At 36.7% G+C, this 241,701-nt stretch overlaps 9 protein-coding genes and 2 long non-coding RNA genes across 12 annotated transcripts; 4 read left to right on the top strand and 7 right to left on the bottom strand.

Moving 5' to 3' along the window:
- Window positions 1-12,803: 12,803 nt before the first annotated feature.
- Window positions 12,804-18,501, bottom strand: LOC139114144 (uncharacterized). Its single transcript, XM_070675694.1, has 4 exons — window positions 18,426-18,501; window positions 17,969-18,052; window positions 16,834-17,047; window positions 12,804-16,538 (listed from the first exon to the last, which is right to left on the bottom strand). Exons 3-4 carry the CDS (start codon window positions 17,037-17,039, stop codon window positions 15,290-15,292), a joined length of 1,455 nt encoding a protein of 484 aa, XP_070531795.1. The 5' UTR covers window positions 17,040-17,047; window positions 17,969-18,052; window positions 18,426-18,501; the 3' UTR covers window positions 12,804-15,289.
- A 73,410-nt stretch (window positions 18,502-91,911) lies between these two features.
- LOC139114121 (uncharacterized) lies at window positions 91,912-93,670 on the bottom strand. Its single transcript, XM_070675653.1, has 2 exons — window positions 93,591-93,670; window positions 91,912-93,302 (listed from the first exon to the last, which is right to left on the bottom strand). Exon 2 carries the CDS (start codon window positions 93,080-93,082, stop codon window positions 92,054-92,056), a length of 1,029 nt encoding a protein of 342 aa, XP_070531754.1. The 5' UTR covers window positions 93,083-93,302; window positions 93,591-93,670; the 3' UTR covers window positions 91,912-92,053.
- Window positions 93,671-94,254: 584 nt separating this feature from the next.
- Window positions 94,255-98,028, bottom strand: LOC139147151 (uncharacterized). The gene is made up of 3 exons (XR_011555659.1): window positions 97,974-98,028; window positions 95,078-95,433; window positions 94,255-94,329 (listed from the first exon to the last, which is right to left on the bottom strand). It is a non-coding gene; the product is annotated as an uncharacterized lncRNA (long non-coding RNA).
- Window positions 98,029-108,210: 10,182 nt separating this feature from the next.
- Window positions 108,211-142,070, top strand: LOC139114114 (F-box and WD repeat domain-containing 11-A-like). Its single transcript, XM_070675645.1, has 15 exons — window positions 108,211-108,665; window positions 113,762-113,970; window positions 116,943-117,041; window positions 130,948-131,088; window positions 131,986-132,130; window positions 132,656-132,746; window positions 133,185-133,267; window positions 134,479-134,650; window positions 135,532-135,649; window positions 136,060-136,174; window positions 136,795-136,980; window positions 137,174-137,296; window positions 138,375-138,559; window positions 139,194-139,295; window positions 139,773-142,070. The coding sequence occupies exons 1-15, from the start codon at window positions 108,489-108,491 to the stop codon at window positions 139,894-139,896; spliced, it is 2,070 nt and encodes a 689-aa protein (XP_070531746.1). The 5' UTR covers window positions 108,211-108,488; the 3' UTR covers window positions 139,897-142,070.
- On the top strand, window positions 121,476-124,619 carry LOC139114108 (uncharacterized). The gene is made up of 2 exons (XR_011547793.1): window positions 121,476-121,910; window positions 124,455-124,619. It is a non-coding gene; the product is annotated as an uncharacterized lncRNA (long non-coding RNA).
- Window positions 142,071-148,756: 6,686 nt separating the features above from the next.
- On the bottom strand, window positions 148,757-149,857 carry LOC139124339 (carbohydrate sulfotransferase 4-like). Its single transcript, XM_070690481.1, has one exon. The coding sequence runs from the start codon at window positions 149,855-149,857 to the stop codon at window positions 148,757-148,759; it is 1,101 nt and encodes a 366-aa protein (XP_070546582.1).
- A 9,527-nt stretch (window positions 149,858-159,384) lies between these two features.
- LOC139124331 (uncharacterized) lies at window positions 159,385-165,807 on the bottom strand. The gene is made up of 7 exons (XM_070690473.1): window positions 165,760-165,807; window positions 165,280-165,375; window positions 163,446-163,634; window positions 162,736-162,945; window positions 161,232-161,344; window positions 160,570-160,672; window positions 159,385-159,660 (listed from the first exon to the last, which is right to left on the bottom strand). The coding sequence occupies exons 1-7, from the start codon at window positions 165,805-165,807 to the stop codon at window positions 159,385-159,387; spliced, it is 1,035 nt and encodes a 344-aa protein (XP_070546574.1).
- LOC139114095 (microtubule-associated protein futsch-like) lies at window positions 165,764-195,209 on the bottom strand. 2 transcript variants are annotated; one of them, XM_070675618.1, is made up of 12 exons: window positions 194,807-195,209; window positions 191,544-192,053; window positions 177,039-177,193; window positions 176,236-176,463; window positions 175,475-175,791; window positions 174,292-174,639; window positions 172,105-172,590; window positions 170,542-170,751; window positions 169,890-170,380; window positions 167,160-167,297; window positions 166,577-166,740; window positions 165,764-165,934 (listed from the first exon to the last, which is right to left on the bottom strand). In XM_070675618.1, the coding sequence occupies exons 1-11, from the start codon at window positions 194,885-194,887 to the stop codon at window positions 166,666-166,668; spliced, it is 3,039 nt and encodes a 1,012-aa protein (XP_070531719.1). In that variant the 5' UTR covers window positions 194,888-195,209; the 3' UTR covers window positions 165,764-165,934; window positions 166,577-166,665. The 2 variants fall into 2 exon arrangements, with proteins under 2 accessions (XP_070531719.1, XP_070531727.1); XM_070675626.1 differs by lacking the exon at window positions 174,292-174,639 and having other exon boundaries at window positions 194,807-195,202.
- Window positions 195,210-201,875: 6,666 nt separating this feature from the next.
- LOC139114080 (tripartite motif-containing protein 3-like) lies at window positions 201,876-204,367 on the top strand. Its single transcript, XM_070675593.1, has one exon. It carries the CDS (start codon window positions 202,004-202,006, stop codon window positions 204,230-204,232), a length of 2,229 nt encoding a protein of 742 aa, XP_070531694.1. The 5' UTR covers window positions 201,876-202,003; the 3' UTR covers window positions 204,233-204,367.
- Window positions 204,368-209,072: 4,705 nt separating this feature from the next.
- Window positions 209,073-222,987, bottom strand: LOC139114086 (T-complex protein 1 subunit beta-like). The gene is made up of 13 exons (XM_070675606.1): window positions 222,835-222,987; window positions 221,061-221,189; window positions 220,476-220,664; window positions 219,288-219,400; window positions 218,266-218,392; window positions 217,575-217,751; window positions 216,606-216,733; window positions 215,340-215,524; window positions 212,635-212,802; window positions 211,776-211,879; window positions 211,356-211,455; window positions 210,703-210,844; window positions 209,073-210,078 (listed from the first exon to the last, which is right to left on the bottom strand). The coding sequence occupies exons 1-13, from the start codon at window positions 222,835-222,837 to the stop codon at window positions 210,051-210,053; spliced, it is 1,593 nt and encodes a 530-aa protein (XP_070531707.1). The 5' UTR covers window positions 222,838-222,987; the 3' UTR covers window positions 209,073-210,050.
- Window positions 222,988-230,744: 7,757 nt separating this feature from the next.
- LOC139124321 (sortilin-related receptor-like) lies at window positions 230,745-236,009 on the top strand. Its single transcript, XM_070690462.1, has 6 exons — window positions 230,745-230,842; window positions 231,528-231,767; window positions 232,860-232,997; window positions 233,744-233,854; window positions 235,158-235,265; window positions 235,870-236,009. The coding sequence occupies exons 1-6, from the start codon at window positions 230,776-230,778 to the stop codon at window positions 236,007-236,009; spliced, it is 804 nt and encodes a 267-aa protein (XP_070546563.1). The 5' UTR covers window positions 230,745-230,775.
- Window positions 236,010-241,701: the final 5,692 nt, after the last annotated feature.

The raw sequence follows: 241,701 nt of genomic DNA, 5'->3' as shown, positions 1-241,701 counted from the left end.
AAAAGAAAGCTACACAAATCATAGATACGTACTCAATAAACTATGCATCAGTTTTCCTTACGGTTTGTTTTATTAAATCTTACACAAAGACACTTGGACTGATGGACAAAAAACAAACTTCAACGAATTGTGGAGATAGGTAATAACACATATCAAAACTCATATTACTTCCGATTCTTTCAACATCTTCTTGTAAGACATAACGCATGAGTAAGTAGGCATTTGAACTTAAAATAATATGACAAAATTGTAGAAAGGAATTGTTAATGAATGTATTTCGAACTGAATTATTTGTCCTATAAAGACCAGAAGCTAGACGTTTTCCTAATGTCGTATAACGATTTGTTCATTGAAAATCGTCCAAGTCTGCAGATATCAGGTCAGTGTCAGCTTATAAACCCTAGCTAATGTATTAAAAGCCATTTACGTTTTATGCAAACTGTGAAACCCAAGGCCAGTAGCTGTAACTGTTGGTGATTTTTCACTGTTTGTTTGTTTGTTTGTTTGTTTGTTTCTCTGTATGTAGATTTCACGTTCTTGTTCTACTCCTAAAGGCATGAACTGTCAACGATTTAGATTGTCAAACAGATTCTAAAGATGTAACTCTGTTCTTGTTTATATTTGAACTCTAGTCCGGATCAAATTTCATTTAGCGGTAATAAGATGCAGGTAACACATGTACAGAGTTACTGCGATGACATGCTAAACACTCTGTATCTCATGCTTTGGGAAGCAGACCGAACAAGAAACTGCTATTGAAATTCAAACAAACGTAGTGAGAAAATATAGAAGGTTACAATATTGATAATTAAAAAAACGGATTGATGAGACATTGCTTCCAAGATGTCGATATAAACTGAAGGAATTTAGAAATCTCACGTATTGAAATAGACATGTCTGAGGCCCCATACAGGTAAAACACATCCCTTGATTCAGGCCTAACTATTCTCCCGTCTTAAATAAAAACACAAAAGCTATATTATGAAACCATGTAAAGTGACTTTGCTCTCTGAAACACTTTCTTAGCAATAACAAAGAAAAGTAATCAAGTACTAAACATTTGTACCGAAGTATTAAAGATCACAGATGAATCACTTGATTTGAAAAACTAGACAACAACGTAACATAAGGAAACACTCAATTGGAATAATATGTTCATAAAAAACTAGCAAGCTGATGATCTATCATAGTTCTCCGAAATGTCAATTGTTTGCTAGGATTCCTACGAAAATCAACGTTAAGACACCCTGGTCTATACATGTGTTTTTGCCTTTCCCACACACAAAAAGATAACGATTCAACATTTTGTTGATATGATTCAGGTGTTTTTTGAATCCAATAGTTATGCCATTAGCATTGTCGATAGACTTACATCTTGCACTTTAAAGGTTTGTCATCACCGTAAATGCGTAATTCTGAAGAATGAATAAATAAAACGCATCGCACTTTGCATTGATCTCGTGGAACACGATTGGAACTAATTTGGGATAATTGGATTTTCATATTTTTCAAATTTCTCAAAAGCGTTAGGTGCCAGATAGCTGAATGTTGCAATAATACAAACCACTCATAAAAACAAGTGTGTAATGTAAAAAGAAAAGCAGATGAGATTACATTTGTAGATTAAATCGGCATTACTTCACCATCCAATTATCCCTATAATTAGTTCCAATCGTGTTTTATGTGAAATTGCCTCTCTGAAATACAATCTTAACCACTGTTAAATATTATACTGTCGAGCAGGGATAAAATGTGAACGCAAAAAATTGCATTATCAGAAAAGACCATGAATAATCATTTCTTCAAGGTGACAAAATGTTATGGTTGTGTGGTTGACAGATTCAAAAATAGTATGTGATTGTACACGAACTTACGACTATCAGAGACCGCATAAACACCGACTTTCAAAGGTTTCTAATTGACAGATTCAAAACCAGCTTATCTGTTTTTGCATAGTAATCAGTGTGTTTTGAAATAAATTGTAGTCAATAAGTTTTGCTGTATCTTGAACAAGCATTTCTGGGACAGAGCGATTGCGGGCATTATTTCAGTTTCTTTAACTCGTCTTTAAGGTAGCTTTCCACATTTACAGGGGTAATTTATGCCGAAAACACGGAAATTTGTTTTTTTCCTTAAAAGTATTTCTGTAATATTGATCTTCATGTGCGAAGAATATCTTGGTCTGAAAGTTTCTGTTTCTGGCTGAAATTTTGCGATAAAAATTTACAAGAGTAACAGATGCACGTTTTTGCGTTTTGAGACTACCGCTAAGTCTTGATTGGCAAGGGATTAAGCTATGTGGCAGCGCCACTGTATTGTCTATTGCACTTGGCCAACATCCGCTGTGAAAATCCCATTGACACCTACCGTAACTGCGTGTGTCAAGAGCATCGTGTGTATGCGTAGCGATCAGGCGCAGAACGGTGGATCGTACGTTTTTCTCATAGGGGTGGCCGCTCCCAAAAGATGGCAACTTCTGAGTATTAGCGACAGAACGAGGCCAGACATGACATTTTTGACGATTTAATTTCACGTTAGTATGGATCACAAATAGCAGCATATATCTAGTGTTACAATCTTCAGCATGAGTAATGGTAGGACCTGTAGTCATTATCAATTAAAAGTAATAAAAAGTCACGGTCAAGTTTGCTTGTCAGAGATCGCCCGCCCATTGGCGTTTTGTGACGTGGAGGGACCGTGTTACAATGATCATCGGGACATACAGAAGTTTTGATCAGGATCCTACATTTGGCAGAGTAATCCGAGTCAGACAAGTCGTGTCGGCAAGCCGTGTATTTGTAGTTGCTTTGCCACATACCAAATGTTTTATTTGAGCACCGTTTGAGACACTTTTGCGCGTTTGAAAAAGCACCCGGAGCAGTGGTTGGAGAAGCTCCGGGCGTCCCGTATACCTTAATGGTACGTTCCACTAGAGGCCACATAACATGGCGACGGCGAATGCACGAATGCCGCGACGTACCCGTACGTACATGTTCATCATCTAAGGCAGAGACAGAAAACAGCATATCGTGAAAGGAAGAAAAAAGAAAAAGGGTCATCGAAAGTCCAAAACAACCACACCGTGTAAAAGATAGCCTGAGAATGTCAGACAAAGGATCATACTACAGCCAAAGTTTAACGCCGATGGCCGATTATTTGTCGTCCGTTGAGAGCATTTGTAACGATACCGATGACACAGTTTGGGACAGCCCTCGACGAGAACAGCGGCTCAGATAATATGACGTTCTTGTCTTAAAGTTCAAGTTTTCTCAAATTCTCTCCCTTGACTTTATTGCCGCTGACTGGCATTTGGCTATGTCAGCCAAAATGACTCCAGAAACGGTCTTCACCTCAGAAATGTCGTAAAGAGCGAAGGCAAACTATTGTCTGAGAAACGCTCGGAGTTGAGCAGTGAGAGTTAATCTGTTTTTTAAGGCGCGTGAAGTTCGAAAAAAATAGCAGCTGACTGAATCACAGCATGGAGGTCTTTTTTACCCTCATGATCACAAACACTGCCAATCTATATCTACATATAAATGCAGGTTCTTTTAGTTGTGGTGTCAACCGATATTCAATTCGCTATGTCACTCATTAATCGGGATCGCTCAATCAGAACCTTCCGCGGCTATGAACCCTTTCCGAGATCGAATGCTGACACAAAATTACATTATATTTACGCTTTTGTAGAGGGCATCGAGATGCCGTAGCAGTCCCGACAGTTAGGTCGAACCATGGAGGTAGTAGAGAAGGAGTCACAACTAGGCGGAGATCAAAGGGACCATGTGTTTTGCCGCTGTTTGCCTTACAAACTACTCCATTAGCACTCTCTACTACCTCCATGGTCGAACAGTTAATACTATGTCTACATCTTACAGCTAATCCGTCATAATTATGCATAATCCTTTCCTGGGCACTCCTCAAGTTTATTTAGTCATCGGTCACTGTGTACATTGTGCTCTGAGAGGCGACATCGCTCCCTAAAATCGTTCTTTTTAGCCTTATTTTAACCCCTGACACTAATTTCAGTGAGTTAAAATACTGTTTGGGTTAAAACATTGATAGCACTATCTTGGTTTGGTGTTTTATCTGTCAAGTAAATTGTTTATGGCCAGTCGTAAAGGAAAACCCAACCAAATTTTACTAAATCGCCCTTTTCTCAGTTCGGCATTTTGTCACTATGCAGCACACTCAAAGAGTTTAACTCGTGAACGCATGAACTGAAGTCCACCAGATTTTCACAGATGTTTGTCATGTCTCTAAAACCGTGCCTCAGTTTTTTAATGTAGGTCTTTAGAGTCGAGTTATCGCTGCTTAATTAGACGGCATTGTGAGAATAATCGGTTGATAAACTTTGATTCAGCACTTTCAAAAATCTGAGACACGGTTTTGTAGCCAGCATTCTGAAGTGCAATTACTCGTTGACACCTAGACAATAGCCCCCTTCCATTCTGACTTTTTTACGTCAGTTTACCCAATTTCTTTACACTTTCACTAAAATCTTCATGAAAATTCATCGCCCATTAATTTTCTTGATCAAACAAAAAAATTCATAGAAATAGCTTTCAGGTGATATATAATACTTGGGTAGAAATACACAACTTGATGGCAAACTTCACGTTTGAAAAGATGTCGACACAAAGGTGGAAAGCTACCTTAAAAATTTGACTATTGGGGTGAGATTTCAGTTGCGTCAGTTTATCTTTGACCTGCGTAGCTAGATCAAATGTGTCATCATATTTATTAAGTAATTCAACAGTGATTCGATTGACCCAAATATCGATGTCAGCATCAGTGTCGGTGTCGGTTTTCCCTAACTTTGAAACTATCATGGGATCATGCATGTGTTTTGGGAAATGTTCTTTGAGAAAGTCGGCAAGACCTGAATTAGCGGTGACTAGAACGGGAATACCTGCTGCCATGGCTTCTAAACCGACCATTCCGAATGGTTCAGTCCGGGAGGGCATTAGGAACAGACGACTTTTCTGAATATCTTGTGCGACCAGTTTTTGAGTACCGTATTGCAAAGGATATATATCTAACAAATTGCCATTTACAGATTCAAGTGTTTTTTAATAAACGTTAAGCTCTCATCTTGTATTCCACAGATTCTCCAAAGCAATCCATCCATTATAAAGCTGCTTTTTGTCGCCACCTTGCCTAGTGCAGCTGCGACAATATCGTATCCCTTAAGATTCTCAACATTTGAAACTCGACCTACCGTCAAAATTTCATAAGCATCGTGTTTTTTAAAGGGTTTTAAGTCCAAATCAAAGAAACTGCTATCTTGAATCGGAATGAATTCTTTATGTTTGTCGTCAATTACTTTTGATCCTCTAAATTCATTCCTAAATGTTTTATAAACCTTAGGACCAATGGAAAATATAAGATCAGCTTGTTCAGCCTGTCGTATTATAGTATCTACCTTTGTTTCGCTATCACCCAATTTGTATGAGCGTCCCATATGAAAGTCTGTGTCCTGTGGAATGATGTGAGTAAACAGATATACCTTAGCCTTTGGAAATCGCTCTTGCTTGATATTAAGTGCCCCCTCAGATGTAATAGGTACGTCTCCTATAATAACATCTAAATTTGCCATATTTTTTCTAGCGAGGGAAAGTACCTCTGGTGCGCATTATTTAACATATTCAAGTTTATGTTTTGATCTACATCGGGTATCGGGTCTGCTGTTATCATGTTAATTCCATTATCCTCTGCGTCTTTTTTGTCTTAATCACTCGGAGGGCCCAAGACTGTGACGTAAACAGCATACCCAGCATGCCTTGCTTGTAAAGCTAGTTGTCGATTCACAGACGATATGCCACCTTTTGATGTCCCCCATTCGTCGTTTAGGAACAACACACTCCTAAAACAAACGTGATGCTCTTAGTCATAATCAATTTTTATTAAAGCGATTGTGAAATAACAATAATTAGCAGCAGTTGATAGAAATTGATCCAACACTTTAAAACTGGTGGTGCTCTATTGGTTATTCATACACAATTGATATTCAGAAAATGTAATATTTTGCAAAGGGGAAGTATGACCGAGTCTATTTAACACGTTGACATTCAATATCCTGGTAGGCCGTGGGCTAGAGGGGTCTACGTGCACCCCCCCCCCCCAGGATAACAAACCTGTATTTTCAGAAGCCTTGGGATCCCTAGAATACGTAATGGAATTTTAACAGAAAAAATATAGGGATGCAATAGCTGTTATGGTCATGTTTTAAAGGGTACCGCAAAATCACGATTTTGCAACCCAATAGCATTTTCGTCAAAACTGTCTTCTTGTAAGTCATCTGCTGAGCCTATTTTTTAACATAACCTCACTTGTTTGGTATCATTAGAAAGCCAATTCGTTTCTCTTTAAGATGGCATATTGTACTATGCAATATCTTCTAAGGTTTTTGCGAAACATGACCAAAACTTAACCTATAACCCAAAGTTTAACATTGCAAATTACAGTAAATCGCAAATTCTGCCAATTTTTTAGCTAGGCTTAATAAAAATGCAATGCTTTGTATGAAATCTGGTTTATTTGGTACAGGGATATGTCAGGAATATGAAATAGACTTTTAACAGAAAAAATATTGGGACTGTACAGCTGTAACAGTCATATTATGAAGGGTTACGCAATATCATAATGTTGCAGATTTGCATGCATTTTTGTTAAACATGTCTTCCTATAAGGCATCTGCTGAGCATGTTTTTGAATATAATCTGACTTGTTAGGGATCATTAGAAAGGTAATGTATTAGTCTTTAAGACGACATATTGTAACATGCACTATCTTGTATAGTTTTCATGAAATATGACCAAAACTTACCCCATATCCCAAAGTTTACATTGAAAATTGCAGTTATAGCTAAAATCAAATTCAAATGTTGAATCTCTCTTCTTATAAGTCATCTGCCGGCTTTTTATTGAATATAATGTAACTTGCTAGGTACCTTTAGAAAGATAATTTACTAGTCTTTAAAATGACATATTGTAACATGCAATATATTGTATAGTTTTTATGAAATATGACCAAAAGTTACCCCATACCCCAAAGTTTACATCTAAAATTGCAGTCATAGCTGAAATCAAATTCTACCAATTTTGTACGTAGACTTAAAAAAAGGCAATGTTTTGTATTAAATCTGTTTTATTTGGTACGGGGACATGTTAAAAATATGAAGCTGACTTTTAACAGAAAAAATATTAGGATTCTATAGCTGTAACAGTTGTATTTTTAAGGGTACAGCAAAATCTCAGTATTACTGACTCGCATACGTTTTTGTTAAATCTGTCTTCCTATAAGTCGTCTGCTGAGCTTGTTATTATATATAACCTGGATTGATTGGTATCATTAGTAAGGTAATTAAGTAGGTTTTTAAATGACATATTGTAATATGCAATATCTTGTATAATTTTCATGAAATATGACGTAAACTTTCCCCATACCCAAAAGTGTATATCCAAAGATACTGTCAAAGCTAACGTCAAATTATACTGAGGTTTTACCTACACACAATAAAAACAGCAATGTTTTGTATTAAATCTGTTTTACTTAGTACTGAAACATGTTAGAAATATAAAATAATCTTTGAACAGAAAAATATTGGGATGTTATAGCTGTAACAGTCATTTTTTGAAGTATACTACAAAATCACAATAGGTAGGCCTGAAAGCATCCATGTATGTATGTATGTATGTATGTATGTATGTATGTATGTATGTATGTATGTATGTATGTATGTATGTATGTATGTATGTATGTGTGACGTAGTGTCATGTGATTATTATTCATGAGTTTCCATTACTATTTATGAGGGCATGTATATCTCTCTTGGCCCTCGTGTACTCAAGCCAGTTTCCAGCTTAGCATCACTCTATGTACGTAGCTTAGAGCTTAGTGTAATAAAGTAGCATCTTAGATTATATAGTACTCGCTGTTTCCAGCCGTCTTTACATCCATTCATCATGCCGGCCCCGACACGTTACCACATAACCGACAATACCAACGTAACCTCGGTTATATTACAGTATGTATGTATGTATGTATGTATGCGATGATGGATAAATTGATGGATCGATGGATTGATGGATTAATAAATGAATGATTGAATGAATGAGTGGATGGATGTAGGGACTGATCTAGCAATGGATCAATCTATCCAGTATTCTATCAGTACATCATGAATGCACCACTGTATATGTCTGTCTGTCTGTCTGTCTGTCTGTCTGTCTGTCTGTCTATCTATCTATCTATCTATCTATCTATCTATCTATCTATCTATCTATCTATCTATCTATCTATCTATCTATCTATCTATCTATCTATCTATCTATCTATCTATCTATCTATCTATCTATCTATCTATCTATCTATCTATCTATCTATCTATCTATCAATATCTATCTATCTATCTATCTATCTATCTATCTATCTATCTATCTATCTATCTATCTATCTATCTTTATATCTATCTATCTATCCAGCCAGCCAGCTAGCTAGCTTGCTAGATAGCTACCTAGCTAGCTAGCAACCTGGTACCTGGCTATCCATCTATGTGATACATACATACATACATACATACATACATACATACATACATACATACATACATACATACATACATACATACATACATACATCTTACATACTTACATACATACATACATACATACATACATACATACATACATACATACATACATACATACATACATACATGGATGGATGCTTTCAGGCCTACCTACCTACCTACCTACATAACTACCCTCCTACCTACCAACTACTTACCTACCCACCTTTTTACATGAATATTTATTGGTGAACTTATTTAAGGCGAATGCAATCATATGTAGATATATACACTCCAGTCCAGTCTACATTTTACAATTTACATTTTGAATAAAAACAGAATTAATGAAGGACGTCTTTAAGATGTATTTTAATTTTTTACCTCCCCATTTCGTTTTCTTTTGTCCTTGTTCCTTTTGCAGAGGCATTGCGTCAGGCTAATAGCAGCTGGCTTTGTCTCTGTGGAATATAACTTACAATTAATGACAAATTCTCCAGTGATAAAATTCGGAACAATGAAACGCCAATTTCATGACACTGCCGCTAAAAGTTATATTCAGGTTTGATTTTCTCTCACATCTCATGACTAAGAATATCGCAATTCATAATTTAATGCCAACAAATTCCCTTCATGTTTATTTTTGTATGTTTCAGTCCTAAGACCGGATCATCGATACAGCGCATTGTTTACGGCGTGAGCTGTTTTTGTGAAGAATACTGATTTGAGATCCTAGTCATCCCAGTCTATATTCAGATTACGATTGCAGTAAAGGCTGAGTTAATTAAAGGGTATATGGAGAATGTATTCTAATTTTTACCTCTCCATTCTGTTCTCTTTTGTCCTTGTTGCCGTTGCGGAGTTGTTCCATCAGGCTCATCGCCGCTGGTTTTGTCTGTACGTCCTACAATATAATGAAAAATTAATTAAACTTTCACTAGTGATATCATTTGGAATCATCGAAACGCCAGTTCATGACACTATCGTTAAAATTTAGATTTAGGTGGCACTCTCTACCAACTTAAGTCTAAGCCATCAGAACGACCATGTTCAAATCTAGTGGGTACAAAATTCCTTCACATTTATATTTGTTTTATTGAGTATCTTCAGGCATGCTCTGGGATACAGCACATTGCTTACAGTGTGTTTTAGGTTTCAATGAACTGTTTTTATAAAGAATACTGATTTGGGACCCCAGTCATTCAAGTCTACGTTCAGATTACGTTTGTAATAAAGGCTCAATTAATTGAAGGGTATATTGACAATGTATTTTTGATTTTACCTCTCGCTTTCGTTATCTTTTGTCCCTGTTCCCTTGCAGAGGCCTTCCATCTGCTGGTGGTTTCGCCTGATCTTATGGTGCTGGTTTCGCCTGATGTTATGGAATGTAGTGATTACATTTGGAATGGTAAAACGCCAGTTAAGCATACTGCCGCTAGAATTTAGATTCAGGTCTGATTTTCTCTAAACCTAAAACATCTTAACTGTCAGAAGAAGGCAATTCAAAATTTAATGATACAAATTTCCTTCACTATTATATTTGTATGATCGAGCCTTTCAGACCAGGTCGCGGATTAAGCGCGTTTGTAATGACGTCTTGTGTTTGGGTTTGTGATCAGCCGTTTTCGTTAGCAATACTCACTTGGGAATACGAGTGTGATAATGATTAACATGACTAACCTCGAAGCCAAACAACACATAACCAACACTACAATGCCTTCTTATGAAGGCATTGACAAGAAACTCTTTAGCTACAAAGGCGTACTTTGTCTGTATGCCTTGTTATGACTGACTGACTGATGATGGACGCAAAACCCATTGTATTAACTTCTAGTCATAGTCATAGTAGTCAATAGTAGATATCAGTATAAGAATAGATAGAGCTGAATTTTAATTGGGCTATACAGCCATTCAACAATATATTTCGTGTCGTCATTTTAGGAGAGTAATGCAATATGAGACTATCGAATTTTAGACACAACTGGGGCTATTTCTTCTTTTTGTGAAGGCTTAGTGCTCAGGGAAGTCTGAAAATGGATCATCGAATTCTCAAGCCCTACCTTTGTGCTCTTCGTAAATGCAATAGTGAATGCTTAAAATTAGACAAAGCGTATTTTCATTTTATTTTATTTTTATTTGTTTTACTTTTTTTATTGTTTAATTAATATTACTCATTCAACATGCGAACCCAATTACAGGAGGAGGTACACATAACCCACTACCCAATGAAGCAATGAGGTGTAAAGTGCCTTGCTCAGGGGCACAACACAGTACTGGAGTCTCGAACCCATCATTCTTTGACAGTGAGTTCGTTACTTTGGACCTACCGGGTCTCGAACTCACCATCGTCTTATAGTGAGTCTGGTACCCTAACCACTGCCACACGGTGCTTCATGACACAAAACGGATGTCATTTGCCGATATTGTTGTTTCTCGGTAAATGTCTTACTTGTCCTTGCCTTGTCCTTGTACTATATCGCTAGTTCCTTTTCGCACTTTACAACATCTTCGACCAGACTGGGAGTCTCGCTATCTGTTAATATCGTTTTTATGAAACTGAGATCCGTTTGTGAAATAATTCCTTTGCCCTCCACGCACAAGAAAATTGCTGTCACGTAGGTAGTTTCCGACTTCTCTAGGGTAAAGCTGCCTATCTATAAGTATATTCTTTTATTTCTTCTCCTTGTCTGTGCCTAATTTTCTATTTAACGTGTTGTACAACGTTGTAAAGGGATGTATCTTTTTATGCCATCTTCAGCTCAGCTTCAGAAATCAATATTTGGTGAAACCACTGTCAGAATTTAATTTTTTGTACAAAAGCGCCATTTCACAAATTAAAAGACACATGAGAGTTTGCCAGAAATGTCAGTCACGCCATTGCTATGTCACGTGATTATGACTGAGTGAGCTAAGACGTGGCAGGTTGACTATCAGAGTACTAGTTTGTCGGGGTTTTTTCGACAGAGGTTACAGGTGCCCTCATCGTAAACACGTCTTGTGACCCATTTTAAATACAACCTCTATTTACTCCGATACAAGGTCTACAACAACCGGAATTAAACGCCTTCAATTATTCCGGGTCTCAAAGGGAAGAGAACTTACATTAAGATATCCGAACATCACGAATTAACGTTTAAATTAGAAAATATGAATGATTTCCATAAGTTGTGAGTGAGTCTTACTCTCAAATTGCAAGACTTGATGTAGAACATGTAAGCAAACCATCAACAGCCAGCCACCATATTTGATCCACATAGGGTCAAGCTGCAGTACCAACAACTGACCTCAGAAATTCCCAGAACTGTAAATTATGTTGTCCACTTATGCATGACAGCCTTCAAAACAGGAGTATCGTGACCTCAGTGAAATCGATGCTGTGTACAACCCTCGCTGTTCATTACTTACAAAGTGCACCGAATTGCGGAGATTTCCACAATTGTTCCCAAACAGTATTAGTATATTTGCCACAAGACCTGAAAAGGTATGTCATGCATTTGAGAAAGGCCAGAAAAACCGAATAACGAGGCTTCTCAATTGTTTGACACGACCCATGCTACGTACTACCTGTGATTTCGGGGTTAGCGCTGAGTGTTCCTCAAAAGTGTTTGCAACATCAGTATTATCTTATTTAGAAAAAGTAGAAATTTCCAGCTTTTCGTCAGCATTGAACATGGAATCTACAGTAGATTATTTTGTTGAAACTTGTCATAGCATGCTTTCCAGCCCTTCTTTTGTTGCACGCTTGCTATGCTAATCCATAGGCACGGCGTAGCCTGCATTAAAATAAGGGCAGTGGACCTAGCTAATTGCTGTCCATAGTTTATATTTTGGATCTTCATCGGGGAGCTGGTGTATGGTTTGCAAAACCAAACGCACCGTTCCTTATTTATTCCTTTGTAAGGGGAAGACGGGCCACAGAAGCCGATTGGCGAAAATATAACGCTCATCTAAGACGATGACACTTTTTCTCAACTACAGCTTTGTTCCATTCATTGTCATTTTACGTGTTTATTTTTAACATTTGTCGAAAAGCGTGAGAGCATGACTATATACGTCAAGTGACCCGCAAACCTTATCTCAGAAGGCTTGCTGCATGCCCAGTTATTTTCCGTGTGTGTAAACAGCTTACCAGCAAATGTAAAGTAGCAAAATAAATTTTGGAAAGAAATTCAAATTTCCCATGAAAGGCCGAAAAGAAAGCTACAAAATCATAGATATGTCCTCAATAAACTATAACTCGGTTTTCCTTACGGTTTGTTTTATTAAATCTTATAAAGAGACATTTGGACTGATGAAAAACAAACTTAAACGAGTTGAGGAGACACGTAATAACACACATCAAAACTCATAACTACTTCCCCTTATTTCACCATTCCCTTCTAGATAGATAGATAGATAGATAGATAGATAGACATAACGCATGAGTAAGTAGGCATTTGAACTTAATATAATATGACAAAACAGTAGAAAGGAATTATTAATGACTGTATTTCAAATATTTGTCCTGTGATCACCAGAAGCTATACGTTTTCCTAATGTCGTGTCATGATTTGTTCGTTGAAAATCGTCCAAATCTGCAGGTATCAGGTCACTGTCAACTTAAGCGATATTATTAACCTTATCTAATGTATTAAAAAGTCTTTTACGTATTATGTAAACTGTGAAACCCAAGGCCAGTAGCTGTAACTGTTGGTGATTTTTTACTATGTTTACAAATTTCACGTTCCTGTTATACTCCTAAAAACATGAACTATCAGCGACTGAGCTTGTCAAACAGAGTCTAAAGACTTAACTATGTTCTTGTTTACATTTGAACTCTAGTCCAGACCAAAATTCATTTAGCGGTAATAAAAATGCATATGACACATGTATATACTGCGATGACAGGCGAAACACTCTGTATCTCATGGTTTTAGGTGCAGATGAACAAGAAATTGCTGTTGACATCAAAACAAACGTAGTGAAAAACATCGAAGGTTACAATCTGGTAATTAAAAAACGGAATGATGAAAAAATTGCTTTCAAAATTTCAATATAAACTGAAGAAATGAGAAATCTCACTTAGTGCAATAAAAATGCAAGAGACCACATTTACGTAAAATACACTGCTTGATTCAGGCCTAAAAATTCTCCCCCCTTACATAAGAACACAAAAAATGTATTATAAAACCTTGTAAAGTGGCTTTGCTATCTGAAACGTTTACTTAGCAATAACAAATAAAAGTAATCAAGTACTGAACATTTGTACTGAAGTATTAAAGATCAGAGGATGAATCACTTGATTCGAAAATACAATAGTACTGTTTCATGGGCAGACTTGTTAGATATTTATTTACACTTTTATAGAGTGGTTGAGTAACTTTGTATTCGTAACTTTCATCAAGGCACAGGTATTCAGGTCGACTCTGTGAAATAACAAACTTAGAAAAATCTTATACTCTAATAAAAAACTTGAAGTTGGTCAAAAATGAGTATGCATATACTAACAAATTCTGTCAAAATAAACCCCGACTTACGAATATTCAACACTGTAAAGTTTTAAATGTTCCTTGGGAGTGAATTCCACACCTTTTGTGATACTGAACAACATACTGACTTTTTTTTTCATGTTGACTCACAAATGTAACTATGTTGTGACGACTGAGAGTGCTTAATTCATATAAATGAACTCTTCTCAGATATGAAATCTTACAAAGATCATGCGCAATACTGTCAGCAATACCTAATTATACTAAAATTCCCGTAGGATAAACTGTCAAATTATAAAACGTTTGATGAAGAAAACAACTAAGGAGAGTTAATTCATAATATCAACTCATAAATCGCATACAAATGTTCTTGAGCAAAATGGACATTTTTTAAAATCCCTATTTGTTTCTTTGCTGTCCCCATTAACATGACAGTAATGTTATGTACATTAATCTAAAATAAGTCAACAATGTAACATAATGTGATACTCAATTGGAATAATATGTCCACAAAAACTGACAAGCTGATGATCTATCATAGTTCTTCGAAATTTCCATTGCTTAGTAGGATTCCGAAGAAAATCAATGTCAAGATTTTCCGTTATATACATTTAGTTCTAGCCTTTCCCACACATAAGCAGATAACAAGTTACCATTTTCTTTAAATGTTTCAGAAGTTGTTTTTTTCTAAATTGTTGACATTTTATTTCAATAATTATGCCATGAATATTGTTGATAGATGTACCTCTTGCAATTTAAAGGTTTGTCATCATCGTACATTGGAAATTGGGAATAATCTCATAAATAAAACACCTCGTTTACAAATAAAAGAGTCGAATGCTTACTCTACATCGATCTTGTGTAACACCTGATGTAACGTTGTTTCTCTGAAATACAATCTCAACAACTGTTAAATATCATTCTGTCGACTCGGGGTAAAATATGAACACAAAAATAAAAATACATTGTCGGAAAAGACCATGAATAATAATTTCTTCAAGATGACAAAATGTTATCATGGTTGTTTGGTTGATAGATTCAAAAGAGAATGTGATTGTACAGGAGTATATGATTGTACTGGAGCTTGGAAATGTCAGAGACCGCATAAACACCGACTTTCAAAGGTTTCTAATTGACATTTCAAAACCAGCTTATCTGTTTTTGGATAGTAATCAGTGTGTTTTAGAAATAAATTGTGGTCTATACTTTTGCAGTATCTTCAACAAGCATGTTTGGGACAGAGTGATTGTGCGTATTATTTCAGTTTCTTTAACTCATCTTCAAAAATTTGACTATTTGGGTGAGATTTCATTTCTGTCAGTTTATCTTTGACCTGCCTGGCAAGATCAAATGTGTCACTGTATTTGTTAAGTAAAACATCAGTGATTCGATTGACCCAAATGTCGATATCAGCGTCAGTGTCGATGTCAGTTTTCCCTAACTTTGAAACAATCATGGAATCATGCATGTGTTTTGGGAAATGTTCTTTGAGAAAGTCGGCAAGACCTGAATTAGCGGTGACTAGAACGGGAATACCTGCTGCCATGGCTTCTAAACCGACCATTCCGAATGGTTCAGTCCGGGAGGGCATTAGGAACAGACGACTTTTCTGAATATCTTGTGTGACCAGTTTTTGAGTACCGTATTGCAAAGGATATATATCTAACAAATTGCCATTTACAGATTTCAAGTGTTTTTTAATAAACGCTAAGCTCTCATCCTTGTTCTCTTCAGATATTCCACGGATTCTCCACAGCAATCCATCCATTACAGAGCTGCTTATTGTCGCTACCTTGCCCAGTGCAGCTGCGACAATATCGTATCCCTTAAGATTCTCAACATTTGACACGCGACCTACCGTCAAAATTTCATAAGCGTCATCTTTTGCAAACGGTTGTAAGTTCAAATCAAAGAAACTGCTATCCGGAATCGGAATGAATTCTTTATGTTTGTTATCGTTTACTTCTGATCCACGAAACTCATTCTTAAACTTTTTGTATACCTTCGGACCAACGGAAAATATAAGATCAGCTTGTTCAGCCTGTTGTATTATGGTATCTACCTTTGTTTCGATATCGCCCAATTTGTACGAGCGTCCCCTATGAAAGTCGGTGTCCTGTGGAATGACATGAGTAAACAGATATACCTTAGCCTTTGGAAATCGCTTTTGCTTTATATTAAGTGCCCCCTCTGATGTAATAGGTACGTGTCCTACAATAACATCTAAATTTGTCATATTTTTTTCGAGCGAGGGAAAGTACCTCTGGTGCGCATTATTTAACATATTCAAGTTTATGTTTTGATCTATATCGGGTATCGTTTCTGCTCTTATCAACTTAATCCCGTTATCCTCTGCGTCTTTTTTGTCTTCATCACTCGGCGGGCCCAAAACTGTGACGTAAACAGCATACCCAGCATCCCTTGCTTGTAAAGCTAGTTGTCGATTCACAGACGATATGCCACCTTTTGATGTCCCCCATTCGTCGTTCAGGAACAACACACTCCTAAAACTAACATGATGCTTTTAGTAATAATCAATTTTAGATAAAATGATTGTGAAATAACAATAATCAGCAGCAGTCGATAGAGGTTGATCCAAAAAACCTTACAACTGGTGGTGCTCTATTGGTTAATTCATACACAATTGATATTCCAACAAATGATGTAATTATTTTATAAAGGGGAAGTGTGACTGAGTCTAATTAACACGTCATTAAATATTAAATATCATGATAGGATTTGCAAAGCGACCAAATTGTGACAACAAGTGTTGCGTTATCAACTTATATAATTCCTTACCTCCTATTTCGTTCATTACCGTCTTGTACCTTAGGTAGCTTATTGTTTCCTGACGGTAGCTGGTCATCTCCTGAAAGTTGTAACCGTTTTTCACCAGAAGCCACTTGATTGGAAGGGATTTTGTCCTCTGAGGCTCTTGAATGTCCTTCTTTGATGTATATGCCAATTGCAATAGAAAGTATCCCTACAACTACAGCAAGGCACATACAAACTCCTGAAAATAAAACCGTTTAAATACAGTCACGATAGTTTTACTGATCGTGTCAAAAGCGTATATTTAACTGGAGATAGATTTATATAGACATATATGAACACAAATATACATTTTTTGACATATGCATGTCCGATGGACCGACCGGCCGACCGACCTACCTACCTTCCTTCCTTGCCTACGTGTGATATATGCATATGCTTATACCTATGCCTGATATGTGTATGTGTTAACGTTCTGAAGGCGAATGCAATGATATGTAAATGTGTACCCCAGTCATTCAAGTCTACATTTAGATTACGATTGCAGTAAAAGCTCAATCAATTGAAGGGCATATTCAGAATCGATTTTTAATATTTACCTATCTCTTTCATTCTCATCTGTCCTTGTACCCTTTGCGGACGCGTTTCATCATTGCTGGTTCCGTTTTAGACTGAAAGATTCAGTCGCGTGCGGGCGTTCCGGTGCAATGCGACCTACGACCCTTTACTAAAGCATGTAAAGGGTCGTAGGACGCAGTGCGCCGGAGCGCCCGCACACGACTGAATCTTTCAGTCTAGTCTGTATTTTCGAAAATTGATTACATTTGGACATTGAAATGCCAGTTCATGACACTGCCGCTAAAATTTAGATTCAGGTCTGATTTTCTGCCAACTTAAAGAAGTCACAACCGTCAGAACAAGGCTATTCAAAATAAATTGCGTACAAATTTTCTTCACCTTTCTATTTGTATGGTTGAGTCTTTTCAGACCGGGTCTGGGATAGAGCCCAATGTTTATGGTGTGTTTTAAGTTGGTAATGAGCTGTTTTTGTGAAGTACACTCATTTGGGACCCTGGTCATTCCAGTCTACATTCATATTACGATTGTGATAAAGGCTCACTTAGGTTGAAGGGTATATTAAGAGTGCACTTTTAATTTTTACCTCTCCATTTCGTTCTCTTTCGCCCTTGTTCCCGTTGCCGAGGCGTTGCATCAATTTCATCACCGCCGGTTCCGTCTTTATTTTCTGGAATGTAACATAAAATGTGTTAGGCATGCACAAGTGATAATATTTGGAACATTGAAACGCCGGTTCTTGACACTGTTAGATTCCGGTCTGATTTTCTGCCAACTTAAAGAACTCTTAACCGTAAGAACAGCGCTATTCAAAATTTAATGCGCACAAATTTCATTCACTTTTATATTTGTACGGTTGAGTCTTTTCAGACAAGGTCTGGGATAAAGCCCAATGTTTATGGTATGTTTTAGATTGGCAACAAGCTGTTTTATGGAGAATAGTCATTTAGCACCGCAGTCATTCCAGTCTACGTCCAGATTACGATTGTAATAAAGACTCAGTCAGTTGAAAGATATGTTGTGAATGTATTTTTAATTTTCACCTCTCTCTTTCGTTCTCTGATGTCCCTGTGCCCTTACTGTAGGCGTTCCATCAGGTTCATCACCACTGTTTTCGTCTGTATTTTCCGAATGTAATATAAAATGTATTAGGTATGCACCAGTGATAATATGTAGAACATAGAAACGCCAGTTCATGACACTGCCACCAAACTTAGATTCAGGTCTGATTTTCTGCCAACTTAAAGAAGTCACAACCATCAGAACAGCGCTATTCAAAATTAATTGGGTACAAATTTTCTTCACCTTTATATTTGTATGATTGAGTGTTTTCAGACCCGGTTGTGGATTTAGCCCATTGTTTACGGTGTGTGTTAAGTTGGTAGTCTGCCGTTCTTGGTAAGAATTCTCCTTAGGGAATACGAGGTCGATAATGTTTAACATAACTAACTTCGAAACCGAACGATACATAACCCATACTGTGAGGTCCTCTAAACCCGAAGGTATTGACAAGAAATAACTCGAAGATTTAATCCTCATCACACTTCAGCTACAAAGGCGTACATTTCTGTATGCCATGTTATGACTTAGTGCATCTTTACTTTTGCGAGCGCTGTCCTGGTCTAGGCTTTAAAAACCTAACTAAATTGATTGATTGAAAAATTAAAATTACTACTGACTTGAATTGGCTCAGCAAAAACAAACCTGCAAAACCCCCAAAAACAATGTGAATCCGTTGTGACACAGGATGCAATACACCCAATATACTGTCAAGGTTTAGTATTCGTATATCTGCATCCTACATGAAATTACTCTTTCTAAATTGCTGTTTTTCGACATACCTTTTTTACTTTTCCGACTTTGAACAATTTAGGTTTTTTCGCACTCGTTGACCTTTTGAATGAGAGGTCGCCTGTTGATCTGCTTCAGAAGTTCTTTGATGAGATTTGAATCAGATTTGAAATGTCCTTTTTTCTCTGAGGATATAAATATATCAGTAACATCACGTAGTCCATCGAGTTCTCTCTTTTAATTTTGTCACCGATGAGATTACGTAAGTCATATTCCTCAGATGTGCTTAGGTCGCTGTTTAAATCCTTGTAGAGTTCTAATCGTGGATCGATCCGACAGTCAACCATTCTGGCTACTGTTTAGTCATTTGGATATTAAACAACCATATACCTGGAGAGATAACCAAACAATATAAGTCACAAAACTGTAATACGTTTGTTTGAATCAGTGGGCACTGGTTAGAGTCTGAGTTTATACTGGTATTGTGATATGTGATCATAATGATTTCGTTACGTATGTGTTCTGAAGGTCGTTGGTAGGATACACTTGACGGTTAAGCTAGACAGTCTGAGTAAAAAAAACAACAATAAAATTTGAAATAAATGGCTATCATCATACTGATCATATAAATTTTGTATCACACTGAACAAGGAAAAGTATAAAAAAATGGAAATGAATGAAATTGGAATAATTTTAGCCGGCCTTTCATGGTGGTAAAACATTTACCAACAAGGCCAATACCCCGTCAGTCGAAGAAATCTAAACGCTGATCTGATGTAGAACATGAGATGACAAATCCATACACTCTTTAAGGGGAAAATATATCTCGTCTACCAGCTGTTATTTGTCTAATGAGAAGGTGTCTGTTTTTGAGACTTCCTTTGGTTTTCTGTTCTCTTGTCATATTGCATGAAGAGTGGCGTTAATTCATGAAATAAATTAACGATGTTCAAACATGAAATAAAATCAATCGTGCGAAATCAGATTGTCGTGTATGACATTAAATATGCATATGTGACATTCATTTTCATAAACTTTGAGTACTTCGAACGTATTATCAGTATAAATGAATGAATCAGTTTGTGTACGATACAAAACACAAAGTGTCACTACATGCAAATGTTTAGCCTACAACAGGGACTAGCTGGACACGACGATTGATAGCGACTATGATTTAAAAGTTTTCACAAGTTTTTCATTTTTAATGTATAATTATACAAATATGGGCAATGGCGTCATATAATGATGTCAGTATCCATATCATCAGTGTTACATAGTACACAACTCTCAGTTCACAAATGCCGGTGGTATTCCATAAGGTTAATTGAAAAGTTTCAGACCTCTTCACTTCGCGCATTTTCACAAATATTACACTATGCTACGATTTCATTGTATATGGTATGTTAAGTGCCAATCTATCAATCTTGTTTATGCTCTCAAATACTTCTGTAGAGCTCAAGTTGATTACTCAAAATGACTCGTCCGTTACTCTTTGATCGCTAAGCAATGTACAGATGCTGCTTCTATACAAGATCAAGTTAGGCAAAGTTTAAGCAGAGTCTTGTCCTGGACGATACTAGCGCCATGTTTGCATAAACTCTGTACAGAAATAGTTATAGCAGGAGGGACCATGATGTATAGCGCCCTCTATTTAGAAGGCATGAATGGTCAATTTATGTTGTTGATTCATTTAATCATCGGAATTCTACAAACACCAACGTGCCGGCACGGGCTTGCTGGCACATTTTTCAGCGCGTTTACGCTGAATCTTTGAGATTAGTTGTGGCCTCTCCATATCTAATGCGCTCGTTTACATCACCGATATTTTGCATGATAAGAAAGTTGTGGAAAAATACCTCCATATTTTAAATTTCAAGAACCACCTACATTTTCCTACTCATACACAAAAACCATTGGTAGGAAACATTTAACAATAAACACGATTGGAACTAATTTGGGAAAATCGGATGGTGAATTAATGTCGATTTAGTCTGCAAATGTAAGCTCATTTGCTTTTATTTTTAAGTTACACTCTTGTTTTTATGAGTATTTTGTATTATTGTAACATTCAGCTATAGGGCACCTAAAACTTTTGAGAAATTTGAAAAATATAAAAATCCAATTATCCCAAATTAGTTCCAGTCGTGTTATATATGAATGTCACGAAAAAATTCAAATTTCCCATAAACAACAGCAGAAATTGCAATTGTTTGTCATCCCCCTTTTGCTATAAACCACTTGGTCACATAATAACTGGTGACCTGTCAATCATTACCAACATCAAACTCCAGCAACTCTTTCGGGGGCCACAAAATATTAATTGGAAATTTAATTTCAAAATTATTATGGATGCCGCCGAAAAAATATGCAAGACAGTGGGCTGCAGTTTAGGAGGTTGATGTGGAATGCCTCTCTGACTGGCTGAGCAAAGTCAGAGATAAATTAAATCACATATTTCATATTTCCGTTCTTACAGTAAAGGTGTAAATACTTCCTCGGTATTAGATGACCCGTCTGTCAAAGCATGCCTCAATGCTTTGCACAACGAATTTGTTATAGTTCCTGCAGACAAAGCTTCACACAACATTATCTTTGTCTGTAGGAATTATTATATCTAGTGTATAATAGATAATTAAATCTTCATTCAGATAAGAGTAATACAACATATACTCTTTCCTCCCTTTCTGATGAAGACATTGTTTTCAAAACATTCATCTGTGCTCAATGAATTTGGCATTCCTTTAAAAGAGAAGGACAAAACACTGCCTATGTTGTATTGGATACCTAAACTGCACAATAACCCTTACAAACAATGCTTTTTGCAGGACCAATCAAATGCACTTCTAAACATCTGTCACAATTATTGACTATAATTTTCACAACAATCAAAAATGTTTTTTTCCGATCTTGTGAAAAAGTGTATGAAACAAGTGGGTAGAATTAAATGTGGATATTAAAAAATTCAAAGGAATTGTTGCTTGATAAAGAGTAAAAAAACAAGTACAGGTCAATCCGAATATTTGACTTTTCCACACTATACACCACAATTGCCAACGATAAAACCTAAAACAAGGTTGTCATCTCTTGTTAAACAAGCTTTCCTGCATAAAATTGCCAGTAGAAGGTACGAATATATTACCATCAAACATAGGCCAGGTTTATTTAGTAACAACATGAATGCCCAGCACAAATACACAGAATGAATAAATTATTAACATGCTTAATTTCTTAATCGACAACATATTTGTTAAGTTTGGTGGTATGACATTTCAACAATCTATCGGCATTCAAATGGGAACAAATTGTGCACCACTTCTTGCTGACTTATTTCTGTATTCATATGAAGCAGAGTTCCTACAATCTCTCTACAAGGCAGGGTCTAAAAAACTTGTCAGGCGTTTTAACAACATGCTCAGATATACTGATGATCTTATTAGTTACGACAATCCAGACATATCAAATTACTTATATCATAGTCATCCTTGTGGGAGTTATAAATCAAAAACAAACTGAGGGTAAAAACTCAGCTTCATATCTTGATCTGTTCCTCCAAGTAGGTACTAATGGGCTACACTCTTAGCTGTATGACAAACACGTATACGTATATATGTTGGGTTTTAATTGTTGGGTTTGCAATATAGTTATAGACTGTCAGCTCCAGCATGTGAGAAACCCTTCTAATTTTACACACAATTTACTTTTGCATGGTATATTATGGAACACAACATGTATTGATGAAGAAGGTGGATATCTTTGATAGCTCATTCAGGATGGTCTGACCAAAAATGGCAAAATTAGCTGCAAAAATACAAAATTGATGATTTCATCATAATTTCAATGTATTACATTAAGAGAAAGCCTAGGAACCTGTATACCAAATATCAAAGCTATCAGATGAGTAACTTTTGAGAAACATATTTTGACCAAAAATGGCAAAAATTGACCCAAAAATACAAAAATTGAAGATTTCAATATATCACACTAAGACAACTCCTAGGCACCTGTATACCAACTATCAAAGGCATCAGACAAGTAGTTTTAAGAAACACATTTTTGACCAAAAATGGTAAAAATTGCACCAAAAATACAAAATTGCAGATTTCGTCATATATTCAATATACATGTATCATATTTAGTTCATCTGTAGGAACCTGTATATCAAATATCAAGCTGTCAGACGAGCGCATTTGATGAAATAAAGTTTTGACCAAAAATGACAAAAAAATTCCTTAAAGATACAGATTTGTATATTTCATCACAATTCAAACAAATCTAAGTTGGGTTATCCCTAGGGACCTGTATACCAAATAACAAAGCTGTCTGACCAGTGGTTATGCAGAAGATTTTTTACCAAAAATGCTTTTTTGGTGCTAATTTGCATATTTTCAACAATATCAAAAAAAAAGTTTCTCAAAATCATATTTTTAATCTACACAACAAATATCAAATCAGTAATTACTGCAGTTCTCAAGATATTTGAGTGGACGGACGCCTCACAAATGGACATACATACATACATACATACATACTGGTACATACATACATATATACATACAGACTGACGCCGGACGGAAACCCATCCCAATAGCTTCTATAGACTATAGTCTATATAGTAGCTAAAAAATGGTTCATTTTTGTCAATTCAAGCTAAACTCATTGGACTATGATATTTTTATATCAAATAGGAGTTTGTACAAAAGCCAACCAGGGAAGATCTAGAGACTTTGACTTTTGAGCTACTTCTGCGTCAGCCAGGGGCTTGGTGTGACGTTCACCAACAACTACATCCAGCTCCAAACCCATATCCACAACCTGGACCTGGTAGTGTACTAATGGGGGCACTGCCATAAAAATGCCAACTCAGCAGGAAAATAAATGTTGTGCCACGCGTCGAAACCAAAAGTGCATCACCGATAACTGGCTCTTCAATCATCTTGTCCTGGATGCAAATGTTCTTGAGATAGCTATGCGGTGTATAGCTGATACATATGCTGAAGAACAGTTGAGAGACAATGCATGTTTTAGACATTATGCAGACCGGCAATACATTTTTGGCAACATGGGAAACTTGGAGCTGGCAACCGCCGTGTTGTCCCCTCTTGTTGTGTCTGGGCTATCAGGGGCAGATTTCCAAGCCCAAACAATATATATGTCGGCTATAAAGATGGTGCAATACAGGATTAGGGCGACATTTTTTATTTTTGTGTTTCTAATCTCCCGACCGCCGTAAATTTCATCTCTGACATGAAAATAAAAAAAAAAGTTTTTATTTGCGCCGCCTGAGGCAATCACCCTGGCAACAGCACCACCTTCATCAAATTGTGAGATTGCAGCGACTCAGACTGAAAGGACAGAGAGTACAGAACACTGAACTGAGAGACAAGCAATTGCAGTGACAGTGAATGGACAGAACATTAAACTGAAACAAATACATGTTTTTTTTGTACTTAAAATTGTAGAGACTGAATGGACATAATATTGAACTGAAACAAAGTTTTTTCTTTGGTACTTTGGTACGACCGCCTGCCCTGCCCGAGTATTCCTCTGGAGATGAGAAACAAAAAAATACAAGTCATTGACAATGACATAGTCCCCACTTGTAATAGGAGTATTAGTCTTGATCGGGCAGGGAAATGTGGTCATTAAGAAGTATCACTGGAGTGTATATGTTGAGATCTATGGGCACATAGGTCTATGTCGTTGTTCCCAATTTGAAACACATGAGGCATGTCTAAGTTATGGTTCTAAATCGGGAAAAAAGATCAGACCTCCAGCTGTATTGGCCAGCCAAGAAATACATATGCGCATAATAAATGAGGTACAAGATGTGACATCTTAAGGTCTAATATCCTATCAAAATTGGAGGGTATAGAACTTGCGGTTACTGAGTTATGCATATATATGTATAATCAAGGTCAAAGGTCATCGAGGTCATCAATCAGACCTCTAGCTCTATTCGCTTGCCCAGAATTAGATATGTGCATAATTAATGAGGTAAAGCGTGTGTTGTCATAAGGTCTCCCATCCTACTAAATATAACGGACATAGCATTATCCCTATATACCAAAAATACCGTCAAGGACACTATGTGCTCACATTCGGTTTGAATTGGTCCATTCAAGAAATAAACCAGGAAAAACAAGAATGACAAAAGCAAATAAGGTCTGCAACCTAGGTACTGGAGGTCATCTTTAGGAACATGCATATCAACTTCCATAGCAATGGGACAAGTAGATCCTAAATACATAAGCAAATGTCAACAACAAAAAATAGACAGAGAAGGTTTGATAACAAGAAAAGGTGGGAGTGGGCAAAAACATGTACAAGGGATCTGGTAAAAAGTAATGCTACCTCATCAATCTTCTAGACCCTACCCCCTCCTGAATATCAAATGTTCCACCACTTGGTATTACATAAGGCCATCTGCACAAGATGACAGGAAATATATTTAGAACCTTGGGGATTTTTATTAATGCATTCTAATGTAAACAGCACTTAAGTTAGTCACAGATAGTGGAATGCCTTCCACTGTGGGTGGTGATTACAACATCTGGAATTATCCTGGATCCAAATTTCTCATCAGTTCTTGTGTGTCTTACATAGAAAAGTTGAAAAAATTGGTCTGCAATGAAAAATTCACCTCAGCTTTGTTTTCTGGATCAAATTTTCCTACAAATTGATACCAAATATGATAAAATCATGTTCACAGCCTTTGAAACTGTCTCACAACATATCTTGGGTTGGCGTAGGTCATTTAAGGTCACAAACTGAGAAAATAACCTAAATATACAAATTTGGGGGTTTCCCAACACTTTGAGCAGAAATTTTATCCACTAACATCCCTCAGGACTTTATACCAAATTATAAAGCTATCAAACAAGTAATTTTGAGAACAAGTTTTCTTGACCAAAAATGACAATATTGTCTTGAAAATACAAATTTGTATATTTCAGGACAGTTTCCACATATCTAACTCTTGTCATCTCTCTATGTCTGTGTACCAAATATAAAAGCTGTCTGTCCAGGGCTTTAAAAAGAAAATACTGTTTAAGATTTTTTGACCAAAAAATGACAAAATTGCTCCAAAATAGTAATTTTCCCAATTTTGTCATAATTTCAACAAATTAGAAGAGTAACACCCTTGCAAACATCCAACCCAAATTTGAGAGCGATTGGGCTGGCGGTTTCAGAGAAGAATAATTTTTTACTGAAAATGAGAAAAATCACCAAAAAATTCAGCAAAAATACAAAATTACCGATATCTTCACAATATTCGTAAAACTGTATAAGGTTCACCTAAGGTACTTGTACACAAATTTTCAAAGCAATCAAAACAGCGGTTCTTGAGTTATTGATTCTTGACCATTTCCCATTATGTAAGCTCATTGCATAATTTTGGCAACGCATACTTCATTTGAACAAATCCCATCTATAGCCCAGCATGCATCCACACACCAAATACCAAGCTGAAACGTGCAGCGGTTTACGTGTTTTTGATGTTGACGGACATACTGTACGTACATACATACATACATACACACATACATACAGACACCACCGACTTCAGCTTATACGATAACCTCACATTGGTAAAACCAAATGTGAGCTAAAAATCAGACATCCAGCTCTATTGGCTTGCTCAGAATTAGATATGCGCATAATTAATGAGGTACAGTATGTGGTGTCATAAGGTCTCCTATCATACCATATATGAAGGGTGTACCACTTGTGGTTACTGAGTTATGGACAAATATGTATATTTCAGGTCAAAGGTCATTGAGGTCACGTGACATTTTGTCAAAAAAATTGTATTGCTAAGTTATCCCTATATACCAAAAATCAGACCTCTAGCTCTATTGGCTCGCTCAAAATTAGATATGTGCATAATTAATGAGGTGCAATATGTGGCGTCATAAGGTGTCCCATCATACCATATATGAAGGGTGTAGCACTTGTGGTTACTGAGTTATGGACAAATATATATATTTGAGGTCAAAGGTCACCGAGGTCACGTGACATTTTGTCAAAATATCTGAGATATCTGGTGAACTGATGGACGAACGGATGGACGAACGGATGGACTAACGGACGGACGGACATGACGCAATCTATAAGCCCCTGGACTTCATCCGTGGGGACTAAAAACTGTGTCACTGCATCCTTTTCGCAATATGAGAAACTAAATTTTTATTTTTCTTGGCCTTATACATGGGAGTCTATGGAGAACTGACTTATACATGGGAGTCTATGTAGAACTGCCTTATACATGGGAGTCTATGGAGAACTGCCTTATACATGGGAGTCTATGGAGATGTAAACTAAAAAGTCCTCTAACACGGCCAAATTTGATCGCATTGTGAAACAAATCGACGTGCATCTGTATGAGGTAAGGTACTATTCTTGTGCAAAGTTTGAAAGAAATTGACCCTGGCATGTCTGAGATATCTGCGTGAAGGGACGGACGGACGGACGAACGGACGGACATGACCCAATCTATAAGTCCCACCGGACTTCGTCCGTGGGGACTAAAAAGGGTCACCCTCAACATAACACACATATTTGGTGATTATAACATTTTATTATTTAAAGGACGCACATGTTACTACAGTCATTTATGTGTTTGACACTTCAGTATCACTTCAAATGTTCTTTTGCAGACATAAATAAAGTAAATCTTAAGTTTTTACAGCTGAACTTGTACTCTGTTTATAAGCATCACATTTGAACATTTTCCTTGCCCAGAAATATTGTGGAATGACTGTATGTTGTGTGAAATAAAGCTCTGACAAAGTAGTATGCAGTTACCAGAGTAAGGTACATGAATTCAAAAAGACAAATTTAATGACACAGCCGCAGTCATTGAAATAAGACTTTACTTGACCCATGTTGCATCAATTTACACACCATGAAAAATGGAGAAGTTCTGACATTTTAGGAGAAGTTGACCACTATGCACGCATTAATTGAGTCGGACAGCAATTTAAAGTCCTATTACATGTAACTTTGCCCCCACTTATTTTTTTCAGTGTTTGTTACATTGCAGCATCACAAATGCAGGGAAATTGCCTGAGGTACAGATACTGGGACTTTAAAAGAACAAGTCGCTCACTTTTGACATTATTCTAGTCATTTTATTTTCTTTTGATACATTTTTCATGATGTTCTGCTCATTAAATATGTTCAACTGCCAGTTATGATTAAAGGCACCCATGTAAATGGCCATAAAATATGGCTATTAATTTTTTGATATATACCAATACATGAGTAATGGAAATAATCATTGATAATGGCCATGTATAGAGTTAGTTTATCTGTGACAACAAGGGATTTTGCCTATTTCAGTGTGCAGAACAAGTAGAACAACATAAATTATCTTCATGGGGGATTGGCCAGCACAAACCATATAAGTAGACTAATCCCCTGAGAGCGGAAAAATTCCGCATTACCGAATTAACGGCTTATGACTCCCCAGAGAGTAAATAAACTAGCGATCAAGTAGAACAAAAGATCACAATGTTTATGAATATGACATCACCCGTGATATTTGTAGAGCAATCACCGATTGACAGTCAGTTCACACCTTAAGTAAGGTATCTTTTCATATGGAGATGATTTTGAACCTACAGCGTTGTGCCGGGGAATCTTGGCATGTTAAAAATAAATTAAAATAACCAAAACAATGTCAAAATGCATGACTTTGTCCCTTTTGAATCAAATGCTCGACAGACTACACGGGCCATTACATTATGGCCTACAAAGTTTTAAAATATGGATTCGCACAGTAATATTCAGTCACAATGGGGTAAAAAATGGCCAACTACATGTATGTGGAGCTGTGTCCACTTTCATGGAAACTTTTAGACTGTTCGAACCTACTCAAGTCTGCTTTCACTAATTTAGCTATATCTGGAGAGGGACACATGTTGATTCTCTTGAAGTTCCGGCCAGGATGATCTTCTGCCATTGATACATGTTGTGACACATGACCTTCAACATCCAATCACATTTGAAAGACACTCTTCTGCAAATCTGTGATGTACGTGTACTCCTTTGGCTTCAAAACAGCAGCTGGATAATACTGTTGGCTCAGTTTTGAATATCTGGCAATGAACCTGATAAAGAAGAAATCTATACTGTCTCAGATTGTTCCATCAGTTTCAAAAGTGAAATTTGTTCATTTAGGGAGAGGGGCTGACCTCAATTCAATTTGAGTACATCATTTTAGCACTTTTGTTTTGTGATCACAAGTTCTCTAGTAGCAATGGCAAAATGCTACATTGTACTCTAAGGTAGACATCAACATTTTGCACTTTTGAACTTTCGTGAAGGGTGAGGGGGAGGGGGGTTTGATCTAAAGGAGGGAATTTCATTTCTTGAAGTTATGAGACAATCTTAGACAGTTCCTAACTACAGTTGAAGATTTTTGCAGCTAAAAAAGATATTATCAAATAGAAAAAAATCAGAATAAACAAACACAAAGTATATGGTGTAATAGTAATATTTGCTGGTTTGAGAGGCAACTAATACAATGACTAGATTGTTCATTCAAATATTTTCAGAAACAGCTAAACTTTATAAACACATCTATGTGAAATGGATACCAACTATGTTGGAGCATAAAAATAACACTTGCCCAACTATTACAGTGAATGTTAATTGAGATGCACAACATTAGTTGAGGTGTTCATTAGAAAATTGTCACAAGATGTTTGTGAGAATTGTGGCTATGTATGCAGTATACATGTACCTTGGTTTTCCATCATCCCCAGTGACTTGTTCTCTGCTTGCATGTTGATTAAAGTCAATAGCTGCTAGGAGTATTCTAGCTTTGTAGCCAACATATCTATAGAGGAAATATAACCAAAAAATCAGTTGTACTTGCAATATACCAGGGTATAGAAATGCTGTCACTTTCTATTATATAAACCAGAATGACTGTAATATGTTTAAAGGCGGAGCCTCCCTTTTAAAGGATGCAAAACTATGATGGCGTTCATTGTGTAAGTGGACACAGAACAGGCAATACACAGGCACACTCTCCAGAAAATGCCACTTTTTGGTTTTCCCTGGCCACAAAAACACAAACAGACTGCCAAGTGGTCAGCGCGAAGTTGCTGCTGATCGAACTCTGTGGTTATATTCAAAGTCTAACGCCACTGGAAGACAATTTTTTAGGAAATTCAAGCGTTGGTGGTGGGGAATCAATGACTGTTGGTGATTTGAACCGATCGTCAATCAAACGCTTGGATAAACTCTGTTTGCAGGATTAGCAAAAGGTGACAAGGGGTTAAGATCAGTTTGTGTAATTAATGTTATAGAAATCAACATCGTACTGGCCATGTGTTTAACTAGGAGGAGAACTCTGCTAATGTGAGAACCTGGGATTGAAAAGTGTGGCTTTAAAGGGACAAAGTTTTGACTTTCTTCATAGGTCACCTTTGTTCCATGTCAGGAAAGGTGCTATTTGAAACATGCTATATGGTGAGTTACTGGCGAGTTTTCAGGAATAACATACACAGTAAAACAAGTGACCTAACGGCCGATATAGCTCCGCTGTGTTTATGTAGAGAATAACTATTTTTGACACATGTTGATGAAGAAGGTAGAAATCTTTGATAGCTTATTTCAGTGGCCAGCAAAAGGTAGTGGCTAAAATAGCTGCAAAAATACATGATTAAAGATTTGAATATGAACATTGGATCATCCCTAAGAACATGTCAACCAAAGCTATCTGACGAGAAGTTTTTTGAAAATGAAATTTCCGACCGAAAATGGCAAAAAATGCCCGAAGAAATAAAATTGAAGATTTCACCATAATTTCAATAAATCATATATTAAAATAATCCCTTGGAACCTTTATAACAATTATCAAAGTTATCAGACTCACAGTTTTTGAGAAACAAATTTTTGACCAAAAATGGCAAAAAATTGCCCAAAAAATACAAATTTGCATATTTCTGCAAAATTTGAACAAATCTGAAGTAGATCATTCCTGGGGACCTACCGGGTATGTACCAAATATCAAAGCTATCTGACCGGTAATTTTGAAGAAAAAGATTTTTAAAGATTTTTTGACCAAAAATGACAAAAATTGCCTTAAAAAAACAAATATGCAAATTTCACCACAATTTGAACAAATCTAACTGAAGTCACCCTAAGTAAACTGCATATCAAATTTCAAAGCAATCGAACAAGTGGTTTCAGAGAAGATTTTTTTACCAAAAACAGCAAAAAATGCCCCAAAAATACAAATATGCAAATTTCACCACAATTTGAACAAACTTAAGTTAGGTTATCCCAAGTGAACTGCATATGAAATTTCAAAGCAATCGGACTTACGGTTTCAGAGGAGAAGACAACTGTTGACGGACAACGGAATGACAACAGACGCCAACGGAAAATCAACCTATTTGATAAGCTCCGTGTCGCTGACAGCGGAGCTAAAAGACCTGTCTAAACCCAACACTAAAGGGACTGAGAAAACTGTTTGGTTTTCAGAGGTTTCTGGTTTACAGAGGTTTGTTAATGTGACATTCTGTCTGGGACTGGAGATGTTCAGTATAGACAGGTTCCCAGATTAGATTGGGTTCAGTTTAGACAGGTTTTACCCTACTTCAATGATAGTTACAACATTGTCTTTCGAAACACAGTTGTGCTGGAGTGTGCAACGTAAAATGTATTTATGCTTTTTACAAAAAATACTTACAGATAAGAATGCCTCTTTGGTGCATACCGGTACATGACTATGAAATGACTCCAAGAAGCCTGTATGCCTAAAGAGAAAGAAGTCGAATGGTCATTAAAAACAAAAATCAATCACCAGGATATCTACCGGTAAATGCTCTAATTATTCTGTTACTTGTTTCTTGCAATTGGTAACTTTTTGTCTCTATTTCTGTTGCAGCACATTGTTGCATACTGAAACAATTACCAATCTATGTACATTGTTGTCGACCCAAAATTATTGCACAGAAACAACTGTGTACCTGAAGTTGATGAAGTAAGTAATATTTCTCATCAGACGCTTAAATTATCTCCAACGATCTTTTTCAGAGCCAAGTGTGATGATGAACCTTTCTGAAGCCATGCCGTTCCTTCATGGTCTGGTAATGGGCCATGTCCACATTTACCAATGCTTCCATCCACATTTAACACCCACTCATGTTCATTCATGACATGATGTAATATTTGAAACCAGACTGCCTTTAATTAACATGGAGGAAAAATTATAGTTAGAAATAACACATATGTTCAGTAATGCTGAACTTTTTGTAGCTGATGACATGTCTGGGTTCACCACCTACACATCCTTCCATCCATCCATCCATCCATCTATACTACTACATACATGCATGCATGCCTGCATACATTCATACTTACATATATACACACATACATACTCACATACATACATACACATATATACACACATACACATATGCATAATTACATACATACATACACACATACATACACACATACCGTTACAAACATACATACATAGACACATACATACATACATACATACATACATACACACACACATACATACATGTACACACACACATACAAATATACACACATACATACACACACACATACATACATACATATATACACATACATGCATACATACATAAACACACACACACACATACACACATACATACGGTACACACACACACACACACACATACATACATACATACATACATACACACACACATACATACATACATACACACATACATACATACATACATACATACATACATACACACACATACATATATACACACATACATACACACATACATACACACATACAACATACATACACACACACATACATACATACATACACACACACACACATACATACATACATACATACATACATACACACATACATACATACATACACAAATACAACATACATACATACATACATACATACATACATACATACACACATACAACATACATACATACACACATACATACATACATACATACATACATACAACATACATACATACACACATACAACATACATACACACACATACATACATACATACATACATACATACATACACACATACATACATACATACACACATACCGTACATACATACATACACACATACAACATACATACACACACACGCATACAACATACATACATACACACATACATACATACATACACACATACATACATACATACATACATACATACATACATACAACATACATACATACAACATACATACATACATACACACATACATACATACATACACACATACATACATACATACACACATACATACCGGTACATACATACATACATACATACATACATACACACATACAACATACATACATACATACACACATACAACATGCATACATACATATTCAGCAACTAATTGATTTGCAAAAATTACATGTACCAGTACATGTTCATCATTTCTTTTATTTGCAAAGCATTTTCAGATAATAGAATCACACTGTCACACTGATACATCAAACAAATATTTTTACCTTCATCTTTATTTCACTTCATTAGATTCTCTTGCAGCATACCACAAGTGGTTTCTTACTGCAGCAGCCCAGGGCAAAAGATCCTTGTAGTTTTTAGCCTTTGATGCCTGTATAAATAAATGTGCAGTGACATAGTGAATGGCCAATAGTAACACTGATAATTTGTCATCCTTTTAGTACTTTGTTCACTATTTTGGATGAAATGCAGATGGTATGATATGAAATATCATCTGTGTGCTGAAACACACCAAATATCATCTATACAATGACTGTGTCTAATCATGAATTCATTTAAAGGAAACACACAAGCATGTGCACAATCTTACGTGTATTAAAATATTCCCTGATATCATTGATTGTTTTTTCCACAGAGACAACCATAGAATAACAACAATATAGATTTTATTTCAGTGAATATTATCTTTCAGATATGTATGTATGCATCTAGCAAAAAAGGTACATAAAATATCATGATTTAAAATTTCCCTTCATACCTTTTCTTTCTGAAATCCCTACAAAGGTAAACTCTGTTTGTAAAGGGAGACATGAGGATGGTGTTGAACAGTTCTTGTTTGAAATAACAGCCTATGACTTGTCGGTGAATGTTTTTACCTCCGTGCAAAAGGTCCCATGAATGTTTGATGTCCTTGTATTTGTCACATTTGCCTGCAGATTATAACAGAAAACAGCATTGTATTAAAAAATGTTGGATACTTTTTAAAAGTTTAGCCAGCACATAAACATGCATGAATTGAAAAACAGTCAAAATTAATAAGTTGAAGAAAAAAATTCCTTTTGAAAGTTTTCCACATATGTAATACAACAGTCTACAAATTTAACATTTACAGTTCTAGCACTGGTATTTGGAACACTAAAGTTGGTGAAATTGTAGTTCCATGCCAATGCCGCTAGGGATATAGCAATATGCTACAGCAACTTCACAAGCCAAACTTTTTTTTTATTTTGAGTGGCAAGGTGAGATCACAGAAAACACAACAGGCATGTCTATCTTACCCTATAACCATGTACATGGATGTATGGCCTGCTGTGTTATCTTAAATCTCACCTTGCAACTCAAACAAGAGAACAGTTTTGCTTGTAAAGTCGCTGTGGCATATTGCTATATCTCTATTTCACTACTGACGTTGATAGAAACTTTTTATTTTGGTGTTCCTAATACAAGTGCTGCTGCAACTATAACTTACGCAACGCTGCAGCAATCTGTACGTGTATTTGCCAATATCTATAGTCCTTTTAAGCTTGTCCATGGATCTTTCAAACTCCAACCGTTCCATGTTCGGACTTTTTGCATTACTTCACGAACGTCCACTACAGTATGAACAATGCAGTTCTTGTTTGCATCAGCTAGGCTGTATGACAAATAATGAGCAGAATGTCCCGGAGAATCATTGAGGCCATCACCACACAATATATCCTTCTGTCCCTGGTATGAGTCAAAATGTCCCTCTCCATGTTGTCCCAGTAGTAGTAGTTCTGGATAGCAGGAACAGCATACAGTCGCTGGATTTGCTGGAAAGAAGTCACTGATATGCAAGCCAGATTCAAAAACTTGCACAGGAGTTCAAACTTCTTATGAATGTTACCATGCAGACAGCAAGATACAGACAGCTAGTTTAAAGTTTCCAGCAAACATTCCAGGAAACCTTGTTTGGGACTGCCATCTCCCTCCACACGATGACCAGAATAGCATGTCCAATCAACAGTCAGTGCAGTTCCAACTAAAGATGACCTGTATATTAGTTTACGATGGCACCCTTCCCATTTACATGAATCTCCATGCAATTGTTTTAAAAGATCCAAAATTGCAGGTACAAAGGCAATGCATTTTTTTCTGTAATAACATTCATGTTTGGAATGTGTGACACATCATCAGAACTTGTATTTGGGACGCCATCTGTATCATAAGCATCTGTATGAAATACTTCATCTTCCATTGATATGTTGGGGAGATTTCTAAATGAAAAATAAAAAAAGCAAGATAAGGCTGAGGCTGTCAATGTATTCCATTATTTTCCCACACTACCAGGACTACTGTTTAAAATCTAATCCCAAATCAATAGTTATACTTACCAGGAGTTCTGTGATTTATTCCAATGTCTTCGTCTTCATCCTCACTAGCACCCAAAGTCTCATCATCTTCACTGGCACTCAAAGTTTCATCTGTCATTTTGCTATAAAAATAGTATACCCAATACTTGGTTAGTTACAATCATCAAAAAACCGTCAAGGACAGTGTGCTCACATTCGGTTTGATTTGGTTAAAGGTATACAGTCACCTGTAATCTAAATATGTCCATATATGGTCAAAGGGGCGTTCGTTGGTATTCAAAATGCCCATGTGAGGGCGCTGTTTTTAAAAAGCGGCCACCCGCTTAAAATCTGTGATTGAGTAGGTTTTCTCTTTCCATGGTAACTGTGGCAAAATGGAACCGGTGACAGTATACCTTTAATTCAAGAAATATTTAAACCAGAAAAACAAGAATGACAAAAGCAAATAGGGTCTGCAACTTAGGTACTGGAGGTCATCTTTAGGAACATGCATATCAACTTCTATAGAAATGGGACAAGCAGATACTACATACATAAGCAAATGTCAACAATAAATTAGCCAGAGAAGGCTTGGCTCCAAAAGAAGAGGTGGGAGAGTGGGGAAAAAATAAAGAGTGGGAAAAAATACACAAGGGATCTGGTAAAAAGTAATTAATGCTACCTCATCAGTCTCCTAGACCCCACCCCTTCCTGAATATCAAATGTTCCACCCCTTGGTTGACCATGTTTACATAACACCAGCTGGCAGGAATATATTTACAACCTTGGGGATGTTTTAATTAATGCTATGAGAGCTCTCATTCCAATGTAAACAGCACTTAAATTAGTTACAGATAGTGAAATGCCTTCCACTCTGGGGGGTGATTACGACATCTAGAATTATCCTGGATCCAAATTTCTCATCAGTTCTTGTGTGTCTTACATGCAAATATTGCAAAATTGGTTCGCAATTTAAAAAATAGCGTCAATGACACTGTAGCTCCCATCCTGGACTATTTAGTGTTTGTTCTCTGGTCAGATATTTGAACATGTGTGAAAGGGATAAAGTGCATGAAGTGAAAATACTTAAATGAAATGTACTGGAGACAGTGAAATATGTTTAATGTAATTATTCAGAATATAAAATGGAAAAAATACAGAATTAGATATATCGAATACTGTGATACAACCATTAACTCAACAAGTCATTTACAATGACACAGTCCCCACTTGTAATAGGAGTATTAGTCTTGATGGGGCAGGAAAATGTGGTCACTAAGAAGTATCACTGGAGTGTATATGTTGAGGGCACATAGGTCTATGTCGTTGTTCCCAATTTGAAACACATGAGGCATGTCTAAGTTATGGTTCTAAATCGGGAAAAAAGATCAGACCTCTAGCAGTATTGGCCAGCCAAGAAATACATATGCGCATTATAAATGAGGTACAAGATGTGACATCTTAAGGTCTAATATCCTATCAAAATTGGAGGGTATAGAACTTGTGGTTACTGAAATATGCATATATATGTATAATCAAGGTCAAAGGTCATCGAGGTCACATGACATTTTGAAAAAAAAATTATATTGCTAATTAATCCCTATATGCCAAAAAATCAGATCTCTAGCTCTATTCGCTTGCCCAGAATTAGATGTGTACATAATTAATGACGTAAAGCGTGTGTTGTCATAAGGTCTCCCATCCTACTAAATACAAGGACATAGCACTTGTGGTTACTTATTTATTGACATAAACATATATTTTAGGTAAAAGGTCATCGAGGTCACATGACATTTGGTCAAAAAATTTCTCTCCTATAGTTATCCCTATATACCAAAAATCAGACATCCAGCTCTATTGGCTCGCTCAGAATGAGATATGCGCATAATTATTGAGGTACAGTATGTGGCGTCATAAGGTGTCCAATCATACCAAACATGAAGGTGTAGCACTTGTGGTTACCGAGTTATGGAAAATATGTATATTGTAGGTCAAAGGTCACTGAGGTCACGTGACATTTTGCAAAAAAATTGTATTGCTAAGTTATCCCTATATACCAAAAATCAGACCTCTAGCTCTATTGGCTCGCTCAAAATTAGATATGCGCATAATTAATGAGGTACAATATGTGGCGTCATAAGGTGTCCCATCATACCATACATGAAGGGTGTAGCACTTGTGGTTACTGAGTTATGGACAAATATGTATATTTGAGGTCAAAGGTCACTGAGGTCACGTGACATTTTGTCAAAAAATTGTATTGCTAAGTTATCCCTATATACCAAAAATCAGACCTCTAGCTCTATTGGCTCACTCAAAATTAGATATGTGCATAATTAATGAGGTACAATATGTCGCGTCATAAGGTGTCCCATCATACCATACATGAAGGCTGTAGCACTTGTGGTTACTGAGTTATGGACAAATATGTATATTTGAGGTCAAAGGTCACCGAGGTCACGTGACATTTTGTCAAAAAAATTGTATTGCTAAGTTATCCCTATATACCAAAAATCAGACATCTAGCTGTATTGGCTTGCTCAAAATTAGATATGCGCATAATTAATGAGGTACAATATGTCGCGTCATAAGGTGTCCCATCATACCATACATGAAGGCTATAGCACTTGTGGTTACTAGTTATGGACAAATATGTATATTTGAGGTCAAAGGTCACCGAGGTCACGTGACATTTTGTCAAAAAATTGTATTGCTAAGTTATCCCTATATACCAAAAATCAGACCTCTAGCTCCATTGGCTCACTCAAAATTAGATATGTGCATAATTAATGAGGTAAAATATGTGGTGTCATAAGGTGTCCCATCATACCATACATGAAGGCTGTAGCACTTGTGGTTACTGAGTTATGGACAAATATGTATATTTGAGGTCAAAGGTCACCGAGGTTACGTGACATTTTGTCAAAAAAATTGTTTTGCTAAGTTATCCCTATATACCAAAAATCAGACCTCTAGCTCTATTGGCTCGCTCAAAATTAGATATGCACATAATTAATGAGGTACAATATGTGGCGTCATAAGGTGTCCCATCATACCATACATGAAGGCTGTAGCACTTGTGGTTACTGAGTTATGGACAAATATGTATATTTGAGGTCAAAGGTCACCGAGGTCACGTGACATTTTGTCAAAAAAATTGTTTTGCTAAGTTATCCCTATATACCAAAAATCAGACCTCTAGCTCTATTGGCTCGCTCAAAATTAGATATGTGCATAATTAATGAGGTACAATATGTGGCGTCATAAGCTGTCCCATCATACCATATATGAAGGGTGGTAGCACTTGTGGTTACTGAGTTATGGACAAATATGTATATTTGAGATCAAAGGTCATCAAGGTCACATGACATTTTGTCAAAATATCCGAGATATATGCGTGAACGGATGGACTCACGGATGGACGAACAGACGGACATGACCCAATCTATAAGCTCACTGGACTTCATCCGTGGGGACTAAAAATTGTGTCACTGCATCCTTTTTGCAATATGAATACGATGAGAAACTAAATTTTTATTTTTCGTGGCCTTATACATGGGAGTCTATGGAGATCTGCCTTATACATGGGAGTCTATGGACGTGTAAACTAAAAATATGCAAATTTCACCACGATTTGCCCAAATTTGGGAAAGGTCACTCCTATGCACTTCCATACCAAGTTTCAAATCAATCGGACTTGTGGTTTCAGAGCAGGAGATTTTTTGACCAAAATGGAGAAAATTACAAAAAATTCATGAAAAATAGCAAGTCCAAGATACTGACCCAAGATGTGCACAATCATTTTATGTCAGCCCAAAGTACTTACATGCTAATTTTTCATGTAATCTGCTCAGTGGTTCTTGAGTTTTTTCAATTTTGACTGTTTTTACATTTTTTCACTTAATTTGCATATTTTTGGCAATGACAACTTCATTTGAACAAAATCTCATCTACAGCCCATCATCCATGTACACACCAAATATCAAGATGAAATGTACAGCGGTTTTGGAGTTTTTGATGTTGACGGACAGACATACAGACATACAGACATACAGACACACAGACATACAGACATACATACATACAGACATTTCCCTAGCCTATAAGAATAGCTTCCATTGCCATATATACATATGGCTATGGGAGCTAAAAATTTACCTCAACTATTTCTGGATCAAATTTTACTACAAATTGATACCAAATATGACAAAATTATATTCACAGCCTTTGAAACTGTCTCACACACATATCCTGGGTTGGTGTAGGTCATTTTAGGTCACAAACTGAGAAAATTACCTAAAATATAAATATTTGGGGGTTTCCCAACACTTTGAACAGAAATTTATCTAATAACATCCCTCAGGACTTTAGTACTAAATTACAAAGCTATCAGACAAGTAATTTTGAGAACAAGTTTTCTTGACCAAAAATGACAAAATTGTCTCAAATACAATTTGTATATTTCACGACAACTTCCACTATCTAACTATCATCCCTGGACATCTGTACACAAAATATAAAAGCTGTCTGTCCAGGGGCCTTAAAAAGAAAATATTTTTTAAGATTATTTTTTTGACCAAAAATGACAAAACTTGCCTCAAAACAGTAATAATTCCAATTTTGTCGTAATTTCAACAATTAGAAGGGTAACACCCTTGCAAACATCCAATCCAAATTTGAGAGCAATGCGGCTGGGAATTTCAGAGAGGAAGAAATTTTACTTAAAATGAGAAAAAAAAAAAATTCAGTAAAAATACAAAATTCAAGACATCTCCACGATATTTGTAAAACTGATTTTGATCAACCTTAGGAATCTGTCAAAGCTATCAGATTAGTAGTTTTGAATAAAAAAAATTTTGACCAAAAATTCGGAAAATTGCCCCAAAATTACAAATATGAAAATTTCAATTCAATTTGTATACCCCGGTAGACTTGACTGAGGTCATCCTGAAGAACATGTATATTTACTTTCAAAGCAATTAGATGAGTGGTTTCAGACAAAAAGATTTTTAGACTAAAAACTGAAAAAATTACCCCAAAAATAGAAACATGCAAATTTCATCCAAAATTTTAAACATCTAATTTAGAATACCTAAAGGAACCTGCATACAAAGTTTCAACCCTTTCTGACCAAAGGTTACAGAGTTTTAGAAATTTGCAGGGTTTTTCCTTTTTTCTCCTCATTTCCATATTTTTGACACTGACAAGCTCATTTGAACAAATTCACATCTCCACCCTTAGGTGCACCGGCACACCAAATACTAAGACAGTAGGTGCTGCAGGATAGGTGTTTTTGATGTGGACGGACATACATACATACATACGGTATGTGATGTGTCTGTGTGTGTAGTGTGTGTGTGGACACAGGGACAGACACTGTTGTAGGCTTGATGTCTAAACTAGAACTGATTACTTTATTGTCTAATAGTAAAGACTGTAACATATCACGTCATGGATGCTTAATCTCTGGAATGTGATTGTCAAGTCGGTATATTGACTCAAGGATGTTTACTTGATGGAAGTGAGCAGATGTGAGATAGTGTTGAAACACTACACGGTACATACATACCGGTACATACCGGTACATATGTACATACATACATACATACAGACATGCAAATCGGATGCAAATGAACTGATTCAGCTTATACGATACCTCACATAGGTACATGTATACCGAATGTGAGCTAAAAAGGTGTTGAAGCATGTGTATGTAATACAGTAGACAGTTCACAAGCAAAAATTGCATCAATAGATCTCTTACATGCCCTGGTGTCATGGCTGTAGCTAGCATTGGAGTGCATGTTTGTAGACGAAGAATTTTCTACGAACTATTTCAAGTGAGGGCAAATTTCTTACCTTAATGTTACTGACCCTTTATACAGCTCTGGAAATTGAAGGCACTGTTTGGCTTGCAGAGGTGCTGATGTTGCTTCATTTTCATCTTCAGCTGCAGGTGCATTTTCATCTTGGTCTTGCTAGAAAGATAATCTGTCTGAGTACTGTGAATTGCTTTGGAGCATTGGCATTAGACGAACTAGACACATAGTCTAAATCGAGGTGTTGCCAACACTGTCAGGTGTAATTATCAGCTGAGCAGTAATTCCAGTCGACCACAGAGAAATCAACTCTGCCAAAGTTGAAACATTGTCTCGCAGCAGGTCAGATGTAGTCAAAACAACTACACCTGAAAGCAAGTGATAAGACTTGGACAGTGCTTAGACATATGTGGTGGTTTTGTTTAGACTACGTCTGACCTCCTGCTAAACAATGTTTCAACTTTTGCAGAATTGATTTTTTATGATCGACTCATGTTACCGCTTAGCTGTTAATTGCACCTGACAGTGTTGGCAACACCTCGATTTAGACAATATGTCTAGTTCGTCTAATGCCAATGCTTCAAAGCAATTCACAGTAAGCTACAACAATGGCACCATGGTGATGCATTTGGTGAATAAACACTAACTTATAAAACAAGTGTTTCAAGGAACTACATTGCAGCCATGAAGTATTACATTTGAAAATCATATGAATGAAAGCGAATCTTATGTCAGAAATTTCTATCATAACCCACCTGACTGTCCCTTCATAGCACTTTTGTACAGATTGTTTGGTCTGCATGGGTGTTGATGTTGCAACAGGAACATAGCATACATCTGTAATTGACAAAATGTCTGAATTAATATCCACTTATATGGGTAATCATCATGCTTGTTATCCTGTGGATTATTTTACTTTCAATATAAACACATAAAAAACATATTGAAAGCTATATTTGTATTATATAATATTGTAAAAAACTGAATATAAATATTTTAAACAATTACAAATATAAAAACAATACATGTATTATAGAATAACACAATACTGCTGAAATCACTGATGTGTTCAAAACGTCAAAACAAAGGCCCAGCCGCCAGCGCGTCTTACCGCAAGATATTCCCAGCTGTCACTCAACTTGTCAAGTGAAAACATCGACCCGCCAAACTCAAAGATCGTGGCGCGAAATAGAAAAGTTCTACCCGCCAGAGCAAATCTGTTAAACCACGCCTCCAATTTTGACCTCAAATTTCACGATCAACAACTTTCTCAGACGTTGTTCAGACATCGTGGTCCTGTCGACTGGCGCGGCCGGCGGACATTCTGTCGTTCATCATTGGAAAATTGAAAAAATTGTGAGATGATGAACAGGATTTACCCGAACAGAACATCGACACGCCGCGGGAGAAACAACTAGAAGCATGGCTCGTAATCATGGACTATAGGACTTTGTGAAATATGCAAGGACTGGAAATCAAAGAACTGGATTTTGTTTGAGTGTTGTTCAGAAAAAAATTCACATATTCATCACAGTTAGCAATATTCTCATCGGTGAATTTCTCATAGGCTACTGGCGTCAGTTTTTTAAAAGTCCATTCCCAAACTGACCATCGGCTTCTCACACATCGTGCGACGGCACTGGTTGAGACATCTTCTGCACTATTGCCATATTCGTCATTTTCTTTTGCTTTGTTTTTCTTTGAGAGATATCTAACACTTGACACGATACAAAGCGTTGCCATTAATTTCGTACGATCGCTGAAACGGAACTTTTCGCCACCTCTCTGCATGACGAGAAAATCGCCAGTAACTTTATCCCCACCACGCAGTAAGATTTCCATTACAATCCTGCAACTTGGGCAAGATTGCCTTTCCACTCCTATATCTCCGTTTGAGCCATTAGGGTATCATAGGACGAAGGTAAATTAACCAGCAGAGATTTGGTTCAAGTCGGTGAATTTTCGAAAATAAAATGATCTGTAAAAGTTCATCGTGTAAAATTTGGCAGCCCAGGTCAGGTTTACGTAGCGATCAAACGCGTTTTTATTTAGTATGTGCAGCTACAGTGAGTGCCGGGTGAAACTTCCCTGTATCGCGTTCACCCCACTCAATGCGTTCATACATGTAATCATATCCTACTCACACGTTTCACTTGAAAACAGAACACAAATCATTGCATTCCAAGCGATCACCCAACTCACACGATCACAAATCATGAACTTGAACCAAGTCTAGTAAACCAGTAAGCAAATCAAGAGAAAAGCTGTGCACAAACACGCTTCAAACACAGCGTAAGTGTGCGGTGGTCGGCGTTTGGAAGGTGGGCGTGGTTTTATGTTTTTGGTCTGGGCAGTCAAACTTTTCTGTTTCGCGCGTCGATGTTTTGAATGTGGCGGGTTCATGTTTTCGGTTGACATGTCTTTCTGACAGCCGGAAAAGTTGCGGTCAGACGTGCTGGCGGCAGTGTCTTTGTTTTTACGTTTTGAACACATTAGTGATTTCAGCAGTACATGCAACTGGAAATCTTAAATGCAAAAAATGGGTGGAGGATTAACTCTTTAAAGAGCTATAAAATTAAATTTTCATCTCATTGATTCTCCTTGTAGCAAAGCAAACTGTTCGAAAAGACAGTTTCACTTGGTTCTAAAGAAAAAATATCATTTAAGGCTAATATTTATTGTCCAATTTGCAATAAAATCATACAAACATGTATGTTTCATAGGCATGCATTCATGCAAATGTCTCTAATTCAATGTTACACAATTTTTTTGTTAAATTGACCCTATTCCTTTGTTTATATTATAGCAGACCAAATTACCTGTTTCTTGCCATTTAATTGGAGAATTAAAGCTAAAATAATGGAAGCATGTGACATGTTAGTGTATTTCAGTTGTTTACACAGGGTACATATAAATCATCAGTGAAGATGGTGACATACAGTTGTATTTGTCAAAGAATCGTGCAGTCAGAATAAGCTTTACAACATATAACTCTTGTGTTGTAATATTGAGGTATTACAAAGAGTTACATTGACGGTTCTTTCACAGATAGTTTATGCCAAAGTCATAGACTGAGCTGTGTTCCTGACAATTGGCAAGCATGCACTAACATGCACTATTAAAGCATGCACTAACAACACACAGTTGTGTGGGGCGAACTGGTTTTGGTGTAAAGTGTCTGGACCCCACACAGTGAGTGTTCCGTGTTTATTAACACAAACATACAGCCCGCGTCAATGATCATTCCAAATAAGTTGAAGAAATCCCGAAACTACCTCTTGCTAGCGGTTACACTACTTTAGAAACAAAGATGTTTGACGATGATTCAGTTGGATGATTAAATGCTGTCGTGTCAGTCACAATCAGGGTGCACTAGAGTGTGTCACTTAGGTCAAAATTTCAAGTTCGTGATAACTGTCCAGTTAAATAATATGTTGAAAGGTTATGGTATGGGGCATATCTTCCTAAAATTTGGTGAAGCAAACGTCATTAGTATTACCACAGTACACATTGTTTTATATGGTCAACGCAGTGTCACAGACGCTACAGAAATGTTGTACATGAAACACAAATGTCATAATAAAATTTTAAACAATGATTTGTTAATGCTTTCTTATGTTATTACAATATAAAAGATGCATATTGGCATTAAAATAAGCTATACTTGGTATGATTTACTTAATTTTTCCATGAATAAACACAACCTTAAGTTTAGTGAGAAATACAACAATATTGATCATATTTTTTAATAAGACTTTCAACTTCTCTCTGTCCTTCCGCTGGTATGCTGTCCTTAAAAGTTTTATTGTCATGAATGAACCATGCTATAGCAACAATATTAATACCATTCAGAGTAATCAAAATGAACTTCTTTCTAAAATATTTTCTGTTTAGTATGACATGTAATTTTGTCACGGACGCTACCAAAATCAAACTTGAAAGTTAGGTCAATTTGAAATATAAAAAGCAATTAACAATCTGGTTTTTTCTTTCTCTTTTCTCCAAAACCTTTCTCTATCAAACATTTAAATTGTGAAAATTGTGTCAAAACATTGACAATTTCTTTAAATTGAACAAGAAAGCTATAGCAACTACTGCAAAAATCAGTTGGAGTAAAAAATCACTGCAGCTGAGCTTACTTCTGGGATCAACCCTCGAGTCGTTTTCTAACGACACTCCTCATGGTCTATAAAATAAAACAAGCATCTAAAACAAATCCTTCTTACAAAATCATAGTTCGTTATGTAACTTTGACTAACATGTGAAGGAGTAAGCAGTCCGTCGATATCTGGAACGACAACCGAAAAGTCTGGTGAGTTAATTCAAACACACTTTGCCCATATCACTCAAACAGTTAAAAGGTTTCACGATAGCTGTTTTAACAACAGGGGAATTGAATTTTTTTTTTAATTTGTCTCCATTTTATGCCACATCTTATCGTATAAAACCAAGATGCAATCTGTCATCCAATTGGTACTACAATCAACCAAACTGAAAAGATTGCTGAGCAATAAAGAAAACATCATCTGGCAAAGAAAATCAAAAACTGAGAGAGCTGCCATATAAGTAATCAAAGTTGGCGGCATGAATTAAATAAACCAATACTCTCCTCAGACCAAACCGATTTCAAAGGCCGTTTACAGCAAATATTGTTAACGAAACCATGAAACCTGGGAATGGCTAAACACAAAGAAATAAGATTTATTTCTCGAAACAGCCTTTCACAACATGCTTTTCAAACACCGGAAAGCAGGCACCAATATCGACCCGAAATCTATTACAAAGTCCATGAAAAATTGACACAAAACCAAAAGTTCGGTTAATCAATTTCAATGCCTAAAACAATTAGTACAACATTTACTGTTAACATAGTGAGCACTAGCAATGCTCAAAATATGCCCTAAAACAAAAATCCTTATAAGCGTCCAGAAACTCCGGCCGATGCAGGGTCATGTTAATTACGGTATAATATGATACCACACACCAGATTGCTCACTATAGTCAGTCAATAGTGGCTAACTCTCTCAATAACGAATCTGGCTTCTCCTCCTCGAGGACGAAAATGACTTCATCACACAACCAAGTGGAGGGGATAAAAAACAAGAGAGCGACTGATGAAGGAACCCCATTTTGGTTCCGAAACACCGTTGAGATGAATCACTCAATCAACAACCGGTTTACTGGGGACCCAGATCACATGACTACCTAGGGTCAAAGCACCATCGATTCACCGGTGTCTCGCCATGTATTCCACACAAATAAATGCAATGATCCTTGTATTCACCATATCGTAATACTAAACAATCTTGGCAGAGCCAACGTGTGGAGTTGCCCTCACTTTCCTTTATATAAATGTGGTGGTTATTTCACATTTAGATTGGCTTATAATCTGAAAAACAATGTTTGCATTTTATTGTAGCATCCGTGACATAATGGATTGAAATAGAATACGCAATAATAAATGCATATAACGGGTACAGCACAGAGTTCATTGTTCTTTTCCCTAGAATTCTAATAACATATTCAATATAATTACTGCATTCTTAAAAAACACCAATCTAAGTGTTACAGTTGAGGCTGAACATAACTTTTTGAGTGTTTTATTACTTTTTAAAAAATCAATTTTGTGCAAATTTACAATTTTATGCCTTGAAGACATTTTGTTACCCAACTCTATGTATGTACACACAATACACACTAGTATTTATATGTTGCAGTGGATTTACTGCTTTAAAATGTTTTAAATAGTTATTAATTATGACTATGTAGTAAACACCGTCACGGACGCTACACCGTCACGGATGCTACATTTCCATATTTTAGGAATATTAATAGTGAACACAAGGGACAGTAATAATATAGTTTGTTTATTTAAGGTAGACACCTATTGACACTTAGGCCTGTGACATCAGATCTTTTATAACTCCTGTTGTCCTTAAGATATGAGTGTGTCACGGACGCTACAAGAAATTCCGACCACAACGATCTCCATTTTCATTTATTCACAAAACAATACAATATGCAATTTTATGTAAATTTTGGTGTATAAAATGCTTGCCATGGATGTTGAGGTTGGAATTAAATTCAATATTACAATATTTTATCCATTTTTCTACATATAAACTAAAGGTATATGTACTTATGGTCATAAACAACAAAAAACATAACGATGTTACAGTTTTTGGTAAAAGTACCACAGTTTCTGTTGGATGCACATAATCACATAAATAACTTGTGAAAGAACGGTTAGGTATTCTACAATAACATATGTAAGCTAAAATTCCACAATTTTAACACTCTGTTCCAAAAAACATTTTGAAATTAAGTACATTTTGAAGTGAAACAGCATAACGCTACTTTTTACAGTTTTTTAAGGCATTTTTGTGGATGTACAACCAAACCTGCACAATATATGCAATATTTCTTTATGTGACCAAGTTAGTTACAACTATTACTATTTATTAGAAACAAAATAAGCAATATAATATCAGTCTGAATAGCAGATATATGTCCATAACAAATGAAAATCATCTAGCGCACCCTGATTGTGACTGACCCGTGTGGAAGGGATGAGATTTACATAATTTGTACGGCACCTGGTGTCGTACGGAATCTGGGCAGCTGTGACCATGTGATATTGACTGTAACGTGTTCCATGTGTACAGAGAGTGTGACCCGGCCACATGAATTCAATGATTCGATAACCATTTTGGTGGCAGCAACATTCACTCTACATACAAACAGTAATGCCATGCTAAGAAGTTTACGGACTCACCTTGAAAGTGTGATAGGAGACGATGGCATAACAGAATTTGCAGCAGCAATATTAGCCACCGCGAGCCTATGTTCATCAGGAACAGGATGGTGTTTGCTGCAATTTGGATGATGGGTCTGCAGTAAATGAGCTGCAAAATCTGTATGCGAAGATTTGGCATAATGGCACAGCTTTTCAGTTTGCCAATCATTGTGAGCGGCACGCAAATATATTTTTGTTGCGTCTCACTTTTTCAAAGCCCCCCGCTTTCGCAAAGTCTCATACTCCATAGCCGCAATTATTTTGCAGAGATTAGTGAGGCATTCTGGGATATGTTTACAACAAGGGGGGACCCCCTCACGACCAAGCGCGGCACGATGACCACTGCGATTAACCTCGCCGACACGAGGTCTACCGCAACCGGAAACTGCCTTCCATTTGTAATCCGGTTCTCAAACGAAGGAGTACTACTTAGATATCCTAACATCACCGATAATCGTTTAAATTCAAAAAGGAGACTGATATATATAAGGTGTGAGCGAGTCTTACTCACCAAATGCAAGACTTGGTGTCAACCTGAACGTGCACGCAGATCTTCAACCACAAGCTCTTGACTCAGTCACAGTCCCTCTATCCACTCAATGCAGGCGAACCGCTAGCCGTCACTGATACAATAAAAATCAAATGGCTGTCCTTACATTCAAAGTCAGATAAGAAGTGAAAAAATTAATGAGGAAAACTGTAAATCTTACTTATCAGTATGAAAATATGCTACTGGAATATGCCATACAAGCGTGGTCACCATGGCTACAGAAAGACATAAACATGATTGAAAAAGTGCAGAGAAGAGCCACACGACTAATACCAGATTTACGTCACTTACCATATGAAGAGAGACTGAAAAAACTACACCTGTCATCTTTAAGTTTAAGAAGACGACGTGGATATATGATCCAGATGTATAAAATAATGTCAAACATTGATCACTGCAATCTGAAGTTCCCCAAACTACACAGTAGGTCAACGAGAGGTCATACTCACAAAATACAGAAAACTCACGCAAAACTGGATGTCAGGAAGTACTACTTCTCATGCAGGATTGTAAATGAATGGAACAGTCTGCCAGATGAAGTTGTTACAGCGCCAACAGTAAATGCTTTCAAAAACGTCATTGACTTGTACTATGCAACCAGAGAAGTTTAGAGGGTTGACCAGAATCCTGAAAGGATTTCTAATCCCATTAACCGAACTGAACTGAACTGAACTGAACTGAATACGCTGCTGTAGCAGGTGAAACAAGTGAAAGTTAACCGATAGTTTGAATTTACGTTGGTAAAGCCGTCGTCCAATCACAAGCTTCCCCTTGTGGGTCATGACCATTGACCCCAGTCAATGTGGGTCACCCTAGCTGGTACTGCTCCGAAAACACTGTCTTTTCATGGACTTAACAGAGAGATTTTGGATATTGGTGTGAGTATTCATGATGAAGTTTATGAACTGGAAGCATCGATCGACTCCAATAATATGCAAGTTGTGTTTGAGATAAAAGAGGGCGAAACCGTATGGCTTCCGCTGTCGCTCACCTTTTGATTTTTATTCTATCAGTGACGGCTGGCGGTTCGCCTGCTTTGAGTCAAGAGCCTGTACTTCAACAGTTAGTCGCCGCCGCCATTTTGATCCATATAGGCCTAGAGGGTCATCATGGAGCGGTACGAATTCACACTTTCAAGCAGCGGACATATTTACATTGCATTATGGGAAATATTACAGAGGTTATGGGGTCATTCGTGCCGAAACAATCTCCACAGCTGCAGACAGAACGATGCTGAAGTTGAACTCAGTTTCGGATTCGGTTTCGGATTCGATAAACTGAGAACAGTTTTATATTTCCAGATACAATGAAATGCATTCAGTGCAATCTTTACTATACAACATATTAACTGATAGTTTAGTCCGGGAGTTTAGTATGGTACATTTAAAATGAAATCTATGTAGAACAGCATCAACCAAAATATCAAAGTATTACAGCACATTAGCATTATACCATGTCGCACAGATTGTGACATATAAACAAATTAAAGTATGAATGTTTTGTAAATGTCGTTTTCCTTGCTCGACACTTCCTTTCAATTTCGAATTAGGGTGCTTTGAAGTTTTCTGTAATTTCTATTTATTAACTATTTTAATTATGAACATACACACTCAATTTATGCTTTAAAATAAACACAATATATTCCGGCAGGTAAGCCAGTAAAAACTTGCTCGTGATGACAAGTATTTATCTTTGCATACAAAAGTACTGCGGACTATTTTATTTTCACTGGAATTTATTTTAGCTGAAAACAGATTGCTTGTGTCTTATTTTCACTTCGTCTAATCTGATTGGATTTTATTATAGCTGAAAAAGGTCCAGCGAAAATAACGAAAATAAATTCAAAGTGAAAATGAAGTATTCCACAGTATAACCAAATCGGCTGAAAATATAAAATTTATTTCAGTCACTCGAATCCGAAACCGAATCCGAAACCGAGTTTAACTTCAGCATCGTCAGACAGAGAGGATAGAGGCAGTTCCCGAGACGAGGAGACAGGCCGTTTTTATTGCTCGCAAAGATCAGCAGAGTTCTTATCGGCGCGTCTTTCTCCAGACAATATTCCTGCGCAATCACCACGTAAACAAGACACGGCAGAGTCATTATGCAGATTACAGCATAGATTTTGTTGTCATTTTTGGTCTTTTAGCTAGAGTTGTGTGTACAGGGATTCAATCGTAAGTACAATAATAGTTGTTTAATGGGAATTATGATCTTTCGAATTGAATTTGTGTACATTTGTGCGCGTGCAAAGTTTTGTGTCGGTTGGTAGCAAAATCCAGATACCTCGGACTCTGTGCTGAGTGGTTGCTTTAACCATAGCTGCAAAATTGTAGCGCTACGGTGAGGCGGTCGGTGATTTTTGGTTTTTGCGACCTCGCTCACCAGTAGCGCTACAAGGCCGATGGCCCTGGGGAGTATCATATAAGCGCGTCGTACTCGACCAGGCGTTTTGATGTGGAATGTAGCCCTGCGTACAGGTCTGTGTGTTCCCGGCGTTATACGGCCTGTGGTGGAGGCCGTATAACGCCGGGAACACACAGACCTGTACGCAGGGCTAATGTGGAATGCAACATATTTACTGCATTTGGTCGTACCGATTTATCACTACTGAAGACTAAACAGTATACTGCACTAACTTTGTCATTTATGGGGTTTGGAATTTGTTCAAACACGACGCGTACGATCGCGTTCCGAAACATTTCTGGGAGCCGTCATTACGAATTTCCGGTAATGGCGGCTCCCACAAACACCGCGACGCCCCACGCTCAATGTTTTCAGAACGCGATCGTCGTGTTTGAACAAATTCCAAACCCCATAAATGACAAAGTTAGTGCAGTATACTGTTTAGGTAGGTAGGTAGGTTGGTTTATTCTGTATTCCAAGGCCTTTGGCCCATAATACAACAATACAAAATAAAGGAATGTACATTTCAGAAATATGTTATCTGTGTCATAAAGTCTAATAAATTAAAGAACTATTCAAATCATTTAACTCGTTACGTAATTTCATAGCATGAAATATAAAAGCAGCTAAACTTTGTAATATTTGATCATTTTGTTGGGAAAGTAATTCAATGAACTTTTCTGATGATGGCGATTCAAAATAATACATTTGTAAATACTTTCTCCGCAAATTCTGGAAAAGAGAGCAAACTAACAGGAAATGATATTCGTCCTCTACTTCGTTTGAATCACAGACAGTGCACAATCGTTGATCTCTTTCAATCCCATGTTGTCTATCACTTTCAATACGTAAGTTATGTGAAGAGCAGCGAAACCGTGCAAGCATTTGCATATGGATGGGAATTTTAACAGCAAAAATATATTTCTCAGGCTCTAAAGAAAGCTTAAAAGTACGATATGATATTAACTTATCCAAAGTACAGATTTCACTATACCAACTTGCAAACAAAACTTTTTTAAAATTTTTAACAAATGTTTCAGTAAAACTCTTAATATTGTTCACACTTTGATTTTCCCATACATTTTGAAGGTTACATACCACCAGAAGTTCCTTCACCTCATGCACCCATGTTCGTTTTTTCCTTGTTCCAGACATTTCAATATTGTACAACATGTCATAGCATTTCCTTGGATACCTGTGCTTTGGCATATTTACAAGTTTTGCCCAGTATTTTACACAACGTTTAGCAGTATATAAATGTATAGAATATCTCCCACATTCTCCCAACACAGTGACATTTGGAGCTTTGCTAGAGACTCCCAAAAATACACGACAAGCAAACTGCTGTACTCTTTCTAAACAGTCATATTTCTTATAACCCCAAATCTCAGACGCGTAGTTAATATAGGTAGGATCATAGTATCAAACACTTTAAAATAAACATCATAAGGGAACATACCAATCTTTTTTGTTGTTTTGACAATATTTAAAAATGATTTTTTTGCCTGTTGAGCAATAGTTTTAGTTGCCATGGACCATTGCAATCGACATGAAAGTAGAATACCAAGATATTTGTAATAAGAAACTACTTCAACAGGCTTTCCGTTAAAATACCACTTTTCTGATTTGGACAGATGACCCCCAGATTTGAAAACAATAATTTTTGTTTTATCTAAATTTACATTTAACTTCCACGAATCACAATAAGAGCTTAAATTATTCAGAAGGCGTTGTAATCCAATAATCGTGTCAGAAAAAAGTGTGACATCATCTGCAAATAAAAGGCAAAAGATTTCTACTAAATCTGGAGTAAGTTGTACACCACGTAACTCATTTCTGTGGAGCTCATTTGGTAACTCATTTATAAAAAAAGAAAACAAAAAGGGGCTTAACATGCACCCTTGACGAACTCCTATTGGACAGTCAAAAATATCAGTGAGTCCACCCTGGGATCTCACGCATGCTTTTACATTTTTATACATAGCATGAATCATATTAAACATTTTACCACCTATTCCCCCTTTTAGCAAAACATACCATAATCTCTGTCTTTCTACTGTGTCGAACGCCTTGGAGAAATCGACGAAAACACAATAAAATTTGCCGCGTTTAAGTGTCAGATATTTTTGTACAATACTTTGGAGAATAAAATATTATCAACGGTAGAATAACCACGCCTAAAGCCAGCTTGTGTTTCATCAACTTTACCAAGAGTTTCGGCCCAAAAGGTCAAACGATTGTTGAGAACAGAGGTAAAAATTTTACTGAATACACTTAACAATGAAATGCCTCTATAATTTCCTGCAACATTTATTTGACCTTTTTTATGTAGAGGACAATTATTGCTTTGGTCCAATCGTCTGGAACAGTCCAGAATCAAACAGTTTGTTAAAGAGAACTATTAAACATGGCAACAAGTAAGTTTCAGAAACTTTGAAAAATTCTCCTAATAGTTCATCAAATCCAGAGGACTTGCCATTTTTAAGATGACGAATTGCTTTTAAGATCTCATGACCTGAAATCGGTCCATTTAATATGTCATAATCCACCTCTGTCATAAATGGAATATCATCCGTATTTTCTAAAAGATCCTTCAACTCATCAGATAAAGAAAAATCATAATTAGCCCCAGGTTTAAGAGATAACAAATTACTAAAATAGTCAAACCACTCATCTAGACCAATGGTGTTTGTTAGTGGTCGTTTAATAGTCAATTTTCTTATGGCCGACCAAAACAATTTCGAGTTGGACGCGCAGTTTGAGGCTAATTTAGATTTTTCTTCCTCAAAATAAATTCTTTTTTTGGAACGACATTTTTCCTTAAAAGTACGTTTTACATCTTTATACTCCTGTAACAAAGCAAAATCATTTACTCTACGAAAACGTTTCAATAAAGCATACTTTTTTGTTTTCAATTTCGAACATTCAGTATCATACCAATGAGGTTGCTTCAGTTGATTTTTGAATTTGGTGTAAGACGTTTTGCCATACCACATGCTGTCGCAGCTGCTTTGAATAAATTCCCAACGGTCGCAATACAGTCACTAACATCAGCATTTGCATCAGCAACAATATCATCTAATTTGTTCACATTGTTATCCGACTGCAAGTGGTTTAAGAATACATTTTCTTTCTCTGAATCCCAAACATACTTTAATATAGATTCCCCATTTGATACATTTATTGTACTTCTGCATGTTATATCAAGACTAAACACATTGGGAAATGATCAGATTCTGTTCGTAATTCAATCGAAAAAGACGTCACTTTTGAAAAGAGATCAGAGGAAACTAACGTATAATCTACAACACTTGTGCCAGCATTGGCAATACAGGTAAATTCCCCACAGTTTCTGTCAACACCTGTTCTACCATTTAAAATATGTAAATTGAAACAACAGCAAAATGAAAGCAGTGAGCGACCGTAGCTATTTACTTCTTTGTCTTTAGATACACGTGGTTCGTTAAAATAATCTTTGTTATACAAAACAGTGTCATCTATAACATAAGTCGTGTCATCGTCAACAATGTAGTCAAATTGCTCACCAGTGCGAGCATTCATGTCCCCTGCAATAATTACATAAACCTCTGGTAATTTGGATAGTATATCAATAAATTCAGATTCTAACAACTCAATACCATTTCCAGACGAAAGATCTTCATATACATTTGAATAGATAGGTGATATGTATACGCTCCAAAATAGTACATCTTTATCTAAACCAAAAACAGTCCCATCAAAAAGAAGAAGAATACTGTCATGTAATTTACACTTTATACGTTTCACTTTGTCAGCAAACCTTTTGTGAACAATTGTACAAATTCCACCCGGATATCTACCTCGACAGGCTCTCCTCTGTCGCACAGAATTAAACACTTTATGATTAGGAAAACTTTTATCAAATTCACAGATATCACTACCCCAGGTTTCAACAAAAGAAACAACATCAAGATCAGAAATGAAATTAACAAAATCGAAAGAATATAGTTTGCTTTTAAGACCTTGTATATTCCATACCAAAAACGATACAGAGTCTGGGCCATGGCCGAATTCCTACGTAGGAGGATTTGGTTCTGGTGCCCTGTTGGATGCAGCTCGCCTCTGGTTCCGCGTAAAAGGCCGTGCAATTGTATCTGTTTGTTGCTGTCGTTCTTTAGGTCTAGGTTCTCCGACACTTTTGTTGGACTGACGCTCAGCCGTATTACCCTCTAGAACTACTAATTTACCATTTTTATAATATGCCGTCTTTCCTTGTTTTTTGAGTTCAGATAGAGTTTTACGTTGGCGTTTCGTTATGTCATTACCTATGCCGATGTCTGCTTTTCTAAGATCAGCTCGTGCCGCCAGCGCCGTCATTTTATCGTCCCAGTGGTGAAATTTTACAATAACTGGTCGCGGGGAGCCTGACCAATTTATCACACGGTGTGCTCGGACTATATCACGTCTATTCCAGTGTTTTTGCGTTACATTTTTGTTCAAGATATCAAGCACCGTTTCTTTACATTTATCGAAAGACTCACCAGGTTGCTCTTTGATCCGTAGAATACAACATTTTCTCTTCTATTGCTCGCCTCATTTTTATCTACGTCTTCTTCTATACGATCCAATCTCTCAATAACTTGGTCAAGTTTTTCCGCAATGGCACTGAAATCCAGCTCGGTAACGTTTTGGTTTTCCTTTACTTCATTTAAATCACATTTAATTTCAGTCACGGTATTTCTCAGCGTTGAAACTTCTTCTCCCAATCTCGAGCACGTGTCCGTTATCGTTTCTTGGGTTGCTTTCAACTCATGTAAATCTTCTCTAATTTGTTCACGAATTGTGCGTTTAATTTCAACGATGAGTTCAGATTTTAGTGAATCCATAGCTTCCATAATATCTTTCTTTGGTGGTCCTGGATTCAATTCAATATCGCCAGATAAGTAGAGCAAGCGTGGAACTAATGGCTGCATGCAAACGCTAACGGAATATGCACAGCTGTTTGTAGAGCCGTTGCCCCAATAAACACAATTCATGCTGCAACCTCGTAGATTTTCACTTACGATAGATATATCTTGAAAACAATCTACTTCAGTTCTCATGCAGAGCCTTCCCGAGTCTTCTAGCCAAGCAAAACCGTGTTGCACAATGCAAAGCACCAGATTTGTCACACTCAATACTGTTTAGTCTTCAGTAGTGATAAATCGGTACGACCAAATGCAGTAAATATGTTGCATTCCACATCAAAACGCCTGGTCGAGTACGACGCGCTTATATGATACTCCCCAGGGCCATCGGCCTTGTAGCGCTACTGTGAGCGAGGTCGCAAAAACCAAAAATCACCGACCGCCTCACCGTAGCGCTACAATTTTGCAGCTACTTTAATCATAGACCCTCGAGAAAAACTGTTATCAAGATCGCAGTTTTGAGTCCCTGAAAGACATGAATGTAAGTAAGACCGCCATGGATAAAAGTAGTGTTGTCTGTTTGGTATGCTGAGTTGAATCGAAACCTCGGAGGTTTTACGGGACTTAGAGTAGAAAATGGAGCTCTCTTGACCTTGACAAGAAAAAGTTTGATTTAACTGGATACAGGGACCTTGAAAAACTTCGGCATCGAGGTATCGGATCGTGTGACAGCTGTGCTGTTAGATATGCAGCTTTGGAAGGGGTCCAGACACTTCGCACCAAAACCACTTCGCCCCACACAACTTCGTCCCAAAACCATTCGCACCAAAACCACCTCGTCCCAAGTACTACCTCGTCCAACGCCACTTCGCCCAAAGTACCACCTCGTACTAAAACCACTTCACTAAAGTATAGTTCCGTCAACTCGTCGCTAAAACATCGATGCCACGATGTATCATAACGTTGTTTTTACCTGCAACTTCGCTACCACGAACCATTTATTCTTCCATGAAACCATACGGTAGAAACACGCAAACTACTAAATGGTACATTTTAGGTGCCGTGCGCGTTATTGTACGATGCGATGTCATTTTCTCGAAATGTGTACAATTTCAAGATTTCAGTCCTGGGGATGATAGAAAAGTGATTAAAACTTCACAGGCAGTGGTTGGTTATTTTCAGCTTTTAACGGTTAGCGATAAATTGAGGAGTGAAGTGGCATTGTTTTAGGGGCGCAATGGTTTTGGGCATCGTGATTTTTGGGGCGAAGAGGTTTTGGTACAAGGTTGTTTTGGTGCGAAGTGGTTTTGGTGCGAAATGGTATGGGAGGAGATGGTATGGTGCGAAGTGGTTTTGGTGCGAAGTGTCTGGGAACCCTTTGGAAACGCAGCTATCTGTTGGCACGAGCGTAAAGTTGGCGTCATCCTCATCCTCATCCTCATCCTCAGGTGACCTTTCTAGCTGACGCTGAAAATGACGCTGCTCAGCGTCAGCTTCAGCGTCGTATCCGAAGATTGCCGAAGTTACGCTACCCGATGACGGATAAATGATAAAATTCGCCCATAACTTACGAAAATAACAACTCCATTCTTTCTCAACTTTGTTTTGAATCGTAAAACTGTTTCGCAGGTAATTTTTAATCGTTAGAATATCTCATACAGACTAGATTTTTGGAAATGTTCGTAATTTTCAGTCCAAGGATCCATGGATGTGTTGTTGGTACCTCTCAACTCTTGCGTTAAGATTTTCCAAAATTGGTGCAAAAAGGTATACATGGTCCGAAATTTGTAAAAATCGCCACTATGAGAGGCGATATGAAAGCCCTAATTATTCAGAGGATATATAAAACAATTAACTTGTAGAACTATGACTTGAGGCCTGAAAAGTCAACGCCACCTTTGAACTTTAAATTGAAATTAAGGGCTAAGAATGTACCAGCGTAAAGTTGGCGTCATCCTCATCCTCATCCTCAGCCTCAGGTGACCTTTCTAGCTGACGCTGAAAACGACGCTGCTCAGCGTCAGCTTCAGCGTCGTATCCGAAGATTGCCGAAGTGACGCTACCCGATGACGGATAAATGATAAAATTCGCCCATAACTTAAGAAAATAACAACTCCTTTCTTTCTCAACTTTCTTTCGAATAGTAAAACTGGTTCGCAGGTAATTTTTAATCGTTAAAATATCTCATACAGGCTAGTTTTTTGGAAATGTACGTAATTTTCAGTCCATGGCTCCGTGGATGTGTTTGTTGGTATCCTCTCAACTCTTGCGTTAAGATTTTCCAAAAATTGGTGCAAAAAGGTACACATGGTCCGAAATTTGTAAAAATCGCCACTATGAGAGGCGATATGAAAGCCCTTATTATTCAGAGGATATATAAAATCATTAACTTGCAGAACTATGACTTGAGGCCTGAAAAGTCAACGCCACCTTTGAACTTTAAATTGAAATTAAGGGCTAAGAATGTTGCATTGTAACTACATCGTGAGAAGCAGAGAGTTTACTAAATATTATGAAATACAAACCCAACTGTGTTCTGATTAACATTTACAGTGATATGAAACTTGGAGCACATTTTTAAAGTCGTTTTTACACTTACTATTCCATCAGACGCATTCGGGAATAATCGGATCTGACGCCGGTGAAGCTGACGCTGTAGCGTCATCCTCATCCTCATTTTCGCGTGACCCCTGAGGCTGAGGATGAGGATGAGTATGACGCCAACTTTACGCTCGTTAAGAATGTTGCGTTGTAGCTACATCGTGAGAAGCAGAGAGTTTACTAAATATTATGAAATACAAACCCAACTGTGTTTTGATTAACATTTACAGTGATATGAAACTTGGAGCACATTTTTAAAGTCGTTTTTACACTTACTATTCCATCAGACGCATTCGGGAATAATCGGATCTGACGCCGGTGAAGCTGACGCTGTAGCGTCATCCTCATCCTCATTTTCGCGTGACCCCTGAGGCTGAGGATGAGTATGAGTATGACGCCAACTTTACGCAGGTTCTGTTGGCGGGGTAGCGGGGATCGCTATACGGGTCAAAGGTCACGGGGTTGACCTTTGACTCGCATAGCGATCCCCGCTACCCCGCCAACAGATAGCTGCGTTTCCACAGCGAGAATACCGGTATATGCTTCTTGGGAATTCGTTAGGACACTGAAAACTAATGTAAGGACAGCCATTTTGTCCAAGCGTGTTTCTAACACTCCAGTTAATAATAAAGATGATCATGAAAATGCTAAGGCCGCGTTCAAAAAAAGATGGTGAGGGGGAGGGGCTGGAGGAATTCAGGGGGCATTCGAAAAATTTTGGGGTAGTCGAGGGGAACTTGAAAGTTTTGCTCTGCCTATGGGGGACCTGAAAATATTTTGACTCCCAACATTTTGATGTCGTCAAATGGTTCTAAATGTTAGTAATAAACAAAATCTAGAACCGTTTTGTCACATTTTATGTCTTTAATCTCGAAAAAGTCTAAAAATATGAATGCCATTAAATTTTCGTAAAACAAGTTGGCCTTGTGATGGGGCAGGAGCTGCAACTGTTGATAATTTTTCAATATTTCTATGCAATATATCAAACATAGTTTCTTGGTGTCTCTCTACAGCATGCTGAAAAACACAATATTCAGTTTGTCAACAAAGCCCGTTTGTCTAAATATTGGTGATAATTGAATGATGCAAATGCACGGTACACGTAGGCTGTGTTGGCAAGCTGAATACTGGATAGCTCAACATTCTATAGGGAATAGAACAAGAACACAATTGTATAAACTGAACAAAAATATTGTCAAAATAAAAAGTTAATACAACTACTGCCCTGCTACTACATACTGGCAGTGACAGTGATACATGTATAGCTCTGACTCTGATGTAGTTTAAGAAGAGTTTCGGTCATAGGACACTCAATTGACAGTGAAACATACATCTACCGGTACTTGTACACAAGATCCAGCCAGAGAGCAACACATAGAAGACTAGGCAACTAACAGTTACCATGGATTTTTGAATTCTGGCATATGAGAACAATCAATATTAGAGAAAAAAGAAGGGGTCACCATAATTGATCTTATACAAATGTACGATGAAAAGTCAGTTTTTCTAAATCACTTAAAATCAATATATAAAAAATTTAAATGGAAAAATGTGTAACTAAATGGAATCTTTTATTTTTTATCAAATTTGCCATTATTACACCCAAAATTTCTGAGATTAAAACATTAATTTCATGGAATATTTTAACCTTCCAGTTTTGTCAATTTTGTAAAACATTTTATAAGTGGCATCTAAGTTGTATATGTCTTGTACTTTTGAAAACAAAATTTTTGTAGGTCACTGTGCTCATTTTTTCACAATTTGGTTAAACGTAGCTAGGAATACACAATTTTCATACTCTCTCATGATTGTCATTTTGTGTGCTTTTCAGCTGGTGCCATTGAACTGACCAGAGTTGGATAAACTCAAGTCGGCTTAGACTGAGAAATCCAAAAAGTTCACTGATGCATTTAAAATGAATCAATTTAAGAACTTGCCCTAGGTATATGGCTCTACAACCTGCTGATAAGAGATAGTGTTGAACATTTGCGTGCAGAACGACACATTACATGTTTTTTTACTCTGCGTGCATTCCTTATAAATATGCGACTATAATGGTAATTTGGGGGGGGACTTGAAATTTTTGAGGGTATTGAGGGGGGATCTGAAAAAAATAAGATTTCAATCACGATTCCTCCAGCCCCCCCCCCCCCCACCATTTTTTTTGAACGTGGCCTAAGCGGTGTAGAACAGGCTTGGGTGTCGCGAGAAACTTATTTGATTTACCACTACCAGTCAGCCCTTTCACCACCACAAAACCCAGGCGCATGGAATGTTGCGTATTATAAACTTGGGTCAATCAGTTGCAGTGAAGTAAATCTAGTTAAAATGGCTGCTGACACTGGTGACATGGAGAAAATCATCAACATGTGCATGCTCGTACCTAAAGTACTGACTGGTCTGAAACGCAAAATTTTTGAAGAAATTCAGTGTGCCTGCACTGATCTTGCCTCATTGAGGAGGCCATCAGTGTTGCGCAGTATGCACCCAGTTCATGCCCTAAAAGAAGGTAATTTTCCGTATGAGTGTATAGAAGAAATGGATAAGAGGTATGTTCATATTAGATCTCTTGTTTCAAACTTTAACCCTTTTTCTGCCAAGTTCATATTTCACCGTCCCATCAGGTCAAGATTGTTAAAATTAATGAAACACAACATATTCCATATGGTGTATTTTTAACATAATACTGTACATTTGAAGGCTGTTGAAAACATAAATAATGTAAACTTGATTTTTTGGGACAAAAGATGCTATATAACCATAGACCCTCAAGAAAAACATTTTTCTCGAGGGTCTATGCTATAACAGACCAAGCCAAGTGGGTGAAAATACATGATGTTTTGGCTCAATACCGCTTTTTACTGACTTGGCTGCTGGGGAAGTCATACTGTCTGGCAGTAAACAGGTTATAGACATACTACCCTTGGTTGCTGATTGAAGATATAACCATAGACCCTCGAGAAGTTTTTCTCGAGGTTCTATGATATAACTTATATTAAACATTCTTCTACCGATCATTATGTATATCTGTAATATGTCTATATGCTGTTTTGCTTTTATGTTCCTACTATGATGTTTACCAGTACCATACCAGCTGTAGCAGCCCTTTGATCTGGTATATTGTAAGTCTGTGCATGTATTCTGCTTATACCGGTATGAATATGACCAAATGAGCTGAAGTATGACTAGAAAATTATATTCCAACCTTGCGTTGTGAATATTTTTATAGTTGTCCCAATATATATGTACTAAAAATATATATACAAAATCTGTCTCTGTCTCTGTCTCTCTCTCTCTCTCTCAGATGTCAATTCCTTCTAGATTTGCAGTAGCTACACCTCAGTTTGAGAGGACTACAGAGTGTCATATTGGTCCTATTTCATTGGTGTATGCCATCTTGATGCATTTGCGGAACCAGCAGCTTTCAGCCTACCAACATACTCTCACTCTTGTAATGACAAAAGGATCTATCAATGAGCATGTAAGTGATTTTGACACAATGGAATTGTCAAATTTCTCTTTTAAATTGTATTTTTATGTAGTTTGGCTGTGTTTTAATGCATCTAAATACATGTATGTCTTAATTGAAGTTTTGTCACAAGCTGTGTTGGTGAAAACATGATAAACAGGGCTCAAGTATTGAATGACACATACCAGGCAAATTTATATTTTTAAGTGTCATTTAAGTGCCATTTAAGTGCCATTTGTACAGCACTCACGTATGAGCCACATGTCCAAACAAGTAACCACAAGGTGCAAGATTGTCATTATTTTGCCATTGTCATGGTGTTTGCCCGTATGTCAACTCAAATCCAACAGATGAGTGCTATCCCTCCTTTGTTAGTGTCTCAGGACATTGACATTAGTCACTTCACTCTCAGTGCCACTGAAAGGGTGAAGTTATTGGAGTCTTACAAGGTATGAACATTTTCATGTTTTATATCTATCTATCTATCTAACTATCTCTATATATCTATATCTATCTGTCTATATAATATATATATATATATATATATATATATATATATATATATATATATATATATATATATATATTATACATATTATTCATATGATTGATCATCATTACCAAAAACCGATTCCTAAGTTGGTGACTTGTGTGCGAGGCCTTAGGTGATGAGTTACTCACCTTCCATGCACAACAGAATAAAAAACCCGAACTAAGAGACAGGACCGCCCACATTGTGCTGACTAATCCATTAGCTCAGTTGGTAGAGTATCCGTAATGTATAGAGGGGTGGTTATGGGTTCGAGTCGAGTCCCGCAGAAAAAAATTGAAAAACTGCATAACAGTAGTTTAAATATATTATTGCGCCATTCAATGATCAAAATTGTTCAATCGTTAACAGAATTTTGTCTATGATTTAAAGATCCATTAGCTGGCCATTTTTTTTGTTTGTTTGTTTGTTCTGTGTATCATTCTGGTTTGAATCCCTGAACCAAGGAGAAATTCCTAATATTTAGCTCAAAAATATACCCTTCATGAGTGTAATCTGCATTGTTATTGTTTAAATTTTGTATTCAGGTCCAGACTAGAATACATTTATCAACAATAACAATGGTTGTTCCTCATACACACACTGTATTGGCAAGCAGGACACTGGGCATTGATCATGATGATCGGATTATAGTAAAATTCTGTACTTGATACATTGAAACAGAGTAGTGAAAAATTGCTCAAAAGTTACAGCTAATGTCCCTTTAAATGAAGCATTTGATTATCATTTTCTAAAGAACCGTAATTTTTACATGAAAACTCTGTAAGAGAGGCAGGTAATAAAAACATAGCCCAAACAAGGGACTATATACTCTCTGTGCCCAAGTTCAGAGGTTGCCATAAGGCATTATGGTGATAACCGGGAGAGCACATTGTATACATTTTGTGTATATATTTATGTATGTATGTATTTATATACATATATATAACACACAAACTCAGTACAGTACGGTAGTATGCCGCTCTACTATTTGGTCAATCTGATTAAAATCAGATGTAGAGTACGGCGACGTCTTCTTATGCGTACACGGTATTCTCTCGCTGTCGCCTCTCACTAGAATACCGCGTACGCATAAGAAGACGTCGCCGTACTCTACATCTGATTTTAATCAGATTGATGGTTTGGTATGCGCATGTTTGTGGATTACATAAACTAGTATATCTAACAGTCATGCTTGTCTACATGGGAAAGAGTGAGAGAGCTCAGTACAAAATCGTAGTGCTCTGATATTTAGGATAGTTTCAAATAGAAACAAAGATTGCTGCTGTAAATCCAGTGATTATCAATATACATGATATATGCATCTTCTTAGATGACTTTGATTCAATTGTAACGGAGTCCATTTCTGATAATGACCAAAGGATAAAACTGAGCCTTATACCATATTGTGACAAAACTGTTATTTGATTTTCTTGTCAATTTTCTTTGCTTTTAGGAAATAGTATGTTTTTTCTGTTATTCACTGTTATGCAGGGTAATAAATGGCATATGTCCAGGCAGTACATATACAATGATACGTAACAAATACAACTAATTAAACATTGGGTCTGACTTGACAAAATATTTATTATATCTGTTTCATGTTTTTATGTTAAGGTCATGTTAGGGCGAATGATGATGCAGAATTTCAAAGCGTTTAAATGGTTGGAAACCATTTTGCCAATTTTAAGGCATACCAGGTATACCCCATCCATACTCAGATACTGTGCAGAAGAAATCGACCATCATACCACTTCAAATCATACTGAAAAATGAGGCTAAATACGAAGACTGTGTGACAATACTTGATGAGTCTATTGACATGATTCAAGCTCTTTATCATGGTGCAGGTTAGTAAATAGTGTAGGATTGGCTTATTTAAATGATCACTGTGTGCACCCTTGTAATTTTTGGTAAAAATTGAAGTTGTTCAAAATTTTGCCCTAATATTGTTTAGTGGTCTATGGCTACACACAGAGTTTGGTTGAAAGGCTCAAATTCATAATGACAATAACATTGGATGACTAATAATCAGTACTATACAAGTACCTAGTAGTGTTAACAGTTTGAAGCAAGATTGTTCAAATGCCTGAGGTAATTTTGCCTTTGTGTCTGATTGCTAAATATTACACTCAAGCAAACAAATTGTTATCTATACATGAAACAACTCATCATCAAACGCCAGTGCATTTTAGGAATCTCTCAGGAACAAATGGAGTTCATGATTCATGGATGAATTCTTTGATAAAACCTCATGTTATGGACTTTCATACCCACAGGTATTAGTAAAGATAAAGGGCTCAGTGCCCTATTATGGAGACCAGCTTACACGTGTGAGACTCCAGGGTGCTAAAATGTTACGTGGTTTGTCTCTGACACGACGTAGCCGATTTGAAGGTCTTGGCCCATTCCTGTGTAAGCTGTGGCACATGAAGCAAGACTTTGTGCATATGAGTATATTCATGTCTATGAGGTTATTACCAAAGTATGGCAAAGTATGCATGAACACATCAGCACATCATATTTTTTCGTGCAATATGATGTGCTTAAGTCTGAATGCATGCTTCGCTGTATTTTTGTAGTAACCTTATTATAACAGCTGACACTTTGTCACAAATTTGCATGTAGTTTTACAGAGATTTTCTGTTGATTTTAGGACCGGCACTTTCTCTCAGGCTTCAAGCTGAATTTGTTTAGGGACTGATCATTTCTTCAAATCAAAATCCTGATCCTTTTCTGTTTTCTCTATGAGAGTTTAGTATAAGAAAGCAACATGCATTAAAATTTCACAATACTTTGATACTGTGAGATATTGTAGAATGAGAAAAATGACAAATTGTTTTTATTCTCATTGATGTAAATATTTCCTTCCTATCACAAGTTTTCAAATAAGAGGTGTTTTGGTACATATTTCTTATTCATATTCCTCAAATTTTAGAAAACCTACAAGCAGTTATGGAAGGGAGGCACTACACGAGACCAAGGAACGTTGAATTATTTCAAGACAATCCTCAGACTATCAGATGTCAATGGTAATGTAAAGTCCAATTATGAGGCCCATGCGCAACTACTACTACTTGTTGGAGAGTATTTTATGATGGAGCAAGCCATGAGTTACCTTGATATGGATGGCTATGTTTCATAGGGTCAACGTCTCCCTCAAATTATCAACCATTTGAACAAGTCAAATAAAATGTCATATGCAAATAACATCTTACATGGTATACTGAAGCATTATAATTATGCAAAGCTTCCCTTTGATGCCACTGTTTCTATCAATGATCAGCAAGATGTTCAAGTAGATGAGGTGATGAATCATGCTTCCAATTTGTGTGCCTGGGCCATGCATTTGTGGCACATGAGTGACATGGCTATAGAGGGCGACATTGACCGAGCTGTTCTTTCCTGTAAATATAATGTACCATACTTCTATGCACATTCAAAGTTAAGAAAATACTTGTAGAGTGAATCGACTTTCTTTTAAAAACAGATATGAACTGAAAATGCTCACGTGTTTCATTATATATTGCAGTTATGTGTAAATTTGAACCTTTGCCACATGTTTGCAACTTCATTGAAAGTATTATGATCAACATAATGAACAATATTCACCACCGATTAATTCTAAAAGGTCATGAAGTATACAAATATGTAATTAGCTGAAATGAAAATATTAAAGTTCTTTGACTGCTGTCATTGTATCACCACTTAATATAGAAAGTGTAATTACCTTTGGCCAAGTACTTCAAGCCATATATGCCGAACTGTGAAAGCTCATCAGATATCAAATTATAAATAAGTTGACATGAAAATGTGAAATGAATTTCGATATTGTTTTAACCTGGTATAATCATCAATGTACATAGCCTGTTTTGCCAACTTTGATCAAGTGAATCTCAGAGGAAAGATCATCAAAAATGCAATTAGGAATTGGCTGAAGAAAAATTGCTTAATGACTTTCAATAATGTTGTATCATAGTATCTTTAATGTATATAGCAAGTTTCATCAACTTTGGTCAAGTCAATTCAGATATATATCCCTAATTAGCAAAGTTCATTAAATATGCAAATTAGGAATCGACAGAAGTAAAAATACTTAACGATTTTTAATATTGTTGTATCATAGTGTCTTCAATGTACATAGCAAGGTTTGTCAACTTTGGTCAAGTCAATTCAGATATATATCCCTAATTAGGAAAGTTCATTAAATATGCAAATTAGGAATTGGCTGAAGAGAAAATGCTTAATGACTTTCAATAATATTGTATTATAGTGTCTTTAATGTACATAGCAAGTTTCATCAATTTTGATTTAGTCAATTCAGATATATATCCCTAATTATGAAAATTCCTTTAATATGCAAATTAGGAATTGGCTGAAGTAAAAATGTCTTTTGACTTTCAATAATGTTATATCACAGTATCTTTGATGTATATAGCAAGTTTCGACAACTACAATCAAGTTAATTCAGATATATATCCCTAATTAGGAAAATTTATTAAATATGCAAATCGGAATTGGGTGATGTAAAAATGCTTAATGACTTTCAAGAATGTTGTATCATAGCAGCTTCAATACATGTAGCAAGTTTCATCAACAATGGTCCAGTCAATTCAAATATATATCCCTAATTAGCAAAGTTCATTAAATATGTAGAATGGGAAATGGGTGAAGTTAAAATGCTTAACGACTTTCAATAATGTTAAATCATAGTATCTTCAATATAGTATCCAGTCAAATCAGATATATATCCTTGATTAGGAAAGTTCATTAAATATGCAAATTAGCAACTATCTTTCATGTCACCCTTTAATGCTTCCCACTGCTGATATATCTTGGTGTGATCAACATTTGTAGCAAATCTCATCAAATTGTGTGCAGTCGTTTTTAATGTATATCCTTTTTTTCTAACATCATGAATTATGCAAATGAGCAAAAAGTATGCAACCAAAAATTAATCAGTTCTTGCCATTTGCAAACTCAATCTATGTACCAGATTTGATTCTGATCTGATCAGCCGTTTTTGAGATATCGGACCAACAGACAGACAGACAGACAGACAGACAGCGCTGCGACATATGCTCACGTGTGTGAACACGAGAGCAAAAAACACAGCATATTTGTTCCACGCAAACACGCCTCCATCTACTTGACACATGCTTCATTAACAGTCATGGTGGCCCTGGAAAAAATATTGAAATTGATCTGGCGATAGAGCACTCAATCAGAAACAAGAAAGACTTAATAAAGGAAGCTTGGGCGAATAAAACAGAGAGCGCTATAAAATGGGTCACTCTTGCTGCAGATACTGTAGCAACAGCAACACATAAATTTGATAACACAGTTGGGGTGGCACTAAGATCTGGAAGGCACTCAAAACTTATTCAAGAAGATGACAGGAACAAAATCAAGACCACACTATGGCAACTGAAACCATTTGAATTCTGTCCTGGTAGAAAATATAGATCTATGCCCAATGTTCCATCATCACCAATTTCACAACTTAAAGGTATACTGTCACCTGTTCCAATTTTGCCACAGTTACCATGGAAAGAGAAAATCTAACCAATCACAGATTTTAAGCGGGTGGCCGCTTTTTAAAAACAGCGCCCTCACATGGGCAATTAAATACCAAGAACGCCCTTTGACTACATATGGGCATATTTAGATTACAGGTGATTGTATACCTTTAATGAGGAGGAGTTTAATATGTCACTTAAGCGTGTCATTAACAGGCTTTGTAGAGGACAGATTGTTCATGTTGATGATGCAGATAACCTGAGTGTTGAGCAGGGAGGCCTACGAAATTTGACATAATAGATTTGCTTCTGTGTCCAATAAAAATATTCATTCGCCATATTTTTACACTGCAAAGTTGTGATAGTAGCAAAGCAGGTTGGACAGGAAACTGTGACATATACCTTTAAAGATGATGTAAAACTGATAAAGTTGGAAGTAGTGTCATTTCTTTTAGCTGTGGATTTTTGGATTATCCTTTGTAACTGTAACCAAAATCTGATTTAAATATAGGTTATTTTAGTAGTATAGCTTTTGAATTATAGGCCAAGAGTGGAAAAGCTGCTAAGTAAGCATTTTTTGTTTTTTTAAGGCGATAACAAAGGATTTTAAGCGTGCGTTGGTTGCTATCGCTGTCAACGTTCCAAATGCGCACTTTTGCAAACTCTTACCGTTCCGTTGTTTTCTATGAATTTCGACTCCTTGTATTTTGAAAATGCTCAAAAGCTTTCAACTCTCTCAATTGTAAGCTAATTTGGCTGATTTTTGGTAGGATTATTGAAGTAAAAGTTGAGAATACAGATAAGCATACATTTCTAAAAATTCCGGACCGTTTATGCGATGTCGCCGTTAAACCCTTCAAAATGTCACAAAATAACTCAGTAGATATTTCCCTGTTCAAAAATCGTTTGTACTCAAACAGATAACCTAATCCATGCTAGAGGCTCTAAACAGGTATCCCATGTGTTACATTCTGAAATTTTGGAAAATTCGGTGAAAATTTGTAGGAGCTGAAACGTTTTAAAATAGAGCTGTGAAAATTTGTATATGTGTGACATCACTGACCAATCGCCTGACAAACCTGCGTCTTTTGAATTGTATGGTTCTATAAATCTTTATTATGCAAAGAAAACCATGAAAACTGCATTTGATTGATTTTGGAAACTGCCCTTAGCAATCATTGCTTAGCAATTTGAATCCTTCGGTATCACCTTAAATGATCAAAGTCATTGAAAGAAATTTATCCAAAAATGTAGCACAGTGACCAAACTTTTATGTGATCATTGAATTTACTTTTTTGCTCACGTGTTCACACACGTGGGCATATGTCGCAGCGATGTCTGTCTGTCTGTGTGTCTGTGTGTCTGTCTGTCTGTCTGTCTGTCTGTTGGTCCGATATCTCAAAAACGGCCGATCAGATCAGAATCAAATCTGGTACATAGATTCAGTTTGCAAATGGCAAGAACTGATTAGTTTTTGGTGGGTCTGGCTTGCATACTTTTTGCTCATTTGCATAATAATGATTTTAGAAAAAACGGATATACATTAACCAGATATGAACTGAAAATGCCCACGTGTTTCATTATATATTGCAGTTATATGCAAACTGAACCCTTGCCACATTCTGCAACTTCATTGAAAGTGTTATGATCAACATAACGAATAATATTCACCACAGATAATTCTAAATCCAAATATATATCCCCAATCAGGAAAGTTCATTAAAATATGCAAAAAAAGGAATTGATTGAAATGTTCTCATTAAATATGCAAATTAGGAATAGGCTGAAGTAAAAATGTTAAATGACTTTTAATAATCTCGTATCATAGTATCTTTAATGTACAAAACAATTTGTCAGCTTTGGTCTGGTCAAGACAGGTAAATATCCTTAATTAGGAAAGTTCATTAAATTTGCAAATAAGGTATTGGCTAAAGTAAACCAGATATGAACTGAAAATGCTCACGTGTTTCATTATATATTGCATTTATGTGCAAGTTTGAACCTTGCTACATGCTTTGCTACATTTAAAGAGTTATGATCAACACAATGAATTTCACCACAGATCAAATCTAAAGGTCATTAAGTATTCAAATATGTAATTAGCTGAAATAAAAATAATTAATTTCTTTGAGTACTGTCATTGTATCACAATATAGCATGTGTAATTACCTTTGGTCAAGTCCTTCAAGCTCTATATGCCAAACCGTGAAAGCTTGTTAGCTATTTATGCAAATTATGAATTAGCTGACATGAAAATGCAAAATGACTTTCAATACTGTTATAACCTGGTATAATGATCAATGTACACAGCATGTTTCGCCAAATTTTATCAAGTAAATGCCAGTATATATCCCTAATTTGGAAGGTTCATTAAATATGCATATTGGGAATTGGCTGAAAAAAATGTCAAATGACTTTCAATAATCTTGTATCATAGTATCTTTAATGTACATAGCAAGTTTTGCCAACTTTGGTCAAGTCAAAACAGATAAATATCGCTAATAAATGCGGGATATCGGACCGCAGGCGGGCGAAGATTGCATTATAGCGCGCCAACCCAAACTCACTGCATGGACATCACATTTACGAAATCGAAGTCCAAAGTCAACTACGTCATTGTTAGAATAAGAGAGGTTTTCCATCACACTGGAGCATACCACAACAAATTTTGCACAGATGGCGTTGCACTGGCATTGAAAAAGGGTGCATGGGAGCATGGGAACGCGGGCAGTTTCCCTCGCTATGGGTAGGAAATGCATTGAGCAAGACACACTTCCGGGTTCGCAAAAAAACGAGGATCCCATTACGGGGCGCTCAAATATAACTATTTGCTGTGATACATAGCAGAGGCGTATATGTTTGTGATGCTGAGAATAACATCAGTAAATAAATGACGGGTTTTAAAAGTTGACGTTTTTTGCGATGAAACAGACTTCTGAAGGTAGCTCGCTTGGGGAACACGTCATCCCGGCCGCTGTCCGCTTTGACCCCAGTAATTCACACTGGTTTTGGTCGCCCCAGGTACCCAAGTCACTTCGACCCCGTCACACTTTTGCCTACATGTCCACGGAGACGATTCAACATATTCCACAACAAAGCCAAGACAAAATTGAAAATATCAATAAAATGGCTTCACAAAGGCTGAAATACACGATACTCGATGAAGTATGAAGTTTATGAAATGAAATCAAAATTGACAATACAAGTGTTTGTCTCGGGTAATACCACTTGAGGTTGAACTATTCTACAGACTGTTTTTTCCATACAGTGCAGTATTTGTCAGTGACAAATTAATCTTTGCAATACATTTTTTTGCGATGAGCTGGAAATTTGATTAATATCGAGTTAATGTACATAAATATTCCGTTATTTACTGGGACACGTTTATTTTCTCGATCCGCTATCTGCGGACTACGTGCTGAAGTACATTGACTGTTCATGTCAACGATCGTTTCTCCCTCTGCAGAGTTTCTGTATCCCGTTCAACAATGCTGTACCTCGATCACACGATAGTGACGCTATGTAGCTGTGCAGTATTGAATCATAAAATGGCCACCTCGTCTAACAGTAACACGTATTGTCGGGATTATCGTACGGAAAAAAGACTGCAAAAGTAAGACTTATGAATCTTCATCAGAATTGAACACATCATGATTGTACACGAGTATCAATCGTGAATGCACGTTGAGCTCGGCAGTTACACAAGCATGGTACGCTACATGCGTAGCCCTACGAGTATGGCGACAGTGTCCGGCTTTGGCTACGCCGGAGGCTACGCCGCCTGCCGGAGGTGGGAGGCGGCGTAGCCAAAGCCGGACACTCTCGCCATACTCGTAGGGCTAGCTACATGCACTGCCGCGATGCCGATCGTATGCATTCCAAGGCCTATCCCGGAATTTGTTTCACAAACAACCTCAAAGGAGAGCAAACATACTTCTATGGACAATGACGAATACGTTTCTTGGCGAAGCAAAATCAAAACAGTGCAGAAGTACATGAAGTAGGTCATGGCCTTGGACTCTGTGCACGAACCTGATTGGACACTTCAATACCTTTGACCCAAAGTAATATTATTCATCAGCACTTCCATGCCATGAGGCTAGGTAGAGAACGTATTAGCCCTGCGTACGATGCTGTGTGTTCCGCTACAGCTAATAATAGCCCCGCTCACCACAGCCCTGCAAAGACCCGTACGTAGAGTTGGTGACTTCAAATCCATTTTTGGACTTGACGTAAAAAGCCAAATTACTGCCGAAATTCAGCGTTCTTGGGCCCAAGTCGTATCCCTGCCTACCTCAGCTACTCGATCGCTTCCAAAAATGCCAGTCTTTTATTCTTTTTTCGTAAATAACCGTCGATGTCGGCAACTCTCTCGCTAGCCCTGCGTACGTACGCAGTGTACGCTGTGTGTTAGGAACGCACACAGGGAATGCACAGCGTACACTGCGTACGTACGCAGGGCTAGCGAGAGAGTTGCCGACATCGACGGTTATTTACGAAAAAAGAATAAAAGACTGGCATTTTGGAAGCGATCGAGTAGCTGAGGTAGGCAGGGATATGACTTGGCCCAAGAACGCTGAATTTCGGCAGTAATTTGGCTTTTTACGTCAAGTCCAAAAATGGATTTGAAGTCACCAACTCTACGTACGGGCCTTTGCAGGGCTGTGGTGAGCGGGGCTATTAGCTGTAGCGGAACACACAGCATCGTACGCAGGGCTAAGAACGTATGTACTCATTTCTGGCGATCGAGCAGCGAGGGAAACAATCAATTACCAAGGATAAAGCTAATTTGCTAAACGATATTTTATCTTGAATAGTGAGTTGAATGAGTAATAAAATATCATATTTTTAATGTTCAATACGAGGTTGAAACACGGAGGGACCGTGGTTGAAACCAGAGCTATCCAGCTGCAGCTGTAGCCAACCTGGACAAGCACATTTCACAGCGCCCTCAAACAGTCGATTGTTTTCACTTGTCATACGCGGCGTAACAGAAAAATTAAAACTTTCATAACTTCATTAATATCCAAGCCACGCCCACCAAAACCTTTTCAGTTCTAGCCATTTGAATTCTGAAGATGTCTACCAAATTTGACTGAAATACGTTCAGCCGTTTTTGAGAAAATGGACCAACAGACAGACAGACAGACAGACATCGCTGCGACATATGCTCAAGTGTGTGAACACGTGGGCAAAAAACGACTGCACATGATTTGATGAGGTTTGCTACAAATGTTGATCACACCAAAATATATCAGTAGTGGGAACCATTAAGGGTGACATGAAAGATAATTGCTAGTTTGCATATTTAATGAACTTTCCTAATCAGGGATATATATCTTATTAGACTGGATCAAAATTGACCAAACTTGGTATGTATATTGAAGATACCATGATTTAACATTATTGAAAGTCGTTAAGCATTTTAACTTCACCCAATTCCCAATTTACATATTTAATGAACTTTGCCAATTAGGGCATATATTTGAATTGACTGAACCATTGTTGATGAAACTTGCTACATGTATTGAAGCTACTATGATACAACATTCTTGAAAGTCATTAAGCATTTTTACTTCAGCCAATTCTGAATTTGCATATTTAATGAACTTTCCTAATTAGGGATATATATCTGAATTAACTTGATTTTAGTTATTGAAACTTGCTATATACATCAAAGATACTGTGATATAACATTATTGAAAGCCAAAAGACATTTTTACTTCAGCCAATTCCTAATTTGCATATTAAAGGAATTTTCATAATTAGGGATATTTATCTGAATTCACTAGATCAAAATTGATGAAACTTGCTATGTACATTAAAGACACAATAATACTATATTATTGAAAGTCATTAAGCATTTTCTCTTCAGCTAATTCCTAATTTGCATATTTAATGAACTTTCCTAATTAGGGATATATATCTGAATTGACCTAACAGAAGTTGACAAAACTTGCTACATATATTGAAGACCCTATGATACAACAATAATAACCAGATATGAACTGAAAATGCTCACGTGTTTCATTATATATTGCAGTTATGTGTAAATTTTAACCTTTGCCACATGTTTGCAACTTCATTGAAAATATTATGATCAACGTAATGAACAATAATCACCGCCAATTAGGTCATGAAGTATACAAATATGTAATTAGCTGAAATAAAAATATCAAAGTTCTTTTACTGCAGTCATTGTATCACCACTTCATATAGCAAGTGTAATTACTGTTGGCCAAGTACTTCAAGCCATATATGCCAAGCTGTGAACGCTCATTAGACATGCAAATTATACATTAGCTGACATGAAAATGTGAAATGACTTTTGATATTGTTTTAACCAGGTATAATCATCAATGTACATAGCATGTTTTGCCAACAATGATCAAGTAAATCCAGTATATATCCCTAATAAGCAAAGGTCATTAAATATGTAAATTAGGAATTGGCTTAAGTAAAAATGCTTAATGATTTTCAACAATGTTGTATCATGGTATCTGTAATATATGTAGCAAGTTTTGTCAACTTTGGTCAAGTTGATTCAGATATATATCTCTAATTAGGAAAGTTCATTTAATATGCAAATTAGGAATTGGCTGAAGAGAAAATGCTTAATGACTTTCAATAATATTGTATTATAGTGTCTTTAATGTACATAGCAAGTTTCATCAATTTTGATCGAGTCAATTCAGATAAATATCCCTAATTATGAAAATTCATTTAATATGCAAATTAGGAATTGGCTGAAGTAAAAATGTTCTTTGATTTTCAATAATATTATATCACAGTATCTTTGATGTATATAGCAAGTTTCAACAACTACAATCAAGTTAATTCAGATATATATCCCTAATTTGGAAAGTTTATTAAATATGCAAATTCGGAATTGGCTGAAGTAAAATGTTTAATGACTTTCAAAAATGTTGTATCATAGTAGCTTCAATACATGTAGCAAGTTTCATCAACTTTGGTCCAGTCAATTTAAATATATATCTCTAATTAGCAAAGTTCATTAAATATGTAAATTAGGAATTGGCTGTAGTTAAAACGCTTAATGACTTTCAATAATGTTAGATCATAGTATCTTTAATATACATACCAAGTTTGGTCGATTTTGATCGAGTCAAATCAGACATATATCGCTAATTAGGAAAGTTCATTAAATATGCAAATTGGCAACTCCCTTTCATGTCACCCCTTAATGGTTCCCACTGCTGATATATCTTGGTGTGATCAACATTTGTAGCAAATCTCATCAAATTGTGTGTAGTCGTTTTTAATGAATATCCATTTTTTCTAAAATCATTAATTATGCAAATAAGCAAAAAGTATGCAAGCCACACCCACCAAAAACTAATCAGTTCTTGCCATTTGCTAACTGAATCTATGTACCAGATTTGATTCTGATCTGATAAGCCGTTTTTGAGATATCAGACCAACAGACAGACAGACAGACAGACAGACAGACAGACACACGGACACACAGACAGACAGACATCGCTGCGACATATGCTCACGTGTGTAAACACGTGAGCAAAAAATAGTTAAGCATTTTTACTTCAGCCAATTCCTAATTTACATATTTAATGAACTTTGCTAATTAGGGATATATATCTGAATTGACTAGACCAAAGTTGATGAAACTTTCTATACACATTAAAGATACTATGATACAGCAGTATTGAAAGTCATTAAGCAATTTTTCTTCAGCCAATTCCTAATTTGCATTTTCGATGATCTTTCCTCTGAGATTCACTTGATCAAAGTTGGCAAAACATGCTATGTACATTGATGATTATACCAGGTGAAAACAATTAAGTCATTTCACATTTTCATGTCAGCTAATTTATAATTTGCATATCTAATGAGCTTTCACAGTTCGGCATATATGGCTTGAAGGACTTGGCCAAAGGTAATTACACTTGCTATATAGAGTGGTGATGCAATGACAGCAGTCAAAGAACTTTAATATTTTCATCTCAGCTAATTACATATTTGTATACCTCATGACCTTTTAGAATTAATCGGTGGTTAATATTGTTCATTATGTTGATCATGATACTTTCAATGAAGTTGCAAACATGTGGCAAAGGTTCAAATTTACACATAACTGCAACATATAATGAAACACGTGAGCATTTACAGTTCATATCTGGTAAAGTTCATTTGGTTTAGCTATATATGTAAAATTTCATGAAAATGACAATAATACAGCTTAGTTTTCTTGCAATTCTTTTTGCAATCTTATGGAAAAGACAAATTTTACCTGATCATACTCCTGCCGTAATCCCTTTATAGTCATTTATTAGTCTTCTTTGACTTCAAAGTATTGACAAGGTAAAAAATTGAATTGCTAAAAATATTTAGGCAACCAGATTTGTCACGCATTTTTCATGGCAAAGTCTTTGTTACAAGGAAAATGATGAGTTTGTCTTAATGCCTGCGACTAAATTGACAGAAATATATTTGGTACATATGATAATATTTTGTAGAATCCAAAGATTTTTAATGACACTGTATAGAAAGTAGTGTTATGTGTGAAAATGAAGGGATTAGTTCGCCAAAGTTCCAGTAAAGGTTGTAAATAGGGAGCTGTTTTATTCCTTGTGAATTAGCTACAGTTCTCACTCACTATCACTCAAGGGTCTATATTCTCATCGCAGTCACTGACATAAAAAACTGAAAAAATTGTGTACATTACTACCCTCTATTGCTTCTACAGCATCAGACAGTACAATTCTGGATTCAACTGCCACATCTGAAAATTAACATGTGTATATATGTACACCCCAAACACAGACTGCAATGTCATTGCAGTTTAAAGTAGATAACACCATAGGATGTAAAGAATAAATTTTTACCTTTGATTGCTTTAAAGCACATTATACACATGAAGGTGATTATCATTGACACTTTTGACTCATCATTGTTTTAAACAAGGTGTATTTCAGTCAGTGTCAATTTCTGATGTATAAACTGTATATTGGTTTATTAGCTCTCATTTGGTATACCAAAGAGAGCTTATCGTATGAGAAGAATCATTTCATTTGCATCTCATTTACATGTCTGTATGTATGTACGTATTTATGTATGTACGTCCGTTAAGATCAAAATCTCCTAAACCGCAGCAGCTACCATCGTAATATTTGGAGTACAGGTGTACCCAGGGGTGGAGATGTGAATTTGTTCAAATGAACATGTCAGTGTCAAAAACATGCAAATGAGGTAAAAAAAGGAAAAAATCCTGCAAATTTCCAAATCTCAGTAACCGTTGGTCAGATTTGCTTGAAACTTGTAATGTAGGTTCCTTTCGGTATTCTAATTAGGTGTAATTAACTTTGGATGAAATTTGCATGTTTGTATTTTTGGGGATATATTGTCTCAGTTTTTAGTTTAAAAAATCTTTTCTGAAAGGAGGGGGTAGAATCTAGAAGATTGATGAGGTAGCGTTACTTTTTACCAGAGCCTTTGTACATTTTCCCCACTCTCCCACCTTTTCTTTTTGTCAAGCCTTCTCTGGCAATTTTCTGTTGTTGACATTTGGTTATGTATTTAGGATCTGCTTGTCCCATTACTATAGAAGTTGATATGTATGTTCTTAAAGATGACCTCCAGTACCTAAGTTGCAGACCTTATTTGCTTTTGTCATTCTTGTATATTTCTTGAATGGAACAATTAAAACCGAATGTGAGCACATAGTGTTCTAGATGGTATTTCTGGCATTTGTAGAAAAAATTGTTTCACAAAATCTACTTTTTTAATAGCTTAAGCCTTTGATATTAAGAAGAAAAATTTATATGCATCAATTTAATCTTTGAATTATATCTTCTTCAATTATGTATTTTTGCACCTATTTTCGCCTGAAGTTGGCTATCTCAAAGATTTCCTTCTTCATCAACATGTGTCACAAAAAGTTATTCTCTACATAATACAAAGGAGCTGTATCAGCTGCTAGGTTGCTTGTTTTAAATTTTCAGAAAATATCTTCAATTTTGTATTTTTGTGAAGGTTTTCCTAATTTTTGACGGGAAAAAACTTACAGAAATAGTCCACTGCATTGATTCCATAACTTTTTCACGTTGTGTTGATTTTAACCAAATTAATATTATTTTGTGAAATGATCTTCTGATTTTTGGCTATTTTATACCTACAGGAGCTAAGAAAACATAATGTGGTGATTTTAGTGAGCATTTCATATGGTAAACTGTATTTGGTGTTGAAATGCAGTAAAGTATTGACATACTCACGATTGGCAGATTAGACATGCAAGCAGTGCAAGAATAATACAGGGACTGAGAAGGGTGCCTTTATCATATTCTATACATGGGCCGGCGATCAGCATTGATATATTGTATTTTTGGGAGTTGCCATTATAATACATATGGGTTCTGTTAACAAGCTATGGCAATTCATTCTACTACATAAAGTTGAACAAGAATCTGCAAAACAAAAGTGTTGAAAATATAACCAAAAGTCATAGATATATTGTATCAATAAGATATATATATGTTCTATCAAAGCTACTTCACTCAGTCCCATGCAATTAAACCTTCCCATGCAGTTAAAAGTCCAAAATGAATGTAGTCAACAAAGCTGAAATATACAGCACTTCTCACAAGTATCAGCAGTGGACCAACTGACCCCCATACATACAAAACACAGAGACAGGCAGGTAATTTGACTGAACCAGTCAGTGATGGTAAAATATATATTTTTTTAAACACAGTAAACAAGTGCATCTGATTTGACAGTTGCAGCAACACTGACAAGGGTAAGCTCCATTACAGGATTCTCAAAACCAAACATCTTCAACAAGGTTCTTCGTAGACAGTTATCAGTTGTACAATATATGACAATATCCCTAAATATGCCTTCAATATTTTTTAAAATATCACAGTTGCTGAAATAAAGTATCATTTTTGATTTTGTCCACTTCGCCCCGCCCTTCCAATTTGTTGCACATAATCAACAAGATTGCGAGGTGGCTTTGCATGTATAATTTGTGTTATTGATGGAGAATCTAAACCCACACCAACACAAGATGTACATAATATCAGTCTTATTTGGGGATCTCTCTTTTTCAGCTCCTTTGTAATATAATCAATGACAAACTCATCTTTATTTGAAAAAATACAACAAAACAAACTGTCTTTCAAAGTAGGGTTGCCAAAAAGATCCATGGCATACATCTGGGCCTCTGCCATCCATGCAATAAGCATGTACATAAGAGTTACTGGGTAACTTTCCCTAACTTGATGCAATTTATTACATTCTGGATCATAAATTGAACTGGCACACACATGAATATCAATATTCGGTGGTTTTCTCTGTCTGTCAAGAAAATGTTTGGTTTATCAGGATTCTCTCTCTCTGATGAAATGAGGATTGATCATGCCGAGGTGTTGTGGTAACGTAGCTAATGTGGAAGCTGTTATCGTAGCACTCAACCCAATGACTGGACAGCAGAAGAAAGTTGGCAAGGCATGGAGCTCCGAAAATGCCTTTCGAAATTCTTTCTCCTGGAAACATAAATTGAATATAAACATACAATTATCATAAACTTACTACCTGTATTTATAAAAATGGTAACAATTTTCTGATTACCGGGCTATAAGGTAATCACTCAGTATTGTCCATAAAGTTTTATGTTTTTTTCAGTTGTTTTGCACGAGCAATACTGTGAAATCCATGGTCATTCAATCTTTCTTTTAATAAACTTTTTACCGCATTTATTTCACCCACATTGTATCTCAATTAAATTCAATTTTCACTCTAATAAAACAAAGTCATACGAGGCAAAGACTTTGCGTTTGAAATCATTAACTATTAAACAATAAAATCCCGACGCAAAAAAAAAAACCAAAAAAAGTTGTCTGTTTCAAAGGTTGAAAACTCTGCCATTTCAAATGATTCTGGTAGTTCCCTCTTGAACAGCCACATACCCCTCTCCCCTCCATCTGAAATGGTCAGTTGTTTCAGCCAGGGAGACAGGCATTATGGAATTGGGAACCCTTGAAGTTCAATATCAATACATTGGGCATATCTGTGAAAACTGTCTGATTTACATAACAACTCTGTTGACATTTATCTTGGGGATTCTATTTGTTTTTCCAAGTACAGGTGTCAGCAATAGTTTGGTACAAAATCAAATTGACCATGTAACTCCTCAGTCTGAAGAAACTCTGATAATTCACGACTTTTCATTTTCATCAATATCTTTCTTTGACAAGTTAGGTCATACAGTACGCATGTACAGTACTGGGGATTAGTTGTTGAAATTGTAATGACCCACTGTCCAGTGGGACACGGTTGGAGACAAACAATGTGTAACCAAATACGGCTGCGTACAACATTTGTTCAGATTTAATAGTTGTAGACAAGCTTCCTGAGCACATCTAACATCAATTAACCCACTGAAACACATAGCAGTGTAAGTTCTTTATGAAAGTTTTGAAAGAAGTTGCAAAAAAGTGAATTTCTTATCTCTAAACTTTTGTGATGCAGATGAATTGTTTTCTCTGTTCCCCTGGAAAGTGGAAGAAAGCTTGGAACTAATTTGGGATAATTGGATGGTGAAGTAAGGTCGATTTAATCTACAAATGTTATCTCATCTTTTTTCTTTTTATATTAAACACTTGTTTTTATGAGTAATTTGCGATATTGCAACTTCGGCTGTATGGCAAGTTATTCTTTTGAGAAATTTGCAAAATATGAAATCCAATTATCCCAAATTAGTTCCAATCGTGTCCCCGTGGTTCTTGTAATTTTGGACAAGCTCTAGCAAACATTCTGCCGTTTGCACGGCACCTTCTACCTCCGAACAGGTAGTGAAATATTTCCATTTTGATGCGCAGGGAGGGACTCTCACAATTTAGGGGTGTTTCCCATTATCTGTAAATTTTCGGCATTGGTATATGACTATAGATTATCACCAAATATCGTGTCTCTTGTGCTGCATCAGACACTCGATTTCGTCTTGTGTCGGTACTTTTATAAAAAAATAGGATGACAAAAGGATTTCCATAGGACCTATAGGAATCCATTTTGTATCCTATAGGACCTTAAGGATTCCTTTTTTGCTCACGTGTTGACGCACGTGAGCATATGTCGCAGCCGATGTCTGTGTGTCTATGTGTCTGTCTGTCTGTGTGTCTGTCTGTCTGTCTGTCTGTCTGTCTGTCTGTGTGCTCAATATCTCAAAAACGGCTCATCAAATCAGAATCAAATCTGGTACATAGATTCAGTGTGCAAATGGCAAGAACTGATCATTTTTGGTGGGTGTGGCTTGCTTACTTTTTGCTCATTTGCATAATTAATGATTTTAGGAAAAAAACTGATATATATTGACAACGACTGCACACAATTTGATGAGATTTGCTACAAATGTTGATCACACCAAGATATATCAGCTTTGAAAGATATTAAGGGTTGACGTGAAAGATAATTACTAATTTGCATGTTTAATGAAATTACCTAATTAGGAGATATCTGAATTTACTCAATCAAAATTGACGAAACTTGGTATGCATATTGAAGATACTATGATTTAACATTATTGAAAGTCATTAAGCATTTTTACTTCATCCAAATCCTAATTTGCATATTTAATGACCTTTTGAAATTAAGGATATATATTTGAAGTAACATGACCAAAATTGATGAAACTTGCTATGTACATTAAAGATACTATGATAGAACATTATTAAATGTCATTAAGCATTTTTACATCAGCCAATTCCTAATTTGCATATTTTATGAACTTTCCTAATTAGGGGTATTTATCTGAATTGACGTGACCAAAGTTGATGAAACTGGCTATGCACATTAAAGATACTATGATAGAACATTATTGTAAGTCATTAGGCATTTGAACTTTAGCCAATTCCTTATTTGCATATTTAATGAACTTTCCTAATTAGGGGTATTTCTCTATATTGACCAGACCAAAGTTGACGAAACTTGCTATGTACATTAAAGATACTATGATACGATATTATTGAAAGTCATTAAGCATTTTTACTTCATCCAGCTCCTAATTTGCATATTTAATGAATTTTTGAAATTAGGGATATATATTTGAATTTGCATGACCAAAATTGATGAAACTTGCTATGTACATTAAAGATACTATTATGTAGGCTAACATTATTGAAAGGCATTGTATTTTGCTTCAGCCAATTCCTAATTTGTGTTTTTAATAAACTTTCCTAATTAGGGATATATACTTGGACTCATTTGATCAAAGATGGCTATGTACATTGATGATTATACCAAGTTATATCAATATTGGAAGTCATTTCGCACTTAAGTTTTCATGTCAGCTAATTTATAATTTGCATATCTAATGAGCTTTCAAGTTTGGAATTTATAGTTTGAAGGACTTGACCAAAGGCAATTACACTTGCTATAAAGTGGTGATACAATGACAGCATGCAGTCAAAGAAATTAATTATTTTTATTTCAGCAAATTACATATTTGAATACTTAATGACCTATCAAGTTAATCTGTGGTGAATATTGTTCATTATGTTGATCATAACACTCTCAATGAAGTTGCAAACATGTGGCAAAGGTTCAAATTTACACATAACTGCAATATATAATGAAACACGTGAGCATTTACAGTTCATATCTGGTTAGGCCCACGAGAATCCTTTTAGGAACCCTATTGGAACTCCAAGTTCTTTGGCAATATTCAACAGGAATCGTAAGGGACGTCGACTAAGCTTCATAGTTTGATTTGACAATCCCATGGAATCTTATAACTACCTTGTGTTCTTATTAGACTTCCCCATAAAACTACAAATTAAAAAGTTTATAAAATAATTATTTCAATAGACCATAATTGTCAGAATTAAGTCAACGTGTTACTTTTTATATTGTCTGTCTGTTTCCCTGTTTGTTAGTGCTGGGTATGCATATAATGCTTATGTGTAAATGTTTTGTTGAAACCTTAAAAAGGGATAAAGTACCTGGGTTGAACATTGTTTTTCGGCTATTTTTATCTTCTGCTCAATTCACACCGGACAATAAATGAAGACGTACCGGAAGCGATAACGTAAAATGGTTTGATTTTATGTTTTTACATACAGCAGTTATATATCATCCATGCAGTCTACGGTGTGATGCATACTCTACTCATGTTCAACTGAGTTAGCTAGTGGTACAGTAAATACATTTCCACCTGTATTCACATAAAAGCATTTCTTCATAATAAATGATGATTGGCACGCATGAGACATCCTGTGTTTTGAAATGAAATAGGACGAAATGCTCAAAGTATGAACAGAAAAACAAACTATTTCTTATCCTTTGAAGTGGCCGTATAAGAAGAGTTGGCATCTCTAAACAATCACATGAAGCTGCGCACATACACTGGCTTTTGATCACAGCTGCAGCTCTAGTAGTATACATTTTGCCATCCACATGTTGAATACAATTATTGATTCTTCTAAGCTTAAGGTAGAACGCACCTCGGGGACAGACATTCGGACTCTAAAACTTTTACAATTCTCTTCTGATATACCACATGTGGGGGTTCATTTTAAAGCTCTCGGTGAAAAAAAACTTTTCACCTGCTTACTTTTTCGAAATTCGAAATTTTTTATTTTTGTCCATAGAGTTAACACAGGGATAGCGGCCATTTTGAATTTCTAATATTTGATAAATATTGGGTAATTTGTTTCTCTTGTACCAAATTTTGCACGGTGACCCCCTATTTTTTATTCTTGATTTTGAAAGAGAATGATTGAAAGATTCCCTGAGGAAAGTTAGAGCAAAAGTTTAAGTCTTTCACTTTCGAGGTGCAATGCAGTGATATTTACCTTCGTTTTGGGCTTCAGATTGGCTCTGTGATGACCTTGGTTGGCTCTTTGATGATATCACTTGAGAGTCGCTTTGTGGATTGTCGTTTTCGCCTATCAGAAATGAAAACTTGTTTTTACTCTTTACTCAGTAAGTTCACAGGGAGTTCAGCTCATCATAACCCTCTTTTTTGTTAAATTGAGTCCCTTAGACCCTTGATTATGTTCACAAAAGTTGACCTACTGAAAGTATCCACCGATGTTATTGTACCGAAAGTGATGACTTAGTAACCAACACTTGTTTATAGCAGAAATTCTGGAGGGGGTTACTTTTCAGTACGCCCTCGACGAAGCCACGTCTTGCTAAAAGGACTGTTCAGTGTAATGTGATCCCCTTCACCGATTTGTTTCTGGTCAAGATATTTGCCAAATGCGATGCGGCACCTTCAGAGCAATAATTTCCGCTCCGCTGACCTACGCAAAAATCAATCCTCTTAACGGGTAGCGCTAAGCTGTTGCCGTAAAGAGACGCGTGATTTACGACGATGAGATTACTTCATGTTCGAGGAACATCGGTGTAATATTTGACGAAACCATATATTTCAACAACATATCGGTTCCATCTGCAGTGCTATTCACTTCCTCCTCCGCAAAATTGGTCGTATCAGAAAGTACTTGTCCAGAGATTCCTGTGCCACCCTCGTCCACGCAGTTATATCTTCAAAGCTTGACTACTGTAATGCTCTACTGTATGGCTTGCCTGATACACAGTTACAGCGGTTACAACGTGCTCCAAACACAGCAGCTAACAAAGACCAAGAAATCAAACCACATTACCCCCATACTTATGCAGCTTCACTGGCTTCCAGTACATCATTGCATTGTTTACAAACTTCAACTGATTACCTACAAAGCCCTGAATGGACAAGCTCCACAATATCTCAGGAATTTGATGGCACCTTTTGCCTCATCATGTGTTCTTCGTTCATCTGATAAATGTCTTCTGCACACACCTATATGGAATATTACTACCAACGGTCGCCGCTCCTTCTCTGCAGCAGCTCCTGTCCTTTGGAACTCTTTACCCCTGAACATAAAAACCTCTCCTAATGTCAACATTTTCAAAAGACGCTTAAAAACTTACATATTCCAGAGAGCATTTTCATTGTAACGCTAAGCGCCACTGAGCATTGTTTATCTTTGGAAATTTGGCGCTGTACAAATTTGCTGGATCCAACATTTTCAAAAGACGCTTAAAAACTTACATCTTCCAGAGAGCATTTTATTGTATCGCTAAGCGCCATTGAGCATTGTCTATCTTTGGAAATTTGGCGCTATACAAATTTACTAGATAGAATAAAATAGAATAGAATAGAATAGAATAAATAGAATAGAATAGAACATTACGTAGTTCACCGAGTTCTCTTTTGGAATTTTGTCACTGATGAGATTACGTATCGACTTTTCCTCAGAAACATTTAGTTCGCTCTTTAAATCCTCGTAGAGTTTAAGCCGTGGATTGATCCTGCAGTCAACCATTCTAACTCTTGTCCAGTCATTTGGAGATAAACAACCATACACCTAGAGAGAAAACCAAACAATATAAGTCACAACACTGTAATAAGTTTGTTTGAATCATTGGGCACTGGATAGTGAGTTTATACTGAGATCGTGATATGTTATCATAGTGAATTCGTTATATAAACGTCTTTGACACTTGACATTATAAACAAACAAAAACAACAGAACAATCTTGAACCACTAGTTCAGTGGTGGTACCAGGTGTTCGAAATGGGTAAGCGTACCCTGCTAGCATGCTACACCCGTCAAAATTGAAAGTGACAAGGTAGTTGTACGATAATTCATCTAGTAGCAAAATACTTTAAGAGTTGTGAGTCATAGCCAGGAATGCTTTCTCTCATCAGCTGATCAATAACAGATTTGTCATATTTTGATGTTAGGTCTCTCCAAAAAACTTCTTAAATGATCTATCCAACCTACTTTGTGAAAATCACTGTCTCACTAGCCAGAAGACCAGAAAGCTCCGTCTTCATCTGAATCACAAGCTCTACAGTATCGAAGGAGTTGTGAAATGTACACACTTAAGCTGGACTCGATAGAACATAACTGGTAAGTAGGGAAAGTTAAAATTTAAAATTAAAATCGTCTTTTTTGTCATACAGCTTAATGTGCAATTTCGTTTTGTCTAATTTCAAAAACAGATCAAGGTATGAGTTCACACTTTCTGTTGTTTCTTTTATTCGTAATTCATCTTGATAGATTAGACGGATGTATTAGAAATGCCAGGATTGCTCAAACTAATCCGATCATCGATATAGCTATGAGTGTTATTAAAATGCTTTGCAAATCTTTTAGACCTAGAAGTATAAAGGGACTGCATGAACTCAGCTTCATATGAATACAAAACTAAGTCTGCAAGAAGTGGTGCACAGTTTGTCCAAAGAGGGATGCATCTAGTTTGCCTTAATGTCATTCCAGCAAATGTGATAATTATGTCGTCAATTAGGAAGTGTAGCATCTTAGTTACTTCCGTATGTGTATTTGCATTTGGCATTACTGTTGTTACTCAAATAGCCTGAGTTGTGATTGGTAACAACGTATTCATACCTGCGACTGCCTTTCTTGCGAAAGAAGTCTCGTTTAACCAATGATGACAACTTAGTTTCTACCTTGTTATGTTTAATTGAAGTATAATCAGTCAGTATACATGATTTAAGCAGTTTGTGTATGGCACTAAATAAAACTGTCAACTACATCCAATGTTTAGGGTACAACAAGGACTGGCATTTTGAAATGCCCAATAGGCGGGTCAGTGTGTTTTTGAATTTCGGCACAGGCTCATGTTTGCCTAAACTGCATCATTCCAGCCCAGAGTTTCATCATTCAGTTGTGTTTTACGGGGTTATGCATCTTCATCTGCATCATTGCAGCTTTACATCACAAAATTTAAATGCCTAACAAGAGTCTTAAATTTAATTGATGAGTACGGGAAGTTTTCTGGACTGAGATTGAATCGAAATAAAACAGAAGGTCTTAAATTAGGAAAGTGGAAAAACAAAATGAATTTAGAATATATTTCATGGCCAGACAAACCTATCAAAGCACTGGGAATATACTTTGGTCACTGTAAAAGTGAAACCGTCAAGCTGAACTGGAATATTAAAACGAGATCTGAACTGAATACGCTCAAGTGTTTTACAACAGGTTCATTAATAGTCAGTAAAGAGAGTAGAAAATTTAGCTTTTACTCAACAGAACAAATGTGACCCCTGAATGGAAGGAATGACTTTGAGTTTGACAAAATTACAACTTAGTTATCAAGCATTGAAATTGACTGCTGATGATTCGACATGTATTGACATTTATCAGACACTACAAGACGGATGAAATAATATAGTATGACATGAATTACTTCATACTTTTTGACTGATATGAAGTTGTGTAAAACAATTCTACCCTTGACCTGTCTTATATCAAGGTGATAAATCAACGGGCAAGGATATGTTACGCAACATTTGAAGACCTCAGGATAATTACTAACCAAAACACATTAACAAAGACAAACATTGTATATTCTGACAGCAGTTCAATTGAGCACACGACGCGGAGTGGAAGACAGATTTCTGATACGACACTTGGAATTTCACTGACTTGGGTGCCGTAATTTTAGAATTATGTACCTAATTACAAAGCTCATTAAATATGCAAATGAGCCCTTAATTAACTTCACACTACTAAATGCTTTACACCACAGTTAGATATCAGTCGGATCAGTATCTGCAGCAGATTTTATCACATGTGGTACAGTTATATCGGAGTTATATGACTAATTACAAAACTTCATAAAATATGCAAATGAGTTATTTGTTAACTTGACACTGTCAAACGCTTGTCAGTACAATAAGATATTTATCAGATCAATATCTGTACCCGATTTCACTCAATCGGGTGCCGTAATTTCAGAGTTATATACCTAATTACAAAGTTCCTTAAATATGCAAATAAACCCTTAATTAACTCACACTACTAAATGCTTTGCACCTCAGTTAGATATCAGTCGGATCAGTATCTGCAGTAGATTCATCACATTTTGTTCAGCTATATCGGAGTTTTATGACTAATTACAAAACTTCATAAAATATGCAAAAGAACTTCATTGACTTGACACTGCCCAATGCTTCTAAGTATAATTAGATATATATCAGATCAATATTTGTAGCAAGTATCATCAAGTTTGGTGCAGAAATTTCAGAGTTGTGTCACTCATAACAAAAATTCATTAAATATGCAAATGACAAGAAACTCATAGTATCATGATAATGTCTGAGATTGTCATCTGTGAAAAGTTTCATGAAATTTCGTGCAGCATTTCTTGAGATATGTCGACACTGTCATTACCGTCTCCATAGGGAAACCGTTGTACGGAAAAAAAAGATATTGAATAACTTCATTGATATGCAAGCCACACTATCCAAAATCTAATTAGTTCTTGCAAGTACCTATAGCATATGGTACCTGTCTACCAAATCTGATATGAATCAGTTCACGCATTTTTGAGTTACCGTGTAAGCAAACAGACAGACAGACACACACACACACACACACTCACACACAAACACACGCGGACGGACAGACAGACATCGCTATGATATTAGCCCGCGTGTTCACACGCGTGACCTAATAGACAAAGTGGAAACATGTTATGTGCGTGGAAAGAAAATACTTATCCCTCTTTGGTAAAATCACCGTTTTAAAAAGTTTAGTGTCGTCAAAAATTCCTTATGTTGCCTCAATTATTGAAATTCCAAACGATAGAATTGCAAACACAAACAAAATCTTTTATGAATTCTTATTGGCTGGTAAAAATTGGAAAAGTACAATGGGCAATAATAATCAATAAATTAGATCAAGGTGGACTACAAATGATTGACAATGAATCTCATTTGAAAGCTCTAAAATGTTGTTGAGTACACATGTTAGGCAACAACACAAACGATACCTGGCAAATACTACCATATTATGGGTTTAGTAATATTGCAAATATACCAACATCAGTTATACGTAACGTTGACAGATACATGTTACGCGAAATGACAAAAATGTTACCAGCATATTATAGAAAAGTGATTTCATCTTGGTACAAGATTAACCAAAGTCAAACATAGCTTCATAATCCAAGTTGTATCGCTAATTACAGACAAATATAGAAACAGACTAGCAACGCAGCATGCCTTTTGTTCCATGGTCGTCTCGGTAGACTATTGCCTTTTAATATTAAAATAAATTCAAATTTCCCATGAAAGGCCAAAAAGAAAGCTACAAAATCAGAGATATGTACTCAATAAACTATAAATCGGGTTTCCTTACGCTTTGTTTTATTAAATCTCATAAAGAGACACTTGGACTGATGAAAAAACTTCAACGAATTGAGGAGACACGTAATAACACATATGACAACTCATAAGGCTTAACTACTTTCGATTCTTTCAACAGCTACTTCTAAAACATAACGCATGATTAAGTAGACATTTGAACTTAATATAACATGACAAAACAGTAGAAAGGAATTATTATGTGTCTTTCGAATCGAATTATTTGTCCTGTAATCACCAGAAACTATAATTTTCCTAATTTCGTATCACGACTTGTTAAATAAAAATCGTCTAAGTCTGCGGGTATCAGGTCAGTGTCAGCTTAAACGATATTATTAAGCTAGTGTCCAAGTACGTATTATGTAAACTATGGAACCAAAGTTCATAAGGCCTGTAGCTGTAACTGTTGGTGATTTTTCACTGTTTGTTTGTTTGTTTGTTTGTTTGTTTGTTTGTTTGTTTGTTTGTTTGTTTGTTTGTTTGTTTGTTTGTTTGTTTGTTTGTTTTGTATCTACATTTCACGTTCTTGTTCTACTTTTAAAAGCATAAACGATTAAACGATAAACGACGATTAAGCTCGTCAAACAGATTCTATGGATGAACTCTAGTCCTGACCAAAACTCATTTAGCAGTAATAACAATAATTCTGTTTTCATTTGTACAGACTGAGATGACATGCTAAACATTCTGTATCTCATCCTTTTGGGAGCAGACTGAACAAGAAACTGCTATTGACATTGAAACAAACGTAGTGAGAAAACATCGAAGGTTACAATATTGATAATTAAAAAACCATGGTTGATTAGACATTGCTTCCAAGATGTCGATATAAACTTAAGGAATTTAGAAATCTAACGTATTGAAATAGACATGTCTGAGGCCCGATATAGGACGGGTAAAACACATTCCTTGATTCAGGCCTAAACACTCTCCCGTCTTAAATAAAAACACAAAAGAATGAAACCATTTAAAGTGGCTTGGCTCTCTGAAACGTTTGCTTAGCAATAACAAAGAAAAGTAATCAAGTACTAAACATTTGTACCGAAGTATTAAAGATCACATAATGAATCACTTGATTTGAAAAACTAGAGAACAATGTAACATAAAGCAATACTCAATTGGAATAACATGTTCCTAAAAAACTAGCAAGCTGATGATCTATCACAGTCCTCCGAAATGTCAATTGTTTGGTAGGATTCCTAAGAAAATCAACGTTAAGACATCCTGGTCTATACATGTGGTTTTTGCCTTTCCCACACACAAAAAGATAACGATTCACCATTTTGTTGAAATGATGAAATGATTCAGGTCATTTTTGGAAATTGCTGACATTTCGCACCAATAGTTTGGCCATTATTTTTGTTGATAGACTTACATCTTGCAATTTAAAGGTTTGTCATTATCGTAAATGCGTAATTCTGAGGAATGAATAAATGAAACGCATCGCACCTTGCATTCATCTCGTGGAACACGATTGGAACTAATTTGGGATAATTGGATTTTCATATTTTTCAAATTTCTCAAAAGGGTTAGGTGCCATATAGCTGAATGTTGCAATAATGTAGCGCGCCTCTCCCTGTAGAGATTTTATCTTGAAGCGTCCCTCACGTGGCCAAGGCGTGTGAAGGTCATTGACTCAGATCGTACGAGAAGCAGATAAGAGATAGTGTGATAATTTAATTAATTATTGGTTAAGATTTCAATGAGAACAATCGAGAACGGGATATTCCATGGTGTGATCTTATTTAATCTTAAGAAACAATCAAAGACTGGCGGGAAAATTACCATGTGATAACTTTTGTAATTATGTAAGTTTGGAGATGTATTTAACTTTGTAGAGAGCTTAGACTAGATACACTTGAGATCAGACCTTTGACGGTGAACGACACGGTCGCCATCTTGCAATAAAGTACAAGGTTGCGTTACAATCTACATCTTGGTGTGTCAGCTTCAGTTACTGAAAGCATTACGATCCAGACTGGTACCTCAACTCGTAATTCCCCTAACTACGAGCGCGACAATAATACTAACTACTCATAAAAACAAGTGTGTAATGTAAAAAGAAAAGCAGATGAGATTACTTTTGTAGATTAAATCGGCATTACTTCACCATCCAATTATCCCAAATTAGTTCCAATCGTGTTTTATGTGAAATTGCCTCTCTGAAATACAATCTTAATCACTGTTAAATATTATACTGTCGACCAGGGATAAAATGTGAACGCAAAATATTGCATTATCAGAAAAGACCATGAATAATCATTTCTTCAAGGTGACAAAATGTTATGGTTGTGTGGTTGACAGATTCAAAAATAGTATGTGATTGTACACGAACTTACGACTATCAGAGACCGCATAAACACCGACTTTCAAAGGTTTCTAATTGACAGATTCAAAACCAGCTTATCTGTTTTTGCATAGTAATCAGTGTGTTTTGGAAATAAATTGTAGTCAATAAGTTTTGCTGTATCTTGAACAAGCATTTCTGGGACAGAGCGATTGCGGGCATTATTTCAGTTTCTTTAACTCGTCTTTAAAAATTTGACTATTGGGGTGAGATTTCAGTTGCGTCAGTTTATCTTTGACCTGCGTAGCTAGATCAAATGTGTCATCATATTTATTAAGTAAAACATCAGTGATTCGATTGACCCAAATGTCGATGTCAGCATCAGTGTCGATGTCAGTTTTCCCCAACTTTGAAACAATCATGGGATCATGCATGTGTTTTGGGAAATGTTCTTTGAGAAAGTCGGCAAGACCTGAATTAGCGGTGACTAGAACGGGAATACCTGCTGCTATTGCTTCTAAACCGACCATTCCGAATGGTTCAGTGCGGGAGGGCATTAGGAACAGACGACTTTTCTGAATATCTTGTGCGACCAGTTTTTGAGTACCGTATTGCAAAGGATATATATCTAACAAATTGCCGTTTACAGATTTCAAGTGTTTTTTAATATACTCTAAGCTCTTTTCCTTGTCCTCTTCAGATATTCCACGGATTCTCCACAGCAATCCATCCATTACAAAGCTGCTTTTTGTCGCCACCTTGCCTAGTGCAGCTGCGACAATATCGTATCCCTTAAGATTCTCAACATTTGACACTCGACCTATCGTCAAAATTTCATAAGCGTCATCTTTTGCAAACGGTTGTAAGTTCAAATCAAAGAAACTGCTATCCGGAATCGGAATGAATTCTTTATGTTTGTTATCGTTTACTTTTGATCCACGAAACTCATTCTTAAACTTTCTGTAAACCTTCGGACCAACGGAAAATATAGCATCAGCTTGTTCAGCCTGTTGTATTATTGTATCTACCTTTGTTTCGATATCACCCAATTTGTACGAGCGTCCCCTATGAAAGTCGGTGTCCTGTGGAATGATGTGAGTAAACAGATATACCTTAGCCTTCGGAAATCGGTTTTGCTTTATATTTAATGCTCCCCCTGATGTAATAGGCACATGTCCTACAATAACATCTAAATTTGTCATATTTTTTTCTAGTGAGGGAAAGTACCTCTGGTGCGCATTATTTAGCATATTCAAGTTTACGTTTTGATCTATATCGGGTATCGTTTCTGCTCTTATCAAGTTAATCCCGTTATCCTCTGCGTCTTTTTTGTCTTCATCACTCGGCGGGCCCAAAACTGTGACGTAAACAGCATACCCAGCATCCCTTGCTTGTAAAGCTAGTTGTCGATTCACAGACGATATGCCACCTTTTGATGTCCCCCATTCGTCGTTCAGGAACAACACACTCCTAAAACTAACATGATGCTTTTAGTAATAATCAATTTTAGATAAAATGATTGTGAAATAACAATAATCAGCAGCAGTCGATAGAGGTTGATCCAAAAAACCTTACAACGGGTGATGCTCTATTGGTTAATTTATAAGCTTTCACATTTGATATTCCAACAATGTAATATTTTGTAAAGGGTAAGTATGACCGAGTCTAATTAACACGTTGACATTAAATATCATGGGAGGATTTGCAAAGAGGACAAATTGCGACAAGTGTTGCACTATCAACTAAATAATTACTTACCTCTTATTTCTTTCATTACCGTCTTGTACCGTAGTTAGCTTATTGTGTCCTGGCGGTAGCTTGTCATCTCCTGACGGTTGTAGCCGTTTTTCACCAGAAGCCGCTTGATGGGAAGGGATTTTATCCTGTGATGTTTTTGAATGTCCTTCTTTGATGTGTATGCCGATTGCAATAGAAAGTATCCCTAAAACTACAGCAAGGCAAATACAATCTTTAGCCGTCCAAACTCCTGAAAATAAAACCGTGCAAATACAGTCACTATGGTTTTATTGATCGTGACAAAAACGTATATATAACTTTTTATATCAACATTCTTTAGGGAGAAGAACAATGAATTATGGTTCACATTCAAAATAAAAATGATGAAACTATTATCAAAAGTTAGCATTACTGGACCTTAAAGAAGTCTTATCCGTCAGAACAGCACTACTCAAAATTTAGTGCGTACAAATTTCCTTTACTTTTATAGTTGTATGGTTGAGTCTTTTCAGACCGGGTCTGGGATACAGCCCATTGTTTACGGTGTCTTTTAGATCGGAAATAAGCTGTTTTGTGGAGAATAGTCATTTGACGCCGTAGCCATTCCAGTCTACACGCAGATTACGATTGTAACAAAGCCTCGGTCAGTTGAAAGATATATTGAGAATGTATTTTTAATTTTCACCTCTCTCTTTCGTTCTCTGATGTCCCTGTGCCCTTACTGTAGGCGTTCCATCAGGTTCATCACCACTGTTTTCGTCTGTATTTTCCGAATGTAACATAAAATGGATTAGGTATGCACCAGTGATAATATGTGGAACATTGAAACGCCAGTTCATGACAGAGCCGCCAAAATTTGGATTCAGGTCTGATTTTCTCACAATTTAAAGAAGTCACAACCGTCAGAACAACGCTATTCAAAATTAATTGCGTGCAAATCTTCTTCAACTTTACATTTGTATGATAATATTTTCAGACCCGGTCGTGGATTTAGCCCATTATTGTTTACGGTGTGTGTTATGTTGGTAATCTGCCGTTCTTTGTAAGAATACTCCTTAGGAAATACGAGGTCGATAATGTTTAACATAACTAACTTGGAAACCGAACGATATATAACCCATACTGTGAGGTCCTCTAAACCTGAATATATTGACAAGAAACAACTTGAAGATTTAATCCTCATCACACTTCAGCTACAAAGGCCTACATTTCTGTATGCGTTGTTAAAGAGCACCTTTACTTTTGCGAGCGCTGCCCTGGTCTATATAGGCTTTAAAACCTAACTAAAAGGAAAGGTAATATACGAAAGCATTGTTTGAAAATTTGATATTGATTTAAATTGGCTCAGCAAAAAAAAAAAAAAAAAAAACACGCAAAATCCCCAAAAACAATGTGAATCCGTAGTGACACAGGATGCAATATACTCAATATACTATCAAGGTTAAGTATTTGTATATCTGCTTCCTACATGAAATTACTCTTTCTATAAATTGCTAGTTTCGACATACCTTCTTTACTGGCTTCCATTTCCCGACTTTTGAACAATTTCAGCTTTTGTTCGCACTCGTTGACCTTTTGAATGAGAGGTCGCCTGTTGATCTGCTTCAGAAGTTCTTTAATGAGACTTAAATCTGATCTTTTGATATATCCTTTTCCCTCTAAGGATTTAAATATATCAGCAACATTACGTAGTTCATCAAGTTCTCTCTTGGGAATTTTGTCACTGATGAGAGTACGTGTCGACTTTTCCTCATCAACGCCTAGTTCGCTGTTTAAATCCTCGTAGAGTTGTAGCAGTGGATCAATCATGCTGTCAACCATTTTAACTCTTGTTCCGTCATTTGGAGATTAAACAACCATACACCTGGAGAGAAAACAAATCAATATACCGGTAAGTCACAATACTGCAATACGTTTGTTTGAATCAGTGGGCACTGGTTAGTGTCTGAGTTTATACTGGGATTGTGATATGTGATCATAATGATTTATTTCGTTACGTATGTGTTCTCAAGGTCGTTGGTAGGATGCACTTGACGCTTAAGCTAACCAGTCTGAGTCAAAAAACAATAACGTTTCAAATAAATAGCTATCATTAGACCGATCACATCTAAATTTTACATCACACTGAACAAGGAAAAGTATAATTAAATGGAAATGAATGAAAATGGAAAGATTCTAACCGTCCTTTAACAGTGTTAAAACATTTACTTTTACCAACAAGGCAAGATATCCCATCAGTCGAAAAGAAATCTAAACCCTGTTCTGAGCGTCTACCTGCTGTTATTAGTTTAAAGAGACGGCGTCCCGACGTTCAAATTTGAAACAAAATCACCTGTGGAAAAGTATGTCGTGTGTGACATTAAATATGCATATGCGACATTCATTTTCGTTAACTTTGAGCACTCGGGAAGTATAATCAGGCAGTATACATGATTAAAGCAGTTTGCGTATGGTACAAAATACAAACTTTCAACTACATGCAAATGTTTAGGCTACAACAGGGACTAGCTGGACAAGAGGATTGATATCGATTATGATTTTGGTCCACAAGTTCTTACAAATTGTTCATTTTAATGTATAATTACTCAATTGACAACGGTGTCAGATAATGATTTCAGTTATCCTGAATGCATGAGCTAAGGTCTATGTCATCAGTGTTACCACATAGTACGTTCACCACTCTCACTTTAGAAATGCCGATGCCACTTAAGGGACTGGACATAAATTACAGGGGGGCGGTGTTTTTTGGGGTGGGTCGCCATTTTTCGCGCAAGCATTTTTGAAGGGTCATAAAATTTTGTGCAAGCCTATGGGGGAGGGTCACCTTTTATTATGCATCAAAGCTGAAATTGCATGTGCACGTATTGAAAAATATGGAATACTGAAAAAAGAAAAAATACCTCCTGGCACTTTCATTTTCTGCCATTTCCATTTTCGGCGCGCCCTTTGGGCGCAAATTTCAGGTATAATAAACAATGTATTGATGATCCAAGCAGTCACATTGATTTAAGTTTTCATGATTTCTACTTATTCAACTCCTCTGTTGTGCATAACTGTCCCCTATAATGACTCTTTCAATAACAATTTGGAGATCACTTATTTGACATCATTCTCCATTGACAATGCCAATCTATCAATCTTGATTATTCACTCAAATACTTCTGCAGAGCTCACATGAATTACTCAAAATGACTCTTTGATTACTCTATGGTCGCCATATATTCAATGCTCAGATGCTGCTTCTGTAGTTCTTAGATCAAGTACAGGCAACAGTTTAAGCACTAAGAGTCTTATTCCCGGACCATAGCATTTTGCACGACCGAGCGCAAAGTTTGCAGAAACTCTGTGCAGAATTAGTAATAGCAAGAAGGACAGTGATGTATAGCGCCCTCTACTTAGAAGAGATAAATGGTCAACTTATTTTGTTCATGCTTTCAATCATAGGAATTCTTCCAGAGACCAAGTTGTCGAACCCGGTTTTTGCTAGCACATTTTTGGCGGGTCTACTCTGAGTATCTGAGATTTGTTATTGCCTCTGCGTACTTAACGCAGTCAACTTCATCGAATGCGCCTTTCACACCTGTTTTCCTAATTTAGGCTGCTTCCAACTCGTTTCAGGTCATTTAGATATTTTAAATACAGCAAAAGATCTTGATGTAAAAATCTTGATATAATCATGTTCTATGATCAAGTATTTTGGCAGATTAGGCTATGTCACATTCGGCTGAGAATTTCATGAATTTATGTCTCTTTGATAGACAAAATATATAATCCATCATTCACTTTTTAACACATGGCAGGCGTTTGTCAAACGTTTGTCAGGTTATGATCTTTCTCTTTGCAGGGCTGAACAGCTAGCTGTGTACATATTGTCCTCGTGCAATGACACACCGCCAACGGGAAACAGTAATTGCTACACCACAAATGTTGTTAAAGCCTCGTCTACCGAACTTACTTAGAACATGTTATGTAAAGTACGTGACTTCTGACGACTAGCAATCTCTCTCAAATGAATGAGTAAACAATGCCATGAAGTAAACCGTCAACTATTCGTGTGTTATAATTTCCGCCATATATCTTGTCGTAAATTTCAAAGTGACATTTGGCTAAAAATAATCTTTCGATTGCTTCAAACTCAAGCAGAGCATTAGGCATATCAATACTGTATCCTATCTAAAGACACACATAGTCCATTAGACTGTTAACAAACCGTGAACAAATGATTTGCAGCACATTTTCAAATGCAACCTCTGTTCTCTCGGGTACGGTAACCAGGAACTGCCTTCCATTAGTCCGGTTCTTAAACGGAAGAGGACTTATTTGAAGAAGTTCTAATATGACCAATCACCGTTTAGATGAGAATATATAATGGGTTTCTATAAACTGTGAGCGAGTCTTACTTACCAAAACCTTGGTGTAGGACATGCAAGAGACCATCAACAGCAAGCCGCCATATTTGATCCATAAAGGGTCAATTAAGCTAGGGTACAAGCAACCTATAATGGGAATTCCCCGAAATTATGGGGAATTCCCCGAAATGTAAATTATGTTGTCCACTTATGCATGGCAGACTATTGTAACCTCATCGCAATGTCGGGGCAGTGTACAATCCTCGCTATTCATCGCTTACAAAGGTTATAGAATTGGAGGAGATTATCACAAATAAGCTTATTCCCAAAAAGTAGGCTATAGATGGTTCCCAGACTTGAAAAGGTATGTCACGCACTTGAGAAAGCCAGAGAAACCGAGAGAACGAGACTTCTTAATTACTTGACAGGACCCATACTGCTATGTACTAGTTGTGATTTCAGGGTTTAATAATTAGTGTTCTTCAAAGGGTGTTTGCAACATGAACCTTCTCTTGTTTACAAAGGGTAGAAATTTCAAGGTTTTTGTGAGCATTGAACATGGAATCAAATGTTGATTTTGCAGTGAGCAGAATATTGTTGTCTGGTTGAATTCCTGCCCCTATTTTGTTGTAGGCTGCGCTATGCTAAGGCCTAGGCACTGAGTATAGAATAAGGACGGGGACCGAGCTCATTGCTGTCTGTGAGTCATGTTTTGGAACTTCTTCATCAACGGAGAGCTAGTGTGTTTTGCGACTACAAAACACATCGTTCCGTACGATTTTGTAAGGGGAAGACGGGCCAGAGAAGCAGGCGGGCGAAAATATTACCAAAATCTAGGGAGCATGGCATTTGGCCAAAGCTTTCATTTTCTCAAATAAAGCTTTGTTTCATTCATTCTCAAATGTAACGTGAGTGTTTTTAACATTTGTCACAAAGCGTCAGAGCATGACTATACACGTCCAATAACCCGCAAACCTTATCTAAGACAAGCTTGCTGCATGCCAAGTTATTTCTCATAAAACTTGATCACGTACAATCCTTGCATAAATTGTCCCAGATTTAAAGACCGTAAAGGTTTACTAGTAAATGTAAATTAGTGAGCCGCAAAATGAATTTTAGAACGAAATTCAAAGTTCCCATGAACGGCTAAAGAGAAAGCTACAAAAATAATAGATATGTACTCAATAAACCATAAATAAGTTGTCCTTACGATGCTTTATTCAATGTAATAAAGAGATCCTTAGATCGAGAAACAAAATAAATATTGAACGAATTGAGGCATGTAGACCTATAAAGATAAAACAGTATTTATCAAAATTCATATCTATTTCCGATTATTTCCTATATAACGGATAAGCAAGTAGGCAATTGAATTTAAGATAGTGTCACAAAATAGCCGAAAGGAATTACTAATGCAATTATATCTAATTGAATTATTTGTCCTGTGAGCTCCAGAAGTCGGACGTTTTCCCAATACCGTACGATGTGTTCAAAAAGCGTCTATGTGTGCAGTTATCACATCAGCTTTAGCGATATTATCAAGCTAATGTATTCATTGCCATTTATGTGTTCTGCTTGAAGTGTAAAACCGAATTTTATAACATCAGGAGTAGTAAATATTTGTGATGTTTTTTACAATGTTTGTTTCTTTTGTATGTCAATTGCAAGTTCATTTTGTGCTCCTAAAGCAAAAACACAAACTATTTCGCTTATCAAATAGAGAGTATAGATGTAAAATGCACTGGTATTGTTTATATTTGAATTTTAGTCTGGACCAAAATTCATCTAGTGATAGCAACAGCGCAGTTTACACAATCATGTACAGTTTACAGGCTAAGCACTCTGTGTTTCTTATGCTTAGAGGAAATAGAACACGAAGAAAATGATGTTGTTTAGTGTCGCTGCCGCTGATTCGACAGCAGACATTTTTATTCAACATAGTGAGTCAAGTATATAAGAATCTATATCATAAATGTTTCCTTCTATCTTAAAAGTAGTCTTGAAATAGTGACTTGTCCTTCGTTTCCAAATCAGTTACCCCCTTCAAATCTATGGATAACAGACGTTAGCGCAGGAACTTATTGTTTAGCACCCAACCTGCAACATAAATAGACAAGGCAATAAATTAAAGCGACGATTCTGTAATGAGCATTACTGTTTGTTGTCGGAGGCACCTGGTACAAATGCATTTACGGTTGAAAGTATGGTAGTTGCACATATGTGCCTTGGGCCGATATCACAATGCTAGTATATGTGTGTGTCAAGCAAATGAAAAATGTACTTATTTCCTTGTCCGTAGCATAGCTCACTGAAAGGAAAGCATTGAACTCTATGGATTAATACTAAGCATACTGTATCTGTCATACCCTCTTGAACCAGTGTAATAGAGGTGATAAACTCACCAGACATAAACCAGGTAACCCACAATGAGGACGAGTGCAGCTGAGAGCCAAATTATGCCATTATGGATTCGAATACCTAAATCGAAATCGAAAGCAAAACAAATCATGGATTGTACATGTTGGCCTGACCCTTCACGCAAATAGTAAAAACATACGCAAAATTGAAATATTTGTGCATCTTCGCTGCTGAATGCATGCTGTCGAAGGGCAACATGTATAACTTTGACGGCAAATAAAGATGAATAGACCAAAACATCGGGCAAAATATAAATAGTGCAGAAGAAATTTTCTTGTTATGACAACTCGTAAATTTATTTTTTGATCATCATTTCAAAACATTCTGTGAACACAGAGACTCTCTATAGGAACTGACGTTGTAAAATACAGTGATATTTACCTCCGTTTTGTGCTTCAGATTGGCTCTTTGATGATATTTCTTGAGAGTCGCGTTTTGGTTTGTCGTTTTCGCCTATCAGATATAGAAGACATGTGTGCTGTTATTCGTTACCTCATAGTCAAGTTCATTATCACCGGATCGAGTCCCCTATACCCTTGATTAGATTCACAAAAGTTGACGGTTACCTGCTGAAAGCACCCTCTGTGATTTCTTTGTAAAAACACTTCTTAGCAGAAAATCCGGCAAGTAATAGTTTGCATGTTTCAGTAGCTAAGATGATAACTTTCCCCGCGCCCTCAACGACGCCGCGTCATAGTTTGCTGCGGATCCGTGGCCCTACCACTCCTTTTGCTGTTGTGTTGGGGGAGTCAAACAGCAAAGGGAGTGGTAGGGCTATGGATCCGCAGCACGTCACGTCATGCAACCAGGACTGCAGGAGGCCAATATGATACCCTTCCCCGATTGTCTCCGGTTAAGATATTTGGCGAAAGTGATGCAGCAATAAATATTTACATTTTCTCTGACCACAGTTGTACTTATTATGGCAGCATTTATCGCTTTTAATTACTTCAAAATACCTTCACGTCCAATTCTGCATTTAGCGGATATGAATTTAGGGCTCAGCAACATATGGAGTATCTTCATTGCAGTTTTACGGCATGTTTTGGTTTGATGTCAGCAGTTTTATTTTGAATAGTCACTGGTGCACACTAGGATGGTGATGTCTAACACAATTTCGAAACAAAGAACACGCATGACGCACATGGTCAGGTCTTCTAGTGATGAGAGCGTTGACCAGAAAACATTATTTTGTCTCGGACGGTAGCTACGAAGGTATGTTTACTCTAATAGTCTTGTTATGATATACCTGCCACGTCGCCACGTCACGTCTACTGCCCTTGCCTGGTGAGTCTAAATATCTAACATGACGTCAAAGTAATAAAGTGTAAAGTGATTAAAGTTTATATATATCAGCTTCACACATTAGGTTTTAGCATGTGAACTGGATACTCAATAAAGATTACCTTAGTGTATTTGGACTTCCGCATCAAAGAGCAGAACTCTATCCAAACTGCATGTTTCAACATACCTATATTGGCTTCCGTTGCACTATTTTGGTATATTTTCAATTTCTTTTCACACTCGGTGACCTTACTGATAAGAGGTCTCCTGTTGATCTGTTTCAAAGGTTCTTTGATGAGACTGAAATCTGATCTTTTGATATATCATTCTCGCTCTAAGCATTTAAATATATCACCAACATTATGTAGATCATCGAGTTCTCTTTTCGGAATTTTGTCACTGATTAGAGTACATATCGATTTTCCTCATTAACGCTTACTTCGCTGTTTAAATCCTCGTAGAGTTTTAGCCGTGGATCGATCCAGCAGTCAACCATTGTAGCACCTGTTCAGTCATTTGGAGAAAAACCATACACCAGGCGAGAGAACGATTAGTATAAGCCACAACACTGTCATAGGTTTGTTTGAATCAGTCGGCACTGGTCAGTGAGTGTATGCTGAAATTTGTGATGTGTGATCATATACAGTAATATAATGATTTCATCAATATGTTTTTAAGATCATAGGGTATGTTTCATATTTCTTATTCTTCACTTTGTTTTGGAACAATATTAAAAGTTATAACATAAATGTGCGATTTGAAAATTGCAACGGTAAATGCCGACATCGACAGAGACGGCTGATCCAAGATCAGCCCCTTTACGATTTGGAGTTATGGTTTCCAATCGGTTTACCGACGCTGACATATTAAAAACGAATACTGTAAATGACAGCAAAAACAAACTTTAGTGTGACGCATTGACTTTCATCAAAGGGTTCTACCGATGTGCACTTACGCAAACTCTGTGTATCGACCCAACGATTTCAAGCCGCCATGTTGACAACCAGAATGGCAGGACAATTCATTCAAAGGCGGAAGAAAGCCAAATAGGTCAATGATTAACACGTTTGTCAGGCTCAAAATGCCAGAATCTGATTCAAAGACGTGAAAACCTTCCTCTCTTGCGTGTTTGTTTAAAATGGTTATTTTTTCATGATATCAACGCAAAAGCGACAAATCCACACAACATTTTGAAGACCTTTCGAGTGACCCTTAACCTTTGCCATAAAGGTGTACTGAGTGTCACCACAGTTTCGATTCGACCCCATCGAATACGTTGTCTTTTGAAGTTCTATCAATAGTAACTGTTTATGTGTTTCCCTAAATTTTGTATTCTTTGCTATAATAGACCTTCTTGTAGTACTCCCAAAATCATGCCGATATGCCCAGAATACAAAACGTCATCACTGCATATACATTAAAATGTCCAATGTTCACAAATTAATGTTACGCCTCATACAGTGCATACTGTATGCAAAACTAATACTTTTCGTTTCAAAATCTGTGAGATGACATCTTCTTGTATCCTGGAGCAAATGACAATATTAAAAGTACAATGCTAGTCCCTTTAAAACTCTTTATATAAGACTGATATTCGTTAACCACTGAAGCCTGTTATTTTTTGATTAGGCCAAAAAAAAAAAATTGTGTGTTTCCTGTAACATGCTCTTCAGAAATAGGGTAGGTAGGTAGGAAAAAAATTTTTTTTTGGTATTTTTTTTTCTCTACAAAAAAGAAAATGTGAAAATTTTAATACCCTTCGACAAGGGTCAAGGCATCGTCATTGTCAACACAAAAGATTACATACACGAATGCAAAAGACAATTACGCAACACTCAGTATTATACACAACTAGACAGTGACGACACAGAACAAACAGTAAACAAAGTACACGAACTATTAAACAAAATGTACGAGAACAAACACATCGACCATGATACTTATAAGTATCTCGATCCAAAAAACATAAAAATCCGTACCCCGCATTGGTACTTATTGCCTAAAATTCACAAATCGCCGCCTGAAAACTCAACGTTTGCAGGGAGACCAATATTTAGTGGCTGCTCCGGTCCCACTAACAGAATTTCAGAATTCCTGGATTATTTCATAAAACCACTGGTCCAGCAACAACCGTCAAATATAAAAGACACAACAAACTTCATACAAGAAATAGAAAAAACAAATTTCCCCCAACATGCATTTCTTGTAACACTCGACGTGGTGTCGATGGACACAAACACAATTCACGACGAAGCGATTCGGCTAGTCAGTGAAACATTAAACTCACAAACCTCGCTTCAAACAAATTACGGCATCAAAAAACCACCCACGGAAGACTTAATAGAAATGCTTTCACTAATTCTAAAACACAACAGTTTTGAATTTAACAAGCAATATTTCCGCCAAACCCGGGGCTGCAGCATGGGATCGAATGCCTCGCCAGAGATAGCAGACATTGCTTTTCATGAACTTGAAAAGACAATAATCGTAAACAACCACAACAACATTCACTTCTGGAAAAGATTCAGAGATGGTCTTTGCAATCTTTCTGGAACACAAACCGAACTCACTAACTTCACTCAAAAAATCCACACAATGCACCCAACGTTTAAGTTTTCATACGAAACTCAACACAAGAAATTACATTCCTAGATGTAGTAGTTTTCAAAGGTGCAAGATACCACAAAGAAAATATCCTCGACATCAAAACACATATTAAACCAACAGACACATTCCAATTTCTACATAGAGAATCGTGTCACCCGACAGCAACATTTAATGGCTTTATCAAAGGTGAAATCCTTAGATACGCTCGCACTTGAAACAACAATGACGACTTTACTAAAAAAGTCGCTTTCTTTAGAAACAAACTACTCGACAGAGAATACAAAAACAATGAAATCACGAATATAACAGAAAAATAAACCACAGTATTCGTAATACACTACAAACTTTACAAGTACACGTAAAGAAGCAACAAACAAACTCATCTTCAGTACAACATACAGCCCTTACATAAAAACAAAAGATCTTAAGGGAAGTCTTTTGAAACATTGGGCTGAACTGGAGAAGGACTCAACACTATAAGGAATCTATTCCCAGAATCACCAATCATTGCTTACAAGAGAAACAAAAACCTAAAAGACACACTAGTCAAACAAAATTTACAGAAGTAAAGAAACAAAAAACAAACAAACCAGACCACCAAACGGACTCACAATGAGACCCAAACATTGATATTCTTGCCTCGCAATTCGAAGAGCAAGACCACTAAAATACATTAAAAACAAACAAACTAACGAAAGAATCTACATTGCGACTGATGAGAAACCACACTCGGGTTTCGAAACGCAAGCGTCAAAGGGCCACTCATCAACTTTGTAACACCATAGGTCCGGCTGCGTCTCGCCATAAGCTTTCCCCACACAAACAAAACATTACCGTACACACTAATCCAAACTTCCCTACAAATATCCGAGGCGAAACAAACATTTTCATTAACACAAAAAATCGGATAAAAATGTAGGAACACATTTTTGAAACGAATCAAACACAAACTCGACACAAAAACATTTTGGATAGTTAGGTGGGGAGCCTCTTTCACACTTTTTACAATCGCCATAAGCTTTCCCCACACAAACAAAACATTACCGTACACACTAGGGCCTAATCCAAACTTCCCTACAAATATCCGAGGTGAAACAAACATTTTCATTAACACAAAAAATCGGATAAGAATATAGGAACACATTTTTGAAACGAATTAAACACAAACTCGACACAAAAACATTTTGGATAGTTAGGTGGGAGCCTCTCACACTTTTTACATTTTTTCTTGAACGTGATCGCATTTCTCACATGTTACGGAAAACACGCTTGCACAAGCAGTCGCTATTGTTGTTTAATGACGTCATGAAATCACGCGTGATTTAAAACTTTTCCCAGCCAATCTCGCGGGATTTGTTTTCAACGTCCAAAAAAAAGTTTAGGGTCGGGGGGTTTGAACTAGGGTAGGTCGGGTTACCGGAAACACACAATTTTTTTTTTTAGGCCTTATTACCTCTTGATTTTGACTGGTGAGTTGTGTCTCCATGAAATACTTCGTATTCCTTTTCGCAGAATTTTGTCTCAGTTTACCTAATTGACAAACTTAGTATGTAATGTGTTATGAACTCTTTATCGCCGACGTCATTTCTTACCTCGGTCATTGGCAGCCGTTATCTGGTTATTACAAACGAAAACTGTGACAATCTTGAAATAGTAAATCAGTAGTTTACCTGGAAAATGCATTCATAGTGATGTAATTGATCCCCTGGCTTTGATTAACTTGAAGTTACATGTTCAAGGATAACGCGGTTTGATCGAGTGTCCTCGGAGCTAATAAAACACGGGCTCGGGGATGCTGTCGTTGAAAGAGTAAATTCATATGTACAGCAGTTTTATATGCCACTTTTTCGCTTCATGCACACTTTTAACCAAGAAACCGTTGGTAAAATGTCGACTTTTGACCCATGTTGTTGACTCTGCCACAACTTTTGACCCCAATTGCGATTTTGACTTATCGATTTGTAGAAATGTAAAGAGGCGCATTCTCAACCGTAAAGTGTAATAGACGTTGTGCTTTGTAGTTCGAAGTCCGAAGGGTACACTTGTACGAAATCGGAGATGAGTGCACCGTTGGACACTTGGAACTTGCTGCGGAAAACTGACGTCGACATTGCATATAGTTTTTTTCAATACTTCTCTGGGTCTAATTTTAAAGGTCATTGAGAGAGAAGATTTTTCACCAGCTTGGTAAATCAAAACTTTTATTTTTCTCGATAGAATTAACACAGGAATTTTGAATTTCAAATATCGGGAAATATTACGTTATTTGTTTCTTTAGTGCCCAACTTTACACAGTGACCCCCGATTTTTATTTTTGATTTGGTAAGAGAATGGTTAAAAGTTCAGTGAGACTTAAATGTGGAAAACGAAAGAAAATTTTACTTGTCACATGTGAGCGATATATTTCTGTTCGAGTTGTGAATAACAGAGATTAAATCTCGCTTGTACCTTCATGTGCAAATGTTCTGCCCTCTCCTGAACAAGCATGTTACTAGCAAATCTTGAAGGCAAGTGAAAAAAAAATCACGTCATCCTGAGACACACCTGGTCAAATAATCTATGCGTTTAATTTATAGCCGCTGTTTTCATAATCTGTGAGGAGATTGAGGGCATTTTTAAGTTCTATATCAAAGTTCCCTATGAAAGTCCTTGGAGAATGCAGTTTTCTTGAAAAACGATGAAAATTTCACCGAGTCAAGATAAATGACTTGAAAGGTTATTTAAAAATAGACCAAACTTATCGAAGATACTGACGTAGTATTCAGATGGAGGTTTTTATAAAGAAATATAAGCATAAGTCATAAGTCTTTAAAGGATAACAATATACCAGAGGAGATTCACTCATGAAACTGCCGAGAAAAGGTTCTACCACATAACAATCTTTTTTATGATTTTGAGAAATGAAAAGTAGAATTCCTTCTGCAAGTAAACAGAACCAACACAGAGGGAGTACGCTGAGTCGTGTTCAAATAAATAAAACCCGTTTTTATTCTTCTTCCAGATCCAGGTAGACATGCAAAATTTTAGCTACGTTAATTCAACACATCGTGTAATATGCAATGTTATTTGTCGAACGGATTCTTTTTCGAAGCGAAGTTCAGTTGTCAGCTCGATTATTATGAACGTTAAATTTGTTTTTGGAGTTGCACGATGGAAAATTCACAAATACAACAAAAATACTGGCACAAAAAATTCATACTGCTATTAAATGGAGCTTTCATACAAGAACTATTGCTACGTAATATAATATGATATAAATTTACCGTAGATTTTAAAGATAAGCAAGAATGGCGACGACGACTTATTAGCTATCGATAAAAAGTGCCATCAACAATCAATTAATGAAAAGGAGGGGAACTGCGCCAGTTCGATTTCTTATTTCTTATTCACATTACTGTTCACATGTTTACTGATGCAACTATAATAGTTACTTGTTGACTCCGGGAGTCGAATGCCTGTGTCCGTTTCTCTGGTATCTGTATACAACGAAAGATTTATCCTTCTCTATTGTCAAGGAAAAGAGACAGGCAAAAAACTTTCCTGTCTATATGTAAATAAATCATTGATGATTGAGCTGCTGTAAACGCAGATATACTTAATGTACATGTGTGTACGTATAGAAGCAGAACAAGCCCCTGAAAAGCGACAACAGCTAGCTGTGTGCTGTCTGATCTGTGCAGTGGGAACACACCTCATGAATAAAACATGAAACGTCAATAATACCAACGCGCCCTGTTGCCAAGTTGCATGGAGTTGTGGGTCACACAAAACGAAGGTTCGACCACTTCGTTTGGGGAGGATGGAAAAAGTCAGTTTATGTTCACCGTCCCAAAAACTGATTTTTAAATAATAGGTATCTTTTCTTTCAATTTAATAAGTATATTAATATTGCTCTTGCTATTGCTTATTACTACTTTAATAACTTTCAAAATGTTTACCTCAACAAGTTAGATCCTCATCCTCTACGAGAATGGAATAGCCCGTGTAATTGGCGTTTGACATAAACTTTCAACCAAGAGGTAGCGTGAGTTTTCTTCGAAGTTTTACTCTCGCTGATCGCGAAAACTGTGCCATTTTGTCGGTGACATGAGGTGGTCTATAAACTCACCATACATGAAATCCAGCTACTGAACCAGGATAGGTGGTTAAATACGGTGAAAACCGTCGACGAGTCGGCTAAATCCAGCGGTCTCGTCGCCGTATTAAGTTGTGTTTGTATTAGGCACACAAGGTCCAGTTGCATTTTAAAACAAATACGGCTATGGCTGCAATTCTTGAGGCGGGCGATCATGTCCTAGACGACGAGATATCCGATCCGGGCCTTCAGAAATTATGGCACTACGGCCGGGGAAGACAGCCCTTCAACGAAACCAATGTAGAATTCGACCGGCAGCTCGATCATCTCTCCGTGTGGCTGGAGGGCTGGAATCACGAGCAGGTAAAAACAACATACACTGTGATAATATAGTGCTGCTGTATCATGGCAGCTTTCAGTACGTCGCCGTGTGTCGTCCACTTCACCAATTGTTTTTTTGTTATTGTTTGTCCAAATCCTATAGACAACTCATTGACAACACGCTATCGGTGTTTCACACAGCCACGTATCTGAATACACAGATACCGTCATACTGTCTTAACGGTAAATAATGTGAAGACACAGTTAACTTTTATACTCTCGTCTGAGGTCCAAAGCTGAGCCAGTTGGCATTCAATGATTCATTCCAGTATTGCAGCTAGCTGCCTACCTTCATGAGTCTACATGGAGAGACGACCGATCTCCAATATTATGCCAACACGGACCGATGAACATATTAAAATGCCCACCGCGGCATTTTTACTTGCCTGTGTCAACCTACCATGGAGGTCTCTTCCTACCATGGTTGTACTGATTTTACATAGAGCTATTAAACTGGTATATATTTTAAACTTGAGAACATATTAAATGATTCTAAAATTTTACTTGATGGACGAAATACCCTTCAGCAAGACGTTTGAATTGAATGTATGTGAGCTGAGCTAAATGTGGTTGTGTTTCTGTGCAGCCAAAAGACATGTACGCTGATATCTACTGCAGCAAGCAAGACCCAAAATCCTCAGTTAGACTTTTATGAGACTTTATTGCGGACCACAGCCTAGTTCTCGATTAAAATAACCCGGGTACCACGTATCCAAAATATGTCTGCCAGTTTTCCAACACTACCGTAGCTGATGATTAGCTTTACAAACAGCAATGTGGACTTTGAAATCTTAAAGGCTTAATACCTGGTTCATACACACCAACACTAGAAATTGGTTTCAGGTTCAGTCCTAGATGATGAGAAGATGTAATAATTTCCTTATACTAATTGGGTTTTTTGTTTCAAAAACAATTTATCTTAAGATAAGTTATTTCCAGCGTATTACATAATAGTACAGTCATGTTATTGCATTGTTTATCATTCGTTTGATAACTGATCATACTGCAACTATCATGTATGTTTCGTTTCCAGCAAACATTATCTGTCGGTTATTTCACTCAAAGTGAAAATAATTTGTTTTTAAAATTAATCTAGATATTTCGTGAAATGTTATTTTCAATGAGGGTTGTTCCATAGGATTTTATGGGGCTAAGAGGGGGTGGGGATGGGGGAATCTGTCTGTAGCCTTCCTGCTTTTTGTCAAAAAATATATACACTTGATTAGAAAGAGTGAAAATGCAAGGAGTTCTGGGTAGAAAACCCAAAAATCAAAATCATGTTGTTTTTTCTATGTCGTTATTAATTGGTAAAAATTAAAAACACTGAATTTACCATAAATGATTGTTTCAGAAATGATGGTTATTGTACATAGTGTTTCATACTCATTTTTTACATATTACATATACCCTACCAATGTGTATTGGTGCATCAATAAAATTCTCACCAATTTTTATTGAAGGACATGTAGTGTTTAAGTTTCCATGGCAAAGTGAAATGTAACAGGTGAAAAATTCCTTTTAAAAATAAGGATAAGTGCAATAGGGCCAGGATAAGACAGCATTTCACAATATCTGTGAATAGATTGTCAGAAAAGGTAAAAAAGGAGAGTCCAAGAAAGAGAACCCAGCAATATACCATTGAGGTCAGTTCCTCATTTGATTCAATTTTCCAAGATTAAATTTCTCATGATAGAGTCTGCAGTACAAATCACAAGTAAACTATAAAGCTTGATAGAGCATGATAAATGGTTTCAGGAAATCCAGTCAAGTTGTATTAGGTGTGTTACAGCAATTACAGTGAAGCCGGATTTCCAGAAGTAATTATCCGTCAGTAAATGAGTACTGTAACTGTGAACAGTACATGACACAATTGTAACTCAGTGACCATACTAGTTACATGTATATAATGCAAGTCAACACAGCAGGAAATGTTATTTTCTCAGTCTGGGTATCATTCTAATGTTATTGTACATAATTATTTTTAGCTCACATTTGGTTATACCAATTTGAGTTTATCGTATAAGCTGAAGTCGATGGCGTCTGTATGTATGTGTGTGTGTATGTATGTATGTATGTGTGTGTGTATGTATGTATGTATGTATGTATGTATGTATGTACGTACAGTATGTCCGTCAACATCAAAAACACGCAAACCGCTGCACATTTCAGCTTGGTATTTGGTGTGTGGATGCATCCAGGGCTATAGATGGGATTTTGTTCAAATGAAGTCTGCATTGCCAAAATTATGCAAATGAGCTGACAAAATGTGAAAATGGTCAAGAATATCTGGAGAACCGCTGTTTTGATTGGTTTGAAAATTTGTGTGCAAGTACCTGAGGTGAACCTTATACAGTTTTTTGAATATTGTGAAGATATCCTTAATTTTGTATTTTTACTGAATTTTTTGGTGATTTTTTCTCATTTTCAGTAAAAATTCTTCTCTGAAACCGCCAACCCGATTGCTCTCAAATTTGCGTTGGATCTTTGCGAGGGTGTTACGCTTCTAATTTGTTGAAATTATGACAAAATTGGGAAAATTACTATTTGGAGCAATTTTGTCATTTTTGGTCAAAAAATCTTAAACAGTACTTTCTTTCTAAAACCCCTGGACAGACAGCTTTTGTATTTGGTACACAGACAACACGTACAGATATGACAATAGTTAGATATGTGGAAATTGTCCTGAAATATACAAATTTGTATTTTTAAGACAATATTGACATTTTTGGTCAAGAAAACTTGTTCTCAAAATTACTTATTTGATAGCTTTCTAATTTGGTATAAAGCCCCGAGGGATGTTAAAGATAATTTTCTGTTCAAAGTGTTGGGAAACCCCCAAATTTGTATATTTTAGGTAATTTTCTCAGTTTGTGACCTTAAATGACCTACACCAACCCAGGATATGTTTTGAGACAGTTTTGAAGGCTGTGAACATAATTTTGTCATATTTGGTATCAATTTGTAGGAAAATTTGATCCAGAAAACAAAGCTTGGGTGAATTTTTTCATTGCGGACCAATTTTTGCAACTTTTCTAAGTAAGACATACAAGAACTGATGAGAAATTTGGATCCAGGATAATTCCAGATGTTGTAATCACCGCCCACAGTGGAAGGCATTTCACCATCTGTAACTAACTTAAGTGCTGTTTACATTAGAATGATAACACTCATGGCATTAATTAAAAAATTCCCAAGGTTGTAAATATATTTCCTGTCAATGACATCTGGCGTTATGTAATACCAAGGGATGGATCATTTGATATTCAGGAGGGTAGGGTCTAGAAGATTGATGAGGTAGCATTACTTTTTTACCAGATCCCTTGTACATTTTTTTACCCACTCCCACCTTTTCTTCTTATCAAACCTTCTCTGTCTTTTTTTGTTGTTGACATTTGCTTATGTATTTAGGATCTGCTTATCCCATTGCTATAGAAGTTGATATGCATGTTCCTAAAGATGACCTCCAGTACCTAAGTTGGAGACCTTATTTGCTTTTGTCATTCTTGGTCCTGGTTTAAATATTTCTCAAATGGACCAATTCAAACCAAATGTGAGCACACTGTCCTTGACGGTATATTTTCTAGAATTTCTCCTTCCTTACATGTAACTGGAAAATTTGATCCAGACCCAGTTATGGGTCAATATTGTTAGGCAAAGATGGGAAGACAATACGGATAGTTTTCAATCAGATTCGAACCCACAACATTGTGGTGTCACAATGAGAACTTCTGGCAATTCCGATATTTCCAAAAAAATACTATATGAAATCACACCTACCAGAAGACTCACCAGTTATTGCTTACCAGTCGAGCCTAATAGAAAATGTGTTTATGACATTGATAGAGCAATTTGTCCATGACAGAAAACGTTTCCCCTGAACAGAAAACAATCATTGTTTGAATTTCAGAAAAAGGAGAGTGAATGATATCATGGTAGTGGATTCTCCATTCCAGAAGCATTGAATCTGAATCTATGGTGATGAAAAGACTCTCTGTTGTAGCTGGTAGACTTTTGTCTGCCCTGGCAATCTGCCTTGTCAGCTCCCATTATTCGGAGTACAATGATGGGGCAGGGATGCCTACATGCATTTGTCTGTCTGTGGATTTTGCTCTTTTCTTTGGTGTTTGTCGTACGATGTTTTGTTCTGAATTGTTGGTCGTACATCATTACAAACAACAACTAGCAAATGGGCGTTTTTTTACGGTTGCTCTTTGTGATTTTACCGATGAAAATTGATGGTTTCTGTCACTTTACAGTAGAGTGATTGTGCAGGTTTTTAGATTTGGTGTCAAGGTGACGTACCACATATTGGAATAACTGCAGTGCACTACAGAAAGATTGGACTGTGCTTCTCTAATACTGAAACAAAAATAAGTATTTCAGAAAAACAATTGCAAATTATCTTGGTAACACAATATATGGTAACACAATATTACTCACATGCAGTTAATGAGATACAAGTAATATCAAGTGATTTTCCAAGTTTGCCTAGTATCTACCGTACATGTACATAGCTGTCACACCTTGATGATTGAGCCAGTGTATGCCAATGGACGAAAAATTTGGTGAATACACTCGGCGAACATTGAATACGTTATGGGTAAATTTTGTATAAGTTAAGAGCACGCTGAAGCATGCTGGTATATGTCGTAGTACATCGAGGTCGTCAAAAACTTAAGTGCATGCACAAAACTTTTCGACGTATGCCAGCGTATGGCTCATACATCCCACACAGGCTGGCTATAAGTTGTAGGAAGGTTTAATGTGCTTGTTGACACACATTCACACACTTTACTTGTAAGTTGCTCATAAGTCGAAATGTGTCATGATAATTGTCTAGCATACCCAAAACATTTTTTAACCTATGAGTACGTTATAAATATGCTATGTATATGCCCAAAATTGAAAAATACATCGTTAGTTCAGCAAGCCAGTGTTTTAGATAGAGTTTGATATGTTGGCGTATGCTTGCTAAATGGTCAGGGTATGACAGGGCTTTACATAGAGATCGTAATTTCTTTTCTTTTTCTTTTAGCATGTTAGTATTAAAATTCTCTTACTTCAATTTCCTTTCACAGAGATGCAAAATCTTGGAAGGTCTTCTTGTACGAAGCAACTACAACCAAGTTCAGTTTCTGTGGACCACCCTACAGCCAGCGTTACACAGGGACTTTATGTACTCATCAAAACAGTATTTCCCACAAACCAAATTTACACCGATTAGTAAGCATACTAGCAGAGAGAAAAAACAGAAGAAGATGGTGAAAAAGTTTTACAGAATAAAAAGGTGAGAATTGTAAAATATACTTAAAATATGAATCAAGGTAGAGTGATCTCCCCAGGATTTTCTGATAGAGTGGCGGCTAATTTACATAACAATAAATGTAATTGTTATGGTAATGATTTCTATTGTTTACCAAAATTTATAGAGTGGCGGCCACCACTCTATAATAGCTCTGGGGAGAACACTGAGATAGAATATGCCTTGAAGTGAAAAATTAAACTTTTACTCAAACTTTCTTAGATGAAACTGTCAACCATTCTCTCACCTTATCATGGAAAAGAAAATCTAGGGTCACCACTACAAATTTGATAGTGGAGAAACAAATTACCTAGAAACAACTACAATGTACATGTACTAATACTGGGTATTTGATATTCAAAATGGCCGCAATCCCTGAGTTAATTCTATGGGGAAAAATAAAATTATTTTTGGAAAACTCTGATGGTGAAAACTTTTCCTACTCCAGGAGCTTTAACCTGCTCACCCCCAATTCCCTATAAACAGGTCCACAATTACCATTGCTAACAATGGTTTTGGGCCAAACCATGGTGATAAAAGGGTTAAAATTAGCCCACACAAGTGGTAAAACAGAGTCCGAATATCTACGCCAGAGAGGCATTCTAATAGTGCACATTTCTCACGTCCAGGCTGCATTGACAAATTTTTACACAGTATTGACAAAAATTGAGAATAGAAAATGAAAACGTAGTTTACAAACAGATCAGAAGAAGAGGAAAATAAAACTTTAATAAAAATTTATACAGTCTATTACTCACAGAAAAGTGAGGGTTTAAGTGTTAGATTGCATGTGTGACAACGATTATAGCTGTGAAAACTATGGATATTTACCATGGAATAGCAAATGTCAATACAATCTGTATGATGAGCACTCATTTTCTATTTGTCAACGGAAAACGGCGAATTATTTTGAAACAAATTATGATGAATCCTGATTAAAGCTGATCACATCTTGAGAAATATAGCAGTGTTCTTCTTAACATCTCATAATGTCAAAAGTGAATTAAAACTAAGACGAACATTTAAATGAATTTCCTGATAGAAAAGATACATACATGTATGTTTAAAGCAAACATAAGCAATTTGTTCTTGCTAACATTCTCTGCACCACATTGAATTTATAAATAATTTTGTGATTGAATTGCTCAGCAACGAGATCATAGGAATTTATTTATGTTTGAAATTATACTTGAAATGTACAATTTTTCGTATTTCTACCGTATTTGTCACTTCTAAAAATTTCCCATAGCTTTGACGACCTCTCAATGTTCTATATGTGTGTGCCTCCATGATACTGTATATACACTGTGTACACAATTGACAAGTAACTAAATACAGTCACAGAATCAATAGGAAAATGTAATGAGTGCAAACATTAAACGTTTGGTTGCCAATGGCAACCGCTGCCAGTCTGTTTCTGATCATTGCTTTTCTGCCATTGGTTAAACAGAAACAATCCATCGATACCACATTCTTCAACTCTCAACAAATTTCTTTGCAGGTGTAAATTTACATTTCCGCTGGTAAGACAATGTGAATTCTATAAAGAGGACTTTGCTCAGTGCTGGTATTTCATCTTCACAACAGACAATATTTATGTTTGCCTATAGTGACTGCAAAAATGTTATTCAATCATGATGGTTCAGTTGTGTAGGTTCAACAGGTCAGCCATTATTTACGAGAATATTCCAAATAAATTACCCTCATGAATTGTACTGGAGGACATCTTTACAACTTGATCGTATACATGAGTTTACTAAGTGCTGGTAACGCTTGTGAAAATAGAAAGGAAACATCAAATATTGTGATTGGTGACAAGACTTTAAATGTAAATTAGAGCTGTAACCTGAACAACATAAGACTGTACATTAAAATTGATGCAGTGGTTAAATCCTACACACTACAGTTTTGCTTCTCTTGCAATAAATGCCAAACTAGTCATCAAGCATGTGTTTATGTATTCACAGAATTCAAATGTCTTTGTAGGTGTATTGAAACCTCCCAAATACATAAGAATTCTCAGTTTCTGATATGTTTCCTTTGTGATGCACAGACTGTCAGTTACATTTTACAAAATTATTTCAAGCACTCAAAAGGGCATCAAAACACATTTTCCCAGCTGCATGAACAAAATGAAAAAATAAAATCAAATTTCTCCGTGTGCTGGCTTAATCTGCATGTCAATTACTTGTACACACTTCAAGACATTAATCTTCAATTTGTGAATTTATAATGACAGAAATTAAAAATAAAAGTAAATAGACTCTCTTGGATCATGTTACGCACATGTACAGGTTTTTGAGATTGAATTATTTTAAAGGATTTTTATGATTGGCTTGTGCAGTTGTGCGTTTGTTTCTGATTGGCTGTCACAGTGGGGTTCTGTCACAACTTGAAAGGGACATGTTGATTACAAGCTTTTTCTAGTAAAACCAAAATGATCCCACTGATTAAAATTTCAAGGGAAAACCAAAGAGCTATCGTTAGTTAAAATTAAAAACTCAATGTCAGCAATAGTTAATGCCAGAACCAGGGATTTAAGACTGGCCTTTTAATGGTACAAACCTGCCATTGGAAACTTAAAGGGGCAATTTTTAATCCCTGGCTCTCACACTATCGGTTGACATCAACTGTTTATTTGTTTTAAATCCTTTGTTCTCCTTTAAAATTGGGCATGGTTTGTCTTTTTGCCCAGCGATATAAACTGATGAAAAACCTGCCCTTTTAATCAACTGGTACTAGATCTGTGTTTTGATTTGTAAAGCTGGAACATGACAAAAAATGTGTGAAATCTAGCACTCTGGTTGCCAAGAGCTAAAGTTGTGACAGTAAGTTAGTATGCACACAACATGCTGATTTTCTGCACACTTACATGTAGTAGTATCTGTGAGTCAGTATAGCAGCGTGATGCAAAAATGCTTGTATGTTACAACATTTCTTCTTTCCCTTGCACACAGTGCCTACATTAAACACAGGAATGATGTGATGGAGTGTAATACAGACTTGCCAGTGCCAAAAACTGTCCAGAAAGAAGAACCAATCCCAGAAAGTATTCTGTGAGTATAAGATTTACATGTTTTAGTATAGTTTCTATTAATTAATTGTTAATTATGCATTTAAAGGTGTGATGCTTCACCATTATTCGACATATTTCTATTTATTTCTCTTTCTGCATACAGTTTAATTATGATATCTTTAAAATTTTTAGCATGCAGGGTTCTCCACAAGGGTTTGTTGAGGGGTGGGCCACCCCTCTGTTTGGAGCAATCTATTCATATCTGTAGAAGAGGTTACATTTTCACAACAAAAGGATAATGCAAAGTATACATTGTTATGCAAATTGACCACCCCTCTTATTTCCAAGCTATAGAAAAACTTAGTACATATCTTATTCAAAATTTAAAGAAATGATATTTAATCAAATGATCTTTTGGGAACAATAATATTCATTACATTTTGTCATTTCAGTTTATGTTGCCATGAAACCATGCATAAAACACATAATAAAAAAGCAGAAAAGATAAAAAATGAAGCAATCAACTAAGTAAATGTAACTGAATTTGATAATAAATTGTAGGACAATTATTTAGAGAGTATGCACTATGATACTGTACCTGTGAGAAATTAGTTTTTGCCAACTATTGAATTTCTAGTTTCATAATGTTCATTAGTGCATTTATAACCACAGGGTTCTGCCGACGGCAGTCGGCACCTGTCGCCAGCGTCCGGCACTCAGACCTGGTGACCACCACTCAAAGGTTGCTGACCACCACCTCCCACTGGGCATAAAGGTTGCATTGACCGTCTGCTTTCAACGTCAATTGTGTTACAACATACACACAAACGCCGGCACGCACGAACAGTAATTGTCTAAAATTGATAATGAATTAAAATCTCTTTTGAAAGCCAGTGTAGGCGGTATTTTTTTAGACCTTACACAACAGGGAAACAAGGGACAGTAAGTACTGCTATAACGAGGTGTCAACGTGATTTCAGCTACGTCAACAAAACACGGAGTAACTTGACATGATACAGTCTGAGGTGTTACATGTCCGTGGGGAGATCTTCAATGGAACGGTAAAAATCAAAACCCATATTAGCACCCCCGGTGGTACCGACAAAAGTAAAATGTTGCACATGAGTATTGTTTCAAATAAACGATTGATCATGCCGATTTTTTTGTTTTCCTAAAAGCTAAATTAATCATATGCAAGAAATGGTTTAAAAGCGACAAAAAATCGACTATCTGTGTCCATTTTGTGATCGACAACACAAGTGACACACGTTCCTATAGTTTCCTCCAGTTATTATCTTCAAGCAGTATTCAGAGTATTTCATCATGTCGTTAGATCGTTACTTTTCTGCAACGAAACGCAAGGTGCCCAGTGACAAAAATGAGAATCCGGTCAACGCTTCCAAGAAGTCAAGACTTACCAATGCCGAGTCTCCCGCAATGAAAAAGAAACGACAAGCAACTACCTACAGAGAAGAATGGGCGAATGGTCGCAAGACGTGGTTGTACTACATTTCTAATGAGGGTATGTACTGTAGACTTTGTCAAAAGTACGACAAGCGTCCCTATGATAGAGATGTGTGGAACAAGACGCCATGCAGACGTCTTCGTTTGGTCAGCGTGAAAGAGCACGAGCAAACAGCCGCCCACCGCGATGCCGTCAAATTAGAACTTTTGAGCACTACTACGCAAGATTTAGGCGAAACCATTCAACTCGAGGTGAAACAAGACGCGATAGTTTCAGCTTTCAAGTGTTTATATCACCTAGCGAAACGTCGAATACCACATACGTCAAACTTTGAACAGTTGTAAGACTTACTGACTGAACTTGGCCTGTCCATCAAAGATGACCTGAACGTTTCGAAGAGTGTCACATATTGTAGTGACAAATCCATCCAAGAGATGTTGCAGTCTGAATTTTTTGCAATCATGCTTGACGAGACTTCAGATGTCAGCGTAAACGAACAATTTACTTTGAACTGTCGTTTTCTTGACGAATATGGGCAGCTGTGTGTCAAGTTTCTGAAGCTGATCGAGCCGTTGAAATTTGACGAAACCCTAGACGAGTCGCCAACAATTTCGCTCAACGCAGAGACAATCACCGCCCACGTGACATCATTCTTCCGGGAAAAACAAGTGGACCTCAACCATGACGGCCTTGTTGGGATTGGAACTGATGGCGCAGCAGTGATGACTGGAAAGCACAACAGAGTCGTCAAGCGGCTTCAAGAAATTGCAACAACGGCGATAGGCATCCACTGCTGTGCCCATAGGTTACAGTTAGCATCGTCGCAAGCAGCAGCTGCAGTACCAGTCGTGAAGAAGTTTTACACCGTACTACGTCAGCTGTACGACTTCTTCAACAACAGTGCAGTTCGCATGGCTGGCCTTCATGCAGTGCAGACAACTTTGGGTGAGAAAGTCATCAAACCAATCGAACCTTCATCGACAAGATGGTTGAGCATCGACTTATCTGTGGCAAGATTAAAAGAGACTTTTCGCAGTGTCCTAGTTAGTCTTGAACGGGAAGGTGAAGAACGCGGTGACGTGAAAGCTATCGGACTCTACCACACACTGACAGCGTATCCGTTCATCGCTACCATGCTGCTGCTGTGTGACGTTCTCCCACATCTGAGCAAGTTGTCGAAGGCTTTCCAAGCACACGAGTTCGAACACAGTCTCCTCAATCCCCTCGTCTTGTCAACAGTGACAACACTGAAGCAGATAGTGTTGGCGGTGAGAACTTTAGAGCGTTGGGCAGTTTTATTGACGAACTAGAGAAGTTTGACATCACCGTGAAGAAACGCGCTACAGACGAGTCAACTGTCAAGCAAGTCATCGAGCGGTACATAGCTACCCTTATCGGCAACATCGAGCAACAATTTCCGAGTGAAGATGTTGGTATTCTATCCTGCTTCGATATATTCGACACAGCACGTCTGCACGTGAACGACTCTCAAAACTACGGCGACGAAGCAGTTCGAAACAGGGTCAGCATGATATCACAACAGAAGCAGTCAACGAGTGGTCGAGTTTCAAGAATTATGCAAGAGACTCAATACTGAAACAACCGAATGTCGAACCGCAAGCCATCGTAGAACTTTTGTGCACCAACAGAGTGGTTCAGCAGGCCTTTCCAAGTATGGCGAAGTTAGCCAAAATCTACCGTGTTTTGCCGTGTCATACTGCAGACTCTGAGCGAATTTTTTCACAACTGAAGATAATCAAGACAACCCCAAGAAATCGTCTGAGTCAGGTTAGTGTCGACAGTTTAGTCCGTATTGCTGTGGACGGACCAACAGTTGCTGAGTACAACTATGATCGCGCCGTAGAATTGTGGGCAAAGAAGAAACATCGTCGTTTGTACAACCACAAGTGAACCATGTGAACAGCTGGCTACAGTCAAAACAGTGAGACTATTTTTAGAACGATGAACTGTACGAACTCATTCCATATCACGTTGCTAGGACACAATCTCAATTTGGCAACATTGTAATCAGTAGACCCCAACAAAGTTATTTTTCCCCAACTGAAATTGATGTATTCATTCTGAAGGTGTAATTTGCCTGTGTCAAATTATCTTGTCAGATTTTCATTGTGCCAGTCTGTTTTTTTTTCCTTCAGAAGTTCAAAGTGTACATGTAGATGGCTGTGATTTTTTTTTGAAAGTGAACTCATTGAAGATTGAACAGTTTTCAATTATTTTATACTGCAATTCAAATTCAAAACAATTTTTATATAATTTTTCAAGATGTAGTAGTACATAGTCATGAGAAAAATATAACACACACAGAAAGTTATTTCAGTAATCTTTATTAGTCCCCACGGACACCGTCCGGGGGGACTTATAGGTTTGGTCATGTCCGTGCGTGCGTCCGTGCGTGCGTGCGTGCGTGCGTGCGTGTGTGCGTGCATCCGTCCGTTCACGCAGATATCTCAGAGATGCAAGGAGCGATTTCATTCAAACTTAGTACAAGGATTATATGTCATATGTCATAGATATGCATGTCGATTTGTTTTGTGATACGATCCAATATGGCTGCCAGGCGGCCATTTTATTACGATTTTTTCATGTACAAAGCCATAACTCAGACATGTTTCAACCGATTTTATTCAAAGTTGGTACAAGGACATTGACCAATGTCATAGATATGCATGTCAATTTGTTTTGTGATACGATCCAATATGGCTGCCAGGCGGCCGTTTTATTACGATTTTTTCATGTACAAAGCCATAACTCAGACATGTTTCAACTGAATTTATTCAAAGTTGGTACAAGGACATTGACCAATGTCATAGATATGCATGTCGATTTGTTTTGTGATACGATCCAATATGGCTGCCAGGCGGCCGTTTTATTACGATTTTTTCATGTACAAAGCCATAACTCAGACATGTTTCAACTGAATTTATTCAAAGTTGGTACAAGGACATTGACCAATGTCATAGATATGCACGTCACTTTGGTTTGCAGTGTTTGATCTAGAGTGCGCCATTGCGCATTTTGCGCAAAAAAATCAGCAATGGCGCTATTTTCACAGGCCATGGCGCCATTTCGGGCGCAATAATTCAAGGCCGGCGCCTGGTAGTTTGTTTCTGCCAGGCCACTATGTTTTACGCCCATGCTCTACGACAACACGAGGATTTACCGTAACGTGGTATATATTCAATCACGACATTTTGCGACAATGACGTAAGTTGGGATGACGCCTTTGACGGGACGTGTGCAGAAGGCCATGCGTAGCTAGCTATGCCAGCGGCTATACGATATGCCGTGACTACATCTGTAAAGCCAACGCGTCGGGTTGTCTCCTCACCCACGCCCGACGATGAAGGAGGTACAACGATGGAAGTGTCAGAAACTGACACGCAGACCGATGCTACCGGTTCGCAACACAACCGCACCCCGCAGGTGAATACAATTTTGGGAATTTTACCGTTGACTCCGATATGTAAGGCTACCATCTGTTAGCCCTGCGTACATGTCTGTGTGTTCTCGGCGTTATACGGCTACGGCCTCCGTATATCGCCGGGAACACACAGACCTGTACGCAGGGCTAACCATATGTAAGCTTTGACTGTAGGACGTTATGGTCAAATAACAAGCAATGCTATACGGTATAACTATTTTACATGATGGAGTGGCCGGGACTGGTATTCAGTGCATCATGCATGGTGTTGTGGACGCTAATTTCTGACATTTCTTGGGGTGATCAAAATATCCGAGTGGTAGGGAATATAATTGGTTATGTTTGTAAACTGGCTGCGAGTTTCCGAGGACAAGTCACTTGTTATTTATTTATTCGTTTGGCAGTGACTCGCATACCAGCCTGGTAGCCATGTGGGGTTTCCAGTAGTACAAAAACGGTTTAGATATTTCATATTTCTGTCATCAAACAAATAGAGAGTGAGCGTGTTTTTGTCTGTTTAAATTTTCTCTAGTATACATAATCTAGTATTTTACAGGTTTGATAATTTATTTTTTTTCAACTTATTTACGTGAACCCCAAATTTTATTTTAGTCCTTTAAACTTGAAATTTTGAAGAAATATAAGATAAAGGACACGCTCTCAAATCTAAGTTTATTATTTCTCTGGATACCAATATCTAGTAGGCCTATTTAACATTTTTAATAGTTTATTTTTTTAATTTATTTACCCCCTCTTTTTAGCTCCGCTGTCAGCGACGCGGAGCTTATCAAATAGGTTGATTTTCCGTCGTCGTCCGTCGTCGTCGTCGTCCGTCGTCGTCCGTCAACAATTGCCTTCTCCTCTGAAACCGCAAGTCCAATTGCTTTGAAATTTTATATGCAGTTGACTTAAGGTGACCTCACTTCAGTTTGTTCAAATCATGGTGAAATTTGCATATTTGTATTTTTGGGGCATTTTTGGTGTTTTTGGTAAAAAAATCTTCTTCTCTAAAACCGCTTGTCCGATTGCTTTGAAATTTGATATGCAGTTTGCTTAGGGTGACTTCAGTCAGATTTGTTCAAATTGTGGCGAAATTTGCATATTTGTATTTTTAAGGCAATTTTTTCATTTTTGGTAAAAAAATCTTTAAAAATCTTCTTCTTCAAAACTGTCAGTCAGATAGCTTTGATATTTGGTACATAGGTCCCTAGGGATGATCTATTTCAGATTTGTTCAAATTGTGCAAAAATATGCAAATTTGCATTTTTAAGGTAATTTTTGCCATTTTTGGTCAAAAAATTTATTTCTCAAAAGTACTGGTCTGATAGTTTTGAAATTTGGTGATACAGCTTTCTATTGATGAACTAAGTAATATGTATTGAATTTCTGATGAAATCTGTAATTTTGTATTTTTGGGGCAATTTTTGCCATTTTTGGTCAAAAAATGTGTATTTCCAAAACTACTCATCCGATAGCTTTGAAATTTGGTATACAGGTTCCTACAGATTAACTAAATGATATTATTGAAATTATGATGAAATCTACAATATTGTCATTTTAGGGCAATTTTTACCAGTTTTGGTAAAAAATGTGTATTTCCAAAACTTCTCATTTGATAGCTTTGAAATTTGGTGTACAGGTTCCTACAGATGAACTAAATGATAATTATTGAAATTATGATGAAATCTGAAATTTTGTAATTTTGGGGCAATTTTTGCCATTTTTGGTCAAAGCATGTGTTTCTCAAAAAGTACTGGTCTGATAGCTTTGAAATTTGGTATGCAGGTTTCTACAGATGAGCTAAGTAATATATGTTGAATTTCTGATGAAATCTGTAATTTTGTATTTTTGGGGCAATTTTTGCCATTTTTGGTCAAAAAATGTGTATATTCAAAACTACTCATCTGATAGCTTTGAAATTTGGTATACAGGTTTCCATAGATGAACTAAATGATATTTATTGAAATTATGATGAAATCTGCAATTTTGAATTTTGGGGCAATTTTTCCTATTTTTGGTCAAAAAATGCGTTTCTCAAAAGTACTGGTCTAACAGCTTTGAAATTTGGTATACAGGTTTCTATAGATGAACTAATTTTGATCTTTTGAAATTATGATGAAATCTGCAATTTTACTTTTGGGGGCAATTGTTGCCATTTTTGGTCAAAAAATTTATTCTCAAAAACTCTCATCAGATAGCTTTGGTTGACATGTTCTTAGGATGATCCTATGTGATACATTCAAAGTATGATGAAATCTTCAATTGCGTATTTTTGCAGCTTATTTTAGCCACTTTTTTTCTGACCACTGCATTAAATAGCTATCAAAGATTTCCACCCTTCTTCATTAACATGTGTCAAAAATAGTTATTCTCTACATAAACACAGCGGAGCTATATCGGCCGCTAGGTCGCTTGTTATTTTATTCCTTTACTCTTTACTAAAATTAATTCAGAAATGGTACATGTTAGGGTGAAATTTTTATTAAATCAGATTTGGCATTTCAATGTGTACAGCTCAATAAAAAAATCATATTTTCTTCTCTCAGGTGAAGTGGCTGTCACAATGGCACTGGCTGTACTATGGACATGATGAATGGTAGCTGATGGTACACGTCTGCAATAAAACATATGCGTAATCATCAGTATTGAGTAGAGAAAATGGTCCAAAGTTGAAAAAAAAAACTGAATAAAAGTGTGTTATTAAATGTTGACTCACCTGTACGTCTGTCTTTTTGTAGAGATCCTTCTTGCAGGTGAACTGCCAGTCACTTCAGTAGCTTATTCATATAATTTGATTAAAGGGACAGTAGCTGTCACTTTTAATAGGCTGCTTTCAGTGTTTTCATTCTGAGTATCAAAATCGTTTTTGTAATTCTTAAAAAAATCAAGTTTGTCAACAAAGTCTGAATATCCACTCTATTTCTAGCAGTGGTATTGTTGACAATTAAATCTAAATTAAATTGTGAACAATAAGGGTTTACTTTACAAGTAAAACGTGAATAACTAAAACGTAGTTGACAAACTGAATGCTAGTGAAATAACTTCAAGCTCAATAGAAAACTGCCGTTGTTGGATGACACACAGAAAGAAAAATATCAATAGTTACAGCTACTGCACCTTTTTGTCAATTCCTTCAGCACAGTGGAATCTGTCTTTGCAAATGTTGCCTGGCAACCCAATCTGTCCATTATAAGCCTTTTAAAAACAATTAATTGCAATTTTAATTTGATTAATAATTCTGGGGACCACTTTTTATCCGCTGGTTGGGATCAACAAGGGCCCTCTTTAAAAATTGCAAGGGGCCCAGCATGGCCCCCTTTTTTTGCCAATGGCCCCTTTTTTTCAAGGGAGTGGGCCCGCGATGGCCCCTATTTTTGAAGTCCTAGATCAAACACTGGTTTTGTGATACAATCAAAATATGGCTGCCAGGCGGCCATTTTATTACGATTTTTTCATGTACAGAGCCATAAGTCAGACATGTTTCAACCGATTTTTTTCAAAGTTGGTACAAGGATATTGACCACTGTAATAGATATGCATGTCAATTTGTTTTGTGATACGATCCAATATGGCTGCCAGGCGGCCATTTTGTTACAATTTTTTCATGTACAGAGCCATAACTCAAACATATCTCAACCGATTTTATTCAAAGTTGGTACAAGGACATTGACCTATGTGATACATATGCACGTCAATTTGTTTTGTGATACAATCCAATATGGCCGCTAGGCAGCCATTTTATTATGATTTTGTCATGTACAGAGCCATAACTCAGACATGTTTCAACCGATTTTTTTCAAAGTTGGTACAAGGATATTGACCAATGTCATAGATATGCATGTCAATTTGTTTTGTGATATGATCCAATATGGCTGCCGTGTGGCCATTTTGTTACGATTTTTTCATGTACAGAGCCACAATACTCAGGCATATCTCAACCGATTTTATTCAAAGTTTGTACAATGACATTAACCTATGTCATACATATGTACGTCAATTGTTTCATGATATGATCCAACATGGCTGCATGGCAGCCATTTTGTTACAATTTGTTCATGTCCTTTGGACACGTACGATTTTATTCACCAATTTTATTCAAACTTAGTGCAAGGACATTGACCTATGTCATACATATGCACATTGATTTGTTTTGTGATACAATCCAATATGGCCGCTGTGTGGCCATTTTTTTCCCGATTTTTTCATGTCCGGAACCATAACTCAGACGTGTATCCAGCGAATTTATTCAAAGTTGGTACAAGGACATTGACTTATTTATACATATGTATGTCGATTGGTTTCACAAGTGGTCAATATGGCCACATGATGGCAATTTTGTTATGGTTGTTTCATGTCGAGAGCCATAACTCTGGCAAGTCTCAACTGATCCTATTCAAAGTTGGTACATGGACATTGACTTATGTAATACATATACGGTACATGTTGATTTTTTAAACAGTAAGATCAAATATCGCTGCATGGCAGTGATTTTGTTACAATTTTCTAATGTACAGAGCCATAACTCAGACATATTTCCACCAGTATCATTCAAAGTTGGTACAAGGACATTGACCTATTTCACACATATGCTCTTCAATTTGTTTCACGTCATGTAGCAGTAACATGTCAATTATTGAAGTTTTGTAAGTACCCTTACCGAAATTTTAGGCCTCCCGCAAACTGTTACTGCAAATTTGCCGCAAGCTTTGCAGTAAATTTGCAGCAAACTATTTGCGGCAAATATGCGGGTGGTTCATTTTTCAGATGCAAATTAGGTTTCTTGTGAACTTGCTGCATATTTGCAGCAAACTCCTTGCCGCAACATTGCTGCAAACTCTTTGCAGCAAATTTGCGGCACAATCCTTGCAGCAAACTTGCTGCAAATTAATTTGAATGTTACTGAAAATTTGCCGCAAACTCCATACAGCAAATTATTTTATTTGCGCTGACCATTGTTTCTCGTGAAACTGGTATTTCAGAGTTTAGTTGGATAAAACACATCTTGTGCTGTCCACAGTCCGCCAATATATAAATATTATTTATCCAACTAAACTCTGAAATACCAGTTTCACGAGAAACAATGGTCAGGCGTCAGCGCAAATAAAGTTATTATAAACAAAAAGATGACAGAGAAAAAAGGTTAAATTCAATTGTGGTACAATTTATTTTATATGCCATGTTCATTTCATGCCACATAAGTGTCATGATCATGTCAAGATTTTCTTTTGACTTGAGAAGTTTCATGTAACATTTACATTACTGTCAAAGGCTGCGATTTGGCTTTCTGTTCTCTGAATTTCTTGTCCCCTTTAGTGTACCAGCAATGGATTCTGAAAAATATAAATCATTCAGGAAGAGTGTAAGTTTTTACCGTTTGACCAAACATTGTAAATTTCATGAAAGAAATCGATAATTATTTGAAAATGAGACAAAATGAAGTTGAAAAATTGAAGCAGAAAATGCATAAATATTCATGATCGAAATTAAATTAATAATGATTAAAATGTCCGACAGCGGACAACTCGCCGTATGTTGTTTACATACACGACGGCGACAATCTGCAAAAATCTCAACACTTCCTCAGTTACTGTTAGTAAGTAACTGTTGTGAAACGAAAGTGAATTCAGTATAAATCAGTACTCAACGAAAATTTATCTTTAGGTAAAGATTGCAATACAATGATTACAGAACATAATTATAGCGATCGATGTACAGACGAACGGTACATTGACTTACATTCTGAACGGCTCGCAGACGCTGGACGATTCCCGGTCCGGTTGCAGGTCTCATCTCACCGTGCTGTGTGTAAATACCGTACTCAGAAAATATAGTCGGCATCTTTACTGCCGCTCGCGTTCACAAATTTAGAACTCCGCCTGTCCCTGGTACTGTATACACGTTTTTGCAACTATGTGATATCATTTGGCTGGCGATTCCATAGAAAGATCACGAAATTGTACACTAGAAAACTCCCTGCTCACAAGTACGCAGCCGACACTGGCCGATGGTACTAAAATCTAACTTCGCGCCGATCAAGCCTCATGACGATAACGGAAGTGCGATCTATAAATCATTACGCGATTGATAATGTAGTCCCGTTTTTAAATGCTGGAATTGACTCTACATCTGCACCAATCCGTTATATTTCATACCTTATATAGCATTTAATTTATTAGTTTAATGAAAATGGTTATTTTTATCATAGAAAGACTAAAAAGAGAGTAAAAATTCTTTCAGCACGAAGAATCAATATCAATGCGCGAACTGACCTTGATGAACCGTGACCGGAGAGTGTAAACATGTCGGCTGCTCGCAGCTGATACACAGGACGTGTTGGACGTTGGTGAAGCGGCGCTTTGAATTTTCGTACAGCGACTCGGGATGGAGTGTAATCCTAAACCTCAAATTTGTGCTCGGCAATATAACTCTAACGCTGAAAACATGGACAAAAGCCTTTTACCTCGACCCATGTTATCAGAAGGCGAGATTTTGTCAGCGGCATCGATGGGACAGGCTGTAAGCTGCAGTGCATTGTACGTACCGTATACATGTACTATATTGATGGGATGAATAGCTTGGAGCACAGCCACTACTCTGCTTGGAGGTAGTCAGATTTGCAGTAACAAAAGTCTACGACGTGTCCTTACAGACCATCATCAAACGCACATTTCGTTCGAAACTGTTTGCATTTTGGTATCATTCGCAGAAAATACAGGGTGTAACTTGCAAGACAGACAAGTCCCTGTTTCAAAAATTTGTTTCCCTAAAAATTCAGTTTTCGATCCAACCATAATTTACCCAACCAGATTGTCAAAGGGCACTTTTATTACATCATGTCACTACAGTATATACTATAGATGCACTCTATATCCATGCAATGCTTTCACCAGCATAACTGAAGCTGTTCATTATCTAGCATTACCAGTTATTATAATTTAAAAAGTGGATTGTCTGTTATGAAATAAAGGAACATAAAATATAAATGAAAGATCAATTTTATGTTGCTTACACATGACTGGTCACGAAGTGCAACAGTACTCAGTGTGTAGTGTGTACTCCCTGGTAATGAAATAGTGGGAAATATGTCAATCATGTGTTGCTGCATATTTGCAGCAATAATCTGGTTTGCCGCAAATTTGCAGCAAACTGACTTAAGGGTTTGCAGGAGGGTCACATCTACCTGCAAACTTCTGCAACTCCTTCCTGCAAGCTATATGCTTGCTGCATATTTGCAGCAAACTTACGGCAAATTTGCAGTAGAAATAATTTTCGGTAAGGGTAGGCTGATATGTCAAGAAATACTGCACCAAATTTCATGAAACTTTGCACAGATGTTAAGCTCACATTGCTTTAACATTGAAAAAGACATTTATCAGTGTCATTTTAATTGATTTGTAATTGCATATGTAATGAACTTTCCTAATTAGAGTGATATAGCCACAAATTAATACAACGTCAATTTGATGAAACTTGATACAGATGTTGATCTCATAGTTTGTTGTAAATACTGCGTCAACTTCATGAAATATGGTACCAGTGATAATCTATTAAGTATTAGGATTGTATGCCAAAAAGTTTTGCAACACCCTGCTGATTAATTCCTAGTTGACTCTTTTATGAACTTTAGGATGGTGGCCTACATTGGTTTTATGTTTTCATCACCATGGAACTCATTCTTGGCCATTGAGTGCCATCTGTATCAAAGTATTTTTATCACAGACCTAATTAATGAAGAGGACTCTATCCTCTCTGAGGACTTGTAATCAAAGTACCCATTAACAAGTGGGGACTGTGTCATCAACGATGACTTGTTCAATTCTAATGACCATCTTCACCCTGTAAGAAATAACTGCCTTTCAATGTTTAGTATTGTGCAAGTAATGATTTTAGTAATGTTTAAAAGAAAATATACCAATAATGTAATGAAACCAAACAAGTAGCTGTACAGTATTGTTTTGTGTGTGTGTGTGTGTCTTGAATTCAACAGTGTATATATGTTTGATATGTTTCTACTGTTTGATTGTAGTGTGTATATATGTATGTATGTATATGCATGTATGTATTTATGTATGTATGTGTGTTTATGTAAGAATCAACAAAGTCATTAATATTCATTATTCAAATTTATTCATGAATATTAAGGGACCGTCTCAGATTGTCGCAGAAGTTCAAGAAACGAAATTTCTTCGTTTAGATCAAAACCCCCTCCCCCCTCCCCTAAACGAAACTTCAAAAGTGCGAAATGTTCATGTCTGCCTGAGAGTACAATGTTGCATTTTGCTATAGCTATAATAGACGTATTCCCCTTGCCACATTACAATTAAGTAATCGATCAGATTTGAGTACTAACAGGGCATTTTACCTTTATAAAAGTTTCATTTTATTTTACTTTCCCTTTTTGCATCTCTTGTGCTATTCTTTGTCTTTGTGAACACGCAATTTGTACTTGGTAGGGGCGGTAAATAAGCGAGAAGCTTTGACAAGGGGCCAGGCATGTTCAATCATATTGAAACGACTATGACCAGGTGCATAACAAGTGAGAATAAAGACATCTAGTGTTAGAGCAGACGCTTATAAATAGCACATTTTTAAAAAAATTATACTTTTTGTCTATGTATATAATTTGATGAATGAAATGTTTAGAATACAATGTTCCTATCGGTAAATTGTGTTTGGGGCACAAACGAGATGGAAACAGTTACAAATTTGTTGGCACGAGTGTGCAGTTTTTCTTTAATTAAAATAAACACACGAAAACTTGTGATCACAAAATAAAAGTGCGAAAGTGAAGTTCACTAATTGAATGGAGGTCAAACCCCCTCCCCCCCCTAAACGAATAAATTTCGCTTTTTGAACTTCTGCGACAATCTGAGACGGTCCCTAATGAGCAACCAGGACTCATCTTGCCATCAGCAGATCCCTGTAACCATATTATGCTAAGTGGATTGTATGATGTATGGTGTGTCCGATTGTTGTAAATTACAATGTATTTTTCTCTAGTATTGATTAAAGTGAAATATTTGAAATTGAATTTTTCAGAAATTACAAGTCAAGGTGGTCGGAAGTAATGAAGAACACAGGAAAATTACCAACTTTGCCGAAGAAACCGCCCTCACCAAAACAGAGATCAGGATCTCCTCTGTTTGTTTCAAAGTCCAATTCTACATCAGTGTTGCCAAGGTAACATGGTCAAACATTTTTTGTATGGTCTCATGTGAATAACGTACACTCTGTCTGTAATACCTGCAGGGACTACTCAATGTTGTAACTGGAGTAAATTTGGAAAAGTGAAAGCAGTGAGGACGAATCAAGTTATGAAATATTTCAATTTTTGATCGAGATATTTACATGTAGGACATGTAAGTAGGGCCACATGTTGTCAAATACAACTACCCAGTACACAGTCAGTTTAGACTGTACTCTTCAGTACTTCCACAGATGAGGATATTTAGCCATTATCATTGTTGATGTGAAACCTGCCTGTAGATCTTTTAGGTTCCCATGAAAATATGGCAAAGTGTGTACGAAGTATGCTCAGTGCTAATGACAAGCACATACTTTTTGTATTTTGTAATAAATTTATTATTTGTGACTAGGTTATCATTACATGTAGGTCTAAGTTGTTTCCATTCTTACACGAGGTCACACCAATGTCCGATCTGATTTCTAACATTAGTGTGGGGCAAGTTTGAGAGTGCACATTGGCAACCTGTTAAACTACATGCAAATCACATGACAGATATTGCAATATTCTAATGGGCCCTGTAATGCTGCCAACAGTGAACGCACAGAAGCACTCACTGTGTATACCGTAGGGTGCCTGGAAAAAGGTTGAAAAATATCAGAACAGACATTCTGTATAGCATTTTTAGCACATGCAAAATTCTATTATTCTCAACGGAAGATGTACAGTTAGACTTACGGTAATATTATACCCTGCCAATGCAGAGAGAGTCTATCGACCATGTGTTCACTATATTAGTCATTTTGCTCTCTCACAGACTTTAGACTTATGATTTACCCGTAAAATATCTGACAGAAAATCATATCAGTGAATATTGAAATATTTGTCTGCAGATCACAAAGTCTTCCTCCCCTAAGACGTCATTTACAAGATGAGAGTCCTCGAGACGGCAAACTTGTTTACGAACCAGTCATTGCAAATCCCACTCTGTTGAAATCAATGAGTAGTATTGAACTGACAAGACGGCGAAAATCACCGGTGAGTTGAGGAGTGTCATTGTCATTAAATGTTATTCAGCAGAAATTCAACAGCACCATTGTGTTTACAACTCACTCAGCACTTAATTGGGGGGGGGGGGGGGTATGTTAATTGTCCTATTTTATTTATTTAAAAAAAAGCCACATATAGGTTTCTATTTCAAAAATTGAGCACTTCTGGAAACCTAACTATAACTGTAATATTTACATTTATCAATTGTTTTGTTACAGAAATTAGTAAATTTGATATTTCCTGTTGGTTGTTTGAACAATGTTACTTTATAAATCACATATTAATCAGATTGAGAAATTAATCTGAAGTGTATTAATTGTTTTCAAAAGTTTTTAAATCAATATACATCTGTGGTATTCCCTCGCCTGCCTATAGTGTCTCCATCCTTTGGTATTACTCTCCCCCCTGCCCTGTCTGGTGATTGTATCCCAAATTCCCCATCATATGATGTTACCCCTGCATTCTATGGCGTTCCCAGTTCTGTTCATGAAATCCTATACATGCGTCTTGCAGTGTGGAACAGCTCCGGAATATCAAGCTCCAATACCGGTCGTACCAGATGAAGCCTGGCAACTCTATCATTGGTACGGTGACTGCTGGAGTGGTGAGTTGACCTCATTATGGTGTCAAAGGTCAAATGAATGTCAAAGCCCATAAATCATTTTACTGTAATAAAGTCATTGCAAGACCATGTGTTTTTCTGCCAGTTTCTCTCTAGCTGTAAAACTTCTGCACAAATTATGTTATTTATTGACTATCTATTTAGTTTCTGTATCTTGTTTGGATAAATGTCACATTTATTTCCAGTATCATTCACTGATTCTAAAGTATCAAATTTTCTTTCATCCACTCATGTAGAAGCTGTTCCCAGTTTATTAAGTCAAATAATCAATATAAATGAGACAAATGATGCAGGATTAACCTTCAATAAAAAAAATAGCATTTTGAAATTATATAGTTTCATTTACGTTTTAAATTCTGTAAGAAATTTCAGTTTGAGATTTAATGTGTTTTCTATTGAAAATGGTTTTCTTTTTCACAGATGTTCAAAGAAATGAATTTCTTCACAAAATGATGAGAATATTGGATTCCAGACAGTTATATTACATTTCAAGCTACCTTGCAGTGAGTAATTGTTCCTAGATTATTTTATACTTTTCCTCCTTTATTGTAACAGTATAGACTGTTCGGCCGTGATTATGTATCAAAATTATTAGGAAGACTCAGGAATTTTACAAATCAACATAATGCTAGGGGGTCCAGTAGCTTCAGTAAGTTATTAAAGGGCCCTAAGATAGCTCATCCATTTTCATCGTGAAGTGTTCACAATTTGCACCAATTACAAATTGCTATGTGATGTCATGCTTGTATAAAAAAGTTTATTTTGGGGATTTTTGTTGTTTAATTATGTACAGGTCCATAATTTTCTCTTCATTCTGATGTCAGTGCTGAAATGAGAGGGTTTTTTAACTGTTCAAACATCCTTAACTCAGGCAGTCATGGAGCACAGCAAATTTCATCGCAATTCTTTGTTTACTACACTGTCCCACACGTGTACGGCACTATGATGTGATGTCAATAGTTTGGCTCAGCAAGGGTCAATACTTATCATACATTGAAACTGGCTAGGTCAGCTTGTCGAGTCAATACACATTAACCCTGTTGGGGTCTAGAGAGGGCGATATGTAGGAGCCAATGGTGGACTCTTAGAGAATTTACTTGTAAAGCAACTCAAAAGTGGGCAATTGTGACTAGTTTTAATGAACTGATTAAATCAAATGCACACAATACATAAAAATAATTTCAAACTACAAACTACCAAAGATTGAGAAAAATTAAATACTACTTGATATTTCTTTATAGTTGTTGCCCACTTTGTTCAACTTACCTTATGACATATTCTTATGAACATGTACTGATCCATTCAGGAGTGTCACCTAATGGATTCTTAAGGATTCACAAAATTTTGGTAGATACAATGTGCAGTATGATAGACTTGTCACATTTTGTGTAAAACCAGTCCGTGTCACAGCAGTACGTACTGCCACAAGGATTTTAGTATATTTCAATCTAAATATCACCAAGAGTATCACATATTGCTAACAGGAACTGATATGCTGTTATTGTAATATATAGTTTGTCTAGACGTTTCTTCCTGTACTTGGTTTTCAAGAAATGGAAAAACAAAGATGTCTTCATACTACAGACATCAACTCAGAGTGTAATTGTTGTAAGATCAAATCACTAAAAATATCAGTGATCTTCTGTTACTATGCAACCATTACCATGGTAAAGTTACATCAAATTGACAAGTTTTACACACTTTGTAATTTCAGCTCAAACAGTACAGAGACTTCATAACCCTATTGCCAGAACACTTAGCGTTGAAAATTCTCCATTTTCTGCAACCCAAAGAACTGTTAGTGGTGTGCCAGGTCAGTCGTACATGGAACAGACTGGCTAGCAGTGACGAAATATGGAAAGCTAAGTGTGATGAAGTTGAAATAGGTTAGTGACAAACCATCTAAGTTAAGATGATTTTCAGGCAATTTGATTTCCATTGTGGCCGCCAATCATTTCATAGTAAACTTAATCATTGATAATATATGCAAATAATTTGATGTGGTTGAACCAGCAGGTGGGTGTGAGCTTCTGTAATTTGTTGTTTACCCTATTCTCAGGCTGCATGACCTGATTTGACCTTTGGTTAAGTAGACCTGGAAAGGTTAAAGGTTAACCATAATTGAATAACAGAAATAACCATGACATATTGGGCTTTGAACTGCTTATCTCTCTTCCCAACCTTTATCCAAGCTGGCCACTGGAGAAAAAGTTCACCTGTTAATTTATAGGTTACGAATTGCCCTCCCTCTTGAGAATTACATACAAATGCACAGCAGAAGTATATGTATCTAGGACATTTCTGACATGTTTGCTTACAGAATGAAAAGTAGACATGTATTCATTCACATTGTACAGGGGTTAAAGTTCAAATCACAACCTTTGGTCAAAAGCTATACACTCAATGTTTTTGTTGGGGACCAGGACTTATTCAGGGCCTCTGAACAAAGTGACAAAACTCTATTCTGAGGAGAAAACCATTGACTTGGAAAACTACTGTCTGAATGCTGAGAGTAGCTATTTCTCTATTTCAGTCACAGTTTCTGTGGTAGTATTGAAATTCTTCATCTCAAACAATATCCCAATGGTCAGAAAGGAAAAGTTGTATTTGGTCCAAAATGGAAAATTGGTGGTTTTTGAACTCAAAATGTACATAAAGTTCAGATAGATCTTCAGTTCTTTCCGTAATTGACTTCTGATATGTTCTGAAATGTATGTTTCATTATTCCAATGAGTGTCTAACCATATTGATTCTATCTTGATTTCAGAGGTGCCTGTCACTGCCAACATGAAATGGAAAAATGTCTACAAAGACAATATATACTTGAAATTAAACTGGGAGCTTGGACATTTCAAAGAAGTTGAGGTGAAAGGTCACACTGGAAAGTAAGTGAATACTTACAGAACACCTTTGTACACAAACAGCATGTACTGTAAATTTTACATGTGAAGTTGTAGTTTGTCAGTTGTAGATTTGTTTGTGTTTTCAACATGATTTTTATATACATTGCTTTCTTATACAGTGCTTTCTTATGAGCTTCCACTTTATGTCATGTTTTTCATCGCTTTTCAGATTTAATCAACAACAACACTTGTAGAATTCTGTTCAGGTCTTTGAAAGAACACAGTTTGCAGTTGTATGACATACATGTATGCAGAGATGTGCAGTCTATGGTGGTAATTTCTCATTGCTTTAAAATGGCTGGACATTATAATTTCTGATAAAAATGTCAAGATATTCTTAACTCCTAAAATTTGTAGACAATAAGAAATTTTCCCATGTCTTTTTATTTCAGAGTACTTTCAGTGACCTTTGATGGTAGACGGATGGCTAGTGGCAGTAAAGACACAACAGTGAAAGTGTGGGATGCAAAGAGTGGAAATTTACTACAGACCCTCAAAGGTCATACAGTAAGTAATTGTTGTGTTCTAAAAAATCTTACCAACAGACTACTGTAACAGTCTTCTTCAAATCCATGTCATGCTATCAAATCCATGTCATGCTATTAAAAAATACTCCATGTTCATAATTTTTTCCGTCTTTTAGAATACTTCACACAAAAAGCACCAAGTCAGACAGACTGACCAGTGTATATATACCATTCCATGCGAGAAACCAGGCAAATTATATTAAGTTTTTTTCACAAAAAGCACCAAGTCAGACAGACTGACCAGTGTATATATACCATTCCATGCGAGAAACCAGGCAAATTTTATTAAGTTTTTGTTTTTTTTTATAAATGACAGTATCACCATAAAGTGTATTTATTTTAGGGTACAGTTAATCCTATCACACTATTCTGTATACTTCACACATTTTACAGAAATAAAGTTGAAGAGAATTTTCCCTACTTATGTGAAAAAAAATTCATCAAATTCAATAAATAGCCATACCGTCATTTATAAATGTGGCAATATGTTTTCATTACCAAATACAGGAATTTCCGCTGGGCTTTGTGTACAAAACAGAAATGTACCGAACTTCGCTACATGTGCCATACATTAAATTAGATTATTTCTTTTACTTGCAGAAAGGGGTTTGGTGTGTAAGGTTCTTCACCAGGAATTTGTTAATTAGTGGGTCATATGACTGCACCATCAAAGTTTGGAACCTACGCAAAGGTACCTGTGCACGCACACTGTTTGGCCATGAGGGCGCTGTTTGGGCCATCGTCAGAAAACAGAACCTGCTTGCATCAGCTTCACAGGACAGAACTGTAAGTGAAATGTTTGTCTTGTAAATAGTTTTCATCAGAAGTGATATTAATTTTTCTGAGTTGCCTGCGTTGACAGGTTCAAAACTTCTCATAAATTGTCACTTATAAGAAAAGAGAAAGTGTGCATGATATGGGCCTACTGTTTTTTCGTATAGATACATGCAATAATGTTTTAATTGACATTTCATTACAGGCCAAACTCTGGGACATAAGTAGGTGTCAGTTGTTGCATACACTACGTGGTCACACTCAGGCTGTATTCTGTATTGATATGGATGATGACTGTACGATGGTCTTGACAGGATCAGCAGATAGGGTGAGTTGTCTCAGTGGGTTTAAAATCTCATTTCATTTTTTACATTCCAAGTAACACATATGCTACATACAATACACGTATCTCTCCCTTCACTGCCATTCCAGTTCTTACAAATCTTCACTCTCTAGCTTTCTTTTGTGCTGTTCCTTAAAAATTTCTTGTCCACATAACTCTGTCTCACACTCAGTCTGTCCATCTTTTTTTTTTCTTTCAGCGCATCTCTTTCTGCCTCGAGTGCTATATCTTTTGCCTACTCTTTCATGTCCTCTGTGACTTTCCAGACTGTTGCTCTTTCCCAGTAAGACATGCAACAAAATAGCCTTTAAGGTAGTCTGTGCCCCAAAAATGAAAGACTTGCCTTCTGCTCAAGTTTTCTTCAAGTAAACTTTCAACCACTTCTTTTCAAAATCAAGGTTTCACTGAGCAAATTTTAATACCAGACAAAGAAATTACCCAATCTTTAACGGTATTTGAAATTTGAAAATGGCTGCCATCCCTGTGTTTCTTTGTGGGAAAATCAAATTCCTGATTTTCACAAAACTAAGCCGATGAAAACTTTATTTACTCCACAAGCTTCAAAAAGACCCCCACAGGTGGTAGGCCAAAAGAATATTGTAAAAGTTTGAGAGTCGGAACACCTGTCCTCGAAGTGTATTCTGCCATAATAGTGCCAGGCAATAGAAACGAAAGATGACGTTATTGATCTAACAATTCTATGTCTCATAATGTAATATTTCACAACAGATATAAAACATTTGGCACTTCAATTACATTTTGTGTAAGTTTGAGAATACATGTATTGCAATATTTTCAAACAATCAGTGATCATGAAAAATTAGTCTCCTCTTCATCAGATGATGTTGAAGTGCATCACAATTTCCATTGAAATGACAAAAGTCTAACAACTCATGAATCACAATGATAAAATCAAACCCAGCGGATCAATGTACCGGTAGATGCTATCAAACAGTCAGGATGATGATAAATAGATGTGTTTTGATACTGTATACACCACCTGCATGTAAAGCTGTTGCTATGATGTGTATTTTGATGGAACTTATATTCATCTGTCTTACAGAGTGTGAGAATATGGAGCACCAAGACAGGAAAACACACTAAGATTATCTGGGTGAGTCAGTCTACATCAGTGATGGCACTCAGTCTTCACAAGGGATTCTTTGCCTGTGCTGTGGGTGAAATCATATCATTCTGGAGGGTGGACACTGCCACCTGTGTCAGAACATTTGAAGAACATGAAAAAAGGTGAGTGTCTCCTTAAATGTACCAATTTTTAGTTGTGCAGATATGTTTTGAATATATAAAAGTTGCAGGAAACACTTAGTGCCAGATGAATGATGGTTAGTAAACATTTATGCAAATAACATTGGTGAGCATTGTATTATGAGATCCCAGATGTTTTCTACATCTACAAAGTCATGGGCATAACCAAAACTATAAAATAATAGCAATAATGTACCCCTCACGGTAGATAATGGACTCAAGCAAACTTTGCATTCCATAATGTACTTAGCTTCGCTGTGCAAAGTGTCCAGTACATGTATGGTCCAGGAGGGACTACATTATTGTTGCCGATCAAGATTGCTAATTATTCTTTTATCAATATGGAATATTCATGTTGCTCCTTTCTTGGATTATATATTTGAAAAGCATGACACATATTTTTTCCCAAAATGTTTTTAAACAAATTCTTAAAGCAATGTGAAACAAAATGACATTTTTATGGGATAAACAACTTACATGTCATGAGTAATTCATTAAATAATTCATTGTCGACACCTAAAATGAAAATGTGGACATTCTAGATGTAGGTGATTATGAAATACAAAGGTTACACCTTTATCCTTGTTCCTAATGATTGACTTTGAAATTATTCCAGAATTGAGACTTTGGAGTTGAGGATTTCTGATTCGGATAAACCAGAGGGCATCATTGTCAGTGCAGGGCAGGATGGCATGATCAAATATTGGGATATAGCAAAGTAAGTATCCAGGTCATGAGATAGTCATGTGATTTAATGATTGCCATGTCATGTGACAGTCACATGGTTACAGATTAAATCTTGTTATAGTCTCCTCATGCAAAACAAAAAATATACATGAAGTGAAATATGAGGTGTCAGATGTTATATTGTTGATTTAACTGTCCATGTTTGGGATAAATAAAGTTGTATTGAATTGAATTGTTGATTTAAAATTATCAGTTGTGATCTATTAAATAGTCTTTTGAATACAAGTATTTCACAGGAAAGGAAGTTGCATGTACAGAAAATGATAAAATGTATCTGTTCATTATGTAATCCGGTACATAATGTTAATTCAAAACAGATTCAATGTCTTTTCTTCAGAAGTATCGGTACAATACCCTCCACCTGAATTTAGTTTGTAGATAACTGGGATGTTCAAAATGTTTATAAACAATCACCTGAATTTAGTTTACTCTTTATGTTTCTTCCCAGGGAGAAGAGTCTGCATACACTGAAAGGACATAACAGCCAAGTGAACGCCATCAGTTTTGATGAGACTAAAATTATCAGTGCCTCCTACGACAACAAATGCAAAGTCTGGGATTTCAACATATAAACCATTTCAAATGTAAAGTGTGGGATTTCAACATAAAATCCATTTCAGATACAGTGTACTCAGGATGTGAAAAACAGTGCGGATATTGCGTATCACAAAATGAGTGTTGAATATTTATGAGGTGGAAATATTATTTGCCAAACTGTGTTGTGATTAATTTTCAAGAGGAAGTATGCATTTTCTGCCAAATTATGCATGCTAGGGTACTAACTTTTTATAATGAAAAGAATGCCAGAAACTTTATGTGCAGATTTGAGGTTGGTGATTTTATTCAAGATCAACTTAGATGTAGCAAATATGCAATTTGAAGTTTTATAACCGGTGTAAAGCCTCTATCAGTACTTCCTTTCTTGTGAGCAGACTAACGGACAATGCTGGTAATTCTATTTACAGTGAAGTTCTATGATAGTGAACCATCAGCCCTGTGGTCCGTGCTCATATTGAAAAACGCTATTGGTATATCATGCCTAATTTCTTGTAAATGTTTCTCTTAAGATGTAAGCAATCATCTAAGAAACATTTCAATGCATTGGTTATCGGTATTTCAGAGTCTTTCAATAGCATTTAATATTTTAACGTTTTCTTTAAGTGATTGTACCAGAGCTTCATAGCTGAATCATGTATTTGACACTAAATAGAGCAAAGTGTTTGTGTGTGGGCGTGGGGGTGGGGGGGGGGGGGGAGAGAGAGAGAGAGAGAGAGAGAGAAGAGAGAGAGAGAGAGAGAATGAATGAATAAATGAATGAATGAATGGGTGCTGCATTTGAAGTTTGCTTTTCAATTAGATTGTGCAGATCATGGATATTTTGTCTTGCGTGTCGCTGTCTGTGGTTCAGTCAACACTATGAATTACTGTGTACTTATTTGTGATTTCGTAAGGCTTCCTCTCACTGATCATGTCTATGATAATTACAAAAGCAGCTTAAAAGCAAACTTTTTACCTACCTTATCATTGGATACAGACATAACTATGAATATTTTAGACTCTGTTAAAGGGCCAATAACTCTAACTTTTGATGATTTTTTCAATATTTTTTTTTTATAAATCAATTGCAACTTCTTATTCTACTTCCAAAAGAAAGTTGAAACAATCACTATCTAGTTTGTCAACATAGCGTCTATATGTAAAATGTACAGTTATTGTTTACATTTGAATTCTAGTCTACACTGGAATTCACTCGTCAACAATGCAGTGTACACATGTACAGGCTGAGTTGATAAGCTGAATACTGTGTTTCTCAACATGCCTTTGGGAGTAGAACAAGAAACTGTGGTTGATATTGAAACAAAAATAGTGGAAGAAAATGAAAAGTTCAATAAACAAACAGAAAGTCACCTGGATCCTCTGATGCTGTAATTGTTCTGTCACATATTTACTCCACATTGAAATTAATATTTACTTTCTTCAGTATATTGGAATTTTGATAAGGAGAATATTGGTCAAAACAGTTACCGTCCTGTCAATGTACAATAGTTAAGCTTTTCATTAAAAAAACATGTTATTAAAAGAAAATTGGTGTTGGTTAAATAATCAAGCCACTGTGTGTTGGAGAAAATATTATCTTGCCGTGTACAGAAATTAACAAGTGTAAAAATATTTATCAAGTACTGAAAATGTGAGTTGGAATCAGTATTAATTTAAGGATGTTGCCAAATAGCAATTTTGTTTTTCTCAAGATTTTTATTTTGTAAAGGTATTTGTGGAACTGTGCTATTGTATGTTATTTTATATTTGTTACAGGAAATGAGATATGAGGGCCAAATGTGTCATGGATTTCTAATCAAGCTCATTTTGTATAAAGACTGTAATATTCAGAAAATGTTGTCAATATAATTTGTTTGTTGTTTATCCTGTAACTGTTAAAGCATGACATTTGCTTGAAAGGAAACTGTACATCTAATAGCATTTTACTGATATGGTTCTAATTTCAAACATATTTCTGATGAAATATAATGTTGTACTCTAAATGCTCGGATAACATAACAAGATTAAACATTGTTATAGATTGGATTGGTGTATATACAGTGTGCCAAAGAAATATACCCACCGTTGTTGGAATATTTGCAAATAATGTGCACAACTAAAACTCAGATATTTGAAAATATTTTGGATAAACATCTGTCTTCATTTATATACTTTTGTATTAATGTGATTTTATTAAAAACCATAATAACACTTTAAGATTGTGTTGAAAGTTTTTTTGCCAATTTATAGCTCCAAACATCAAACATGTAATTTGTCAATAGGAGAAAAATCATAAAAACTTCTGCAGTAGATGAACTACTGTTGACCAGTTTTCGCAAAACAGAAGCTCTGTCAAAAAACGAGTTGACTGTTATTGTTTTTTGTTTCAATGGTCTGTCAATGATGAAAACATGTAAACGACTGCAACAGAGCAGATGAAATATTTCAATAAGAATCTATATTCCCACTAGCCTGGATGTTTTCATGTGGATTTGTGATGGGATGTAAATCATATATAAAGACTTGTTGGGGAATTTTCAAGTCCCACAAGATTAGTAAGGATAGTGTATGTATATAGATATGAAAACTAGTACATTGCAGATGAAGAATTTCATCGTGATTCCGATGAGTGCCCCACCCCCAACCATCCCTAATGTTTAAATATAATACATGTGTCATGTTTCCTCGTCACAGCAAATTTGCATGCGTCTTGGGACTCTTGCATTGTAAAAATTATGTTAATTATGATATACCAACTATACTTCGGAAATGCCAGTGATACAATGATGTTGCCAATATACATATTTGTTGCGTCTACTATGGTGGTGTTGCACCAGTAACCAATAGAATTTTTTCAAAGCATATTTCTCATCAAAGATGACAAGGAAACATATTATAATTTTCAAAAAGATGAAAGGATCTAAAGTTTAGTATGGTAGAAATAGTTTACTCGAAAAATGAAGGGGTATAGATATTTTTGGGTAGGAAACCTCAATTTTGGTATGAATGATAAAAATTAAGTCAAAACTTTATATACTATTTGTGAACTATACTATTTCGTTTGAAACGAGTATATGCAGATAATTTTATTTTGCATTATCTATCGTCATTCTGAAGTGGCATGGATTGAAAGACTGGCACTCCAAAGAGTGATTAAAATCATGATTAGCAAAATTGAAATGCCTCCTATTCAAAATGTTAGAACTTTATTGCAAAAGAAAATGCAGTGTTGTTACATATATAGTATTTAAAGAATGCAATATGAAAATTTCAAAAAATTTGACAGAGCTCTAGCCAGAGTAGAGCTAAAGTGTTTGGAGATCTTGAGATTGGAAGAAAAGCCAGGAAATCGGATGATTTGCACAAATCTGCACAACGTTACACCTCTTTCTCTCCAAACTTACGACTGCTTGACTGATTTAAAGGGATATAGTCGTCGGAATTGGATATGCATATTTTTCAAATTTCTCAAAAATGTTAGGTGCCCTATAGCTGAATATTGCAATACTACAAATTACTCATAAAAACAATTGTGTAGCTTAAAAAGAAAAGCAGAGGAGCTCACATTTACAGATTAAAACGACCTTACTTCACCATCCAATTATCCCAAATTAGTTCCAATCGTGTTAAAGACAAGAAAAATAAGTTTGAACGTGTCGATCAAATAATTACATAGTATTAATTGTACATTTTTAGGCTGAACACAGATGACGTGGCACAAGTAGAAGACAGACATTTTGTCAACTTATAAAATAAAATTACTCTCATTACCATGTTTCTCAATGTAATTTTAACTTTTTCGCTAGATGTCATTTACATTCCAGTACGCATCGATTTTTCCATCTGCAGATTTAAACCCGAGACCGTTTCAAAACTTCAACCATACAATTCGACCTACATATATGATCGATCAACTGTTATGTGAGTGAAATTAAGGCGCCAGATTTGTCAATCCTATGAAAGTGAACATTTATCTTCGGGTCATATATGATTTTTTCGCTGGTCAACAATTTTTACTTGGCATTTATGAGGCAGCATACATCACCAACAGTTTACTAGATAATAACATTCATCGTGTGGAATATAATAATACCTGACTGACAATTATTTCAGACGTAGCGGGCACTGGCAATCATTGTGTACCACTGACAGAAACTAACAACAATTTGAATGCAAAGTCATAACATAATCTTTTGGGCTTTCAGTTTCTGTTTGATGTGAAATTTTCTACGGCAAGGTCGAAAGTGAAAACATTAACGTTTAGTTTGTGGAATATACACCGTAAACACTCGGGCCTGCATTTGTATAGATTTGTGAACTTACATTTTTGAGTTGTAAAGATTAGAAAACATTGGAATCGTATCAATTCAAGATCCAAATGAAAAGGGTCCATTAAAAACTCGTACACTAAAAGGTTGCCTTGGACGTAGAATTGAAGTGTATTTTTTGGTCAAACAATCGATTTTATCAAAGTTATCCATTAAAAGTGGTGGACTATGTCATGTTCAATCACACTACTGCAGACAGTGCAATTTCATAAACAGTAATGTCATTGGTATCGACAGAAATTGGTCTTATCAAGAGTTCACTTCCTAAGAGAGTTCATTTGCTATCGTTTTAAAAAGGATCAATCCCATATATCTAAAGAGATAGTCTCATGATGCCCCCTAGACGTTTTCGCCTTAGTCATTTAAGATTTGACCAATATATTCGTTGCAGTAATGACAATCATATATACATGCGTCAAATCTTTGACTGCAAATGAAGATAGTGTTACCCTGTTACTCCGTCTTAGGGACATTATTATTACTGCACGACAAGGTACTTTAAAATTCCGACAACTGGCCTCAAAATGTTTGACATCTGTTTTGTTTAGAGTAATGAGAGAGAGAGAGAGACAGAGAGACAGACAGACAGACAGACAGACAGACAGACAGACAGACAGACAGAGACAGACAGACAGACAGACAGAGAGTTTTCACAATGCTTATCAAAACTGATGTAAATACGTAATCTCATAACCTGTATTGTTCCTAGTGACTACAGCATTCTTGATGATAAGTCTACTTGTTTTGTTCATATTTATATTTTTCCATGTATATTTTTCTCCAGTTTATCTTTTCTCAATAATGCTGCATATAATCATTGCACAAGAACCAATCCATTCTTCTTTATATTTGTTACTACTGAATTCTCACTAAGCCTATTTTTGGAGATGCACATCTTGATTACTTTCCTGATACAAACCTGTTTAAACATTTTGAGAGAAAACTGTTCAATGAAGACTTAACTTTATATTTCTGCAGAATTTATTCCCATTTTAGTCACTTATTTCCTTTTTTTCATTTGTATACTTTTCAATAATTACAATATCTTAAGATAGTAAGCGCCTCAAAAGTGGACGACTTAAACTTTTGCTCAAACTTTCCTCAATGGAATTTTCAACCATTCTCTTACCAAATCAAGAATATCAAAATCAGGGGTCATCGTGCAAAGTTTTGAACTAAAATTACTCAAAATTTTGCGATATTTAAAATTCAAAATGGCTGCCATCCCTGTGTTAACTCTATGGGGTAAAAATAAAATTTTAGATGTTCTAAAAACTATGGCGGTAAAAGTTTTTCTTTCTTCAAGAGCTTTAAAATGAGCCCCACAAGTGGTAGATCAGAAGAGAATTGTAGAAATTTGAGAGTCCGAATATCTGTCCCCAAGGCGCGTTCTACCTTAAAGTTAACACTGTCCTACACTGGATATCACTGCTTACTTTGATGATTGTATTTCAACTGATGTCTGTTTTTTTCTCGACCAGCAAATGTTACAATCAAAGGTGTAATTAGAGCTAGAAACTCTGAATAAACAAAATACAGAGCAACAATAAAAGTAAAATGGTAAATACAAACATTTTAACGCAGAACATTAAGTAATTTAATCGCAAAAAGCAGAATCTGATAAGAAATGTCTAAAATGTATCAAAAAGGAGTTCTGGAAACGCCGTCAATTAAATGCATAATTAAATTACAAAGTACCACAATTACAAGGTGTTTGTTCTATGTCTTTGACATGTATGACGTCATCAACTCAAGGACTTAACATGTCTTGATCCTTCAAAAGGGTTTGCAAAAAAACCAGTGACCCTCCCCAATTTTCATGCACAAGAAAGAGTGCCACTTTCGTGCTTGCCACAGTTTATATCAATAATATCTGAAGGGACATATAATTTCTCAATTGACTTTTGAACTTTCAAATAATACTTTTAACATTTACAAATCATCACTGGGGTGAAATTCCAATACCATGTTTGTTGTTCACATCTAACACGATTGGAACTAATTTGGGATAATTGGATGGTGAAGTAATGTCGATTTAATCTACAAATGTAATCTCATCTGTCTTTCTTTTTATATTACACACTTGTTTTTATGAGTAATTTGCGATATTGCAACATTCAGCTATATGGTTAGTTCGAATAGTTCGAATCGTGTTATCTGCTCTCTCAAACACCCCATTCTCATTACGTGCATTCATATCAATTGTCAAACAGTTATAAAAGCACAGATTTCATAGTTCTCATAGACTACAATGTATATTGAAGCAACATTTTGGTGGAATTCCAAAATCATATTTCTTGTACACACATGCACTTATAACCACTCTTGTCTAATCAATAAATAATCAAGGGTCTAATTTTACACAGATTTAGCTGGTTTTGTTGGGAAGCAAATTATTCATAGTTTCCGAAAAGACTACAATGTATCAACATTTCGGTGAAATTCCAAAATCAAATTTCTTGCGAGCAAATGCGCTAATTGTAACCACTCTAGTCTAATGAAGTAAACAAGTTATTCATAGTTTCCTCATGTATTACAATGTATAGCCAATCAACATTTCGGTGAAATTCAACATCAAATTTCTTGCACCCACATGCACTTGTAACCACCTTAGTCTAATCAAGTATAACAATATCAATAATCAAGCGTCATAAATACACAGATTTAGCTAGGTTTGTATTGGAAAAAAGTTATTCATAGTTTTCTCCTAGGCTTATATGCATGGTTGTATCAACATTTTTGGTGAAATTCCAAATTCAAATTTCTAGTAACCATATGTACTTGTACCACCTTTTTCTTACAAAAAACCGTTTATATCAATTTATCAAACGTCTATAAATGCACTAATATTGCTAGTTTTATATTGGAAAAATATTCATAGTTTTCTACCATGTATGTTAATCAACATTTTTATGGGATTTTAAAAAAATTCTTGCACACTCACGTACATTTTATCTTCCACTTTAAGCAAAGTACATTTACATAAATTATCAAACATAATATAAGTGTACTAATATAGCTTGTTTTGTAGAGGGAAATTGCCCAATAGGTTCCAAAGTATTATGATATTTTTTGGGGGAGCACTGTATCGACCACATCTTGCCTTCTTATAGTTGTGATATTTGCGCTAAAATGATGATCCTCCCCACGAGGCATGCGTGAAATTTCATGACCGTTCAAAAATGCTTGCGCGAAAAATAGCGACCCATCCTCAAATTCGCAAACAAGAAGTCAAATTCAATTCGGCGAAAACATTTTGCCCTTTGTAGGCTTTGTTTGTCACTATGGCTAAGTTACTCGATCTTGCCAGTATGTGATCGTTCACAGTGTGCGACGTGTCATTCTGTGAGTGTTTGGATCTCACATAATCTCACGAGACTCGTATCGTACCAACTTGCCGGATATTGGCGGCATAACTGTTATTTAAATAGATGTAGCAAACGTGGCGGGTAAAAACCCGTGCCCGCGTTGCCTAGCCGTCGTTATGGAGATGATTTAGACCTCCAGAACTGTCGTCGCTGTATCCGGTATAAAGGTTGATAAATTTTATCTCGCTTCTACTGTCTATGATTTTATGTATACCCTCAATACATTTTACGTAAGCCGACCTTATGAATTTGGACAGTTATACGTTAATTGCAAACAGTGACAAACAACACAAAGTTGATGGTAAATTAGAACGTCATTTCCAGCTAATCTACATGCAATCTAGACAATACGCGTCATTGTCGGTACGTTCACGAAGTCATCGAGCTGATGTCGGCATGAGTTGACGTCAGCATAAACAAGTGTAAGGGTTGTTTTCGCTAGTGGTGAATTAATTTACGAGTTTTTTTTCAGTAGAGTTACTTATATCACTTATTAAGATTTGTAAATTATTGCCCGCTATTTTTTAAGAGTTGTTTATGTGATGACGTTTTACCTTGAATAATTGCAATGGTTTGATCAAATATGCAATTATAATTAAGCTAAGAGAGTAAAAACTTGGATAATAGTTTTGGTAAAGCAGCCTCTTTGTCATCAGCGAGCTCTTCTGTAAGCATCTTTGTTGATATGTAACTTTAACACATGAGAATAAAACGGTGTTGACTTTGAAGACGGAGGGTCTATCTGTTCATCTATACCGATGACCTCTCACATGGCAATATCCCGATGGCAGACAACAGTGAGCGGTAATACCGTCACTCTTTTCCCTCATGATGTTGGAGAAACAGAAAAACAGGACCGAAATCAAAAGACATATTATGATATTTTGGCAGAGGTCGTTCTTGTTCAGACGATTATGACGACAGCTAGTCTCAACAAGTCATGAGGAAAGGTCTAATGCACGATAGAATACTAGCGGAGAGCGAATCGGCGACATTAGCCAAAATTGCTGAAGCTTTTGAAAACCTTTAGCCACCGCTAACACTGCAAGGCCAACACAGCTGGCACGGAAAGTAGCTTCCACTAGTTATCTGACTATCCAAGGTGACCTATGTTACACTGTAGTACTGTGAAGGAAAGCCCAATTAAAATTACCGTAAGTCTAACTCTCGATCTGAAATGTATCTTCTATTTTGAAGGCCTAAATGTTAACAACGTCTGTAACTGGCTTTACAAGACTAATTGATGTATTTCGAAGTTGTCCCTCGTCATGTACTTTCACGTAACCAAATGTTCTGAACACTTCATCTGGACACAGGTCTTGAATTCGCTTCACTTCGTCTATATTTACTTGAAGTCTCCATGCCTGTCCTTTACCTTTCATGGACAATTTAATCAATCGCTGAATTTGTGTGTTACGTTGAAGTCTAACGAATGTATACATTTTTGGTACAATTTCCTCGGGCCAATCTGCCAAATCTTCGTATCTGATGAGCATGACGTTTTCCTTAAACCAGCTGTCTGAATTTTTCACAGGCAGATAGTTGGTATCTAACCAAGTACAGTAGTTTCTGATATCTTGTTCTAGTTTTTCAGGAAATGTAAAATGTTCACCTCCTTTCGAATCTTTGAAGCCTCGGAACGACCGCCGTGAGTTAGCAAAACCACGTGGGTCTCGAACAAGGTGTATGACTTTCACATCGTCTTCCTTGAGAACAGCAGAAGCAAATAGTATATTATTGAGTCGATTAACCTTGGTAATGATGTGTGGCTTTGATCGACAGATGGCCGTTACGTCAGCTTCGCGAACGGGAAGGTCTAAATGAGTGATGTTTGAAAAATAGCGTTGGAAACCGTTTTTGTTAATACTCTTGAAGAAATAGTCACGACCGGTAAAGTTGCAATGGAGAAAGGAGTGCATGAAATCTACAAGCTCATGACGGATGCGTTCCAGGTAATCGAAGCCGTCCTGAGACAGATCCATGTCATTGTACTCAATGATCATGTGACCGGGCTCATACACGTAGAAAAAGTCAGGATTGCTGGCGATGTAACGAGCTGTGAGAGTAGAACCAGTCCTCATTCTAGCGTGGACCAGGACACGGAGCCGCCTCTTTGATAGTTTTGTATCCGTCACATCATCGCCGACACCACTGACGATCCCTCCGCCGTACTTCTGTTTCGTTAAGAAATTCTGTATGGCGTCTGATTCAATCCACAGCAGTAGGCACAGAACCGCTGCAATGACGATGACTGATCGTCTGTATCGTCCTCGCCACATAAAATTGCCTGTGTTTCCCATCCTATACCTAACAATGTTCGCGCTAACGATCGCCAAATCCGGAAACGCGAACTCAAATTCAATTTGGCGAAAACACTTTGAAGTTTGTTCTTCACGGTGGTTAAGTTTTACTTGCCGGTATATGATCGTTAACTATTTGCAACGTGTCATTCTATGAGTGTTTTGATCTCACATAATCTCATGAGACACGTACAAACTTGCGGGATTATAAATCACAGTTATGGAGCCTTCAGTTATTGTAGGGGGTGGGCCTGAGTAAAATTATGTAAAATGTGCCCCCACCCCTTTACGTCCCATTCTAAGATATGACCCTCCCAGTTGATGCCTCTTTCTAAACTGTGACCCCCATCTAAACTCAAAAGTATGTAATGTGTGTACCCGGTGTGTGTATAACCTTGATAGAACTGCTGTCCAAGTGACCCTCTCCAATTTTCATGCGTAAAAAAACAGTAACCCTCTCACGGTGTGTGACTGTCCATATCAATATCTTATTGATGTATGATTTCTCCCATTTGACCTTTGAACTTTCGTCCAATATTTTAACGTTTATAAATAATCACTTTTATGCAGGATTTCAAGTAATGATGAAAAAAGGTCATATTTTACAAATAATTTCATCAATTACATGTTGTATAATTGGCTGTTCAAAAGAAAAAGACAATAGTGTTACGACTGACTTTTCGTAACTGTTTTGTCGATTGATCGTCACTCACTCAAAGTCACACAATCGAGAGGTACTACGGGGAATCGTAATACTTTCAGTAACTGGAACGCACACCAAGTAGTCAGTTTAACTCACCACTTCAGATCTTTATTACTAAGGCAGAGCGGCACCAAGTCCGTACTCAGGATACAATCATCGATCAGCAAAAACTCTCCCAAAAGTTCTCAGTTCTCCGTCCTCCCCGAACTATCAAAATCATCGGCTTTTATACATTTCATCAAAATTATATCACGTTTTGACTCCATGTGACATACGTTCATTGCACGTAATGTCACTCGTGTACTTACAACGTGAAAGAGTAATAAACCGTAAAAGTTATACAAGTTATGAAAGTCGGTAAAAGGTCAAAGTAATAAAATCCTAAATATCGGTAAAAGGTCAAAATGTCATCATTTTAAGGCGTTACAATACCTGTAATGTTTATTTTCGTTTATAGTGCGTCTTGTAATTCACGATTACTATTACTGTTTGTCAATAAACTTATCACATACTAAATGTCACTATTGAATAACATTTGCCGATAACAAGTTTTGAATATGTTTTATAATAGTTAACCTCTAGACTACCATGAGAAGTGAATTAATATTTTTTTGTGAAATACCAAATTTATTTTTTGTTAACATCTGCACTTTTAAACACCCTATTCTTACCAAAAACGTTGTGTCAACTGTCAAACACGTGTAAAAGCACAGGTTTATTACGTTTAGAATTTAAAAAAAATCTTCATAGTTTTCTCGTAGACTGCCATGTATAAGTGAAGCAACATTTACAACGAAATTCCAAAATCAGAATTCTTGTCCACATAACCATCCTATTCTAATCAAGTAAATCCATGCCAATTATCCAACGTCTATAATTGTAATAAGATTGCCAGTTTTGCATTGTTCATAGTTTTCTCATCATAGTGGATCAACCGTATATGTTACAGTTTGGTGAAATCCCAAAATCAAATTTCTTGTACACTTACGTACTTGTAACAACCGTATTCCAATCAAGTACATCCAATGTCTATAAATGCACAGTATATATTGCTAGTTTTATATTTGTTTGTAGTTTTCTCATAGACCCCTATGTATAGTAGAGCCAAATTTTCGGCGAAATTTCAACATCAAATTTCTTGCACACATATGCACTTGTACTTACCCTATTTTAATGAAGTACACTTTTTAACAAGTTTTTATTTTGAGGCCATCAAAATAGTTCACAATCTCAATAGTTGGAGTGTACATACATGTCTATTAGAAAAACTACAATGCAATAATGATATCAATAAATGTCAGTCAAGAAGTCTCAGAGACTAAATGCATATGAAAAAAATAATGGAATAAGATTTTCCGACTACATGTTATAAATTCACTGTATTGTTTTTCTAGGAGTAAGAGTTTTTAGAATACCACCCCCTTTCTAATTGTGTGAAGTCAATTTGTTCTTTTTGACCGCTATACAGTATTCTACTTTATGTATCTTTTGTAGTTATCTTTTGAAAATCAAATGGTTTGGTTTCTGATTTTCAAGCTTTGCCTGATAAATATGACGTTTGGCGATCAAAAGTAGACAATTAACCATAGACCTTAAAAACGGATTTTTAACCAATGAGGAAAGGTTCTTATCTCCAATTAGTACAATTCTGACCAGAGTATCAACGGAAGCCGGACCTCTTAAGCTTATCTCGGCACACCTTGTTCTGAGAGCGCGTTTCCATGGGGATGCTAAACAGTTATTGTTTACAGTAACAAGACATCGGCTGTAAGTTGAGTTCAACGGGCATATGGTTCATAGTCAGTAGAGGAGTGATAACACTGTGTTTAAACATTTATGATTGGCTCAGATACAGTATATTTGACCACTACGCCATAAAGTAGACTTGTATACAGTCGGTGAAGTTTTACAAAATACATGTAAAATCATTTGCAACAGTTTCTCTTGTGCGTCTTCATTTTCACACAAGCCTATTTGAAATTTGGCAGCCCAGGTCAGGTTTTCCCAACGATCGAATGCGTTACCTTTGAGTCTACGCAGTAGCGAGTCCGTGATTTCGGGTGAAACTCCCTTCGCGTTTACAATTCACCCCACACATACGTTTCATATGAAAACAGAACACACATCATTGCGTTCACCCAACTCACGCGTTCACAAATCGCAGACTTGAACCAAGTCAAGCCATAATGTACATTTTCAGAGATGTATAATTATGACTCGGAGTCATTTGATGGTCGTCAACTGATTTCTCAGATGTATTCGTTTTCAGTTTGAGCACCGTCCCTCCGCACAAGGGGACGGTGGTTTGAGGGAAATTCGGAACCAACTTTGGTAAAGCTTGACATTTTCCCAGTATCTTGGCGCATCTTGCTGTGATGTACGCACGTAATGCGAGGGTCCTTCGCTATTAATAACACATTTTACCATGTCTTCAATGTAGAATATAGATAAGTTCAAATTTGTGTGAACACAACTGTGTTGGTTAATTGCTTTCTGCCTTATAATTGAACTTCGGAAGATACAAAATGCTTTACATCAACACTGACAAGTCGGCAGTTTTGCATTGCTTTTGTAAAGAAAGAAATTATGTAGTCGTTTTATCTTGACACTACCTCTAAATATTTTTTTTCATTTTTTTTCTTCCTACAAATTCTTTAGTGATAATTTTTAAGAAAATGACAATGAATTAATGTAGCGTTCTTGCAAGTCAGTGGTTTTAAAGGTAGAATACGCTGCAGGGGACATTTTTGGTCTACCACTTGTGGGGGCTCATTTTGAAGCTCGTGATGCAAGTAAAATTTTGAGAGACTTATTTGTGAGAAAATTAAAAGTATAACGTTTCGCCATACAGTTAGCACTAGAAATGTGAACTTTGAATGCATGTAAATATTGGGTAATTTCTTTGTCAACTATAAACATTTGCGCAGTTACTCCTGATTTTATTTATGAAAGGAATATTTTACAATTTCCTCACACTTAGTTCAGCAACAGTTTTGGTCTCTCAATTTCAATAAATATTGAAAACCGTGCCTCGGGGACAGATAGTCGGACTATCAAATTTCTACAATTCTTTTCTGATCTACCACTTGTGGGGGCTCATTTTAAAGCTCTTGGAGAAAGAAAAACTTTCACCGGCTTAGTTTTTCGAAAATACGAAATTAAATTTTCCCCTCATACAGTACACACAATTTCAAATATCCCAAAATGTTGGATAATTTGTTTCTCTAGTTCAAAACTTTGCACGGTGACCCCTGATTTTTATTGTTGATTTTGTAAGAGAATGGTTGAAAGTTTCATTCAGGAAAATTTGAGCAAAAGTTGTAGTCTTTCACTTTCGAGGCGCATACTACCTTAAACAGCCTAAGGGTGTAGAACAGACACAGCAAGACAACATCATTGATATTCAGAGAAAAAAATATTATTGCAACTTAGTATGACAAGTCTGACATTGACATTGCAAGTTATAGGAAACGGCTGAAAATCAAAACTGGTAAAATTTCATTCGTGTGGCAGTTAATGTTATATATTAGAGATCTAAAATTAGAGTGCATTAATAAACATTGAACCACGAAATGCCTTACATGCCATGGGCAATGCTTACAGCAATTTCTAATGATTGCCTGTGAGGGCGCACTTACGTGTATGACGAAGTAAGTGACCAAAGTTTAACTAACCTACCAATCGGGCCCATAGAATCTAAAAAAAGAATTCTGCCAAAAAACTGAGTCAGTAAACAGTTTCTATAGCTATAAAAGAAAAACTATCTTACTGGATGGATATGATCAGTACAAAAGCCACAAAAACATTATAAAATTACCACAAAATAGACAGTGTCAGACAATGAGTTGTGGGAGTCAAGTGGCCCTTAAAGACATACAAGATGATGTGTAGTCTGTAGAAATGAAGTTGAATGTGGCAAAAAAGTAAACAGATGTGATGTAGTAGCATTGATCAAAAGCGACATCATTTTTCTTTCATTAATATACAAAAATAAATAAGTTAGTTTGTCCAGATTTTCCATGAGAACGACAAAAGTAAATCCTGTTAGTGTTAAAATGGATACTAAAAATCACAATAATTTATGACTCAAACTACAAGCTGCCACAACAGCTGTGCATGCAACAACAAACTTTTGTCTGAATTACAGGCAGCAATGTCTGATGTCGCATGCGTGCAGCTATATTTAGTAACAAATCTGAAATCACGATCAATGCTACTGATCTAACAGTCGTACATAGATAATTTGACTTTCTGTTTGCATGGGCTAACCACAAGTTAATGTATCTGTTCTACAATTACAAGTGCGGAGCTGATTTCCAACTGTTATGATCAAAGACAATAAATTGTGACTGAATGAAAATAAACCTTAGAAAGAAAGGTACCAATAACTGACTGAAAACAAAATCTGCAACAGTCTTGGAATCAAAAAACTGAATTGTAGAATTTTGAGGAATCATCAATTTATAGTGACTGTTTTACACAATAATTTTGTGAAAGATTATCTGCAGGCTGAATTAAGAAACTCGTTAACTACAATCATAAAAATCTGAATTCAAAATTACCAAATATACACATTGCCATGACAGTAATTTACCCAAAATATACAAATATTTCAACTTTGCAACACCAAAGTAGGCATGTACAAAAATATACACTACAGTTTGTATAATTTTTTCTGAATTAAATTACTAATGTTAAGTATATCAAATCAAATTTTTTGTTCGACTGCGGCTCAAAAAGTGAAAATTCAAAAATCATTTCTTTGCTGTAAGTCTGTAACTCTGATTAACTGATGCACTTCACTAGGTTCTGATCAATGCCAAGTACTAAATCAACTACAAAGTCCATTATTGTCAAATATCACATTTACAATGTAAAAAGAAATCTATTTACAAAATACTTCTTCCAACCTTGTCATTTAATGAATGGAATAACAGGACAATAAAATTTTTAAACTTCTTTCTGCAGTTAGTTGCAGTCTTTGCCCCGATTTTGACTTGCGGTAAGTTTGTTTGATTGTTCTTTCCTCACATCAGAGCAAGAAGGTCGTCAATGAAATTTTTGTCGAAATTACCCTTCCTCTGCTGAAGATAAAGTAGAATGTCTCATTGACAATTTTTGCGTAAAAACATTGTTAAAGATCTCCGTTTCACATTATATCATGACTGCTGCTCTTATAAAATTAAAATATTTGGGCAAGCCTGCAAATTACAGAAAGTTGCAGATACTTTTTTGTATTGACACAATGCAGTGTCTGGTGCAAGCCTCATATTAATATTATTTACACATTATCTCTGGGATGCACAGATAGGCTAATCTGTACAATACTCATATTTTACAGTACATACAACAACAAAATTTACATACACTAGATTTATGAGGATTGTAAACATCAACAAATTTACATATTTACAACGCTGACACAACCTTGGTTACTTACAGTAGCTACACATATAAACAAAAGATTTACAGACATGTATATGTAAATAGAAATATGCATAGACATTATACATTTCAACAAACGCTGGGATTGGACCAATATTTAATGTATGCATGAACCCCTTAAGTTAGTAATCAATGAACTGTTATCTGCGTTGCTGATAGGTTTAGTAAGACCCATATCACAATTGTATCAGAATAGTTTTAATTTGAATTGCAGAATCAAGAAACAGTCTGGTAAATATTATTGGATATAAATCAGTTAATTTTACACTGCGTATATCTTTACTTATGACATGGTCTGATTGACTGGCTCAGAGCACACTGTAGCATATATGCAATATCATTTGGTTTCTATGATAATACAGATATCAGTGTTTGCCATGTTTTCATCAAGTTTTGGTGTAGATGCGCTTTCACTTTCAACATCAGTGTAACCTCATTTTCATGATGTGAAATCAAAATGCAACTAGTCTATAGAGAAGGCAAAGTTTAAAAAGTAAGAAGAAGAGAGAATTCTGGGGACTCGAAAATGGCGTAGACATGAGGGGACGTTTCCATCTAAAAAAACAATGCATATTTAATGCCCATTCACCCCTTGAAATAGGGGTTTGAAGGGATATGGAGCTCCTAATTAAAGTTATTTGCCATCTCCTAAGCTGTTTGCAATATGTGATTAGAGATAGCAATTAAGTAGGTGTACAGGGAAGACATCTTGCCTTACACACTTCACTCATACAGATAATCGTTCGCCTTGAACTTCTTTGACATTGTACCCTAATTTTCACAGAATCGGACATATAAATATACTACAAGCCATATGTTAGTTCAATTAATGAAAATAGGAACAAATTCTGATGTCCTGAAATGATAATACTGTTGTCAAGGTTTACACGAGATTGAGTTTGTGCCGCTTCACTGTACAATACCTTGGCATAAAGTAGTACCGGCCAAGCTATTGGTATCTGAAGTTGTTGACTAAGCGTTATGTAATGTCGATTATATCTATATCTACTTTAGATTGCATATTATCAGTGCAGAAAGAGCCCAAAAAAGTGCACTGTTTTTTAGATGCAAGCGTCACGTCATGAGTAAAGGGAGTTAAACTTTGGAGATGAATTTGGGAGATGACTTTGACTGATATGTAACTATGTAGGCCGGGGGGGGGGGGGGGGGGGGGGGGGGGGGGGGGGGGGGTTGGGGGTTGGAGGGGGGGGGTTGGCGTGGGTTATGAAATAGCTATGAACTCTTTAAGTGCTGTAATATTTTCCCAGCAAAATTTGAGTCCAACATTTTACCAATTTTATGAAATTTTCTGTAATTTCTTTGATAATTTTGGTAATTTCTTTGATAATTTTGGACCAAATGGATATAAAATTTTCATTGCATGGCTACAGATTTTTATCAAAATTGTGGCAAATATTTGAAAAAAATTGACTGGGGTACATTTTATAAAGGCGACAAAATTTGACTTTGGCGCTAAAATGGTTAATGTGTAGTAGCATGGACTGTATAAATGTGGCTATAGGCTTCAGGGGTAGAAAAACAAAGTTAAACTCTTTCACCAATAAAACAGTGGGGTTACATCAAGATTTGTACATGTGACAGGACAGAAGACATAGCACAGAGGTAAAGCTGTGACATTTTTTTAAAATTCATGCTGAATGCCACTTGTATTAAGAACTTTGAATATAACTAGATGAAAATATATTTGCATAATGGCATAATGTACTACCTGAGGCATATGTATCCTTACAGCTCTCTACATAATTCAGTCTTAAGAAAATATTGCAAGAAGTATATTTTGAAACGTTCTGACTCAGATCTAAGTACAGATCTTCGCCAGGAATTTTGGCCTGATTTTCTCGAGGTGTTACTGAAGATTGTTGCACATCTTCATCAACAAAATGACTTTATTTAGATCAAAGAGCCCCTCCCTCTCCTTGAACAAAATGTCTGACAGGCAGAATAGCTGATACCGGTATATGGCTTCAAGCTAAATTTAGTGTTTTCAGCTGCAAGTACTATTCATTGAACACTGCTTCACAGTAACAGGCAGACATTCAGTCAAACCTGTGTAGAAAAATATGCCTTTTCATGTGTTTTTTAACAACAACAGCATTATTGATTTGTAAAGGTGTGAGACTTTTTGTAATTAGCTTGTTTTTGTTCATATTTGGTCACACATGTATTCTCAGGTGTAGAACAGAAATAGGGTCGGGGAATGGAAACGCTAAACGGATCTTTAAAACCTGCTGTGGACGGGAAAAATTTCGTCCTTGACAACTGGATCCTACTGCGTTCCCTGTGAAACCATAATTAACCACTAAAACAGCGTCAAGTGGCCGCATGATGGCATTATTTCAATATGATGTGTTCTTTCTACACAAATTCGCTCGCAAAAAAAATACATGTACTTTTAAATTGGAATTCTATGCCTCAACTATGCCCTACCTAATGAGAAATGTTTAGAGAATACCCAAGTCAAGTTTATTCTTTTAAAAAATCTCTTTTGCTGTGAAGAAAAATCAATTCTTGCGTAAGATATCAACTACAGGTTTTGCAGGTGACGTGGTGGAATTCAGTAGTCAACTACGCGATTTTTCCCTTCCACTGCAATTTTTAGTGGTCCATGGAGTGGTTTCCATCCCCCACCTCTATTATTATCCCGCCCCTGATCCTGCAGTCATTAAGATGCAGTATGCCAGTGAAGCTCTCAATGTCCAAATGAACAAATGAATCAAATAGCACATTGCCTTCAACTGGCTTATCATTAGGAATTTATTTACTGGACATGTGAACCCTCACGTATGCATGCAATGGTCTGGGACATCAATTGACTGCTAAGTATCTTTGTTCACTCATTGCTAAGCTTAGACTATATTATCAACTTTGTAGGCCCATAGCACAGTTCAGGAAAAACTGATCAACATCGGTAACTTGGCAAGACTGGAGAATGCTTACTAGCCAACTTTTAGCTGTAGTATGATTCAACAGTAACTTAGGGGGTATATTTGTATGACAGGCACCCTCAGACTAACACTGATTTCTGCAATAGAGAGATTCTAGCCCAATGTTCTGAGAACTCATTAATATTGATTGTCCTCTAGTAACTTACGGACAATTTGATTGTAACAATTTTGAATTTAGTACCTACTATACACATGTACAAGTACAGGGTGCCCTATATCACAGTGCCTTCATGTGCCAAAGTTAATCTCTTTATCTTCCAGAAAGACTAAACCTGTATACTAAGTGAGCGATTCCCATACTTTCCTAAAAAACATACGAAATGGCCTAAAAAACTGACTCCCTAGATCAATAGAAAAATGCAATCACAGTGTTATGTTGTCCTGAAATTTTACAAAACATGGTAACATTATTATTAACTGCTTTTGGCTTTGGCTTTGGCTTTTGCCCTTGGTCTAAATCCTTTCTTCTTTTTATCTTCGTTTGAAGGCAGCGGTTTTTCATAAGTGTCCCTAGGCCAGTGGACATAGTAAGAAAACACCCAGGGCCGTGTCATGCCCTGCGTTTGCCGGACATTGTTGAGATGGTCCATGTGTTCAAGATTGTGTTCCCGTCTCTGCAGCAGTGCCGCCCGTCGCTTTTCGACTTCCTGTCGAACTTTTTCTCTTGCCTCCATTTCTATGCGCTGAATCTGTAAGAATCGTTAAAGAAGAAATGTTGACATCGTGGCATCTGTTGCCTATGATTTTTGTCACATCTGTTACTTTGATCAACATTTTTCACCAAATACACTTATTTTTATAGCTTTTGTCTCTGCTGACACAGTTTGAGGAGAAAATGAAACTGAATATTTCCAGAAAACTCTACAACAAATGCCGTCATAAAGAGAAGTAAAGCTATCATAAATCAATAATCAATGGCGCTGATCACAAATGACATCATTTTTTCTCTCATTAATATGCATAAATAAATATTTGTCTGCATTTTCCGCAAAAACATTGGAAATACAGCCTGCTAGTACTACAATGGGTACTTAAAGTCACACTAATTCATATGAATTTATGGCTCAGACTACAAGCTGCAACAACAACTGTGCATACAACAACACAATATGTCCAAATTTAAGGCAGGGTTGTCCAAAGTCGTGCGCTTGCAGCTATATTTAGTAACAAACCTGAAATCGCGATCAACGCTATTATGGAGATTTGGTGCTTGGTAGGTAGAGACCATTTCATTTTGGGATTTTTTTCAAATTCACACATTTAATCATCTATCTGCACATCTAATTTCATGCAAACTTTTATCATAAGATATTTTTTCAGGCTTTCTCTTTAGTAGACTGTCACAGTTCTCACTGGCTTATATTATGAGCCCTTTTTCCTGGTACCCTCAATGACAGAGCCAAGTGAACAGAGGCTATGAACTGGTGTGGTGGTGATCACTAGTTTACACAAGCTTGTAGCGTTGCTTTGATAGCCTTAGTTGTTTGTCAGCAATTAAAACAGGCTCATTAAGTAAGCCTGAGAGTATGGTGAGAGAGTCTAGTTCTCTGTGTTTTATTTGTCAGCATTGGATCAAAAACTTGTCCTGTGAATTTCACCTCTTGTAGCCTTTGCTTTTCTTCTTCAAATCTGCGCCTGTCTTCAAGTTCTTTCCTAAGTCGGCGCTCTTCTTCCTCTTGTTGTCGAAGGATCTCTTCTTGTCTGAAGAGAAAACATATTGAAAGCAAAATGTCAGTCTTCACTGATACTGGTTAATTAAAGGAATATGGAGACACTGTCCTTGATCAATGGAGGCCCATTTACCATTGCACTGTTGTAGTATGAGTGCTTTGTCGGAGTCAGGCATAATTTCCTGGTCATTTTTTGCATGCCTATGTTTATCCTAGATCATACCAAGACAAGAAAACCTCCCTTATCAAGTTTTTGAGAACTATCGGCAGCAAATCAAGATTATTTCTTGTGATAAACTGATCGCTTCATAAGTCCGAGGTCCTTGTCAATCATTAGCTTACGTAGTACGCTTATGTCAACAAACAACCAGACTGCTTGTAACACTACGAGGGCATTCGCAAGGTACACCAGTTGCTAGGCCAGCCAGTAACTGCTACCAAGAAAAACTAAGTGACTGAGGGCCTGTCTACCTGTATGATAGAATTATACGCCCTTGGCATTGACCATTTATCATTGAAGCAATGCTGTTATGATACATAGATGCTCTGAATTCATAGGCTTGACTTTGAACTTGACATGACATACGTACCTTCTCATTTCTTCTTCTATTCTTTCTCTTTCAGCTTGTTCCAGAGCTTGCCGCCGTCTCTCCTCAGCTTCAAGACGATCCCTGATGAGTCTTGCCATGGCCTCCTCTTCAGCCTGTCATCAACATTAAAGTGTGTACATTAACCTAGAATGCGCCTCAGGGACACATGTTCCGACCTCAAACTTTTACAATATTCTTTTGGCCTACCATATGTGGGAGCTCATTTTGAAGCTTACTGAGTAAATACAACTTTCAGCAGTTTAGTTTCGTGAAAATCGGTCATAATTTCGTCACAATTTTGTTCTTGATGTTGAAAGAGAATGGTTTAAAGTTTACATGATAGAAGTTTGAGCAAAAGTGTAAATCTTTCTATTTTTGAGGCGCGAACTAACTTAGGTTTCTGAAAACACAATTGGACTCCTCAGAAATATGTAATATTATATAGGGCTCAGCCCTTGGTGTCGCGCCAGGGTTAAGATGGCAATGTATTGTATTGATTCATGATAACTGTAATTGTTACTTCATAAACGTTTATATGCCACCTATGCCCAGTTTCCCTCTGATGAAAGACAGTTCACGTACACACGACGTCAAACCCTGCACCGGCTGCAGCAGGGCAGGTATAGATTTTCTGTAGCGTGTAAAAATTTTGGACAAAAATTGGCAATTTCTACAATGATAACAGCCTATTGCGATAAACAAGGGAACGTATTATGCAATCATTATCATTGCAATGGTAACCGCACTGCCCCACTTCCACTTGCAAGCTGAAAACTATAGCGTTCCGTCTAATAAACTTGCAATTTTGAATCTAATTATTGACACAGGGGGCGCTCTTCTATAATTCAATCCAGCATTCTTTGCGTATGCCCCGTTCATGTGCACGGACAGTTTTCTCCGTTTATCTATATCAACGATACTTTGTATCAGCGACAAGGTGTATAATAACATTTACTGGCTAATAACAGAGGTATTTTATAAAAGGCATGTTATATCATAGTAATTTGTTTCTATTGTTTATTTACGAGTACTCAAAAAAAAAAACATGGCGGCGCCCAACTGAGAAACAAGGGTACACTTCCGTTACTCGCATAGTATATTGGATAAGCGCATGCGTAGTCTAGTACGAGCCGCTGGCGCGGACTACTAAATGGATAAATTTTAAATCAGAGTAAGCTAGCCGGTGTTTGTTCGCTACCCTTGTGCACATCATGAAATCACTGTAAACAGCAATCACAACTATTAAAGGGAGACTGTTGTCAGAATTCTGCTCAATGGTTGCCAGGGACCCCTACGACTGATGTAAACACTGACGATTGATGAAAGTTAGAACATGTTTGTTAACAATGAATATCGTAAAATTTAAATGTTGCAGTTATGTTTGTGTGATGCATCTAGATATCATGCATGAAATACATTGTTCATAAACAAAAAGTTTGCACATGTGCAGTTCCGAGGACAGCCTCCCTTTAATCTTGTGATCATAGCACAATAATCAACTCACTTGTCTTTCAAGTTCTCTAATCTTCTCCTCTTCCTCTTCCATTCTCTTTCTCTCCTCCTCTTCCAGTCTCTGTCTCTCTTCCTCCTCCAGCCTCTGCTGCTCCTCACGCTCCCATTCCTGCTCCTCCTCCTTCTCTCTCATCTTCCGCCTCTCTCCCGCCGATGCCAGCCTTTCCAGCATCTCTTTCTCTCTCTTCCTGGCATCCTCCTCCTGAAAAGTGAGGAAAGATGGAATGTCAGAACAAAGACAAATCCTTTGTTCAATTTGAGAGTGATGATATACCTCAACAGATCAAGTATGTACTACAGTTCACAACTTACTGAGTCTTATTCTAAATTTATAATGCAACAGCTCAGTTAAAATGATATTTGGGCTTTTCACTGTAAAACATTGGTTGAAAAAGCTGTATCTAGTCTAGGTACATTATTTACACTGAGAATTCAAAACGATTTTGCAGATAAGGTGAAAGAAAATGTTCCATAGCTTTTATTTTCTGAAAAAAATTTACGCAATGAGCAAACCCTCTAGAGTTAACACAGGGATGACAGCCTGGTATCACAATTTGCATGGTGTGCCAAAATTTTTATTCTTGATTTTGAAAGAGAATGGTTGAAAGCTGCCCTGTGGAAAGTTTGAACAAAAGTCTAAGTCTTTCAGTTTCGAGACCTGAACTACCCTAATAAAATAAAAAATGTTCAACTATTTCATACCATTCTCCTCCTTTCTTCTCTCTGTGCCTCTCTTTCTTGCTTTCTCCTCTCCATCTCAGCTTTTCTCTTTGCATCACGTTCTTCTCTGGCTTTCTTCCTTGCGTCTTGTAACATCTGTCTTGCCTCCTCCTCAGCCTGTCTGGCTTCCTCCGCCTCCATGGCTGCGTCATGAGCGGCCTCTTCAGCCATCTTATAACACATGCAAATAAGAAATTATCAGTCTCCGCCATATTTCATAAAAAAAAGTAATGTATCTTTGTAACAAAGCACTGGGTTCACCTAAATATACTTCTTCAGGGGTAACTTACTGGACAGAGTAGCTTACATTTTATTTATTCTTTCTATTTCATCAGCAAGTTGTCATGAATCAGGCAAAAGTAATTAAACTTTTTGTTTTGTGTTCCTGTTTCTGAAAATGTTTATGAAAATAAATAAAAAGTATATTTGAAAAGGGCTTTGCCATGTAGCCTTTATGCCAACAAATCTTTTGTTTCCTCATTTTGTAAAGTGTACTTAAAACACCTGTGTGCTTGCAGAATGTCACATATTGTAATGTAAATTTTTGAGTGAAAAAGAAGTATCTGCTTTGATTCTTGAATGGGCATTCACATTATATGGAAACAAAAATATAAAACTTGTTTGTAAAACTTTGTGTTTGTGTTTATGAACCACTCACCTGCTTACCTCAAAATTTTGAATGGACTCAAAACAAAGAATTTAATTACTCTGGTCTTATCCTTCTTTACTGTTATTGTACAGAAATGCTTGTCAATATGTTACTAGTATTACTGTTCTGAGGTGAATGTCATCTTATTTTTAATCACCAGACAATTATTTCATCACAACATGATGCATTTCATATCAATGCAGTTTTTACAGTCTTTGTAACAGTCACCTTATTGTAGTGCACAGTGTTCTCCCTGAATAAGGTAAGCCCTCTTGTAAGTTCCGAGCGCCCTCTTGCCAGAAATGAAAAAGATTTATTTTTTTGAAAAACAAAACAATAAAATGTACGGGAAAAAAAAGCTGACAGTGATTTACAATCAAAATGCAAGCGTGAGCGTCGATCCTGCAGGCTGCAAATGTAATTCTCATCGATCTTGCAAATCTCGCCAGTTTGTGATGTCATCCGAGACCACCACTCCATGTGCAACTCATTGATGGCAGCCATACTTGCATGGCACAGGCCGTACGTTAGCCACGGTCCCTCCATGGGGACGGTGCATTAGGTAACCGACTTTAGCTGAGTAAACATGCCAAGGAACTTGAGGGTAACCAAGGACAGCAGAATACTCTGAAGTTTTTATAGGAGGTTAGAATTTCGCTTGTGTATTCCTTCCCAAAGCAAAACGACCTATTGTTAGACTCGATCGGACGTGTACGTGTATCAGGCTGAGAACACGTAAGCTTAAGTGGTATGGTGATAATTTTGACATCGATGAATAAATGTATGTCTGTCGTTATGTTTTCGTTTTCAAAAAATGTAATCTTCATTGAAATCAGTGAACTGGAATAAAAGTTATGGAACACTGTCTCAGATTTCTTTTCCTTTGAGTTTTTTACACGAGAAAAATCTGAAAAAATACTCTCCAAGTGCCACCAAATAACACCGTTTTAATCTCTGTTTTTCAAAAGCTCCGACGGCAGGAGGGGGACACTCCCCTCCTGACCTCCTCCCGAGACCGCTCACGCAGTCGCTTGTGGTGCTTCCACCACGTCTTCGCCCTCTTGTAAAAAAATCCTGGGGAGAACACTGGTGCATGTCAAAAAAATATCACCACGTTCTCAAAACAATTTTCTGTAAATTCTCTAATCAGTCACTGACTCTACTTACCATTTTCCTACGTTTTTGTAATTCTATTTCCCTCCTTTTCTCTTCTTCTTTCTGCTTTTTCTTCTCAGCAAGTTCCCGACGCTCCTCCTCTCGTCTCTGGAAACAAAAATATTTCAAAGATTACGTTGAATTGCAATGTTTTATAAGGGCTGTAACATGGCTTGTTCTCTACATGCACCAGCCCTCAGATGTCACCAGAAAAACAAAAGACATCCAACAAACAGCCATAGAGGGCGTCATATTCCTGAGATGCAAGCAACATTTCTGAGTAAATTACTTCAAGCATGAGTTCTCTACATGACAATTCACCACATGGATTGGTGAAAAATTGCCACAATGACTATTTGGTAAAGATTTAATGATATGTACGACATATAACTTTACTGAGTATGTGAATAACTTACTTTGCACAAAATATTCTCACAGTTTTGTGTTTTTTTGTTTCGCTAACTGTCCCCTGAACGTTGGCGATGGACTCACCTTTCTTTCCTGCAGCTTAGCTTCCTTCAAAGCTGCTCTTTCCTTCATGATTTGTTTTTTACTCTTCTTAGTTTCATCTTGTCACCGAATTTCTGTTTGAGTTCAGCTTCGATTGCAGCGTCTTCCTCGTCTGAATTCAAAATAGGGGCTTCCTTCTCATCGTCTTCAGCTTCGTCTAAAAAATTTACGACTTTCTTTGATTAGGATATGTTTACAATCTCACAGCAAACATACAATTGAACAAAAAATATGCCTAGGATTACTTGCATTCATTTGTCATGTGTATCAATTTGTTATTGATTTTTATTCTGTGGATAACAAACGTTAGGTTGATTTGATCAAAATGAATTTCTATAAATTTTCTACTTTTCTGAAGGACGTTTTTGGTTAGGGTAAAAAAATCAACAACTTGAACATAAAAAAAAATCTCACATAGGATTCAATCACATCATGCCCAAATCACTTAGACATGATAAGAACAAAATGCACAAAGACAACAAGAAATGAAACGCTTGCTGAAAACTATTTTGCTGGAGTAGATTTATGATCAACTGTCATAAAACAGTTGTGAAAGATGAACACTCTATGGGCACAAAAAAATGGAAGTACTTTAATAATGTTGATGAAGCAGATTTCATAGCACTTCAATATACTGGCCCAGGGATTTATCAGTGATAACATCTCAAAATAAATCTGATGAGATTATCTAACACTTCCCTGTACAGGGATTTATAGCTGTGAACAACTCAACACAAAAATCTTACAACAACATTACATTGCCATGATGATGTTCAATTATTATCGAAAGAATACTCACTTTGTGGTATGACAGATTCACCGTCACCAGACAGAGTTGTTTCAATGCCGCTGTCTCCCTTTGATGCTACAGAGACTGATTTCCTTGATTTACCGGAGTCTTTTATCGTCGCTGTCTTTTGGCGCCATCTCAGTCAGGTTCTTGGCAGCTAACTGCTTGGCAAGCTTCATGAGAAAATAAAATATTGTATATATGAAGTGGAGGTATTACTTAGTCAGCTAGATTTTGTAATTAGTAGCTTGGGGAAGCGTTTCCCATATATTAGTGTTCTACACCAATTGCTTTTTGTCGACTGAGAAGGATTTTCAGTGTCTGAAACTTTTCTAAAAGAACTGGTCGCATCCAGCAACTTTATATCTCAAAACACAAACAACATGCCTTTCTGACAGTTATATAAAATGAATCTGTTCATTCAATATCCAGACTTCCGTTACCAATAGGGCCAGCAAAAAAAGTGATATTTGAACCCCTAATAAGTATGGATTACTCTTTCAATTAATAACTGCAAACAACAATATCCTCCTGAGCAATAATTTGTGAAAAAAGTGTACAACTCTAGTGTTTTTATGTACATGGTGCTTACCTCTTCCTGCACCATGAGTTCAATTTCTTCCTTTGACGGTCCGTAACTCTCAATACCCAGACTGTCAACAAACTGCATTTTGTTGCCTTTCCTCTTCTTCTCTTTCTTGGCCGGCGCAACCTTCCTACTTTTGGGTTTCTGCTCAATGAAAAATTTGACAGATGTTGCCATGACTGCCCGGACAAACTTACAGAAAAGATATTCTGTGAGAAGAATATCTGGTATAAGTAGGGATTATAACTCCATTGTCTGAGCCATGAGGATTTTCTGGTCTGTTTGAATGTATCTAATGAAACATTGTTTTGTAGTGTTGGATTTAATTCACGTTGACCAGCTCACTTGAAGAATTTGTAACACAATGATTTCATTGATTTTTTATGACCAAACAGCTCATTCCAGTGTAGACTAGAGCAATCTTGGTGATACCATAAGCTTACATATGGCATGTCTGCATAGCTGTGTCCACATAGTAAAGCTATACGCAAAGTTCTAACAACACACACATGCATATGTATTATCAAACATGCAGATCACCCTTTTCATAATTACTGTCAATCCCATAAGTCTTTGATGAAATGGCTGAAACCATTTTACAGAGAGGGGGTACATCACCTTATACATAATGTTAGTTCAAAGTGTAAATGAAATTTGACTCTAGGACAAAGCACGAAATCACTACATGCTCATCAACTTGCTTGAGACGGGCAAAGTTTTTCCTAGCCACGATTTACTTTTACCTGCCCGAAAGAGATATGGAAATAACTTCTAAAATCTAACTGTTGGTTTACTGAGGTCAAAGACATTTCATAATTGGTGTCAAGTATACAAGATGTACTACACATGACACATTTTGCTCAGGCCAGCAAAATTTCAAGTTACCTCCCACATGCCTAGTTGTCCCTTTCGATGAATTTCCTACAATGTATAAGAATCAATCTGGGTGATGTTTAAACTCTTTCATCCTATATTATGGTTAATCCAGTGTTGTTTAAACCGGTGTGCGGGGTATAAAAGGCCCCTAACTTATTGAAAATTCATAATGGCGCTTGAGTGACAACTGGCAATAGCTAGGTAGACCGCTCCGTGAAAATCGGCCTAAACGATTCTCAAACATATATTATTGGCATACCATGAACATAGACTGTTTCATAAACACCTAGGCCATACAGGTATCTGCAAAGTTTCACAAAGTTTTTTAAAACTACGACGATTAGGGGAAAAATCGCTTTCTGAACAAAGGGAATGGCCCTCAGGAGACAGTCGTTCCATGATTCAAACAATTGTCAATCATTCGGTGACGCGCAGAGGCGTAAACTGGTCAAACATTTGCTGCATGACATATTACCATGTAAACAAACTATTGTAAACTTAGACTTATATCAGCGGGCGAAGGATGAAAACTTTGTGTTGCCATCAACTCTTTTGCTAGCGTTTATGGTGCAATGACATCACGAAAGTGAACCATTTTCAGACGTGACTTAGCAAGAGGACTAGTCCGTAAGCTTACCCGTAGTACGATGTTTTCTAGCGAAAAGCGCGTAAGCAGAGTCCGTAGTTTGCACTGAGAATGGCATCGAAAATAACCATCAAAACATGGCGGTAGCCTCCATGATCAATTTAATTATTGTCAGTCGAAGAGATCCACGTTTTTAACTTCCCCCTTCCAAATCTACGGCCGAACTTGACGGTACTGAACAGTTGTTTGGATATATATGCTGGCCCCGAAAACGGCCGTATGTACACGTGTTTTTACACGTGGAAATGACATGTCGTGTTCAGAGGGCTGGTACTAGTAAGGTTTTGACATACCGATTATCCCAGTTACATTTGGACTTCTGTGATGAGAATATAACAAAAATTGTAAGATATTTGAACAGTTGAAACATTCAATCGAAGGTTTCAGTTCAAGATGAGCAAGTAAGCGCCATCACCCAATCTTGTAAACGCTTTAGGATACGCGTGTCTGAGGACAGCTCATTGATTCCGCGCTACATCGTAATAATATTTCGTCAAAAAGCTGGACTTTATTCCTTCAATAACCATGGAGGTAGAAAGAAAGACGGAGAGGAACCCAGTCTGTCATTGATTCCAGTTGAAGGTTAACAAACGTTTCAAGCAAAACTTGCAATTGCTCCGAAAATAAACATAACTCGTGATAATTTTTCGATATCACCCCGCCGCCAAGCAACCGAGCAACTGACCGCGATCGCTATTACAAATATCGTGATACACGAGATTCAAGGAAGTCTCGACCCTTCCGTGAATTTCCTTTATTTTTTGCGATCGGTCATGACGTCGCCGTTTACCTATTTCTACCATTTCCTGACGTGTTCCTTTTCCTTCCTAGTTTTTCTTTCTTTCTTTTTCTTTCGAGTATTGCCATGGCATAACTGAAACGAACCGGAAACGAAGGCTGCAGTGTACGTACCAAGCCTGAGTGTGATTTGAGAGCAAACAGATTACGCAGATAATGCGAACGATCGCAACCGTTGCCAACAGACTCATTATGCAGAACCATGCCCCAAAACGCCCACCAAAACTTGGCACTAATCCTGATCCCGGTCCATTTCGAGCCGGGCTTTAAGTAAAAAATGCACCAATTAGGCTTTAAACTCTCATGGTTTGATCCATTTGTAAAGAAAGAGGGAAGAGCTGGGCTGGGATTGGAACCGTACTTCTCATGATTGAGTCTACGTAAGTTATTAAATTTTGCTGACAGTTTGTTCTCACCTCACTGGAATCATTTTTCTTTGTCACCAGTGACTTCAGCTCACTTAAATCCAACCCTTCCTTCTTTGGTTGTGGCGGCGGTGCTGGTGCAGGCGTTTCTTTCTTGGATGACACGGGTCTCGTTGGGGGCGCTGTTGTCGATGCTCTGGGAGATGGCACAGATATCTTTCTGGCTTGTTTCGGTGGAGTTGGTGTCTTCACCGCCGCTGACTTAGCTGATTCAGCAGAATCTTGTTTCTTATTTACCGTAGTGTCTTGCACATCTTTCAAAGTCTCTGTCTTCTTTGCTGCGGGGGGAGTTGCTGGCTTCTGATTGGCTGGTGATAGTGCTTTCTGATTGGTTGATTTGTCAGCGTCTTTCTGATTGGCAGTTGTCTTCTCCTGTGGAATGACTAACACGTCTTTTGGGACTCCACTTGCTGTAGTAGCAGTCTTTCTTGGAAGTGATGATTTAGTGGGATCCTCTGCCTCCTGGGGTTTTTCTGTTTGGACTAGCAAAACAAATGATATTTATTTATCTTGATACCACTGTTTCTAACTGATTATACATGATGAAATATACATTGCCTCATCATTATATCATCCTGGCCTTGCATGTATGATAAGTTTCAAATCAAGACATAAACAAAGTAATATCACACATCAAACTCACCTGTTGATTTCACTGAATTGACCTCTGACCCTGGAGTGGCTGGTTTCTGGGATTCGGCGGTTGCTGGTCGTATGAGCTCGCCAGACTCTGATGGTTCAACTGTTGATGGTTCTGCTGTGTATTCCGCCATGGTGTCTGCAGCATCTTCTGCCACAGGTTCTGCTTCACTCTGTACAAGACCGGCAGCCTCATCCCCTGTTGTCATGACAACTGCAAAACAATAAAGAAATGTACAATTAGTCTGAGATTTAAAATGATATTTGTGTCTTGTCAGAGATGGACTTATATGAGTAACTGTACTATGTATAACAGTTATAACAGAACTATGATTTGATGCTCAAAGGCCAAATAACTGCAACTTTTGTTATTTTTTTCAGCTTTTCACAGCATGTGGGTATTTCATAAAAGGTGTCTGAAGCAGACCAAGAGGCTGTAGTTCATGAGTACAACAAAAATACTGAAATTATCTGAAGTTATTGTCACTAGCTTGAACATTCTGACTTAGACATATTAATTACGTGGACACTTGATGTAGTTCAATCTCTTAACAATCAGCTTTCAATGAAATCAAGGCAGATGTAAGTCAGTTTCCGCTAATACTAGATAGATCAAACACTATGAGGTACACGTACAGTGAAGAGGTGTTTAAGTTTGTATTGTCTCATACATCACATCAATGCGAAGGTTTGTAAAATGTGCAAATTAATCACAAAATGTGTAAACTTTCATACATTTCATCTGAACTGGTACCAACATGAATGCACACACAATCTCCTTGTTAAATTAACATTCTTTCATATTCTAGCTCCTCTTACTAAAAGGGATTATGCAAATTTCATGCAAGCCCTCACATTTTATGCACTCAGTGTTTACCTTTAAAAATTCTACCTAATACTTTTAATCAATTTTATTGATTTTAATGATATTACTAGTATTCAAATCTTTAGCATTATATTCACACTTGTTTACATATACATCACTCTGATCAGATGGTGTTATTTTATATTGAACACAAGAAGTATGCAGTAAATCATAGATTTCTTAGCACAAAACAGAAAAGCTAACATGGTAGTATCGAAAGGTAACGTTCAACCAGTTCACATTGTTCGCATCTTATTGTGTGTCGTTCATCCTTTTCATATCTTATTTTCTGTGGTTTTACTAAAATTGTGCTATACGATTCTCACAGCCATGTTCATTCATGGTTATTATGTAACCATGATAACTGAGCCATAAAATGCATCCATTGCTAGATGTCATTAGACTAATGATGATATTATTTGATCCTGTGACCAATGAATGATAACGATATGCAAATTAGCCAGCATACACTTCACAGTGGAAAGTTGCTGGATGGATGGGGCAATCATAATTTTATCTGACTCAGTAATTATCTTAAGTGCATGATAATTCTATTAGTGAGATATTTTATTATATCTTATGACTTTTCATCTCTGTAATGAAATATTACAATATAAATTGTCCTCTCTGTTACACAATTTGGATAATCAGCTGAACTGTAAACTTCTTCAAAAATTGCAATTTCACTTTGTTGAATGTTACCTTGATAAGGAGCTTGCAGTGGCTGAGCTGCATTGATGGTTTCTTCAATCCCATCATTCTCTGCTTCACTTCTGACGCTGACACTCTCACTCGCAACCCATGACCTTCCCCGTTCACTTCCAATCCCGCTCTCCGCTTTCACGCTACCGGGCCGGCTATCAGCGGCCATCGGCTCCATGACGCTTCCCGGCCTACTTCCAGGACGACTTCCCACCGACCTCGCCTTCTCACTTCCTGCCACGGATGGTTTCCGTGATGACGCAGCAGACCTGGCCTTCTCACTGGCCGGAGTTGTCGTCAGCCTCTGCTCTTCAAGTTTCTCCAGCTCTGCGGCAGACATTGCTGATAGAGGGCGCTCTTCCTCCACGTTCTGTCCCATCCACTCATCCTCTTCTCCCTCGGTTGCCATGGATACAGGCACAGAGGCAGCTCTGCTGATTCTACCTCCATCAATGAACCCTTCATTGTTTGCTTGTTCAACATCCCCTGAAGCAAATAATGCAATAAAACCATGAAGTACACAGAAGCTTATCACAATCCATTTTCTCACAACTATACCATATACCCAGTCACAGCGATGAGCACCTCATTAATTATTCAGCAAATGTTAGGCTACAGTTTATGAGGGTAAAGTGGAATGAATGACAGCAAAATAACCGCACCTTGATTATCTATTCTTGTGTTACAGGGTTGAAAGATATTTATGTTCAGACAAATTGACCAGTTTGTCTTGAATGAGATTTCCTTATAATCAGGACAGGAGATTTGCCTGAATGTTGTAAATGTATTTTTCAAATGAGGCTAGATGTGAAAATGGTGCTGTGATCAGTAAAAAGTGACCACATTTTCTGTCAGTTTTATATAAGACAATAGATTGGAGAATTACACAACACTGCATTTCCACAGTTATCAGAAATGTTTTCTCATGCTTGTTTTATGCCAGGAAAAAACTAACATTAAACTATAATATAAAATTAATGAAAATTTATCAAAAAGATGAGCAAATTTTGGTCAGTACAATAGTAAATATTTTCCAACCATTTACAGCACACATGTTGTATCTCATTTCACAGCAGAATAGTGGCATGGCCATATTACAGCATGGTTACAGGAAGGCTTGCAATGAAGTCAATTCATTCAGTTAGCAATGCAGTCTGCTATACATGTCACTGGTCATTTTTCACGAAAAGATAAAATTTTAATTCGTAAGCTTCATTCAGAAAAGCAAATATGCCATCTTCATCAATATAATTCACATTGAAATATGTAAATTACATTTTTATTTTGTTGTTCATGTCATTTTGAACACATCTGAAGATTCCTCAGAACTATGAAAGGTCATGACCCATGTAGGTCACTAATTCTACTTTTGATGTTTTAATAACAAAACATGGAAAAAGTGGAATTTCATGGTATAAAATTTCTTGGTAATTGATCATTAGGCTACAACACTTTCCAATACATGTAAATGATGCAACAACTAAACATTACAGACTGTAATTCTTCCAGTGTATAAGAGTTCCAGGGCCATGCAATTTTGATCAATTGATATCTGGGAATTTCATTCTTGGCATCAAATTTACATTTCTAAGACTTAAATTTTCAGAATTTGTACTTAATAAAATCATATAAAGTATGGAAAAAGTAGCTTGCTGCATTGCTACCATCAAAGTATAGTTTCTCCCTCTGCAGTGATTGAATGATGTAAAACACTATATGCCTGTCTTTAACCCTTTTATAACCAATGGTTTAGTATATCCCGACAGTATTCAGTGACAAGATTGAACCATTACACCAGAAAAATAAGGTTATAAGATTAAACAAACTATGTGCCCTTATTAAGTTGTATATTGCAGTAGACTGAAAGATCTGTCACTCGGAGACACTCTCTACACTCCCCTCCTCTTAAAGAGAGAAGGGGGGGGGGGAGCTAGAGAGCGCCCTCGAGTGATGGATCTTTGAGTCTAACAGCAGATATGGGAAAAGTATTGGCTATTTGTTAATTTTGCAAAGCTGAGTGGATGATGTTACATCTTGAAAAGCCATCTTAAGATATCAAGTCCAGTGCATTATTTTATAAACATTAACGCCATAGATTGTTTAGCTGCAGTATGATTTTACAGCAGAGAGATTTAAGTTAGGAGTGCTTGAAGTGATGTAATTTTTCTTTTCACGTTTGTAACGCACCCTTGTCTTCTATACCAGGATCACTCACTGCTGGTAGTGATAATATTTCATTGTGTTCACCCACTGCTGGTACTGATAAAATTTCATTGTGTTCAATTTCATCGAATGCTTCCTTATCGTCAACATCTGCGTCGATGTCAATATTAATATCAATATCAACATCATTATCATCGCATTCAATGATCTGTTTTTCTGAAACCACAGACTGTTCATCAGCTTTGCTGACATTGTCTGAATGCATGGTTTCAATGAGGTCTGTGATTGGTTCAACAGTGTCCTCGGCTATTGCATCCGTATCGAGAGCTGTGATTGGTTCATCTACGAGGTACATGTCTCTGATTGGCTCATCTATAGTACATTAGATGAAATACAACAAAAAGTTTGTAAGACTGTCCTGTAAATCTACAATACCATCATAACAATTTACAATGAGACAAAAAGGTATGTAGGTTCAATGAGAGAAACAAAGATATTTGTGTACTGTAACAGAAAGGAGAGTGTGACAAACAAATAAGTTGGCATAAGGAATTTACCTGTACCTTGGCGAGAGTACCGGTATTTGAATTCTCAAATGTTTACAATTCTAATCTGATCTATCACTTGAAGATAGCTCTCAGAGTAAGAAAAATTTTTAACCATTTTCCATTTTTTGAAAAACAAAAACTTATTTTTTTCCCACAGAGTTAACACAGGGATGGCGGCCATATTTCAAATATCTGTAAATGTTGCAGGGTAATTTGTTTCTCTGATAGCAAACTTTGCATGATGAACTCTGATTATTATCCCTGATTTGGTGAGGTGATAGTTTCATTGCGGAAAGTTTTAACAAAAGTTTAAGTCTTTCACTTTTGATGCACATATTACCTTAAATAGATCAACAATATCACAATAAATACTGCTAAACAGTAAAGGACAACTTTTTGTGCATTTTTCCACGATATAATATACAAGACCTGTACATGAAAGATGCAAGGCACCTTGGTAGATTTTTTCTGAAATTTGACAGAATGTCCATTTACCTATGAAAAGACATTTAATACTACTGATTGATAAATTCCATCTGCTTTGATAAAGTGATCACATGATCAACGTAACGAACAATACATAAACACAACAGACAGAGGTTTTTGGAATACAGTAGGAGTTCAGTGTGAAATGTTTTTTTAAAATATGTACAACATACCTGTTGTTGACTCAAACACTTCCTCACCATTGCCTTGGCCTTGTATTGCACTTCCACTGTCTCCAGTCTCTGACCTTTGACCCACTCCTGACCCTGCTGAGGTCAATGACCTCCTTGACCTAAGAGAGATAAGGTCAGCTGTCTGAGGTCGAGATGTTGAATCAGAGGCACCCATTGGTACATCTATCAAGTCACTTGGGGTGTCCACTCTCTCCCATGGAGTGATTGTCATTGGTAGGTAAGGAGAACCAAATGATCTCCCTAGGTAGTTGGCACTTTTCAATGAGGCAGCTAACTTCATGGCTGACAAGACAGCTCTGTTGGGTTGAAATTATTGAGAAGGAAAGTGAGAGACAGGAATATTGTAAAAGCATTTTCCTTACAGTGATAACACAAAGGATGTACATTATTTTGGAATTTCATTTCAGAAGCAGTAACAAAGTCATTGTTTGTTTTGTGTAGTCTGCGTTGTGAGTGATATCAACTGTATCATCTCAAAGAGAAAAAATCATGAAGTACTTCGGTATACGAATGTGTCAACTGGAAATCTACAAAACCCAATATGGTGAATACCATAGCACTTCTTTCATTTTTAACACACATGAGAGATCACAGATCATCACAAAATGCACTTGCACACTGTCATTCCTTTACCAAGAAAACAAAGACAACTTGGAACTGGGATTAAAAAGTCAATTTGTTGAAATGGTACAGAGATTAAGATACTCAGGTTTTAAACTTTGATTGCTTCATCCACTTACTTGGCTGAGGTAGGCTTTCTTGATTTCTGGACTTTCTGTCGTCCTGACGATGGTCTTGATGATGGCTGTGTGTATGGCTCTGTCAATTGATTGACGTCTGCAGTGATGCGGTAACCATGGCTACTGGCATCGCCTGCATCCATTTTGCGTAGTTCTTCTGTCAGCTCTGCTCTTTCCAACTCAGATGTGACAGATCTTCCCGATGATGGACGGTATCCCATGCCACCTCTGAAAATGAAAGAATTGGAATGTGGTCAGGTATGTACGTATCTTGTATGATATACTGCTATATGTATTGATGTCGGTGCATATATCTATACATGTTTGTGAACATGTGTGATCGTTAAGGGCATGGTGTAGTTTATGACGGTCAGTATTCCATTCAGTAGTCCATTCAGGCAAACATGTAAAAATAAAAGTTTTCGATACATAAAACAGTGTTTTCTCAGCATGTTCACTGAAAGGGGCAATTTCTGCCCAATTCATCAAAATTGGGGCAGACTTGACATTTTTAGGAGCAGAAACAACAGCAAATTCACAGGTTACTACACTGTAAGCTTGGGACACCATCATATGGGCGTATTTGCTTGGTGTGTTTTGTGCACAATTTTCACGCTGTCAGTAACTTTTAAAAGGCAGAAAGTGGTTTGAAATGTGTATCCGGGTAGTTAGGAGAAAACCCTGTATAAATTAAGAAATATGGATGACACTAAGAGAAACGGGGAGAGAGAGAGAGAGAGAGAGAGAGAGAGAGAGAGAGAGAGAGAGAGAGAGAGAGAGAGAGAGAGAGAGCAGAAACTTACTGTGTTCTGACTTGTAAATCTCGTAAATAAAATGAATAGTCTCCACCAGGCTGAGCATGGATGTCCATTGCACTCTCATCATCGGTTTCTCGGGGAAATTTGATAAATGTCTTGTCATAGTGACTTGAATAACTTTCAAAATCTGTTTCTGGACCCTGGAAAAACAAAAAGAACATTAAACATATTTAAAAATGTGTGCACGGGAAACAAATAAACAGACTGTTGCTGGCATGATTCCGAAGGCTAAGTCCAATAGTAATCATGGTTTACACAGATTACATGTACAAAGTATACAGTACTATCACTGTTTACATGTAGATGTAGCTCTACACCAAGCTGATACAAGATACCATTTATAAATATTTATGTTTAATCAGAAGAAACATTCTTCAGATCTAAATCAACTGTCTGCGATATTGGAAAAATACGGACAACTTCTTAACCAGAGTTCAACCAAAAAATTAGTTCATGCTTTCATAACATCCAGACTGGATAAACTGTAAAAGTTTGCGTTTTGGTTTACCGATTTATGAATTCAAGAAACTGCAACAAATTCAAAACTCTGCAGCATGTTCGGTATCAAAATCTAAGAAATCAGAGTAAATTCAACTAGTCCTGCGTAACTTGTGATGGCTTCCTGTTTATAAGTGCTATGTTCAATATTTTATGTCTATAACTTTCAAGGTTTTAAAAAATAATTATAAGCCTATAGACCTAGGGCTAGTACAAGTACAGTGCACAATATGCAACTACATTGATGATGTACCACTGGAACACACAAGATTGACTTTGTTCTCGTACATCACCCTACACGTACACACAATGCCATTATCAGAGACAACCCTGTCAGGCAACTGTTACCCGGCATCTCAAAAATTTGTTAAAAACAATAGAGTGCTTTGTGACAATGAACAGTCTGTCACCTGTGTTTGCTGTTGAAATTTTTGCAGACAAAATGACAAATGGTAAGCTACACTCCAGACAATATTGTGTTTGTCTCACCTTGGCAACTTTCTGAAGACTTTGCTGTCTAAACATTGACCTACATGTATTATCAACAGAGATATCACATTGTACCCAGACATTGACATTGTCTGGACTTCATATCTTTGCTTGACATCTCTATGGATTACAGCCATGCAATATTTTTACAGGAATCTTTCTTTTAGTGTTCACAAAAAAGAAAGAGCATATGCAACATGCATGCATGTACTTTCAAGAGCCAGACTGTATGTATGTTCTATTTTATTACATACATGTACATGTATCGTACGACACATAACCAGAGTATTTTATACTGATAAAATGGCATGATAAATTTTACCTGTTGAGAAAAGTATCAATATTGGTACAAAACATTGATAAATTTTGATATGTACATTTACAAGTACATGCTTTTTTAATGCTTTCTATTTTAAAATAAAACACACCTGATAAGGTGTGTTTTATTACTCATGTACAATTTTACACAGTTTCCTGCCAATGTAAAAGTAAACTCAACATTTGTCAATAGGCTTACAAGATAGTATATTCAAGGTTCTACATTAACAAATACATGTATTTTACAAGATCACTCTCGTAACGTTGTACATTGTAAGAGGGGACATTATTTTGTGACTCACTGACTTAAAATTAACCTATATATCACACACTACAGCGTCATTAACGATAAGGTATAGCTATGGCTTTCATTTTTGTTCAACAATATCTGGTTAAAATGTCACTTTTGATGTATTTTCCAATGCTTTTCGTCAGTTTGTATAATACATTTTCTTGTTTAACTTTCCAAATTATGTCAAAATGCCCAGTGTATCACAAGTTAACACAGCTTGTAGTACATGTGAAATGGTCAATGTAACATCGAAAACTGAATTTACACCCAGACCAGAATCCATTTGCTAACAATGGCACTGTATTACTGTATACATGTACCGGTAATATACACAATTCATTGTGTTGGTAACTTTGAATGTGCAAGGGCAGTCAGACTCTCAAAGTTTACAATTCCTTTGTACTCTACCACTTGTGGGAGCATTTTTAAAGCTTTTGGTGTAAGAGAGCTTTTCACCATCTTAGTTTTTCAAAAATCACAAATTTGTTTTTTTCTGTAGAGTTAACACAGGGAATGGTGGCCATTTTGAATTTCAAATATTGGTAAATCTTGTTAATTTGTTTCTTTAGTACCAAAATTTGTTACAATGATTTGTCACATTTTATTCTTGGTTATGAAAGGAAAGGGTTGAAAGATTCCTTGAGGAAAGTTTGAGCACTTTCGAGGTGCATACCACCTTTAAAAGAGAAGAATATAAGAATTGTTTCTTAAAAAGAATGACATGCTATCAAAATTTACGACTGTTGTCCTTTTAACATTGTTCATTTGCATGGCTGACATATTGGCTCATACAGCTACCATATATATCATGATGATATTGTTCTGTTCAAGTATTGAACATTTCCCACTTGAAAAACCCCTGTGACTATGAGGTATTTGTTGTTACTTTCTAGTTGCTTTGGTAACCACTCCCTGTTTTTTCCACACAAGGGGGTGACACTCCTAAACTCAAGTGTCAATAAGTCATGAAGTTGTCAAAACTCAGAAGCAGAAAATAGTCCTGCTACAAATGAAGAGGACTTTAAAAGGACCGCCCTTTGCATCCAAATTTTGATGGCATGGTTCAGAAAACAAATGAGTTTTTCGCTCTGGTGGAAAAAGTCAATACACTGGGCGAAGGTACAGACCTCAAGGAGACCAATATACAACACAATGGGAGACCTTGTGTTGTAGTCTAGGTTTTATGTACCAAGCCCATCTAACGCCAGACAATGGATTGTCTTTGAAAGGCTGATCTATACACTGCAGTTGAGCATGAGTATACATCCGATAAGGCACTTCTGACTGCATTTAATGCGGAATGGATCAGGTTCTATTCAGAAATCTGACAATTGTGTGCCTGTAGATAGACTGTCAATAACCTCTGTGTCATTTGCTGTAAGGTTTGGATGCAAGCACAATTTGTACCACTACATGTCAGTACTCAAGCCACACTGAGTTTGTGCTCTGAGTGTTGCTAGCCTGTTGTTGTAGCAATGAGCCAGAATTTCTCAAAATTTTTTCTTGCTGCAATACTGCACATGCAACCTTTGATAAAGTGTTTATGGTTTTACTGTACCATTGTTAAATCTTTCAAATTATGGCATCCAGACACAGTTCAGTGGGGTGCAGTTCCTTTAAATTTTTTCCTTCCAATCTTGAACCCCCTGTGACAATTTATACATCCAAACAATTTTAGTGTTACATAAAAATTACTATCAAATGCAATAATAAAAAATCTCAAAAGGTATTTTTCATGCACTCCCCCTCTATCCATAGAAGCTGGACCATAGTCTGACTGTCTGCATTCAGTAAAAAATTGTATTGCCAGTTGTTTTGTCATTGCTTGTTGAATTTTCACTTTTCATACTGGCTCTTTCTGTTTTCTACATGTATTACTTGATTCATCTGACTGTAATAGTTGTACTAGTAGAATGTACCTGGATTGTTGTAAAAAACATTTGTAAGTTCCATGGCAGTGCAAAGTTTTGGGGCAGATACCGTACAGTGTACCAGTACATGTACTGTATGTGTAAAGAAAAATTAAAGAAAATATCATATATGCACTGAACTGTGTCCTTGACGCCATATTTTGCAAGATTTAACATGTTACAGTAAAAGTACAAGTTTTATGATGACCGCCATTGTGTGAGAGATCTGCATGATTGGTCACATTACAGACGTTCCCACGAGATTCTATCCTGACTAGATTTCATAATGAAGAAACACATTGTACCTGCATCTCTTTGTAACTTAGCATCGTTAATTTATCTAACAGACAAACTCATTTGGAATTACCAATGGCATATTACACTGAGCTGATTTCAAACTTTAAAATTGCCTAGTTCAAAAAAGATTGTGTAAATGTTTTGCTGTATTTGTGATTACCCACTTATGCACAGGAATGTCTAAAACTTCAATCAATCTGTCACACTTAAATATATTGATTCAAAAGCATTTGAGTCAAGATTGGTTTTTACCCAGTCAAGAGAACCGCTTTGTTTAACTTATTGTTGCCATGGATACAGACTGGTAGGTTGACAGTGAGACTGTTTACTGTTACCAAGGTAACAATTCACTGATGTTGGCCTGGCTGGTCTGGTACTCATGACATCAACTGTAGGAACTGTATCACAAGCTAGCAGTAAAATGATATTGTTTGCCTGTTCCTAATGTACACTGGAGATAAATTACCTCTCTATTGTTAGAAGGATATCATCTAGAACTTTGATTGATGTGATACTCTGTAAAATACATGAACTGGTAAATATTTGCAACCATCTTTGAGTCACAGGGATCACAGGGAAAATGCTAAATGGGATATTTGAGAAAATGTTCACAAGATTACTGTAAATGCATGTATAGCACTCAGAGTTAAGTTTTAAGCATCACAGTGAAGATTTCCTTGGACTGTCAGTTAAAAAATATTTTTCACATATTTTGGTCTGCTTAGTACATGTTATATACCAGTTACATAAAATATTTGAGGCAAACTTTGTATGTAAACAATTTATTATATACAATGGAATAAAAAATAATCATCTCGGATTCTAGAAATAATTTCTGTTTAAGAAAATACCATCTTAAAATTCCATGTAAATTTTAAGTAATCATACCATCGGGGATATTTTTTGAAATGTTTTGATACTGGCATACATGAGTGTTCAGTGAACCCTTCCCCGGTCCTAAAGCAGAATATCAACATTAATAAAAGTGCCAGATGGTTTATACACTGTTTGAACTGAAGTGTCCACACATTTACAGCACAGGAATGGAAATCGAGGAACTGCATCAATCATTTTTATGATGGAAACCATGGTAACATCAGACCAGAAGTAGCATATAACTGTTGATAAATTCCATTCAAATCGAATCCTGTCTTTTGTATGTCAAGATTTACAGTGTACATGTACATGTCAATTTACAATTGTTTCAGATGAGAATACATCAGTGCATCTACATTGTACATGTACATATATCTTGATTTAATGGACATAGAAAGTGGGATTTTGCACAATGTACATGTAATACCCACAGTGTAGCTTACTCTTGGTGATTTATCGATCATACAGATGGAATTTTTTTGTAAATGTCAAAACATCTGGTATGCTGGTGGTTACGAAGCAAAATCTTGTCATTGAAGAAAACTGTATCTGCATTTTAAAGTGTTATCCTGAAAGAAATATCACCATTAAAATTAGAAAGGTATTATGAGAAATGTCTCTATATTTGCTACGTATCATGATTACCATGGAAACATAAAAATTATGATGGGAGCATATTATAATTTCAGGGTGACATCTTACATTGCTGAGGATTTAATAATTAGTTCATCCATGTTGGGTGTTTTTTATCATTGATCACAGTTGGATAAGCAAGTATTGGTATGTGTCAATATTGCATTTGTAGTTACAACACTGAGATCTTCCAAGCCTATTGTGAACAGTGCTGTAGTCTGGTCTGCAAAATAAGGATGCATTTTAAGGTCGATACTTTGCCTGCAAAGTGTGAAATTGAGTATGGAGGAAACTAATATTATTTCACCTCTTGTTTGCTTCCCTCTGGATTTGATAAACAAAATGTGATTGTAGAGGAAACACAATCAAGGCTATCATATCAGACTGAGTACAATTTATGCAATGGATCTCAGAGATAAAACAGATATTTCAAATCCCACAGACTGATAGAGCTTAAAACAGCTGAAACGCATTGTTGTATGAAAGTTTCTTGTTTGTATGGTACATATATTGTCTACAGTGCACAAATTTACATGTACATTACCGTCCACTAATGCACTCTATATTGTTTGATTTGCATACTTAAACAATACTAACAAATCTACTTTAGGATGTACTTTGCATAAATGGATGCAGTTATACATGAAACTGAGCTATACGGTACATTTGCTAGCAACCTATTTACTGTATTATAAAGTATCAAAAATTTTTCCATGTTAAATATAGTGCAGCATGGGTATCGTATGCAAATTGTAACCATGGTGAAAACACTGGTTGAAGTGGTTCCCCAGATAGTCTTAATTGCCTTAGCTACAATCAGCCACTCCTTGTCAAAGTCTACTGAAATAACAAGCTTCACACACTGTAATGACAATTATTTATGATTACAAAAGTTTATTTTCTTAATCCTTGGGCGTAAAGGTCGGGATGTGGAAAGAAAACAATTTTGTTTGTTTTTTTGTGGGAGTTTGTTTTTACAGGTAAACGTGATTCAAAACAGTTGACTTAGCAGTGGTAAACACTTTAAGTAAAGGTACTTTGGGTTTTTGCTCCATTAAGGAAAGTGCATTCTCTTTATGACTTTGCCATGGTTGAATAAACCCACTTAGGATTACAATTGCTAGGTACTACCAACGGTGGTCCTATCATCAACCTCTTTCACGGATTATTCAAAGGTCAGGTGACACAAATACATGTACATGAACCAGTACACCCTTATACTGTACCCTACATGTATGTACACTGCCTTGTGACTGTGAAGTTTCATTATGGCAATACAACAGTATATATAGCTGCAGTAGTATTGGTGTTTCACAGGTATACACAACAATGGCATGGGAAATTCACTTGTTCAAGCTCAAAACATTTGGTCGTGGTCCAGTGGATGATGCAGAACCAGCCCAGGAGTGCAGTGTACACTGTACACTCTATTTATTTCTAAATCCTGTATCAGATATCATGCACTTTGGTAAAAGTCACTGAGCACAGTGCCTTCCATGCATGGTACTTGAGCTAAAACCAAGTCTTTGCACCTGTACGTATTGTGCATGTATAATTGGGCTGTACTGTGCCAGCATAAAGTGCTTACAAACTTTAAGAAGCCTTTGAGGTAGGCTATGCTGAATGTTTGATGAAAACACAGCTACCGGTACATGTCACTATCATGATGGCCTAGTACACATGTACACCAAGAATATACCACATCATTTCATATTGTTAAGACATGATATAAATTACTGCTTATTTAACACTCTATATTCCAATAAAAACACAGAGAAAGTTACAACATTCCATTGCTGTAAAACATACACAAAAGTGCTCTTTGTTCGGAACAATCATCGTACTTGACTTTGACTTCGTTTCCATTAAATAGACAATTCTTCAACAAACAATTTTGTCCATCATTTGTACTGTACACTGGTATTAAAGTCACAAATGTCGACATTCATGTTATATGTCTTCTACTGTACATTGTCTCTGAAATAGACACCTTGCTGTAATGGATAAATGAATTAAAGAGTATTTATTTAGACCTTAATGAGCTACAACAAGACAAACACAACACATAAGACCCAACAACGTATACACTGTGAGTAGACCCTTGAGATAAAGCTACATGTATAGGTCACATCATATCTCAATATCACCTCTTTTGTCCGACACAGCTTCATTATGGAAATGCCTGTGTATTTTTCAGCAACACCAGGGATACAGACAACTTGTCTGTTGTTTTGTCCATCAAAATACCAGTATTGCATGATTGTTCAGTATTTTAGCAAAATGAAAATTTAACTTGACGACCAAAGACAGGTGCGTCGCCTAAATATTATGCTAATCGTATCAAAATCATTATCATTTATTATCAAGAATCATAATGAGAATTCAGAACTGATTCTACAATGATCTTATTTGCATATTTAGTTTTACTTGCTACATTTAGATCCATTGACCACACATCACAGCAGCATGATCCTCAAAGCAAGGAAAAACCTGACCAGAAACAGTTAAGAAGCACATGATGAAACAGAGTTGCAGAAAAACTTTAAATGACTCAAACGTACATATCATCATAGAGCTTTCAAGACTATGTTATAGAGTATAGGACCAAACTTAAGGGCACAAACTTTGCATATTATGGGATGTTAACTCATGACTTAATTGGACTACTAGGACGACATGTAGTAATATTCTTCTCAAATTTGTAATGTTTGGCCATTATACATGTATACATGTATGTAAGATAGTTTACATCCATGAAGCAATACATCTGGAAGGTGAAATACAGTGTAGCAGAATTCTGGAGAAGAGACCGGATCACTCATCTACAGTGTATGTATAAAATGCCCTAACCAACACACGTTATCTCAAAATTCAATCCCTAGATTCTTAGTTTTCTCTTTCGGCTTGTTACATCCGTGAAAATCAATTTTTCCACTCGGTTGACCACACACATACAAACACACACACTGTTTTCCTTAAAACAGATCACAAGTACATCCCTGTAGCCATTACACACAATGTGTCGGAGCATAAACACTGTCCGTGAAATTTCTTTGATAGCGTCAATCAACAGTCGTCATCAGGTATGATCACAGTACAAACACCATAACCTCCAGCCACTGCAACCTGCGAGCCATTTTGCTGTAACACCAAGAACCCTAAGACATGTTATCATTGGCTAATTTGCACCCTTGGGGTTCTATCTCACAGTTGAGGCTGTGTTTTCCTTAGACTTTGTTTGTTTAAGGATTTAAACGTCTGAAACCGAAAGTACTTGGGCAATGAATGCATGAACAGTTTGGCCACAAATACCTCGCAGGGCATGACACTTTGATGAATTTAGACAGCAGAGAAAAATGTGTGCATACTTGTGTGCATGCATACCTTCAAGTAAAGTAGTGATTGTGTATACATCTATCTGCAAAATACACAGCCAGCAGCAGAGAGCACAGTGTGTACAATGCATAGCAAATGTTGAAAACTATTCCACTTTCAGTAGGGACATGTAACTACCAGTAGTAAATCGATGTTTGCATAAAAATGACATGTATGGAGAGAAACCAGCTTTGCAATAGAATGATCTGTTAAATTTCTTGAAAGCTTATGGGTTCTTCAAGTCAATTTAATTTTCTTGAAAGTAAACTCATCCATAAAAATGTATTCACTATTATATGGATTGTCACAAAAGTGATCCTTCATGCTTTGTTTGTTACATGTTAGACAAGCATCATGGTCTGTTGCACCATGGTAGGTCTTTGTCGCCTTCAAATGTGCCAGATCTGTGACGGGAAAATCCTGAAGGCATGAGTCCAGTTTATAGTAGAGTAGAATGCTAAAGGCAAAAACCACTTGATGTTAATTTTTGCCACCACATTGGCAAACTTGAAGTACAAAAGAGCATGAATATCTGTATTCAGTCTGGTTAAATTTCAAAACTGCAATCATTTTGTTCAGTGTCAAATTTTTTATCTCAATTACAGATTTTTTTATATGTACATGTATTTGAATACCTGTTTGCTGATTGTTTCAAATTCAGCCTGTGCAAAAATTGTCTTTTCAGTGCATGGTTTGTGGTTCTTCAAATTCACCATACATTGCAGAAAAAATAAGTAGAAAGCGTTTTTAGTCACAAGTACCCTTGAAATAATACAGCTATTCTTCTGCAAAGACAATGAAAAGAGAAATTACACTAATTTTGAAAATCTTGAAGATTGCTTTATCAAGGACTATAGGCTCACTTCCTTGGAAGTACAAAACCTTGACCCGAAGCATTGAATTCACTCAATTCAATCAAAATCAACAATGTCTTCATATAAACAGTTACATCCTTGTATATCCTTGTTATTACATGTGTATGGGTGTACATAATGTACCCATGCATACATGACGCCCAATACAAAACATCATATTCTTCTGTTGTGTTTGTAATGTTACGCACAGCCCTTGATCTCTCATTCATTACCTGAGGGACTCTAACTGTAAACTTAATTAGTGAAATAACAATGTGACCCTCCGCAAAGAGCGAATGCAATTAGTCAAATGAAAACTGACAGAATTAATGAAATTACCACTACAAATGCTTTACAGTGCATTCACTGCAAGTGGAAATGGAAGCTTTCAGAACGCGTAATTACCTGCTCTTTAAAGCTGACACAATATGTATATGTTGGTTACCATGGTGACATGAATCAGTGAAGCATAGGTCTAATCTAACTTTTGATGTATCCTAGTGATGTAGCCATGCTTTCTAATATCACACCACAATCTGATATCAGAACATGTGAAAAAAATCTATCCCCGCCATTGATTTTTTTTTGCTTTTTTATATATTGTATGCTCTGTAGGTGGGCGAATATCTCACATGTTCAACTAACTGTTTGCTCTTCTGTATTTTGTCGTCACACACTGCCGTTGCTATGGTGACTGCTACTTTTTGAGTCTGCAAAATGAGGAGTTACAATCTCTGTAACATGGAAGGTTACAATCTCAATTAGACTGCACTGAAATAGATTTTAAAAGATACAGAAAGGACAGTATGATGAAAATCAGTCTGACAGAGCTGTCAATATTGTTACGTACTCTATCTCATTGCAGTTTTTTCTAGTGGTCCAGGTACAAAGTATAACCACATACAGCATATCTGTAGTCCATTGAAAGAGACTCAGGCTGCATATGATGGTTTGTGAATTACAATCAATTTACTGATTCCATTGATCAGCTGGGGTTCTGTGTGGTTTGGAATCTTATTTCACTATACCACAAAGAAGTGACAGCATGCTCACATTGCAAGCTAGAATTACTGAAGTTTAAACTAACATGTCTAACCGTGACCAGAATACATGTAGGTACATGTAATCTACATGTACATGTACATCAAGGTTCTTTTTCAGATATTTCACAGAAAAACTTGCAATTTGATAATAACGAGATGATCAATATGCATTACTTCCTGTGATATACTGTAACTTGTAAGTGATTTGTATTATCAAGCCCATCATCTACATGTACATTTAACACTGCGTTGTCATAACTACTAGGGCAAATCAGTGTTTGCAAATGCGATTTTGCATTTTTTTTTCACCAACTTCTCTGAACAGTATTATAGATTCACCATGATGATTACATTGAGTAAAATTTATATTTATGACACATATGGTACTTCGAATGTATACAGTGTTCTATGAAAAACAGAGGGGCGGCCAATTTACATCACAATTCATAATTTGCATATTCCTTTAGGTGAAAATTATTCTTTTGTATAGCCATTAACATGTGAATACATTGCTCCTAAAAGAGAGGGGTGGCCCAACCTCTACATACACCCTCATGGAGAACCCTAGTATACAAATATTTTTAATAATTTTGATATTAATATTCGACATGCCCATTGTACATATGTAACTCTTTCATGACAAAATACTGAATGTATTTGCTGTTGTAACTGTTCTGGTGATATGCAGGCTGTATGTTTATATCAATACACATGAGATTGAACAGTACATGTACAGAGTACCTGTGTCATTACAGTGTATATGACATACAATATGTACAAACACTGTCATGGATCAATACAAACATTAAAGCACACATCTGTATGCCATGTGTCATTTGAAGAAAGCCTGTAGACAGGTGTACACACAGCACACGTACGTGTACATACAAAAATATAGTACGATATATTGCGAAATATAGTGCACCATGAAATAATTAGGTATGCATTTGGATTTTGGGAAATGTACATGTATTATCCTTGGGCAAATACAGGAAGAATGTTGGTCACCAAGTACTGAATAATTATGGAGCGTACCACCTTCATGTACTGTGATTAAGTATAAGTATTATTGGAGTAGTACAATAGACCAATTTGGATATGCAGAGAGTAAATGGAAACTATTATGAGCTATTCTCACGGGAAATTCCAAATCACTATAGACACCCACATCATAGCGACAGAGGTTGAGTGATTTCATTGAATAGGTTAGTGTAACCACGTATTAAATATGCGTACCTTGCTAATGCGCCCATTGCTCTCAGAATTAGACAAAGATACAGGGAAGTTATTGATGTCACGCCTTTTATACTTGTAGCTGCTGTATTGTTAATTAATCTGGTAAATGTCTAAGAAATGTGAAATACACATCTTTTATATAGGATATACATATGAGTACCTTGTACATGTATGCCACTTGTACGTGTACATTATAATCACAAGTTGATGGCAGAATCATTACACTGTTCTTGCTAATCTTGAAGTGTCATTTATGTACAAACAAACTTCTTTTCAATCTATTCGCAAAACAAAACTTCTTTCCAATCAATGTACCGGTACATCCATACATGTAGGTAGGGTCACCTTGAAACTGAGAGCACAATAATCGGGACAGCTGACAGCCAAGATAATGACGTATTTCCTCGCCAGCAAAACAGAGCTTTGGGTTCATTAATTTATAGGATCCAATATTGGGGCAGAGCATTGATCGTCAAGGAACAAAATATAATACATGCGGTTGTAAGAGATTTAGAATCTTAACTGTGTCTGTAATCATGTCTACATGTACACCTTGGATACTGATGTTGTCACTTTCATTACAATAGCCCTGCAGTACTTACATGTACCACCTGTTGATCAGTAATAAAAGTATAAAGAGGTGTACACACCAGCTACACTGTACATTACACACACCTACAGTGTACGGGACCCCCTAGTACCAGAGAGCTGTAGAATACAACATGACACAGGCAATTTATACATATCATTATGTTACCATGCCCTTTCCATTGCGTTTTAATTGGCCGAGCTGAACCATGTGACTGCCCACGAATACACAGTAATGGTTTGTTTTCATGCCCTTGAATATAAATAATATCGTAAACATAGTAAATTTACTGCTAAAATGAAAATTGTGATTTGTACAAAGATCATAATCAAACACAAAATAAAATGGAGCATTTGTGGGCCAAGTTTAGATGCTTTTTTCAAAAAAATCTCCGGATTTGCAAAATTTTGGCAGTGCGCACACTACTCACTGACAGGTTCTGGGGCCCCGTTGTCGTAGGCACGGGAAATTTTCGTAAATTTTGACGGTTTTTCTCGGGGTTCGTAGATAATATAATTGAAATAACAGACTCTGTGCTGATCATTAATATTTATTTATGGGCGCAGGCAAGAGGAAAGCCAAATTAACGGGCTCGGCAAGCCTCGCCTGTTAATTTTTGGCTTTCCTCTCGCCCTTGCCCCATAAATAAACGTTAATGGTCAGCGCGTCGTCTGATTTCTATAGTATATACCCTCTGAGCCAAATTGACCACTGACCACAGAATGTTCTCTGCTTAGTTCAGGTTCAAGGCAAGAAAATTTTACCTATTGAATGTGCTGGTATAGAGCTGCAGAAAAGACATTTTCAGAAATGGCAAAAATCTTCAATGCGCAATGTTGGCCATGGTGCAACTGTGACAAACAGTCCGAGCCTGAATCTGAAATAACTGTGAAAGACTCAAGTGTCTTCAAATCAGCGAAATGTTACATGAGTAGAAATAGTTTTGATTCTAGGAAAATTGCTATAGGAAAGAGCATTTGGTAAAAGATTTAATTGCTCTAAATTGCAAAATAAACTCTTTTATCAAATACACACTTGTTACACATTTGTTTTGTGTTGAACAACGCTGATAAAAACTTCATAAGAAAGCTTTTTATAGTTCACTAATGACTTCATAAAATGTACATGAGTTTTGACTGTTTAATAATTCATAATGGGTCTAGCCTCAATAATTAAAACTTCCCTAGTAGAGAACCCTAGATGTAGTACAGCAACGGTGCCAGCACTGAATGTACAGCTTTACAGCAATTACAGCAACTTTCAAACAATTGCCGTTACTTGCAGGTACGGTAGCTTGCAGCACCAATTGTACAATAATTGTACAATACATGTATCAAGATCATGAAAATCACATATAATTTTTACGGACAGTGTACACTTACGTGTACTTTATATTGTAGCCTGTACATGTATCTTTGCACATTGGTGGAATTCAAAGCAATACAACTTGAATGACAGTTAAACAAGAAATCTCTCCTTTATGTGTAACTCAGGATTTTATTTGCATTTTTCCTTAAAACCCTGCCATTGTGAAGTGTTACCGTAAATAACATTGTTTTGATTACTGCACATAGTGTTGTTTTTTAACTTCCTGTGAAACACTTTCCCTTCTTCTTATTAAGAAGTTCAGGTTTATTAAGGTTGGGTAGCCCTGATACAGCCAATTTTACAGATATGATAAAAAAATTTTTTGCAACACTATGGTGATAATTTTGTTGAACACATTGGAGGAAGAAATAATGAACTTGAGGTATTCCAGATCTAAATGAATGGGCAACGCTGAACAAAAATTGTTTTTACTGTCGAACTGAAGGTGCCAAAAGAATATTGTCATCTAAAATTAAAATCCTTCAGATAAGTTTCTAATTTTTTGTGAATGTTTTATATGTTTACATTGTATCTGATATAAATGGTTACAAAGTTACATGTATGTAATTAGATTTGGCAATTACAACAATCTGAACGTGTAGATGCAAATACTGAAAACATAAAAAATAAAATAATTGATTTAAATTATATTGCATACTTTCCGTAGAAAGTCCTTCATAATAAACTGACAATAAATCCAGTCGTTACTTACCAAATCTTGTCCATACTGAAGTACTGAAGCTGTTAATTTATTCATTGTTCTTAGTTTTAATCCCAAATCAAACACATCAGCCGATCTTTCTTGCTCCTGATAACATTTTTGTTCCTGACTAAATTTGAGATCCTCAGGAGCTGTAAACAGCAGCATTGCACCACGTCGTGTTAAAAATGTCTTGGGTAAAACGAGCTCTCCGTTCGGTTTTGTGGGCTTCTGTTGCCTTGAACTGGTTGGAGGGGCGCTCTTCACCCGAGCGATCCGTGCCGGGGAAGATTGTGCCCGCGGCGTGGCTGCCGGGTATCGGGGACTGTTCGAATTCGCTGTTTTGGGTCGACTGTACACTGTGTATGTGTCTTCAGGCGGGGGCATCACATTTTTGGTTTTGATAAGCTCTGCCACCATGGATTGTGGAGTTTTAGTCCGCAATGGAATATTGAGTGATTTGTCTTTGAACGCGACATCTTCTGCTTCAAGCAAGTTGGGAAGTATTGGTTTTGGCAGTGTCTGCAAGAAAAAGAATTTCCATTTGTTAGTAAATATTGTAATGTAAATCCAGAAAAAATTTCATAACTGAAAATACCCGAGTATACTACATGTATGTACCCTATAACTCAAAAAAAAATGTTTCATGTGTATTGTATGGCTCAATTGTGCCTGTTTTTTTATTGTATCATCGGCATATTCTACAATTTGATTGCTATTTTGTTTGCTCATACATGTACCGGTAGGTAAATGGAAAAGTGTTAGTTGGATGTGCTGTATGTACATGCTCAAAGAGCAACAGATTGGTATTCAAATCGTACAAAGTGTACATGTATACAAATGTTTTAACCCTATGGGCGCCAAAGTCAATTTTTGTCGCCTCTACAAAATATGTCCTTGTCAATTTTTGTCAGATTTTTGCCCCAATTTTGATAAAAAACTGTAACCAATGAAATATGTTGTCAACTTGGTCCAGAATTACTGAAAAGTTTTCAGAAAAATTCATAAAAATTGGTAAAATGATGCATTAAAATTTTTAGGGAAAATTACAGCACTTAAAGGGTAAATATATGTAAATCTGGATATTGATGGAGAACATTATAATAGTAAGATTGTGCACTATATATCAATGTTTAATGCTGCAACAATTTAAATGTTATCATTGTAATCTCTTATGGACATGATACGATAGAAGCAGACAACAAATTAAACATTTAAAACCATGTAATATTCATGTTGCCCTGTGGCTGTGAAATTTCAGTCAGAATGAAGCTACGAGTTTTATTCCAATCTTCTCATGTATGTTGGTACAAATGCTGTGAAATTGGTGAACAGATAGTATAGTATAATAGTATGATTTATGTTTGTTTGTGAGTTTTATCTGATACATACTACATGTAGATACCATATGTTGAACACAAATGGGTGATATATGTAAACCTATATGTACGATGATTTAGTTTGAAGCAGATCTGCACACTAAAAGCAGTTGCCACATTACTGCACTAAAAGACTTCATTTGTGAATACAATTAAGCTATTTATTACTGGAAGATACGCTACTGTCGTAAGATTTGCCTAATGACCTCAGTTTATCAGGTTCTGTAGCAAGATTTGCCTAATGACATCACAGTTTATAGGGTACTGTAGCAAGATTTGCCTAATGACATCACAGTTTATAGGGTACTGTAGCAAGATTTGCCTAATGACATCACAGTTTATAGGGTACTGTAGCAAGATTTGCCTAATGACATCACAGTTTATAGGGTACTGTGGCAAGATTTGCCTAATGACATCACAGTTTATGTCTTTAATGACCACTCTATAGATCAACAACAAAGGTTCCTCTCTGATACCGTGCCATGCTGATTCTGATGCCAATGCTATTACCTAATGTATGCTTTGTCCGAAAACGTTTTCATGGTTCCTTTGAAATCTATTCCAAACTGAACGCGATGTTCACAGTCTCCATTTCCTGTACCGGTACACTGTTCTATGGGCAAATTTCCTTCCTATTATAATTGTTATTTTGTTTCCATGTTTATACATTTGGATAGATTTACAATTTGATGGGGTTAGCATACCTCCATCCACAAACAATTACACCTTTTTAGGGTACGGGTATATACAAAACATCAACAGCCCCTGTGTGTGGAGGGACTGTGATGCATCATAGACCCTCGAGGGTCTATGGATGCATCAATGTGTTTGTGTTCTTGTTTTTTCAAGTAAAACGTTGGTGTTTGCATACACATAACCTACAATCAGATTAGGAGAAATCCTGCCCTGTTGGTTGGATTCTCTTTGAATGTCTACATTTTATCAAAATTGAATTATTTGCTATTTCTCATCACAGTAGCTGTAATATACACTTGATCTCTGACTATATGATTACTATTGCGTGCAGTGTACTCGCAGAAACTTAAACATTTGACATGTAAAGTTATCTAAAATTTTTACTTAGCCAGAAAAAATTTAAGAAATATTTATATTTAGTGACTCTCATTGTTTTTGCACCGAAGAGAAAATATTTGGAATAACCATATCTTTTTTTTCTCTGGTATAAATAATATGTTTTTTTTTGTATTTTTTTAAATTGACAAAACATTTGGAAACTTACTGGTTCGTCAAAATAAAATACATGTAACAGACAACTCAAGTGTTTAGAATAGACATTTTACAACAAACTTCGTTTTCCTGTCATTTTGTCGATAACATTCATAAGCAAATCAGTTATGTACATGTAAAAGAAGCCAACTTAGGTGAGAATCTACGCATGTAAACTGCATCAACAACTGAACTAACTCGAACTGAACAGAGACTTTTTTGTAAAGAGGTATGATACACTTAAATTTGATGTAAAATTTTTGCCCCATGAGTAAAATTTGATTCATCATAACTTCAAAGATTTATTACTTGAAATATTAACTTCCAAATAAATGTCTTCCTACATGTAACATGTACATTGGGTAATACTGACATAGTACTGCACGATGGTCGATGAATTACAAGCCTGTGTATTTGCAAGAATTTTCGGATTCCGAGTGTGTTTTATTCGCCAAGACAGGAAAGCCCTGATCAAATAGCAATCTTTAAAAAATAAAATCCCTCTTGAGCTCTACAAGGCTTTAGGTTGAGGCCTACAAACATGCCAAATGAACTACGGTCAGAAATACCTTTCTAGTAATTGCTGAACTGTGGACAGATCAGATACGAACTCCGTCAATTTTTAAAGTATTTTCTTTGGCGCTGAAACAACAGCCACGTAAAACATACCTTGTCGTCTCGTGCTTCGAGATCCCCGTTGTCCCACGATCCATACCCCTTTGACAACGAGCTGAACACCGTAGAGGTCATGTTGTCTGCTTCGACAGCTAACGCTTTACGTTTCAGACATCGTAACTACAGACTTCATGGGTGAGCGACTGCTGTCATTGTCATTTCCTATGTAACACACAATAACTTACGGACGCGATTCTCCGGTTGTGATTTTCATACTTTCCGGTGATTTTCCACTGGTCGCGATATAACAGTGAGTAAATGAACAACTGCCCGACCAGGTAGGCACGTTTTCAAGTTAGCAACGGCTGAATACAATCACAACCTGGTTTGTATAGTGTCTGTAATCACAAGAGATTCAAAGTCTGTAAGCATGCAAAAGAGCTATTTACTTTATGGTATCATAGCTACATTAGAAGAGATTTGACTATACCATACTGAAAGTTAGGTGGAGATTATACTTGAAACTTCTTAAAATATTTTCTTGTTGTGGCTTCAAGTCTGTGGCCTTCAATAAAAAGACATATGTTTTGAAAACACGTCTTCCACTGTCTTTTAGGACAATTCTTGTTCAAAATTGTCATAAATATGACAATTCCAAACCCCGTTTTATTGCCCGTCAAGCTGGAAATCAACCTTTGTAAAATGGTATCGACCAATCACATAAGAAGATTGACTGTGATCTAGCGTCCTTACTGGAGAAAAGATTAATAAACAAGCTCGTCCCCTTCGACTTCCTTTTCCGGTCCAGGAGACGACAAAATGGTAGGATGCCAGGATAACATTCTAAAATCCATCTCAATCTAAACGTATTTTGTACCATCGAATATTTTTTTCACACGGAATTATTTTTTTGATATTTGCTTTAGGTACTTTTCCAGATTTAGTATAAAATGCAGTATACAAACTCCGTTATTCGTACCTGTTACACCAGCTGTTATTGGTCGATTGTTTACAAATATACGTCTGTCGACGTGGCGTTCTCACACACGTACATGAAAGATCTCCACTCTCTTGTGTCCATGATATCGGTTTTTGGCTTCTTATTATGTGGACAGATTCTTGTCAATGTGTTTTGCTCCAGAAACTATTTTTACTGGCATTTTACAGGTTCATTGCAGTACCATTTATGTTCTGTCTCAAATTCACAAACATCAAGGCACTTCCGGGTCCAAGCAAAATATTCTTGTAGAATCACCTCCATGGTAGAATCAGTGTTTTGCTGTATACTAATTATGTGTCGCATACAGCCCAACGCATTTTCGCAGAGTTGATATCGCCAGCTTTCGAATATTTACTGAAACGGAAATTATAGGCATCGCATGAATTGTTGCCAATTGGCAATATCTTGTTTGCAACAATACCCCCTCCCAATCTATGGCTCTGCATGTACACGTAAGTTTAAAACGCAAAGAACTAATGAGTCATTCTCCCAATAGTTTGTCTCCGGGGATATTTGAAAGCTATGCCTTGTGTTTTTGTACATCACATATAGTACGTTTCATTGTCCATTTTGTTGATGGTAACTAAACATTCAATGATAATTCAACTTCAAGGGTGAGCTTCAATCATTGCCATCAGGCATGGTAACCGGAGAAGTCGGCCAGTTGCGAACTCGGCTAGCGCCGGCGCCGACCAACTCGGCCAGTGGGAGAAGTCGGCCAGGAGAAGTCGGCCACTCGCAACAAAGCAATATGATTGCATACGCATTCTCTTCACAGTTGAATACTTAATCGGCACATGCCAGTTTTAACTTTTTGCTACCATAGTTTTTGTTATTTTGTCGGTTTAAACCATTCAGAAAACAACGCGAAGAGGTCCCACGTCCACCCTGCAAAACATGTACGGTCTGCCTCAGTGTTTCTGAAGATCGCGCGCGCGCGTATCAGGCAAACATTATGCAACTTCTTCAGTAAAATTTAGATCGCTTTCGCATATAACTTTGGTGGGACTTCAAAAAAACACTCTTATAGATCATATATTCTAATTGGGTGCATACTCTACCGGCCGAGTTCGCCCACTGGCCGACTTCTCCAACTGGGCGAGCTCGTAACTGGCCGAGTTCCCCCATTGGCCGAGCTCGCAACTGGCCGACTTCTCTTGTATTCATCATTGCCATTACCAACCATACTGCAGAAAGGTAAAAAAGAGACTACCTCCAGGCCCCATGGTTATTGATTATAAAGGCTGACTGCGCCTCAGGGACAGATATTCAGTCTGTTAAATTTTTCCAAAACTTTTCTGATCTAGTGCTTTGTGGGGACTCATTTTGAATCTCTTGGAGTAAATGAAGTTTTCACCCTCTATTGTGGAAACTAAAACTTCAATTTTTCCAATAGAGTTAACACATGGATTGCAGCCTTTTTTGAATTTCAAATATGGGTAAATGTCACACAATTTGTTTCTCTAGTACAAACGTGTGGACACCCAATTTTGAAAGAGAATGGTGTAAAGTGTTCTTGAGGAAAGCTTTAGCACAAGCTTTAAGTTGTACAGTTTCAAGGTGCATGCTTTTTTGTTATTTTTTTCATATGGAGAATATAAGTTATCTGTTACTCTTTCTATATAAGCAAGAGAAAATGATAAATTGTCATGGCTGAAAGAGAAAGGGGAACACCATCAACACTGTGACTGATGTTACCGATACATGTCCCATTGGTGTTCTCTTCAGTACTCCCCAATGAAATGTACTGATCTCTGCAAATATTTCTGTTAGAAAACTTTAATAACCAATTATACACAGGGCAATGAAGTACATGAAGTCGCATACAGCATATGCATTTGCACAAACAAACTGACACAGAACAACAATGAATTGGTAGCCTTAATTCACATTGTTCACATTAGTTTATTTGCTGATATAAGATATAAGTTTTTCTAATCTGGAATTATTTTTGCTTTGCAGTCAACGTCAGTGGAGTCGATGGTTCGATATGTAAGTCCGGTAAATCCGGCAGTATATCCACACCTCACCATTGTTTTGATGGCAATTGGCATATTTTTTATGGCATGGTTCTTTGTGTATCCTTTACATTGTACTTGTAAAATGCTTTTATTTTGATGCATGATTAACTTCATATAATATAACTGTGACGAGTCATAGTCATGGATTATTTTGTCATGACAGACAACTTTTGCCATCATCTCAACCATATATGTATCCAGTAAGATAAATTTTAGTATATTCTCAAAAATACTGTGAATTCAATTAGTTGTGATGTGTTTCTGTATTTGTGGATATATTTGATATACAGAATAGTTCAGTGCAATATTTTATAGACATGGCACTGTGGCTGTTGTTCAGAAGGAAGCATACCCATCTCTTTATTAAGGTAAAGGACGACGAATTGGACGCGCACACGCTTTAGAACGTTTCTGCGCAGATTTAACTCCAGCCTGCCGCAAATGGGTTATTTGTAGCGCATGTATTTAACATTACCTGTCATTGTTGAAATTGCGCTTTTACCTAATTTTTTGACCCAGTGTCTTTAGAGATACATGTGTCCTATAACCTTGTCATATTTTGACCCCCTAGGAAGCTGGTTTTTATTCAATATGAGTGAAAAATTAACATTTCTCTCCCTTTATATGGCGCAAATTACCCATTCACCTGCAGATATTGTAAAAGTAGCGTGGTGACACCCTTTTATTAAAAGTGTAAACTAAATGGTATTATGTCAGGAGTTATTCGCCAAGTTTGGTCAAAATGACACCATTCAAAGCGACAGGAAGAAAGTTCGAAAATTATGTAGTGATATAATTTCGATATCGTCATTTTGTAAACGATACTTATGTTAAAATTTCTTCACAAACATCATGAAAACTATACATTCAATAGATATGGATTTTAAGTCTTGGAATTTATTAAAATTAACTCATTTGCTAAGCGTTTTATAATTGCTTTCTTTCGTTTAAGTGAATTATATCATTTTTATTTATTTCTAACGATGCATTTTAACGTCCGTTTCCATGGAAACAAGCGTGGTGACCCCCATTTTTATTTCATTTTTGCACTTGCACAACTTCCAAGAATATTTGTGCAAAGTTTCAAGAAAATGACACCACAACTTAATTTTGACGTAATTCGTAGTACTTCACCTTAAGCAATACTGAATCGTACTCAAAACCTGCCTGCATATGAGTTTTGAAACCATTATTTGTTGGTAAATGGTCTGCAGAAGAAAGTTTTTGGATAAACGATTGCTTTAGAGCCAATTTTATTTAAAAAATAAAGACCCACAAGAACAGTATCTTTTTAATAAGTGCAAGTTAATTAGTAAAATGACCTAGACAAGCTGGCTGTTATTGTTAAAATCATGTCAACATAGTTCGAAAGTCAACAAAACAAAGATAAAAGAAAGTTAAAGCAAACAAAAAAATATGCAAGAAAGTTGAATGACTCAGAATAGTGGAAAAATATCCGGTATTGTATTTGTGTTTGGATAAAACTGAAGTGAGCATGTATGATGTAGTTGGAAAAGCGCGTTTGTGATATAGCGCCCTCAGTGGTGCAACTTCCAAGTAATGACATTTCATGTTTATTGAATTCTGATATTGACTATGAATATCTCTTAACAAGTTTGATAAAAGTTAAATATGTTTTAGATTTGAGAGTGCATTTCACTGACTTAAAACAGAGAAAAAGTTCAAGAGGTACACGCAAAAATCCCAATTGCATGGTTTGTTATTGTGATTCAACTATTGTGATGTGCGTATGGGGAGGGGGTTATACTACTGAAAAATCATGTTTTTGGTTTAAAATTTTTGCCTGTTAAGTCAAAAGTAAAAGTAGCACCTCATGGCAGTCCTGTTTATACTGTTTTGATTATTTATGCCATTGCATTTTTCCTGTCTTTTAAAACCTGATGGCGTATCATGTCAATTGTACAAACTGCCTCTTATTGCCAAAGGATTTTCAAAGCCTGGGAATTCAATGACTCAAGGCACATAAATTACACTGTAAAGGTGTGTCTTGCATTGACAGAACAAACCCTAGATTCAGATCATCGTAGCTTTTATGTTTTTTTTATTGCCAGTTGTAAAGCGACAATTTATTCACCATGTTCTTCAATGATCTCAACTCTCTTCAAGCATATGGTGGAATAAGTGTCAATATTGTATGCGTAACATAACAAGACCTGGAAATTTATGTTCCCAGAACTTCTCATGGTAGTCTACCTTGTCTATATTCAATGTTCTGCTGTAAGATTTTCATTGCCAAGATTTTAAATGGCTGTAGTGAAAGCGGAAAAGTGAAGAATACAGTTACCACACTAGATAGAAGATCCATTTCAGCAGAATGCCTGCCAATCAGAAGCTAGAGGCTAAATACATATATTTCGTTATTTTGTCAAATCAGGGCACTTCCATGGAAGTTCCTTGATCTTTCAATACCAGTTTCAGCAAACATTTTAAAGACTGCAAATCACAGTTTATGGGTGCATGGTGTGACTGTTACATTGTATGCATTTCACCTTTTGACAACACCACTCAGTGTAAACAAACAAAATGGCCTTCACCTTCTGCTGCCCCACGGTTATCCAGGGACAGAAATGGACAGTTCTGGATATACATGTGTATATAAGTGTACACCTTGGTGATATGAAAAGTTCCGCAGTGTTGTCTAGCACAAAAATATATTGTGCAAACTAATTAGAAAAATTGCACAACTACATCTGATCGTCTCTACACTGTAAATGTTTTGGGGCTTCAAAAAAGGCTCCATGAAGGATTTGAACCTTTTTCCCCAAATTTCAGTTCTAAATTCAGTTTGGATGCTCTGCCAATTGAACTACAGATCAGTGCCAGTTGGTATTTTTTTTCCGTTGTTAGTTCATTTGAATCTCATAAGCTCTACTTGTGGTGTTCTGGAATGTGAGTGAAAGAATTGTGCATGTGGTATTTCTGGCATCATGGTACAGTTTTGTGAATAAAAACTCCAAATATTTATATTTCCATACTTGAGGACATTAACGGAATCAGAATAAAATTAAGGCTTTCCTGTTGTTTGTAAAGTTCTCATGTTGTGTCAGTATTCGTAACATTTATGCTGCATCAGACCCTCAATTCCTGGTTGTGTCTATCACAGCAGAAGCAACACTCATACTGATATGATGATGAAACAGGAACTACCGTACACAGTGATATCACAATCCCTCTATCACTGGACCGTGGTGATATTGTATAAACTCTCGTTGTTATAGAGTTTTTTAAAGATAATATAATACAGGAAGTACATGTAAGTCATGCACACATCCCAATTTTAGAGTTTTCAGTTTTTATCTAACCAAGGGCATTTTTAAGAGGTTAGCTTCCGTTTTGTGCTTTGGATCAGTCTGTTCATATGTTAATAACTACACAAAAGAATACACTCTCACTTCTAAAAAAATATGCAAATTTTGTGTCGTTATGTAAATTGTCCACCCACGATTTTTCAGGCAGTTGAGAACCACAGCCTAACATTTAAATGTGGATTTGACACCAATTTAGTTTTCAGGTCCTCAAAACCTGAAATCAGTGTTGTATCATTATGAAAATTCTATGCCCCTAATTTGAATATCCCATTTCCACTTGTGATATAGGAGATACAAACCTTTGGTATTTTCCTTGTTTAAACTGTAGTGTGGCATACAGCTAGTATTTTATCTTCTCAGCCAGTGCCTTTTTGACATCCGAAATATTTCAGTGGGCGTAGTGTTTGTGTAGTTGTAAATTCCAATGTATGATTTTGTTGTGTGCATGTGTAAGCTCTCACACACTCCTTGAGTATCTGTTGGTGAGGTGGGGCAGAGATATTAGAAGCCTCTATGGGTCTGTAGTGTTTTCTCTCAGCTAGCACAAGAGATATAAAGTGCCCTGGGTTTGTATGACCCGTGAAGTGTTGTATGGGTCAGTGGTGCAAGGTCATGTAAGGTCAAGGCACAAGTCACAACCTGCCTCAGCCAGACTGGTCAGTGAATTCAAGAGGTCACTGTGTCCCAAGCTGGCCAATAATGAATATTTCAGCAATATAATGAATAATATAGCTTTCATAGCTAGTTTCACATTAAATAGTTGGACCCCTCAGCTCGCCCATTTTGTTAAATACTTGTGTAATCTTTGTCTAGGCTGTATAAGTGCCAAGAATTTTACAACTTGTTAGTACTCACTAAGCTAAGGTGTCAGGTTTTTGGTTGACTGGTGGACTTTGTACAAATGATTCTCTGTCGGTACATGTATGCAGTATTGGGCGGGTTTCCTGTTAGCACCGGCAAAATGAGTGTAGAAGAGCCTGTCCAGGTGGAGAATATTATTGAAGATTTTCTGTTATGTGCAGTGTGTAGAAATCTGTATGAAAGTGCCAGGATTCTGCCTTGTTTACACTCTACGTGTGGTGGATGTCTCCATGTGTCAGACACGCAGAGTGTGGTGTGCCACGTATGTGAGCGTGCCCACACTCTGCCTGGAGAAGTAGGTCAGCTTCCAGAGAACCACCTTGTGAATGGATTGGTGGAGCTCTACAAAGAACACAGAAACGTGAGTTGCTGCTCGGTGTGTCAGAAGGGGGAGTGTGCATTCGGTTGCCTTGGGTGTAAAAATGAACTGTGTGATGTCTGTGCGGCCGAACATTCCCAGGACGTCCCAACACATGTGGTTGTGGGTACAGCTGAGTACCGACAACACAGGAGTTCAGACCAACCCATCGTGCCGACTATGATATGTTCTGAACATCGTAGTCATGAGATCACATCCCACTGCAATACCTGTCGCCTGCCTATTTGTGTGGACTGTCTGAAGGCGGATCACAGCTCTCCTGGCCATGACGTCAAACCACTGAAAGAGGCTGCGGGAGAATGTCTGGCACTTATTGTCGAAAAACTTAAAGAAAAAGACCGCAAAGCAGAACATGGTGATTCTACCAAAGAAACAACCGCCCATGAAGATGAAGAAAAACATGACATTGAAATGACATCACTGGGAAGCAAAGAAGTACCTATGGATGTCTCAGCTACATCCCATTATGCGTACAGCGAGACTGCGTCAGACATCATCAAACAAATCTTACATATCTCACAACTGAGATTGTCATCAAGCCAGCCCGGGAAGCTTTCTCAGTTCTTTGAGATGCAGATATTACATGGGAAGGCGGCGGAGTGTCTGATCAGCTCTAATGCACTGAATCCGGCGAGTTGGGTTCTAGAGCTCCTGATTCTGCAGACGTTTACGGAACTGGCTGAACTGAAAGATCCAGAATTCCAGCCTCTAGTCGATATCTGTAGACACATTGAGTTCGGTGCATGCCCAGGCATCGCCTCCTCATCGAGATCAGAAGTGACTGACTATCCGTCAAGTTTAAAACTTGGAGAAGAGGGACTTATCACAGTAAGTCTACAAGACTGGTGGAAAAATAGAGTAACAAAGATTATGGGAGATGTTCAAGGGCATGTAACCAAACCTGACGGATCATCTTCTGTGATCAGAGAAATTAAACACACTGAATTAAAGGGATTATTTCAGTTGAAAATCAGGGCACAAGCTGTCGGTGAAACAGAAGTGAGTGTTTCTGTCCAAAAGATGGACATCAAAGACTCCCCGATATCACTCGATGTGTATCCCAGAGATATCAGAGAAAGCAGTCTGGTGAGTACTATTGGGGAAGGCACTTTGAGTAACCCATGGGGCTTTGCTGTAGCCAAATCTGGAAACGTCATTGTAGCAGACCGTAACAATGACAGAGTGCAGATTTATGATTCGCTTGGTAAGCACAAAAAGGCCGTAGAGTTCACAAAGTTTCCCGAGGCGTTTGTGCCCAACTGTATAGCCGTAGCTGATAACGGTAACTGCTTTGTCACTGAAACTGGCAACAAGCAGGTGGTTGTTTGTGATGAGAATGGTGGTTTCATACAGAGCTTCGGAAAAGATGAACTCAAACACCCAGTTGGCATTGCGATAAGCCCAACAAATGGGAGAGTGTACGTGGTTGATATGAGTGCTGGATGTATCCGGATCTACACTCAACAAGGCAAGTACATCTCATCCTTTGGCACCAAAGGAACTGGGGAGGGGCAGTTTTCTAGTCCATTTTGCATCGCTATCAACTCCAAGGGCAACATCATCGTGTCAGACCGCGACAACCATCGCATCCAGGTCTGGAATGCAGACGGACAGTTCCTGTTTTCCTTCGGTGAGCACGGAAGCGCTGATGGCCAGTTGAGTCGTCCTGTTGGAGTCTGCACAGACCAGGAATCCTTCATATATGTCAGCGACTACGGCAATGACAGGGTGGTGAAGTTCTCTGCGGACGGGAAGTTTGAGCAGCGGATTGATCGCATTGAACATGAACTTTGCGGTGTTACCGGCATCAGTGTGGTAGAAGACAGGGAATTGTTGCAAATCTATGCTGCTGACTGGGCACATGGCTGCATCAAAGTGTTCTCTCACTGAACTAAGCAAACAAAATAGTCCTGAAGGACGTATAGGGACCGCTCTGAACAGATCTGTCAAACACTGACATAATTTGTTGCAAATACTGATTACTTGAAGTTAATCGAAGGACAAGTATTGTAACTTGATTTTTTTCACAATTTTAGTTTTGAATTTCAATCACAAGTTCTTGTTCATCTCCATAAAGCATGTTGATACACCTATTCAGCTCTTCAACTGAACTTCAAAAAATGTACATTTGTAAAGTGTACTGTTATTGCTTTCAGCTGAATTCCAGTCTGGACGAGAATTCACTTGTCATCAATATAAATGCAGTCTACACACGTAGAGTCTGAGCTAACAAGGTGAATACTTTGTACATGTATCTCATGCTTTGGAGAACAGAACAAGATACTGTATTTGACATGCAAAACAAAATAAAAGCTGCAAGTTACAGCTTCTGTTGCCATTCCTGATTTACCATAATATATGAAAGAGCTCTTTTGACCTGTGTTTTCCCTACGTAATTATTGCCATTGAATATATCAATAAGTGTGTCCTTTTTAATATCGACTTCTTGATGCCAAATCGTAGTAACTGAGATCTATAGACACATGTAGATTCAACTGAGCACCCTGCAAGGTGGCTATAACATATTCTAGTACGACAGATTTGTTGTACATAGGCTAACACAAGGAAGAGAAGTTGCTAGTTGTGCATTCCTCATTGTTTGGTAGTCATGCAGATGTGTAGTCATGCCTTTTTCGTTTTCAAGCAATACCTAGTAGTGGAAACTATTCTTTTCACTGAGGTGATTGTAAGATAATTCAAATTTTCTCTGTTGTGCTATTTGTGAACACATGTACATGTACGTGGTGAAATTATTCAGACTTGCTTTAGTACTATTTCTTCTGTTATTTCTACTGGATTTCCAAAGGTACATGTAACTTAACTATTACCCAGCGTTTATATGTGTGTGTTTGTAGGTCATGTTGCTTTATACTGATCTGGTACTGTCAAATGCTCATTGTTTTTTGTGGATCTCACTGGTCAGTTATTATAATTTGATTGTCATATATTTTCTATTTGTGTACATGATCCTTGACTTTGAACTTGTAGCTATGAAGTCACATCAACAAAATTCACACGTGATTTGTACAAGGAGCTGTTGATATCATTGGTTGCCAGTCTGTTCATGGGATTCGGTGTGCTATTCCTGTGTCTTTGGGTTGGAATCTATGTATAGCATTACCTTAGGTAAGTACTAAGTAAGTACTGAGAAGCACAGCACAACTTACTCATGATGTGAAACACTATATGACTTGTTTATCATTTTTACTCCGCAAGTTCAAATTAAAAGGACAAAGTCAGGCATTTTTCATGAATTACGAAACGCGGTGTATATTGTTTGACATGTCGAACGATACTGAATGAATGGGTGACCATGCACATATTCCACCCGGTTTTAGACAAATTAAATGAAACCATCACAAGAAAGAATTAATGGTCATGACCATTTATTCTATCTCGTGTTGGCTTCATTTATCGTCTCTAAAACCGGGGTTGAATATGTGCATGGTCACCCATTGAATATCTTTCAACATGTCAAACAACATAAACTGTCTCTCTATCAAACAAAATTCATGAAAAATAGCCGACTTTGTCCCTTTAATACTAATTGTTTCAGCAATTAAATTGTTCAACAAAACATACCATTGGATCACATGACAAGTAAATGATAGCATGTTAAAACCAAGTACCATACATTTAGTTTAAGGTTTTTGTTCTCAACTGATACGCTGATACACAGTGCTATGTACTCTTTCATTTACAGAGTATAGATGACACTAGGAGAAGACAATTCCAAGAAAGCCAGTCCTTGTCCAAATGTAACAGAATGTAACAGATTTCACCACCACTTCAAGTACCCAGCACTGTGAACACAAAACACTTACTTCAGTTATGAACATGGCAGGATTCCATCAACTTTGAACTTTTATATTTTATGCTGGAATGTAACAATATTGATTATGTGCAAAAATTATATGACCTTTTTCAACATTAAAAATGTTAAATATCAACAGTGTGTGTGTGTGTTACATCTTTTTGAAAGGATACCATGCCCCTTCCAATGTTAGTCACTTTTGTCCGAATTAGATGCAAGACAGGCAACCCACAAAAAACAGCGACGCAAACACTTCTCAGCTGATTTTCAGAGGCTGGGCCATTTCATGCATTCTCTTGAGCCAGAGCTTTGATCTGCCCATAAAAATGAACAGCTGAGAACAGCTTTGCCCATTACCACAGATTTCCATAATCCAAAGAATTGAACAAATAGAGGACCCTAACTTTCCCTCAGTAGCTGACCCACCATTATGTCAAGACTGAAACATTCCTTGTTTCTAGGGGTATTCTTAATTTATCAAAGAGACAAAGTCATCCTTACATCATTAGCTCACATTTGGTTTACCAATGTGAGGTTATGAGCTGAATCAGGTCATTTGCATCTGATTTGCATGTCTGTATATTTGTGGGTATGTGCGGATGTATGTCCGTCACACACAAAGGCTCCCATACCGCCAAAGCTACCATCTCAGTATTTGGTGTACAGGTAGATGCAGGGGTTGAGATGTGAATTTGTTCAAATGAACACATCAGTGTCAAAAATGTGCAAATGAGGTAAGAAAAAGTGAAATCCTGCAAATGTACAGGAGGTATGCCATTGAGAAAGAGGCAAACTCCACTAAGGGACCGTCTCAGATTGTCGCAGAAGTTCAAGAAACGAAATTTCTTTGTTTAGATCAAAACCCCCTCCCCCCTCCCCCTAAACGAAACTTCAAAAGTGCGAAATGTTCATGTCTGCCTGAGAGTACAATGTTGCATTTTGCTATAGCTACTAAAGACGTATATCCCTTGCTACATTACAATTAAAGTAATCGATCAGATTTGAGTACTAACAGGGCATTTTACCGCATAAGAGTTTCATTTTATTTTACTTTCCCTTTTTGCATCTCTTGTGCTGTTCTTTGTCTTTGTGAACACGCAATTTGTACTTGGTAGGGGCGGTAAATAAGCGAGAAACTTTGACAAGGGGGCCCAGGCATGTTCAATCATATTCAAAACGACTATGACCAGGTGCATAACAACTTAGACATCTAGTGGTTAGAGCAGACGCTTATAAATAGCACATTTAAAAGAAAAATGATACTTTTTGTCTTTGTATAATTTGATGAATGAAATGTTGAGGATACAACGTTCCTATCGGTAAATTGTGTTTGGGGCACAAACGAGATGGAAACAGTGACAAATTTGTTGGCACGAGTGTGCAGTTTTTCTTTAATTTAAAGTAAACGCACGAAAACTTGTGATCACAAAATAAAAGTGCAAAAGTGAAGTTCACTAATTGAATGGAGGTCAAACCCCCTCCCCCCCTAAACGAATAAATTTCGCTTTTTGAACTTCTGCGACAATCTGAGACGGTCCCTAATCTTGACTCATTTCAGTCATTTCCTGTCATTGTTTATGAACTGTTACATATTAACTGACCAGCTGCAACCATAGACAGTAGATGGAGAAGACCGTTTATACTAAACTAAGAGGGGCTTGTTTCTGATATGCATGTTGCTAAAGTTGACCTCCAGTACCTAAAGTTAGACCTTAATTACTTTTGTCATTCTTGTTTTTCTGGTTTAAATATTTGTAGTTTTCCTTGTTGTACTGTGCAGAAATCATTGTCATAACATCAACGTAGAATTTTCCACCACTGAACAGATAGAAACAACATTTATTGTTGATCATTGGTAACCCATATTGGTATATACCAATTCTGATCAAATTTGAGCAACACCGTATAATTGCGGTATTTTTTGAAAATTGGCATGTATTTTGAAATAAAGTACATTTCAAAAGTACTTATTGTAGTGTATGTCAAATTGTTCTTGTTAGCACTAAAAACGAGATTCAACAGCACTTTTGTGCAACTGTGAATACACTTTATCACCGTATCATAGTGCAGAAATACAGGGAATGATTTCAGCCATTTCATGCATATATTTTAACACCACAGTCAGCGTTTGGTGAAACATTGAAGTCATTAGGATGAAATATCCAATTGCAATAGCTTTTTAATTTTCATGTCCTATCATGTCCTATCAACTGTCAAAGGAGAACAAAGGACTAAAATCACACAAAAGCAATCAATGTTAATAACCACAAATGCGAGAACTGTGATTCAGTGATTGGGGAACCGTCCATCTGTTCATTCTGAACTCCGTTTTCCCAATCTTTTGTTTATTGTTGACAGCGCCCTCAACATTATAAAATATTTGCTCTCGTTTTTATTGGACGCTCCATTGTCACATTGTACAGAATAGGAATATTTTCTCAGTCTATGGAGTAGTTGTCTTTGCAAGGATGAGTTTTCATTATCTCTTGTATTTAAACTCTATGACATTTTGACATTAAAAGTTAATGACAGACCATGTTTTCGAATGGGATGTGGACCACAGGATTGGCATCAGTTATCAAACCCCAGGATTGGTCTCCCAGATAGACATGTACCTATAGGACTTTTATGTACAATCAGATCTCCGCATTGGGTTCCAATCTCATATTGAAACTCACATGGAAAAGCCATGGAACAGTACTAAGAGCAGTATACCGTTTACAAATGTTCTGGAAGGAAAGTTTGTGAACCCATTCAATAACATGATTCAGGCCACATCTAAAACCTGCACATCAGGAAGATAGGGCAGAAAGGTGGGGCATAACGATTATAGACAAAGTCTTTGATAATGGGCAATTACCCTGGTCATTAGTTTTTACCATCATCTGACATTATCAATAAAAATAACCATAGATATTTTTATGTCATGTAGTAGTTTATTCTTTTTTTCTTGTCACAATGACAGCAACAATTCCATTTGGACCGGAAGACAATACACAAAATGTACAGAGCCAAAATACTACAAATAGTAAAAAAAGAAAGTACAAAAACAAAATGCATGTTCTACTTCGCTACTAACGCATACTTATCTACATCAAGATTTGGAGCAATGCTATTTGCAATGATTGGTAATACTAGCTGTCAGTATATCAGGGATTGTAGCATGGTGGCTGGCCTCTTCCAGAAATGCCAAAGTATCACGTTGTACATTTTTTGCCCAAAACCATGCAACACCAAGAAATGTGCTTGCATTACGTTGTTGTGATACAGACAAGGTCTACTTGGCAATAAAATATCACTACCTCAGCAAATGTTAGGCTGAACGGATAGATAATGTTCCTGGGCATCACCCCACCTTTGCAATCTTTCACCACACAATCAAACTGATATCGTGACAGCTGTATATCAGTTTAAGAGATTTGCACAAGATTTTTATTTCACATCTAAAGACAGAGGCATTTGTAAAAGGGAATTATAACAACACACACAGCCAGAACAGGTGTCAGGTTTCTATCTGGTGAAATGAACAGAATTTTCGACCTGCTTGGAGGTCAGTTTTGGTGCAAGTTTGGTTATTTTCTGAAGAATGTCAATTGATTTCTTCATCAGTTGGCTAGTACATCAAGTTAAAGTTAATGTATGCCATATTGTGATCTTCATAATTTCACAGTCTGCATAGAACCACCTGCAGAAAATATACATCATTCTCACATCAAACTGATCTCTTTTTGTTGATGGTAAAAACTGTGCTTATTCAGTTATTGCACATATTGCAGAGATTTGAACCCTGAAAGTTGGAGGAATGGTTGGCTCTCTGCTTTTTCAGAAACACTCCTGTTCTACTGTGTCTGGTGCAGCTGTGCAATTCATCAGCGAAGCTCTAGTTGTAATAAGTTAATGGCCTGGATCATGTTGACGTTGCCTGGAAAGAAAAATATCAAAACAAGATGGTCAGCCGGAGATCAATGTTGAAAAGTGTTTTAAAAAATTTATCATATGTCTTCTATGAAGATTGAAATCATTCACACCAGAGATGCTGTAAGTGTGTAGCAAGTTATGCAATAAATTTGTAAATGTCATCACAGTCTTTCTTTTTTCTAACAAAAAGAATGGGTTAATACAAAGATATATGTAATAACAAAACATCAAAAGTGTAATATTCTGTTATTGCGTTGTGACTTGTACATTTAGTAAGATATCTCATCATTTCTCAAGGTTAAAAAGAGAACCATAACAACTTTTGTGCTATCCCAATACTTAACATGCAATCATACAGTAACCTCAGAACAGCAATTTTGATTGTAAGAAGAAAACAGATAATTATAGACATTCATGATCAGAGAAATGCCGGATTGAATGTGAATGTATTCAATGCCAAATATGACAGAAACAATGGCTAAAACACTACATTTAAGGCAGGACAGAATGACCGTTCCCTCCAACCAAAAATAAGCATACCCATGGCGTCATGCAAGTACAGACAAAAGAAAAGCATAGAAAAGCATATTATATTATAGAGTAATGAAAAATCTTCGCAAATTTTTACCTTGGTGCTGACTTGATGATGTTATCAACTCTTAGAATCATTTCAGCAGCCTCCGCGGCACTCATCAACACTTGTCTTTTCACCTTGAAAGATTCTGTAATGCCTAGTTGCTGTACATCACCAATGGTACCATCTCTCATGTCTGAAAGAAAGTAATTTAAAAATATGTTAGTACGAGAGAGAGAGAGAGAGAGAGAGAGAGAGAGAGAGAGAGAGAGAGAGAGAGAGGGAGAGGAAGGGATGGACAGAGAGAGAACGCTTCAAGCAATGTGAAGGAAATTGCATCAACCCCAAATTTCGGTGGTTTTAGTGACTGAGCTCTGACTTAACTTCACTTTCATACAAAAGAATATGAAATAATCTTACAATAATTATGACAAATAGTGACAATGACAATGATGACAAGTCTTTAAAGGTAAAGGAAAGTATATTACAGGAATACAGTATTTATTGCCCATCTTGTTTGATATCTGGCTATAGGATTACTGTAATAGTGATGAAAATTACAACTACAGAGGAAAAACATCGGCTACAAAATAAATTAGTTATGCGACTATCTGAAGCTTTTTCGCCAGGTGTTGTTTTTTGAAAGTTTAATCCTTTGACTTTTCGCAAGACTGTTTCACAACTTGCACAATAATCATGTTACTCACCGAGTCCAGTAGTATGTTTACCAGCAGTGTGTGCTGCTCTAAGCTGAGCTACTAATTCAGCACTATCAAAACCTGCATTGTCAGCAATTATTGTTGGGATCTGTAGAATGAATGAAATGCAGTGAAACAAGTTATTTTTACAACCTATACTACAGATTGACAGACATCACAGTGTCAATACCAGGAATATGATATTATATTATAAGATGGGTGGCTATTCAAAAATGTAAAATATACAGAAATAGGGATTGGAGTAGGAATTGTCTATTTCATTTGAAATAGAAAGGCTACTGCACTGGTACAACACACACACTTGTACAAAACATACTAAGATTGACAGCAAAATTGACAATAACAGACACAACAGAAGATGACTGGATTACAAGGAAATGAGATCACCAACTCATTAGCATATCTCACCTGTCTGAGTGCTTTAGCAAAGGATTCAATTGCTACGGCTTCTTTACCAGGTGTACTGGCAGCTAATTGGGAAACTGCATTGGCCATTAGCATTTCACTACAACCTGCAACAGAACACAAATGCTCACCATGAGTACATACAATAGGCATTGTTCATTGTTCATTTCTGTGTAATATAACAATAATTTCAAAGTGTGAAGAAGGTAACAATCTGTCTTGATGAACAACAAAGGTTTTTAAAATAAAGTTGTCAGCATACCAACGATCTGACATAAGGGACCGTCTCAGATTGTGGCCTTAGTTAAAGAAACGAAATCCCTTTGTTCAGATAAAAACCCCCTCCCTCTAAATGGAAGTTCAAACGTGCCAAATGTTGATATCTGCAGATGCATAGCAAATTTATAAAATGATACTTCTTATCTTTATAATTTGATAAATGAAATGTTTTGCATACAATGTTACTCTCGAAAAATTTGATTTTGTAGTAAACACAATTGATTTTAACAAATGAGTTTGAAACAGTTACTGTAAAATTCATTGGGACAAGTGTGCAGTTTTTGTTTATTTTTACATACTAAGTAAAGAGAACTTGAAATCACAAGATAAAAGTGCAAAAGTTAAGTTCACCAATTGAATGGAGGTCAAACCCCCTGCCCCCGTGAACGAACAAATTTTACTTTTTTAACTTATGTGACAAATCTAACATTTGCGGAGATAGGACACACTGACATGAAATAAACTACAGGTGGTTGTATTTACAGAACACTGACACTGTATAGCTATGTCTCACATAGTTTACACAATTCATATAACATGAAGGTAGTATTGGGGCATGGGTAGTACACAAGCTCACACTTACCTCCACCAAAGACAGTTCTGGTTTCTTTCACAGTCTGTGTCAATACACACAAAGCATCGTGAAGTGATCTTTCAGCTTCATCTAAGATTTGCTGTGTGGCTCCTCTAAGTACAATGGTACAGGCCTCACCAAGGGCTACTCCTGAAAACTTGATCATTTTGTCTTCACCTGCAAAAGATGTTAACAAAGTGTCAACAATTTCATGATGTAAAAGACAGTTCACGGTCAATGACATAAGGGCAGAAATGAAGATTAGTGGACACAGCGGCATTTGGCATCAATTACAAACCACCTAGGGAGTCATTAGGCATCAATCAAAAACACCTAGGGAGTCATTAGGCATCAATCACAAGTAACCTAGGGAGTCATTTGGGTTTGGCTTTGTGATAGAGTACACACCTAGAAGCCCCTAGGAAAACCCTTAGAGTTCATCTCAAAAGATTTTGTCCACTTCTCTTTCCTCCTGCCAAACTTTGACTCGCTATCTACAGGTTTCTGCATATTTGTCAAAAGATGGAGACAAGATCGCTACCACACAAATGAACTATAGTATATCAAAAAAATATCTCTACTATTCAAATCAAAGCTATGTTAAACTCACTGACTCTGAACTTGTTTTCACATAATCAAAAATAACTGATTGAACAATTTTGCTCTTTCATATTGTCATAGAAACCAAAGGAATACCAGATATGAACTGAAAATGCTCACATGTTTCATTATATATTGCAGTTGTGTAAAATTGAACCTTTGCCACATGTTTACAACTTCATTGAAAGTATTATGATCAACATAATGAACAATAATCACTGCCGATTAGGTCATGAAGTATACAAATATGTAATAAGCTGAAATAAAAATATTAAAGTTCTTTGACTGCTGTCATTGTATCTCCACTTTATATAGCAAGTGTAATTACCATTGGCCAAGTCCTTCAAGCCATATATGCCGAGCTGTGAAAGCTCATTAGATATGCAAATTATAAATTAGCTGACAAGAAAATGTGAAATGACTTTCGATATTGTTTTAACTGGTATAATCATCAATGTACATAGCATGTTTTGCCAACTTTGATCAAGTAAATCTCGGTATATATCCTTAATAAGCAAAGTTCTTAAATATGTAAATTAGGAATTGGCTTAAGTAAAAATGCTTAATGATTTTCAATAATGTTGTATGATGGTATATGCAATAAAAGTAGCAAGTTTTGTCAACTTTGGTCAAGTCGATTCAGATATATATCCCTAATTAGGAAAGTTCATTAAATATGCAAATTAGGAATTGGCTGAAGAGAAAATGCTTAATGACTGTCTTTAATGTACATAGCAAGTTTCATCAAGTCAATGCAGATAAATATCTCAAATTATGAAAATTCATTTAATATGCAAATTAGGAATTGGCTGAAGTAAAAATATGTCTTTTGACTTTCAATAATGTTATATCACAGTATCTTTGATGTATACAGCAAGTTTCAACCACTACAATCAAGTTAATTCAGATATATATCCCTAATTAGGAAAATTCATAAATATGCAAATTCTGAATTGGCTGAAGTAAAACTGTTAAATGACTTTCAATAATGTTGTATCATAGTGTCTTTAATGTATATAGCAAGTTTCATAAATTTTGGTCCAGTCAATTCAGATATACATCCCTAATTAGCAAAGTTCATCAAATATGTAAATTAGGAATTAGCTGAAGTAAAAATGCTTTATGATTTTCAATAATGTTGTATTATAACATCTCCAATACATGTAGCAAATTTTGTCAACTTTGGTCAAGTCAACTCAGATATATATACCTAATTAGCAAAGTTCATTACAAATGCAAATTAGTATTAAGCTAAATAAAAAATACTAAATGACCGTCAATAATATTGTATCATAGTATCTTCAATACATGTAGCAAGTTTGGTCAATTTTGATCGTGTCAAATCAGATATATATCCCTAATTAGGAAAGTTCATTAAATATGCAAATTAGGAATTACCTGAAGAGAAAATGCTAAATGACTTTCAATAATATTGTATCACAGTATCTTCAAAACATGTAGCAAGTTTGGTCAATTTTGATCGTGTCAAATCAGACATATATCCCTAATTAGGAAAGTTCATTAAATATGCAAATTAGGAATTACCTGAAGAGAAATGCTAAATGACTTTCAATAATATTGTATCATAGTATCTTCAATACATGTAGCAAGTTTGGTCAATTTTGATCGTGTCAAATCAGATATATATCCCTAATTAGGAAAGTTCATTAAATATGCAAATTAGCAACTATCTTTCACGTCACCCCTTAATGGTTCCCACTGCTGATATATCTTGGTGTGATCAACATTTGTAGCAAATCTCATCAAATTGTGTGCAGTTGTTTTAATGTATATCTGTTTTCTCTAAAATCATTAATTATGCAAATTAACAAAAAGTATGCAAGCCACGCCCACCAAAACCTTTTCAGTTCTAGCCATTTGAATTCTGAAGATGTCTACCAAATTTGACTGAAATACGTTCAGCCGTTTTTGAGATAATGGGGATACAGACACACGGACACACAGACACACACACACACAGACACACACACACACACACACACAGACATGGCTAAACCATATGCTCACGTGTGTGAACACGTGAGCACAAAAATGTTCCTGACCACACTGAAACACAGTTTTTGTGTAAGTCTGAGGGCAGAGAAATTACCTACCAATCATAACTTCTTCTATAACATCACAGTGACCAAGTTTAACTTGCTCTGGATGGTCAAAGGTTGATGCTATTTCTCCACCAGTTACGAGAGCTAAACGTTCAACTCCTTCAAAATCAGCATGCTCTATCGCCATGACACCCGCATCGGCAAATAGTTGCTCGGGATAGTTATAGATAAGTTGTCTGAATGGAAAAGAAAAGTTATGAGGTAGCATTCAAAAGATAATAAAGATAAATTCAGTTGAATGTCAATGTTGCAAATCTGTATTGTCCTGCCATAGGATTCATATCAAAAATTATTGGTGTGCAAAAAAATATTTGCTTTGATATTTTTTACATTTTACTCAATATTATGGCGCCAGTATGAAAATCAGTTACACTTACGATTCTAATTCATACACATTGAATTCTTTACTGCATGAACTGTATGAGAACAAATCAGTCAAATGTACCATGCTCACTTTGGGTTATTTAAGGTAAAACGCACCTCAGGGACAGATATTCGGGCCTTCAAATTTTATCAATTTTCTTCTGACCTACATCTTGTGGGGGCTCATTTTGAAGCTCTTGGCGAAAGCAAAGTTTTCGCCATCTTAGTTTTTCGAAAATCGCAAATTTTATTTTTTCCCATAGAGTTAACACAGGGATGGCGGCCATTTTAAATATCAAATATCGAGAAATCGCAAGTTATTTGTCTCTCTAAATCCAAAGTTTGCACGGTGACCCCTGATTTTTATTCTTGCTTCGGTAAGAGAATGGTTGAAAGTTTCACTGAGGAAAGTTTGAGCAAAAGTTTAAGTCTTTCACTTTCGAGGTGCATATTACCTTAGCTAGGAGAGCCTTTGCATTACTTAAGGTAGAACATGCCTCAGAGCAGATATTCGGGCTTTCAAATCTCATTAATTTTATGCTGATATACCTCTTTTTGGGGTTCATGTTAAAGCTCTTGATGAAAGAAAGGTATTCACTGTCTTAGTTTTTCAAATATCAGAAATTTTATTTTTGCCCGTAGAATTAACACAGGAAAGGCAGCCATTCTGAATTTCAAATAATGGTAAATTCAGGTAAGTAATCTTTCTAATACCAAATATTGCACAGTGACCTCTGACTTTGATTCTTGATTTGGCAAGAGGATGGTCGAAAGTTTCTTTGAGGAAAGTTTGAGCAAGGGTTTAAGTCTTTCACTTTTAAGGCACATAATACCGTAAATCATATTCATTTCAACAAAGAAAGTAACAAATAACAAGCTATGATAAATAATTACCTGTTAATGAATACATTAATTGAATGATTAAGTATCTTCTCTACTTTTTGCTTCATTTTATTTTTTTCAGCTAACTCCAATTCCGCTATCTTCGCGGCAGAATCAACACGTACTCTGGAACCAAAAATCTGTTTCATTGAAAGATAAAATATTTACAGAATAAGTTACATCAAATAGAGTGATCATATGCCATAAATACAAATTAGTTTTCTTAGAGTCATACTTTTGAATAAATATTTCTGCATATACAAACCAGTGCAGTCGTCCATACCCTCACTTTGGTTGACCAATCATATGCCATCCATCTAACACCTACTTCTCTTTTTCACTGAATTTGTGAATTTATTTGCGTAGAATAACACGTCCAACATAAACACTAATGCAAGGTTCAATGTTGAATCACTTTTACCTGACTTTGACATCAAGCAAGTCTAGTTTAACCCTTCACCTGCCAAGTTCATACTTCACCGTCAAGTCAAGTTGGTTAAAACTAGCAAAGCAAAACATGTCCTATATGGTGCATTTTATCAACAAAGACTTGAAGATTTGAAGGTCCCTGAAGACAGAGATACTGTAAACATGATTTTTACAGACTAAAGCTGCTATAACATACAAAGCCAAATAAAAAGTGGTATTGAGTCAAAACCATATGTATTTTCACCAACTTGGCTTGGTATGTTAAAGCAGCATTAGTCAGTAAAAATCCTATTAACAGTATCTGTCTTTTCAGAGGCCTCTAATTGTTCAACGTCCTGTAAAAATGCAATGTATGGGATATGTAGTGTTATGCTTCACTAGTTTTAACTTGACTTGACAGTGAAATATGAACTTGGCAGGATAAGGGTTTATGAGTAAACTCTCTAGTTCGATGACACACAGAAATACACTCCTGAGCTCCACACACACATGTATATGCCATATCTAGTCAGGACTCTATATCTCATTCTAAAATTCCAGGTTATAAAATACCTTGATTTTATCAGCATCCATAGCTGTGTTAGCAATCAAGATTTTGGCATTTTCAATTCTTTTGGGCTGGTTGACACCAATTTTCTTATCCAGTAAGAATCCTTCATCAAGACAAGATTCCAACATACTACTTCCTGACTTCTTAATGATCTGAATAGCGCTTAAGTTACCACTTCCCTGTTGAGACAAATAAAACAGTAAACACGATTATTTTCTGTTTCAGATTTGCTGCAGACAAAACAAGATATATGTATGATCATCGCTGAAGAAAAAAACAGCAGATATTATAGAGCTATGAAATATGACATTTCATACGCACAATCACTATGGTTGAACTCAAGTTTGGGAATATTATTCTTACCAATGAGAAAACATTGATTATTATGTGAAATATACAAATATAAGTACTTTTACTTTTAGCTAACATTAACGTATAAAGTGGCATTACAACAGGGTTTTTCAAGAGCAACATTACAGGAACAGAACTTATCAACTTGACCTACGCAAAGTAACGTCATTTTCATTTAAGAACTGCCATCAAATAAATTTGTGACTATGGCTATCATGACAAGTATCCTTTTCCCTCTGCCTACAATAAAATAGAGAAAATTCCGAACAGCTAACGTTTTGATATTTTACTTTAATCTATATTTGTTTTTCAACAAGAGATAAAACTATGGGTATTGCTTACCTTAAGTCTCAGCACGGCTTCCACAGCCAGATTAGCAAAGTGATCCTTGTGTTGTGTTAACAACTTGGAACTCAATGTGGTCCTTGCTATGTTCATCAAATCTTCACGAAATTTGACAGGATCATTTCTATTGTCAAAGAAAATGAACATTTAAATTTTTCTGTACAATATCAGGCTCTTTCCATGAGGCATTTTATAAGCTGTCAAACAAATTCCATTGTTCACCCTTCCACCACCATGGTTTGGCCCATACCCAATGTTACATATGGTGATTGTGGACCTGTTTACAGGGAATGGGGGTGAAGAGGTTAGATCTTGAAGTCCAACACACTGAAAAGTTGGAATTAAAGCCATACGGGGATATTTTCACCATAATATACTGGCTACATATATGTTTCAAAGCAAAAGTTTCCTATAACATTTATTTATTTTTTGAAATTGTCAGATTTCATAAAATCACCGAGGGAGTTGCAATTCACAATTTCAAAATGAATTTTCTGTACATCATATTCAATTTTCCATTAACTGCTTTAAAGAGATCTAACTACTCGCACAATTTCCATTCTGGTTTCGTGTATCATTCATATAATAGCAATTAGCATTCTGAATACTGTGTTTATTTGGGCAAAGTTCAGACCTTTCTTGTTGTATATTCACATAAATGTACATTACCATGTACAAAGCTGGTATCCGGGTAAGTACCAGATAATGGTCATGGCAAATCCTGTGTCTGTAACCCCTAAAACCGGCATGGTTTGCTCCAAACCCATTGTTATGAATGGTCAGAGTGGACCTAAGGGGTAATCTGGCAAAAGTTGCGTGACTGGACCTCAGTCACTGCACTGTTCCATCCCTGTGTAATGTCTAGTCTTCAAACACAGACTTACCGGTATACCAAAGGTTTCTGGAAGTAGCTGTGGTCACAGGGGTATGCGTACTTTTTGCCGTGTATCTAGAGTGATACACACAGCTTGAAATGCATCTAACCTATTAAATTATCCACATTACAATTATAAACTCACCCATGATCCACAGTGGAAGACTCCAGAACCCCTCTTGCTTCATCGACCGCCTTTCTCCATCCAGCAATGATTGTTTGTGGATGTAACTTCTGAGAAACAAGCTGCTCTGCTTCCTGTAGTGTGAAATACAATAAAACTATCTTCAGAGGATGAAAACCAAATGACCTCTCCTATGTATTTTAAAGACATTATACTAAAGCTGTGAAATTTCAGATACAAGTACCGGTCAAAACGCCCCACTACAAAAATCCATGTAGACATCATCATAGATTTAAATAGGGAAAGTAGACCACAGTTATTATTTGAGAGTAATTACTCATTTAATCTCCTAGAGTAATTTATCAAAATTAATCTATGAAGGGCATAACCTCTTCCTATAGTTGTACACCTTGTGTGCATTTAAAATGGATAGTAGTGCTTGCTTTTGATGATTTTTTTTCACTATTTTTAATGTCAACCACAGTTTCTTCTTCTACTCCCAAAGCATGTTGATATAGACAGTGTTCACTGTTCAGCTTTGTCACCTCAGACTGTACATGTGTAGACAGCAATTGTTGTTACTGACATGTGAATACTGGTCTGTGTTAAAATTCAAAACATTGCAGTGCATTTTACTCAAATACATGCTGTGTTGAGGAGCTGAATAGTGGCTATTTCAACACGCTTTGGGCAGAAGAACAAGAACTTGCAATTGACATACAGAAGGAAATTAGTGAAAAATATTATCAAAACTTACAGTTACTGTGCCTTTACCCCTTTCCTGCCAAGTCCATATTTCACCACCAGGTCAAGATGGTTAAAATTAATGAAACACAACGTATTCCATATGATGTATTTTAACATAATACTGTACATTTGAAGGCTGTTGAAAACATAATACTGTAAAGTTGATTTTTTTGGACAAAAGATGCTATAACATACCAAGTCAAGTGGGTGAAAATACGTCATGTTTTGGCTCGATACCGCTTTTTACTGACTTGGCTGATGGGGAAGTGATACAGTTATTACTGTCTGGCAGGAAAAGGGTTAAGAGTAATTTAAACTTTTCTATGATTTTTTCCAAATATTGTGCAATATCTTTTGAACAATATTTGAATGACATCACAAATATTACAAGTTACAACATTCACATGTTTATGACAAGACCATGATGACAGTAACTTTGAGGAAAGAGTAGTTCTCCTTTACCTTTAAAAGTTCACAGGCAAGAACAACTACAGAGGTGGTGCCATCCCCAACTTCATCATCTTGAACTTTGCTGATTTCAACCAACACTTTGGCAGCTGGATTATCAACACCCACAGACTTCAGTATCGTTGCTCCATCATTCGTTACTTGCACCGTATCTGTCATGTTGGTCGACTGAAGAATTTTGTCCTGATGAAAAGAAAATTTACGATTAAAAAAGTAGAAAAAGTTCAAAAACTTGGAGCGAAAACAACGGAGAGTCAATTTGTCTTCTAAATTGTGAAACAGAACAGCATGAACGAAAAATTGATATCTAAAGTAATGTTTGTGGAGGGTGCTGTTTTGGCTTAGTGTTTGATATGGTTTAGTGGTTGATATATTACTGCGTTACACAACGTAAAAGTACCCGGTAAATATGTTGTTTTTGCAACAGAACATTGTAATAGAATTTTTTCAAGAAACCTTTGCCCATGTTTCTCTGCAAATCTAAAACATGCAGAGCATTTTCAAACTTTTTGCAACAGCATCAAATCAGTCTCCCCCTTGTTGTCTCTGTGTCAGACTCTTCTGACTAAGTTTACTCACCATTCCTTTGGGTCCTAGCGTACTTTTGATGAGTTCTCCGATGGCTATGGCTCCAACAAATGATGAAAGTCTGGCAGTTTCTGCCTTCTCTTCCTCTGCAGCATCTCTGAAAAGTTTTACTGGCCCAAGCTACAGGGAACAGAATGAATTTACTAAAATAAGTCATGATTTATGAATCTTACACTCTAACCTCCATTTTATACTTGATATACTCTATACTATATCAATTAAAGTTAACATATACATGTACACCATAAAAAGGTAGAAGTTAAATCCTGCATTACTCTTTGACCTCCACTATGTGGACCCATCGCTTGCCATTCTGGTTATTTAAAGTCATACAGTGCTATAACCTCTCTTCACAAACTTGATCTGATGCACTGTAACATACTTGTAAAGCATAGCAGTTTGAGCTCACAAAAAATCTGCCTTAACCTGGTGTCATGAGCTTGGCTGGTTTTCAAAGACTTACAGATGCATATTGGTCACTGAATGCCATGTTCCAGGCACCCATGATAATTAATGCATTTTTTGAGAAGTCGGCAGCAAATTCAATTGCATTCCACTTCACTGGTCACAACCTCAATAGGTAGGTTTACGTCTCAGTCATACATCTAGTGAACTCATTTATGCTTATGTATGGCCAAACTGACCATCACTTCTTGTCCTGGTATTAACCTGTACTCTGCAAAGTTCATATGTCACCAAGTTGGTTACGACCAGGGAGAAATAATAGGTTGCAAATGTTGTATTCTAAGAAAAACTTGAATATTTGAAAACCCCGTAATGCCTACATACATACTGCAAGGTTGATTTTTACTGATCAAACCTGCTGAAGTGAAGGTGAAAATACGTATAGATTTGGCTCAATACCGCATATCAGTAACACAAGGGGAAGTGGTACTGCCTCAAAGGATCATGGTCCAATTATAGTCGTTAGAAATAATATTTTCCTTACTGATCCCCTTTATTTCATCAATTGTCATCCAGGTATATTAATTTTTATGCCACAGTTGCGAATAGTGCTTTTACATTGAACCTACGTGCAGGAATACCAACTGCAATGGTTTACTTTGCTTCCATTTTGCATTTGAATGTTTTGAAGCGTTTATTGTGATAGACACCATTTCATGTGAAATATTATCTTTGCAAATTGTGACTACGAATAAAGCCGCAACAATTGTAGCTCATGCCCCCAGGGCAAAAATTATTGCACTTACGAAGAAAAATCATGCACCGTCCCCTAGCTGGTATTCAACTGCTGCAAGAACTGTTACTATCGTAGGCAACAAGCCCCAGTGGCGATATACCTCGTTCGAAATTGAAAGAGTATCCGACAATATATGGCAACCGACAGTAACATTTTTCGATAAAATTACTGGGCGTTGACGAACGAGTAATTATTTCTGTCTGACTGGGATATCGGTGATAGATAGAATTGCACTTTTGCAGCCGAGTATGCATTTATTATCAAGCCTCCCAAAGGTTTCATTACTTATATCACAATATTGACTATTTTGATCGCGCAAAACTGGATTTTCCATAAACACAATACACCTAGAACTGGCAGTTACTATTTCGATGTATTTAAGGATGTATAACATGTTTAAAAGAGCAATGCATGCTCGCAATGCAAAGAGCATGGATCGCGAACACGTGGGTTTCCTACGGTGCAACTGACAGGCATGTAAATACATGGCTTCGTATTCATAGTTGAAGAAATGTCGCCAAATAAACAGAGAAGGGGGTCTAACGGAGGAATGTAAATGCTTACCATGTCTGCTGTTTCTTTCTCTCGACAATCGTGACCTCAAATCAGTTAGTGACGGCAATATTTACCGTTAACCAAAACTGAATATCGATGAAACTGCAAGTTCACAGAGGAAGATGGCGGAATGTTCTCGTCTCGCGTTATTCTCGAGCGTCTGATGATATCTAAATTCCCTCATAGAGGGCGCTCTTTGAAGGGCTTCGAACGACCAGCTCCGCAACGTCAGGCCAACAGGTAAGTTTATTTATTTTCCTTTCCTTGGTGCACAAACGCGAAGTCGACAAGGACTTCGTCTTTTTGATTAAGCCTTTGTGTACATCTAAATAAATTTTCTGATACTTTTTCAGTTTTGAGTCTAAAGCTTGATAAGCGCTAAATTAAAAATACAAAGTTTTTGTCGATTTCGCGTTTGTATGTTGTAATGCGTTTGTGTGTTGTAACTTACATGTAGCATCCCTGTAGCCTAACGGTTACATAACATTGCTGCATTAGCTGTACTCATTTAATTTGCTCGAAAAGAATTTTGGCTTATAGCAGATTAATTGCAATCAATTTCAGTATTGTGTATGTCTGTAACCGAATTGTATTAGTAAAGACTTTTATCAAAAGAAGATGACATCAATTGTCCCCCGAAATGTAGTTGTCATCTAATTTATAAGGCCTTAGAGTGGTGTCAAACCTCTCCTTGGGAGTTCTTGAGATTTGTCATCTGGCGTGCCGAGCGAGAGAGGCAATCTTCTCACTTTCGAATGTGTTATGCGTGTCGTGTCTGTAGTGTTGAACCAGTTTGCTGGACTTCAAAATAATGGTAGAAAAATTGAGCAAACAAGAATCAAATGGCGCAGTTTGAAGAGAAATAAGATATTAGCACATTTTATCTATCATACTGTCTTCATCAGTTCAAGTTTATGTGTATTGAGCATATCTAATATAACATCTCCCATGTGAATTTTATATGTTAGTGAATTCAACTTCAAGCATTTCGAAGTGATAACGACGACGACGACGACGAAGACGACGACGATGATGATGATGATGATGATGGCGGCAGCAGCGATTGTTATGATAATGATGATTACTGCCGCCATCATCATTAATTATCACCATCATCACCGTCATCATCATTATCACCGTCATCATCATCACGATCAGGATTACCATCACCATTACCTAAATGAACACGGTCAACATATGATCGTATGAGTGAAACAATTTTATTGCACTTACACCTAAGTATAGTATTGCCACTGAAAATATATTGTCACTTTTAACACCTTCATTTTTACTATTATATATTCAATTAACCGATCTGTACCACAGTCAGTCTTATAAAATGTGTTATTAAACCGAGAACGTTTCTACAACTTTCAAATCAAATATAATGTCATCTGTGTGCTTATCGTCCCTCGTTAAACGTTTGACCAGTTTGTGCAGCCCACACTCAGTCGTCAGCTCATCACAGAACCTCACTCCCATTGTACAATCCACGTCCCGACATAAACGTCTGACGAGAAGGTTGTAAATTCACCTGGTTCTGGAAGTGCGTAGATATCCACCGAGTAATGCCCCTTCTTCGATACCGATATATCACAAATTGCCCTTTCCCCGTCCCGCCTTATTTCAGCCTCGCAACGACCGCTGCAAAAGTCAAATGTGGTGTCCCATTTCGCGATCTCTGCATAAAAATCCAGCTTTCGGTTCATCTTCAGAATGACTTGACACCGGCCCGATTCATCGGGTGTTACGATTGAACACTCTGGTTGGACCAACCACAAACCAAGTTCATAAAATTCTCTCCACGGTCCAGACGAGCTATCGGGGAAACTACGATGTCGTGTTTTAGCCCTGCCTTGTATAATATAGCTAAGAAGTCTCTTTTCTTCAAAGAATATAGAATAGTCTACTACACCCGGCCTTATAGTTGTCTCGAGCAGGTAGTCCCCTGATTTCGGCAAACGAACCAGGATATGCATCAAATCGCTATCGAAGTAGACGAGTGTGTGATCACTGTAGCGAGTTTAGAGCTGATATCCGTCAACGTGCAATCTATGGTCGCCGCGTACGGAATCATCAACCGTATGACGGCCTCGTTGTTCGGTGCCTGCACAACGGCCTCGTGTGGAAAGGTGTGAAGACGCAGACCAAAGTAGTACGGACCCTTGATGGCTTCGCGGTTCCATTCATTCACTGACGTCATCGGTCTAGCGAGATACAGGTCTGCGCTGTCAATGTTGCCCTTAGAGTCAAGCGGCAGATGGTCGGTGGCAAATGCCCGTGGATCGCCCATAAAATAGAATTCCGACCAAAACTTTTTCCTTTCCGAATCATTCCAACCACGCAGACTATCTGTATGTGGATGAGGAAAAAGTAAATTTTTGCATGTTAAAAGAAAAACCAACAAGTTGACTTCCTTGCAGTCCTACTCTTTTCAAAACAGACGGTGGACTTTATGCGGATGTAGGAGTAATTACGAAAAGTTACAGATGAGTAAATTGTCTTGCGTTTACACAAACATAACAAATCGATCGCGAACAAGTAGACGAGATGAGGCGAGACCTGTTCCCTGCGACATCAATGAGTGATAGAAGTGTCAGTTAAAATTGAAGCGGCAGCCCCAGTCCCCGTGGTTCTCGCAAAAGTTTTACTTTACATTCAAATTTTGACAAATAATAAAACGTTGTGTCTTTTGTTAATCGTTTCCCCATCAATTTGTTGCGACACAAAGTGGACAAACAACTTGCCCTACTCAATGTTTATTTCTGATATCTTTAGTATTAGTTGCACACTTACAGACAGATTTCATTGTCGCCAAGTAAGCGTCACAAAGGAAAGACTTCTCTTGAACTTGAATCTTAGTCCAGTCGTGATTGCTGATCAGCGGTGGCCTGAATGTCCTTACTAAATCTTCGCTGGTTCTGAGTATACCACTGATACGCTCGCACTTCAATCCGGCTACCCTGAAACCATATAACACAAATTTAAAATCAACGGCGATCAGAAACGATACTTGCTTCAAGCACCATTTTCCGACATACACGAGATAATCAAATAAATTTTAATACCTGTCTTCGTAAACATTGATAATATACCATGTGCATCCCTCAAAGTAGATGCCGGCCCAGGGTCAGATGAAAGCCGATGCACTAGAAACGTAATTCTATGATTTTGGTGGCACACCAACCCACCTCCCACCCCCACCCGCAACAAAACTGGAGCTCCTTAATGCGAAATTGATTTCAGGAAAACTGTTGTTGAGTACTCACGTCTATGGGGCGCATATATAGACGCAGAGCGGAATAGACCACAGGTGACTGTGCTCATACCTGCAAAGGTAGACGTGTAATTTCGCAAAACCCCTGCTGTCTGTTTTTCTGGTCTCCAATATCTGTTTCTCTTCGCTTTCGTCCTCCGGTACTTCATTCTCACTGACACTGATGTGATGACACAACCAGCGGAAAATCACCCGGTGGTTCTCTATTTCATCCTCAGTAAGGTTTGTCAAACGGTCAACCAATGCTTCTACGCTTGGATAATCTCCGGATGCCTGAATTAAAAAAAAATACGTTGGCACATTTCTAAATATGTATACTTTCGACCTAATAACAAAAACTGGTTTGTATCATTCAATTTTCGATCCATGGACATAACATAACCCAAATGTAGAGGATTGACGCTGTAGAAGTTTATAATTTATACCACGTATGTGTCGTAAAAGCAATTCTGAACTTAAGAATATAAAATAATGCATATTTTGATTTTGATGACATCCTTTTGATTGGTACGCATGTCCGCCTGTACGTCAATAATTTTTTAAAGCAAAATTATTATTTTTTAGAATGTGTGTCTGTATTTTTATTTAACTTATTCGGGTCTTATGTTGTATACATGAAGATGAGTATATTTGTGATAAGCCACTGCTCCCAACATGTGTGAGAGAGAGAGAGAGAGAGAGAGAGAGAGAGAGAGAGAGAGAGAGAGAGAGAGAGAGAGAGAGAGAGAGAGGAGAGAGAGAGAGAGAGAGAGAGAGAGAGAGAGAGAGAGAGAGAGAGAGAGACAGAGACAGAAAAAGGGACAGACAGAGGCAGACAGTGAGATAGTGAGATAGACAGACACAGGCAGAGACAGAGACAGACAGACAGAGGGACAGTCATTGCAGACAGACTATACTAAGATTATAGTTTTAGTCATTCGCAGAATTAGAAAGTCACAAATTGATAGAGATAGATAACAAACAATCCATAAACTTGCTCAAGAGGATAAAAGTGATAAACAGGTATCACTTACACCAATAGCGTACTCATCCAGGATATTAACGATTCTAATGTGCGGCATCGTTTTTCTCTTCTCGTCCCAAAACATGTCTTCGGGGCGAAGTTTGTGATCCCGAAGAAATTTCGGCAGTTTCACGCGAAGGCGATCGTCCACTGGCGTCAGAGTCGTTTTGTGGAGAATTGCAGACGAATAATAATTATCATCTTCTGTGTCAAGTTCATCGCTGACAGTGACGCTCAGTGACGGCTGAAGATTTATTGCTTTTACTGGTGAAACTTCCATGGTCGACTCTTTGAGCCCCATAATTCGACTTCAACTAAAAACTGAAGGAAAACAAAATATAGTTATAGACTTTCCTTATTTGCGCAATTCTCGTTCTTACATTTTCTTGATTCTTTTTTAATTAGCATTTTCGCTCCAGAAGTGTACCACATCAGGTGAGTCAGAGATCAGAAGGAAAAGGGGATGCTTTGACAACTGGGTACACACACATTGCTGTTTCTGGTTTTTAATCTCAGCCTGGGCCAAGCCTTCGAGGTAAGCAGTGCTGTATGTCAAACATTTTGGTGGATTATTATTTGTATAAGAAATAAACCGTATTATCTTTGAAGACTTTGAGCCTCTACTCTGTTCCTGTATCCCGACAACTTCTCGCTAGCTATTCCCCGAAGGGATACGGTGAACTGTAATGAATGCGGAACGAAAAGTTAATCTGATCTGACATTTTATACAGCGGATTCCCGATATTTTATGAAGAGGTCGACATGGCAAGCATACAATCATCCTTGTACTTTGGTAGATGACTTTTCGTTTTCACCCAGAAAAGCATCGTCAAGATGTATATACTTCGACAGGTAGATGACTTAAGTTACATAGTGTATAAGTTAAAGGATGGATTGCCGATTATTGAGTGTTTTAAAGGAGATTCTCTCTTGTTTTATCGTCAAAATGTGAATTCGATTCTTCCTTTGTCATTCCGTACGTTTATTTTTGTGCAAAATGTTTACCACATAATATTTGACGAAGTCGTGACGCATCACAAAACTTTGATATAACGAAAAATAATATTGTAAATTCGAGAAAACTTGCATTATATCTCAGTCTATCATCGTACATATGACATGTGTAGGCTGTAAGTAAGAATGCATGGTGCTGAGAACACAGCATCAAATGCGCATCAATGAATAAAATGTGAAATAAAAACATATACAGCGAATTCAATCTTTAGAATGTTTCACTGGTTGAAAAGAACCGAACACGAAACAACTTACTTGAACCACTTTGTCGTCTTGATGAAAGTCGTTCGAAATAAAAATAAGGTTTACTTTTTTCGTTACCTAGATCTATAATTTAGCCATTCAGGTTGCAAACCATTAGTATGATTCGATAAGGGATATGAATCTGTCGTAATTCGCCAAAGCCTTCACTTCTGACAGCATCCAAGCATAGGTTCTAAAACGAACGAGAATGCCAAGCGTTCCATCGCGCGAACTCAAAGAACGACAGCACATGCGCAGAAACATGCGCAACACGTCCGTGGAACCCAATCTCCCATGACAACCGATGCATTCTTTCGCATTCTTCGAATTTGCCAACCATATTTTACAGTCAATACCTTTTTTAAAAATCCACAGTATGTAACGATTGTCATGGCTACAGTCCCTGACATAACACCGTTCGACATCAATATTAACAGTATAGCTCGTAACAGATACGCCAGTCTCATATTCGACAACTGGCTGTTCCTGCGTTAGAATTTTCGAGGATTTTGATCAGTCAGCTTCGGTCGCTATGAAGCTTTCCACTCCTGTTCGTCTACCAGGGTCGATATGAGAACGCAAACATAGGAAACGAAACGCAGGAAGAGTATCCTTTCTTTTATCACAATGGCACAGGCTTTACGTGCATGCAGCCGAAACTACATTCACCTGGAAGTGCTCTGCTTTGATCTGCGAACTCTCACAATAATTATAATTCTTCACTTTATTGTAATGCTCAAGCTCCGGAGTCCCTCTCATCTATTTGAATTTCTATATGATTTTGAACTTGATAAGACTCATGGATTATAAAAATTATTTATGCTAATTTCATTAGAACAATATCCATGCTCTTGTAGAGCGTATGATCAACTGCAGCCACAACAATGACCTTTTTATGATTAACAATCACGGCCATTCATCAGCTTGATTTCAAGAAATTGTCTGAGAAGTGGTTTGTCACATGAATGCACTATTCGCATTAATTTATGCGCAACATTATAATCAACTAGGGAAAGCTTGTCATGAATGCTATCAAGTCATGACTTTAAACTAGCTTGTTATTGTAAAGACATAGAAAGTCACTATTTGGAACCAACAATGTTACCATTGACCTTGTGTTTTATCGGATGTGACCATCCGGGAAAAGTCAAAGGGAAGTGTTGTGTATCTAAAGAACCCTTCATTAAATCATTACTTTATTGATTTCAGAGCAGCTTCGCATCACTCCTTGCCAAGAATCTGTGAGAAAATCTTTCAACAGCCTGCCTTTCAAGAGTAAACGGCGACAAAGTTGTGAACCTTTGGGTACATATGAATAATGTGGATAATTTTCATTGATAACATGTAACGGAAATTTCATTTTGATTGCCCTCGGAAATAGAGCTGGCCCTGATTGTCGTAAAGAGGGGATATAGTTCCGTACAGTCGGTCTCCATTCCATAATAGCATTGCTCCTGTTTGGAAACGAAAATGACATGCAATCTTGTCACATATCATGAATCATCATTAAAACTAGATGAAACCGACATAATAATGCATTGAGAAATCAAAGCTTATTGACGACAAAAACATAGCATATTAAATTACAGAATTTAGGAAACAATGGAATATGAATGGAAGTAAATGATACTTCTCTGTTGTTATCGTCGATGAAAACTGAAGCGACTAGAATGGGAAATATATTAATATAATAAGCTACAGGAAAACATTTAAGGTAGAATACGCCTCGAAAGTGAAAGACTTTGCTAAAACTTTCCTGACAGAAACTTTCCACCAATCTCTTACCAAATCAATAATAAAATCAGGGGTCACCGTGCAATGTCTGTAATAGTGAAAAAAAATCGTCAACAATTTTGCGATATTTGAAATTCAAAATGGCCGCCATCCCTGTGTTAACTCTATCGAGGAAAATTAATTTTAGATTTTCGAAAAACTAAGCCGATGAAAGTTTTTCTTTCCCAAAGAGCTTTAAAATGAACCCCCATAAGTGGTAGATCATATCGAGTCCGAATATCTGTCCCTGGGGCGCGTTCTGCCTTAATGTGAATAGGTATGCTAACGTGCTGATAATTTATTGCCAAACTTTAACTATAGCTAAATTATTTTCACAGCGACAATATCAAATACACTGATGTTGAACTAAACGAAATTGACACAAAACACTTGATTTACGACTTTTAAGGAAAAAAATAAAATGCATGTATTCGTTGAACATTCTCACATTTGTACTCTTAGCTAGTTGTATCGAATTTCCGAGGATATCAAAGCAATAACAGTTTATAAAGAGCAATTATCAGAAATTATTGCAATTATATTTGAACAAGAGATTAAGTGTGGCTGCTCTTAAGTCGGCAATATTCATACGGTATAATTGTAGTTTCAGTCGGCTCGAGTTCCATACCAACGCTGAAATATGTCACTGGTAACCTTCGTCTGTTTGGCCGCTCTGTATTGTGTAGTCCCAATTGATGCTTTTCTCAGTAAGTTTTACCTTCCTGTCAAATTCACCTCTTCATAAGACTCTTTGTGATCCCGTTATTTCTTTCCTCTTTAAACCGTTGTTACTGGAACTAAACTGGAAACATTGTGCATAGTTATAACTGCTATGTTATCATATTTTCTACAACTGACTAACTTTGCTAGTATTTCAAATATTTGACTCGGATAAAAATAATTTCAAAAAAAGTTTGGCGGGAACGTTAAAGTACAAACTATGCACAAAGACAACAGTAGAAACATAATTTACCTTCAGAAACTGATACTCAGCTATCAATAGTTTTTTTTATGGAGAAATAACGATTTCATGGTATCATTTCATTATTTAATACATTGTTAGCTGTTTGCAAGTTGCTTATCTTAACCCTGTGAGCGCCAAAGTCAATTGTTGCTCACTTTACCAATTTATTTTCAGATTCCTCCCCTCCCAAAAAAGTTTTGATCAAACACTGTAGCTAATGAAAAGAGATGTCCATTTGGTCCAAAATTGTCAAAAATTACCAAAAAAAAAATTAAGAATTAGGAAAATTATGTACTAAAACTTTTGGCGCCAATATTAATATAGCAATGTCGACTATGGCTCCATGTACTACATTCCTATAAAGTGAAAGCGGGTCTACAGTTGATCTGATATCATGATTTTGTATTGTATCTTTCTAATCACTGAAGGGCATCCTTACTTGGGAGGCGAGGAACCACGTTATTGCAATGAGTTGCTTACAATGACAAAATCTACACATGACTCGGCACGGAGCCCTTATTCCAAGTTAAATATCGAGTGTGAACAAGATGGCCGTTTCAAGCCTTTACAGTGCGACAACGAGGGGAATTGTGGTTGCGTGAATGCCTTCGGGAACTTACTTGCTCGCACTCTAACCTCGGCAAACAGAGGTCCACCCGTTTGTAAAGGTGCGTATCATCAAACTCGTTTGTCCAATTGTCACTGTACAGGAGAACTTGTGTCATAGCGTTGTTGCCTGGTATCGTGGGTGTGAGGAGTTGAAGCCTGGGTGCACTTGGCAAGACTCATTGCACGATTACGAAAATCAATCTCATAACCCACTGTTAATTGTTCTGAGCAAGATGTTCTGGAGAGACGGCATCATTTGATAACTCTGTCGCCTTTCTGACATCTGTCAAACGATAGCATGTTAAGCCGTAACAGCAGGAATGTATCAAAGTTACTTACCGTCCTAGCCTGTTAAGGTAGCATGGTCTCGAAACTGAAAGAGTTGGATCTTTAGTCAACATATCCTTCAAGAACCTCTTCAAATAAATAACAAAAATTCCAGGGATAATCGTGCAACATTTGGTACAAGTAAATCAAACAATAACTGGCATTTGAAATTCAAAATGGTACATCATCCATTTGTTAAATCACTGGGGATAACATTTTCCGTTTGTTTGTTTTGTTTTCAAAATTTTATGTCTCTATGAGCTGAAATGAGCCCTAACAAAAGATACACCAGAAAAGTGTTGTAAAAGTTTGAGAAGCTAAGCATTGAAGCCCCATTAGCTGTATCTTCTTGCTTTTTTCTCGATAAGATGGTTTGAATTCAAATGCGCCTTATGTGAAAATGCCTACCAAGGTGTGACCATAGAACGTTGATCAAAACATTGGCGACGAATACACAACATACATTTTAACATAGTCCCTCGAGAAAAATCGAGGGCCTATGATTTTAACAACAAAGAATTTTCGAGTTGCAACCCAAATATGTCCGCCACATACACATACGTGCAGTGAATTTTAGCGACTAAATCTATCACCAAGGATTTGAGTACATTGTCTTTCAAAGACAAGATGGCAAAGTTTCAGGAATCCAAAATAATCTCTCCAGATTGAATTGGTTATTCCGTAGTGAAGTAAATGCAAAAAGATACAGCGTATAGGTCTTTAACATATGACAGAAGTCTTTAATTCAGTGCAATGATTTGTGTATGATAAAGCATTGCTTGTTTATGACATTGTGAATTTATACAGTGAAGTTTTATTGACAGATTTGAAGCCAGGGCAGTGTCCGGTGAACACAGTGGTGGACTCGTGTGACATGACTTGTACGACAGACTCCGACTGCCGAATGCACTTTAAGTGCTGCGATACAGACTGTGGCAGAGTTTGCATCGAACCAACACACGGCAAGTATTTGAGATAATTTTGACATGTTGCCCCAATTATTGTGACGTGATACCCCAATTATTGTGACGTGTTACTCCTATTATTTTGACGTGTTTCCCTATTTACATTGTTTATACTGGCTTAACTTGAAGTTGTCGACCTATAAAAAACACATAAAACAACAAATCATTTCTGACGACGTTAACGGACTCTTCAGAAGCCATGGACGAATGACTAATCAACGGAAAATCTATTTGTATTTCCATTATGAATAACGCTGTAGCATGGCTAGTACCTCCATGAGCAGACCAACCAATGGATGTTCTATCCCAGAAAGGAAAATTGTCAAAGCAATGCGGCAATGCGACTTTTTCTGTAACTCAAGTTTCCTCTGTAACCCACCAAACGTTAAGATCTTATTATTTCCATTTTTGTTACTTCTGATGCCACTACAACGAAACATCTCTACGTAATAACGGGGAACCCGTACGCCGTTTAATAATTTATCGCCATAAACTTACCATAAAAATAATTACCAATCGCCTAGGGAGTCCAAAATTTTCCTCTGCCCACATTGGATCATCTACAGAATACATTACTTCTTGGACAACTACAACAAACAACATATGTCGGATGCTGTGCAGTTGTAAGGAAATATGAAGAACTTTATTTTTATAGTATTTTGATACTGCTATACAACTAGTTATGTTTTGTCGAAAATTATAAGAACTTTCTTGTTAAACGCCCGTCATGTGTATTCCTTCAGAATGCATCTCAAATGAGTACACTTGCATAGACAGACTGACATGTGTCCCTGAAGATTACATCTGTGATGGTGTACCAGACTGCTTGGATGGCGATGATGAAGCAATTTGCCGTGAGTTAAAAATAGCAAATTAAAAATGACAAAATGTTGCATCCAAAGCATTATCCCTCAATTACTGTCTTAGTGAGTCTCATTTCAGAGCGAATAAAGTAATCGCAATCATACCAATCCATAATCCAATAACACTAGGTCAAAATTTGTAAGACAATAGTTGTAAACATAGACACAAAACAGCACAGAACAGACAGTAAATAGACGGTACACAAACAAAGTCAAATTCATGAAAGAAAGATATATGGACCTCTGGCCAAAAGACCAAGAAGTGATGTCAGGTGTTTCGAAAATAGTAAGCGCATTCTGCCCCACATGTGGCATCCGCCATATATCAATCTGTAAGTCAGATAGGTAGTGGTCACTAACTAAGGCCCAATGTCACAGATGCCATTGACATTTGTCGAAGAGAGATATTGTATTTATCTACCAGCTTGCGATACCTGCCAAAAAAGCGTTTGAATGTAGAGACAAGTCTTGCTCTGGCGTAACCTTGATTTAACAGTTTGTTAGAGAGATGGCCATGTCTCTCTACAAAATCACCATATGAACTGCATGCTCTTGCATATCGAATAAGCTTGGAAATGTATACCCATAAGCAGGCGAGAGTGGAATATTACTGATGAGGTGTGGAAATTGATTATACTAAAGTTGAAATCATCTCTCTTGTCATATAGCCTAGTAGAAAGGTGACCATTAGAGTCAAATTCAAGTAAAATGTCCAGATATGAAGCAGAAGAGACCGTTTCTGTAGTTTCTTTAATCTCCAATTCTGGAGGATAAATCATAGCGAGATATTTACTGAATTCACAGTTATTCAATGAAATAACATCGTCTATGTATCTAAATGTAAGGTTGAAAGGACGAGCTGCAGAGAACTTTTTCTGCTTGATAAGGTTCTAGATAAATTCTGCCTCGTATGAGAACAGAAATAAGTCAGCAAGTAAGGGAGCACAGTTAGTGGCCATGGAATTCCTATACACTGTTGGTATCATCTTTGCATATCGTCAGTTTTTCTGTGCTGTAGGGAGCGCTGTGCGCAATTCTATGAATTTAAAATACAGGAATTTTGTTCCTAAAGGTACACCCTTTGTAAGCGCTTCTTTCTTATTATGTACTCTTTGATTTGCAAATTTCTAATCGATTGCTGCCCGGGAAGGTTATGATTGGAACGAAATATTGAGTTTGTCCATTGATTCACCACAAATAATATTATTATATTTTTAGATATCAAATTGACATCCGTTTGGCCATTCTGTCGCTAAATGTCTTTCATTGAATTATCTGCCATTCTCCACTGTAGCTCATCCACGTTTCCAGTGTCCATTCGACAGAAAAATACCAATGGAAAAACGCTGCGATAGTTTCCTAGATTGCCCAGACGGCAGCGATGAAACCGGATGTATCGTCGGTAGGTGTAATGTCTGTTAGTCTATTTTTCTATTTTACAGTATTCAAAATGGTGATAGTTTTGCTTTATGGAGAATGTTGAAAGATTTCATTTTAATGTTCGTGTATAAAATCACCATCAAATAAGTTTGTAGTCATCAAAGTGTGAATACGATTGCCATATGTGCTATTAGTTTACATTACGTTAAGGATAAGGGGTGGACCATTTGATATCCTAGGGGAGGGGTCTGAGAGCTTTTGAAAAAAAAAAAATTCTCAGCAAATGTCAATGCAAAACAGTCAGCCACCGAAAGCGTGACCAAAAGAAGAATCTGGGAGAGTGGAAAAATGTACAATGGATCAGGTAAAAATGCTTCCTCATCGATCTATCAGACCCCCCCCCAGGATATCAAATGGTCCACCCCTAACTGGAAGTAGGACTTCCCACGTACAACCAAAACACTCAAACAATAAAGTAGAACACTCCATAAGATTGGAAAGTCATGTAGATTGGGCGTTTATAAAGTTTTAGATAAATATTGTAACAACATCATACAACTGTGATGAAAAGAGACTACATGTAGCTGTTAAGGTATGTCTACATTAATAAACCTGTCATGCCACAGACTATTTTACCGTGAGTCCACTGTCTGAGACGCGGAACATATCCAACTGGAGGTTGTCCGACGTCATCGGTGGTGGCGCCCGTCAACATATCACATTTCAAGCTTCTCCTTCAAAACAGTTGGTCCGACAGGTTCCTTAGAGTTACCTTTGTGGGATTTCTTAATTTTTTTTTTCGAAGTTTTCATGTTTAAATTTGTATATGGGTTATATTTTTTCCAGTTATGATAAAAATCCAATTCTTCAAACCATATGTCCGATTGCTTTGAAACTTTGCATGCGAGGTTTTTTAAGGGTGAGCTATGTGAGAATTGTATAAATTGTGTGAAAAGTTGCATACTTGTGTTTTAGGAGTATTTTTTTTAATTTTTGGTCAAAAATCTTTTTTCTTCTCTAAAATTGTTTGTCCACTTTTTGAAATTTGGTATGCGGGTTGTAAGGGGTGACCTCAGTAAGATTTGTTCAAAATATGTTGAAATTTGCACCCTTATTCTTTGGGCGCACATTTTCCTGTTTTGGTCTAAAATCTTCTTCTGTGAAACCGCCTGTTCGATTGATTTGAACAATGGTGTTAGGTTTCCCTTGATTGATCCAAGTCAGATTTCTTCAAACGTGGTGAAATTTACATATTTGTATTTTGGGCAACTTTTTCCTTCTTTTGTATGAAAAATCTTCCCTCGGCTCGTCAGATTGCTTTTGAAGTTGGATATGAAAGTCCCTAGGGGTGATCTATATTAGTTTGTACAAATCATGTCGAATCCTGAAATGCTTTATTTGTGGCAATATTGTTTCTGTTTGGTCAAAAATACCGAAAATCTTCTTTGAATCTCTTGGTCCGATTCCTTTGTATGTAGGGAGGACCTGACTCAAATAGTTTAATTTGCCGCCGATATTCAAATGTGTTCTATCATTAGTATTCCCTCAATTGACCAACCACCCCGCACCTATTATCTAAATTATCTTTAATATCACAGGCGAGCTGTATCGGCTACTTAGTCGCTTCTTTAATTTTTCTTCGCCCAAACACCCACTCATCCTTTCCTCATGCATACATGTATACATAGATACATAGATAGATTCATATAGGCACATTGATACATAGATACATATATAAATACATACGGAGATAGATAGATAGATAGATAGATAGATAGATAGATAGATAGATAGATAGATAGATAGATATAGATAGATAGATAGATAGATACGTAGATAGATAGGTTGATAGATAGGTAGATAGATAGATAGATACTACATCATACATACATCATACATACATACATACATACATACATACACACACATACATACATACATACATACATACATACATACATACATACATACATACATACATACATACATACATACATACATACATACATACATACATACACACACACACACACACACACACATACATACATACATACATACATACATACATACATACATACATACATACATACATACATACATGCATACATACATGCATACATGCATGCATGCATGCATGCTGCATGCATAAGCTTTCATACTTAGAATATATTTTAATTATTAAATAATGCATATCATTTCAGGTTAACCTGGCAATCAGAAGACGAAATGGAAGGACGAAAATGATGTGAATGTGAAATTATTCCATTAACTATGTTTCGCATGTTTTAAAACCTTCAAGCCAACACTAGAAGCAATACATTCAAAAACTTTCGACTAAACTAATTAGTGGCTCGATTAACACCACCATGAAAGTAATTTCAATGTTTGATGAACACCATCAGTAGTAGAGCCGATCTTCCATTGCACAAACATTAATACAGGGCCACAACTTTACACATACAATGCCCGTCTATTTCTTCGGAGGAACTATAACTATTTTCAGAATCTCATTAGTGAGATTCCGTTGAATAAATACAATTTCTTATTCGGCTTCTCATCATTCCCCGCCTTGCAAATGCGATTGCATTTTGTAAATTGTATAAGGTTATTGTTGACAAACTACTTCAAGCATGCAGTAATTTTTGTTGTCAGCAAAAGCGTTCGATATTGCACACATTTGACGTGTTGACAGACTGGACCTTTGATATTTCGACGTGTTTTGGTTGAAGAAAAATAACGCCGCTTTTTTCCGGACAGAACAATTAATGAAACCTACGCAGAAAGTAACAGATAATGGAGGTAAAGGTAGATTGCACCTTAGGACAAATTTTCTGATTCTCAAAAATTATATGACTTTTTTGGGTCTTCCTCTTGTGGCGGCTCATTTGGAAGCTCATAGAAGTTAGAATGAATTCAAAATTTATTCATTACGGACACCAGGATCCTGAGATAGAAATTCTCAACCAATCACAGACATTTTATTTTGTCCGATCAGAGTTCGGTATGTTCCCGCTCAAATAACTTGGCTACTTTTCCTGATGTTTTCTGCAACCTTCTTTATCACGATGTAGGATAGGAACTTGCCGCGCTTTAGTTGAAAGCTCTTGAGAGATGGCTGAAGATACAGAGCGTAATTGGACAAGCCTTGCTACTCTGGTGTTATTAGTTATTGTTATTGTAGGATTCGAATTGTAATAAACCAACTTGTGGTTTTTACATCTAATCGAATCATTCGCTTCTGTTTCGACGTCAGTTTAACTAGAACGCCACCCGGAAGTATTCTCATCGTCATTTTACTCCCAACCCCCCACCCCCACACACATGGAGCGACTAAAATGTATACTTGCTTAGGGTGACCCTTTTATTTTTTTGTTTCTCATCTCCAGAGGAATACTCGGGCAGGGCGGGTGGTCGAAATAAAAGGAAAAAACAAACAAAAAAAAAACAATAAAAATTAAAGCTGCAAGCAGCCTTGGCGGGGCCCAAGCTGCTAATATGGTTTAAAGTTCTTGCACTTATAATGTTATATGCAAAATTGAAGTCTCGAAAAGTAGGATTTTGAGCATCATCTCATGGTTACTGTACCGGTATGTTTCACTGGTAATTGCATGTTTTATGCAAAATCAAATATGGCTGCCAAAGTTCTTCACCGATCCAATTGCCTATCAGAAACAGTAAAGTGCTCAGATAGGAGTAAAATGTCATTGAATCGGTGTGTTGGTTCTTGAGAAGAAGAGCTTTAAATAGTAAATTGTGATTTTTCGCAAAATCCAAGATGGCGGCCAAACCACAAGACTGATTGAACTACCTTTTGCAATCTTGAAAGACGTCATATTTAAGATGATACGATTCAAATTTCAGTTCAAGAGGTGTGTTGGTTCTGGAGAAGAAAATTTTTAAAGATTTAAGTGTGATTTCCATAAAATCCAAGATGGCGGCCAAACCATGTGACCGATCAGGATGGCTTTCGCAAACTTGAAAGAGATTATACTTAAGATGACAGGAATTAAATTTTAGTTCAATCGGTGTGTTTGTTCTGGAGAAGAAGATTTTTAAAGATTAAAGTGCGATTTTTACAAAATCCAAGATTGCGGCCAAACCATGTGACCAATCCATATGGTTTTCGCAAACATGAAAGAGATCACACTAAGGATGATGTCAGTAAAATTTCATCTACATCGGAGCGTTGGTTCTGGAGGAGAAGATTTTTTAAGATTAAAGTTCAATTTTCACAAAATCCAAGATGGCGGCCAAACCACGTGACCGATCAAAATGCCTTTTACAAACTTAAAAGAGATCAGCCTAAGAATGACATGAGTAAAATTTCAGCTCAATCGGTGTGTTAGTTCTGGAGAAGAAGATTTTTGAAGATTAAATTGGTAGTTTTCGAAAATCCAATATGGCGGCCAAATCACGTGACCGATCCAAATGTCTTTTGCAACCTTGAAAGAGACCACTCTTAGGATGACATAAGTAAAATTTCAGCTCAATCAGTGTGTTAGTTCTGGAGAAGAGGATTTTTGAAGATTAAATTGGTAGTTTCGAAAATCCAATATGGCGGCCAAATCACGTGACCGATCCAAATGTCTTTCGCAAACTTGAAAGAGATCACACTTAAGATGTTACATGTCAAATTTCAGTCGAATCGGTGTGTTGGTTCTTGAGAAGAAGATTTTTAAAGATTAAATCACGATTTTCTCAAAATCCAATATGGCGGCCAAACCACGTGACCGATCAAAACGCCTTTCGCAAACTTGAAAGAGATCACACTTAAGATGTTACATGTCAAATTTCAGTCGAATCGGTGTGTTGGTTCTGGAGAAGAAGATTTTTAAAGATTAAATCACGATTTTCTCAAATCCAATATGGCGGCCAAACCACATGACCGATCAAAACGCCTTTCACAAACTTAAAAGAGATCACACTTAAGATGTTACATGTCAAATTTCAGTCGAATCGGTGTGTTGGTTCTGGAGAAGAAGATTTTTAAAGATTAAATCACGATTTTCACAAAATCCAATATGGCGGCCAAACCACGTGACCGATCAAAACGCCTTTAACAAACTTAAAAGAGATCACACTTAAGATGTTACATGTCAAATTTCAGTCGAATCGGTGTGTTGGTTCTGGAGAAAAAGATTTTAAAGAATAAATCACGATTTTCTCAAAATCCAATATGGCGGCCAAACCACGTGACCGATCAAAACGCCTTTCACAAACTTAAAAGAGATCACACTTAAGATGTTACATGTCAAATTTCAGTCGAATCGGTGTGTTGGTTCTGGAGAAGAAGATTTTTAAAGATTAAATCACGATTTTCACAAAATCCAATATGGCGGCCAAACCACGTGACCGATCAAAACGCCTTTCGCAAACTTGAAAGAGATCACACTTAAGATGTTACATGTCAAATTTCAGTCGAATCGGTGTGTTGGTTCTGGAGAAGAAGATTTTTAAAGATTAAATCACGATTTTCTCAAAATCCAATATGGAGGCCAAACCACTCGACCGATCAAAACGCCTTTCGCAAACTTGAAAGAGATTACAAGTAAGATGTTACATGTCAAATCTCAGTCGAATCGGTGTGTTGGTTCTGGAGAAGAAGATTTTTAAAGACTAAATCACGATTTTCTCAAAATCCAATATGGCGGCCAAACCACGTGACCAATCAAAATGCCTTTTACAAACTTAAAAGAGATCAGCCTAAGGATGACATGAGTAAAATTTCAGCTCAATCGGTGTGTTGGTTCTGGAGAAGAAGATTTTTGAAGATTAAATTGGTATTTTTCGAAAATCCAATATGGCGGCCAAATCACGTGACCGATCCAAATGTCTTTTGCAAACTTGAAAGAGATCACTCTTAGGATGACATGAGTAAAATTTCAGCTCAATCAGTGTTTTAGTTCTGGAGAAGAGGATTTTTGAAGATTAAATTGGTATTTTTCGAAAATCCAATATGGCGGCCAAATCACGTGACCGATCCAAATGTCTTTTGCAAACTTGAAAGAGATCACACTTAAGATGTTACATGTCAAATTTCAGTCGATCGGTGTGTTGGTTCTGGAGGAGAAGATTTTTAAAGATTAAATCACGATTTTCTCAAAATCCAATATGGCGGCCAAACCACGTGACCGATCAAAACACCTTTCTCAAACTTGAAAGAGATCACACTTAAGATGTTACATGTCAAATTTCAGTCGAATCGGTGTGTTGGTTCTGGAGAAGAAGATTTTTAAAGACTAAATCACGATTTTCTCAAAATCCAATATGGCCACCAAACCACGAGACCGATCAAAACGACGTTCACAAACTTGAAAGAGATGACTCTAAGGATGACATGAGCAAAATTTCAGCTCAATCGGTGTGTTGGTTCCGGAGAAGAAGATTTTTGTATATTAAATTGTTACTTTTCCGAAAGTCCAATATGGCAGCCAAGGTCACGTGACCGCACGCGA

The sequence above is a fragment of the Ptychodera flava genome, chromosome 2 (assembly GCF_041260155.1).
Source record: "Ptychodera flava strain L36383 chromosome 2, AS_Pfla_20210202, whole genome shotgun sequence".
In the NCBI taxonomy this organism is placed as follows: Eukaryota; Metazoa; Hemichordata; class Enteropneusta; family Ptychoderidae; genus Ptychodera; species Ptychodera flava.
The sequence above is the reverse complement of the archived record's forward strand: the minus strand, read 5'-3'. Positions and strand labels throughout refer to the sequence as shown.

Excerpts from the sequence above, each read along its gene's own strand:
- LOC139114144 (XM_070675694.1), bottom strand. The coding sequence starts at position 17,039 with ATGTGCCTTGCTGTAGTTGTAGGGATACTTTCTATTGCAATTGGCATA. Across the intron at positions 16,539-16,833 it reads GGTAATGAACGAAATAGGAG|GAGTGTGTTGTTCCTGAACG; the intron begins GTAAGGAATTAT and ends TGTTAGTTTTAG.
- LOC139114121 (XM_070675653.1), bottom strand. The coding sequence starts at position 93,082 with ATGCTAAATAATGCGCACCAGAGGTACTTTCCCTCACTAGAAAAAAAT.
- LOC139114114 (XM_070675645.1), top strand. The coding sequence starts at position 108,489 with ATGGCTGCAATTCTTGAGGCGGGCGATCATGTCCTAGACGACGAGATA. Across the intron at positions 117,042-130,947 it reads CCAATCCCAGAAAGTATTCT|AAATTACAAGTCAAGGTGGT; the intron begins GTGAGTATAAGA and ends TGAATTTTTCAG. Across the intron at positions 139,296-139,772 it reads AAATATTGGGATATAGCAAA|GGAGAAGAGTCTGCATACAC; the intron begins GTAAGTATCCAG and ends GTTTCTTCCCAG.
- LOC139124339 (XM_070690481.1), bottom strand. The coding sequence starts at position 149,857 with ATGGGAAACACAGGCAATTTTATGTGGCGAGGACGATACAGACGATCA.
- LOC139124331 (XM_070690473.1), bottom strand. The coding sequence starts at position 165,807 with ATGAAGGAAAGAGCAGCTTTGAAGGAAGCTAAGCTGCAGGAAAGAAAG. Across the intron at positions 161,345-162,735 it reads TTAGAGAACTTGAAAGACAA|GCTGAAGAGGAGGCCATGGC; the intron begins GTGAGTTGATTA and ends TGTTGATGACAG. Across the intron at positions 160,673-161,231 it reads ATAGAAGAAGAAATGAGAAG|ACAAGAAGAGATCCTTCGAC; the intron begins GTACGTATGTCA and ends TTTTCTCTTCAG.
- LOC139114095 (XM_070675618.1), bottom strand. The coding sequence starts at position 194,887 with ATGACCTCTACGGTGTTCAGCTCGTTGTCAAAGGGGTATGGATCGTGG. Across the intron at positions 177,194-191,543 it reads TTCAGTATGGACAAGATTTG|GGTCCAGAAACAGATTTTGA; the intron begins GTAAGTAACGAC and ends TTGTTTTTCCAG. Across the intron at positions 170,381-170,541 it reads CAATTCAGTGAAATCAACAG|TCCAAACAGAAAAACCCCAG; the intron begins GTGAGTTTGATG and ends TTGTTTTGCTAG.
- LOC139114080 (XM_070675593.1), top strand. The coding sequence starts at position 202,004 with ATGATTCTCTGTCGGTACATGTATGCAGTATTGGGCGGGTTTCCTGTT.
- LOC139114086 (XM_070675606.1), bottom strand. Across the intron at positions 218,393-219,287 it reads TCTTCCACTGTGGATCATGG|AAATGATCCTGTCAAATTTC; the intron begins GTGAGTTTATAA and ends CTTTGACAATAG. Across the intron at positions 215,525-216,605 it reads ATTAATGTATTCATTAACAG|ACAACTTATCTATAACTATC; the intron begins GTAATTATTTAT and ends TTTTCCATTCAG.
- LOC139124321 (XM_070690462.1), top strand. The coding sequence starts at position 230,776 with ATGTCACTGGTAACCTTCGTCTGTTTGGCCGCTCTGTATTGTGTAGTC. Across the intron at positions 231,768-232,859 it reads AGGTCCACCCGTTTGTAAAG|ATTTGAAGCCAGGGCAGTGT; the intron begins GTGCGTATCATC and ends TTTTATTGACAG. Across the intron at positions 235,266-235,869 it reads TGAAACCGGATGTATCGTCG|ACTATTTTACCGTGAGTCCA; the intron begins GTAGGTGTAATG and ends GTCATGCCACAG.